Source organism: Oncorhynchus clarkii, chromosome 1 (genome assembly GCF_045791955.1).
Source record: "Oncorhynchus clarkii lewisi isolate Uvic-CL-2024 chromosome 1, UVic_Ocla_1.0, whole genome shotgun sequence".
NCBI lineage: Eukaryota > Metazoa > Chordata > Actinopteri > Salmoniformes > Salmonidae > Oncorhynchus > Oncorhynchus clarkii.
Genome location: NC_092147.1, coordinates 27,709,667 through 27,995,963, shown reverse-complemented (window position 1 = coordinate 27,995,963; position 286,297 = coordinate 27,709,667). Strand labels below are relative to the sequence as shown.

General features: G+C 42.7%; 3 protein-coding genes across 3 annotated transcripts; 1 reads left to right on the top strand and 2 right to left on the bottom strand.

Annotated features, from left to right (window-relative positions):
• Positions 1-106,127: 106,127 nt before the first annotated feature.
• LOC139401408 (synemin-like) lies at positions 106,128-116,016 on the bottom strand. Its single transcript, XM_071145694.1, has 4 exons — positions 115,094-116,016; positions 112,790-112,914; positions 110,088-110,134; positions 106,128-108,952 (listed from the first exon to the last, which is right to left on the bottom strand). Exons 1-4 carry the CDS (start codon positions 115,883-115,885, stop codon positions 106,839-106,841), a joined length of 3,078 nt encoding a protein of 1,025 aa, XP_071001795.1. The 5' UTR covers positions 115,886-116,016; the 3' UTR covers positions 106,128-106,838.
• Positions 116,017-116,323: 307 nt separating this feature from the next.
• LOC139401131 (pyroglutamyl-peptidase I like) lies at positions 116,324-118,497 on the top strand. The gene is made up of 5 exons (XM_071145606.1): positions 116,324-116,398; positions 116,565-116,617; positions 116,719-116,833; positions 117,014-117,242; positions 117,321-118,497. Exons 1-5 carry the CDS (start codon positions 116,362-116,364, stop codon positions 117,574-117,576), a joined length of 690 nt encoding a protein of 229 aa, XP_071001707.1. The 5' UTR covers positions 116,324-116,361; the 3' UTR covers positions 117,577-118,497.
• A 6,294-nt stretch (positions 118,498-124,791) lies between these two features.
• On the bottom strand, positions 124,792-284,389 carry LOC139400755 (insulin-like growth factor 1 receptor). The gene is made up of 21 exons (XM_071145437.1): positions 284,098-284,389; positions 263,086-263,649; positions 166,385-166,691; positions 162,487-162,629; positions 161,866-162,010; positions 158,847-159,055; positions 155,047-155,173; positions 154,468-154,703; positions 152,640-152,807; positions 151,774-151,981; positions 146,530-146,801; positions 146,222-146,364; positions 145,943-146,108; positions 145,701-145,803; positions 145,405-145,475; positions 145,064-145,293; positions 144,283-144,387; positions 143,884-144,043; positions 143,503-143,632; positions 133,560-133,694; positions 124,792-125,881 (listed from the first exon to the last, which is right to left on the bottom strand). Exons 1-21 carry the CDS (start codon positions 284,189-284,191, stop codon positions 125,347-125,349), a joined length of 4,251 nt encoding a protein of 1,416 aa, XP_071001538.1. The 5' UTR covers positions 284,192-284,389; the 3' UTR covers positions 124,792-125,346.
• Positions 284,390-286,297: the final 1,908 nt, after the last annotated feature.

Below are 286,297 nucleotides of genomic sequence, written 5' to 3'. Positions count from 1 at the left end.
TTATGATTGTTGGCCCGTCACCTCACACCCCTTAGATACGATTGACGTCATATCTCTAAAAGACAACAGCAGCATAGGACCATTGATTTTGAAAGGACATGTTTCTGATCCAATAGAAATCCTCAGCGGCTGGTCAGAACCAATTACAGAAGGGAGGTGGGACCTGTATAACTCGCATGTGACAAAGTCACGTGTAAGTGCAGGATCTGAGGAAGAGGTGTGGTGCAGATCCTGATCTCAGATTGTTTTTACCGGGATTTAAAGGAACATGTGCATGTGAAAGAAAACGTAGGTCAATTCTAGTTTCAATGTAATTTTTTGCTAAAATAAGATTTTGAATCGGCACCTTACTGGAGTAGGTTTTGGAAGCAACAAGAAAACAAGTAAATTATCTGGCACCATATTTCCATCAATGTGCACAGTAAGCACAGGAAGGTTCATATAGTTGTGTTTTCATATTCATTTTTGTTTGAAATTCAGTTTAGTTTCAGTTAGTTTTCATACCTGATTTGTTTTTATTTATTTAGTTTTAGACCTAGTTGTATAAAAATATTTAGTTTCAGTTTTAGTGTTGCGTGGGAGGCTAGGAGCCATTTGTGTTGTATAGTTTTTAAAATTATAATACATAAGGTGATGGGTCAGGTCAAAGGTTAGATTTACATTATAATGTCAATCTCAATATGACTTGGATTTAAAGGGAATCATGCGAGACTGGTGCAAAAAAAATGTTTTAAAAGGAAACTCCCTCGCCAATGTTTACACCAATCAAATGCTTTTTTACTGTAGTGCATGTAAGAATTAAGTTAGATATTAGAGCTGGGAATTGCCAGGGACCTCACGATACGATATTATCACAATACTTAGGTCTCGAGGTGATATGTATTGCGATTTTCACAATTCTATATGTATTGCGATTTGATACTGCAATTTTATTCCAATTTGATGTTCCAGACATATTACTCACTATATATCTGCTGCAGAGACAAGAGAGAGCATGAGAACATTAGTTTTGATCAGTCATGGAAATATAAGTACTGAAAACATGTTGGCTCACTATTTAAAAAGAAGATGGAGAACAAGCTATAGAATAAAAAATTCCAGAGTTTTGGCGCAGGTACAGCCGACTAGCACTAGCTAATGCTATCTGCAAATCGATACTTGGGATTCAAAGTATCAATATAATATAGTCCAAAATAATCTTGCAATATTTAACTGTATACATTCCCCCCCCATCACTATTAGCTATAGCCACATTTTTCAAGCATGGGTAACTGTTAGCCAGACTAGATGCCAACCTTACAGTCATTTTTATATATTTTTAGTTTATTTAACCTTTATTTAACTAGGCAAGTAAGTTAAGAACAAATTCTTATTTACAATGATGGCCTAGGAACAGTGGGTTAACTGCCTTGTTCAGGGGCAGAACAATCTTTCGGTTACTGGCCCAAAGCTCTATCCACTAGGCTACCTGCCACCCCAATTGTTCTAAGTACACCTTACCCTATATGGTTGGACATGGCTTCTGTTTTGATTAGGACACAGCAGAGCCGGTGCCAGTCATAAAACGTACCTCAATCCAGGAATACTATAAATGTACCCATTATCCAAAAAACTACATTTTGGATTGTATGTTGCATTGAACAACAAAGAATAGTCAGCCAATCAGGCCCCTTGTTATTCACTGCAACATGCATTCCAAAATGGCTGCTGTGGCTGCTGCTACCTAGCATGAGGATGGCAAAGGCAGTTTAATTAAACAAAATAGCAGTATTTCAATCTCCTCAATGTAGTTTTTTTGGATTATGGGAAATTTTGAACTACAGTGCTATTCCTGTATTAAAGTATGTTTCTGAGCCATATCTCATGCTGGCTCTGTCTTGTCCTAATCAAAACATCATGTTTTTATTTTATTTTAGTTCATTTTGGAGTCAAAGGTAATAGTTCCAGAATAGTTTTAGTTTTTCAAAAGGGTTTGTTAATTATTGTATTTTAATTTACTAAATAGTTTTTTGATGATTAGTTTTCATTTTAGTTTCAGTTTTAGTTTACTATAATAACTTTGGTGCACTGTCTACACACTCTGTTATGACCTGGGTAACACTTTATCATAACTTTCATAAAGCGTTATCAAGGATGAAATGTTCATATATGTGTATAAATGCATTATTTGTTATACATGCTTACAAATAATGAAATACTTATTCATTAACAGTTTATACATAATTTATTAATGATTACTCAGGAAAGTTAAAGTTTTTCCCTAGGGGTATCACATTCTAGCTATTGTATAAGTTTATTCTATACCCCCATTAAAGATCAGGGAATAAGGTATACATTGACCTTTTCATACTAATGTACATGGCATTTGTGTCAGAGCTTGTGTATGTTAGAGTAGAAAGGACCAGCACCTGTGGATGGAAATAGGGTGTATACAGACACAGAGTTACATCCCAGATCTCCAAACCACATTAGGTGTCTGAATAATGAATTCCTCAAATGAAGCTCTCCACTGTTAAAATCCCTCATTAGATTGTTCCTACGGTTCGACTATCATTGATTTTAGTGGGTTTATTTATCCCTCTCGTAGCTAGACTTCAGTCCTAGCAAAACCTAGACCGTCTACAAAAATAGTCCTGCCAGGGTGAGGCAGATTCTGTAGACCCATTCCACAAACACTTGTAAGCTCTGGAACCCTGTAACCTCAGCCTAATATACCCCTGAAACCCTCTCTGTATACCCCTGAAAAACCTCATCATATACCACTGAAGACCTCAGCATATACCCAGTCACCTGTGATACGATTGGGAAACAGTTATATTCCTATACATCATCACCTTGATAATAATGCATAATACTTTGACATCTCAGTAGAATGAGCCGTTGCTCACCACATGAAAGCTCCTTGCCTGGGTAACACTCCTTCATATAAAACCCTCCTCTTCCATGTGTCAAGATGGAGACGCTACTCATGACACCCCCACACTTTGTGTAACACCAAGCCTATGTTGCTGTGTGTCTCACCTGTTTGAGTTTTTGCACAAAAACCTTAACAGAACCAAAAAGGGTCTTCAGGTTTTTTCCTGCAAGGATTCACTTTCTGTATCTCTTGTTTCCTCTCGTTATCTGACTCTCTCTCTTCTTTGTATCACGGCTTCTCTCTTGTTGTTCAAAGCCAGACCAGCTGGCTTTGGATGCTTTCCTTCTTGCCCCTGACAGGCCTGACTTCACACCCTCTGCCTCCTCTTGTCCCTTGGTCTTTCTGCCGGGAGGGAGTGGGGCGACAGCAGTTGGAAGGGTAGTACCCCAGATGGACGTAGACATGCTGGGCATGCGTTGTGTGACAGGGCTCTGGGGCTCTCTGGACGAGCCACAGCTGTCAGTCATGGGCACAGAAGGTATTAGGTTTTTTCTCCTTGTGTTATTGTGATTAATATAAATGTGAAGATGGAGTGCAAACATCATGACTTATCAAGTTAAAAATGACTTTCCAGATAAATTGTTGTAGTGTATTTATGAGCGTATGCTTAAACTGACCCATAAACCCGATTTACTTTTAATGTTAGGTTCAGAAAGTCAGATCCTTCATCTTTACAACATGGCATTAGAAGCATGGTGCAACGCCTTCCAAGTATGAAAAATGTCTGTAAACAAAGTTATATTTGTATTAAAAACGACATATGTATTTTTTATGTTTATTTTATTAGGGAGTCGTACTGACACCAATGTCTCTTTTACAGATGAATGACATAAATTACAGAAAATACACACTTCAAATATAAATACAAAATGCAAGAAGAAAGAAAAACAAAAACATTCTTCAATAATAAGGTCCTCAATCAGCTTTCTGAATTGCCCAAGAGGCACCAGAGTACAGATGTAAGAACATTTTGAAGATTGTTTCACAAAAAACTAAAAGCTGGTTTACATAACTCAATAGAGACCAAAGGAATTTCCAGAGTTAGCCATCCCTGAGACCAGTTGTGGTAACTCGTGTCTACATTTTTAGTAAAGATGTTAGGTACAGTGGGACTTTTTGTAAAAAGGATTTGTAAATGATAGCATAGCAATGCATCAAGCTACGTGACAGCAAAGAGGGCCAACCAACTTTCTGGTAGAGAATGCAGTGATGAGTACTTAAAATGTCACCCATAATAAAGAGCTGTGCGCTATGATAAACTGCATCTAGTGGCTTTAATGAAGTGGCAGCTGCGTTCATATAGGTGATGTTGCCGTAGTCTAGGAGCGATAGGAACGTCGGTCCTATCAATATGCTTTTTAAAAGACAGCTTTCCATCTATCCAGATGCCCAGATATTTGTAAACAGGGACACGATCGATTTGATCACAATCCAAAGTACAGTGCATTCGGAAGGTATTCAGACCCCCTGACTTTTCCAACATTTTGTTACGTTACAGCTTTATTCTAAAATGTATTAAATATATTTTTCCTCATTAATCTACACATAATACCCCATAATGACAAAGCAAAACTGTTTTTAGACATTTTTGCAAATGTATTTATTTTTAAATTCTGAAACATCACATTTACATAACTCCAAGCGGGCTGTTATGTGCCTTTTACTGAGGAGTGGCTTCTGTCTGGCCACTCTATTATAAAGGCCTGATTTTTTTAGGGCCCCTGAGTGGCGCAGGGGTCTAAGGCACTGCATCTCAATGCAAGAGGTGTCACTACAGTCCCTGGATCAAATTCAAGCTGCATCACATCTGGCTGTGATTGGGAGTCACATAGGGCGGTGCACAATTGGCCCAGTGTCATCTGGGTTTGACTGGGGCAGGCTGTCATTGTAAATAAGAATTTGTTCTTAACTGACTTGCCTAGTTAAATAAAGGTTAAATAAAACAAAACAAAATAAAAATTGTTGGAGTGCTGCAGAGATGGTTGTCCTTCTGGAAGGTTCTCCCATCTCCACAGAGGAACTCTGGAGCTCAGTCAGACTGACCATCAGGTTCTTGGTCACCTCCCTGACCAAGGCCCTTCTCTCCTGATTGTTCAGTTTGACTGGGCGGCCAGCTCATGGCCGTCAGTTTGACTGGGCGGCCAGAAACATCTCAAGAACGATCAATGGAAACAGGATGCACCTGAGCTCACTTTGGAGTCTCATAGCAAAAGGTCTGAATACTTTAGTAAATAAGGTTTTTCAGTTTTTTAATTGTTATAAATTAGTAAACTTTTTTTTTTTTAAACTGTTTTTGCTTTGTCATTATGGGGTATTGTGTGTACATTGATGAGAAAAAAATTATAATTTAATACATTTTAGAATAAGGCTGTAACTTAACAAATGTGGAAAAAGTCAAGGGGTATATTTTCCAAATGTCTTGATTTTAATTTTTCAACAAACTATTATATATATTTGAACATAAAGCAACTTTAAGAACTTGTATATACAGTAATGTCTGAATGTAACAATACACAAATATGTTTTATTAAAGCCTCTACAAAAGACAGTGAAATCATCACTAACACTATTACATATCTACAGCATGTTATTTGCCGCAAAAATATTATTCAACAAAACACAGGTAGCAAGTATTCAGGTGAAAGCACTGTTTATTTCTAATGGAATAAAGCAGTAAGTAAGTTGAATAAATATTTATTACGTTGTCTCTGTGCAGACTCCAGCTATGTGTTAGATAACTCTGTCAAAGATCTAAAAATACCCAATGTCTCAGCCTGGATCAGTTCTCTCATTACCAACTGTAATTAACACTAACCAAGCCCAGCCAACTCAGAGTAGTGTAGAGCAGCACACAACTGTTATGTGGAGGTATGACATGCGCATTGAGAATGACTGATTACAATATGTCATCTTAGTTCCCTGAGGGAGAGGAACGAGACGTAGCACATAGACAGGGGAATACAAAACCATGACTCACGAGTCAGGCTGATCAAGATCTATAATCATGTGGGTAGGCCAAGAGACATGTCACTCATGAATGCAAAAGTCCTGCCATCCAAATACCCAGTCCAAAATAAACTCCTATCCTCTGGTCAGTTGTACAACCGAATGCATTCAACTGAAATTTGTCTTCCGCATTTAACCCAACTCCTCTGAATCAGAGAGGTGCGGGGGTTGCCTTAAATCGACATCCATGTCTTTGGAGTCCAAGGAACATTGGGTTAACTGCCTTTCTCAGGGGCAGAACAACAGATTTTTACCTTGTTAGCTCAGGGATTTGATCCAGCAACCCGACCTAACGCTCTAACCACTAGGCTACCTTCCGGCCTAGACAGATTCCACCATGTTGCTTACACCCATCCAATCCTTTCAGATCCATGAAAACTGTTTAGGAGTGAGAGTTAGGGTCATGTACTATAGTTGAGGACTCATAAGCCCTCACTACCTCTGCACAATTGGTGAATATCCTCGGTGCAGGGGAGAACCAAAAGGGAGCACAATGCATTTGTACGATCCACCGTCGAAGACAAAGCACAGGTATTTGTGTGCCTCTGTTGATTTATGTACAGGAGTGTATCATGTATGTTTTTTCTAGTGAAATAACTTTAACAGCGTACATAAAGGTTATTGTAACTAGTACCTGCATCTGTGCTTATCTCAGGAGTGACTGAGGTGGCATGTAAAGCATGTTGTTTTAATGATTAGATGATCTCCCCTGGGGATTTCTAAACCCCTCGGGCTGTAGTTTTCGAGCCCATGCTGCTCTGTTCTTCACACTGCTCGATGTTTACGAGCTCCGAAGGGGTGAGGAGCCCGAAACAACTTATTGTCTGTTTGTTTTGGCCAGGCCCTTTCTCTGATAGAAGTAAATAGTTCCTGGCAACAATATAAGCTCCTTAATTATCTCAAATATTCAGACTTGTCTTCATTTACAAAATGTGCCAGCCGTAGTACTGAGCTCATTAAAAATTGAACAAGGTTAGAAATTAAACTCTTCTTCCCATTATTCATTTTGGCCTTAATTTCAAGTATAATTTCATTTATCACTTAAAATGACTACCAAATAATTCACTCTGACATTTTGTGGTCAGGTAACATTAGTAGTATCTATGCAATAAGCACAGATTGAAAAGTCTGAATAGTGTGATGTTGTACTCTGAGCAAACAAGAGGTACTACCCATTATTGGGATTTTTTATCATATCTTTCTGAAAATGATTCACTAATGGATTGTTGACTTTAATTTATGAATGACAATTGAAAGAAACCACCTGTAATCAATTGAAAAAATACTTAAGATCAGTCAAAATACATTGTTATGAGATGGTTTCCTGAGTACATTCATGGGGTTTTGACTGATATTTTGGTAGCAGTGCTATTATTCATGGCTATGGTACTGTACGCTAACATGGGATATTGACATTCACTAAGCATTATTATTTGCATTATTATTTAGTTTTGTTTATTTAGTTTGGTCCTTCAGCATTATTACAGGTTCTTAAAAACACGGAATTACTTTGCTGTTACAATAAAAAAACATAAATGTTGAATAAATACAACTAATTTAAAGTGCTAAAAATGTCTATGCTAAAATATAAAATCCTTTTTAATTTAGGAGCCTGCTCAGATAAGGTATTGGTGATCTCCTGTATCTCTCCGTTTGACAGTTTGGGATGACGAGTTTGTTTGAGTTTCTTGTATGTACCTGTGAGCTCCTCCCAGATGGTGGAGGGGGAGGGGGGGGGGGGGGGTAACCAGGCTCTGAAGTCGGTCTTCATCAGCTTTCTGGCAAAGTCAAGGCACAGTTTAGTGCATCTGTCAGATAGGGTGCACAAGTTGAGGGCACAGACTGCCTCTCGGTACCCTAAGTAGTACCCTAAGTACCTCTGACCAAGGATGTGTGTGTTCTAGCCTTTCAGCCTGGTCTGTCGTCAGCGCCAGACCGGGGCTGCGCATTCCAGTACAGGGCACACATAATCTGTGTAGATGGAAACCAGTTCTGGGTATAGGATGCCACATTTCTTCTGATTCCGCAGAGTAAATGGCTTCCTGTTGGCAGATATCAGCATGTGGTACGCTTGACTGTCCCATCGTAAGTTATTCTGGATGGTGTCACAGACTTCAAGGGTGTTCTGGTCAATGGAGAGAGTCGGCAGGCTGGGTGGATGCCTCATGTGGGTGACATGGAGAACTTTACATTTTCGTTGGGTTAGGTTCTGTGCTCCTCTACCCAGATGGTGAGACCATTCAGGGTCTGTTGGTACAGGGTAGTTGAGGTGTCCAAGTCTGAGCCAGATACATGTCATCCACGTATTTCCAGGGGTTTGTTGTGTCCCGAAGAGGGCACTGTCAATCAGGACTAGAAAGACTATAGGCCCAAGCATGGTCCCCTGTGCCACTCCACAAGTGGGGTATTCCCAGTCAGAGAAATGCCCCTTGTAGGGCACTTTCTGATGGTGGTCGGTCATTAAACTGCAGATCCATGGGATCAAGGCAGGTCTCACACCAAGATCAAGGAGGCACTGTACTACTGTTGTGTGGTCTACAACTCTACAACATTGAATGCCTTGTCACAATCAGTTGCAACTAGTGTGCACACTGAGCCAGGAAAATCAGACTGAACAGGCAATGTTCTGTGGAACGGTTCTGACGGCCATGGTTTGTCTGAAGGCTAGGTTTTCACAGTCTTCATAGGGAATTTTCTATCAATTTCAGGAAGGAGGGTGTTGCAGAAGGCGTCGGCTTTAGCATTAGAGTTGGTTGCTTCATTCACCCCCAGCCATGGATGTGGTTACTTGAGCTGACGGGAAGGAGGATCTCAGTCTTCAAGTATGTTTTCGTGTTGGTGACAATCATGTCAAGGCTGGTTTCAACTCTGGTGTTTTTCTGAACCACATGACAGTTTGTTGTCAAGGCAGATTTCATGCACACTGAGGCGGTTGAAGTCTCCAAGAATTGCAAGTCCGATGTCTGGGTACTTAGTACAGAGCAGGACAGATGAGGATATTAGATGTTCAATGAGTTCATCCTGATGTGGTGATTGTGGGGGTACACCACAATAGCAGATATATGCTGTAGGATTCCCAGGTGTCTCACTTTCACCCACAAGCATTCCAGATGGTCGGGAACACTAATGCAGGTTAAGGGGTATGATGGAACACTGTCACGCCCTGACCCTAGATTGCTTTGTATGTTTCTATTTTTTATTTGGTCAGGGTGTGATGTGGATGGGTATTCTATGTTGTATGTCTAGGTGTTGTGTTTCTATTTTTAGGCCTGGTATGGTTCCCAATCAGAGGCAGCTGGTTATCATTGTCTCTGATTGAGAACCATACTTAGGCAGCCTGTTTTCCCACTATGGGTGTGGGTAGTTGTTTTCTGTTGTGTGTCTGCACCAGCCAGAACTGTTTCGGTCGTTCTCTTTGTTATTTTTGTTATTTCTGTGTTTATTAAATAAATATGGACAATTACCACGATGCACCTTGGTCCAGTCCTTCCAACAGCCGTTACAGAACTACCGACCACAACCTCACCAAGCAGCGACCAAGCAGAGGGTTCTGGACTACTGGACATGGGAGAAGATTTTGGACGGTAGGGGACCCTGGGCACAGGCTGGGGAATATCACCGCCCCAGGAGCTGGAGGCAGCTAAAGCCGAGCGGTGGCGATATGAGGAGTTAGCACGGTAGCGCAACAGGGACGCGAGGCAGCCCCAAAAAATTATTGGGGGGGGGGACACGGGGGGACACACGGGGAGTGTGGCTAAGTCAGGTAGGAGACCTGAGCCAACTCCCCGTGCTTACCGTGGCGAGAGGTTGACCGGGCAGGCACTGTGTTATGCCATGAGGCGCACAGTGTCCCCAGTGCGCAGGCATAGCCCGGTGCGCTACATTTCAGCTCCTCGTATCGGCCGGGCTAGAGTGGGCATCGAGCCAGGAATAATGAAGCCGGCTCAGCGCATCTGGTCTCCAGTGCGTCTCCTCTGCCCGGGTTATATGGCACCAGCCCTATGCACGGTGTCCCCAGCGCGGTCTGTTCCAACCCGCCGCACTTTCCGGGCTATCCAGCCAGGACAGGTTGTGCAGGCTCGGTGCTCGTGACCTCCAGTGCACCTCCATGGTCTGGTCCATCCGGTGCCTCCTCCACGCACCAGGCCTCCTGTGGCAGCCCCACGCAGCAGGCTGTCTCTCCGTCTCCCTCCAGGTGCTCCCTCCTGTCCAGCGCTTCCGGAGTCTCGCTCCTGTCCAGCGCTTCCGGAGTCTCGCTCCTGTCCAGCGCTTCCGGAGTCTCGCTCCTGTCCAGCGCTTCGGAGTCTCGCTCCTGTCCAGCGCTTCCGGAGTCCCGCTCCTGTTCAGCGCTTCCAGAGCCGCCCGTCAGTCAGGAGCTGCCAGAGTCGCCCGTCACTCCGTGGCTGCCGGAGTCGCCCATCGAAGTCGTAGTTGTTTTTTGTTGTGTGTCTGTACCAGCCAGAACTGTTTCGGTCGTTCTCTTTGTTATTTTTGTGTTCATTAAATAAATATGGACACATACCATGCTGCACCTTGGTCCTCTCCTTCCAACAGCCGTTACAAACACAGTCTCTGATTGACAGTGCAACACCTCCACCACGGCAAGTGGTTCGCCATTTGGAAAAAAGGGTGTAGCCATCAGTGCCCAGTAACTCTTCAGGTATGTGGAGTGAAAACCAAGTCTCTGAGATTGCAGCAACATCTACGTGTTTTTTTTGTCACAATGGCTTGAAACTCATCAATCTTACTTACAAGAGATCTGGGGTTCGACATCGGGAAAGTTGATAACATAGCATGGTTGGATGGCCTGTTGTTCACGAGTTTGATTGTGATTTGTTATCAGACCTTCTAGATGAAGGTTGGGGTCTAATGAGGTCAAATCTTCTGCCAACGACAGTCCTATTCTTGCGCAAGATGTTCTTGCGCATCCCCTCTTTCTGATGAATTTCCATCAAAGCCATTGCACCCCATCTTTGCTTAGGATCTTTCTCAGCTAAGGAGTGGATATACGAGCAGATTGTTTGAAACTCTTGAGGAATTCCATAGAGTACTTGAGGACAGGAGCCATTTCTGAATCATACACCCAATCTATTCCCATAATGCATTTTAATTAAGAGAAGAGAAAGGCAGGATAGATGATTAAATAAAAAGTAACTTTATATTTAGTGTTAACTTATTAAAGATGTCGCTAGCTAGGTTTCCATCCAATTGGCGACAAATTTTAATGTGAATATTCTCAAATCTGCATAAATAAAAGATGCGCTTTTTCCCACCCAAAATGTTATTCCATTAAATTGACTGTTGCGAATAAAAGTCTGTGCGTGATGACATAGTGTACATAAAAATGACTTTTGTGGTTAAATTCCCATGTACCGAATTAAAAATAGAAGTTAAATGGGTTTCCATCGTATTTTCAACTCTACTGGTGGTTTTGTTACAAAACATGTGTTATATAGCAAATATGTCCGCTCTGGTATTGGCATGTACCCCAGCCAAGCATCAATAATCATGTGACCAGAATAAGACCCTCAATATTTATTGGAAAGGAGCATCAACCTTGTCACCTTCCACTTTCACCACCTTGTGAAGTTCATTATAATTTGTTTCATCTGCAGCCAAAAAACTGCATGCTTTACCAAGTTGTAGTGGGAGAACCAAACAACATGTCATCGTGTGACTCCAATATAGACATTTTAGTAATTTAGCAGACACCCTTATCCATAGTTAAGTGCCTTGCTCAAAGACACATCGATTTTTCACAGAGTCAGTGTCACACCCTGATCTGTTTCCTCTGTCTTGTGCTTGTCTCCACCCCCATCCAGGTGTCGCCCATTTTCCCCATTATCTGTTGCCAGTTTGCCTTGCCTCGTCAAGCCTACCAGCGTTTTTTCCCCTACTCCTGTTTCTCGTTAGTTCCTGTTTTCTAGTTCTCCAGGTTTTTGACCATTCTGCCTGCCCTGACCCTGGACCTGCCTGCTGTTCTGTACCTTACGACTATGCCCTGGATTACTGACCTCTGCTTGCCCTTGACCTGTCGCTTGCCTGCCCCTGTTTTGTAAATAAACTTTTGTTATTTCGAACTGTCTGCATCTGGTTCTTATCCTGAGATCTGATAGTCAGCTTGGGGATTCAAACCAGCAACCATGCAGTTACGGGCCCAACGCTCTAACCGCTAGGCTACCTGCCGATGGTTATTACAGAAATATTTCTTGCATAATTCATTTTACAGACACAAAAAGATCCCACCTTATATAAAGTATTTTGTTTTGTCAACATTTGAAAAGTTTACCGACAAATCGTGACATTTTTTATATCCAACATGTACTTTACGCACATAAAAAGTTTGGATGAAAATCTGGTTAGTGAAAGAGTGTTCATTTGCAGACTCACCTTCATATTGTTTACTAAATTTCACAGTCATTTCAAATACCAGGAATAAGTTGCGAGTTACATTTAATCAACGTTTTTTTTTAATTGCTTAAAGGAAGGAAAGGTGATGAAAGTTTAAGAGCTGAATTTTCTGCATGAATTTAGTCATTAATAATGAAAGTGTCATGACATGTTTGAGAGTGGGATGCATCTCAGTTTATATCATACCAGACAACATTTTTGACTCTTTGCATTGTGCTGACTGGGCCTAAAAAGCCCATTTGGAAGCAGTTGTTGCTTGTCATTTCCAGTGTCTCTGTGTCTGCCATTGCTTTAACGAATCAGCGGTTGCCATCACTTCACTTTCCCACCACCTTTAATGTAAGAACATGTTGACTAGAAGCAGGATCAATTGTCTGCCTAATAGAGACTTTTTTATTTTTTTTGTTCGTTTAAAGACCTCATCTTCTCCAGATGTTGGGGCTTCTAAAGCATATCCCTGTACTAATACTGCCATACTGACCAGGGAAATTCATCTGAGATACTACATAAAAGAGCTGATAGTATTGATTTGATAAAGAGTAAGTTTAACGTCTAAACTTATAATTATGCACATAGAAGATATCTGCTTAACAGAAAAACATCTACTTCATCTTATTTAATCTGCTGTGTTCATAAAATACAGGCATTGCTGTCTACCCATCTAATAGTGTTGCTTTTGTTGTGAGTCATTTAAAAAAATGATTCTGTTCCCATCCTTTCACATCTAACATCTAAGATCAATTTACACTTGAATTCCCTAACACAATCTGTTCACCTCCCACTGATTGGGTGGCACCCAGATTAAACAACCTGTTTCCTCACATATTTTAAGGGATAGATTAAGAATAGAAAATTGTCCACAAAAAATGTATTGTGATTGTAGGAAAATAACTGTAATATTCTAACAAATGCAGTACGTTACTTACTGCATTTCTATTTAATACATTGCATTTGTTCAATTTGAATAATGACTAGAATATCACATTGCCCTGTGTTCATAGTATACACTAGATCAGTGGTTCCCAAACTTTTTATAGTCCTGTACCCCTTCAAACATTCAACCAGCTGCGTACCTCTAGCACCAGGGTCAGCGCACTCTCAAATGTTGTTTTTTGCAATCATTGTAAGCCTGCCACACACACACTATACAATATATTTATTAAACATAAGAATGAGTGTGAGTTTTTGTCACAACCCGGCTCATGGGAAGTGACAAAGAGCTCTTATGGGACTAGGGCACAAATAATAATATAATAATAATCAATAATTTTGCTCTGTATTTAACCATCTTACATCTTACATACCTTATTTGTTCATTGAAAATTGTGAATAACTCACCACAGGTTAAGGAGAAGAGTGTGCTTGAAAGATGCACATAACTTGGGTTGTATTGGAAAGAGTCTTAGTCGTAGATCATTTTCTGCACACAGTCTGTGCCTGTATTTCGTTTTCATGCTAGTGAGGGCCGAAAATCCACTCTCACATAGGTACGTGGTTGCAAAGGGCATCAGTGTCTTAACAGCGTGATTTGCCAAGACAGGATACTCTGTGCGCAGCTCAATCCAGAAATCTAGCAGTGGCTTGTGATTAAATTCAATTTACACAGAACCTCTTGTTGCAATTTCGATGAGGCTGTCTTGTTCAGATATCAGTAAGTGGACTGGAGATGGGAAAGTACCTACGTAATTGCGCACCCAACTCACTCAGGTGCTTCACTATATCACATTTGACATTGTCTGTAAGCTTGAGTTCAATTACACACAAAAAAATCATATAATGATGGAAAGACCTGTGTGTTATCCTTGTTGATGCAGACAGAGAAGAGTTCCAACTTCTTAATCATAGCCTCAGCTTTGTCCCGCACATTGAATATAGATGTGGAGAGTCCCTGTAATCCTAGATTCAGATCATTCAGGCGAGAAAAATCATCACCCAGATAGGCCAGTCGTATGAGAAACTCATCATCATGCAAGTGGTCAAACAAGTGAAATTATGTTCAGTAAAGAAAACTTTAAGCTTGTGTTAATACTTTGCCCCTTGATAACCAGCGCACTATGGTTGCTGACCATATCATTGCATAGTGCAGAAAATACACGAGAGTTCAGGGGCCTTGCTTTAACAAAGTTAACCATTTTCACTGTAGTGTCCAAAATGTCTTTCAAGCTGTCAGGCATTCCCTTGGCAGCAAGAGCCTCTCGGTGGATGCTGCAGTGTACCCAAGTGGCGTCAGGAGCAACTGCTTTCACACATGTTACCACTTCGCTATTTCTCCCTGTCATGGCTTTGAGTACAGATGAGTACAGATACCAACACATCTTGACCACCAAAGTCCATTTGGTGTCACAAAGCTGTCCAGTACTTTAAAAATATCCTCTCCTGTTGTCCTGGTTTCCAGTGGTTTGTAGAAGAAGATGTCTTCCTTAATTGACCCCCCATAAACGTAATGGACATATACCAGGAGCTGTGCCAGGCCTGCCACATCTGTTGACTCATCCAGCTGTGACACATAGAATTCACTGGCTTGTATGCAAAGCAGTAATTTTTTCAAAACATCTCTTGCCATGTCACTGATGCTTCGTGAAACAGTGTTGTTTGATTTCTGGCTCTCACAGACCTGTAACTTCTTCTTTAAGAGGCTCCTCTGTCCACCACCTGTATTAATGGCACCTGTTTGAACTTGTTATCAGTATAAAAGACACCTGTCCACAACCTCAAACAGTCACACTCCAAACTCCATTATGGCCAAGAACAAAGAGCTGTCAAAGGACACCAGAAACAAAATTGTAGACCTGCACCAGGCTGGGAAGACTGCATCTGCAATAGGTAAGCAGCTTGGTTTGAAGAAATCAACTGTGGGAGCAATTATTTGGAAATGGAAGACATACAAGACCACTGATAATCTCCCTCGAAATGGGTCTCCACGCAAGATCTCACCCCGTGAGCAAAAATCCCAGAACCACACGGGGGGACCTAGTGAATGAACTGCAGAGAGCTGGGACCAAAGTAACAAAGCCTACCATCAGTAACACACTACGCCGCCAGGGACTCAAATCCTGCAGTGCCAGACGTGTCCCCCTGCTTAAGCCAGTACATGTCCAGGCCCGTCTGAAGTTTGCTAGAGAGCATTTGGATGATCCAGAAGAAGATTGGTAGAATGTCATATGGTCAGATGAAACCAAAATATAACTTTTTGGTAAAAACTCAACTCGTCGTGTTTGGAGGACAAAGAATGCTGAGTTGCATCCAAAGAACACCATACCTACTGTGAAGCATGGGGGTGGAAACATCATGCTTTGGGGCTGTTTTTCTGCAAAGGGACCAGGACAACTGATCCGTGTAAAGGAAAGAATGAATGGGGCCATGTATCGTGAGATTTTGAGTGAAAACCTCCTTCCATCAGCAAGGGCATTGAAGATGAAATGTGGCTGGGTCTTTCAGCATGACAATGATCTCAAACACACCGCCCGGGCAACGAAGGAGTGGCTTCGTAAGAAGCATTTCAAGGTCCTGGAGTGGCCTAGCCAGTCTCCAGATCTCAACCCAATAGAAAATCTTTGGAGGGAGTTGAAAGTCCGTGTGGCCCAGCAACAGCCCCAAAACATCACTGCTCTAGAGGAGATCTGCATGGAGGAATGGGCCAAAATACCAGCAACAGTGTGTGAAAACCTTGTGAAGACTTACAGAAAACGTTTGACCTCTGTCATTGCCAACAAAGGGTATATAACAAAGTATTGAGATAAACTTTTGTTATTGAGCAAATACTGATTTTCCACCATAATTTATTTTTGCAAATAAATTAATTAAAAATCCTACAATGTGATTTTCTGGATTTTTTTTTCTCATTTTGTCTGTCATAGTTGAAGTGTACCTATGATTACAGGCCTCTCTCATCTTTTTAAGTGGGAAACTTGCACAATTGGTGGCTGACTAAATACTTTTTTGCCCCACTGTAACACAATAGATCTGGTTTAGATAATACAATGAAAAAAAACTGACGTTTTTGTTATTATTATTATTTTTATTGTTGTATCATCATCTTTAAAATGAAGAAGATAAAACAAACATTCAGGTAGGATGATGGGGACAATATCAGTGAAAAACATAAGAGGGCAACAGTACTTGTGAAAAGTTTCAGAATGATAACTTCCAAAATGAGTGTGCTACATGACATTTATCATGAAGTGACCCAAGTGGCCAAATTGGTGAAGTTATACATTTTGAATGGAATAACTATATACAAAATACCAAAATGGTATTCTAACACCCCCCCCCCCCCCCCCCAAAAAAAAATGGAGAAAAAACATGAAGAAAAAAATACATACATTTACAAAATAACACTTTCAATATTTGGAAGACCCTTAGTCCTCTACACACAATATTATGCTGCTGCTGCCAGGTGCCATTGCACATCCATACCTGCAGAAATATATTTGTGCAGATGAACACCACTTGTGGCAGGAACTGGATGAACCAGCTTCAGTAGGGGATGTACACCTTGGCACTGGGGGCTCCCATTCGGAGTCAGTGTCACTGTGAAAGAAAATGTTCAGTTAGAATAGTTTCACATATGAGCCCTGTATCAACAGGTATAATAAACATATATACTGTATATAGAATACAGGGAACATAAGGTTGAATATATTATTATAGACCTGCTAGATCTACTGTCTCATTTATATTATGACATTTCAGCTAGATCTACTGTCTCTATTATATTATGACAGACCAGCTAGATCTACTGTCTTTATTATATTACAACAGACCAGCTGTATCTACTGTCTCCATTTCACTTTGGCCATTGTTGTGGGCCTGCCCTCCCCTCAACAGCCTCAAATTAGGCTATTTCATTTCACAAATAATATTTTATATTATTAATTTCAAACAACGGCATTAGCATGAGAAGAACTTACCAGTCCAAAACGATGTCCTCTCCGTTCAAAAAATATTCCTCCATTTGGGAATCGCTAAATGAATCGTCCTCGATCAATTTCTTCTAAAATTGTGTGTACATCTGTACATCTAGACTTAGATTTAGCTTTCCCTGACTTAGTCGCCATACTGATTGATATATAAACAGCTGAATATACGCTTTACCAAAACAACGCTGTGCACAACATACGTTGCTCCTTCCGGTATGAAACTTCATTTGTGAATGACCCTCTTTACGGAGGAGTTTACTACATGGGTTGGTCTTCCAACACATAAACATTACATATTGCCGTTTACCTCAGCTCATTGGCTATCTACCCAGCTAGATTTCAAGACAATCAGTGGTCATTGGGTTAAAATACAGTCAATCAACGAAACAGCGGGCAAATCATTGGTGCACAATGATGTCATTACTTGTTGTCTTCAAATCGGTTTCTTTCAGTCAATACGTCCCGCGAAATGACCCATCAGGTTTGGTTGTGTTACAAACAAACCAGTTGATTGCAATGAAACCAAACATGACTGGAAAAGTCACGTTCTGTGTGTGTATTTACCTCGAGTGTGTCGTCGAAAATGGAATGAGACGGAATTCACGACACAAGCGGTTCACAAAATGTTTCGTGTTAGGCTATAAAAATGGATTTTATCAAACAATAGACCGTTCATTGTGTAACAATGAGCATTGGGATTGCAAACAGAGGAAGATCGTCAAAGGTAAACTATTTATTTTATTGCAGTTTGTGATTTTGTTCCGCCTGTGCTGGTTGAAATAGTTGTTTTATATGGGGCTCTATCCTCAGATAATCACATTGTATTCTTTCGCAGTAAATCCTTTTTTAAATCTGACAACGCAGTTGGATTAGAATGATTCTAGGCTTTCGATACATGTGAGACACTTGTATTTTCATGAATGTTTAATATGACTATTTATGTAGCGATCACCGTATGTTGTCGAATTTCATCCCGCTACCGAGAGGTTAATGGTATCTGTTTCTTTTATACATGTCTTACTACTCGAAAGTTGTCTTAATTCTCGCTCAAAAAACTCCTGTGGCTTATTTTTCAAATTGGCATGTTTTGTTTCTAAATGTCTGCGCAAGATTTATGGTTTCATCGAGTTGTGAGATAATACTTTTGCACATATAACACACTGGCTGAGGAAAGGCACTACTCCCAATATACATGAACCCCAAATCAATGTAGTTCTCATCATATTTGTTCCTGTTCGGTAGTCCAATATCCCTGTCTGTTCGGTGCTTTCCCGGGTAAGGGGGCAGTAGGTCTTCGGCTGCATCAGATTCACAACTGTCAGTTTCCATGCAAGCTGGGCTAACAACAAATGTAGAATTCCTGATGCTAGCATTGGATGTGCTCGTGGAAGCAGAACAACTTGTATCGTCGACAGGCTCAGGTGTAGTACTGCTCGTAGTACCTAAAAGTTTTGAGAATGACACAAATATTAATTTCCACAAAGTTTGCTGCCTCAGTGTCTTTAGATATTTTTGTTAGATGTTACTATGGAATACTGAAGTATAATTACAAGTGTCAAAGGCTTTTATTGACAATTACATGAAGTTGTTGCAAAGAGTTAATATTTGCAGTATTGACCTGTCAAGATCTCTGAAATCTGCCCTTGCATGCTGTCAATTAACTTCAGGGCCACATTCTGACTGATGGCAACCTATTCTTGCATAATCAATGCTTGGAGTTTGTCAGAATTTGTGGGTTTTTGTTTGTCCACTCGCCTCTTGAGGATTGGCCACAAGTTATCAATGGGATTAAGGTCTGGGGAGTTTCCTGGCCATGGACTCAAAATATTGATGTTTTGTTCCCCGAGCCAATTACTTTTGCCTTACTTTTGCCTTATGGCAATGTGCTCCATCATGCTGGAAAAGGCATTGTTCGTCACCAAACTGTTCCTGGATGGTTGGGAGAAGTTGCTCTCAGAGGATGTGTTAGTACCATTCTTTATTCATGGCTGTGTTCTTAGGCACAATTGTGAGTGAGCCCACTCCCTTGGCTGAGAAGCAACCCCACACATGAATGTTCTCAGGATGCTTTATTGTTGGCATGACACAGGACTGATGTTAGCGCTCACCTTGTCTTCTCCGGACAATCTTTTTTCCGGATGCCCCAAACAATCGGAAAGGGGATTCATCAGAGAAAATGACTTTACCCCAGTCCTCAGCAGTCCAATCCCTGTACCTTTTGCGGAATATCAGTCTGTCCCTGATGTTTTTCCTGGAGATAAGTGGCTTCTTTGCTGCCCTTCTTGACACCAGGCCATCTTCCAGTCTGTTATTCGAACTCAATCAGAATGACAGAGTGATCTCCAGGCTTGTCCTCATCAACACTCACACCTGTGTTAAAACCTATTGTGACTAGGGGGCAGTATTTTCATGTTTGGAAAAATAACGTTCCCGTAGAAAACAAGATATTTTGTCAGAACAAGATGCTAGAATATGCATATAATTGACAGCTTAGGATAGAAAACACTCTAAAGTTTCCAAAACTGTAAAAATATTGTCTATGAGTATAACAGAACTGATGTTGCAGGCGAAAGCCTGAGAAAAATCCAATCAGGAAGGGACTCTTATTTAGAAAGCTTTTTTTATTGAGCAGTGAATGAGATATCAACCAGATTCCTTTTTATATGGCTTCCCTAATGTGTCTTTTTTTATTTTGAAAAATGAGCCTGAACGACAACATTGCATCAGTGGTCAGCTGTAGTCTCTCAGAGTGTTTGGACAAATGCGGCCATTGTTTCTCTCTATCCTACTAAGAAGCCACCAGTCCTGGTTGATATATTATCGAATAGATATTTGAAAAACACCTTGAGGATTGATTATAAACAATGTTTGCCATGTTTCTGCCGATATTATGGAGCTAATTTGGAATATTTTTCGGTGTTTTCGTGACTGCAATTTCCGTGCGATTTCTCAGCCAAACGTGAAGAACAAACGGAGCTATTTCGCCTACACAAATAATACTTTTAGAAAAAAGGAACATTGGCTATCTAACTGGGAGTCTCGTGAGTGAAAACATCCGACCTCATCAAAGGTAAATTATTTAATTTGATTGCTTTTCTGATTTCCGTGACCAAGTTACCGGCTGTTAGCTGGACAAAATGCTATGCTAGGCTATCGATAAACTTACACAAATGCTTGTCTAGCTTTGGCTGTAAAGCATATTTTGAAAATCTGAGATGACAGGGTGATTAACAAAAGGCTAAGCTGTGTCTCAATATATTTCACTTGTGATTTTCATGAATAGGAATATTGTCTAGGAATATTTATGTCCGTTGTGTTATGCTAATTAGTGTCAGTCGATGATTACGCTCCCTCATGCGGGATGGGGAGTTACTAGAGGTTTTAACAAGAGAATCACTGACATGATGTCAGCTGGTCCTTTTGTGGCTGAAATGCAGTGGAAATGTTATTTTGCGGATTCAGTTAATTTGCATGGCAAAGAGGGACTTTTGCAATTCATTTGATCATTCTTCATAACATTCTGGAGTATATGCAAATTGCCACCATACAAACTGAGGCAGCAGACTTTGAAAATTAATATTTGTGTCATTCTCAAAACTTTTGGCCACAACTTTAGAGCTAGTATGTGTCTCTATGGATGCAGGCCTTACTTTTTTTTACCATATATACATTTTCGAGGAAACGGAATGAGCAGCAGCTACATACAGACCGTTAGTGGAATTCCCGCGAGAGAGTAACGGTTAATGTGATTGGATGTTAATTATTTGACTAGGCTACATGTATTTGACATTATGTTGTTATTTCGCTGAACGCTAGATGGTATCGTTTTATTTTTGGCAGTGAAACGAGGCTACTCTGGCAAGAAAAAAAACTCACCCAAATGTATAGCCTTGTTGGAAAATATAAATGCACTGTTTGAAAGTAAATGTTAAAAAATACAAAATATATATGTTGTTATTATTTGGCGTACCCCCGATGGCATTGCGCGCACATACCACCGTTTGGAAATACCTGCGACTCTAAAGGTTGCCATAAAATTGAAGGTACACAATTTCAACAAAGTGTTATGACTCATAGCAAGCATAGACGATCCAACTCTTATCCATGAAAGATAATTTGGTATTCATGTCTTACAAATGCATGAGTAAAATCCTTAGCTAAATCTCCTTGGCAAGAGCAATCGAACAAATCGCAAGCACGTCCTCCGCCATAAAATGCCAGTGAAATGATCCAGCAATGCCAGGCTGTGTCTCTGGAATTCTACAGAAAAACACTGCCATCATATAAGCTTTCCTGTGTTTTGTTTCATGGTTTTTAGTTTTTCCCTTTATTTGACTATTTTCTCAAAGGTAAACAGGAGACAGACACAGGGGACTCATGCACTTTTCCTACAACAGGTAATGAATGTGCGTGTCAGGCCTGTGCATCACAGATTAAACATGCTTTGTTTAGGAATGATTTATAGCTTTGATGCCTGGGTGCACTTGGCTGTGAGGAGCTGAGGGTTTGATGGCGGTGAGGTTGGAGGGGGGTTAGAGGGGGGGGAGCCAGTGTCAGATTTGTCTTACAGGAAGACTGATCTGTACCTGCTCTGAGGATACCCACTACAACACACACCCCGGCCATTAATCACACGAAGCCTCAGAGTGCTGTGTGCTTTGTCTTCTCCTCCTCTCTTCGGTGCTGCATGCTGCCAGGAGACTGGGGTCTCACCAAGCCCTTCACAGCAGCTCCAGGGCATCAAAATACTTAGGCACAGAGGCCTCTGGGACTTACACAGTGCATAGTACTGTGCTCCCGGTGTAAAAGCAGGCAGATTTTAGGGGGCTGGGGTTTATTTAACCCAAAAAGGAGAGCCCCTAACTCTTTGTACCCCCTCTATTCCAGCTCTCAGGCCTTCTGTATAACTACGGCATGGAAATCTGCCAATGTTTGTCATGCTATGGAAAAAAGAATGAGAGCAAATTATCCCTGAGAAGTTACTCATCCGTAATTCAATCCAATCAATGCTGGACCTTATAACCATATTTTGTTTTAATGTCTGGTACAGAGGGGCTTCCTCACTGTTTTGCTGTGACAAAGCATGGAGTCTCTCTGCCTCATATCCATCCTCCTTCAGAAAATGTCTCCTAGATACACAAGATTAAGATAATTCACTATCCTTGCAAAGAAAGAGCTGAGTCAGCTGGATGCACAGCTACTGTAAAAGCGTCTCGAATTATAAACCAAATACGGTTGGCTGCCAATACTCTTTTAGAAATTTGCAGGCATTCTGGTCCCGGTATCCAGAACTGCCTTTACAGTGTTGTATCCTGGGAGAACTCACAGGGTTAAACTGCCCCCAGATCTCTTCAGTTTTATCTGTGGTGGGAAGGGTGTCCTTGAAGCTGACATTGTACATAAAGGAGGCAGCCAGTGTTTGACTTTGATAGGCTTAGGGTTGTTTTTACATGATAGGCAGCTCTGTTTAATAACCACTTCCCAGCCAAGTTCAGGGGACCATTGTAATCCAGATACCTGCAGTAGTGATAGGCATGCACTGCATTTGTGCAATCGGGTGACTCTTTTTCAAGTAGTGGCACTCAAGCAGTGTTTGTTTAAAAGCAAGTTGATATGTATATCAGATAAAATGTCCAGGCATGTTGAGTGGAGGTGGGCTGGTCATAGTTTACATAGCTATACAACTTGTTATAGCTTCCTCCCCACAATCTGAGATACACTATTCAAAAGTATGTGGACACCTCTTCAAATTAGTGGATTTTGATATTTCAGCCACACCCGTTGCTGACAGGTGTATAAAATCGAGCACACAGCCATGCAATCTCCATAGACAAACATTGGCAGTAGAATGGCCTTACTGAAGAGCTCAGTGACATTCAATGTGGCACCGTCATAGGATGCCACCTTTCCAACAAGTCAGTTTGTCAAATTTCTGCCCTGCTAGAGCTACTCCGGTCAACTTTAAGTGTTGTTATTGTGAAGTGGAAAGGTCTAGGAGCAACAGCGGCTAAGCCGCAAAGCAGTAGGCCACACAAGTTCACAGAACGTGAGTGCTGAGTGCTGAAGCATAAAACGCGTAAAAATCGTCTGCCCTCGGTTGCAACAATCACTACAAAGTTCCAAACAGCCTCTGGAAGCAACGTCAGCACAATAACTGTTCGTCGGGAGCTTCATGAAATGGGTTTCCATGGCCAAGCAGCCGCAAACAAGCCTAAGATCACCAGGTGCAATGACAAGCATCGGCTGGAGTGGTGGACAGCTTGCCGCCATTGGACTCTGGAGCAGTGGAAATGCTCTGGAGGGAGGAATCACGCTTCACCATCTGGCAGTCCGACAGACTAATCTTGGTGTGGCGGATGCCAGGAGAACGATACCTGCCCGAATGCATAGTACCAACTGTAAAGTTTGGTGGAGGAGGTATATTGATCTGGGGCTGTTTATCATGGTTCGGGCTAGGCCCCTTAGTTCCAGTGAATATGAAATATTAACGCTACAGCGTACAATGACATTCTAGACTATTCTGTGATTCCAACTTTGTGGCAACAGTTTGCGGAAGGCCCTTTCTTGTTTCAGCATGACAATACCCCCATGCACAAAGCGAGGTCCATACAGAAATGGTTTGTCGAGATCGGTGTGGAAGAACTTGACTGGCCTGCACAGAGCCCTGACCTCAACCCCATCAAACACCTTTGGGATGAATTGGAACGCCAACTGAGAGCCAGGCCTAATCTCCCAACATCAGTGCCCGACCTCACTAATGCTATTGTGGCTGAATGGAAGCAAGTCCCCGCAGCAATGTTCCAACATCTAGTGAAAAGCCTTCCCAGAAGAGTGGAGGCTGTTATAGCAGCAAAGGGTGGACTAACTCCATATTAATGCCCATGATTTTGGAATGCGATATTCGTTGAGCAGGTGTCCATATACTTTTGATCATGTAGTGTATATTTTGAGATTATAGTTATATGTAACAATATCATTAAATAGTTTTAAAGGGAAAGAATGGTAATAATACTGGCAAAAATTGATTGCGAGGGTTACCCAAGGACTAGATCTATTGTACCCAGGAGCCTTCGTTCATCACATCCTGATTGTCCAGTCAGGGTAAGGACATTCGGAATGGGCTATTGTTCCTGTTCCCAGCTCCAGAACAGTGACGGCAGACATAGACTTGAGGCAGCATGGAAAGGCTCCAAAAAAGGAGGACTGTGGAAAGCAGGATCGAGGAAGAAAGAAATGAGTGTGCAGGAAGGAAGGCTCAGACAATGACAGGAAGCTCATAGAGCTAGCAGGTAACAGATAGCCTAGATACTGTAATAGCATTAGCTTTAAATTCTATATGAAACAAATCTAGGCTTTCAGTGTGTATTCAGAATTCAGACATCAAGTTGAAATACTACTTGATCAGTCACCATAAAATTCCATGATATCGTCAACATTTTAATATCAAAATATGTTTTCTTGGCAAATATTTAGAATGTTATTTATCATGCACCATGAGTGTTTATTCACAGCTAATAAATAGTTCATCTTTGGATGTAATAGTAGTAGCTCAGGAAGAGGAATAACGATATTTCAAAATAGATCTTAAGCACAGAAAGACATGCTTTCAGTGTGTAGGGACAGATATGTTAAGTCTTTAATTTCATGCACTGTTTAACATTTACTTAATTCAGTCCAACATTGCGGTTTGTTTATCGAAACCTCCAGAGCAAACCATTTTAATGTGTGCCTAAGCAAATATTTGCAGCCCTATATAAAATGAAATAAAAAAAGGGTTATCAGGGAGGCCAAATGGGGTCGTGTGAGAAATAACAACGTTGTTAGACCCTGTGTTAACCCAAAGAGAGATGGGCCTATCACAGGAACAGCTCAAGTGTTAACCCAAAGAGAGATGTGCCGCTTCCATGCTCATAGATCACACTGTGCCTTCCTTATTAAGATCTTTAACAATGTCTGGATTTCACTAACACCCCCCCTTATTCACTGATAGGGTCTGCACTGCAGGCATGCAAGCAGTGTCCATTTTTACACTACTCTGCCTTAATTCCCACTAGTATCCCTAAACAGATTGGAAGAGTACATTTTATGTTATAGATTTTTATTGTATTTATTTATTTCACCTTTATTTAACCAGGTAGGCTAGTTGAGAACAAGTTCTCATTTACAACTGCGACCTGGCCAAGATAAAGCATAGCAGTGTGAACAGACAACAACACAGAGTTACACATGGAGTAAACAATTAACAAGTCAATAACACAGTAGAAAAAAAGGAAAAAAGAGTCTATATACATTGTGTGCAAAAGGAGCATGAGGAGGTAGGCGAATAATTAAAATTTTGCAGATTAACACTGGAGTGATAAATGATCAGATGGTCATGTGCAGGTAGAGATAGTGGTGTGCAAAAGAGCAGAAAAGTAAATAAATAAAAACAGTATGGGGATGAGGTAGGTAAATTGGGTGGGCTATTTACCGATGGATTATGTACAGCTGCAGCGATCGGTTAGCTGCTCAGATAGCAGATGTTTAAAGTTGGTGAGGGAGATAAAAGTCTCCAACTTCAGCGATTTTTGCAATTCGTTCCAGTCACAGGCAGTAGAGAACTGGAAGGAAAGGCGGCCAAATGAGGTGTTGGCTTTAGGGATGATCAGTGAGATACACCTGCTGGAGCGCGTGCTACGGGTGGGTGTTGCCATCGTGACGAGTGAACTGAGATAAGGCGGAGCTTTACCTAGCATGGACTTGTAGATGACTTGGAGCCAGTGGGTCTGGCGACGAATATGTAGCGAGGGCCAGCCGACTAGAGCATACAGGTCGCAGTGGTGGGTGGTATTAGGTGCTTTAGTAACACAACGGATGGCACTGTGATAAACTGCATCCAGTTTGCTGAGTAGAGTATTGGAAGCTATTTTGTAGATGACATCGCCGAAGTCGAGGATCAGTAGGATAGTCAGTTTTACTAGGGTAAGTTTGGCGGCGTGAGTGAAGGAGGCTTTGTTGCAGAATAGAAAGCCGACTCTAGATTTGATTTTAGATTGGAGATGTTTGATATGAGTCTGGAAGGAGAGTTTACAGTCTAGCCAGACACCTAGGTACTTATAGATCCAGGGTGGTGATGCTAGTCGGGCGTGCGGGTGCAGGCAGCGAATGGTTGAAAAGCATGCATTTGGTTTTACTAGCGTTTAAGAGCAGTTGGAGGCCACGGAAGGAGTGTTGTATGGCATTGAAGCTCGTTTGGAGGTTAGATATCACAGTGTCCAAGGAAGGGCCAGAAGGATATAGAATGGTGTCGTCTGCGTAGAGGTGGATCAGGGAATCGCCGGCAGCAAGAGAAACATCATTGATATATACAGAGAAAAGAGTCGGCCCAAGAATTGAACCCTGTGGCACCCCCATAGAGACTGCCAGAGGACCGGACAACATGCCCTCCGATTGACCCACTGAACTCTGTCTGCAAAGTAGTTGGTGAACCAGGCAAGGCAGTCATTAGAAAAACCGAGGCTACTGAGTCTGCCGATAAGAATATGGTGATTGACAGAGTCGAAAGCCTTGGCCAGGTCGATGAAGACGCCTTCACAGTACTGTCTTTTATCGATGGCGGTTATGATGGCTGAGGTGCACCCGTGACCGGCTCGGAAACCAGATTGCACAGCAGAGAAGGTACGGTGGGATTCGAGATGGTCAGTGATCTGTTTGTTGACTTGGCTTTCGAAGACCTTAGATAGCCAGGGCAGGATGGATATAGGTCTGTAACAGTTTGGGTCCAGGGTGTCTCCCCCTTTGAAGATGGGGATGACTGCGGCAGCTTTCCAATCCTTGGGGATCTCAGACGATATGAAAGAGAGGTTGAACAGGCTGGTAATAGGGGTTGCGACAATGGCGGCGGATAGTTTCAGAAATAGAGGGTCCAGATTGTCAAGCCCAGCTGATTTGTACGGGTCCAGGTTTTGCAGCTCTTTCAGAACATCTGCTATCTGGATTTGGGTAAAGGAGAAGCTGGGGAGGCTTGGGCGAGTAGCTGCGCGGGGGGGGCGGAGCTGTTGGCCGAGGTTTGAGAAGCCAGGAGGAAGACATGTTCAGCCGTTGAGAAATGCTTGTTGAAGTTTTCGATCATCATGGATTTATCGGTGGTGACCGTGTTACCTAGCCTCAGTTCAGTGGGCAGCTAGGAGGAGGTGCTCTTGTTCTCCATGGACTTTACAGTGTCCCAGAACTTTTTGGAGTTAGAGCTACAGGATGCAAATTTCTGCTTGAAAAAGCTGGCCTTTGCTTTCCTGACTGACTGCGTGTATTGGTTCCTGACTTCCCTGAACAGCTGCATATCGCGGGGACTATTCGATGCTATTGCAGTCCACCACAGGATGTTTTTGTGCTGGTCGAGGGCAGTCATGTCTGGAGTGAACCAAGGGCTATATCTGTTCTTAGTTCTGCATTTTTTGAACGGAGCATGCTTATCTAAGATGGTGAGGAAGTTACTTTTAAAGAATGACCAGGCATCCTCAACTGACGGGATGAGGTCAATATCCTTCCAGGATTCCCGAGCCAGGTCGATTAGAAAGGCCTGCTCGCAGAAGTGTTTTAGGGAGTGTTTGACAGTGATGAGGGGTGGTCGTTTGACTGCGAATACAGGCAATGAGGCAGTGATCGCTGAGATCCTGGTTGAAGACAGCGGAGGTGTATTTGGAGGGCCAGTTGGTCAGGATAATGTCTATGAGGGTGCCCTTGTTTACAGATTTAGGGTTGTAACTGGTGGGTTCCTTGATGATTTGTGTGAGATTGAGGGCATCTAGCTAGATTGTAGGACTGCCGGGGTGTTAAGCATATCCCAGTTTAGGTCACCTAACAGAACAAACTCTGAAGGTAGATGGGGGGCGATCAATTCATAAATGGTGTCTAGGGCACAGCTGGGAGCTGAGGGGGGTCGGTAGCAGGCGGCAACAGTGAGAGACTTATTTCTGGAGAGAGTCATTTTTAAAATTAGTAGTTCGAACTGTTTGGGTATGGACCTGGAAAGTATGACATTACTTTGCAGGCTATCTCTGCAGTAGACTGCAACTCCTCCCCCTTTGGCAGTTCTATCTTGACAGAAAATGTTATAGTTGGGTATGGAAAAAGGAAAAGGAAGGACTTACATTTAAGGGGAAGAATAGAGATGTCATGGTTCAGAGGTGTTCCAAACTGGTAACCCCCTCTCTCTGTGTGTTTGTCTGGCCCCATGTTTTCTATACGCTCTCCCTGAATCGGTCTAATTAGGACATAAGGATCAGACACATACTATAGGGGAGAAACACGATTGGTACATACCACTTCGAGAGAGCGAGAGAGAGACAGCAGGGCTGAGGTCTCTGCATCCTCAAACACAATAACCCTTAGCTTTAAGGACTGGCGTAGCACGCTCCCTGCAGCCCCTGCAAGGTGGGGGGGGGGGGTCCCCCCGGAGGTCATCCCCCCAAATACCATATGAACATATCATAAGACATTAAATAAAATTTTTAAATTGCAGGAGATTAGCTAAAAAAAATGCAAACATTTGCTCAGAGATTCTTGAAAGTCTGGAAAATCCTTGTCCGGATGGGAAACATTTGTTTAATAGTTTGGTTACATTATTTTAACTTAAAATATATATTAAGCGGATTTGTCTAAAATGAATCACGAATGAACAGGGTCAGCTATACCATAATGACCTCTTAATCATATCCTCATTACATGTAGTGCAACAAGACCACTCATGGTCTGTAAAGTTCTCTACTTTTGATATATTTAAACAATATTGGAATCACCATGGTCACAACGATAAACTGTCAACTCCACCTGCCTGATAGATTAAAATAGAATATGAATTTTGGATCAAATATGTTACATTTAATTAGGTTTTAAAGTCATAAAGCAACTGAGAAAAAAACTAAATTGCTACTGTGTATACCTTCTTGAATGAAAAATGCAATTATGTCAACTCTGTAAAACATGAACTCCGTCAGATTTTTTAAACGTCAACTCCATCAGAGTGCTGAAAGGTCTGATAGAATGGTTATATTTTTGAGAATTTTCTAATTAAGTATTTTCCATATTTGACCAAAATTTGTATTAAACTATTATTTTTAAAGGGAAAAATAGGTCTGTTTTGAGTATTTGTTGTCAACTCCATCAACAGGCAGTCAATATTCAGAAAAAATATTTGAATCACTGTTCTGCAACATATGCTTTAACAGTTGAATTATTTGCTGTTCTAGACATAAGGGATAATGTTTGCTTTATAAATGTAACGTTCGTCGTTAAGGGTAGACCAAGGCGCAGCGTGATTTCATACTTTATTTAAATGTGAACCAGCAAAAAAATAACAATAAACACAACGTACGAAAAGCTTTGTCGTGCAAAAATACATGCAACCAAACAAAGACCAGATCCCACAACTGAAGGTGGGAAAAAGGGCTGCCTAAGTATGATCCCCAATCAGAGACAACGATAGACAGCTGCCTCTGATTGGGAACCATACTAGGCCAACAAAGAAAAAGAAAACATAGATATACAAAAACTAGAGTACTCACCCTAGTCACACCCTGACCTAACCAAAATATAGAGAATGAACAGGGTCAGGGTCTCTAAGGTCAGGGCGTGACAATAAATGTCGTTTTTGTCTTCCAAATCTATAAAAATGTGCCTAAATGCTAACGAAATCAGCCCTGGAATATTTAATAGTGCTATAAAACCAAACAAAAGGAAGTTTTGGAGATTATTTAAATACATATTTAAATAATCTAATGTTAGAATTAAACAATCAAAGCTTTTCAACATTTGTTTGTTGGCTTAAAGGAATGTTATGCTTTGACGTGATAACATTTTACACCACAAAAGCATTTCTAGAAGATATTCATATTTGCTACAGATGCTTTTTAGAGTTCAGAGAGTGCAAACCAATAGACATCATTTTTTCTCCCTGAAACGTCAAATAGTCCTTAATGTAGTAGCACATGCAATCAATGACAAGCTCTATTTTGACCACCATTAAGGGAACAGAGAGGATATTTAATTCATTCTAATCACATGGCAGGGACTTTTCTACTGTGAATTATTAATCATTATTTCATAAAAACTATTTAGCAGTCAAAGATGAAATCAAATCTCATCAAATGTTATTTGTCACATACATGTGTTTAGCAGATGTTATTGCAGATCGAAATGCTTACAGATCAAGACTAAAATATTTAATTTGACGATTAGTGTTTGAACCACTGTCCCATAGATTAATTATCAATGCCTACAGACTAACCCATTGAAAATGGTTGCATTCTGTACATTTCCTGCAGTGATATATTTACTGGGTGTAGCCTAATGCCACTACTTCAATTATTAAAATAGAAGGCCCAGTTTTATGACATAATGCTGGGAATTCCCCACGATTTCCCATGCGCTTGACCGCCCACCTCCCATTGTTTGAGAGAGAAGGGGGTTTGAGGCCAGAGGAGCCAGCCCAGTGCCCCTGGCAGGCTGACGGATAGGCCTTCCATGCCCTCTGCTGCTCCGCCTTCACTGCGGACCCATTGTTCTGCCCGCTCAGGCAATGCTACAGGGAACACCTCACCATTGTGTCTGACAGATCTGCAACCTGATACCATGGCAGCAGGCGCCTGCATCCATCCCAGCTGACTAGTGATGCAGAATGTCTCTGCCTGCCTGCCAGCCAGCCAGCCAGCCAGCCAGCCAGCCAGCCAGCCAGCCAGCCAGCCATAGAGCAGAGGAGCCATGTGATTGAACAAGGGTGTATGTGCATCGGGTGGGGGTAGGGCTTGATATCAAGAATGCTAATATGGGAAGAGGGAAAGCGAAAGGGGATACCTGGTCAGTTGCAACTGAATGCATTCAACTGAAATGTGTCTTCCGCATTTAACCCAACCCCTCTGAATCGAGAGGTGTGGGGGTGTTAGATACAATGTATAGAAATACAATCTGATAGATGTGTATTTAATGTGCAATAAGCTGCTCACTATTTGCAGATATACACTCACTCATTACTGTATCAGCATACTTTAGGGGGGATGAATGTGTAGACAACCCACTATCACCAGGGGACCAGGGTCGTGTGGGTCCAACCCTGTAGTGCTCTGTGATAAGGTGCAAGTCTACACAAGCCCACTTGCCACATCTGGGAACACTGACACTGCCCTCTCTGTGACAACTGCTCTACCATGGGGAAAGGAATAGTTATCTTACCCTGACTATCCAAGAAGAGCAGTAGTAAGACAGCCTGTGTATAGTACATCAAAGCAAATCCCTAACTGAGGGTGGCTCCATGTGTGTTTCACATAGGAAGAGTCCTCTTTTTATCTAACACACAGATGATTAAAGAGTTCAACATGGCTAGGGGACTAATGACTCCATTGGGTTGGAGGGGAATTTAAGAGAGAGGACTCTATGAGTAGAGAGGGCCCCTGGAGAATACTAGCTGAAATAAGAATACACTTACACAAATGTGTACTAATCAAAAAGCCGCGCTCCTGGTTGTGCCAGCAGATGAGAGAGAGAGCGAGAGAGAGATGGGAGGCCTGATACTGATCATCTCAGGAGAAAACAGGGCAAAAACACAGGAGACAGGAGGAGTATCTCTATTATTATGTTTTAATAATATCAGCTTTCTAAATATAACAACTTTAGAATGTGATTTATATACTGTAGAATTTCTTGTAGTCATGGAGGCTGTGGTTACAGTTTGCGTTTCCTCTTCACACAGATAAATGGAGGGTGCACAGTCCCATGTGAGAGACAGGTGACAGAGTAACACATGGCTGTGGTGTCCCTTGCACAAAGTGCAGGGATTATTGTCAGTCACTGTAGGGGATGGGATTAATGACCACAACCCAGTGGTAAAGGGTAATCACAGTAGATTAAGAAGAAGAAATCCTCCAGGCAGAAGACGGTAATGGCATCTCTGTTGCCAGGTCTATAAGGACTAAATATTACCCATGAGAGGGGAGGACTGAGGCTTCCAGGTAATATTACCACAGTGATACATTGAGATGGTGGCATGAATAACAAATGATGTTCATTGAAACGGTTGTTTTCATATAGAATCTCTTAATATTATCTAATATATTTATATACTGTATAAAGTATTTATCTAATAAAAGTTGAATAGATATTTAGAGCTTTGCTGCCCCTTTTCTGGTAAGATGATAGTCAAGTGCAGCACAAATTTCAGGCTGAGGACTACATTGTGGGCTACACAAGAATACTTGTTTCAAAGAGATGTTTTCATTCCTGGTTACGCCATTGCATGCTATTGTAACTACAAATCCACTATAATGATTTTCTGCATGAGACCGAGAGTATGACAAGATAAACAATGGGGCAGATACTTGTTAGAATCAGCAGCATGATGTTCACCAGTTGGGATTAGGATGAGCAGCTCAGAACAAAGAAACGCTGAAAGTGATCACCATAAAGACGCATGATTAGCCTAGGTGGATAAGTCATTGTTCCTCTAATTCTGCCTCTGCTGCAGTCAGCAAAAACCTAAGCTGCACATTTCTAGCAACTTAGGCATTGATCCAAGTATTATAAATGTACCCAGGTAGCTGGGCTGCTATGTGGTGCAACCAAAGATGTTGTTCAAACCACACATTTTACTGGACCAAACACAAAATACACAGCACCACAGGGAGACTGGTAGATGGTGGGACTATCAGAAGAGACTGGTAGATGGTGGGACTATCAGAAGAGACTGGTAGATGGTGAGACTATGCAGAAGAGACTGGTAGATGGTGGGACTATCAGAAGAGACTGGTAGATGGTGGGACTATCAGAAGAGACTGGTAGATGGTGAGACTATGCAGAAGCACACTGAAGAAAATCAGAGATAACAGGGTCAATGGAAAATAAGTAATGGGAAAGGAAAGCGAGAAATAGAGGGTGAAACAGAAGAGGAGAGGATAGAGTGAAAGCCCCTCTCTGACTAGAGGGGCAGAAGGCATGCAGCGCTTGGCAGGAGTTGTGCTTCCAACAGCAGCTGCGGCCCCAGCTTTATATCTTAAGGTGGTGCCTATTCCACCCGCCATCCTATCTTCTGCTCTCACTCATGTTTTCAATCAGGGGGACCATAAATTATTGTCAGCATTAATCACAGTTGTCCACTGGGGCACCGCCGAGGGGTCCCAGCCTGTCCAGGTGCATCCATTCACACTTTCCTGGCACCACTGACAGGGGCAGTGGACCTGGCCAGGCCAGGCTTGTGGGCCAAGCCAACAGCTCCAACTTAGCTCCAAAGAGATGCTGCCTCTCCTCTCCCAGGACAGAGCTAAGGAAACTGATTGACCTATCTGCTCAGCATGGGATGACAAAACCAGAGCTTATTACATCAGCACTGGGAACGGGTCAACATCTGAAATATGTTGGACTGACTGAATTCCATGTTATTAAAGCTCCTTCCGCCCAAAAAGTGAATATGCTGTTTTGTTGAACTTGAGCCATAGTTGAGCCGCCCCTTGTTTCTAGGAAACCATACACAAAATGAATCATGTGACCAACTATGTAGGAAGCGGTCATCATTTCATGGAGTCTGTCAAAGAAGAAACTACATGAAAAACGTGGTAAGCAAGTTAGGTCCAAAAAACAGATTTTCACTAAGTCCAATTAATGTATTGTGCTTGTATCTAAACCCAAGTAGATCGTTTTGTACAACAGTTGGGGTCTCTATACGTTTCAATATGAGGTCATAAACCTAGGATGAAGGTGCATCCTTGTATCTGTGTGAGCTACTGTAATATAGTCAAAATGTTTGCCTTGGGGTAAGTTGAGTCAATGGCCATGGGGTAAGTTGAGTCAATGGCCATGGGGTAAGTTGAGTCAATGGCCATGGGGTAAGTTGAGCCAATGGCCATGGGGTAAGTTGAGCCAATTGCCTTGGGGTAAGTTGAGTCAATGGCCTTGGGGTAAGTTGAGTCAATGGCCTTGGGGTAAGTTGAGTTAATGGCCTTGGGGTAAGTTGAGTCAATGGCCATGGGGTAAGTTGAGTCAATGGCCATGGGGTAAGTTGAGCCAATGGCCATGGGGTAAGTTGAGTCAATGGCCATGGGGTAAGTTTTGTCAATGGCCACGGGGTAAGTTGAGCCAATGGCCATGGGGTAAGTTGCACCAATGGTCACCATATACCCAATACAAATTATGATTACATTCTGTCAGTTTTATCCATAGAATGCATAGTATTGTTGCAATGTGCCATGCATATGAACTCAATGTAGTGCATTTTTATTGTTACAGGGCAGATATCATCAAGCCCCATGTTTACAAAATTAAAGCAAGCAGGGGCCCAGCCCCCCTTGAGGTTTTTGAGAGAGCAGCCAATGAAGTGGGAGAAGGTGAGAAGTCCATTTGAGCAACAGCAAGGAATTAAAGAATTGACTGAATGATACTGAAGAGGTACATTGACAAAAATGAAAACGAAGATGTACCTGTTTGAAAGAGAGTCTGTGATAGAATATCAGAGGCATACAAGGTCTTATCTGAAGTCCTGGAGTATTCTGTATGTAGGCATACATTTAAGATACACAATATACCACACCCCCATTCCATGATTTGAACTTTGACCTACAGTACCAGCACCATCACCCACTTTCACAAGACACCATCACCTACTTACCCCAAGGTTGCTCAACTTACCCTGCCCCTCAGCTCAACATACCCCATAACCAGGGTATGGGGTAAGGTTGTTTCCACGTAATTTCAATAAAATGACATTGAACCAACGTGGAATTGAATTGGTCGGCAGGGTAGCCTAGTGGTTAGAGTGGTGGACTAGCAACCGGAAGGTTGCAAGTTCAAATCCCAGAGTTGACAAGGAACAAATCTGTTGTTCTGCCCCTGAACAGGCAGTTAACCCACTGTTCCTAGGCTGTCATTGAAAATAAGAATTTGTTCTTAACTGACTTGCCTAGTAAAATAAAAAAACATGAATTCTCACTATTTCTGGGGATACACAACATCCTGAAATATATGGACTAGATTAACAGCGCAGGAGGTGTGGCTGCCATTTTAAGGCTCCTAACCAACTCTGCTATTTTGTAAAAAAAATTGCGGTGTTTGTAATTTCCTTTTTTACTTATTTACTACATAATGTTGCTGCTACAGTCACTTATGACCGAGAAGAGCTTCTGGACATCAGAACAGCGATTACTCACCTCGAACTGGACAAAGATTTTTTCTTTAGTGAGTCCGACGTGAAGGATACTGTATACTGCTTTCTCGAGAACAAGCCCAAATTCCCGTCATTGGCGTGAAGAAAAGACGGAGAAAAAGGCGGCGGAGGTCGGGCTGCCTTCTGAGTATTCGTAGGCATGTGAGTAAACCTCCACTACCATCCGTTCTATTGACCAACATGCAATCATTGGAAAACAAAATGTATGATCTACGATTAAGATTATCCTACCAACGGGACATTAAAAACTGTAACATATTATGTTTCACTGAGGTGTGTCTGAACGACGACACGGATAATATAGAGCTGACTGGGTTTACTGTGCATCGGCAGGACAGAGAAGCTATGTCTAGTAAGACGAGAGGCGGGGGTGTGTGTCTATTGGTCAATAACAGCTGGTGCGCAATGTCTAATATTAAAGAAGTCTGGAGGTATTGCTCGCCTAAGGTAGAGTACCTCATGATGAGCTGTAGACCACACTATCTACCAATAGAGTTCTCATGTATATTATTCGTAGCCATCTATTTACCACCACAAACCGATGCTGGCACAAAGAATGCACTCAACGAGCTGTATAAGTCTATAAGCAAACAGGAAAATGCTCATCCAGAAGCGGCACTCCTAGTGGCCGGGGACTTTAATGCAGGCAAACTTCAATTTGTTTTACCTCATTTCTATGTGCAACCAGAGGGGGAAAAACTCTAGACAACCTTTACTCCACACACAGGGACACATACAAAGCTCTTCCCCGCCCTCCATTTGGCAAATCTGAACATAATTCTATCCTCCTGATTCCTGCTTACAAGCAAAAACTAAAGCAGGAAGTAACAGTGACTCGCTCAATACGGAAGTGGTCAGATGATGCGGATGCTCCGCTACATGACTGTTTTGCTAGCACAGACTGGAATATGTTCCAGGATTCATCCTATGGCATTGAGGAGTATACCACCTCAGTCACCGCTTTCATCAATAAATGCATCGATAACGTTGTCCCCACAGTGACTCTACGTACATATCCCAACCAAAAGCCATGGATTACAGGCAACATCCACATCGAGCTAAAGGCTAGAGCTGCTGCTTTCAAGGACCGGGACACTAATCTGGACGCTTATAATAAATCCCACTACACCCTTAGACGAATCATCAAACAGGCAAAGCATCAATAACATGAGCTGACCAGTGACGCGGGCCTACCAGACGAGATAAATGCCTTTTATGGGACTAAACACCTGCCTCTGCAACTGGATCCTGGACTTCCTGACGGGCCACCCCCAGGTGGTGAGGGTGGGTGGAGCTCCCCAGGGGTGCGTGCTCAGTCCCCTCCTGTACTCCCTGTTCACCCACGACTGCATGGCCAGGCATGACTCCAACACCATCATTAAGTTTGCAGATGACACAGCAGTGGTAGGCCTGATCACCGACAATGACGAGACAGCCTATAGGGAGGAAGTCAGACCTGGCCGGGTAGTGCCAGATAACAACCTATCCCTCAACATAACCAAGACCAAGGAGATTATTGTGGACTACATTAAAAGGAGGACCGAGCACACCCCCATTCTCATCGACGTGGCTGTAGTGGAGCAGGTTGAGAGCTTCAAGTTCTTTGGTGTCCACATCAATAACAAACTAGAATGGTCCAAACACACCAAGACAGTTGTGAAGAGGGCACGACAAAGCCTATTCCCCCTCAGGAATCAGAAAAGATTTGGCATGGGTCCTGAGATCCTCAAACGGTTCTACAGCTGCAACATCGCAAGCATCCTGCCCTGTTGCATCACTGCCTGTTACGGCAATTGCTCGGCCTCTGATCGCAAGGCACTACAGAGGGTAGTGCGTACAGCCCAGTACATCACTGGGGCTAAGCTGCCTGACATCCAGGACCTCTACACCAGGCGGTGTCAGAGGAAGGCCCTAAAAATTGTCAAAGACTCCATCCACCCCAGTCATAGACTGTTCTCTCTACTACCGCATGCCAAGCGGTACCGGAGTGCCACGTTTAGGACAAAAAGGCTTCTCGACAGTTTTTACCCCCAAGCCATAATACTCCTGAACAGGTAAATCAAATGGCTACCCTTACTATTTGCATTGTGTTCCCCCCCAACTCCTCTTTTTACGCTGCTGCTACTCTCTGTTTGTTATATATGCATAGTCATTTTAACTATAGATTCATGTACATACTACCTCAATTGGGCCGACCAACCAGTGCTCCCGAGCATTGGCTAACCGGGCTATCTGCATTGTGTCCAACCCACCACCCGCCAACCCCTCTTTATGCTACTGCTACTCTCTGTTCATCATATGTGCATAGTCACTTTAACCATATCTACATGTACATACTACCTCAATCAACCTGACTAACCGGTGTCTGTATGTAGCCTCGCTACTTTTATAGCCTCGCTACTGTATATAGCCTGTCTTTTTACTGTTGTTCTCTTTCTTTACCTACCTATTGTTCACCTAATAAAACATTTTGCACTATTGGTTAGAGCCTGTAAGTAAGCATTTCACTGTAAGGTGAAACCTGAGGTATTCAGCGCACGTGACAAATAAACTTTGATTTGATTTGCTCCCAAGCCATAAGACGGCTGAACAAATAATCAAATGGCCACCCGGACTATTTACATTGACTCCCCCATTTGTTTTTTCACTGCTGTTACGCAATGTTTATTATCTATGCATAGTCACCTTACCCATACCTACATGTACAAATTACCTCGACAAACCTGTACCCCTGCACATTGACTCGGTATCGGTACTCCCTGTATATAGCCTTGTTATTGTTACTTTTTGTTGTTGTTTTACTTTAATTTATTTAGTAACTCTTTCTTGAACAGCATTGTTGGTTAATGGCTTGTAAGTAAGAATTTCACGGTATCTTTGTTAGAAACACAACTATATTTCCCTTGACAGAGTGATGCTGAATGTAAAAAATGTCTCAACATACCCCACTCTCCCCTACGCATATGGGCCTCTTTGAGTGTCACATAACACCGAAAGAGAACTCCTTCCTGGAGTAATAAGGCAGACAGAGTGGTTTTTTCCCTTTCCTCTCTCCACAAAACTCATCTGGCTCCTTTGGCTGACTGCCCAGGTAATCGTAGCACGGACTGTATTTTTCACGACAGAGCTGTTATTTCACTGTGAAAACTCCTAGCATGGGGTGGCAACCCACCTCTGGCAAGACACTGCTGTCAGAGCAGATCATCGGAGAGCAGCCTTCCCTTTCAATTAGCCCTCATCTGTCTGAGAGGAGGGCCAGGAGCACCGGAGCACAGGCAGGCACCTAGCCCAGCCAAGGAACAGCAAGGAGAGCAGGTGGGAGGAGAGAGGAGGAGAGAGAGAAATAAGCCCCAAAACTCCAGATGGGGACTGAAATACCCTCCACTGCTGCGTGCTAAATCCCTCTGTACCAGAGAGGCCCTGCCGTCACAGTAAACACAGCCCAGCGCCATGGAAACTCAGCCATTTGGCCCTAAAACATGTGATGAGATATGGCACCAATGAGCCGTTTAATTCCCTGAATGACTGTATCTCCTCATGCGCTCCAAGTGACTGAGAGGGAGGACAGACCGAGACCATGAAGCAGGGCTGCAGTACTGTGAGGCGTTCCAATGAAAGCACCCATCTCACATGTTACCAATGGAGTGAGACAAGAAACCACAACATATATGGCACTAATCAGGGGACAAACGAGGGGGCTGTTCAGTAAGCTTGTAAAGGGATGTATACGGGGAAGGGGCTTCAGGGGGAACACACAAGGGACCAAGGATCTGGTCTAGAAAAATGGTTTTGACTGCTCCTATAGTCTTGCTTCGGTACTGCAGTTTAACTGATGCCCAGAAAGACAATTTCCATAGACTGCCACATAGAGAAGTCAGATTTGAACAATTATATTAAGACACTTCAGTCTTTAGTCTTTAATCTCCTTTGTTCACAAACCATCCATTGAATTGTTCAAATAATTGTCACTGAGGACAATTTTTTTTACATCACGAAGATATTAACATTTAATATTCATCCAGTCTGGCATGTTTTTGGATGACGTGATGACTCGCTGCTCGCGCTTCTCCTTGTGTGCACTGAGTGCTAGTGAGCATGTGTTGTTGGTCCTATCCATGAATCGGAGTATGCAAACGCAAATAGATTACCTTGAAAAGAACAGGTCGGACATCTCCAGCTCTTTATACCTTAGTGGGAACACAGGGAAAGGGATGGGAAGGGTGGCATTCATACAGCTATGCCTGTAGGTTATTTATTACAAATGCCACATCCAAGTGGGATTACCACTGTTGCACCCCAGCCATCTCTCTCTCTTTCTCTCTCATTCTCAGCGGCCTGAGAGCCTCAGAGCCTGAGGGGAAGGGTGGTAAACATGGGCAGCTGCACCAGGCACTGCTGGGGACCTTGAGCAGGGACATGGATAGGGGGAAGTTCAGCAACAATTTCCCACTGTATGTTTACATTGATGTTTATATTACATTGACATTCAATCACAGTACTCGAAGGAGAACAAAGAAATGTATTGCAGAATGAAAGACAAATGCTGCCCACATAGTTATCATCTTTCTCCTTGGAAATCATTTTCACAATATGCAAAGCCTCAAAAACCCAAGGCATGTCTAATTCACACACCTTGATGGTTAAAGCCACCTGCAGAGAGTTTGAGGCGAATGTCTGGCTGTGCCTCCACTGCTGTGGTTGTGGGGGAATGTGAGGAGAAAAGCCAAGCTTCCACACTTCTCCCAGACTGTTAAGAGAGCCTGGGGTTTACTTGGAAGCTCAGCGTAATTCAATGCAGAACACCTACAGTCCATTCTTCCTGCTCCATTCCAGACTGTGTTAGATCTCACTGTGGCCAAATTGGCGGACTAAACCCAGACTATATTAAAAATCACAGGGATGCTTTGGTATGCTGCTCCAATTAGTTTTCTAAGCAGGTTAGTTTTTCTCCAGCAGAAAGCAGAAGCAGAGATGTTTCAGTGTAGTGGGCTCTGTGTGGTTGGAACCTCTACAGAGGACCATTGTAACATCTCTCAAACCAGCAGGCTGGCACCTAGAGAACACATTTCATATGGAGCAATATTTGGTCCAGAACTCAGAGATTGGACTGAGGTTTTAAACGTTTGAGACATTATTCTGTTGATTTAAAAGTATTCTCTGTTCCATTAATTCTTGAAGCTTTTGCATTTAAAGGTAATATTCTATGCAGATATGTGGGCCACAGGCAAAGGGAGACAACTTGATCATATTTGGGGACAGGGAAACCAAAAGGGCAAAAGGCACAGAATAACCCGTTATTACAAGTCTGTCCTCCATTGGCTCAACTCCATTGTCCATTGCATCATTCCATTGTAGTTGTGGATCAGAGACATAGAGTCCCAGATCACATTCCAAGCATGCCCGACTCGGCCAAAATCCAACTAGTATCAGTGAGTCCATGTGCATCCTGTTGAATCCATATGTCACAGAGGACATCTCTCTTTACATTTTTCTCTTTGTTCCTCTGCCATTCACAAAACTGCCATAGAACATTCAAGTTAAATTGACAAAATGTTTAATCACTTGCATGATGATATGGTTACCCGTTCATTCCTGGACCTTAATGAAAGGACGTTGTATAATAAACCTTCATCGGTAGAATATATTATGTGAGATGTATTCATCTATGTATTTTCTTTTTTCCATATATGCTGTACAGATGCCTCATTTGGTCAGGTTATGGTTGTAAGTATCTTTAAATCTAGGAAATGTCCTGGCACCAAAATATCCTCACGTACCTTCAACAAACCTCATCACAGGCCCAACAATGTTGTTATTCACACAACTCATGTATTGCCATAGCTGTATACCTTAGGTCCCTCAGAGGTGGACTGATTGCTTTGCAATTTTTGAGAGAGGGAAGAAAAAAAGAAAATAAAGATAAGAAGAAACCAAGAAAGCAGGAGAATAGGACAGGGTATGACAGGACAGGATAGGACAGGGCAGGGCAGGATAGGATAGGGCAAGACAGGAGTGCACATTCTCTATCCCCACTAGAGCTGCTGTGTTGGATGGGATTTCGGGTCCCTTTGGTGAGCACTAGCTGTTGTCAGCGGAGACAAACTGCAGCTCATGGGAGTGCCCCAGATCTGACAAAACTCTCCCCATCCATCAGTCAAGTCATCTGACTCAGTGAAGGAGTCTGTGCCCTGCTGGAGGTCACCCTAACCAGGAGACACACAAGCTGTTCTCTCTCCTCCAGGTGTTCATTAATGCACTTGTCCTTGATGCCTCCCTCCATGATACACAACACAAAGACACAAATACAATACAGGTAGCTACATCCCATCCTGCACTGCTCTAATTACACAAAAGAGGATATGCATCATGCAAAACACTAAAAGACTTGTAAATGTCAAACACAGCATATCCATGACACAGGCAGACACAGTTTGTTGTTGTAGTGTTTGTTCAGGCGTCCCGTCCAGCTCAGGCACCGACATGGCTGTGTATAGCCGGGAGTGTGAATCCTATGCAGTTGTAAAGATGGAGCAGCCCTTTGAAGATGAGGACATTGGGGACAGCTGATGGGAACGCCAGGCAGCACTGGGCTAGAGAATGGAGAGCCGGATATTAATCAAAGCTCCTCCACTATTAGCATATGGTGCTCATTATCATATGGAACCAGTCCCCCATATGGCTCTCTGCCTGATATTCTACTCCTCATCCTGGTATCACTCTCCCCACTCAGGCAGGCCAGAGCAGAGAGTGGGACGACCCCAGTCCATCTCACTGTGCTACTCTACAAAGGTCTGCCTGAGTAACTACAGCACCGCAAAAGTTCCTGTTTCCATTAAGCTATTAAGCGACACAGTTAATTATCCAGGACCATGGAGGCAGGGGCTCTTTGCAGGCTGTGATGATGATATGCTTTGCCGGGCAGGGAATGGAGAGGGCCAGCCGGGGGAGCTGTGTTCAAGCCAGGCAATCTTTCAAAATAAAGGGGCAGGCAATTAGATGCAGCCGTGCGACCAGAGATGACTAGTGTTATTTAAGATACTGGGTCGATGCTCTAATGGGGGTATTTAGGGCTGTTATGATAAAGATGTCAGGCCGACCTCCCTGCTGCTGCTGCTCTTACATGTGTTACCTCTGTATGCAGGGTCATACAGTACAAATACTGTAAGTGCGATGCTTGCAAGTGATCCATGGCCATCCACGTATGGAGCTCTGATGAGTCTGTAATGTCTTGTTCAACATTTTGTTCAAAGACCTATTTCATAGACAAACAGGGAGGAGACTATTCAATGTGTTATTCTTTCAAAGGACACATCAGTCAATAATAGCAAGGCAGAATTATTTATCTTTACTTAATTGCTTGGAAAGTGTTTCATTTTGGTTGTGGTGAGTATGGGTATGATTGCTCAGGAATGGCCGACCTGGATTTGAGACTCTTTAAACAAGTGTGACAGGCCATTGCAGGATGGCAGACTGGAGAGAATTGTGTCCATTCAATGGAGAAAGAAAGTTAAAAAAATACTTGTAACCAGCTACAGTAGCTAGTGTAACGTCCAGTGGTCCTGCTTCTCCCAAACAGCTACCATGATTCATCACATCTGGCCTGGAGGAGGATTTACTGGTATTCTTTAATGGCTGAGGGAAGTTGTCCATCTGCGAACTAGCACAATCCCACAAAGGCTCTTTTCATGTGGCTACTGTCGAGAACACTGCTTGCGTCTGAATTGTTTCCATTCCCCACTTTGCCTCAGACTGCCCCACCCCCCCACTACTACCACCCTCAGATCAAAGCCCTAGTGTGGGGAAATGACCAGGAGCTACTGGTCCCCTCATACAAACGCTCCACTCGGCTCCTTTACATCATAATGTTAGCATATGCCATCCACATGGCTGGCATGGATCAAAACGCACACTGTAGTCGGCAGTTCGCACTGGCTATTGTTTGAAGCAGGTTCAAAGGAAGATAGTGTGGAGACAGAGTGCAATGTGGAAGCAACCCATTAATGTGTCTCCTCCTTTAAAAACGCTCTGTTATCTGCCAACAGTCCAGCCAACAACCTCCTCCCCTCTGAGAAAAATAAATAATATAAATGCGTTAGTATTTGGAAATTCTATATTTTCCTCTGTGCATTTCTGTGATTAATGTGTAATGTAAAAGAGGGTCACCTCCTTTGTGATAAATATCTCTATAGCCCTCCTGATAGAGGTTTGACAATAATTTTGGGATCAGCAAATCCCACTTAACTAAATGAAGAAAAGCCATGGCGATTCCAACAAGGAAGGAGTGTTTATGTGCTCGGCTGAGCCTGAACAGGCACACTGCAGCACACTCTGGAAAAAAGCCATACACTAATCAGGAGAGATTTGTGAGATCAGATCAAATTTGACTTGCCTAGTTAAATAAAGGTTACATTTTAAAAATTTTAAAAAATTGAGAGATCTGTGAGACCACTATAAAATCCCCAAACCATTACGACTTTCAGATTTTAATTTTTTACCATTGCAGAGTAAATACTTTTCCGGGACCTTTATGCATAATTATTTTACAGGAATAAAAGTAAAGGTGGGGGAGAACTTTCAAAAGGAAAAACCTTTTGATGTAAATGTACGGGGTCCTGGAATACATTTCAATACACTTTGTAATACTACACCCCCATAAAGCAGGTGGAAAACAATCCCAGGAGAGCATACAGCGGAGAGACAAGGAATAAAGACATACATACATAGTAAAGAAAGATATTTTTGTGTTTTCTGATCATGAACAGTCAGTAGTCTAAACTTTATGAAGTCAGATTCTCAACATGACCTGCAAGTGCATGCGAGTGGGTTAGTGTGTACCGATGAATGTGCATTTATCATATACTGAAATATCAGGTGCTCTGTATTTAAACAATAACGCAGAGCATATTGTATGAGAAGATCATTTTAGGTCAGAGCCCTTTGGCGTGACAGCCTGATCTCATAGACTGGAGGTAACATAGTAAATTTAAATCCGGGAAACTCGAATCCAATCCAATCAAATTGTATTAGTCACCTTAGGGTGAAATGCTTACTTACCAACAATGCAGTTAAAAAAATATGAATAAGAATGTAATAAAAGGAGCAAGTAATTAAAGAGCAGCAGTAAAACAACAATAGCGAGATTATATACAGCGGGGTACCGGTACAGAAACAATGTGCTGGGGCACTGGCCAGTCGAGGCAATCGAGGCAATATGTACATGCAGGCAGAGTTATTAAAGTTACTATGCATAGATAATAACAGAGAGTAGCAGCGGCGTAAAAGAGGGGGTGAGCAATGCAAATAGTCTGATTAGTTTGATTAGATGATCAGGAGTCCTATGGCTGTTCAGATGCCTCTTGGACCTAGACTTGATGCTCCGGTACTGCTTACCATGCGGTAGCAGAGAGAACAGAACTAGGGTGGATGGAGTTTTTCTTTTTCTTCTTTTTTTTTTACCCCTTTTTCTCCCCAATTTCGTGGTATCCAATTGTTGTAGTAGCTACTATCTTGTCTCATTGCTACAACTCCCGTACGGGCTCGGGAGAGACGAAGGCTAATGTCATGCGTCCTCCGATACACAACCCAACCAGCCATACTGCTTCTTAACACAGCGCGCATCCAACCCGGAAGCCAGCCGCACCAATGTGTCGGAGGCTACACCGTGCCCATGGCAACCTTGGCTAGCGCGCACTGCGCCTGGCCCGCCACAGGAGTTGCTGGTGCGCGATGAGACAAGGAGATCCCTACCGACCAATCCCTCCCTAACCCGGACGACGCTAGGCCAATTGTGCGTCGCCCCATGGAGCTCCCTGTCGCGGCCAGTTACGACAGAGCCTGGGCGCGAACCCAGGGACTCTGATGGCACAGCTGGCGCTGCAGTACAGCGCCCTTAACCACTGCGCCACCCGGGAGGCTGAATGGAGTTTTTGACCATTTTTAGGGCCATCCTCCGACACCGCCTGGCATAGTGGTCCTGGTTGGCAGGAAGCTTGGCCCCAGTGATGTACGGTGCAATACGCAATACCCTCTGTAGTGCCTTGCGGTTTGAGGCCGAGCAATTGCCATACCAGGCAGTGATGCAACCAGCTCTCGATGGTGCAGCTATAGAACCATTTGAGGATCTGTGGACCCATGCCAATTTTTTTCTGTCTCCTGAGGGCGAATAGGTTTTGTTGTTTCCTCTTCACGACTGTCTTGGTGTGCTTGGACCATGTTAGTTTGTTGGTGATGTGGACACCAAAGAACTTGAAGCTCTCAACCTGCTCCACTACAGCCCAGTCAATGAGAATCGGTGCGCGCTAAGTCCTCCTTTTCCTGTAGTCCACAATCATCTCCTTAGTCTTGATCACGTTGAGGGAGAGGTTGCTGTCCTAGCACCACACGGCCAGGTCTCTAACCTCCTCCCTATAGACTGTCTCATCATTGTCGGTGATCAGGCCTACCACTGTTGGGTCATCAGCAAACCTAATGAGGGTGTTGGAGTCGTGCCTGGCCGTGCAGTGAGTGAACAGGGAGTACAGGAGGGGACCGAGCACACACCCCTGAGGGGCCCCTGTGTTGAGGATCAGTGTGGCGGATGTGTTGCTACCTACCCTTACCACCTGGGGGCGGCCCGTCAGGAAGTCCAGGATCCAGTGCAGAGGGAAGTGTTTAGTCCCAGGGTCCTTAGCTTATTGATGAGCTTTGAGGGCACTATAGTGTTGAACGCTGAACTGTAGTCAATGAAAAGCATTCTCACATATTAGTATGCTAAGTGGTATGATATGTTACGTTTGGTATGGTTACATAAGACAGATGGTTACTTAAGGCAAAAACGAAGGTAGGGTGGTTGGTTGGGGTATAATACGAACGTCTAGCAACCCAAAGGCTGTGAGTTCAAATCTCATTATGGACAACTTTAGCATTTTAGCTTATTAGCAACTTTTCATTTGCTTACTACTTTTTAGCCAGCTAGCTAATGTTCGCCACCTAGTTAGAATTCGTAATATATCATACGTTTTGCTCATTCTTAAACTGTACGTTTTGAAAATTGGTAACATATCATGTGATTTTTTATTTGTAACGTATCATACGAATTGGGTGCTGGACAGCCACAAATTAAGTCACACCATACAAAACGTAACATATCATACTAAAGAGTATCTCGGATTTACGTACAGAATAATACAACATTCTCTGAGACCAGGTTGTGTGTGAGCCTGCATGTGACTCCCTGCATCATATTAACTAAGGAGTGGCAATGAAATGAAGAGTTTAACAAAGAAAATAAGGATCAAAGTAAGGAACGTGTCTGTCGGCCCTGCATTAAAGACCAAAATTGGTTAAAGAAAATTGTGATAAATAAAAAGGTAGACCAGTTTCCTTTAAGGACCCAAAAATTGACAGCTGTGGCATATAGATATCAAAATAGTTGGGAAGATTTTCGATATACCGATTCCATTGCACATGGTTTATGAACTGATACGCAAAATGACGCCGGATTCAAAACTTATCGTTTTTTTATTAAAATTATTATACAAAACTATTGCAATCAATAGAATGTTATATATATATATATATATATATATGGGGGATACAACCTTCCCAGCTTGCAGATTTTGCTGCGAAGAGACAGAGTCATGAGATAACTTATTTTGGTACTGTCCATATGTAGCTTGTTTTTGGTCACAGGTCCAGGAATGACTGAAGAATTGCAACATTTACCTGAAGCTAACTCTGAAGATAGCACTACTGGGTGATTTGAAAAGTCATAGTCAATTGATCAATAATATAATTGTCACACCCTGATCTGTTTCACTTGCCTTTGTTAGAAATAAGACAACCTATTATTATAATAGCTATATTGAACACTTGCATAGTTTAACTTTGACAGTAATGATACGTACATTAACGTTAACTCTAAAAGTGCTGCGTTGCACAATGGTGCAATACAAACTCATTCTGTGTATAGATTGGGAGTGTGTGAAAGATGGAGGTCCTGATCAAGCAATATCCTGAATGTGCTACAGTATATTAAATTCTGAATTCATCATTGTCAATTTTTATTGCAGCATGAGGTGAAACGGAGACGTAAACCTGAGGATACAAAGGAGAACAAACGACGGAAACAAACCTTCAAATACCATGTACAGCAAGCAGGCCAGAGATTGAATGTGTGCAAGGTTACTTTCATGTCTGTGTTCCAGCTAACCAACAGCCGTCTTCAGGCAAGTGAAAATATGAATTAATGTCTATATGAATATCAATTACAAACATATTGTATTCGCTGTACTAGTTTTTAATAACCTGCTAATTGAAATGTAATTGTTTTGGTCAGGTTATTCAGGAAAAGTTAGCTGAGGCAGGTGAGGTTGCAGGGTCTCCAGATCAGGCTACTGAGGCTAGGTCTCCTTTAGAAGATGGAAGAGGGAAGCATAGCAATAGGTAATGCACTATGGATTCCAGCCTGGATTATTTCACTATAGCAGTGCTCTAAACAATCTTCTAAACATTAACATAGAGTATCGAATGGATGAATAGCGAATTCTGAAACAAAAATATAAAAATGTTTATTACTTTTAAACAAAATGATGGTAACTAAGCTGTCCAACTACCACCTGAGCATTGAGAACTGAGTGCCGATTACCTTCCCCCTCCCACCGGACAGCACTGGCCTAATTCTCGCCGCCCTACAGGACCCCCGGCCACAAACGGCAATGGCGTGACCGGGATTTGTACCCCGGTTATAGCGACACAGTTGCACTCTAAGGCAGGTCCCTAGACCATTGAGAGAATACAAGTTTAACAACACCTTGTTGTCTCCTTACAGGCCACATCGGATACATGCTACAGTGAAAGAGGGCATCAAGGAGCACATTCTATCTTTCCCAAGAACCCAGAACCACTACTCACGGATGAAGGGGGATGTACACAGAGAATACCTCAGCCCTGATCTGAATTTGTTGCGAATGTACCGACTCTATTGTCTACACCCCCCTCCAGGTGTTGCCCATCTTCCCTATTATCCCCTGTGTATTTATACCTGTGTTCTCTGTTCGTCTGTTGCCAGTTCGTCTTGTTTGTCAAGTCAACCAGCGTTTTTGCCTCAGCTCCTGCTTTTCCCAGTCTCTCTTCTTTTCACCCTCCTGGTTTTGACCCTTACCTGTCCTGACTCTGAGCCCACCTGCCTGACATATCTGCCTGCCCCCGAGCCTGTCTGCCGACCTGTACCTTTGCCCCGACTCTGGATCATTGACCTCTGCCTACCCTGACCCTGAGCCTGACTGCCATCCGGTACCGTTGCCCCACCTCTGGTACACTGACCCCTGCCTGCCTTGACCTGTCCATTGCCTGCCCCTGTTGGATTATTAAACCATTGTTAATTCGACGTTGTCTGCATCTGGGTCTGATAATAATAAAACATTTAGCAAAAATGTTTCTTTAATTTACAATCTGTAGAAATGATAAGAATATAAAGATTCAGAACTTTCGTGAAGCCACAGCACAGTTGAAAAATATATGGCAAATAGAAATCCAATATAGATGGTGTTGAGAGACAGATGGGAGGGGTTGAATGGAGATGAAGGGTGGGGCTAATAACTCAAGGCTAACTCATGTAAAATGTACTGTGTCCGTAAAAAGTATATACTGTAGGTTCAAAAGTATTGTGAAACAGCAGATTTAAAAATATATGGCAAACTGGATGGACATCAGAAATTCAGTACCTGTCAAAAGTTTGGACACACCTACTCATTCAAGTGTTTTTCTTTATTTTTGCTATTCTCTACATTGTAGAATAATAGAGATGACATCAAAACAATGAAATAACATAGTGTAGTAACCAAAAAAGTGTTAAACAAATCAAAATATATTTAATATTTGAGATTCTTCAAAGAAGCCACACTTTGCCTTGATGACAGCTTTGCACAATCTTTGTATTCTATCCACCAGCTTCTTGAGGTAGTCACCTGGAATGCATTTCAATTAACAGGTGTGCCGTGTTAAAAGTTAATGCGTTTCAGCTAATCAGTTGTGTTGTGACAAGGTACAGTAGGAGCGGTAGAAGAAGAGAGCCTTATTTGGTAAAAGACCAAGTTCATATTTTGGCAAGAAAAGCTCAAATAAGCAAAGTGAAACGACAGTCCATCATTACTTTAAGACATGAAGGTCAGACAATTCTGAAAATTTCACGAACTTTGAAGTTTCTTCAAGTACAGTTGCAAAATCCATCAAGCATTATGATGAAACTGGCTCTCATGTGGACGGAAGACCCAGAGTTACCTACAGAGGAGTTCATTAGAGTTACCAGCCTCAGAAATTGCAGCTCAAATAAATGCTTCACAGAGTTCAATTAACAGACACATCTCAACAGGACTAAAGGACAGGACTAAAAACACGCGAAATATAACTGTTGTAAAATAGATTGTGTCCGTAAAATGTATATAGTATGTATAAACTGGACGTAGAAGCCTAAGTGTTGTTGTTCATTAGTTTACTCCAATTAGGGAAGGGGAAGTAGGGTTAGTGGAAAAAAAACAAAGGAAAAAATATTTGAAAAATATACATTTGAAAAAGATATGAATGTACTGTATGTATGTATATATATATATACAGTCGTGGCCAAAAGTTTTGAGAATGGCACAAATGTTAATTTCAACAAAGTTTGCTGCTTCAGTGTCTTTAGATATTTTTGTCAGATGTTACTATGGAATACTGAAGTATAATTACAAGCATTTTGTAAGTGTTAAAGGCTTTTATTGACAATTACATGAAGTTGATGCAAAGAGTCAATATTTGCAGTGTTGACCGGTCTTTTTCAAGACCTCTACAATCCGCCCTGGTATGCTGTCAATTAACTTCTGGGCCACATCTTGACTGATGGCAGCCCATTCTTGCATAATCAACACTTGGAGTTTGTCAGAATTTGTCGGTTTTTGTTTGTCCACCCACCTCTTGAGGATTGACCACAAGTTCTCAATGGGATTAAGGTCTGGGGAGTATCCTGGCCATGGACCCAAAATATCGATGTTTTGTTCCCTGAATCACTTAGTTATCCCTTTTTCCTAATGGCAAGGTGCTCCATCATGCTGGAAAAGGCATTGTTCGTCACCAAAATGTTCCTGGATGGTTGGGAGAAGATATTCTCGGAGGATGTGTTGGTACCATTCTTTATTCATGGCTGTGTTCTTAGGCAAAATTGTGAGTGAGCCCACTCCCTTGGCTGAGAAGCAACACCACACGTGAATGGTCTCAGGAGGTTTTACTGTTGGCATGACTTGTCTTCTCTGGACAAGCTTTTTTCCGGATGCCCCAAACAATCGGAAAGGGGATTCATCAGAGAAAATGACTTCTGACATGATATCAGTAGACATGACATGATTTGTGGCGGGGCTGAAATGTAGTGGAAATGTTTTTGGGGGATTCAGTTCATTTGCATGGCAAAGAGGGACTTTGCAATTAATTGCAATTCATCTGATCACTCTTCATAACATTCTGGAGTATATGCAAATTGCCATCATACAAACTGAGGCAGCAGACTTTAATATTTGTGTCATTCTCAAAACTTTGGCCACGACTGTATATACAGTTAAAGTCGGAAGTTTACATACACCTTAGCCAAATACATTTAAACTCAGTTTTTCACAATTCCTGACATTTAATTCTAATAAAAATTACCTGTCTTAGGTCAGTTAGGATCGCCACTTTATTTTAAGAATGTGAAATGTCAGAATGATAGTAGAGAGAATTATTTATTTCAGCTTTTATTGCTTTCATCACATTCCCAGTGGGTCAGAAGTTTACATAAACTCAATTAGTATTTGGTAGCACTGCTTTTAAATTGTTGGGTCAAACGTTTTGGGTAGCCTTCCACAAGCTTCCCACAATAAGTTGGGTGAATTTGGGCCATTCCTCCTGACAGAGCTGGTGTAACTGAGTCAGGTGTGTAGGCCTCCTTGCTCGCACACACTTTTTCAGTTCTGCCCACACATTTTCTACAGGGGTTAGGTCAGGGCTTTGTGATGGCTACTCCAATACCTTGACTTTGTTGTCATAAGCCATTTTTCCACAACTTTGAAAGTATGCTTGAGGTCAATGTCCATTTGGAAGACCCATTTGCGACCAAGATTTAACTTCCTGACTGATGTCTTGAGATGTTGCTTCAATATATCCACATAATTCCCCTTCTTCATGATGCCATCTATTTTGTGAAGTCCTCCTGCAGCAAAGCACCCCCACAACATGATGCTGCCACCCCCGTGCTTCATGGCTGAGATGGTGTTCTTTGGCTTGCAAGCCTCCCCCTTTTTCCTTCAAACATAACGATGGTCATTATGGCCAAACAGTTCTATTTTTGTTTCATCAGACCAGAGGACATTTCTCCAAAAAGTAAAATATTTTTCCCCATGTGCAGTTGGAGCAGTGGCTTCTTCCTTGCTGAGCGGCCTTTCAGATTATGTCGATACGACTCATTTTACTGTGTAGTTTTGTACCTGATTCCTCCAGCATCTTCACAAGGTCCTTTGCTGTTGTTCTGGGATTGATTCACACTTTTCGACACCAAAGTATGTTCATCTCTAGGAGATAGAACACGTCTCTTTCCTAAGCAGTATGACAGCTGCGTGGTCCCATCGTGTTTATACTTGCGTACTATTGTTTGTACAGACAAACATGGTACCTTCAGGCGTTTGGAAATTGCTCCCAAGGATGAACCAGACTTGTGGAGGTCTACAATTTTTTCTTCTGAGGTCTTGGCTGATTTCTTTTGATTTTCCCATGATGTCACGCAAAGAGGACCTGAGTTTGAAGGTAGGCCTTGAAATATATCCACAGGTACACCTCCCATCGACTCAAATTATGTCAATTAGCATATCAGAAGCTTTTAAAGCCATGACATCATTATCTGGAATTTTACAAGCTGTTTATAGGCACAGTCAACTTAGTGTATGTAAACTTCTGACCCACTGGAATTGTGATACAGTGAATTATAAGTGAAATAATCTGTCTGTAAACAATTGTTGGAAAAATTACTTATGTCATGTACAAAGTAGATGTCCTAACCGACTTGCCAAAACTATAGTTTGTTAACAAGAAATTTGTGTAGTGGTTGAAAAACAAGTTTTAATGACTCCAACCTAAGTGTATGTAAACTTCCGACTTCAACTGTTTATGTGTGTATTTATATGTATGTATATGTATGAACAGTATATTCATATCAATGTGTGTATATACCAAAAAAATATGGGGGATTGGAAATGACGCAGGCAATTACATTGATGGAAGCTACAATCTATCTGCAGTATTGAAGCTGATCTACCCCCTAAACAAGTTTTTGGGGAAAAAGAGAGAAATGAAGGATACCCATTTTAGGCCCCTGGACCTTTTAAACTATAAGTTAAAGGAGTGTTAAAATGGCAGTATTCAGATTATACCAAATTTGTCAAAATCCTAAAAATACCAATGTTAGGGGGATTACTCTCATCCCTTCCCTTTAGTCTGAATCTTCCTCTTTTGGGAAGGGGTGCTCGTTATCTTGCTGGCTGACTCATCAACTTCAGCACTCTGTCATTATCTTTCTCTCACTTTGGAAAAGTCTCTCACCGAAGCACTCCAGAAGAGAAGCATAGGCAAATGGGCTGGGGGCCCCTGTGAAACACTAACCAATCAGTCAACTGGGTTTGCCCTTCTGGAGTAACAAGCTAACATCACATCCAGTCATCAGTCATCTCTCCTGCCTCTGCTTGTCCTCTCGCCTGTTTTCACACCATTTCTCTCACTCCACATAGCTAACATGATGAGTTATTATGTTTTCCACCAACTTGATTCCCTTTGTTGTTTGCACTCACACTCCTTTCTCACTTTTCTGCCTGTGAGTTACGATCCCCTTCCTCGATTTTCCATCTCGATAGCTAGAGAATTAGCTACAAATTTCTGGCAAGGTGTCAGTCAGCAAACTTTGAAAACCTGGGGGAAAAAGGACTGGCTTTGGGAGTTTTGGTGGTAATTCTCCTTCAGTAGAACTCTGGCAATAATATTAATCTTGACATAAAAACCCATCTGTCCCATTAAAACACCTGAGGAGGAAGAGATGGGAGCTAGATGTAGAGTGCCTGTTCTGATTTTAACAGGGTCAGTGCGCTTAAAATCTTTACACCTTCTCTGTGGGTAGTCTGTAGATACTGTAGCCTAGCGGTTAAAGCATTTGGCCAGCAACTGAAAGGTTGGGAGAAAAAATGGTTGATGTGCCATTGAGCATTGAATTTAACTGTAATTGGTCCAGGATTGCTTTTAATAATGGCTGATCCTTGCTGTGACCCCACTCTCTGAGGAGGAGTTGGAATATGCAAAAAACATTTCCATTTCACGCGTGTAGAATACACACTTGTACATGGCAAATATAAGCACCCACCAAATTATTATACATTCATTCCTTTTCCCACTGTTAATCTCGTCAAAATGTGAGGCTGGCCAGTAGCCACTAATCAAGCACCTGTCTGTTCCTCTGCTCCTTCACTCACACACTATTAAAAACATCTTGTTGTTTTTCCGGTCAATTACTGGAAGCCAATTACCTGTAAGTTATTATTTTTTAAAGTACAGTATGTTACCGTAAATTGCAAAGAAACTTTGGCTTAACAGTACGTTGCTGGAAATTACCCCTTTGGGTCCCCAGGAATAGAATTAAGAAACACTGCCGTACAGTACAGGCTGCACAGACAGTAAGCCAGAAAACACAACAGACTTGAGCTAGAAACCTAGTGAGAAATACAAAACCACTTAGGTGAATATTCAGATGTGAGATGTCAAATCCCATTGTGCTCCAGCGTCCTATAATTGATATATGCATTCAGCACAGCAGGAGGTGAAAGGAGATCCCTCTCACCTCACAGATAGATTAGCCCTGTCCAATTGAACAATATTCTATATTAAACAGCATTTACGTAAATTGATCACCATTCTCAGCTGAATATGAAGATGAACACCTGTATAAATGATAAAACTTTCATCAAGAAAACATTGGAGTCAGGCCAATTGGGAGGTATAAATATTCCATGCTACTCACAAAGACAGCAACACCAGGATACCACAGAGTAAATAGGCATTTTAAGGTCATAGGTTTAGCTGGTGGTAACTTGTGGAATAGACACTGGCCGGAATGTGGTTTTAACCAATCAGCATTCAGGATTAGAACCACCCATTGTATATTTAAGCAAGGCATGAGGAGGTGTGGTACAGTGCTTGCAAAAGTATTCATCCCCCTTGCCATTTTTTTGTTGCATTACAACCTGTAATTTAAATAGATTTTTATTTGGATTTAATGTAATGAACATACACAAAATAGTCCAAATTGGTGAAGTTAAATAAAATAATTACTTGTTAAAATTTCATTTTTTTAAAATGGAAGGTGATGCGTATTCACCCCCTTTGCTATGAAGTCCCTAAATAAGATCTGGTGCAACCAAGTACCATTCAGAAGTCACATAATTAGTTTCTTTGGGGTAGGTGGGACCCTTTTCTATCCAATATCCTAGCTTCTGGGCCTGAGTAACAGGCTGTTTACTTTGGGCACCTCAGTCATCCAAACTTCCGAATACTGCCCCCTACCTCGAAGAGGTTAAATAACGTCCACCTGTGTGCAATCTAAGTGTCACATGATCCATCACATGATCTCAGTATACATACACACCTGTTCTGAAAGGTTCCAGAGTCTGCAACACCACTAAGCAAGGGGCACCACCAAGCAAGCGACACCATGAAGACCAAGGAGCTCTCCAAACAGGTCAGGGAAAAAGATGTGGAGAAGTACAGATCAGGGTTAAGTTATAAAAAAATATCTGAATCTTTGAACAAACCTGCCAAGAGAGGGCCGCCCACCAAAACTCACGGACCAGGCAAGGAGGGCATTAATCAGAGAGGCAACAAAGAGACCAAAGATAATCCTGAAGGAGCAGCAAAGCTCCACAGCAGAAATTGGATGGCTATACTCGGCCTTGTCTCAGGATGGTAAGTTGGTGGTTGAAGATATCCCTCTAGTGGTGCGGGGGCTGTGCTTTGGCAAAGTCGGTGGGGTTATATCCTTCCTGTTTGGCCCTGTCCGGGGGTATCATCGGATGGGACCACAGTGTCTCCTGACCCTCCTGTCTCAGCCTCCAGTATTTATGCTGAAGTAGTTTATGTGTCGGGGGGCTAGGGTCAGTTTGTTATATCTGGAGTACTTCTCCTGTCTTATCCGGTGTCCTGTGTGAATTTAAGTATGCTCTCTCTAATTCTCTCTTTCTCTCTTTCTTTCTCTCTCTCGGAGGACCTGAGCCCTAGGACCATGCCTCAGGACTACCTGGCATGATGACTCCTTGCTGTCCCCAGTCCACCTGGCCGTGCTGCTGCTCCAATTTCAACTGTTCTGCCTGCGGCTATGGAACCCTGACCTGTTCACCGGACGTGCTACCTGTCCCAGACCTGCTGTTTTCAACTCTCTAGAGACAGCAGGAGTGGTAGAGATACTCTCAATTATCGGCTATGGAAAGCCAACTGACATTTACTCCTGAGGTGCTGACTTGCTCCACCCTCGACAACTACTGTGATTATTATTATTTGACCATGCTGGTCATTTATGAACATTTGAACATCTTGACCATGTTCTGTTATAATCTCCACCCGGCACAGCCAGAAAAGGACTGGCCACCCCTCATAGCCTGGTTCCTCTCTAGGTTTCTTCCTAGGTTTTGGCCTTTCTAGGGAGATTTTCCTAGCCACCGTGCTTCTACACCTGCATTGCTTGCTGTTTGGTGTTTTAGGCTCGGTTTCTGTACAGCACTTTGAGATATCAGCTGATGTACGAAGTGCTATATAAATACATTTGATATGATTTGAAATTGGATTTGATTGGAGAATCTGTCCATTGGACCACTTTAAGACGTACACTCCACATAGCTGGGCTTTATGGAAGAGTGTCCAGAAAAAAAGCCATTGCTTAAAGAACAAAATTAACAAACACGTTTGGTGTTCGCCAAAAGGCATGTGGGAGACTCCGCAAACATATGGAAGATGGTACTCTGGTCAGATGAGACTAGAATTGAGCTTTTGGGCCATCAAGGAAAATGCTATGTTTGGCGTAAACCCAACACCTCTCATCACCCTGAGAACACCATCCCCACAGTGAAGCATGATGGTGGCAGCATCATGCTGTGGGGATGTTTTTCATCGGTAGGGATTGAGAAACTGGTCAGAATTGAAGGAATGATGGATGGCGCTAAATACAGGGAAATTCTTGAGGGAAGCCTGTTTCAGTCTTCCATAGATTTGAGACTGGGACGGAGGTTTACATTCCAGCCGGACAATGACCCTAAGCATACTGCTAAAGCAACACTTGAGTAGTATAAGGGAAACATTTAAATGTCTTGGAATGGCCTAGTCAAAGCATTTCAGAATAAGGCTGTAATGTAACAAAAGGTGGGAAAAGAGAAGGGGAACGCTTTGTGAATGTACATGTGACTAATAAAATAAAATGTGATATATATATAAATATTTACAGTACATTCACAAAGCGTTCCCCTTCTCTTTTCCCACCTTTTGTTACATTACAGCCTTATTCTGAAATGTATGAAATAAAATAAAAATCCTCATCAATGCACACACAATAACCCATAATGACAAAGCGAAAACAGGTTTTTAGAAATTTGTGCAAATGTAATGAAAATAAAAACTAAAATACCTTATTTACATACCCTTTGCTATGAGACTAGAAATTGAGCTCCAGTGCATCCTGTTTCCATGTTTTTAAACTGCACTGTCAGTTAGGGGCTCGTCAGTAAGCATTACAATGTAACGTATATCTACACCTGTTGTATTCGGCGACAGATCTGGGAAAGGTTACCAAAAAATTTCTGAAGCATTGAAGGTCCCCAAGAACACAGTGGCCTCCATCATTCTGAAAGGGAAGAAGTTTGGAACCACCAAGACTCTTCCTAGAGCTGGCCGCCCGGCCAAACTGAACAATCAGGGGAGAAGGGCCTTGGTGAGGGAGGCGACCAAGAACCTGATTGTCAGCCTGACAGAGCTCCAGAGTTCCTCTGTGGAGGTGGGAGAACCTTCAAGAAGGACAACCATCTCTGCAGGACTCCACCAATCAGGCCTTTATGGTAGAGTGGCCAGACAGAAGCCACTCCTCAGGCAAAGGCACATGTCAGCCCACTTGGAGTTTGCCAAAAGGCACCTAAAGGGCTCTCAGACCATGAGAAACAAGATTCTCTGGTCTGATGAAACCAAGATTGAACACTTTGGCCTTGAATGCCAAGCATCACATCTGGAGGAAACTTGGCACCATCCCTACGGTGAAGCATGGTGGTGGCAGCTGTGGGGTTGTTTTTTGACGGCAGGGACTGAGAGACTATTCAGAATCGGGGGAACGGCGCAAAGTAGAGAGAAAGCACCGTACCATATACAGTACAAGTCAAAAGTTTGGACACACCTACTCATCTCTTTCCAAGATGGCGTAGCAGTGCAGACGTGTTTGTCATTGTCCCGTGTAAATTTAGTATTTTTTTCATTTTTTTGTGTTTATATTTCAACTTCTTTTTTCATTTTAAAATTCAATATACCTTCCGGCAACTCGCCTCACCCAATGTGGTGCGGATCTGCTATTTTTTAGACCTTATAGCTAGAACCTCCATCAGAAACTAGCTATCAGATGCTAACCAGCTAATTAGCTAATAGCTATTTAGTCATTGTTAGCCACTTCTAGCGGCCTTTACCTCTAGCTCAGACACCAGCTGCTTTTATCCTGGATAATACCCGCCAGTTTGCACAGCGCGATATCAACCCTGAGCATATCGGAAGGCTTTTCTCCCCCATTACTCCAGATTACTCCATTACTGGACCATTAATCCAGATCATCACAGCTAGCTCGCTGCTACCAAGTGGCCCAGCCCTGAAGCTAGCCTTTGAGCCAGGCCCATCTTCCGGCCTGTTCAGTGGACCCTATGATCACTCAGCTACACAGCTGATGCCTCCTGGACAATTCACTAACACGACTAGAAGCCACTACATCGCCGGATTCCTGCCGTAAGCTCTGGACCTTTGCATGGGAACATCGCAACTAGCTAGCTGCAACCGAGTGGCTATAGTGGCTAACGCCCTTGTCCCGAAGCTAGCACCAGTTAGCCTCGAGTCAGGCGCATCTCCCGGCTAGCAAACAAAATTACTCCCGCTACAATACCTTTTTTGCCAACTGGCCTGGACCCTTTGTCGACACTGAGCCCCGCAGATCCATCACGTCTGGTCTGCCAATGTAATCCCGTCCAATGTGCCCTCAACTGGCCTTTGTCGGACTTCGGCTTCTGCTAGCCCCGGCCTGCTAACTTTATGAACCCTGTGTCTCCCGCTTGCTAGCGTAGTAAAGACTTCCCTGTTTCATCTATTGTTGTTCACTGGACCCTATGATCACCTGGCTACATAGCTGATGCCTGCTGGACTGGTCATTAATCACGCTACTCCATTTTGTTTATTTAGTTTATCGGCCCCAGCCTTCGAACTCAAGCTCTGTGTGTAGTTAACTGACACTCTCTGCCTATTCATCACCATTTTACCTGTTGTTGTTGTCTTAGCTGATTAGCTGTAGCCGTCTTACCCGTTGTTGTCTTAGCTAGCTTTCCGAATCAACACCTGTGATTGTTTTATGCCTCACTTTATGTCTCTCTCTAATGTCAATATGCCTTGTATACTGTTGATTATAGTAGTTATCATTGTTTTATTTTACTGTGGAGTCCCTAGTCCCACTCAACATGCTCAGATACCTCTTTTGTCCCACCTCCCACACATGAGGTGACCTCACCTAGCGTTAATAGTGCATCCAGAGATGCAACCTCTCTTATCGTCACTCAATGCCTAGGTTTACTCCATTGTACCCACACCCTACCATACCCCTGTCTGTACATTATGCCCGGAATCTATTCTACCACGCCCAGAAATCTGCTTCTTTTATTCTCTGTCCCCAACGCAACAACCAGTTTTGATAGCCTTTAGCCGTACCCTCATCTTACTCCTCTGTTCCTCGGGTGATGTAGAGATAACCCAGGCCCTGTGTGTTCCCAGGCACTCTCATTTGTTGACTTCTATAACTGTAAAAGCCTTGGTTTCATGCACGTTAACATCAGAAGCCTCCTCCCTAAGTTTGTTTTACTCACTGCTTTAGCACACTCCGCCAACCCTGATGTCCTTGCCAAGTCTGAATCCTGGCTTAGGAAGGCCACCAAAAATTCTGACATTTCCATCCCCAACTGCAACATTTTCCGTCAAGATAGAACTGCCAAAGGGGGAGGAGTTGCAATCTAATGCAGAGATAGCCTGCAAAGTTCTGTCATACTTTCCAGGTCTGTGCCCAAACAGTTCGAGCTTCTAATTTTAAAAATGAATCTGTCCAGAAACAAGTCTTTCACTGTTTCCGCCTGTTATAGACCCCCCTCAGCTCCCAGCTCTGCCCTGGACACCAAATGTGAATTGATTGCCCCCCATATATCTTCAGAGTTTGTTCTGTTAGGTGACCTAAACTGGGACATGCTTAACACCGTCCTACAATCTAAGCTAGATACCCTCAATCTGACACAAATCATCAAGGAACCCACCAGGCACAACCCTAAATCCGTAAACATGGGCAACCTCATAGATATTATCCTGACCAACTTGCCCTCCAAATATACCTCTGCTGTGTTCAATCAGGATCTCAGCGATCACTGCCTCATTGCCTGTATCCGTTATGGGTCCGTGGTCAAACGACCACCCCTCATCACTGTCAAACGCTCCCTTAAACACATCTGCAAGCAGGCCTTTCTAATCGACCTGGTCCGGGTATCCTCGAAGGATATTGACCTCATCCCGTCAGTAGAGGATGCCTGGTTTTCTATAAAAGTAATTTCCTCACCATCTTAAATAAGCATGCCCCTTTAAAAAAAATTTGAACTAAGAACAGATATAGCCCTTGGTTCACTTCAGACCTAACTGACCTCGACCAGCACAAAAACATCCTGTGGCGTATTGCACTAGCATCGAATAGTCCCCGCGATATGCAACTTTTCAGGAAAGTCAGGAACCAATACAAACAGTCAGATAGGAAAGCTAAGGCTAGCTTTTTCAAATAGAAATTTGCATCCTGTAGCTCTAACTCCAAAAAGTTCTGTGACACTTTAAAGTCCATGGAGAATAAGAGCACCTCATCCCTGCTGCCCATTGCATTGAGGCTAGGAAACAGTGTCCCCACCCATAAATCCACGATAATCGAGAATTTCAATAAGCATTTCACCAAGACTGGCCATGCTTTCCTCCTGGCTACCTCAACCCCGGCTAACAGCTCCGCACCCCCTGCAGCTACTTGCCCAAGCCTCCCCAGATTCTCCTTCACCCAAATCCAGATAGCGGATGTTCTGAAAGAGCTGCAAAACCCGTACAAATCAGCTTGGCTAGACAATCTGGACCCCCTCTTTCTAAAATGATTCGCAGCCATTGTTGCAAACCCTATAACTATTCTGTTCAACCTCTCTTTCGTATCGTCCGAGATTCCTAAAGATTGGAAAGCTGCCGCGGTCATCCCCCTTAACAAAGGGGGTGACACTCTAGACTGAAACTGTTACAGACCTATATCCATCCTGCCCTGCCTTTCTAAAGTCTTCGAAAGCCAAGTTAACAAACAGATCACAGACCATTTCGAATCCCACCGTACCTTCTCTGCTGTGCGATCCGGTTTCCGAGCTGGTCACGGGTGCATCTCAGCCACGCTCAAGGTACTAAACGATATCAAAACCGCCATCAAAAAAAGACAGTACTGTGCAGCCATCTTCATCGACCTGGCCAAGGCTTTCAACTCTGTCAATCACCGTATTCTTATCCGTAGACTCAACAGACTTGGATTCTCAAATGACTGCCTGGTTCACCAACTACTTCTCAGATAGAGTTTAGTGTGTCTTTGGACACTGTGTTAACAAACCTCCAGATGAGTTTCAATGCCATACCACACTCCTTCCGTGGACCCAAACTGCTCTTAAATGCAAGTAAAAGTAAATGCATGCTCTTCAACCAATCGCTGCCCGCACCCACCCGCCCGTCTAGCATCACTACTCTGGACGGTTCTAAATATGTGAACAACTACAAATACCTAGGTGTCTGGCTAGAATGTAAACTCTCCTTCCAGACTCATATTAAGCATCTCCAATCCAAAATTATATTTAGAATCGGCTTCCTATCAATTTATAAAAATTTTGACATGCGTTTTTCTGGATTTGTCTGTTGTTATTCTGTCTCTCACTGTTCAAATAAACCTACCATTAAAATTATAGACTGATAATTTCTTTGTCAGTGGGCAAACATACAAAATCAGCAGGGGATCAAATACTTTTTTCCCTCACTGTATATATGTATATACAGTGGCAAGAAAAGGTATGTGAACCCTTTGGAATTAACTGGATTTCTGCATAAATTCATCATAAAATTTGAGATGATCTTCATCTAAGTCACAACAATAGACAAACACAGTGTGCTTAAACTAATAACACAAGTTGTTGTATTCTTCATGTCTACATTGAATACATAATTTAAACATTCACAATGTAAGTTGGAAAAAGTATGTGAACCCCTAGGCTAATCACTTCTCCAAAAGCTAATTGGAGTCAGGAGTCAGCTAACTTGAAGTCCAATCAATGAGACGAGATTGGAGATGTTGGTTAGAGGTGACCTGCCCTATAAAAACACTCACAAAATTTAATTTGGCTATTTACAAGAAGCATTGCCTGATGTGAACCATGCCTCGAAAAAAAGAGTGACTCCCCATCCCGCATGAGGGAGCGTAATCATCGACTGACACTAATTAGCATAACGCAACGGACATAAATATTCCTAGAAAATATTCCTATTCATGAAAATCACAAGTGAAATATATTGAGACACAGCTTAGCCTTTTGTTAATCACCCTGTCATCTCAGATTTTCAAAATATGCTTTACAGCCAAAGCTAGACAAGCATTTGTGTAAGTTTATCGATAGCCATTTTGTCCAGCTAGCAGCAGGTAACTTGGTCATGGAAATCAGAAAAGCAATCAAATTAAATAATTTACCTTTGATGAGCTTTGGATGTTTTCACTCACGAGACTCCCAGTTAGATAGCAAATGTTCCTTTTTTACCAAAATATTATTTTTGTAGGCGAAATAGCTCCGTTTGTTCGGAAATTGCAGTCACGAAAACGGCGAAAAATATTCCAAATTAGCTCCATAATATCGACATAAACATGGCAAACGTTGTTTATAATCAATCCTCAAGGTGTTTTTCAAATATCTATTCGATAATATATCCATCGGGACAATTCATTTTTCAGTAGGACCGATTGGAGTAAAGGCTACCTCTTTATTTTACTCGAGAATCTCTCTGGGAGCATCAGGTGACCACTTGCGCAATGTAGCCGCCTACGTGTATTCTTCAACATAAATGCGTAAAATTACGTCACAATGCTGTAGACATCTTCGGGAATACGGAGAAAGAGTAATCTGGTTGATAGCCCATTCACTGCTCAATAGGGACGCATTGGAACGCAGCGCTTTCAAAACATGAGGCACTTCCGGATTGGATTTTTCTCAGGCTTTCGCCTGCAACATCAGTTCTGTTATACTCACATAAATATTTTTACAGTTTTGGAAACTTTAGAGTGTTTTCTATCCTAAGCTGTCAATTATATGCATATTCTAGCATCTTGTCCTGGCAAAATATCCTGTTTACTACGGGAACGTTTTTTTTCCAAAAATGAAAATACTGCCCCCTAGTCACAAAAGGTTAAGAATTGTTGACATACATAAAGCTGGAAAGGGTTGCAAAAGTATCTCTAAAAGCCTTGATGTTCATCAGTCCACGGTAAGACAAAATGTCTATAAATGGAGAACGTTCTGCACTGTTGCTACTGTCCCTAGGAGTGGCCGTCCTGCAAAGATGACTGCAAGAGCACAACGCTGAATGCTCAATGAGGTTAAGAAGAATCCTAGACTGTCAGCTAAAGACTTACAGAAATCTCTGGAACATGCTAACATCTTTGTTGACGAGTCTACGATACACTAAATAAGAATTGTGTTAATGGTAGGACACCACTGAAGAAGCCACTGCTGTTAAAAAAAACATTGATCCATGTCTGAAGTTCGCTAAAGCACACCTGGATGTTCCACAGCGCTACTGGCAAAATATTCTGTGGACAGATTAAAAGAAAGTTGAGTTGTTTGGAAGGAACACACAACACTATGTGTGGAGAAAAAGGGCACAGCACGACAACGTCAAAACCTCATCCCAACTGTAAAGTGTGGTGGAGGGAGCATCATGGTTTGGGCCTGCTTTGCTGCCTCAGGGCCTGGACAGCTTGCTATCATCAATGGAAAAATGAATTCCCCAAGTTTAGCCTTACATTCCCCTGCAAAATGTCTTTATCTGTCTGCCATATTAAGCTCAACCGAAGTTGGATGATGCAACAGGACAACGACCCAAAACAGAAGAAAATACGCCTTCTGGAGTGGCCCAGTCAAAAACCTGACGTCAACCTGATTGAGATGCTGTGGCATGACCTCGAGAGTGGTTCACACCAGACAATCAAGAATATTGCTGAACTGAAACAGTTTGTAAAGAGGAAGGGTCCAAAATTCCTCCTGACCGTTGTGCAGGTCTGATCCGCAACAACAGAAAACATTTGGTTATTGCTGCCAAAGAAGGGTCAACCAGTTATTAAATCTAAGGGTTCATATACTTTTTCCACCTGCACTGTTAATGTTCAATAAAGACATGAAAATGTGTAATTGTTTGTGTGTTATTAGTTTAAGTGGACTGTGTTTGTCTATTGTTACTTAGATGAAGCTCAGATCAAATGTCATGACCAATTTATCCAGGTAATTCCAAAGGGTTCACATACTTTTTCTTGCCACTGTGTCTCGAGATGATACAACGGTCTGTCAACGTGTCAATTAGCCTCTGTGATAGCTTCCATACAAATCAACACCTACATGGTTGTTGGCACTCAAACTTCTTCAGATTGTTTAGGGAAATGGAACAAAATGTTTCTAACTTTGTTATGTGGACTTGTATGACAGCACCTTGTCTTGAATTTCTCCGAACAACTAAAACCTTAACAGAAAACCATACCACAGAATGGAGCATCCCTCACTAGGGGCAAATATTATTTCCAGTATAGGAGACATGTCTCTTACAAGTGCTGATTAGGGCTTGTAACACACATGGCTTGGACAGCAGACTAACAAGGCCTGCTGTGTGAACATAAACTAGAGGACTGATGGATGGTCTGTGTGTCAGACTGTTGCTGTGTCATTCAGCTGAGGAGATTTCCCACTGTGTCCACACACATCCAGCTCTTCTCTCTTTCAGATCCCATCACACACTTCTCTCCATGGTCAAACCCAGACACACCACAGATGGTCAGACATATGCATAATGGAACATTGTGGCTCATAGATATTGATGCATGATACAATATTGACAGAATTCAGCTTACATTCATTCTGGTGCAGTTCAGGGGTTACATGTATGGTTCGTACAGTGGAAGTAAATGTAAAGTCGCCTTAAGACTCCCTGGAGACTGGCTGACTTCTGGCAGTCCCAAAGACAGCCAGTCTACCTTACATCCAGTCTACCACACAGCCCCCTCCCATCCACTACACTCCAGACATCCACTAATGTGCCACATGTCATTTGACGACGGGAGGGAAACAAAAGAGAATAAAGCAAACCGAACGAGCATCTTTCCAGGAAGGCCCTGAAGGGGTTCGGGTCCCTGAAAAACAAGGCTATTTTGAAGGTCGTTTAAAGAGCGTCAGCCTGTGCTGCTCAGTGTGGGGGCTGTGAGTGAGCGCAGGGGGAGAGGCTTGGGCCGCACGGCGCTGAGGCGGGCATTCAGGAGCTCTCCCCGGTGCTCTTCATCAATCTCTCCCATCCGCCGAGAGCCTCCTCTGACCCACATAGCAAGCAGCTGCAGGGGGGTGCCTTTACTCCATTATTGATACCACTGCGTTACACGATCACCACTTGCCTCAACCAACACAGCAGAGGAGTCACAAAGGTCAGAGGACCACTGGCAGACATTTAGTCTCTCACTGACATTCACAGAGGGTATTTTAGATGTGTATTTTATTTTATTCCTCTTGTATTACTATTTTTAAACTCGGCATTATTGGGAAAGGCTCATAAGCAAGTATTTAACGATAAAGTCTACACCAGTTGTATTCGGCGCATGTGAGAAATAACATTTGATTAGATTTAAGCAAAACGCCCTCTGAGATCACTTGTACTGTTTGTGGATTCAGTACACACCAGGTACAGATATGGTTCTGTTGAAAACTTCATGGTTGACATTTTTTACAAAAAAGGTTTTACTCAACTAATGATGGTGCAGATACATAGTTTAAGTAGTTAACACAAGGTCAAAACAACAGGAAATGTAAAAAATACAGTTGCTATTTGTGTCCAGTATATTCAACAAAGTGAACTGATTGTGTATTGATGTACAAGAATACTTGTGAGTACTCAAAAGAGCCTCTATCTCAGCACAGCGGAAAGTCTTATTTCCTTGGCAAAAATGCCTACAGCCATGCTTGTGAGAGATTGGAGGTCTATCATCTCAGATGTTGTTATATAAACTAAGTGAGGAGAAAAACCAAAAAAAAAACTGGGGGAAATTATACACATTTGGAAGAAAATAGTATTAGTTATCACCTGGATAACTCCTACCCATTTGGACAACTCTGGTTAAACAAACAGGTGAAATGTGGCCGCAATATGATGTTTTGACACTGGACCTCTCAGTTGCATTAGCATAATAAACCGTGAATTCCTGCTCCCCCAGTGAGCGAACAAGCATCTCTCACATTTTCCTGTGGTTAACACCAGGATGACAGAGGGCTGTGGTTGTAGCAGGGTGTTCCAGGGACACAGCGGGCTACTAGACCCCCTCTCTACCTGGAGCACTGACCTCTGCTAGACAGTTCAGGGGAGCCTCACAAAGCAGACACATTCCTGAGCACACTCCTGGAGCAGCATGCTGTGCGTTTACTAAATAGACTGTATCTGAGCAAAGTTAAGCCTGGGTACGCTACATAGCCATCGCTCGCTGACAAAACTCCCCAATACATGTATCTCCCTGTCACAACACTGCTAAAACTGCAATTACAAAATAATTTACAAACTGTCAGCAAACAAAACATGCATGGTTATTGGTTTACTGCACCATTGTCTAAACAAAGGCAGACAATATCACCTCCAAAGCTCTCTATAATCTTAGATTTTGACACTGAATAGGAGTGTGAGTGGAGGCTTTAGCTCTGAAACAATGGGATATTTGTTCTCGGCATACGCCTCAAATTTAGGCCAAGGTTTGAGAGGATAAACAGCAGTCTAAGCCATTCTAAGACTTGGCCATAGCATAGAACAATTAAAATGTTCCCAAATGCAGGCATGGAATGATGTTCTGCTGGATGGAAATACAGCTTATCTTATCATAACTGTATCATGCTATTGCTATGGACAGCCTCACTACGATTCAAAGCTAGGGACGCCTGACTTACGGGGTTGGCTTTGTTTCTTCTTCTTAACTGCTGCATTTCTTGCACAAACACTTTGATTAAAGTACTGGGACACATTACTCCCTCTGCACGTGAATAGTGGGCTTTATCTGAAGTGCAGCAGCTGTGAATACATTAGCATATGTTCTGTGAGTCAGAATAAGACACCTTTGTTAAAGTGTTAAACTACTTATGCAATTTTACAGCCAAGAATGTGCTCCATCTTTTTCCGAAAAAGTAGTTTCAGTTCATTATAAATAATCATAAGATGGAGATAAACTCGGAACAGAGCATTGTAAAAGCAATGAAATAGGACACAATATGAGAAAGTTGGAAATCTTTCCTTCTCTCTGGCAGACAGTACTATGTTGTTCCACTTGAACATTGTTTTACCTCAAGGTTAGGAAAACAGTTGGCTCCTTAGATGAGTTTTTTAAAATATTTTTTACCTTGCTTCAAAGCCTTGGCTATCCAAGCAAAATGACAGTACAGTATCATGTAACAATACAAACACATAGTCTAAGCACTCAACACAAATACAACTTTAAATAATATGTTAAATGATATGTTAAACTATCCCTTTACTTGGAACGGTGACTTCAATGTTTAACACAGTACTCCAAGTTCTGTATTCTATTCCAAAAGCACATCTAAAGTTTCATGATTGGAGAAACCTTAGAGAATGTGGGTTGAGCCTTGCAGGGGATAATATGAAGTGCTGAGGGGTGAATGTTTGTGGGTAAACTAACACAGGAAGCAGGGACATCTGTATGACTGAAAGTGAGGTGTTAGTTTGTGGCTCTGTCAAACAACCGTGACTTCCTTGTCAAACATGAGTATATGAGTCACTCTTATTGAAAATTATTAGACAAATTCCTAAAATATGTAAATTAGTGAAATTGTAAGATCTTACTGTCATGCTCCTTTCCATTCCTTATGTTTTTACTTACAAACATAAGGGTTATGTTCATGTAATGGGTTATGCTCATGCTTGCATCGTTTCAAAATTACAAATGAATTTACAAACTGCCGGGCACATGATGCCAGAATTGTGAAACAATTAAACAGAGAAATCTGAGGGTAAATCAAAAACAAATTACCCTCCTTGATGAGATGTGAACGGGTTCAAATCTGTAAATGGTGCATGGCAATTAGATTAATTAAAAAATAAAACTCTTAATGGCGTGTAAGGTCTTTTCATCTTTGAGTCAGACCAATAAAGAGAATGTTGTTGTGGAAGCTGTCTCCATTACGTAACTCACACTGCAAGTCTACAGGGATTTCTGTGTGCTGTTATGCACATACTGGGCACAGTGAGGTCATGTGGCTTGTCAGCTTGGTGTCTGTGTGGCAGAGAGCTCAGTGCACCACACCAGGTGGGGGGTGGCAAAGGGGCTGTTGAGAAGCAGAAAGAGTGGTTTGACAACATCACAAACACAGAGGTGCTGCCTTATACCTACAGTGCAGCCCAGGGGAAATCACCAGCAGTCCCTATTCACTTCTCTATTATCCACAAAGGTATAGCACAGGTTGGTTTAAGAGACTAATAATCTCTTATTGAGTCACTCATTGAGCTACGTTTCCAAGAACTGAATGCTACATGATGATCACACTGCCTTCAAATGCAACATTAGAAAAATAATGTGTGTCTGTGTGGTATTGCAACCTTTAATCACATGCTAGGAGTTTTCTGATTTAATTTGCAGCTGGGGGATGTGCAAGTCAACAAGGTTGCCATGAGCCCCTTGAACTGTGAACCGGAAGAGTAAGTGCTTGCAGGATATTGCAATGACAATGTCTAAAGGTGAGGATGAATTAATTACAATCAGAGAAAAACTATGGAACTTATATAACTTTTCATATAAGCCTAATGAACACATTAATATATAAAAAACCCTATTTTTTTCAATTTTCGCATAAAATTACATACCCAAATCTAACTGCCTGTAGCTCAGGCCCTGAAGCAAGGATATACATATTCTTGGTACCATTTGAAATTAAACAGTTTGACATTTGTGGAAATGTGAAAGGAATGTAGGAGAATATAACAGAATAGATCTGGTAAAAGATAATACAAAGAAAAAACAACTGTTCATCTTTGAAATGAAAGATGCAGAAAATGATGCAGAAAAATTGACCCATGCTTTTGTCACTTCTAAAATAGATTACTGCAATGCTCTACTTTCCGGCTACCCGGATAAAGCACTAAATAAACTTCAGTTAGTGCTAAACACAGCTGCTAGAATCCTGACTAGAACCAAAAAATTTGATCATATTACTCCAGTGCTAGCCTCCCTACACTGGCTTTCTGTTAAGGCAAGGACTGATTTCAAGGTTTTACTGCTAACCTACAAAGCATTACATGGGCTTGCTCCTACCTATCTTTCCGATTTGGTCCTGCCGTTACAGTCACAAGACTCAGGCCTCCTAATTGTCCCTCGAATTTCTATGGTCTGCCTGTCCATGTGAGAGACGCAGACTCGGTCTCAACCTTTAAGTCTTTATTGAATACTCATCTCTTCAGTAGTTCCTATGATTGAGTGTAGTCTGGCCCAGGAGTGTGAAGGTGAACGGAAAGGCACTGGAGCAACAAACCGCCCTTGCTGTCTCTGCCTGGCCAGTTCCCCTCTCTCCACTGGGATTCTCTGCCTCTAACCCTATTACAGGGGCTGAGTCATCGGCTTACTGGTGCTCTTCCATGCCGTCCCTAGGAGGGGTGCGTCACTTGAGTGGGTTGAGTCACTGACGTGGTCTTCCTGTCTGAGTTGACGCCCCCCTTGGGTTGTGCCGTGGCAGAGATCTTTGTGGGCTATACTCGGCCTTGTCTCAGGATGGTAAGTTGGTGTTTGAAGATATCCCTCTAGTGGTGTGGGGGCTGTGCTTTGGCAAAGTGGGTGGGGTTATATCCTGCCTGTTTGGCCCTGTCCGGGGGTATCATCGGATGGGGCCACAGTGTCTCCTGACCCCTGCTGTCTCAGCCTCCAGTATTTATGCTGCAGTAGTTTATGTGTCGGGTGGCTAGGGTCAGTCTGTTATATCTGGAATATATCTCCTGTCTTATCCGGTGTCCTGTGTGAATTGAAGTATGCTCTCTCTAATTCTCTCTTTCTTTCATTCTTTCTCTCTCTCGGAGGACCTGAACCCTAGGACATGCCTAGGACATGCCCATGCCTCAGGACTACCTGGCATGATGACTCCTTGCTGTCCCCAGTCCACCTGGCCGTGCTGCTGCTCCAGTTTCAACTGTACTGCCTGCGGCTATGGAACCCTGACCTGTTCACCGGACTTGCTACCTGTCTCAGACCAGCTGTTTTCAACTCTCTAGAGACAGCAGGAGCGGTAGAGATTCTCTCAATGATCGGCTGTGAAAAGCCAACTGACATTTACTCCTGAGGTGCTGACCTGTTGCACCCTCGACAACTACTGTGATTATTATTATTTGACCATGCTGGTCATTTATGAACATTTGAACATCTTGGCCATGTTCTGTTATAAGCTCCACCCGGCACAGGCAGAAGAGGACTGGCCACCTCTCATAGCCTGGTTCCTCTCTAGGTTTCTTCTAGGTTTTGGCCTTTCTAGGGAGTTTTTCCTAGCCACCATGCTTCTACAACTGCATTGCTTGCTGTTTGGGGTTTTTATTTTTTATTTTTTTTATTTCACCTTTATTTAACCAGGTAGGCTAGTTGAGAACAAGTTCTCATTTGCAACTGCGACCTGGCCAAGATAAGGCATAGCAGTGTGAACAGACAACACAGAGTTACACATGGAGTAAACAATTAACAAGTCAATAACACAGTAGAAAAAAGGGGAGTCTATATATACATTGTGTGCAAAAGGCATGAGAAGGTAGGCAAATAATTACAATTATGCAGATTAACACTGGAGTGATAAATGATCAGATGGTTATGTAAAGGTAGAGATATTGGTGTGCAAAAGAGCAGAAAAATAAATAAATAAAAACAGTATGGGGATGAGGTAGGTGAAAATGGGTGGGCTATTTACCAATAGACTATGTACAGCTGCAGCGATCGGTTAGCTGCTCAGATAGCAGATGTTTGAAGTTGGTGAGGGAGATAAAAGTCTCCAACTTCAGCGATTTTTGCAATTCGTTCCAATCACAGGCAGCAGAGAACTGGAACGAAAGGCGGCCAAATGAGGTGTTGGCTTTAGGGATGATCAGTGAGATACACCTGCTGGAGCGCGTGCTACGGATGGGTGTTGCCATCGTAACCAGTGAACTGAGATAAGGCGGAGCTTTACCTAGCATGGACTTGTAGATGAGCTGGAGCCAGTGGGTCTGGCGACGAATATGTAGCGAGGGCCAGCCGATTAGAGCATACAAGTCGCAGTGGTGGGTGGTATAAGGTGCTTTAGTGACAAAACGGATGGCACTGTGATAAACTGCATCCAGTTTGCTGAGTAGAGTGTTGGAAGCAATTTTGTAGATGACATCGCCGAAGTCGAGGATCGGTAGGATAGTCAGTTTTACTAGGGTAAGTTTGGCGGCGTGAGTGAAGGAGGCTTTGTTGCGGAATAGAAAGCCGACTCTTGATTTGATTTTCGATTGGAGATGTTTGATATGGGTCTGGAAGGAGAGTTTAGAGTCTAGCCAGACACCTAGGTACTTATAGATGTCCACATATTCAAGGTCGGAACCATCCAGGGTGGTGATGCTGGTCAGGCGTGCGGGTGCAGGCAGCGAACGGTTGAAAAGCATGCATTTGGTTTTACTAGCGTTTAAGAGCAGTTGGAGGCCACGGAAGGAGTGCTGTATGGCATTGAAGCTCGTTTGGAGGTTAGATAGCACAGTGTCCAAGGACGGGCCGGAAGTATATAGAATGGTGTCGTCTGCGTAGAGGTGGATCAGGGAATCGCCCGCAGCATGAGAAACATCATTGATATATACAGAGAAAAGAGTCGGCCCGAGAATTTAACCCTGTGGCACCCCCATAGAGACTGCCAGAGGACCGGACAGCATGCCCTCCGATTTGACACACTGAACTCTGTCTGCAAAGTAATTGGTGAACCAGGCAAGGCAGTCATCCGAAAAACCGAGGCTACTGAGTCTGCCAATAAGAATACGGTGATTGACAGAGTCGAAAGCCTTGGCAAGGTCTATGAAGACGGCTGCACAGTACTGTCTTTTATCGATGGCGGTTATGATATCGTTTAGTACCTTGAGCGTGGCTGAGGTACACCCGTGACCAGCTCGGAAACCAGATTGCACAGCGGAGAAGGTACGGTGGGATTCAAGATGGTCAGTGATCTGTTTGTTGACTTGGCTTTCGAAGACCTTAGATAGGCAGGGCAGGATGGATATTGGTCTGTAACAGTTTGGGTCCAGGGTGTCGCCCCCTTTGAAGAGGGGGATGACTGCGGCAGCTTTCCAATCCTTGGGGATCTCAGACGATATGAAAGAGAGGTTGAACAGGCTGGTAATAGGGGTTGCGACAATGGCGGCGGATAGTTTCAGGAATAGAGGGTCCAGATTGTCAAGCCCAGCTGATTTGTACGGGTCCAGGTTTTGCAGCTCTTTCAGAACATCTGCTATCTGGATTTGGGTAAAGGAGAACCTGGAGAGGCTTGGGCGAGTAGCTGCGGGGGGGGGGGGAGCTGTTGGACGAGGTTGGAGTAGCCAGGCGGAAGGCATGGCCAGCCGTTGAGAAATGCTTGTTGAAGTTTTCGATAATCATGGATTTATCGGTGGTGACCGTGTTACCTAGCCTCAGTGCAGTGGGCAGCTGGGAGGAGGTGCTCTTGTTCTCCATGGACTTCACAGTGTCCCAGAACTTTTTGGAGTTGGAGCTACAGGATGCAAACTTCTGCCTGAAGAAGTTGGCTTTAGCTTTCCTGACTGACTGTGTGTATTGGTTCCTGACTTCCCTGAACAGTTGCATATCGCGGGGACTGTTCGATGTTAGTGCAGTCCGCCACAGGATGTTTTTGTGCTGGTCGAGGGCAGTCAGGTCTGGAGTGAACCAGGGGCTATATCTGTTCTTAGTTCTGCATTTTTTGAACGGAGCATGCTTATCTAAAATGGTGAGGAAGTTACTTTTAAAGAAAGACCAGGCATCCTCAACTGACGGGATGAGGTCAATGTCCTTCCAGGATACCCGGGCCAGGTCGATTAGAAAGGCCTGCTCACAGAAGTGTTTTAGGGAGCGTTTGACAGTGATGAGGGGTGGTCGTTTGACTGCGGCTCCGTTTTAGGCTGGGTTTCTGTACAGCACTTTGAGATATCAGCTGTTGTAAGAAAGGCTATATAAAGACATTTGATTTTATTTGATTTGAAGAGAAAGGCCATAATGTATTATTCCAGCCCAGGTGCAATTTAGATTTAGGCCACTAGATGGCAGCAGTGTATGTGCAAAGTTTTAGACTGATAAAATGAACCATTGCATTTCTGTTCCAAATTTTGACTGCCCAAATGTGCCTAATCTGTTTATTAATAACGTTTCATGTTCAAAACTGTGCCTTCTCCTCAAACAATAGCGTGGCATTCTTTCACTGTAATAGCTACTGTAAATTAAACTTTCTGCCAACATCAGATATGTCTATGTCCTGGGAAATATTCTTGTTACGTACAACCTCATGCTAATCGCATTAGCCTACGTTTGCTCAACTGTCCCGCAGGGGACCCACCAATCCTGAAGAAGTTTTAAAATAATCAAACTGCAGTTCCCCTTTAGAATTCCCTATGATGCCCTGGAAAGACCCAGAGAGGCCAGAGACCACCCAGCATCTTCACACTAGACCTTGTTATGAATACAGCCTGGAGGCCAAACTCATTGTAGACTCACTGTAACATTGGCACTCACTGTGAAGCTACTAACGGTGGGATTTGAAGGTAAAGGGGGGAGCGAGAGATCTGGAATGGTGTTTGGCTCGGGGAAGAAATTCAGAGCACACATACAGATGTAGAAGTCTGTGTCGTGGCTTCACTCCTCCGTCACTGGGTTCTGCTTTGAAAACAACGCCCCTCTCTGTCTCTCTTTCTCTCTCTCGCTTCCCCTCTCTGTCTCCACTGGACACCAGCCTGACATACCAGACCTTGTTCGTTAGTGCTTATTTTGACCCGCCGTTGCTAAATTAGGAATCCAGAGAGAGCAAACGGAGGGTGTCTGCCAAGGCAGAAGAAAAAGGGTCTGCTCAGGCCTGGGTTTGCTGAGGGCCAGTGCCAGCCCTGCCAGGTTCATTAAGACTCACTTGGGTTTCAGAAATAGAAGGCCAACAGGGACCCAAGCCAAACAGGACCCAGGACACCCTGGCCAAATACTTACAGGATAAACAAACAAATAAACTGCTTTTCTTATGCACTGCCAGAGTCAATCGGCAGCAGCCACCCTAAGGAGCTGTAATAGTTATCTGCAAACAAGGTGAGCACTGCCGCAGGTTTAAACCTGGTGACAGCGCGCACACTGCCAACCTGATAGAGAATTCATTAAAATACAGACTCTCTCTAGAGACCAATTTCTTAAAGCAGCCACAGAAACACAACTTCTTGTTAGTTTGGCATGGTTTTAAGGCAGAAATGTTCAGATGGATATTTATGAAAGGAAATGTACATTTCCTCATCTCTCATGCAGTTGGCATTATGTCTGATCTGTAAGTATGGAATAGGACATGGATTTCTGTTTAGAAACATTTCGAAAACGCCACCCTGGAGATCAGTATGCTGAAGCAGAATGCCAACTGCAGGTTGACGTTTATTTTCATGAATCTTGCCCTGGAGGCTGAACTGAGATGTGCCAGCTGCAAAGTAATATTTGCTATATCATAAAAATGTGCGTTTTGGTCTTAATTTAAGGTTAGAGTTAGACATTAGGGTTAGCAGTGTAGTTACTGTTAGGGTAAAGGTTAGTGTTAGTTATAAAATCAGATTGTATGACTTTATGGCTGTGCCAGCTAGTGACCACTCTGCAGAACTGGATTTTATTTAACCTTTATTTAAGCAGGGAGTCATGCTGAGACCACAGTCTCTTCCTCAGATGAACCCTGCATGAACACATCAATAAACAGCAATTACACTATACATATACAGTGCCCTCAGAAAGTATTCACACCCCTTGACTTTTTCCACATTTTGCTGTGTTACAGCCTGCATTTAATATTCATTACATTTAGATGTTTTGTCACTGGCTTACACAATACACCATAATGTCAGTGGAATAATGTTTTTCAATATTTTTACACATTCATTAAAAATGAAAAAATGAATTGTCTTGAGTCAATAAGTATTCAACAAGTTTGCTATGGCAAGCCTAAACAAGTGCAGGAGTAAATATTTGCTTAACAAGTCACATAATAAGTTTCATTCACTCACTCTGTGTGTCATAATAGTGTTTAACATGATTGTTTAATGACTACCACATATCTGTACCCCACACATACAATTATTTGTAAGGTCCTTCAGTTGAGCAGGGATTTTCAAACACAGATTCAACCACAAAGACCATGGGTTTCCAATGCCTCACAAAGGGCACCTATTGGTAGATGGATAAAAAAAGCAGACATTGAATATCCCTTTGACCATGGTGAAGTTATTAATTACACTTTGGATGGTGTATCAACATACCCTGTCACTACAAAGATACAGGCGTCCTTCCTAACTCAGTTGCTGGAGAGGAAGGAAACAACTCAAGGATTTCACCATGAGGCCAATTGTGACTTCAAACAGTTAAAGAGTTGAATGGCAGTGATAGGAGAAATCTGAGGAATACTTAATACTGCAATAAGCAATTAACCTTATGTCCTGAATACCAAGTGTTATGTTTGAGGCAAATCCAATACAACACATTACTGAGTACCACTCTTCATATTTTAAAGCATAGTGATGGTTGCATCATGTTATGAGTATGCTTGTAAACATTAAGGACTGGGAACTTTTTCAAGATAAAATAAAAAATGGAATGGAGCTAAGCACAGACAAAATCCTAAAGGAAGCCTCATTTAGTCTGCTTTCCCCCAGATACTGGGAGATTAATTCACCTTTCAGCAGGACAATAACCTAAAACACAAGGCCAAATCTACACTGAAGTTGCTTACCAAGAAGACAGTTAATGTTCCTGAGTGGCTGAGTTACAGTTTTGACTTTAAATCTACTTGAAAATCTATGGCAAGACCTGAAAATGGCTGTCTAGCAATGATCAACATCCAATTTGACAGAGCTTGAAGAACTTTGAAAATAATAGAGACTAATAGAGACCCAGAAATACTTACAGCTGTAATCACTGCCAAAGGTGCTTCCACAAAGTATTGACTCAGGGGTGGGAACACTTTTGTAAATGAGATATTTCTGTATTTCATTTTCAATAAATTTGCTATAATTTCTAAAAGCATGTTTTCACTTTGTCATGGGATATTATGTGTCGATGGGTACATTTAAAAAATATTTAATCCATTTTGAATTCAGGCTGTAACACAGCAAAATATGGAATAAGTCAAGAGACCGCTGCTCCCGAAGGCACTGCATCTCTGTGCTAGAGGCATCACTACAAACCCTGGTTTGATTCCAGGCTGTATCACAACTGGCCAGGATTAGGAGTCCCATAGGGCGGTGCACAATTGGCCCAGCGTCGTCAGGGTTTGGCCAGGGTAGGCCGTCATTGTAAATAAGAATTTGTTCTTAACTGTTTTGCCTAGTTAAATAAAGGTTAAAAAACTTTTTTTTTTACAAAAATGAATACTTTCTGAAGGCGCTGTATATGCACATTAATTACACATACATGAAAGCAAACACAAAACACGAAAAGCAAAACACAATCATATGAAACAAACACATTCTTCAGACCCTCTAACATCTGCTTAAATTAGAGGCACCAACCTGCATAAACAGGGCGGTCTCAAGCCATTACCTGGCCTGTCTGACCTTCAGGACATCACGCTCAGACAGAACTTGATACAGTTTACATCCGAGGGGCTTGTCCAGTACAGACATTTAATGAACATCCATAGAAGTAAAATATTTTCTTCTTTAGTAACCTTTAATACGATTTTAATTATTGATAGAAATAGAGTTGACTTAGGTAAAGCAATGACTCAATCCCCAAGATAAAATAAACATTTCAATCCATAATCTATCAGTGTCTAAAGCCAGTAGGCTATATCCCTTCCAAATATTGCTGAATTATCACAACACACACCATATTCAAGGACGTCACAGTGAAAATGGAAGTTATGTCTGGTACTTTACTGACATCTATTGGATCATTAGAGAACTTATCCAGCTCTCCAATACAGTCTACGGTCCAGAAGCCCCTATCATCAGGGAAGGAATAATGATAGCATGTGTAGATTATTACAGGAATTTGATAACGAGGATGGTCAATGATTTAATCTGTCTTGATACAGTCAACTCAGAATAAATTCAACACCTTGAGACTGTTGTGACAGCATGGACTAAAACACGGACAGCAGGTAGAGTGTTGGGCTAGTAACTGAAAGGTCGCAAGTTTGAATCCCCTAAGCCAACAAGTTGAAAAACCTTTTGATGAGCACTTAACCCGAATTGCTCCAGAGTCGCCGTTGATAGTGGCAGGTTGTGACCTCATTCGCCGAGCCTGTCTCAGGGAAAGTGGGATATGCAAAAAAACACGTTTCCTATTAATACATGTGTAAAATAGGACAAATAAGCACCCACATTATTATTATAACACGTTATAAGAATGAAACTGTATACTGAAGCACCTATCTGAAGTGCCCTTATTATAAGTAACTTCTATTGCAAAGCTGGCAATCCAGTCTAGTAATGTTAAAGTTGCAATGTGTAAATTTTTGGGTGACCTGACCAAATTCATTGAGATATAGATCTGTCATTCTCATTGAAAGCAAGTCTAAGAAGTGGTAGATCTGTTCAATGTGCGCTATTTCTATGCTTCCCGTTTTTGTGTCTTTTAATTTTGGTTTTGTACACCAGCCTAAAACAGCTGAAAATAAAATATTTTTGGTTATCTAAAATATATTTCAAATCAGTTTAGATGGTACAATGATTCACTACACTTGTTTGTTTTGTCACACAAATTGAAATTAGGTGAACTATTATAATTTTTGTAAACAAGAAATGGAGGAGCGATTTATGCATAGTGCACCTTTAAAACTCTAATTAATATAGGCTTCCTGATATTGTGGCACTATTTTGTGTATTGTTCACTGCTTTAAAAGCAACCCTAATAAAAAAACATCTTAGTTTGAATTCAGTCAAGTTGCCTTTCTTTACATCATCAGACAGCAAAAGAAAAGGATTTGGCATAGCCCATGGAAAAATGTGCAAATACACAGACCCAAAGACACTGGGGAACGATAATGGATAGGGATTCCCCTAACCGGATTTCCACTTGGCTGGAGCAAGCTTTTATTAAATGTCTCAATTGGAAAATGATTACCCCGTCCCATGTGGAACCACAGCAAGGTGGTCTGCATATCCTTACACTCCGGGACAATTAACTATAAACCAATAAACCCACAAAGATCATTCACATTAGAAATTGATGGAGTAGTCAAAGGAGCAATTTCCTCCTTCCCTAGTGTCCTTCAAAGATCCTAACCGAAATAAAGAAATTTTATGAATCAAATAATAAGAAAGCATATTATTTATATGCCGCAACTATGACAGTATGCATACTGTAAAGTTGGTTATCAAAACAGAGGGAAGATAAAATGAGGAAACTAGAAAAGCTATATTTTTCATAGGGGATTTAACAATAAGCAGACATGTCCCATGGAGCCATTTGATACAACCCCACCGTTTTGTATCATGAGGCGAGGTCCTCAGAGCTAGCACCATAACACAGGTTCATTACATCAGGGAGTGGTGCATGGGAATGAAGCAACAACATGGCATGTAACAACGTATTTTTCTACTGAGTTACACAAACAATTATGTTTGTCTTCAGCTCCAGGCACTTCGTTTTTGTGTTGCGTACTTATGTTGGGTATAAATTAGGCTTAAGGGCTATGTTGCAGTAAGAGGGGTTTTGACAAACTGATAGCAAGTTTTGGATTGCTCTTAGTCTGGAAGCTCCCCCGCTTGGGAGCTTCTCCACCACGACAAGGTGGTCCACGGATAATATTTTTTTTAAGTTGATTTTTCAGTGAGTGGACTGTGCCTGGCTGCCTTAGATTCCCTGAAGATCAAAGGTTGGGTCTAACCCGTCATTGGCTAAGCAACTTTCATGTCTGTATTTTGGCAGATTTTTAGATTGACACTTAAAAGTCCTGAAACACCAGACCATTGGAGTCTTGCCAAAACCCAATATGTTGTGGTTGTTTGGAACACTGTATTTAAAACAATGAGGGACAGTCAATTGGCACACATTTTACAATCAGCACACGGTCCACATTTGGCTAATGGTTTATGGTCAAATAAGACCATAACTTTTTATATATTTCTGAAATGTAATACATGAAAAAGTCCTTTGAAGCAAGGATGTTTGGTACATATTTGAAATGTGTATGTATTGTTGAGAAATAATTAATACAATTTTGGCCTTACCCAGGATAATGTTTGATCCGTAAGTACTACAAAGCAAGAATTTGTGTAATATGAAGCTTTACTACATGCTCTGTAATAAAAAATAATAACGTTTGTTTGGTGTTTGTGGTTTAAACGGCTCAGAATTTGCTTTTGAACTTACAAAACGTATACTTTGACATAATCTATGTTGAGGCAGTGAAGGCCTACTGGTGAATACAATTAACGCACCCGGCACAACAACAAAAATGTGCCCCAGCACATAGCCTCCTTCATCCAATTACAGAACACAGCCAATCAGCGCGTTCCTAAATTCAGTCTGGAGTTTGCGGTGTGTGCCGTTTGTAAATTAGTGGTGGGAAGTTTAAAGTAATGGTGACTGCATAATTAGAGTGTGTCTGAAAGTGGTCGTTGTGAAACAAATGGGAGGACCAACACAAGAGGGTGTGTCAAAACCTAACAGTTAATTGGGCAGATTGGTTGCCACTCAATGCTGTTTTGTGTAGCTGCTTCCTGCTTACTTGTAGAGCTTAAGTGCTACGTAAGCTACACCCCAGTGGGCAGAGCTAGGCATGTTGGACTGGACATGTTTTCATCTGGAGAAAAGCCTCTCATCAATGGGTCCACTATGGTTCTGTGTAGCCTAGTTACGCTAATATATTTGAGACCAGTGTATTTCAGGCTGGTCTCATAGGCTAGATGTAACATAGGAAATGTAAATCTGGGACACTGAAATTAGCATGATATGTTACATTTAGTATGGTTACATAAGACAGAAGGTTACAAACCCAAAAGTTGCGTGTTCGAATCTCATCATGGAAAACGTTAGCATTTTAAGTAACTTTTCAACTACTTACAAATGTTTTGCTACTTTGCTACTACTTAGCATGTTAGCTAACCCTTCCCCTAACCTTAACCTTAACCCTTTTAGCCAACCCTTTAACCTAACTCCAAAGCTTAACCCTAACCTTAACCCTAAGCTCTAGCCTAGCTAAAGTTAGCCAGCTGGCTAAAATTTGTGTAGCCACAACAAATTTGAATTCGTAACATATCATATGTTTTGCAAATTCATAACATTACTGTACATTTAGCAAATTTGTAACATATCACACGAATTGTAATTTGTAGCATATCATGTGAAATGAATGATGGAAAACCACAAATTAATACAAACCATACAAAATGTAACATTTACTAAATGGAGTGTCTTGGCTTTACATACAAAATCATATGAAATGCTCTGAGACCAGGTTGCAACTGTCTTTGACTTAATAAGTAAAATATATTTGAGTAAGTAGTAAGTCCCAGATAGTTTGCACTAGAACATACCAGAGGGGGGCATCGTTTACTACCTAAATTATTGACATCATCAGGTTACCACCAGTGTTTGGAATACATTGAGTTTGTCGACAAAACAGAACATGGGATGCCTTTTCACACAGAGATTTATTTGTCAAAGGTTTGTGGTGGATCTGTGTAAACTATGATTATATCGGAGACAGGTTTATAGCAGTGAATGTCATCTATTATTATAGTATTTATAACTAGCAGCCAGGGAAACTAAATCACTTTGATAGAATATTCCTATTTTTATGCCTGACTGTGGCACTCTTTACCTGAATTGTTAGGATTTTCTTGTGATCACAAAAAAACAACTAATTTTGCTCAAATACTGATAGAATGAAATGGTGTTTTCTTTGAAAAGTTGAGCCTGGCTGAGAATAGAACATTCCGTTTTCTGCCTGAGTGTGACGCTGTTAACTGCAATTTCTAGATTATTTTGTGACCAAAACAAAACTACTTATTTTACTCAACTAGAGATTGAAATAAACGCAAACGCAGTGGCATATATTCATGGATGCCAAGGGAAGCCAGGCTTCCTCCAAAAATTGACCAAGAAAAAAAAATGTGTCTTTCATATGCGTTTCATAATTGTCTTTTCATTCAAGAGGCTGAATGTATCTCACCGGAGAAAGCATCCAAGCGATCGAAACAGCACCTCTCTGTCTCTTTATGTGTAGACAATCTATCTGATGTTGTCTGTTCAAAAAATAATATTATATTGTTGCATTGAATGCAAGGGAAGTCAGCAAGCATTTGGCCTCCCTTGATAATTTTTTAAATAAAATAATAACCAATCAACATTGAGCTAAACTGAGCGAGCTCAACTGTGAATGGTCGTGGCGCACCAAAAAAAAGTCTCAAGGAGAATTCAGTTTGGATTTGGCTTCAAACCAATCACATCACAACAAAAAACAAACGTCATTGACAAAAAAAACTTGAATTGTTGCATCTTGTTGTGTTGCTGTCCTCCAGTGGCTAGCTAGCTAGCAAAAACTGTCTCTTTCCTAAATTAGCCGTGGATGGAGATAGAGATTTGGACTTGTGGTTTTACTTAATTCTCTGTACTGGCCAATTAATATAATTGTTCCCCTGGCCTGTGAGGATGGAAGTTCAATATGTAGCTAGATGTAGTAGGCTAATGTCTACTAGCTGGCTCATCATTGCCCATGAAAGGAAATTAGGCTAGCGAGCAAACATTTTAGCCAGGAAAACAAAAGCTAAACGTGTGTACCATACTCTATGACAGTCATAGAGCATTTCGGCGATACGAAAGAGAGGAGGATGGCATTGGTGAGTCAAAATGTTTCTTCTACTTTCATGCACAAACACACACATATACACATAATTCAGTCCCATGGACAGCTACATCATATTTAGCTTATGTTGATTGGACTAAATTGTTTTTGAATATTTTATTTGTCACTGTATTGGACTAAGCATAGGTGATTTGATGATGTTGAAATGCTGAAGTTGAAATGGTACTGGAATAGCGGAGAAAGCTATTGTTTTCCTTGCGACTTGCAGTAACACTCCTTGGTTCTAAATCAACAATGTTTACCCTGGGTCCAGGAATGATGGTATTGATGTGAGCCATGAACAGCTTTTCAAAGTGTTTCATGTAAAGGTGCATGTAAGGTGCATGTAAACTTCTGACTTCATTATATTTATTGTATCTTTTTGTCATTTCGACAGGTTACCTTGGTGTTCTTGGGCACAGGGACTATCGTGGCCTGCTTGAAACACGTAGGTATTACAGACTGGGTCAGGGAGAGGTTGAAAATGTCAGTGAAGACACTTCCCAGCTGGTCAGCGCATGCTCTGAGTGTGTGGTCAGGTAATCCGTCTGGCCCTGCGGCCTTGTGCGTGTTAACCTGGTCTTACTACGGAGAGTGAAATCACACATTAGTCCGGAACAGCTGGTGCTCTCATGCATGGTTCAGTGTTGCTTGCCTCATTACTTTAAGACATGAAGATCAGTCAATACAGAAAAAGTCAAGAACTTTTAAAGATTCTTCAAGTGCTATCGCAAAAACCATCAAGCGCTATGTTGAAACTAGCTCTCATGAGGACTGCCACAGAAATGGAAGACCCAGAGTTACCTCTGCTGCAGAGGATAAGTTCATTAGAGTTAACAGCCTCAGAAATTGAGGCCCAAATGAATGCTTCACAGAGTTCAAGTAACAGACACATCTCATCATCAACTGTTCAGAGGAGACTGTATGAATCAGGCCTTCATGGTCAAATTGCTTAAAAAATCTTAAAAGAAACCATTACTAAAGGACACCAATAAGAAGAAAAGACTTGCTTGGGCCAAGAAACACGAGCAATGGACATTAGACTGGTGGAAATCTGTCCTTTGGTCTGATGAGTACAAATTTGTGATTTTTGGTTCTAACGGCTCTGTCTTTGTGAGACAAAAAGTACATGAAAGGATGATCTCTACATGTGTGGTTCCCACCGTCAAGCATGGAGGAGGAGATGTGATGGGGTGAGGGTGCTTTGCTGGTGACACTTTTGGTGATTTATTTAGAATTCAAGGCACACTTAACCAGCATGGCTACCTCAGCATTCTGCAGCGATACGCCATCCCATCTGGTTTGTGCTTCGTGGGACTATCATTTGTTTTTCAACAGGAAGATGACCAGAACAATGACCCAACACACCTCCAGGGTTTATTTTTTATACCGTTTGTTTCTCTGTATTCCAGCAATTCAAATAAAGATGATTGCACATTGGAAGTGTGACTTCTTTCCCCAATGTTTTCCTAAGGCTGAGGTATTTTGTCAGTCATTGGTTATTCCATACCAAGGCTGGATGGGGCAGCAACACACACAACTGCAATGCAACTAATGAATTTCATTGGTACATGACTGTTCAGTCTATTGAATATTCCATCAATGAAAATATGGATTTCTTGGCTGAATAAAGGTTTTACTAAACCTTCGACAATTGACACAAACCTACACAATAAAGGAAGTTTGTCAAATAAAGTCATTGACAGGAAAAGTACTTTACTACATAAATTATAGTTATAGCCTTTCCCCTTAATTTGCTTAACTGGGGGAATATTTTTTACAATAGGCAGGGTGGGGCTCAACAGACAGAATGCATCCCAAAGGGTACCCTATTCCTAGAACTTTTCCCTGTATAATGCACTACTTCGGAACAGAGCGCTATGAGCCCTGGTCAAAATTAGTGCAGGCCAATCAAGTTCTTTCACACCGATCTCGACAAACCATTTCTGTATGGACCTCGCTTTGTGCACGGAGGCATTGTTATGCTGAAGCAAGAAAGGGCCTTCCCAAAACTGTTGCCATAAAGTTGGAAGCACAAAAGCATCTAGAATGTCATTGTATGCTGTAGCATTAAGATTTTCCTTCACTGGAACTAACGGGCCTAGCCCGAACCATGAAAAACAGCCTTAGATCATTATTCTTCCTCCACCAAACTTTACAGTTGGCACTATGCATTCGGGCAGGTAGCGCTCTCCTGGCATTCGCCAAACACAGACTCATCTCTCCAGAGAAGGCATTTCCTCTGCTCTAGAGTCCAATGGACACAAGCTTTACACCACTACAGCCAACGCTTGGCAATGCACATGATGATCTTAGGCTTTTGTGCAGCTGCTTGGCCATGGAAACCCATTTCATGAAGCTCCCGACAAACAATTATTGTGCTGACGTTGCTTCCAGAGGGAGTTTGTGTCACGTTCTGACCATAGTTCTTTTGTGTTTTCCTTGTTTTAGTGTTGGTCAGGACGTGAGCTGGGTGGGCATTCTATGTTGTGTGTCTGGTTTGTCTATTTCTATGTTTGGCCTGATATGGTTCTCAATCAGAGGCAGTTGTTAGTCATTGTCTCTGATTGGGAACCATATTTAGGTAGCCTGTTTTGTGTTGGGTTTTGTGGGTGATTGTTTCTTGTCTTTGTGTCTATGCACCAGATAAGACTGTGTTCGGTTTTCACATTAATTGTTTTGTAGTTAGTTCATGTTATGTGTCTCTTATTAAAGAACATGAACTCTAACCACGCTGCATTTTGGTCCGCCTCTCCTTCCCAGGAAGAAAGCCGTTACAGAATCACCCACCACAACAGGACCAAGCGGCGTGGTGACAGGCAGCGGCAGCAGGAGCAGCGCAAGGAGGAATGGACATGGGATGATGTGTTGGATGGCAAGGGTTGCTACACTTGGGAGGAGATCCTGGCGGGAATGGATCGCCTCCCATGGGAACAGGTGGATGCAGCTAGCAGAGCAGAGGCAGCCGGAGAGAGGAGCCGGCGATACGAGGGAATACGGCTGGCAAGGAAGCCCGAGAGCCAGCCCCAAACATTTCTTGGGGGGAGGCACACATGAAGTGTGGCGAAGCCAGGTAGGAGACCTGCGCCAACTTCCTGTGCTTACCGGAGGGCGAGAGAGACCGGGCAGGCACCGTGCTATGCTGTGGAGCGCACAGTGTCCCCAGTGCGGGTGCATAGCCCGGTGCGATACATACCAGCGTCTCAGATCGGCCAGGCTAGAGTGGGCATCGAGCCAGGTGCCATGAAGCCGGTTCTACGCATCTGGTCTCCAGTGCGTCTCCTTGGGCCGGCGTACATGGCACCAGCCTTGCGCATGGTGTTCGCCTGCACAGCCCAGTGCAGGCTATTCCACCTCGCCGCACTGGCAGGGCGACCGGGAGCATTCAACCAGGTAAGGTTGAGCAGGCTCGGTGCTCAAGAGCTCCAGTGCGCCTGCACTGTCCGGTCTATCCAGTACCACCTCCACGCATCAGCCCTCCGGTGGCAGCTCCCCGCACTCGCACTGAGGTGTGTGTCCTCGGCCCAGTACCACCAGTGCCAGCACCACGCACCAGGTCTTCCAGAGCCGCCAGTCAGCCAGGATCTTCCAGAGCCGGCAGTCAGCCAGGATCTTCCAGAGCCGCCAGTCAGCCAGGATCTGCCTAGAGCCGCCAGTCAGCCAGGATCTGCCAGAGCCGCCAGTCAGCCAGGATCTGCCAGAGCCGCTATTCAGCCAGAAGCTGCCAGAGCCGTCAACCAGCCTGAGCTACCTCTCAGTCCTGAGCTACCTCTCAGTCCTGAGCTACCCCTCAGTCCTGAGCTACCCCTCAGTCCCGAGCTGCCCCTCAGTCCCGAGCTGCCCCTCAGTCCCGAGCTGCCCCTCAGTCCAGTGGGGTCCTTTGTTAGGGTTACTAGGCCAAGGTCGGCGGCGAGGGTCGCCACTCAAAGGACGCTAAGGAGGTGGACAAAGACTATGATGGAGTGGGTTTTCGAGCCATGAAGCCGGTTTTCACATTTATTGTTTTGTAGTTAGTTCATGTGATGTGTCTCTTATTAAAGAACATGAACTCTAACCACGCTGCGTTTTGGTCCGCCTCTCCTTCCCAGGAAGAAAGCCGTTACAGTTTGGAACTTGGTAGTGAGTGTTACAACCGAGGACAGATGATTTTTACACGCTATGCGCTTCAGCACTCCGGTGATCCCATTCAGTGAGCTTGTGTGGCTTACCACACTGCAGCTGAGCCATTGTTGCTCCTAGACGTTTCTACTTCACAATAGCAGCACTTACAGTTGACCGGGGCAGCTCTAGCAGGGCAGAAATTTGACGAACTGACTTGTTAGAAAGGTGGCATCCTGAAAGTCACTGAGCTCTTCAGTAAGGCCATTCTACTGCTAATGTTTGTCTATGGAGATTGCATTGCAGTGTGCTCGATTTTATACACCTGTCAACAAAGGATGTTGCTGAAATAGCCGAATCCACTCATTTGAAGGGTTGTCCACATACTTGTGTATGTATATAGTATATTTTACACCATTGTTAAATCCCTGGGATGAAAAAAAATGTGCTGGTGCTGTATATATTTCTTTTGGGACATAAAAGATTGTAAATCAGCTCCAAGTAATTTTAACTTAGGACATCTGTTACAAAGTATTCCCACACATAATAGAGATATACAGCTCATTCGGAAAGTATTCAGACCCCTTGACTTTTTCCACATTTTGTACGTTACATCCTTATTCTAAAATAGATTAAATAGTTATTTTTCCTCATCAATCTACACACAATATCCCATAATGACAAAGCAAAAACAGTTTTTTGGATGTAAGGACATTCAGAGACTTGTCCCAAAGCCACTCCTGCGTTGTCTTGGCTGTGTGCTTAGAGTCGTTGTCCTGTTGGAAGGTCTTTGCCTCAGTTTGAAGTCTTGAGCACTCTTTAGCAGGTTTTCACCAAGGATATCTCTGTACTTTGCTTCGTTCATCTTTCCCTTAATCCTGACTTGTCTCCCAGTCCCTGCCACTGAAAAACATCCCAATAGCATGACGCTGCCACCACCATGCTTCACCGTAGGGATGGTGCCAAGTTTCCTCCAGACGTGACGCTTGGCATTCAGACCAACAAGTTCAATCTTGGTTACATCATTCTCATGGTCTGAGAGTCCTTTAGGTGCCTTGTGGCAAACTCCCAGCACTCCACCTGATTTATTAGTAAAAATAAAGAAAAACCCTGGAAGGAGTGGGTGTGTCCAAAGTTTTGACTGGTACTGTATATATTTCTGATTGGTGGAGTCCTGCAGAGATGGTTGTCCTTCTGGAAGGTTCTCCCATCTCCACAGAGGAACTCTGGAGCTCTGTTGGCGTGACCATCAGGTTCTTGGTCACCTCCCTGACCAAGGCCCTTCTCCCCAGATTGTTTAGTTTGATCAGGCAGCCAGCTCTAGGAAGAGTCTAGGCGGTTCCAAACTTCTTTCATTTAAGAATGATGGAGGCCACTGGGTTCTAGGAGACCTTCAATGCTGCAGACATTTTTTTGTACCCTTCCCCATATCTGTGCCTCGACACAATCTTGTCTCGGAGCTCTATGGACAATTCCTTTGACCTCATGGTTTTTGCTCTGACAAGCACTGTCAACTGTGGGACCTTATATAGACAGATGTGTGCCTTTCTAAATCATGTCCAATCAATTGAATTTACCACAAGTGGACTCGTAGAAACATCTCAAGGATGATCAATGGAAACTGGATGCGCCTGAGGTAATTTTCGAGTCTCATAGCAAAGGGTCTGAATATTTATGTAAAATAGGTATTTCTGTTTTTTATTTTTAATACATTTGCAAAAAAAATTAAATTTGCTTTTTTTTTGTTGCCATTATCGGGTATTGTGTGTAGATTGATGAGGGGACAAAACATTTGATCAATTCCATAATAAGACTGTAGCGTAAAAAAATGAGGAAAAAGGGAAGCGGTCTGAATACTTTAAGAATGCACAAATGATGTGATCGTATGGAAACGTGAGCAAGGTTTGAAATGATTGTTTTAGATAAATATTTTATCGGTTTGGGCTTCTTGCGATCAATTGGCAGCCTACAAATGATTTGTAATTATGTTCCGGCCCACGACTGAATCTTGTTGATGATCCCTGAGATAAATTGTAATGTTTCAGTTAGCTCAGACAATATGGCATTTTCTGCTCTAGTTCAGGCCTGTAGTGTCATGGAAAGTCTTCACATTAGAAGTGAATTTAGTAACCTTAAAGTTGCAATTTTTTATGTCAACATCAAGCTTTCTCTCAGGCCTGTTGTCAAGTACAAAACTGGGGAGAGTGTGCGCAGCTGCAGGCCAGCTTTGGGTGGGGTTACTGCCCGTCCCACTCGTTCAGTGTCTGCTGGAGCAGTGGAGCAGGAGCATGGAGGACAACACATCCCGATACCCTGCATAAATGATTCATGATTCCCCTCAATGCTCTGGCTGTAAAAGCTAACCCTTGTGTACTGGGGACATTTTTTGCACAAAACTGCATTGATCAGGCGCTCCTAGAGGCTGGTGATTTTAATGCAGGAAAACTGAAATCTGTTTTACCTCATTTCTACCAGTACCTGTGCAACTAGAGGCAAAATAGCTAAAGATCACCTTAAATCCACACACATACTGTACAAAGCTTTCTTTCGCCCTACATTTCGCAAATCTGACCATAACTCTATCCTCCTGATTCCTGCTTACAAGCAAAAATTCAAAAAGGAGGTGGTCAGACGAAGCGGATGCGAAGCTACAGGACTGTTTCGCTAGAATATGTTTTTTTCCGATGGCATTGCGGAGTTTACCACATCAGTCACAAGTGCATCGACGTCGTCCCCACATTTACCTTACATACAGTGCCTTGCGAAAGTATTCGGCCCCCTTGAACTTTGCGACCTTTTGTCACATTTCAGGTTTCAAACATAAAGATATAAAACTGTATTTTTTTGTGAAGAATCAACAACAAGTGGGACACAATCATGAAGTGGAACGACATTTATTGGATATTTCAAACTTTTTTAACAAATCAAAAACTGAAAAATTGGGCGTGCAAAATTATTCAGCCCCTTTACTTTCAGTGCAGCAAACTCTCTCCAGAAGTTCAGTGAGGATCTCTGAATGATCCAATGTTGACCTAAATGACTAATGATGATAAATACAATCCACCTGTGTGTAATCAAGTCTCCGTATAAATGCACCTGCACTGTGATAGTCTCAGAGGTCCGTTAAAAGCGCAGAGAGCATCATGAAGAACAAGGAACACACCAGGCAGGTCCGAGATACTGTTGTGAAGAAGTTTAAAGCCGGATTTGGATACAAAAAGATTTCCCAAGCTTTAAACATCCCAAGGAGCACTGTGCAAGCGATAATATTGAAATGGAAGGAGTATCAGACCACTGCAAATCTACCAAGACCTGGCCGTCCCTCTAAACTTTCAGCTCATACAAGGAGAAGACTGATCAGAGATGCAGCCAAGAGGCCCATGATCACTCTGGATGAACTGCAGAGATCTACAGCTGAGGTGGGAGACTCTGTCCATAGGACAACAATCAGTCGTATATTGCACAAATCTGGCCTTTATGGAAGAGTGGCAAGAAGAAAGCCATTTCTTAAAGATATCCATAAAAAGTGTTGTTTAAAGTTTGCCACAAGCCACCTGGGAGACACACCAAACATGTGGAAGAAGGTGCTCTGGTCAGATGAAACCAAAATTGAACTTTTTGGCAACAATGCAAAACGTTATGTTTGGCGTAAAAGCAACACAGCTGAACACACCATCCCCACTGTCAAACATGGTGGTGGCAACATCATGGTTTGGGCCTGCTTTTCTTCAACAGGGACAGGGAAGATGGTTAAAATTGATGGGAAGATGGATGGAGCCAAATACAGGACCATTCTGGAAGAAAACCTGATGGAGTCTGCAAAAGAACTGAGACTGGGACGAAGATTTGTCTTCCAACAAGACAATGATCCAAAACATAAAGCAAAATCTACAATGGAATGGTTCAAAAATAAACATATCCAGGTGTTAGAATGGCCAAGTCAAAGTCCAGACCTGAATCCAATCGAGAATCTGTGGAAAGAACTGAAAACTGCTGTTCACAAATGCTCTCCATCCAACCTCACTGAGCTCGAGCTGTTTTGCAAGGAGGAATGGGAAAAATGTCAGTCTCTCGATGTGCAAAACTGATAGAGACATACCCCAAGCGAGTTACAGCTGTAATCGCAGCAAAAGGTGGCGCTACAAAGTATTAACTTAAGGGGGCTGAATAATTTTGCACGCCCAATTTTTCAGTTTTTGATTTGTTAAAAAAGTTTGAAATATCCAATAAATGTCGTTCCACTTCATGATTGTGTCCCACTTGTTGTTGATTCTTCACAAAAAAATACAGTTTTATATCTTTATGTTTGAAACCTGAAATGTGACAAAAGGTCGCAAAGTTCAAGGGGGCCGAATACTTTCGCAAGGCACTGTACATATCCCAACCAGAAGCCATCTATTACAGGCAACATCCACATTGAGCTAAGGGATAGAGCTGCCGCTTTCAAGGAGCGTGACGCTAACCCGGACACTTGTAAGAAATCCCACCCTCTGATGAACCATCAAATAGGGAAATCATCAATACAGGACTAAGATCAAATCCTACTACACCGGCTCTGACGCTCGTAAGATGTGGCACGGCTTGCAAACTGCCACGGATTACAAAGGGTGTGTACTCAGAGCATGCACTGACCAACTGACAAGTGCCTACAATAACATTTTCAATCTGTCCCTGACAGTCTGTAATACCTACATGTTTCAAGCAGACCACCATCATCCATGTGCCCAAGAATGCCAAGGTAACCTGACTAAATGACGAACACCCCATAGCACTCACATCTGTAGCCATGAAATGCATTGAAAGTCTGGTCATGGCTCACATCAACACCATCTCAGACACCCTGGACCCACTCCAATTCACATACCGCCACAACAGAGCCACAGATGATACAATCTCCATTGCACTCCACACTGCCCTCTCCCACCTGGACAAGAGGAACAGCTACATGAGAATGCTGTTCATTGACTATAGCTCAGCCCTTCAGGGGTGTGTGCTCCCCTCCTATACTCCCTGTACACCCACGACTGCACAACTCACAGTTTATAGGGAGGAGGTCAGAGACCGGCAGTGTGGTGGCAGAACAACACCTCTCCCTCAACGTCAGCAAGACAAAGAAGCTGACCGTGATCTACAGGAAATGGGTCTGAGCATGACCCCATTCACTTCGACAGGGCTCTAGTGGAGTAGCTTCAAGTTCCTCGGTGTCCACATCACTAAGGATCTATCATGGTCCAAACACACAAACACAGTCGTGAAGAGGGCACGACAACACCTCTTCCCCCACAGTTGGCTAAAAGATTTTGCATGGGCCCTCAGATCCTCAAAAAGTTATACAGCTGCAGAGCACTGCTTGGCATCCAACCGCAAGGCGCTACAGGCAACATTGTTTTAGCCACAAAATATTAATGCCTTCCCACCCTTCTACACTCAAGAAGATGTGTTGTTACAACCAGCATGGCATTGATAGGGTTTGGGAGCTCTCACAGGAGACATTGGCTCAGGGAAAGATAGAGGTTGAGGTTTGGATACCTTCAACACAAACACAACCACTACATGAACATCTGATGCCCCTGTCTGGGAGTTGCATTGGCTTCAGTGTTATGGATTTGTCCAAACATAATTTGTGTAATTAATGAATGCCTAACATTTTCTGTACAAGTCAATATTAATTACAAGACATGGCTGATGCAAATGTGGTACCAATATATAGAATTTAATATAATGATCATGGTAATTCTGAATATATACTCGGGTTGGAATAGTAGCATTAGTGTTTCAACTTGCAGGGAGGTAGAAAGTATTTGGGGGTGAGGTCATCCTTTTAAGGTTTTTATGACTGATAGTTTGTTTACGCGATTTGTGAAATTGGAAAAATGTGCAGACTCTCGCTGGTGTGTTAGCTTGCTAAATCTCTTTTGTTGGATGATGACTCTGAACTTGTCTGGCTTCTATAGCATCATAGCCAATAGGACTGTAGTGTTGTGACCAGTGTGAATGTACCCACAAAAGCCTTGAACAATGGAACAAGCTTTTACACCGTTTTGGGTCCAGGGGGAGATTTTCTATTTAACCCATTGAAGGTGGGAGTGTGATGAGCACAATATTAAATACTGATCATAGTCACAGTATTATAGAGTTTATTTTGCCACCTTGACATTGGACGTTCACAGTTGAGGCGGTGATTATGGTTCTCATCGCCCACTGACTGTTGCATTCCTATGGCTACATGTCATGTTTTGCTCTCATATCTAGTTGATGTAACAGTGAAAGAAAATGACAAAACGATTGTGTTATGTTCCAATGGGGCACCCTCAGCCTACCAAAGCTCCATAGTCTAACAGAGCAGGGTTTCTGTATTCATTTTCCTATATTTTCACCTGAATAGTTACTTTGCTGGCTTTGTGAACACTATAATTTTCCCTGTTTAAAGCACAAACCTTCATAGGACAACTTACGTCAGCATTGGTCTGGTAAACATTACTAAACAGAGGGCCGTGTGGACTGCTTGGCAGGTCATGGCAAAATCTCTAATTACATTACTCCGCTCTGTGGACAGTGAATTCGATTTCAGCTGCAGATGACATGCTGCCTCCTGCACCAGGAAGCCTGTGAGGATGTCATCGGCTGCTGGATGAGGGGATACAGTGGCATTGTCCACAGGTCTGTCTATGTGGGCAGGAAGGCATTACACTGGCCTGGGCAGTACACACACAAAGCTGCTCCTGTAGCCAACCATCCCAGCTGCCCTAAAAGGTTGTGCCGTTCCCTGGAATTTCTGAAGCACAGCAGATGGGTGGAAAAGTCCCACTCCCATGTAGGCCAGCTCCTATCAAGGCTGGTTTGAATAATCTGGCATCCATGGGAAAACTCAGAAAGAGATGGATTTAGCACTACCATCTACCACCATCTATTCTACTGCAGTAACTATACACACTGATGTTTGATTTGTCGTAATTTAAACCAGTATTTATGGGGTAAATAGACAATTACTGTCGACACCAATTCCCTGCTTTACTGTGCAATGTCCATGTAGAGGGATTGATTATAATGGGGAATTTTCCTGCTGCAGTGGCGGTACTGTAGCGTGGTATTGATACTGTATGTGTAAGATGCCTTCTGAGGAAGGCCACCTTCTGACAGTGGAGCTGAATTGAATTTAGACACCATTAGAGCTTCTGAATCCTGTGGGGGAGTTGAGGCCGTTAGCAGGCAAGATTGATGGAGTCAGACTATTGCCCTTGCTGATGATGATGCAAGTCTCCTCTCTGCTTCAGCAGAGATCCCCCACCTCACCGTAGTATTGTGAGGGAGGGTGTAAGACTGAAGGCCTATTGTACAGAGATTTAGAGCTGGTATTGTGTGTTGGTACTGAATGGCATAATATTAACCACCTGCTGCTGCTCATATCAACGACACGTACATATTCTTGTATTTTTAACAATATTTTAGAATAGGGGAATTTTGACCGTTATCTTGATGTTTTATTATATTTCTGTTCACATCCACACAGCCTCTATAAGGGACTGCCTCTGGAGTTTTTGCTGCTGCAGATGGATCACTGTGTTGCGACTACCAGGACTAACCTAATTTAGACATCCTGGTGTGGAGTTCTAGAGGAGTGTGGTTGTTCAGCAAGGTGCTGGAGTTATTTGGCAGTGTCAGTAAGTCTATTTATAATGTGGCTCTGAGTGCAACACACTCCTCAGTCTGCCCAGAGGAGAGACCAATAGAGACCTTCAACTAATGACAAAGTAAACAGTGCTTTGTATGCGAATTCCCTATTATAGTCTGCACTCACTGCATCAGACTTCAGAGGCACCAGTCCGCTAGACACAGCCAGGCCTAGCTCGACATTCCTCTTCAGGCTCCACGCTTGGCCCAGCATCAGGCAGTAGCTCCGACTAATACACTGGGCCAAGCTCTCAACACTGCAACAGGCCTACAGAAAGGGCCAGGCTGCTAATGTTCTGCTTTACTCTTTCTTAGTGTGAGAGGTGGGTGGGACTGCTGGAGGGTTAGGAGAGGTCAGGCCTGCTCTGTCTATAAGGACATGGCTGCTATAGCACAGACCCAAGGAAGGCTGGACAGAGCCACAGAGCACCTCCAAGGTAAGGGACATATGAAATCTGGACACAGGCTTAAGAGGGCACAAAACAGCAACACACACAACATTACTATATTAATATTGCACACATACTGACCATATTATCTTAAGATGAGCTTGGGGCTGTTTGAATACTTCTGAGACCTGTCACTTACTAATGTTCCCCTCAGTCCTTAGTGTGATCTGTCTTATTTCATGTGGGTGCTTCTGGTACAGGCTCATGACGTCTGCACTCCCTGTTCACCCACGACTGTGTGACCATGCACGACTCAAACACCATCATTAAGTTTGCAGATGATACAACAGCTGTAGGCCTGATCACTGACAACGATGAGACAGCCTATAGGGAGGTGAGAGACCTGCCTGTGTGGTGCCAGGTCAACAACCTCTCCCTCAATGTGAACCACACAAAAGTGTTGATTGTGGACTACAGGAAAAGGAGGGTCGAGCACAACCCCATTAACATTGACGGGGCTGTAGTGGAGCGGGTCGAGAGCTTCATGTTCCTTGGTGTCCACATCAACAACAAACTATCATGGCCCAAACACACCAAGACAGTCGTGAAGAGGGCACGACAACACCCATTCCCCCTCATTAGACAGAAAAGATGGGTCCTCAGATACTCAAAAAGTTCTACAGCTGCACCATTGAGAGTACTGGTTGCATCACTGCCTGATATGGCAACTGCTTGGCATCTGACCACAAGGCCCTACAGAGGGTAATGCGTATGGCCCAGTGCATCACTGGGGCCAAGCTTCCTGCCATCCAGGACCTCTATACCAGGCTGTCAGAGGAAGGCCCTAAAAATTGTCCAAGACTCCAGCCACCCTAGTCAATGACCATTCACTCCGCTACCGCAGGGCAAAGTTTAGGTCCAAAAAGGCTCCTTAACAGCTTCTACACCCAAGCCATAAGACTGCTAAACGCTTATTCAAATGCCTACCCCGACTATTTGCATTGACCCCCTTTTTTACACTGCTGCTACGGTTTGTCTATGCAGACACTTTACCCCTACCTCCATGAACTCAACAAAAAAATAAATGTCCTCTCACTGTCAACTTTTATTTTCAGCAAACTTAACATGTGTAAATATTTGTATGAACATAAGATTCAACAACTGAGACCTACACTGACAAGTTCCACAGACATGTGACTAACAGAAATGGAATAATGTGTCCCTGAACAAAAGGGGTGTCAAATCAAAAGTAACTGTCAGTATCTGGTGTGGCCACCAGCTGCATTAAGTACTGCAGTGCATCTCCACTTCATGGACTGCACCATATTTGCCAGTTCTTGCTGTGAGATGTTACCCCACTCTTCCACCAAGGCACCTGCAAGATCCTGGACATTTCTGGGGGGAATGGATCTAGCCCTCACCCTCCGATCCAACAGGTCTCAGACGTGCTGAATGGGATTGAGATCCGGGCTATTCGCTGGCCATGGCAGAACACTGACATTCCTGTCTTGCAGGATATCACGCACAGAACGAGCAGTATGGCTGGTGGCATTGTCATGCTGGAGGGTCAGGATGTCATGCTGGAGGGTCAGGGTCAGGATGAGCCTGCAGGAAGGGTACCATATGAGGGAGGAGAATGTCTTCCCTGAAACACACAGCGTTGAGATTGCCTGCAATGACAACAAGCTCAGTCTGATGATGCTGTGATACCGCCCCAGACCATGACGGACCCTCCACCTCCAAATCGATCCCGCTCCAGAGTACAGGCCTCGGTGTAACGCTCATTCCTTCGACAATAAACGCAAATCCGACCATCACCCCTGGTGAGACAAAACCGTGACTCGTCATTGAAGAGCACTTTTTGTCAGTCCTGTCTGGTCCAGCGACGGTGGGTTTGTGCCCATAAGCGATGTTGTTGCCGGTGATGTCTGGTGAGGACCTGCCTTACAACAGGCCTACAAGCCCTCAGTCCAGCCTCTCTCAGCCTTTTGCGGACAGGCTGAGTACTGATGGAGGGATTGTGCGTTCCTGTTGTAATTCAGACAGTTGTTGTTGCCATCCTGTACCTGTACCGCAGGTGTGATGTTCGGATGTACCGATCCTGTGCAGGTGTTGTTACACGTGGTCTGCCACTGTGAGGACGATCAGCAGTCCGTCCTGTCTCCCTGTAGCGCTGTCTTAGGCATCTCACAGTACGGACATTGCAATTTATTGCCCTGGCCACATCTGCAGTCCTCATGCCTCCTTGCAGCATGCCTAAGGCACGTTCACGCAGATGAGCAGAGACCCTGGGCATCTTTCTTTTGGTGTTTTTCCAGAGTCAGTAGAGTCAGTGTCCTAGGTTTTCATAACTCTGACCTTAATTGCCTGTAAGCTATTAGTGTCTTAACGACCGTTTCACAGGTGCATGTTCATTAATTGTTTATGGTTAATTGAACTAGCATGGGAAACAGTGTTTAAACTGTTTACAAGGAAGATCTGTGAAGTTATTGGATTTTTACAAATTATCTTTGAAAGACAGGGTCCTGAAAAAGGGGCATTTCTTTTTTTGCTGAGTTTATTACTTTGTCTATGCACATCAACTCGGTACCGGTACATTGCCTTATTGTGTTACTTTATTTATGCAAATATTTTCTCACTTGAAAAAACAAATGGCAGCCTCCCGAGTGGTGCAGTGGTCTAAGGCAGTGCTAGCTGTGCCACTAGCGATCCTGTTTCCAATCCAGTGGTCTAAGGCAGTGCTAGCTGTGCCACTAGCGATCCTGTTTCCAATCCAGTGGTCTAAGGCAGTGCTAGCTGTGCTACTAGAGATCCTGTTTCAAATCCAGTGGTCTAAGGCAGTGCTAGCTGTGCTACTAGAGATCCTGTTTCCAATCCAGTGGTCTAAGGCAGTGCTAGCTGTGCTACTAGAGATCCTGTTTCCAATCCAGTGGTCTAAGGCAGTGCTAGCTGTGCCACTAGCGATCCTGTTTCCAATCCAGTGGTCTAAGGCAGTGCTAGCTGTGCCACTAGCGATCCTGTTTCCAATCCAGTGGTCTAAGGCAGTGCTAGCTGTGCTACTAGAGATCCTGGTTCCAATCCAGGTTCCGGCCGCCACCAGGAGACCCATGGGGCAGCGCATAATTGGCCCAACTTCTCCCGGGTTAGGGGAGGGTTTGGCTGGCCGGGATGTCCTTGTCCCATTGTGTTCTAGCAACTTCTGTGGCGGGCAATGCACACTGACACGGTCGCCAGGTGTATGGTGTTTCCTCCGACACATGGGGTTAAGAGGGCATTGTGTCAAGAAGCAGTGCAGCTTGGCTGGGTCATGTTTCGGAGGACGCACGGCTCTCGACCTTCACCTCTCCCGAGTCTGTACTGGAGTTGCAGCAATGGGACAAGACTAACTACCAATTGGATACCATGAAATTGATGAGAAAAAGGGATTACAAAAAATGGAATATGCATTATTGGTTAAGGGCTTGTAGGTAAACAGTTCACAGTAAGGTCTACACTTGTTGTATTCAGCACATGTGACAAATAAAATTATTTGATTATTTGACAGTATATGAACAACCAGGAATTATCAGCTACAGAAATGTGCATGTAGTGGAGGGTTGGACAAACTACTTAACACAAGTGTATGCAGACAGAACCAACAAGCAAACAATACACACAGTATGTTGGTTATAGATCATAAGTGATTGTGATCCTCCATCTGTGAGTACATATTGAGCTCCCTGAGTCCACAGGATGCAGTCACGCAACATTCAGGATGACTACAGTCACTGACGCCTCCTCCTTACAGGGAAGCAAGAGGTCAGTCTCGCATTCACACACCCCAATAGACCCAACACCACTGGTCTAACCCCATTAACAGCATGTGTTACGTTCCCCAGCAAGAAAACCAAATAATCTTTCAAACAGAAGGGGAAACTAATAAAGTCAGCGACAATCAAAAACGAAACTGGTGGGGTTTTATGGGTTGTCCACTGAAAGTTGACTAGTAACAACAACTGGAACCTAAAAGACACCCACCATGAACACCCACTAAAGTTGTCCAAGAAGAGGCAAACAGAAAAAAACAAAAACAAACTTAAAGACAGAAAGGAAACCAAAAAGTTAAGGCAAAACAAAAACAGGGAAGATCAGATAAAGGATGGTTTCTCTAGACATCACAATCGGGCACACCAACTAAAGGTGTTAACCCTCCACATCTCTCAAGACAACTGAAGCACAGGGCCAGCCACTCTTAAATAGCACCTGGGCCAGCACAGGTGAAACAAATTCCCACTAACGAGATGGCAACCAGCACAGGTGTAACACATACTGACTAACGAGGTGACACCAATCGGCATGCCCTATGTGCTAACGAGCTATACATGCTAAAGTACAACCTCAAAACATAAATGGAAAAACCAAAACCTGTAACACATGTCTTCCAGGTGTTTACAGCATCACAGACTCTGTTCTGCCGCTCTGAGAAGTTTGAAGTTCTCAACTGGAATGTACTATGTTAGAGGTGTGTAGAGATCCAGAGGGAGTCACTGCCCCCTGAAGAGAGAGACTTTTTGTGACCTGAGTCCTAAGGTGGCTGACACCCTGCAGCTGATTGGAGGGGTGGGGATGACACAGGTTAACATTCACTTCTGTTGCCCAACACTGATTTAAGGTGGTTTGAGGATTTCTGGGCAATATTCTGTAAATTAGGTAGTAGGGCAGACACAGTTATATTTAATACTTTGCCATCAATTCTGTATTATTGTTCAGTTGGATAGACTATATTTTCAGCTTGGGAAAAATGTGTATGTTGTGTTTAAGTGGGGTTCTCTCTCACCCACGTATAGAATATTGACCTTTCTTATTGCCAAGCTATTTGAGAGGGCTCTGCTAAAGGCCAGGAGTCACAGGGAGCGGCACCCTAACATGAATACACCACTGAGAGTATGTTTATGAAGCTCACTTATTTATTTGCACACACACACACACACACACACACACATAGTCCCTGTATTTGTGAGAGCAACTATTTCCACCAAGGTCTCTAAGGCTCAGTGGAGAGTAACATGCGCTAATCCAGGCTCAGTCAGTCAATCTGGTGTAAAATGTCATACAGAATGACATTGTGCCGCTTTTTCTTTGGATACAGCCAGACAGAGAGATGGGCCTGGTGAGGGTGGATGGAGAGTAGAACCTTTCTGACTGCTGTCAATTAAAGGACCACTGACCTCAATTAGGATGGCAAGCCATTACGTCCTTCTAAGCCAAAAGTGACATTCCTAAATATGTCTCTGTATGTGGATGGAATGTGAGAAGTACTGTATATGATGACATTCACTCAGTTGGCAAACAAGTGACAAAAAGTTGTGTTACAAGTTCCTTGGCAACACCATTGTCATTATATTCCAATTATGTTTGATTTATAAAAGACACAGTTAATGCTTATAGCAAATACCCACCATGAATATTTATGTACAAAGTATGATGCACATACACATTGACACACTTTCTTCGTCCTGGCCTTGCGACCTCAGTCTCTCCGTCCTCAGAAAGACACTAAAATAGCTTAGTTCAGGGGGATTTCAGAGTACCAGTAAAAACATGCCTGTAAATGAAGGAGCCTCGTTGCTATGTTGCTTTGTTATTGTATCCAAGTGCGAAGGGGGTCCAAGTATCCCAGAGTGAATCAGAGCTCTCACACTCTGCTGCTCGTCGTCAGGACGGGACTTATAACCTTTCTGAAGTACCCCCTGACAGATAACGTGCAGCGATATCATGTTCTTCCTCCAGTAAATCATGACAACAGCTGCTCTATGGAGCCATGATGTTCAATTTAGGATTCTGGATGGGATCGAAGACGATTTGACAGAAGGGAAAATAAATAAAAGCTGGCAGTGAGAGTTGTTCTTATCCTAAACCTTTTCCTCTATAGGGGCTACCAAGGAAACCTGACTCCAACATGACATGTTGATGAAAGGGGAAAGCAATGGCTTACACACGCACTTGTAGTTTTCCTCCATCTTGTATTTCTTCCATTAAATAATGCAGCAGGGACAACGGATAAAAACATGAATCAAGGCCATCTGTAAAACTTTCCCTGAGTCCTTTACTCTGACTCTTCCATTGCTAGGTAGGAAACATTGAGCACTCACATTCCTTGCTTTCACAAAGTTCTGTTGACATCCTGTGATTTATCTTGATTGTGGAAACGTTGAATAATCTTTGTTGTTGCTTCCCGAGCAGTTGTCAGGGTTATTAAAGTTTGCTTCTAGAAATACCCTGCGACGAGCCGGTCTGTGCTGGTCAGTGTCTACTAACTGGGGTGAGTGAGACAGACTAGTGTTAACTGAACCCTGTTTACAGGAGTTATTTCTGGATGGGAAGAGCTCTCTACAGAACTGGACAGGAAGTGTTTTGTTACCCCTCAGCTGTCTGAGTGTAGCTCTAACTTTTCATATCGTTTGTTGAACTGTATTTTTTTTCCAGGGTACCCAATGTTGCTGGGAGACGGAGGGAAGGCAGCCTGAAAACAAGGCCTCCTATCTGTGCAGTAGTACCTTCCTATAGCAATGCAGGAGGAAACGCCAAAATGTCTGACTCCTAACATACCATCAGAGCTGAGCTGGGCTTGGGCCCACTAAGAAAATAGATACCCTCCGTTTGTAGCAAGTAGAAATTAGATACACTTGAAGTGGACCAAGAAGACCCCTGACAATCATCTCTGTTTTCATAGTCCATTTTCTGAGAAATTGGTGTCAGGCTGTTGTTAAGACCACGCAGACAGAACTCTTCAGAATGAAGTGGCAGAGGGATCTATTGCTCAGAGAAGAGCTGCAGCAGATCACCATCTGTCTCTTCCATTCCTCTCTGTGTATACAATGAAGAGATTCCATGTTATGTTTTCTGTAGCAATGTTGTTGATTTTGTCAAATAAATGACCCGAGGCTTATTAATAAAGACTCAAACTCAGTAAACACACTCAAGTAGTCATTTAATTGTTTTTGCAATATGAACTGGTATTTAAACAATGGTTGAAAATATTCTGACAATTCACCCATCTTCCATAAAAGAAGAACAATGTAGGCTAATTCATGAAGCACTTACTTTCATTAAATGAATTACACCAATCAGTCAAGAGAGTAGCACACCCCTTTTTAAACATAAAGAATGGAGGCATAAAAGGCTCTTGGGCACCGCAGTGTGTTTAAATCAAATCAAATTATATTGGTCACATGCACATAGTTAGCAGATGTAATTGCAAGTGTAACGAAATGCAACACAGCACATTGGCTAGTTTGGAGATTTAATTTAACCTACAATGTTTTGTATCAAAAAGATTGCCTTTTTGACAATGTTCTTAAGCCCAAAATTAACCTACAATATATGTGTATTGATCAAAAAGTGTTTATGTTATTTTCACACACTAAAGAGATTTTTAAGCACTGTGAAAGGCCACCTATTTCCTAATGTATCTGGGCACTTAAGTGCAAGTGCAACCAGGGGCGTCATGCACCCCAAAAATCTGAAAGGGCACAAAGTATGTGAGGATGGTTTTATTTTTTCAGCTTCATCAAGAGCCATAATCATTATTCTTAATTCTATGTAAAAAATTATAATAATAATTCAGCATATCTAAGCATATGCCTAGAGCTGTCTGTATCCTTCTGACTGATTCTTTTTTTAACCAAACTTAATATGCTTCTCTGAAAAAAATCTGGGTAAAAGCTTGAAAGGAATGTGAGTCTTATTCTGTACATTTAGTTATTGTTTGATTTTCTAAAGTCTACCAACCTTGCCAGCAGGCATGCCAGCTAAGATAGTTAGACAAGCTAGCTACTCTAACTTGATTGATAGCCTGAAATGTCTTCTTAGTAGCTAGTTAGGAGGTTGGAAACCTATCTGGGCTAGCTAAAGCTAAAGGGCTAGCTAGCTAAAGCCAACCTCCTAAACTTCCTGTGCCCCCTATGGGCATGATGCCTCTGAGTGCAACAAACTATTATCAGTTATAAATCTTTCAACTCCAAAGTGCTCTACTTTACCTAATTTGCATTTAGCTTAGTCCCAATAGCATTTGTAATGCAATGATATTGTAATTCCATGCTCTTTATAATCTGTTATAGCAAGACAGTGCCAAGGAAGCATAATGTGAATGACCTGTGTTCAGTGTTTCTGTACTGTTGCATAGAACTCTAAAGCACCTTATTGAGAAAAAAGAAAGGGGCTTGTGGGGTGAAGCCATATTGGGGGTATTTTTTATTTTGCACACGTAGTCACACACACAAACTCACACACACACACACACACATGCAAACTCACACATACAAACAGGCAGTGATACGAAGCTGGTACTCTGTTCCTAAAATAGCCAGAGTTGTGCACACACAAACATGCTGTCTAGACCGGAAACGCATGTGCGTCCATGTGTGCCATCGCACACATGTTGATTTTGTACATCCACATGAGACATGATCCAAGACACGCAGGATAAAATATAAAAACGAACTCTGAACCAAATATATTAATTTGGGGAAGGTTGAAAAAAAAACATTGACACTCATGGGCATTTAGCTAGCTAGCTTACTGTTGCTAGTCCTGGGATATAAACATTGGGTTGTTATTTCAACTGAAATGCACAAGGTTCTTATTTTCTGGACCTTTGTAGAATTTTGACCAATTTGAGTCACACAAAAGTGTGTGTTCTCTACTCCGACATTTAATCCACAGACAAAACAGGAAACCTAGTTAGTTTCTAGTAATCTCTCCTCCTTCAGTTGTAGTAGTAGTAGTAGTATTCTTCTTAATGCGTTTGAGCCAATCAGTTGTGTTGTGACAAGGTAGGGTGGTATACAGAAGATAGCCCCACTTGGTAAAATACCAAGTCCATATTATGTCAAGAACAGCTCAAATAAGCAAAGAGAAATGACAGTCCATCATTACTTTAAGACATGAAGGTCGGTCAATATGGAACATTTCAATAACTTTTTTAAGTTCTTTCAAGTGCAGTCGCAAAAACCATCAAGCGCTATGTTGAAACTGGCTCTCATGAGGACCACCACAAGAAAGGAAGACCCAGAGTTACCTCTGCTGCAGAGGATAAGTTCATTAGAGTTAACTGCACCTCAAATTGCAGGCCAAATAAATGCTTCAGAGAGTTCAAGTAACAGACTCATCTCAACATCAACTGTTCGGAGGAGACTGTGTGAATTAGGCCTTCGTGGTTGAATTGCTGCAAATAAACCACTACTAAAGGACACCAATAATAAGAAGACTTGCTTGGGCCAAGAAACACGAGCAATGGACATTATACCAGTGGAAATCTGTCCAAATTTGAGATAATTGGTTGCAAACGCCATGTTTTTGTGATACTCAGAGTATGTGAATGGATGATCTCCCCATGTGGGGTTCCCACCGTGAAGCATGGTGGAGGTGTGAGGATGCTTTGCTGGTGACACTGTCTATGATTTATTTCGAATTCAAGGCACAATGAACCAGCATGGCTACCACAGCATTCTGCAGTGAATCACCATCCCATCTGGCTTGCGCTTAGTGGGACTATTATTTATATGACAATGACCCAACACACCTCCAGTCTGTGTAAGGGCTATTTGACCAAGAAGGAGAATGATGGAGTGCTGCATCAGATGACCTGACCTCCACAATCACCTGACCTCAACCCAATTGAGATGGTTTGGGATGAGTTTTTCCTTCAAAGTGAAGGAAAAGAAGCCAACAAGTGCTCAGCATATGAGGGAACTCCTTCAAGACTGTTGGAAAAGCATTCCTCATGAAGCTGATTGAGAGAATGCCAAGAGTGTGCAAAGTTGTCATCAAAGCAAAGGGTGACTATTTGAAGAATCTCAAATATAAAATATTTGTATTTGTTTAACACTTTTTTGGTTACTACATGATTCCATGTGTTATTTCATAGTTTTCACATATTCACTATTATTCTACAATGTAGAAAAAAGTAATTTTTAAAATAAGGAAAAACCCTTGAATGAGTAGGTGTGTCCAAACCTTTGACTGGTACTGTATGAGTACATTTACTTTGCAACGCTCTCGAGCACACAACGCAAGCAGTGTGATCAGCATGTACAGTAAGGTCTAGATTCAGTCAGATCAAGCATTAACCGATAGCAGACACTCTCACAAAGAGGATGTTTTGGAGGTGTTGGAAGTGGTGTTGGAGGTGGTACTGCAATGGAGTGGTAAAATCAGTGAGCAGCTGCTCTTGCAATCATTGTCTCGAAGCCACACCCCCACTCGTGTTAAGAAGTTTAGAATGAGAAAGTGTAGGCTATATAGAAATAATTGGCAATGTCCGCTTTAGGTATAATGCCTGGAGCCATTTCTGGATTTGACAGCTCTAATGCAGTTCCACTTCTGACACTTTCAAAACAACCGCTATGTGGATGTCGGCTAAAGCGGATCTGATTGACTAGATCCCTGACTCACCTCTAAGCCAAGGTGAATCCTGACACTGGTCACCAACACAACATGGCTCAAGCCAAGGGAATTCATATGTACTGTGGTTTACTGAAATTACACTGAACAAAAATATAAATGCAACATGTAAAGTGTTTTATATTTTATGAGTTTAAACTAAAGCTCCCAGAAATGTTCCATACTCACAAAAAGCTTAGTCCCCTCAAATGTTGTGAACTAATTTGTTTACATCCCTGTTAGTGAGCATTTCTCCTTTGCCGAGACAATCCATCCACCTGACAGGTGTGGCATATCAAGAAGCTGATTAAACAGCATGATCATTATACAGGCTCGCCTTGTGCTGGGGACATTAAAAGGCCACTCTAAAATGTGCAGTTTGATCACACAATGCCACAAATGTCTCAAGTTTAGAGGAAGCTTGCAATTGGCATACTGACTGCAGGAATATCCACCAGAGCTGTTGCCAGAGAATTGAATGTTAATTTCTCTACAATAAGCTGCCTCCAACATTGTTTTAGAGAATTTGACAATACTTCAAACTGTCCTCACAACCGCAGACCACGCCTGCCCAGGACCTCCACATCCGGCTTCTTCACCTGTGGGATCGTCTGGAACCAGCCACTCGGACAGCTGATGAAACTGTGGGTTTGCAGAACTGAAGAATTTCTGCACAAACTATCAGAAATCATCTCAGGGAACCTCATCTGTGTGCTCGTCGTACTCAACAGGGTCTTGACTTGACTGCAGTTCGGCATTGTAACTGACTTCAGTGGGCTAATGCTCACCTTTGATAGTCACTGGCACACTGCAGAAGTGTGCTTATCATGGATGAATCCTAGTCTCAACTTTACCGCGCAGATGGCAGACAGAGTGTATGGCGTCGTGTGGGCGAGCGGTTTGCTGATATCCATGTTGTGAGGAGGGTTACGGTATGGGCAGATATAAGCTATGGACAATGAATACAATTGCATTTTATTGATGGTAATTTGAAAGCACAGATATACAGTGACGAGATCCTGAGGCCCATTGTCTTGCCATTCATCCGCCGCCATCACCTCAGCAGGTTTCAGCATGATAGTGCACGGCCCCGTGTCGCAAGGATCTGTACACAATTTCTGGAAGCAGAAAATGGTCCAGTTCTTCCATGGACTGCATACTCACCAGACATGTCACCCATTGAGCATGTTTGGGATGCTCCGGATTGACGCGTACGATAGCGTGTTCCAGTTCCCAACAATATCCAGCAACTTCGCACAGCCATTGGAGAGGAGTGGGACAACATTCAGAACATGTCGCACTGATTGAGACAAATGGTGGTCACACCAGATACTGACTGGTTTTCTGATCCACGCCCCTACCTTTTTTTAAGGGTATATGTGACCAACAGATGCATATCTGTATCCCCAGTCATGTGAAATCCATAGATTTATTTAAATTGACTGATTTCTTTATATGAACTGTAACTCAGTAAAATCTTTAATCTTTATCTTAGACATGAACCATATGCTTATCTCCAGCTTCTCTTTTTTTCTCTTCTTATCTCCAGCTTTTCATTTGACAAGACATGATACACATACTATTGTCCCCGATCATAAACACATTCAAATATAGCCATCATTAGCATTAACAAGCATTAACAATTAATAAGCATTAACAACCTTATTAACAACAGGAACTCCCTCAGTAACAAACCACTAGCTTTAAATGTGGTTAAAAATAACATGGCATTACAGGAAACAATAGGTATGTTTTTTTTCTAGATACATACTGTAAATGTTGAACATGTTTTAAGACTGCAACATTAACCATAACAATGGAGGATATATTAGCATTGTTCCATATTTGGTTATAGTATCTCAGGCAAAAAGACAGCCCTATTCTGTGGTACAGGTTAGTACAAAAATATAGCAGGAAATTAATATAACATATTCTTAAAAAGAAGCAGAGAGACATTTGAAAATGGGTAACAAATGCTATTAAAACCTTTTATATATATATATATATGCAGTAGCTATAATTTGTACTCTTATCACAATTGTAGGCATAGCAATTTATGAATCACATCGAATAACATCACCTTACAGTTCGTTACAACTGATTGACTGGTGTGTGACTTAACATGGGGAGTATTATAATAAAAATATCTCATTTGAATCAGAACTCATCTTCATTAGATTCAAGATAGACTGTGGCAACTCTTTTCTTATGAGTGACCTTCAGTGGGGGATCCTGTCCTTGGCCATTATTTACATCCATCTGGAATGGGAATGACTTCTCTGATGGCCCCAGCTTGATGTGCTTCTCGGTGACATCAGTTGAGGACTCGCCTCCCTGTCCCTCACTGCTAGTCACCCAGCACATCTCCTTTGTGTCCAGGGTGTATCCTCCCTCTGCTCCAAGGTTGGAGGAGCATAGAGCTGCCATGATCTGCTCCTCAGATACATCATCCCCCTGCTCCCCCAGCTGCCCAGAGTCCTCTAGAGTTGTTGAGCTCTTGAGCTCTGCCACAATAGTTGTGGTTCCGTTGTCAGAGGACTGGTGTACTTTTTTTATGTCCACAGATATGTTCTGAGGACTATCACTGCCGCGTCTTGTGAGGAGAGCCAACTCTTCTTTCAGGCTCCCTGACACTGTTCCTTGGAGCTGCTCTAGGGCTCCCCTCAGTTGCTCTTTGGGGTGTAAGGTTTCCTCTCTCAGGTATCCAAGCATTGACTCCTGCACTGTGGGGGAGACACGGATGGTCTCCTCTTCAATGATGCACTCTGAGTAACTATTTTGGGCCAAGGAGTGGTCATCTTTCATGTACTGGCTGTCCGATGCAGGTCTGTAACTATCGCTTTCCTCAACAAAAATTCTGTTCTTTGAGACTTCCCCCTCCTGGTAGTACCTTTCATCTGAAAAGTCGTCCACCATTCGTCCACCACTGGAGGGTCGTTCACCATGTCCATATGATGCCATACCACCACCCTCCTCAGGCTCTGACAGATTTCCATCAGGTGTGGAGACAAAATACTCTTGAGACTCTTGGTTGTGGCTGTAGTATGGAGATTCACTATCTCTGAAGTCTTCCTGGACCTTCACAGATCCACCATTACTGCCATAGTTTGCTGCTGTCATGGAGGTTTTCATTACTTCAGCACCACTCTCATGGTATATGGTGCCGTGAGGGTCATTCTCTAGTTCTTCAATCTGAAAGAACATTGAAGAGGGCTGGGAGAACTTGGGTGTGGACTTCTCCTCAAACTCGTACTCCTCGTCACTGTAACCCTCCACTGGTTCCTCGATGATCTCCACATTGACAGTCTTGTTTCCCATGTCCTCTCCTCCATGCAGCCCAAGGCTGAGCAGATTCTGAATCATGTTTCCTGTTGCAGTGCCCTTGATATCCTCCAGTGACACGTGTTTCACTTCCTTGCTGAGAAGTTCCTCCAGTGCAAAGTCCTCTGACATATCCAGCTCCTCCTGCACCTTGGACTCCAGGATAATCTGTGTCTTTGTTGACCCGTCCTCCTTCTCCGTTTTCTCCACATGGTAAGTGATCTTGGAGTCTGGAGATGAGCTGCAGACCTTTCGATCCAAACCAGCAGGTTTCATGACCTTCTCAATGAGTTCCTCCATAGACACAGAGTCTAGGACCATCTTATCACTTGTCGTGGTTGCTGTAATGCTGCCATCTTTGGCATGCATCTTGACATTCTGAAGACCAAATGCATCTCCTCTCACCTCTCTTTCAACTTGCCTCTCTGCTTTCTTTTTGCTGTCCTCTGTGTTTCTGCTAAGACTCATCATTGGTGGTGACACTATTCTTACTGATTTGGGGTCAGCAGTGGGTGAGGCAATGGGACTGGATGTGTTTGCTGTGCCTCGTGAATGGTCAAGAGAATCCTTAGCTGAGTGTTGTGACACCTCTTTGATTCTCACACTCCTCTCCTCCACAACTTTCTTCTGAGCATCTATATTTTTCCTGACCGTACTCTGGGCCACAGGTTTAACGGTAGTGGAGGAAGAGCTTGAGGATGCAGACTGGGATTTAGTGAATGAGACCATGTCCCTTCTGGTGGTAGGACTCTGATTCCTGTTGTAGCTGCTTCCTTTGACTGAGATAGGTATGACCCTGGAAGGACTGGTGCCACCATACTGAGATGGAACAGGTGATCTTCTCAAGCTTGAGGTTGGCTCCATGTATTTCACATCCAGATGTTTCCTTACATCCTGTCTGGATGTGAAAACTCTTGGTTTGTACTGTTGTGGAGGCATCATCTTAATATCTGAGGTGGAGAGTGAAGCACCAAATGAATGTTGTTATAAATTGGGAAATGTCTATCACTGAATATACACTGAGTGTATAAAACATTATGGGCACCTTCCTAATATTACGTTGCATCCCCCCTTTTGCCCTCAGAACTGCCTCAATTCATCAGGGCATTGACTCTACAAGGTGCCGAAAGTGTTCAACAGGGATGCTGGCCAATGTTGACACCAATGCTTTCCACAGTTGTGTCAAATTGACTGGATGTCCTTTGGGTGGTGGACCATTCTTGATACACACAGGAAAAACCTGTGAAAAGTGTGAAAACCCCAGCAGCGTTGCAGTTCTTGAAACAAACCGGTGCGCCTAGTTTCTACTATCATACCCCTTTCAAAGGCATTTAAATATTTGTCTTGCCCATTCACCCTCTGAATGGCACACATACACAATCCATATTTAAATTGCCTCAAGGCTTTGATATCTTTCTTTAACCTGTCTCCTCCCCTTTATCTACACTGATTGAAGTGGATTTAACAAGTGACATCAATAAGGAATCATAGCTTTCACCTGGATTCACCTGGTCAGTCTATGTCATGGAAAGAGAAGGTGTCCATAATGTTGTGTACACTCAGTGTATATACAGGTAACTGACAAAATCATGGAAATATGAGGAATACAAAGTAAATTGAAAGCAAATGCTTCCACACAGATGTGGTTCCTCAGTTAATTAAGCAATTAACATCCTATCATGCTTAGGGTCATGTTTAAAAACTGCAGGGCAGGCCATTATTTTGGCTACCATAGCTATGCCCCTATAGGATGGCAATTCCCCCCATCCACAGGGCACGAGTGGTCACTGAATGGTTTGATAAGCATGAAAACTATATAAACCATATGCCATCTCAGTCACCAGATATCAACCCAATTTAACACTGTTCTGGGTCGTGGTGGCCCAAAGTCCTATGTTGATGTTTGCTTTATTTTGGAAATTCCCTGTATATACAGTACGTTTTTAGAATTGAGTAAAACAAATAAATACTACCAAAAGGATGTAAGCAATAGAAAAAATGTCTAAAGTAAATTTACTCTCAAATGTATAGTAACACAAACGTCCCAGCTGAAAGTACGACTTATTTGAAAGTTATGTACAATACCTATGACTCTTCCTCTTGACTGCAGATGATCTCCTTCAATAAGCGCCCTATAGAGAAACAAAAACAAAATGGCATTAAAACCAAGGGTACATACATGGCATGAAAACCAAGGGTACATACATGGCATTGGAATGATTTGATTTGTATTCTTAGGGCAATATTGCTTCTTCAAAATTAAGCAATGGTTTGTTTTCACACAAATACAAATCACCTCACAGGAGGATGCTGATCTTTCTGCCCTGCCATCTCAAACCTCAAATAAAACACAGAGGTAGGCTACCAAACGATGAACACAACCCATGGATCTGGCCATATACAGAAAAGAGCAGAGGTCAACAACAACACTTTACCACAACAGACCAAAAGACATCTAACAACAAACATATTGTACCAGTAAAGTTGAACAGCTCACCTACCTCTGTAAAGTAATGGCTCCACAAAATAAGAGTTGGAAAACAAAAGCTATGAGACTTTGCTGAAGCTATAACCCCTGTGAAAGTCCCCGGTGTGTCTCCCGAAAGGCTGACCTAAAAATAACAGCTACAATGTGCTGCTGTCTGATCTCTACTATTCTAATGTGAACACAGGCACGCACACCTAGTTGACAGACCAGCTTTCCCGCTAACTCAAGGAAGACATAAAGAGCCTAGGGAGACAAGGGAATATTATGTAAATAATATCCTTTATATAGGCCACAGACCAGATGACACAAAGAGAGACCCCAGAAGAGACCAAAAAGAGACTAGTGTTTGTATTAGATTTCTGAATTAAGCAATAATATGTGAGAAGCCATGTGTTTTACCATGACATTTTTATCATGGCTGTGATGTGGTCATAGCAACGAGGCGAAGCATGGTAAGGACATGGATATCAGACATGGTAAAGGGCTAAGGCACTACATCTCAGTGCTTGAGATGTCACTACAGACACCCTGGTTCAATTCCAGGCTGTATCACATCTGGCCGTGATTGGGAGTCCCATAGGGAGGAGCACAATTGGCCCAGTGTAAATAAGAAGTTGCTCTTAACTGACTTAACTAGTTAAATAAAGGTTAAATTTAAAATAAATAAAATAAAGCAGGATAACAAGTGTGAAGCAAGTAAGTATTGACATGGCTATTTAATCTTAAATGCCATTGCTTGATATAACTATGTGCATGGATTGTACTAGTGTTGTGGGACTAAACTAGCCTCTTATGATAATATTGAAGTGTTCTTGAAGTGATCCAATGTGAATTGTAGTGACATGCTATTAGTCTGCCATTGCCATATCAGGGCTCAACAACACAAATCACTTTAATACTTTTTTTCTAACAGAGATATAAATAGCAAATATTTCCTGTTCACCTAAGACCAAACTGTTTAGGTCTTGGCTGTTTACAAATGAGCAAAATATCCCTACAGATATCACTGTCAAGAACGTCGTCAGGGAAATGACCGGACCAAGGTGCATCGTGGTGAAGGTACATTTCTTTTTATTTGAAAATGTCACCAACAAAAACAAGAAACAACAAAAACAAATATGAAGCTTACTAGGGCTATACAGGCCACTAACAAAGACAACTACCCACAACTAAGGTGGAAAAACAGGCTGCCTAAGTATGATTCCCAATCAGAGACAACGATAGACAGCTGTCCCTGATTGAGAACCATACCCTGCAAAAATATAGAAACAGAAAACATAGAAATAAAGAAACTAGTATGCCCACCCTAGCCTAACCAAAATAGAGAATAAAAGCCTCTATGGCCAGGGCGTGACAATCACACTGTGTCACGTTCGCTGGAATAATTATCGGACCAAGCTGCAGCGTGATCTGGGTTCCACATCTATATTTAGTGAAACACACAAAACAATAAAGAATAGCGAAATGTGACGACAATGACATACAACTACCCATAAACAATATCCCACAAAACACAGGTGGAAAAAGCTACCTAAATATGATCCCCAATTAGAGACAACCAGCTGCCTCTAATTGGGAATCATACAAATTCACCAACATAGAAAACAAAACTAGAACCCCACATAGAAATAATAAACTAGACTAACCCCCCAGTCACGCCCTGACCTACTCCACCATAGAAAATAAGGACTATCTATGGTCAGGACATGACACACTGTAGATACCATCAGGAGTTATTATTAGAGAAGGCTGTCTGGAGGAATGCTAAGTGCCCCTGCCAAATGGGAGGGCAGCAGAGCAGTTGCTTTGCAGCTACAGTGAAGGGTGAAATCACTATAAATACATTTCAAGTCCAACAACACTGCAGCATTGAAGGGTCAGTGTTGGGCCTAACACGACAGAATCAAATCAAATTTCTGGTTCGACAGGCAAAACCAATGTATACTATACTGTAAAGTCTGCTTTGTAATTCTATGGTACTTTTAAGCCGCAATAATAAACTGACTGTAATTACAAAAGCACTACACCACAATTCTCTCAGCATTTCCTCAGAATCAGCATTTTCAGCCACCTCCACCGATTTACTATGGTAAAAAGGAGCACTACACAAGCTCTAACCCATGAGGCAGAATAATGTAACATGACATTTTTAACTGTGCTTGGATCATGTGGGAAATAAGGTTGTCAGTACTATGTCTTGGTAATTACTGTTGGTTGCATAACAGCAATCTCTGCTAAAAATCTCTATAGTGGCCACTATAGAACTCAGAAAGGACTAGCAGTACAGAATAAGACCTACCTGTAGTAAGCCACCTCCATGCCCAGATCCATCTTGACCTGCAGTAGCTGCTGGTGGTCTCTGACCTTTTCTGCCATGGTGTTGGCCAACATTTCCCGCTCCCGCTCCAACTGATCAATAATCACCTGCAAAGAGACGATGGAATGTAATTGTGAGCATGTGCATTGTCTTCTATCCGGTCATACATTTTTCTCAAATACTGTTATGAGACTATAATTATAGGGTCGGTCAATATGGATTACATATGAATGTATTTATTACATTGCTCATTACATATTGCAATATCAGATGTAGGGAATTCAGATGAGAGGTGGTACCCTGAATACGAATATAAACCCATCTTTCAGGCCACAATTTACTGTCCAGATTTGACCCTCTAATGTATATGATCATTCATTGTACTACATGTCAGTTTCAATAAGGTATTTTGGTTCACCATCTAACCCTCTCGTTTCTCCCTCAGTAGGTAACAGATCCAATTGTATTGAGTGTGTACAGGTGAATGTGGCACTGCTGTTTGTGTTGTGCACCTGTTTTAAAGGCCCTTGAGACATCTTTCCTAGTCACCTCTCATTTAAAGGATAAGCAGGATGGACTGGCTGAATCATGGGTGATCCCTCAAACACATCAGACTAAACAGCTAGGTAAACAACTGTCCCTTTATGTCTAGTCTGATGTTTCACCTGCGGGCTCCCCAACTGGCAGCCCGCAGGTGAAATTTGTCCCGTGGTTTTATTTGGTTTTCTGAGCTAAAAATAATAATTTAAAAAAATGTTTGTTGTTGGAAATGAAAAAACACCAGGAAATCCGCTCCAAGTGATTTTAGTTTTGGAAATCTTTTCTCACGTATTTACATGCATAATAAAGAGACGTCATCTTATACAAATATAAGCAAGGTTTCAAATGATTATGTTTTAGTCAAATATTATATCTGTTTGGGCTTCTTGCGGTCAATTTGCAGTCTACAAATGATTGGTAATTATGTTCCGGCCCCCTGACCATCCACTCAAAAAGAAACGATCCCAGGCTGAATCTAGTTGATGATCCCTGACATATGCATCCCACTGAATGAGTGTCAGGTTCAATTTCAAACCCATTTCCAGGAATTTGAATATTATTTTGAACAATTAAACATCACTTAAGAGTTTATGACAACATTATGCATGATGTACCTTGAAATTATTTTGGAAATGTGCATGGGAGTAAAATGCTTGATCTGCTTGGTAGGGCTCCATCGTTAGTAGGAAACTGAGGATTAGTCTCTGTGACAGCTAATTGGTTTAAGTGGCTGGTACAGCTAACAGCCGTAATATGATTGACCATTCAATCCTTTTAGTCTGGCCTGAAACACTGAACTGGTGCAGAATGCATGTTTCTCTGTAGTTACGAGGGAAGTTATGGGCCTTCCACCACCCTGGGGTTGCCATTTTAATGGCACAGGCCTATAAATCAAAGCTGCAGAGATTATTTTCAGGATTTATTGGCTTCAAAACCATCGACCAAGTGTTGATATCATCTATAAGAGGCTGATACTAGTGGATGGATTGTAGGCAGTGGGTGTGATACAACCAAATGTCACTCCTCACTGTGGTCCCAACAGTCCTGTCAGGGAACAGGTGCTGGTTGATAGTTTATATGGAGTAGTTGTGCTCATTTAGAATTGCAAAGTAGTACAAGGCCCCTCCAAGTAGGAAAGCGATACTTCACAAAGGTGAGGCTCATGTATCAATTTCTCAGTTCCTGCAGTAACCTTTGCTCCCATTTTAATTCCTGTGGGCCATTGTGATTGAAGTACATGCACAAATATATGCACATTTTGTGTCGTTTAAACATTACTTTGAAGCATACTGTGAACATTATCATTGAAGAAATATCTTATCAATAAAGTCATATAGTGAAACTTCAGAGAAGTATAATTTATTATAAGGAGGTAAAGGATCCATCTCACTCATAATAATTATGCATCATAGTATAAAATATGATAATGAGAAATAACTGGAAAAAACGAACAAAAAAAACAATGTTTGAGATTGCAGCAATTGAATTTACTATGGAGTAACAATACAGCTCTTTCTCCTAAAATAGTGGGTGTGGCACCTAGAGGAGGAGGCAGTCATCGCTAATGGAAAGGCTGTGCGATCTGTGCGCAGCACCAATCATGTTGTAGAAATGCATGCATTACATAATCCATGAACAGAACCAAAAATAACACATTTCTGCATTGTTATGACTTTTGTATATATACTGTCAAAAGACAGACACTGAATGGTGTCTAAACATTGGATGCAAACCCCATTTGCTGACCTGATACTGGGTGATGTCCCCGTGGAAGTTATCCTGCATGTATATGAGCTGTTCCTCCAGGTGTATTTGAATCTGACCTTGCTTTTCAGCCTCTTTACGTAATTTGTCAAACTCTGAGGCATACTGCATCTTTTCCCTTTGGAGATCATCCAGCCTCGTCTGGTCCGCGTTGATCGATTCCTCCATATCTTCGACCTTCCTTCGATACACCTCTAAGGTGTCCGTCCATCCTTCGGACAGGCTGAGGGCATAATGTTGCATCTCTTCCATCGAGACGGCTGGAGGACCATGGTAGGTTTGGGTAACAATAGGTCGTGAATGCACCTGGCTCCGGAGCTTGGTCATTTCTTGTCTGTGTGCATCCTCAATGAATTTGTACTCGTTCTCAAGCTGGAACAGACATTCTTCAAGTTCCCCATTGGTCTGTTGAGCTTTATGAAGCTGCTTCTCGCAACCTTTTAGCTCTCCACCTATGTCTTTGCATACTACCTGCTCCTCACAACACATCAACTGTAACATCTGAAACTCTTGCCAAAGCTTCTCTCGTTCAGTCTCGGCTCGGGACTTTTCAAAAGATAGTTGCCCCACCATTCTCCTCAGGTCCCGCATTTCGGCCATACATTGGTTGTCCCATTCCACTGTCTTCTCTTGTCTTATCTTGTTTATTTCAGTTATGAGGATTGCGTTGTCATGCTTCAATTGCATTGTTCTTGACAGGTACTGGCCCAGTCTGTTGTTGAGCTCCTGTAATTGATGTTTTTCGGCTTCAACGCTTCTCCTGGATTGTAACATCTTGTCATTTACAAATGTTACTCCTTCGCTTCTTTATATTTCAGTACGGAGAAAATGTTATTCTGGTCTTATTTGCCAGTGCGTCTGGGAGCAGAGCTGTGATGCAACTCAGCATGAGGGCTTGACTTGTTAAGAGCAGAAGGTGGGCGGAGGCTTAATCAAGGCTTCCAGCGGCTCGTTATCTTGGCAGATGTTAGTGGGTTGAAATTCTTATTTGCTTTTCCTATGTTAGGCTATAGCTCTACCAAGTGGAGAGAAATTTACGATGCAACCGCACACCCGTTCCAACAGAGACAGTTGACTACACCCTACAAATAAAATAAAATCAAAATGTAACCATTTTTTGAAAACAAACTGTTCTTGATTACACTTCACAGATATAAATGTTATTCATTGGTAGGGATTCTAATTTCTGCGCGTACAGAATATGTCTGACTCATCTGCCTGCTTAAAATGGAGAGTATCAGTCGCGCGTAATGGACGCAGATGAAGTCTCCGTGGTATTATTAACTGGTCTGTGTTACTTTTAAAGTTTTATTTCGAAGTTATATTAGGCTGTTGTATGTTGTATTGACAGCTAAGCAAATGTAAGCTTCTGCTATGTAGGCTATTGCTTGGCTACTGGAATGGAAAGCGCTGGTGTTCCTCTTTGTACAGTTCTGTTTTTATTTTTGATCAGGGTTCGGACCTTTCAGAGAGTACTTGGTAAATCCTAGTTGGCAGGCAGCTCAGGTAATGTAACATGTTGGATATCTCAATTGAATGTGTACATTTCATTCAATACATTTAATTATTGTGCAAACTACATATACCATGTTGAGCATTTGCAATAGGGTTTGGAGAAGGTTGGACTGGGAGAGAACATTAATATCTACATTAAAGAGGTACCAGTGAGCTACATCAAATCACTGCAGGTGATAGTTGGCATGTGGGAAACTGTTAACCCAAAGATAAATATGCATACCATGATGGGAGGGGGGGTTGGGACAAGAGTGCAATCCCCTTCGAACAGTCAAATAACAAAAATATGTTTTGCTTCTTTACCTGTGTCTATACTGCTTTTCAGCCCCATTACTGTACAGTAATCACATGTAAAGGTTGACTTACTGACTTTTCTCTGTGATTCCCAGTTTGCCATACACCTTGGAATAGCCCCGGGCTCTAGAGGCATCTCTCTGGAGCAGACAGGCAAGAACCATGGTTACAGAGATAGAGATGTGTGTGCCTTTTGTCCTGTTAATCATTGCTGCATTGAGGGAGGATCAGATAGACTAGACTCAATCATAGACATGAGGTCCCTCTCCAAGGACCTCAAACAAATTGGTCTGGAGGTCATCTACTCAAGGGACGCAGGAAGGTAGAGTTCCATATATCCCAGACATACTGTACATCAATAGTAAAGACAATGATTTGTAAGGCATTCCCTCTTATCCAGGTACCTGTGTGATTTTGTGTATTACTGCTCTCTGCACCATGGCCATGGGAGGGCAGCCTTCATCCTTGTGCCAGCCTCAGGCAGCCTGGCCACTCCTGAAAGACTGGTACCACTGCTGCAGACTGTCATTCAGGCCATGCTCAACCAGCTGGAGCCCCTACAAACAGCCAAAGACCACATGACAACTGTCTCCAAGACTCCCGAAGACCCAACCATGGCTACCTCAGGCTTAGTGCACACAGGAGATGATCCATGACTGGTTAGATCATCCCACTCGTATTGTTACTATTCATACTGTAACAATGTGTTGTAAACAGTAAGTCATTCTGCTAAATATACAAGTATGGAATATAGTCAGGTATGTTGAGATGTGGATAATGTATAACTCATAAGCAATCAGTCACGACAGCAAGTCATCTTTCTCATTCACTTTTTTATTCAAATTTTAAGAAAAAAATACAAGAAATTCTCATAGATATACATTAAGAGAATGGCATGTCAAAAATACACCATCTCAACTATACGTGTGAAAAACCAGGAGGCCTCAGATACAGAACTTGCAAAAAGACAGTCTAGCCAAGCTGTTTAACCAAATCTATTTGCCAATCATTGAAATGACACAGAGATTCAGATTTGGTGAAAGTATAGGTAAATAAAAACGAAGTAAAATCTTCTCAGTAGATCAAGGCCCCTTTTTGAAGTTGTCGGAATGCAAAGCAGAACAACAGTGCCTGAAAAATTATACTGATAAACCTCAAGCTCATTATTGCGATTTGATTGCATGGATGCATCTTCTATAAACCTGAGGTTTGCATATAGGACATTCTGAAGAAAATACAAATACAATTATATTAATAATAATTGAAATGAAACCTTTTCAGTCAATCTTATCTCCATGTTTGCAAATTGGCAATGCAAAAAGAAACCATCTCTCTACTGTAAACAACTCTTCTTAAAACTCTAGTCATGCTATTTACTCTCTGCCATGACTACCCGTAATCTACTGAACATGTCTGTCCTATTTATGTCCATGTATCTACTTGAGTTGTGGTTATAATAGGTATGTAACCCTCTGGTAACTAAGGAACACAGCCAGCATTCCAAGAAAACAAATAATCACTTCGCAACAGGCCAACCCTTTAACCAATTTTGATAACTGAAAAAAAGAAGAAATAAATGTCACATATCTCTATCTTTCATCATTACAGACACCAACACTTGAAACACTACATCTAAATGTGAAACACTCCCATCCATTATACTGTACTCAACAACAGTAGCACAGGGCCCTTGTTAAAACGGTGATCTGAATTATTTCTTAAAAATCTGGTAGTATATATATATATATAGCCATTTGTTTCTGCCAATGTGCCATTCATCCAACCCCCCCCCCCCCCAACTTGGATTTACAGCCTAAAAAAAGTACTACTTCAGAATATTGAACACGTAAGCCTTCCAGGTTTTGTTGAGCTGTGAACCAAAAACCTTTCTCCATTTCGCTCCATAAATCAGAATCATGTTTATATGCCCTCAACTCCACTTGTCTTTTGCTCTACAAAATCAGAGCTTCACCTTTCTATGAACCTTAATGACAAAGACCTTTGATGAGAATTTGAGGTCTAAATCCAACCATGCCATCTCAACTACACTTCCATTGATATTGGCCCGGTCTTAGAGGATTTACACCCACAGATTGAGACACCCTTTTTGAAGCAGTGCCATTATCAGCAGCAGTAGAATAGAGAAAGCAGGGGGTGCAGTCTTAAGACTAATCACAATGAGGAGGATCATGAAGATTACAATGAAGGGACATTAACATCAACTACCTCAACCTCTGAGTCTATTCAGAGGTTAAGTCTATTCCAAGCCAATTGGAACTGTTTAAAAAATCTTAACAGGGGACAAAAAAAATACTACAATATTTGAATGTGGGAGCTTTGTAGGTGCTATTTAGAAAAGTTAGTCATTGGGAGCAGGTGGATAGGATGGAGAGATTAGATGATGAAGGGGTACAGAGGAACCAACAGTGTCCTGTCTGTCAGATGAATAAGGAGGTGGAGCAGCAGCAGACGGCTGTAGATGTTCTTTCTACAGTTGGTCTGCTTTGAGACATCCCTCCCAGGACAGAGTATGTGGTGTCTTAACCTGTGTTTGCCTTCATGTACCACAATTACTCCATATTGACCTAATATCTCTCGAACGCCAGTTATTTCCACACTCAACTGCTCCCAGCAACATAAGGGACAAAGCTTATTTTCATAGTTGTAGCCCTGACTTTGAGAACTTGTGGGGCTATTGAGTGTAGGAGTATGTGAGTATGGTTTATGTTGAGTAGGGTTTCACAGAAATAAGTGCCATCAGTTTTACTTTAGGGGAAATCAGTACTTTACATAGCATATTAGCAATGACCAGTTTTACAAGAAGAAATGTGTAAGCTGTAACCAGAAGCCAGTGTTGGCAAACATTCTACAGGAGTTGTTTCGATGTCAGTAGTGGTTTAGTTATCCAGAATTCAGGCTAAAGCCAAACATCCTCTGACCTACCTTGTTTTCCAATATACAGTACATTACAATAGCAAAGGATTTCTGTCTTGCAAAATGTCTTGAATGATTAAAGATGATAAATGCAATGTTTCCCATTTTTTGTTTAAAAAAAATTGCTTGACTCCAACATACTGATTTGTTTGAAATCTACCTAAATACATAGATACAATTGAAAATAAAGAAGTTATCGTTCAGCTTCACCCTTCTTGGCAGCTGTATGATCTGAGGATTTCTTGTTGTGAAATCCTTGTTTGCGGAGGAGGTGAGATGGGATTTCTGCAGGGTGTAGCTACATATGAGGACACCGAGGTCCAGACCTCAGTAATTATTTTTGAATTACTGTTGAGAGTTAGAATAATAGAATACATAAGGTGCAATTTTGAAACTTGGCTGTGCATCAGCAGTGTCTCTCTTGTGTATATGTCACTGACAGTCACTCAATCAGCCCATGTCAGAAAACATTGTAGATTGGTAAATTACTCTAGTTAGCTATCTAGACTTGTAGTAATCATGGCCAAATTACTGACCGGGAACGCAGGGCATGTGCCCAGGTGCCCAGACCTCCAAGGGGCCTCCTCCATTGATTTAGTTAGTTACTCTCACTCAGATATCATATTAACATGGCATAAGTCATGTGTAGAATTGCAGGAAATGAACTATAAAACTGCAACAACAAAAAAGTTCTGTTTAGCAAACGTATTTGTTCACCTTTTGTTAATAAAATACTTTTTCTGCTACACAACTCTGTACATTTTCATTTATAGTTTTTCATCTAATTGTATAACTAGTAGGCTATGTATTTGTAGAACAACTGAGGTGAATGAAGCTACAGCAACCAATATGACAATGGTTGTTTTTGCTGTTCTCCAAATAGCATTTGGCAGTTTTTAAATTGTACAGAAATGCAGTAAATGAGATTCTACTTTATTAAAATGTCTTGGCTACGGCCCTGCATGTCTGAGTTAGCTGTGTCCTTCTCTCTACCAATACATACTGTACTGTGACTTTATGTAGCCTACTATAAACACTTCCTATCACAATAGTAATTTGATGTTATTCTAAGTTAGCATTATTAGGTAACCAGGTTAGCATGTTAGCGCTCAAACCATGAGAGTCGGACTTAAGCCATTTCCTGAGAAATACAGGCCAGCCAATGTCTTTTATTAAATCAAACCTGTAACATAATCTGTACCACATACATTAAAAATCCTCATACTTTCTCATACTACCAACATACTTTATTTTCTATTTAAAATCTTTGGACCAGCAGAACGTTTTGTTGATACAGCAATCGTTAAGCATACGGGACTAAATAGAATTAGAACCACACGAGCTACATCCCATCTCCACTCCAACCTAGGTGTGTGTGTGGTGTGTATTGATAATGAGGTCTACCCGGATCCAGAGGACTGTGAGGTTACCTTATACGGACTAATGAGAAAAGGTGAGATGTACTTTTGTTTTCATACACATACATATACTTTAAAAGAGTGAGGTAGATATATACTTGAAGGGAAAAAAAGAAAAACATCCCCAGTCATGACACCAAAGAAAATACATATAAAAAAATCAAACTTTATACTGAATCATGGGGCCTTTATACAGTGATTTAAACTGATATCACAAAAGGAAAATTAAAAAATAAATAACAATCCTACAGAGAGAACCTTCAAAGAAGGAAAAAATAATCACCAAGCAACACTTTTTCAAAAGGAGAAGTGCTTCAAAAACATGTTTCATACCGACACCCCCACTAAGACCTATTCCATTCATGACATTGAAATGTGACCACTTCCCTGGACTTTAACCCATCCTTATTTGGTTTACAGATGCCATGTTTAAGGAGAATAACAACAGAAACTGTTTTCACTTTCCTCACAAGAAAATGAGTATGACAACAGAAATGAATCGAATGATAAAGGAGAATGAGCAGTAATGCTGCGTTTGAAATCTAAGACACAAAAAGAGAACCATGATTATGGATGAGTCTTCTTTGAGGGGATGGTGAGTGGTTGGGATCATTAAGGCAAACAAGACAACCCAATTAGCCCTATTAATTGAGAGGCAGGAAAATGGATGGGTTAAAACACCAGATGCAGTAGAAAAAAAGAAAATCCTGTGGAACTAATCCTGACTTCAAAAGGAGGCACTGGGGGAGGCAGGTATACTGTACATTTCAGTGTGGGGCTGGAGGGGAGGGGGCACTATTGGACTCGACAGAGAGGTGAAACAAGCAGAGGACAGTAATGAGAATGTATGGAGAAAGCAAAACCTTTACTTCGACCTGAGATTGAGTTGCACCTAGGGGGGGATAACTAGGCGCAGTGCTAGACAACTGGTACAAGAAGGGTGACAAAATGTACACGCTCACACATGGAGCTAAGGTGTCCATTCAAACTAATAATAATAATAACAATAATAATATAGAAATCTACAAAAAAAGAATGCAAAGGAAAACATGTTCATAAAAATGTTAAAGGCAATGGAGAATATGTGGTGATACAGACAACCTTCTGGGGTAAAGAAGAGAGAAAAGTCATTTTATATCTAAATGATCATTTTCTTTGCTTGGAGAAGTATGATGCATAAGAAATGGACTGTAGTGGAGATCATAAACTATTAAACCTGAAGGATTCCTTTTATATATATATATATATATATATATATATATATATATATATAGGATTCCTTTTATATATATATATATAGGATTCCTTGTATATATATATATATATATATATATAGGATTCCTTGTATATATATAGGATTCCTTGTATATATATATATATATATATATAAAACATCTAAAAAAGAAAAATAATAAAATAGCAGCTTCATTCTGTACAGGTGAACATCTGAACAGTACAAACGTTATAAAAGTGACAAACCATTGATGTGTGTGAAAATGATCCTAAGGTCTAACATACAACTGTAAGACCTTTATATAAATGTTTGAATTGTACAGAGAGACTAATGACAAGTCTAAAAAAGATCTGCTGCGTACAATGCCTTGCATGCTTTTAGCAGACGTATGTGTAAGGTGTAGTCCTGTTGAGTCCTTTAGTTCTCCTTGTATTAGAACTGATCCAATACCTTCCACTTCAGGTTTGTTTCTGTATGTGTTGCATTTTTGGCGCCAAGTCCTTTTCGCTCAATGTCTCTGTTGGTGATGTTGGTGTTTTCATCTCTCAGATGACACATACAATAGAAGAGGAATCCAATAAGGGCTCTGATGTAACTCGAAGGAAAAAAAATAAGCGAAAACAGGCAAATTCCTTTTACAATTTGATTGTAATTGTGAAGTAGAAAACAAAATAAACAGCAATTTGGGTTTTTTAGGTTGCTTGATTATGTTTCTCTTCATGTCAAATCAATAGGCAAATGAAGAGCAAGAAGGAGAAAACTACTAACTTTGATTTGACAAAAAATGTGTCCAATTCACAATTGCCCTCCCTCTATGATATCTACCCACTCCTGAAATCCTTCCAGGAATATTTACAGGAAAACCAATTATCCTAGTCCAGAACACATCAATGTCTGAAATGTGGGAGAAGTATACCGATGAAAATAGGTTTTTAAGAGGAGCTATATCATGCTGTTGAGAGAATCATGTGTTGGTATAGAAATACAGTGCATTTGGAATGTGTTCAGACCCCTTGTCTTTTTCCACATTTTGTTACGTTACAGCTTGATTCTAAAATGGATGAAAAAAAAATCCTCATCAATCTACACACAATACCCCATAATGACGAAGCAAAAACAGGTTTAGACATTTTAGCAAATCTATTAAAAATGAAAAAATGTAATGACATTTACATAAGTATTCAGATCCTTTACTCAGTACTTTGTTGAAGCAAATTTGGCAGCAATTACAGCCTCAATTCTTCTTGGGTATGATGCTAAAAGCTTGGCACAAATATATTTGAGGAGTTTCTCCCATTCTTCTCTGCAGATCCTCTCAAGCTCTGTCAGGTTGGATGGGGAGCGTCAATGCACAGGTATTTTCAGGTCTCTCCAGAGATGTTCGGTCGGGTTCAAGTCCGGGCTCTGGCTGGGCCACTCAAGGACATTCAGAGACTTGTTCCAAAGCCACTCCTGAGTTGTCTTGGCTGCGTGCTTAGACTTGTCCCGAGCAGGTTTTCATCAAGGATCTCTCTGTGCTTTGCTCCGTTCATCTTTGCCTTGACCCTGACTAGTCTCCCTGCTGCTGAAAAACATCCCAACAGCATGATGCTGCCATCACCATGCTTCACCGCAGGGATGGTACCAGGTTTCCTCCAGATGTGACCCTTGGCATTCAGGCCAAAGAGTTCAATCTTGGTTCATCAGACCACAGAATCTTGATTCTCATGGTTTGAGAGTCCTTTGTGTGCCTTTTGGCAAACTCCAGGCGAGCTGTCATGTGCCTTTTACTAAGGAGTGGCTTCCGTCTGGCCACTCAACCAAAAATGTCTGATGGAGTGCTGCAGAGATGGTTGTCTCCCATCTCCACAGAGGAACTTTGGAGCTCTGTCAGAGTGACCATCCGGTTCTTGGTCACCTCCTCCGATTGCTCAGTTTGGCCGGGCAGCCAGCTCTAGGAAGAGTCTTGGTGGTGCCAAACTTCTTCCATTTAAGAATGATGGAGGCCATTGTGTTCTTGGGGACCTTCAATGCGGCAGAATTTTTTTGGTACCCTTCCTCAGATCTGTGCCTCGACACAACCCTGTCCTGGAACTGTACGGACAATCTCAGGGCTTGGTGTTTGCTCTGACGTGCACTGTCAACTGTGGGACCTTATATAGACAGGTGTGTGCCTTTCCAAATCACGTTCAATCATCTGAATTTACCACTCGTGGACTCCAATCAAGTTGTAGAAACATCTCAAGGATGATCAATGGAAACAGTATGCATCTCATAACAAAGGGCAGGAATACTTGCTAAATCTATTTTTGCTTTGTCATTATAGGGTAAAAATATCCCTATATATTTTTTGGGAAAAAGTCAAGGGGTCTTAATACTTTCTGAAGGCAGTATAAACACACTCAGATATACACATTATTCTCTCAGAAATGATCTAAATGGGCTCGTCTGTTGGATTTTCTAGCAGATATGCTTCAAATTCTTTTTTAAAGTTATTGTCTCTCACTTACAATACCTGTCAGTCAGGGAATATTTGATGATGTCCTTCTTTAATGATGTTTTTAAAGTAACAAATACTAAACAAGAAGTAAACACTAGAGCTTCCCAGTGTTGTTCGTTCTGAGTCACCATACTCCAAACGCTTTAGCAGGTTTCTGTGCTGTTTCTCAGTCTTGGTATTCAATAATAAATCTTGATATTATTATTTAAAAATGAAAGACTCCTACTGCAGTAGAGTAGTATAATGTGTCAGTTATTCACTCATCCATCACCCCATTATAACTAAAACAGGGGAGAAGTTTATGTTACCCTGTGTGAGAAGAGGAGGAGTGGGGTGATCTGGCTGAGGGGGGAGGAGGGGATCAGCAGGCTGAAGACTGGGGCAGTGGCAGCGCCCGCTCATTCTTGCGCCCCCCGTTCATGTGAGCGTAGTTCTGTGTGTCCTCAAAGTTGGGCCGCAGCACCACCACTGGCCCGTTGGCCGATATCTGTCCTGAGTGCTTGTCCAAGGCCAGGCCTGGGGAGGCCGAGACAGAGGCAGCCGGGACTGAGGTGGAGGGAGAGCCAGGTCCCTTCAGGGTATTAGAAGGGCATTGCATTGGGGATAACTGCTGGGGAGGAGGGGGTGCTGAGCCCCCTGTGGCCCCCATGGGTCCCTGGGAGGGCAGAGGAACAGCAGTGGGGGGTCTGCTGGGTGCAGGGTCCAGTGGCACGTTCTCCATGTTCTCCACCTCCATGTCCAGCTCCTCAGTGTCCGGGGGCTTGTTCTCCTCGCTGAAGAAGAAGCTCATCTCACTGAACGGAGGCTCCAGCTCCTCCTTGAGGCTGTTGATGATCTCCAGGAAGGAAGGACGCATCTTGGGGTTGTACTGCCAGCACATCCGCATCAGCTCAAACCTAAGGGCACAAACACATTACCTAATTTATTATACATAATATGAAGGATTCAACTAAAATATGATCCAATAAATCTATCATTGCATCTTCTCACCATAAGGTGGCAGAGTGTACCAAGATAGAGCCAATGAAAATGTTTCTGATACTCACTGAAACAAACAACTTCCAGAGGTTTCTATACAAACAGCTACTGCCAACTATGCATAGAACGTCAGTAAGAATCTACCATCATATATCATACTACAGCATGTGTACAATTAGACAGCAAATCATACATGAGCATACTGTGCTAGGCTAGCGACAGAACACAGAAAACATCAAAACAACACCATGAAAAGAGAATCATTACAGTTTGGTGTGGTGCTCGACCACACACCACATATTACATTATACACAAACAAGCTAATAATACCTTCTACAGCCTACTGACATAAATCACTTAGTCATCTCCCTCTCTCCCAGCAGCCACCTCTCTATGTCCGATCCCACAACAGCCTGTACAGCTGGGTATCTCAGCCTCTCCGCACCAAAGCTTTCTGGGTAGTTCTCTCTGAAGAAGACACTTAACTTCAAACTAAGTTTCAGCCAGCAGGAGGGAGGGTTGGTCATGGCTTGTTCTTTAGCCTCTCAGTGAGTGAGTCTCTTAAAGTTGCCTTTCAGATGGCTAAACTAAACCCCGGCTGCAAGACCTCCCATGAAAATGGTCGTAATGCTTGGAGCTGGGCCCATGTACCAGAGTAACCTGTCTGCTTGACGTTGGCACGCTGAAAATTCTTCCTGGACAATCTGTCGCTGTGTATAACTTTCGGTCGTTTGTGAAATGAGAAAATACGCTACAATAAATCATGCCAGCACCCAGCTCCTCATCACACACAAACACATTTGACTTTTCACATCATTTCACTCACATCACGATATGTAAATGTTGCATCGTTCACAACATTATAAATACCAATGCAAGCCTCTACCAGAGTAGAGATCGAGAGAGCTACAAAAGAGAGCAACCTATGCTATGACAGACCATTAATAAACAGGAATCTGCAGCTGCAGGCCTGACCAGTAACATGTTCCACAATATCACCACTCAGAAAATCTGTTATTTTCATGCAGCTTTCTAACATTGGACCAAAGGTCTAGTCATATTTCACCATAGAACAGTATCTTAGATATTGCCATAATTCTATCTATACTGAACTAAAATATGAACCCAACATGCAACAATTTCAAAGATTATACTGAGTTACAGTTCATACATAAAAATCAGTCATTTAAAATAAATTCATTAGGTCCAAATCTATGTATTTCATATGACTGTGATTTCACATGTATTTCACATGACTGTGATTTCACATGTATTTCACATGTTGGTCAATTATACCTAAAAGAAAAGCTAGGAGCATGGATCAGAAAACCAGTCAGTATCTGGTGTGACCATCATTTGCCTCATGCAGTGTGATACATCTCCTTCGCATAAAGTTGATCAGCCTGTTGATCAGGCTGCCTGTAGAATGTTGTTCCAGTCCTTTTCAATGGCTGTGCGAAGTTGCTGGATATTGGCGGGAAGTGGAACATGCTGTCGTACACATTGATCCAGAGAATCCCAAACGATCTCAATGGGTAACATGTCTGGTGAATATACAGGCCATGGAAGAACTGGGACATTTTCAGGTTCCAGGATTTGTGTACAGATCCTTGCGACATGGGGCTGTGCATTATCATGCTGAAACATGAGGCAATGGCGGTGGATAAATTGCATTCAAATTGCCATAGATAAAATGTAATTGGGTTCGTTGTCCGTAGCTTATGTCTGCCCATACAATAACCCCACCGCCATCATGGGGCACTCTGTTCACAAAGTTGATATCAGCAAACCGCTCGCTAACACGACACCATACACGCTGTCTGCCATCTGCTTGGTAGAGTGGAAAGCGGTATTCATCCGTGAAGAGTACACTTCTCCAGCGTGCAGGTGGCCATCGAAGGTGAGCATTTGCCCACTGAAATCGGTTACGACATCGAACTGCAGTCAGGTCAAAACCCAGGTGAGGATGACAAGCACGCAGATGAGCTTCCCTGAGTAGGTTTCTGACGATTCTTTGGTTGTGCAAACCCACAATTTCATCAGCTCTCCAGGTGACTGGTCTAAGGTAAAGAAGCCAGATGTGGAGCTCCTGAGCTGGCATGGTTACACGTGGTCTGTGGTTGCAAAATTCTTTAAAAAGATGTTGGAGGCAGCTTATGGTAGAGAAATTTGCATTCAATTCTCTGGCAACAGCTCTGGTGGACATTCCTGCAGTCAGCATGCCAATTACATGCTCCCTCAAAACTTGAGACATCTTTGGCATTGTGTTGTATGACAAAACACATTTTAGAGTGGCCTTTAATTGTCCCCAGAACAAGGTGCACCTGTGTAATGATCATGTCTTTGAATCAGCTTCTTGATATGCCACACCTGTCAGGTGGAATAATTATCTTTGCTAAGGATAAACGATCACCAACATGGATTGTAAACAAATTAGTGCACAAAATTGGAGAGAAATAAGCTTTTTGTGTGTATGGAAACTTTTGGGGATCTTCGATTTCAGCTCATGAAACATGGGACCAACAGTTTTGTTCAGTATAGTATAGCATATGTGCATTTACATTTTCACTCATCCCCATAATAATTCTGATTTTACGCTGCTGTTACACGCTGTTTATTATCTATGCATAGTCACTTTACCCCTACCTACATGTACATATTACCTCAATTACCTCGACTAACCTGTAAAAAGCCTCGTTATTGTTATTTTATTGTTGCTCATTTATTTTATTAACTTTAGTTTATCTAGTAAATATCTTTCTTAACTCATCTTTCTTTTCCATTGTTGGTTAAGGGCTTGTAAGGAAACATTTCACAGTAAGTTATTTTTCATTTGACTGATTTGATACCCATACAGTTGAAGTCGGAAATTTACATACACCTTAGCCAAATACATTTAAACTCAGTTTTTCACAATTCCTGACATTTAATCCTAGTAAGAAATCCCTGTCTTAGGTCAGTTCAGATCCCTGTTTTATTTTAAGAATGTGAAATGTCAGAATAATAGTAGAGAGAATGATTTATTTCAGCTTTCATTTCTTTCATCACATTCCCAGTGGGTCAGAAGTTTACATACACTCAGTATTTGATAGAATTAACTTTAAATTGTTTAACTTGGGTGAAACGGTTTGGGTAGCCTTCCACAAGATTCCCACAATAAGTTGGGTGAATTTTGGCCCATTCCTCCTGACAGAGCTGGAGTAACTGAGTCAGGTTTGTAGGCCTCCTTGCTCGCACACGCTTTTTCAGTTCTGCCCACAAATTTTCTGTAGGATTGAGGTCAGGGCTTTGTGATGGCCACTCCAATACCTTGACTTTGTTGTGCTTAAGCCATTTTCCCACAACTTTGGACGTATGCTTGGGGTCATTGTCCATTTGGAAGACCAATTTGTGACCAAATTTGTGACCAAGCTTTAACTGATGTCTTGAGATGTTGCTTCATAGTATCCACAGAAGTTTCCTCCCTCATGACGCAATCTATTTTGTGAAGTGCACTAGTACCTCCTGCAGCAAAGCACCCCCACAAAATGATGCTGCCACCCCCGTGCTTCACGGTTGGGATGGTGTTCTTCGGCTTGCAAGCCTCCCCCTTTTTCCTCCAAACATAACAATGGTCATTATGGCCAAACAGTTCTATTTTTGTTTCATCAGACCAGAGTACATTTCTCCAAAAAGTACAATCTTTGTCCCCATGTGCAGTTGCAAACCGTAGTCTGGCTTTTATATGGCAGTTTTGGAGCAGTGGCTTCTTCCTTGCTGAGCGGCCTTTCAGGTTATATCGATATAGGACTCGTTTTACTGTGGATATAGATACTTTTTTTTACCTGTTTCCTCCAGCATCTTCACAAGGTCCTTTGCTGATGTTCTGGGATTGATTTGCACTTTTTGCACCAAAGTACATTCATCTCTAGGAGACAGAATGCGTCTCCTTCCTGAGCGGTATGACGGCTGCGTGGTCCCATGGTGTTTATACTTGCGTACTATTGTTTGTTCAGATGAACGTGGTACCTTCAGGCGTTTGGAAATTGCTTCCATGGATGAACCAGACTTGTGGAGGTCTACAATTTTTTTTTCTGAGTTTTTGGCTGACTTCTTTTGATTTTCCCATGATGTCAAGCAAAGGGGCTGTCACGCCCTGACCTTAGAGATCATTTTTATGTCTCTATTTTGGTTTGGTCAGGGCGTGAGTTGGAGTGGGCATTCTATGTTTTGTGTTTCTATGATTTTCTATTTCTATGTTTTGGCCGGGTATGGTTCTCAATCAGGGGCAGCTGTCTATAGTTGTCTCTGATTGACTCATACTTTAAAAATTATGTTATCGTTGTCTTCTTCTCTTCTCTCTCTCGTTGTCTTCTCTCTCAATCCCCCTCTTTCTTCAGCCTGACTACAGCATTGTTCTGCAGCCCTTGTTGGCTCCTGGCTCTGCAGGTCTCCGTACTGTAACTCTCCACTAATTCACTAGAGGAGAAGCTACCAGCAGCGGCAACCTTTCCAGTACAAACCCTCCCCCACCCCACACTCTCCCTCCCCTGCGTAACACAATTCACACACTATTGCAATCAGGACACCACTCTGAGGCTGCCATAGAAACCCAAGGTTTGTGTCTGCATAACACTAGCCCCTCTCTCCCCTCTCTGTAAGGTGAGGGAAAGAGGGAATGCCTTCGCATTGAGATGAGAGGCAGAGAGGAGAAATGCATGTGCACAGCAGAGCTGCCTGACAGCTAGGGAGGCTGTTCCATTCCACTTTTCCAGACAAGACCAAGACCAAGATCGACAGACAGACAGACAGACAGTCTCTCTCTAAGAACAGATATAGCCCATGGTTTACCCCAGACTTGACTTCCCTTGACCAGCACAAAAACATCCTGTGGCGTTCTGCATTAGCATTGAATAGCCCCCGCGTTATGCAACTTTTCAAACAGAAATTTGCATCCTGTAGCACTAATTCCAAAAACTTTTGGGACACTGTAAAGTCCATGGAGAATAAGAGCACCTCCCCCCAGTTGCCCACTGCACTGAGGATAGGAAACACTGTCACCACCGATAAATCTAAGATAATTGATCATTTCAATAAGCATTTTTCCATGGCTGGCCATGCTTTCCACCTGGCTACCCCTACCCCGCCCAACATCTCAGCACCCTCAGCAGCAACTATCCCAAGCCACCCCCCCCCCCCCCCACACACACCTCCTTCACCCAAATCCAGGCAGCCGATGTTCTGAAAGAGCTGCAACATCTGGATCCCTACAAATCAGCTGGGCTAGACAATCTGTACCCCCTCTTTCTAAAACTATCCACAGAAATTGTTGCAACCCCTATTACTAGCCTATTCAACCTCTCTTTCGTATCATCTGAGATCACAAAGATTGGCAAGCTGCCAAGGTCATCCCCACTCTAGACTCAAATTGTTATAGACCTATATCCATCCTGCCCTAAATTTCTAAAATCTTCGAAAGCCAAGATAACAAACAGATCACCGACTATTTCGAATCCCACCGTACGTTCTCCACTACGCAATCTGGTTTCCGAGCTGGTCATGGGTGCACCTCAGCCACACTTAAGTTCCTAAACGATATCATAACCGCCATCAATAAAAGACAGTACTGTGCAGCCGTCTTCATCGACCTGGCCAAGGCTTTCGACTCTGTCAATCACCGCATTCTTAATCGGCAGACTCAATAGCCTTGGCTTCTCAAATGACTGCCTCGCCTGGTTCACCAACTACTTCTCAGATAGAGTTCAGTGTGTCAAATCGGAGGGCCTGTTGTCCGGACCTCTGGCAGTCTCTATGGGGGTGCCACAGGGTTCAATTCTCGGGCTGACTCTTTTCTCTGTATATATCAATAATGTCGCTCTTGCTGCTGGTGATTCTCTGATTCACCTATACGCAGACGACACCATTCAGTATACATCTGGCCCTTCTTTGGACACGGTGCTAACAAACCTCCAAACGAGCTTCAATGCCATAGAACACTCCTACCGTGACCTCCAACTGCTTTTAAATGTTAGTAAAACTAAGTGCATACTCTTCAACCGATTGCTGTCTGCACCCTCCCGCCCGACGAGCATCACTACTCTAGACGGTTCTGACGTAGAATATGTGGACAACTACAAATACCTAGGTGTCTGGTTAGACTGTAAACTCTTCTTCCAGACTCACATTAAGTATCTCCAATCTAAAATTAAATCTAGAATCGGTTTCCTATTTCGCAACAAAGCCTCCTTCACTCATGCTGCCAAACATACCCTCGTAAAACTGACGATCCTACCGATCCTTTACAAAATAGCCTCTAACACTCCACTCAGCAAACTGGATGTAGTCTATCACAGTGCCATCCGTTTTGTCACCAAAGCCCCATATACTACCCACCATTGCGACCGATATATTCTTGTTGGCTGGCCCTCACTACATATTCGTCGCCAAACCCACTGGCTCCAGGTCATCTATAAGTCTTTGCTAGGTAAAGCCCCCCCTTATCTCAGCTCACTGGTCACCATAGCAACACCCACCCATAGCACGCGCTCCAGCAGGTATATTTCACTGGTCATCTCCAAAGCCAACCTTCCCTTTGGCCGCCTTTCCTTCCAGTTCTCTGCTGCCAATGACTGGAACAAATTGCATAAATCACTGAAGCTGGAGTCATATCTCCCTCTCTAACTTTAAGCATCAGCTGTCAGAGCAGCTTACTGATCACTGTACCTGTACACAGCCCATCTGTAAATAGCCCATCCAACTACCTCAGCCCTATATTGCTCTTTTGCCCCCCAGTATTTCTACTTGGACATCATCATCTGCACATCTAACACTCCAGTGTTAATGCTAAATTGTATTTACTTCACCACTATGGCCTATTTATTGCCTTACCTATCTACTCTTCTACATTTTCACACACTGTTTATACATTTTTCTATTGTGTTATTGACTGTACGTTTATTTATGTGTAACTCTGTGTTGTTGTTTTTGTCGCACTGCTTTGCTTTATCTTGGCCAGGTCGCCGTTGTTGATGAGAAAATGAGAACTTGTAAATGAGAACTTGTTCTCAACTGGCCTACCTGGTTAAATAAAGGTTCAATTGAATAAAGGTTCCCTTGCTAAATCTGCCAATATTTCCCTTGCGGCTACTATTTAGAGTTGAGGGGCCAAATGTGCATACTATATCATGAGAGCCATATGCCAGTGGGGAGCCAAGCGAAGGCCTGACTGGTGACATTTACATCACAGGTTAAATGGAGCACAGTGACATCATGGCCCACATGCTCAGCTGGTGTTATGGGAGCTCCCTCCTCAGCAGTAAGCCGAGGTCCATAGAAGGGATGCCACGGCCCGTGTGTGAAAAATGCCGCTCATTCCTGATTAGTGAGGGTTCTGTCATTTTTAAAATATTTTTCCCCCCCTTTATTTAACAATGACAGTGAGCTGGTACTAGAGGACAATATCTTCAGAAAATGCACCTAAGGAATAAGCCTAACAGTGGAACAGACAATAGGAAAAACACCACATATTGAAAGATGTGGCTAAGACTGTCATTGAGAAATTCTCCTGCGTCTGACTCAGTCCCAGAGTGACATTGAAAGAAAGAGCAGGGGACTCACAGCATGTCAGGACAGTTGTCAGGCTTGTCCAGGAGTCCTCCCTCCATGACGAAACGCAGCACCTGCTCGTTGGACATGCCCTGATACGGCTGCTCAGACAAGGTAGAAATCTCCCACAGCACCACCCCAAATGACCTGCAGGGGGAGACAGAGAGGAGACAGGTATATTATAAACAACACAAATTTAAAATGTCAAGTTTTATTAGTTGTATATATAGGATAGACATGGTATACATTGTCCAGTGAAATGCTTACTTGCAGGCTCTTTCTTGAAAATGCAACAACAATAACAAATAATACAAGATAAGAATACGAACATAAAGTAAATGGCTCAGTAGAATATATACATATTTGTAAAGTATAATACAGGAAAGCACTATTTATTGTCCAATATCTACCCGTTTTGGGGATGGGGGAGATTGGGGGGCAAGTGTTTAAATTGTGCAGTATTTAGCAATAATAATAATAGTCTGGTAGCAGCACGTGATGTGACGTGCGTGCGTACATGCATGTGTCTGTGTGGGAGTTTGCATGAGTGAGTGCATGTGAGCTAAGCTAAGGTGCGGAGAGTCAGTGCAGGTGGTCAGTCCAGTTCAAGTGTGGCTGGGGTGTGTGGGGTCCTTGATGATGCTGCTGGCCTTCCTCGGGCACAGCTTCAAGTAGATGTCCTGGACGGGTGGGAGCATGGTCCCGGTGATGTACTGGGCCATCTTCACCAGGGCCTTGCGGTCATAGACCGAGCAATTCCCATACCAGGCTGTGATGCAAAGGGTCAGGACGCTCTCGATTGTGCAGTGGTAGTATTTGGAGAGGACCAGGGCTAGTATGCTGAATTTCTTTAGCCGCCCTTAGGAAGTAGACACGCTGTTCTTATCTTAATTGTTTTATTTAAACTTTAGTTATCTGTTGCACCCTCTTGACAAGAATGGTGGTGTTGTTGGTCCATCTCAAGTCCTCGGTGATGTGGACGCCGAGGAACTTAAAACTGCTGACTCTCTCTACTGCAGTCCAATTGATGTGGATCATGGTATGTTCCCCCTGCTTCCTGAAGTCAACAATCAACATATTTTATTTAGCTGTTGTTGAGGTAGAAGTTGTTGTCCTGGCAGCAAAATGCCAGTTCACTTATCTCCTTCCTATAGGCGAACTCGTCATTGTGGGGTTATCAGGCCTACATCTCTGGTGTTACCAGTAAACTTGATGGAGTTGGAGTCGTGCAAAGCCATGCAGTTGTGGGTGAACAGGGAGTACAGCAGAGGGCTGAGGACACACCCCTGGGGGTCCCCTGTGTTACGAGTCAGTGTGGAGAAGGTGTTGTTTCCAATCCACATAGCCTGTGTAGACCACCGTCAGGAAGTCCGGGATCCAGTTGCAGACAGTGGTTTCCAGTCCCAGGGCTCTGAGCTTGGTGTCGACCTTGGAGGGAAGAATAGTGTTGAATGCTGAACTCTAGTCAATGAACAGCATTTTCACATACTGTAGGTGTTCCTCTTGTCCAGGCCTAGTGAAAAGCGATGGAAATGGCATCTTCCATCATCAGCAGCAGGACCATGCAGGGTAATACAGGCAAAACCATCCATACACAGGGCCCAGCAGGGCATGTAAATAACCTCTGGCAGCGCTTTACAAGGATGGTGCTGCATTGTGTAATGTTGAGTAGGACTGTTCTCTAACAGTGCGAAGCAGATTGTGCAAAGAACAGAAGAAACGTTTATTCATAAATTCATGCTACATATATTAATCAAATAAGGACAAATGTAAATGTTTGTGTAATTTTGCCTTATCCATATTTTATCCATACAATGAGCCTGTATACTACCTAGAGACCACTAAGGAACTGCAACAGAAAACAAAACTTAAATCTAAGCTTGACACAAAATAACTCATCATTACCAATGATTATTTGTTAGCTCTCTTAAGCCATATTTCCCCCACTGTTGTGGGATCTAAAGGCGGCTAAATGCTCCACTCTGTTGATCGACGTGCGTGCATGCACGTGGGTGGAGTCGTTTTTTGGGCAGCAGACTGTTTTCGTTGCGTTTCTCCCAGAGAGAAAGTCCACCTTGTGTAGTGTAAATCCACTAGGGGCTTGGGGAGCCAGAGAAGCTTACCAAGCAAGAGGGGCCGAGGAACTCTTTTTGACTAGCTAGCGATGACATTTGAACTTCCGGATCCGGTGTTATATGCCTGTTTACAAATGCTAGCTACATGTCAGGCTAGTCTGGTGTTCTATGCTTTATGACACAATTTTTTAGCCACAGAAGCAAACATGTCTCTTTGTAACGAGTGCACTGAGAGTCGGGAAGCAAGTACAGGGTGTGTGTTTTTAATAAATAAACACGAAACACAAACAACACACCGACATGAAACAGAGTCAATAACACCTGAGGAAAGAACCAAGTGACAGATGTAGGGAAGATAATCAAGGAGGTGATGGAGTCCAGGTGAGGGTCATGAGGCGCTGGTGCGCTTGACGATGGTGACAGGTGAGGCGGGAGAGGGAGTATACATGACACTTATTTAATTGAAATTGCTAGAGCTTGAACTGCTACTATTGCTAAGGAGGTGAAGAACACAAAGACTGAGAAAATGTGTCCACTGAACACTACAAGAGGGAACGATGGAGAATGCACGTCTCTTGTCCAACATTGACGAGGAAAGACATGTTCAATACATTCGGATGCCGGTTGACAGATTTTACGACTTGCTTCAGCGGCTTGCCCCTCACATCTCGCACGAAAGAACTCACAGCTTACCCGTAAGTGCTGCAGAAAGGCTGTCTGTGACCATTTGGTTTTTGCCGAGTGGCAGCACACAGCAAAGGGGACACCAGCTTCCTGGAGCCAAGAAACATGTCAGCAGAATGGCTATAGACATGTTCAACAACCTCAAGGAGTACTTCCTCACACCAGCAGGTCAAGTGTCTTTCCAAGATGCTGCTATTACACATGCTATTACACTACAGTAATTGTTGGTGTGGTTTGGAAAACATAAGCACACATACATTCTCTTCTTCTGGTTGATGACTGTTTGTTTCATGTTGTGAGCTACACAATTTGATTTTGCTGTTTGGATTTAGGAGTTTTCTTATTCACACTTTACAAATCACAATAAAGAGTACTATCACGTCGTCCTTGTTCTCGTTTTACCTAACCTTGTGTTATGTGAAGTGGCCTTTCAATGAGAACTTTCCTGCTATGGTAAATGGGTGAGAAAGGCCATCCAGCTGGAGATAAAAGGTCTAGGCCTTCCAGACATTAACCTCATCTACATAACACAAGTTTGTACATGGTCTTGTGTAGTGGCCTTTCAATGGAGACCTTCCTGCTTTGGTACATGGGTGTGTCCAAATGTGGACAACAAGGATAGACCCCCGCCCCCAAGACATTAACCTCATCTACATAGCTCATGTACAACGCAGTGCAAGTTTACTGAGTGAATGATTCAAAACTGTAATATTTTCTGCCACAAGTACAAATAACCAGACAAATACATTTGTAAGCCTTTTAGATATGCATTTACTATCACAAGAGGAAAATAGTGCAATGTAAAACAATGCAATATACAGGTGAAAAGTGTGATGAAAGGGGAAATAAAAGAAAAAAAAACAAAGTAAACACCTGTAACATGTGAATGAGGAAATACAGTGCAATCAGAACGTATTCAGACCCCTTCCTTATTCCTTACCCTTATTCTAAAATTGTTTACATTTCATTTTTTTCCTCATCAATCTACACACAATACCCCACAATGACAAAGCGAAAACAGGTTTTTAGACATTTTTGCAAATGTATTAAAAATAAAAACAGAAATACCTTATTTACATAAGTATTCAGAACCTATGCTATGAGACTTGAAATTGAGTTCAGGAACATCCTGTTTCCATTGATCATCCTTGAGATGTTTCTTTAACTTGATTGGTGTCCACCTGTGGTAAATTCAATTGATTGGAAATTATTTGGAAAGGCACACACCTGTCTATATAAGGTCCCACAGTTGACTGTGCATGTCAGAGCAAAAACCAAACGATGAGGTTGAAGGAATTGTCCGTAGAGTGCCGAGACAGGATTGTGTCGAGGCACAGATCTGGGGAAGAGTACAAAAACATTTCTGCAGCATTGAAGGTCCCGAAGAACACAGTTGGCTCCATCATTCTTAAATGGATGAAGTTTGGAACCACCAAGACTCTTCCTAGAGCTGGCCGTCACTCTGACAGAGCTCCAGAGTTCCTCTGTGGAGATGGGAGAACTTTCCAGAAGGACAATCATCTATGCAGCACTCCACCAATCAGGCCTTTATGGTGGAATGGCCAGACGGAAGCCACTCCTCAGTAAAAAGGCACATGACAGCTCACTTGGAGTTTACCATAAGGCACCTAAAGGGCTCTCAGACCATGAGAAACAAGATTCTCTGGTCTGATGAAACTAAGATCGAACTCTTTGAATGCCAAGCGTCACGTCTGGAGGAAACCTGGCACCATCCCTATGGTGAAGATATGCTGGTGGCAGCATCATGCTGTGGGCATGTTTTTCAGTGGCAGGGACTGGGAGACTAGTCAGGATCAAGGGAAATATGAACCGAGCAAAGTACAGAGAGATCCTTGATGAAAACCTGCTCCAGAGCGCTCAGGACCTTAGACTGGGGCGAAGGTTCACCTTCCAACAGGACAATGTAGGAGTGGCTTTGGAAACAAGTCTCTGAATGTCCTGTAGTGGCCCAGCCAGAGGTCAGACTTGAACCCGATCAAACATCTCTGGAGAGACCTGAAAATAGCTGTGCAGCGACGCTCCCCATCCAACCTGACAGAGCTTGAGAGGATCTGCAGAGAAGAATGGGAGAATCTCCCCAAATACATGTGTGCCAAGCTTGTAGCGTCATACGCAAGAAGAATCAAGGCTGTAATCACTTCTAAAGATGCTTAAACAAAGTACTGAGTAAAGGGTCTGAATACTTATGTAAATGTGATATCATTATTTTTAACAAATTTGCAAAAATGTATAAAAACCTGTTTTTGCTTTGTCATTATGAGGTATTGTGTGTAGATTGATGAGGGGGGGGGGGGGGGGATTAAAAGCAAAGGGGTCTGAACACTTCCGAAAGCACTGCAAGTAAAAGAAACATGCACCAAAAAAAATCTAGGAAATTACCCACGGCCTTAACGTATGAATAAGTTAAAAAAACACAACAACATATTTTTTGGGGTGAGACAAATGGGAGACTGATCAGCAGGAATAGACCATCCATGGTACCATGACGTTGTAGACGGCCTTTGCTGGACACCGCTGCTGTTTCTGTAACTCCTGCTGCTGTTTCTTTAAGTCATCTACCCGCTGCATAATGTCAGTGTCCAAAGGATCCTCAGTTGCCTTCCTCTTCCGGTCATTGGATCTGTGTCGGGGAGATGGGGTAGAGGTTGATGGAGGTACAGGGAAGAGAAAAGGGTGCGCCTGGACGGTGGGTTGGGTGTTGGTGAGAAGGCATGATGAACCACCTGTAGATCGGCCCTCAGGGCTCAGCTCCGTCTCTGGACTGTCCAAAACCCCACTCCCTCCAACACCAACAAGAAGATGGCGAATGTATTAGAATACAATGTAAGCAATCTTAAAACATCTCCATTGGCTCCTTTGAGTTAAAATGTTTACCCCAAATAACTGATTTCATCAACATCTCAATCTACTTAACACAACACACTGTCTGTTTTCTGATGTTTGAACTAGCCTGCTATTCATTATGATAACACAGGCACGGAATATTTCCCACTCACAATTTCTCACATCCAGAAAATAACTGATTTCACATGTTCTAACTATGTCTGCTAAACATAAGGTCACAAACACACACACTGACTATACAAAAGGACTCGGTTGCATGACGAGTACATACCGTTTCTGGCATATTTGTGTCTGTCTGACGATGTCTCCCGTGAACACGAAGCCAATCCAGTTGTCTGAAAATCGGTAGGGGACACACCAGAGGCAGCCCCACTCCTCGTCTCCTTCACCCTTTTCAGATTGTGAACATACCGGTCCCAAATCTTTCTCCATGAAAGAGTGCAAAACTCACCTCACACTTCCCCTCAGTCTTCTCAAGGAATAGTATGTCGGGTCTCAATTTCCAGGTAGGAAAAAACTGCGTTGAATGCTGGAGCGCATTACAAGAACCGCCCATTTTGTGATGAAAAACAACATTTCTCCATCGGCCCTGTTTGTGCATTATGTGTAGACAGCATCATCGTGACTTTGTCAGTCAGCTTGTTCTCAATAAATCAAAATCATTGTTAAGTGTTCCTGTATCAATATGGACTTTTAAAAACCCACACATAATTCCACCTATAGTAATTTGATGAACAGGACATTTATTTGAATCTAGGTTTCTCTGGAGGCGTAATAACAAGTTATCCTTACCACCAGAGGTTGGATGGGGACCTGTATCAGCGATTGTGACCAGACAGACAGATCATCTGCAGAGATATAGCTCCCCATGTACTAAGTTTGTACTTTTCTATATCACGTATCAAATGACTGCACAAAAGGAGAAGGACCTTCTTTTTGTGCATATAAAACTCATATAAATACTTGATAGAACTGCAATTACAGAACTCAGATAGACTTTTCTCTGTAGATTCAGAGTGTATTTGAATCCAGAATACTCTGGAGACATAATATTAAGTTCTACATATCATCAGAGGGTGAAGGGTGACCTGTATTAGTGATTTTGAGCAGATAAATATATCACCTGCGGAGATAGAGCACCTTATATACTCACCTATGGTTATTACTGTTTGTAATTAGGTATGACTGTGTACAGAATCAAAATGACCTTACATATATGCTTAGTTGCAGTCAAAACAACTCATATAAAGTCTGTCAGTGGTAGGAATACTTGATAGAACTAGAGTAAAGAAATCACCTACCCTCCGAATGTACACATAGTGCTGTATTGGTGTGTATTCTCCGAATAATAGTTATTCTCCAGGAAATGTTACATAAATAGCAGAAATCCTATAGTATATGTTAGATGTGCAACTTGTTATGGTACTTTGGTTGCTATAACATTTGGTTTAACGTGACATTGAGGATTTGGGCATGCTTTTTGAAGCATCCTGCCATAGGCCTTACCACGGCCTTACCACTCCCATTGTTTCACTAGCAGCGATGCAAATGCTATCTGTGAGGTAAATACAGTGCCTTGCGAAAGTATTCGGCCCCCTTGAACTTTGCGACCTTTTGCCACATTTCAGGCTTCAAACATAAAGATATAAAACTGTATTTTTTTGTGAAGAATCAACAACAAGTGGGACACAATCATGAAGTGGAACGACATTTATTGGATATTTAAAACCTTTTTAACAAATCAAAAACTGAAAAATTGGGCGTGCAAAATTATTCAGCCCCTTTACTTTCAGTGCAGCAAACTCTCTCCAGAAGTTCAGTGAGGATCTCTGAATGATCCAATGTTGACCTAAATGACTAATGATGATAAATACAATCCACCTGAGTGTAATCAAGTCTCCGTATAAATGCACCTGCACTGTGATAGTCTCAGAGGTCCGTTAAAAGCGCAGAGAGCATCATGAAGAATAAGGAACACACCAGGCAGGTCTGAGATACTGTTGTGAAGAAGTTTAAAGCCGGATTTGGATACAAAAAGATTTCCCAAGCTTTAAACATCCCAAGGAGCACTGTGCAAGCGATAATATTGAAATGGAAGGAGTATCAGACCACTGCAAATCTACCAAGACCTGGCCGTCCCTCTAAACTTTCAGCTCATACAAGGAGAAGACTGATCAGAGATGCAGCCAAGAGGCCCATGATCACTCTGGATGAACTGCAGAGATCTAAAGCTGAGGTGGGAGACTCTGTCCATAGGACAACAATCAGTCGTATATTGCACAAATCTGGCCTTTATGGAAGAGTGGCAAGAAGAAAGCCATTTCTTAAAGATATCCATAAAAAGTGTCGTTTAAAGTTTGCCACAAGCCACCTGGGAGACACACCAAACATGTGGAAGAAGGTGCTCTGGTCAGATGAAACCAAAATTGAACTTTTTGGCAACAATGCAAAACGTTATGTTTGGCGTAAAAGCAACACAGCTCATCACCCTGAACACACCATCCCCACTGTCAAACATGGTGGTGGCAGCATCATGGTTTGGGCCTGCTTTTCTTCAGCAGGGACAGGGAAGATGGTTAAAATTGATGGGAAGATGGATGGAGCCAAATACAGGACCATTCTGGAAGAAAACCTGATGGAGTCTGCAAAAGACCTGAGACTGGGACGGAGATTTGTCTTCCAACAAGACAATGATCCAAAACATAAAGCAAAATCTACAATGGAATGGTTCAAAAATAAACATATCCAGGTGTTAGAATGGCCAAGTCAAAGTCCAGACCTGAATCCAATCGAGAATCTGTGGAAAGAAATGAAAACTGCTGTTCACAAATGCTCTCCATCCAACCTCACTGAGCTCGAGCTGTTTTGCAAGGAGGAATGGGAAAAAATGTCAGTCTCTCGATGTGCAAAACTGATAGAGACATACCCCAAGCGACTTACAGCTGTAATCGCAGCAAAAGGTGGCGCTACAAAGTATTAACTTAAGGGGGCTGAATAATTTTGCACGCCCAATTTTTCAGTTTTTGATTTGTTAAAAAAGTTTGAAATATCCAATAAATGTCGTTCCACTTCATGATTGTGTCCCACTTGTTGTTGATTCTTCACAAAAAAATACAGTTTTATATCTTTATGTTTGAAGCCTGAAATGTGGCAAAAGGTCGCAAAGTTCAAGGGGGCCGAATACTTTCGCAAGGCACTGTAAATAATTAAAACTATGCCATATTTTTGTTCATTGTCTCTCATGATCAATGGATGAATCAAATTAAGAATACTTCAAATGTTGGTGTACCACCCCTTAAATGGGAGTCGATTTGACCAAATATGACAAAATTTGTATTTACTTCAAAATTCTAAGAACTAAATTATACTTCAACCAAATTATGGTAAATCAGCTTTTTAGTACAAATGTGGATTGTACTTCTAAAAAAAAGCTGCATATTATTTAAGGGAAAATATATATATTTTTGTTTTACAGAATATTCAAATTATTGCTAGAATAACAATCTGTTTTGACTATTTTGTTAAATTTCAGATACACATTATTTACATGACTAATAATGTTTTAATAAAAAATATGTTGATATTTTGCTATGATTGTTGCTTTTTCCAATAGTTTCTTCTTTGGGTCAAAATGACCCCAGTGAGTAATCCATGTATATAAAAGATGTTGGTAGTATGAGGGTTAAAAAAGCCTTTTATTACATTGACTTGTATCTAATTGGCTGAAACAGGAGTGTGTTGAAAGACACTTTTTTTTAGATAAACAAGAAAAGACACCTACTGGTAATTTCATAGGAGCCCAGAATAAGTTCCCACAATGCTTGTTTTCATCTGCGTGACTTCAAAGACAAAGATAGGGAATGGGACGTGGAGGTGAATTTCTGTTGGCACTCTAAACCATCATTTGAAAACATCTGGAGGAGTTTAAGTGTGCTTGTAGGGACAGACCCGTGGGACACTTTCGATTGGGAAACAAAAACTAAGGAGCTAGGAAACAGCTAGAGTTCTCTAAAGCAACCCATTCCAGAGAGAGAACTGGAAGGAGCTTTGATCTGCTGTTCTAAACTCACTATGTTCCTGAAAGCACAGAGGAACTGGACTAAACAGGAACTACTTTTCACTGCCAAAATGTACTGTACCTACTAACTATAATAGCATCCAGATGAATTCCTAACTTCCTTAGGACATGGACTGTGTGTGTGAAGTGATAGGCCTGTTTTCCCCACGCTAGTCCCGGAGAGAGCATGCAATATTCTAGCACACATACAGCTAGTGTACTGCGCAGGTCTGTGTATGCGCGTGTGTGTGAGTCAGAGGCGAGGAGCTCTTACCAGACATCAGAGTTTGTGGTGAACACTCCGTCTTTCAGCGACTCTGGGGACATCCAGCGGACTGGCAGAAGGCCCTTCCCTCCTTTCCGATAGTAATCCGTCTCGTAGATGTCTCGCGTCATGCCAAAGTCTGAGAAGAAGAGAAGAGAATTTTGAGTGGCCACTAAATATCCCACTAATGTGAGGGAGTGGATGCTCATGAGGCCTAATCCATTCCTCACCTCTCCTTCTCTTCTGTCCATTTACATCTGCAAGCTATTCCTCTCCCTCAAGCACTCAGTGATCTCAAAATACTTACTTTGGAGTACAGCAGAGCAGAGGGAGTTTAGCATTAAACAAACAGGGGGAAGTAGTAGTAATACTGTATTTTAAGGCACTCACCCCCAATCTTGACGGTGAAGTCCTCCGCCACCATGCAGTTCCTGGCAGCCAGGTCTCTGTGGACGAACTTGTTGGCGTTGAGGTATGCCATGCCGTCCGCAATCTCCCCTGCCATCTGGATCATCTTCTTCAGCGGGGGCAGAACCTGGCTGGATGTGTTCTGTGGCAAAGAGGCAAAGACGTGAGCACAAGCAGGCCATTCAGTCTATCCCTCCAACCTCCTTCTCCCTGCTGTCTGCAGCACTGAACCATGGCCAGGGCACACCACACAATGTGAGAGACCAACTGATGGAGGTGTGTGTGTGTGCCGTATTAATAGATGATTAATGCACTGACACACAGACTTGAGTTCTGTGAGAGACTATGTTATAAAGAGCAGGAGGGGTAATGTACACATACCTCTTTACGGAGCGAGCGCAGGTGACTCTTCAGGTCTCCACGGGTCATCAGCTCCATTATCACCAAGGTGGGCTGTCCCTGAGAGACCACGCCCAGCAGACGCACCTACACCAATCACAACACAACACCGAGAGGGTATCAGGGTAGATGAGCACAAACAACATTGGTGTAGTATTCCTTCTGAAACTTTTGGGAAAGAAACAGATATCTAAGTGCTAATATTCACTAAGTGACTGAAGTGATGTGGAATGTTCTTGCTTTTGAAACTACTCTGGCTCCTTTTAACTAAAACGACTGTGGAGCTTTGAGGAAAGCAGAAAAAAAACTCCTCCTTGCCTCTAAATTATTCAAATTGAGCTTAATAATTAAGTGTTCGGCTTTTAATCACCCAGACATGCTAAAAGGTTGTAACAGAGTTTTTCCAAGGGGGAAATCCTTAACATTTCCGTTTATCTGAATTAATGAGGATTCGGCTGTGATAGAGCACAAAGGTCTCGATCACACAGTTACAGCTGGCCTCAGGTTATACTGCAGCTCCCTGTGCCCTCCAGCTAATTATACTGCAGCTCCCTGTGCCCTGGGTAGTTTGCCCTGGCTTTGACCTCTGACCTCATCAGCCAGCCAGGTGTCTCCGACCCTATGCAGCGGTCTCTGCCTGGGGCCCTTTGTTTCTAACCTTGAAATTGTGAACCTTGTGAAATTGAAGCAATAATCTCATCACTCAAAGCTAGTGTTTCTGAGCCAATGTCCCTGATGTTAACTGGTGTTTTGTCTGTCTCACCACGTGGTGACAGTTGAACTCCTTCATGACGGAAGCCTCATTGAGGAACTCTATCCTCTCCCTCATGCTGGCTGACTCGTTGACCGTCTTGATGGCCACGCGCGTCTCTGGGTCGTCTTTAACCACGCCCTTAGCGAGGCCCTCGTACACCATGCCAAAGGAACCCTGGCCCAACTCCTTGTGCATGGTGATCTTTTCCCTGGCCACCTCCCACTCATCTGGAACATACACTGAACATAGGAGTAGAGGACAGTCAGAGACAGACACAAAACACCATCACCCGAGGAGAGTCTGATATTTTGCATTTATAATGACACTGTAGGTGTTCAGATGGTTCTTACTCTCAGCAGCACTGAAGTACTCAGGGTTGACAGAAGCATAGAGGACACCATTCCCCAGCCTGTCACTGTTCCTGTGGACACAAACACATCTGTGTGAGCCAGTGGAGGCAGCTTCGGCAACAGATAAATGGGATCGTTCATTCAGCAGAAAAGCTGACAATCTTATGAACTGCCTAAGGCAGGAAAATGATCACAATAGCACTATTATATTATTAAACTGATTAATATCGCACAAGTCAAACATTTTGTTACAGAGACACAGTTGTTTGTTATAGTGATCATTCAGCTCCTCTTACCTTTTTTTGTTGATAAAAAAGAGTGCAGTAATGAGGCTGGCGATAAGAATTATCACTATGATGGGGATGATGATGACCAGATAGAACGTGATGTCGTAGTCCCCTGCAACAAGATGATAACAGAACAACTATTCAAATCTGACCAATGAGAAAAGGAGGATTTAACAGAAATATAATTTCTGGGCATAAAAATCATCCATATAAAAGGCATTTTAATGAGGAAATGCACGTGTTCTCCATACGTGTGCGTGGGGTTACGTAAAAGGACACTGGCTCAGTCCAGGACCCGTTTCCTGCCAGGGAGGTGGCGCGCACGCGGGCAGAGTAGTTCCCAGAGCCTAGGTTGGTCAGACGAGCTCCTTTGTGCACTCTGTAGTGCTGGCGTGACACACACTCATGTTTCTCAGGCTGGAAAACACACACACACAGACAAAGTGTCAACCTGATGTCTGATGGCCACAGTGGGTTGAGGGGTTGAGGCACTGCAGAACTCCCAGGGGCCCTGGCCCATACAGACTCACCTCGGTGCCTTGGCGAAACTTAATCTCATACATTAGGATGAGACCGTTGGGGTTGACAGGCTCCGGCCACCTCAGCAGCACCGACCCCTCCACCTTCTCATCCCTCTCCTGATTCACCGTGCCTGGCATGTCATCCGCTTTGTCTGATGGGCAGAGACACAGACACTAAATATCAGATGGCTTCCTACACATAAGCCATTTCCAAAAAGGAACAATAACGCTATGCAGATGGCCATGGTCAAGGTGTTGTTGTTGAAGCATTTGTGTTTAGTGTTGTCTGTGTCTGTGTGTGTGTGTGACTGCCTCACCTGCAGGTTTGGTCCTGGAGAAGACGAAGGCTCCAGCGCTGCAGCGACGGACCTCCTGGTTACAGGCGTGGATGTCGATGCGGTAGACAGTGAAGGGCTGTAGGTTGGTGATCTCTATAAACTCTGTCTTGCTCCGGTCCTCCATGAAGGGGAACTCCCTCTCGGGGGATTCTCCGTCTGTCCCATTACCCTCCAGGCCTGTGGTGTTGCCACCCCGCGACAAGGTGCTGTTAGCCACCCCAAATAGATCCCTACGCCGCCGGTCTGGGGGCCTGAAGGACAAAGGGGGTTGCATAAAGAAATTCTAGAGAGAGAGACCCACTGACTCACTGTAGCAGAAAAGGCACATGTGTGGCAAAGGATAAGCGACAAAGGTTGAGGAGAAGGAGGAGTGAAGAAGATGTGTGGGCTTTCAGCTTCTCTGGAACGGAGCTGAGGCACAGTTAAAGAGGAGAGAGGGGAATATCAAGTCAGCCAGCCATACAGTAATATAGTGGTTCTCAACTGGTTTTGCCTCGGGATCCAAATTGAACGAGGTTGTCTCCGTCGCGACCTAATATTCATATTGCGAAATATAAAAATGGAAAACTATTTTTAATGCTATATTTTATAGTAAATGTAGTAATTATATGACAAGGGAACAACATTCCCACCTCTTTCATTGTCAATAATGAAATCATTCCCATGTTCTTGATGAAGAATGTCAATAAACAATAAGTTGGTTTGAGAGGACAAAATCAACCAAAATAGTGCTGCTAATAGCTCTATATTGAAAATTCTGTGATAGAATTTAAAAAATCTAAGATGAAATTCTAATTATTAAGTTCATTATCATTTCTACACACTTCTTGCTGTTTTTTATTTTTTAACTCTGCAACCCAAAACCTCCCGGGCGCAACCCACCAGTTGAGAATCGCTGCAGTAATATACTCTGGAACGCCATACTGTACATACAGTATACTGTAGCCTTCATACCGAGCCCACATGATGTCATTGACACTAGTCACACTGAGCAAAAGCATCCCCTTCAACCTCACTGGACAGGGTGGGGTCCTCTACAGGAATATAATATGGGAATAAGAAGTAGTAATAAGTACTATCAAGCAGTAAAATGACAATTTCCAGTGGGATACAACTTAACTGAGAGTAGAGTACATTATGTTGAAGTGGCCTGGTTGTATTTGTTGTTGCAGTGTGTCTGTCCAGCTGCAGTGGTCTGCTCCCTGTGGAGCAGTGTGGTGTGATGAGGTCAGAGAGGTGGGACAGAGGTGCAGAGAGAGCACACATCCACACACTGTCAGCACCCTGCCTGTCTACTCTGTTAGCCTACATGTCCTCATCCACAGGACAAATGTACTTTTCAAGGGAAAGTTATGGGAGAATAATGACCACCTGTTTGAAGCATAGAGAGGCGTTTTTTTGCATGATACTAAAATAAGGCAAATAAAGCAATAAACACGAAATCAAATGGTACATTCCGTCAAAAAGAGCAAACAAGAGAACCTGCAACAGGACTGCAGCCCTCTTTCATGGAGTGATGGAGATGGTTGTAAACACAATGATGAGGATGACGGTGTGAGCCACAGAAGCTGGAGAGCCGGCCGGCTGCAAGTGGATCCTGGCTGGAGCCACTGACAACATGCAGGCAGTGGTAGCAGTAGCAGATCACCAGACACTACTAGGTGGGGCCACTGGGACTCCACAACACACGGGGCGCTGTGCCGATACCGAGAGGAGCAGACCTTACCTAGAGTCACCTTTAGGAGACGTGTAACGACTGGCTCTCTCTGGGTCTCTGAAAGAATTCAACAGTCAGCCACAGGCGGCTGGTGGCACCTTAATTGGGGAGGACGAGCTCATAGTAATGGCTGAAACAGAATAAATGGAATGGTATCGAACTAATCAAACACATGATTCCCATGTGTTTGAAACCATTCCGAGATCTGTCCATTCCAGCCATTATTATGAGCTGTCCTCCCCTCAGCAGCCTCCTGTGCAGTCAGACCACAGTGCAGTCAACTGAGGTAAGGAAAATACAGGACTGTCTGACAGTGGTGGGATGTGCTGTGTATATGTTGGCTTAAACAACAATGAATCCAGAACATATTTAGATTCATAGGGTGTTTACAGTACACATGAACAAGACAAAGTAAATATGTAAAGAGTCTTTAAGGAGAGATAAATTCATTAGTGAATAAAAGTGACTTATGGATGAGTGTGTCTGAAAGGACTCCTGAGTATCTCTCTCTAACTCCACCTAACAGTACAGGCCAGCAGGGTTCACTCAGGAATACAAGAGAATGTGGTTTATGCTTTATTTTACATTCCAACATCTAGACCTTCAAAAATACTGTACAAAGCCAATGTTCTCTCAGAACTATTCCACAAAAGAAATGACTAATATGAGTGGGTGACAAAAGACCTTGAGACTGACCGGGCACCCACGGGAAAAAAGTATTTACGGTGAGTGGAAAAACACAAACAGGCACAGACAGGCACACAGATCTGTGGGAAGAAAACAGAAGCCATCGCACACCTCTGTCAACATTCCATCCTGAAAGTTTTAACTGCTCCAGCAAAGTCCACGGTGCACAGCACTCCAAAACGATCAGTTACGATTAACGATACACAACTGCACTGAGGACTGGCAGAGCTTTAATGAACATCTTGTATAAGAGACAAGTGCATGGAAGGGAGCACGAGACAGCCTGCCATTGAAGACTGGGTCGCCCCAAGATGAATGAGAGGGGTGATGGGTAGACGCCCCCTTGTGCCAATTTGCCCAGGAGAGGGGACAGATGGCTGGGTTGCCAGAGAGCTACAAGGCAGAGCAGAGCAGAGTAAAGCAGACCTGTCCTCAAATGAACTTTAGACAGAGGACTGATACTGAAGCGTGACCTTCTAACCAGGCGCTGCTGACTGCAGCTGGTGTACTCCCTCCCCAGCTCCCCTCCTAAAAAAATACCTCCCTCTTTCTCACCTTTACGCTGTACGAGGGATCCTAAGAGAGACATGACTGCACTCTCTGTCTGGAGCCAGAACAGCGTGATTTAGCGGTACTCTTTTACCACAGCAGCTGAATATAGCAGCCTCTCATGCCAGTGAAAAGAGAGGCCAGAGAAAGGACACTTTTTTCGACTTAATGATCATATACAATATGAAAGCACAGCTGTGATGGCGAGTGCTCTCTGAAGGACATACAGGGTGATAACCAGATGGTAAGGGCAGTGCCAACTGCCATCAAGAGGATAAACACAGGAACCTTCGCGGTACTTCTCAATGTCCTTCTGTGTGTCCTTGGACAAGGACATTGAGAAGTACATCATGAGTTAGGTGATGTCATGGTTGCAACAACCCAATCAGCTGATGTCCACTCAGTGAATCTGAAAGGTTGTCACCCATCCCTGTCCCCTGATTACTCTCGTCTACTTCTCCAGCCAGTCAGTCTGTCTTGCTGAATGGTGTTCACTGGTCTGGCCAGCTTTAAGGGGATCTTCCCTTTCTCTCCTCATTCATTTGAATTCCAGATGGCTTCTCTGTACATTTCCTGGCAGCAGGTCACTCCGAACCATGCCGCGGACAAAGAGAGCATGTGAGGGAAGGAGGGCGACAGAATGGAAAACATTTCCTCTCTCTCTGTTTCTGTTTCCCCCTCCCTTTCGCCTTCTCTGTTAACCCTGGACTTCTGAGAAAAACAATTGCACTCATTCAGAGGCACTTCCCTAGAGTGTTTTGTGATAATGCTGGCTCTGTTGTGGTGGAGTACCTGTGCATACACAAGCATAGTCCTTAGCGGCAGGCCAGAGACCTGGCACTCCTCGGTTTCCTAGACAACTATAACAAATCAACAAGAGAGTGAAAGAAAACAATTAGTAACAATACTGCCCTACCAAGCAAAAAGGCAGTAACTGCTCACTTGGACGAAAATTAGTTAGTCATTTGTGCTACATTAAATACATGCTTAATCATGTGGACAAGTATCCTGCCTCTATTGTGTTTTGGAGAAAATGGGGGTCATGTTAACAGTAACTGCACTCGGTTACTGTGAAACCAAGGTTAATAAAAGCCATTTTTCTCAGTTCCACAATATGAGCAGTTACTGCCTTTTTGCTTGGTAGGGCAGAATAGTGGTCTTGTTTTATTGTTTGTTTTAATACTGTGAAAGAGAGCATCACAGAGGCGAAGGAAAGGGCGTCATAACATTACATAAATGCATGAGCTCAGTCCAGCAGGTGATGAAGAGCATACTGTACTAAGCAGGCTGGCGTCAGGGCAAGATATAAACACTGGAATGTATCAAGCACCAGAGAAGTCTATGGAGGTTAACAAGTGCATTAGAATTTGTTTTCCATTCAATTTGTTTTGCGATGAAATGGTACTAATTCAGTGAATACTCAAACCTGTACCCTGAATACACTGAGTATACAAACGCAGTATCGCTCATGCACTCATTCACCTCACACACACAGACACACACAGGGCCTGATCTGCCATCTGGTATGGAGAAACAAGTGGCCTGAGTTTACCCTGAAAAATGATCAATTTCAAAACACAGTGAGTACATCTGTGTGTGTATGACATAGAGTGAATGTGTGTGTGGGAAGGGGTTGGAGTCTTTGAAACTGTAAAGCATCCGTAGCCATGAGAAGGTAAAATTATAACACAACACAGATGTCGTTCCCCATTCTGGCAAACAAAAGGCTAACGGGCTGAAAGGGTGCAGTCAGCCCAGCGAGCAGAGCGCAGCGCAGGCCCTTCAGACTCATTAATCAGATCCCTCTCCCTGGGTTTGTTTGTGCTGCCTAAATTACAGCCTGCTAGGCCTTAATATCCGCCACCGCCGTCGTCATGGCGATGGAAAAGCCACAAGTGCCGTAAGCAGGCATTGAATTCCTGCTCCCCATGTTTCTCACCGTCAGGCAGGGTCCTCTGACACAGCTACAGCCCAGCAGCCCTACACCCTCCCTCCAAACCCTCATGATGTTTAGATCCTGTCAGTCCCAGTCTCAGGGCTGGGTAATTACAGCACCACTGCCTCCTGATCCTGAATCTCTCTCTGGGCTATTAAAGCAAACAGGACCCAGACTGTGAGCTCAGCTCTTTGATAATAATCGACAAAGTCTCAGAGAAGGGTTTGGTCCAAAAGCTGTAATCAAATGGGGGAGGTTATAGCCAGCGCTTTACAACCACTCTGTTGAATGATCTCTCACCATAGAGAAAGACTACCTGCTGCCTGGCACCTACCTGGGGGTGAAGATGGAGTTGTGCAGGAAGTTCTCAAAGACTTTGCGGTAGGATGCGTCATCTATCTCTGCCTTCAGGTCCTCCTTGGTCTTGGGGCAGGGGCAGCAGGGGCCCTTGTCCCCCCCAGACAGGTCAGGCTTGGTGGGCTTGGTGTCATCCTCCATGTCTGCCAACCCCGTGGCTGAGATTCTAATGGGGATCTTCAGCTCTTTTGTTGAGAGTTGGAGGGGAACAGGACCCGTTAGCAAATGACAGCATTCACCAAAGAAAGCACAAATGAAAAGGGATTAGGTGGTGTTGTGAGGGAAATCTTATGTTTGTGTATCAAATCAATGCTACTTTTCTAATAACTAATTAGCTGGGTTAATGCAGGTAACTGACTGATCGTGTATGGAGGAATCCTCACTATCACTGATAAGCAACTTGGCAGTACACCCAGAATATTGCTATGAGAACAACCAAGGTATCTCAGTTTTAAGGTCTCAACTTGGAGATTGAAAGCCTTGTGAGGTATTGGTCAGTCACATGTGCGAGCCACCAGTAATGATGAATTAATAATGCTAAATCATGCATATATAACTTGTCTGTGTATAGCGGTATATAAGACAACTGCTGGGAATGATCCAGCGGAGTTTCTGATAGACCTGTACGTTGTGCAGAATTTGTTGTAAACCTCTCCAGCTTGCTGATAATAAAGAGTGATTCATTTAAGATTGACTTCAGGTGTCCCTGGTGTTGAATTTCCACCAGAGTATACAGAGCATTATAATACTAGAGGAGGAGAGATACCTACAGTTTGGACTCCATAATGCACAAAGATGAAAAGTAGACAAGGGAAGAGAAAGAGGAGGAGTTGGAATGCTGACCTTTGGAGCAGTAGTTGTGTTGGTACAGCTCCTTGTCTTCAGCTTGCTGCTGCCAGCGGATCAGGTAAAAAGTGAGATTGCCGTTAGGGTTGAGGGGAGGTGACCATTTCACCACCAGCTTGGAGGACGAGTTGGAATACGCCCGGGTATCCATTGGCATAGACGGCTCTGTGACAAAAACACACAAATGTTGAAATGCTGTGAGTGGTGTTTACTACACTGAACCAAAATATAAACACAACATGCAACAATTACAAAGATTTTACTGACTTACAGTTCGTATGAGGAAATCAGTCAATTGAGATGAAATCATTAGGCCCTAATCTATGGATTTCACACGACTGGGAATACAGATATGCATCTGTTGGTTACCTTAAAAAAAGGTATGGGTGTGGCTCAGAAAACCAGTCAGTATCTGGTGTGACCACCATTTGCATCATGCAGTTGATTGTGGCCTGTGGAATGTTGTCCCACTCCTCTTCAATGGCTGTGCGAAGTTGCTGGATATTGGCAGGAACTGGAACACGCTGTCGTACACGTCGATCCGGAGCATCCTAAACATGCTCAATGGGTGACATGTCTGGTGAGTATCAAGGCCATGGAAGATCTGGGAGATTTTCAGCTTGCGGAATGGGGCGTGTATTATCATGCTGAAACATAAGGTGATGGCGGCGGATGAATGGCAAGACAAGGCCTCAGGATCTGGTCACGGTATCTCTGTGCATTCAAATTGCCAACGATAAAATGCAATTGTGTTTGTTGTTCATTGCTTATACCTGCCAATACCATAACACAACTCCACCGCTACCATGGGGCACTCTGTTCACAACATTGAAATCAGCAAACCGCTCGCCCACACGACGCCATACACGCTGTCTGCCATCTGCCCAGTACAGTGTAAACAGGGATTCATTGGTGAAGAGCACACGTCTCCAGTGTGCCAGTGACTATCAAAGGTGAGAATTTGCCCACTGAAGTCAGTTACGACGCTGAACTGCATTCAAGTCAAGACCCTGGTGAGGACAATGAGCACGCAGAAGAGCTTCCCAGAGATGGTTTTTGACAGTTTGTGCAGAAATTCTTTGGTTGTGCAAACCCACCGTTTCATCAGCTGTCCGTGTGACTGGTCTCAGACGATCCCGCAGGTGAAGAAGCCAGATGTGGAGGTCCTGAGCTGGCGTGGTTACACGTGGTCTGTGGTTGTGAGGCCGGTTGAATGCACTGCCAAATTCTCAAAAACGACGTTGGAGGTGGCTTATGGTAGTGAAATGAACACTAAATTCATTGGCAACAGCTCTGATGGACATTCCTGCAGTCAGCATGCCAATTGCGTGCTCCTTCAAAACTTGCGACATCTGTGACATTGTGTTGTGTGACAAAACTGAACATTTTATAGTGTCCTTTTATTGTCCATAGCACAAGGTGCACCTGTGTAATTATCATGCTGTTTAATCAGCTTCTTGATATGCCACACCTGTCAGTTGGATGGATTATCTTGGCAAAGAAATGTTCACAAACAGGGATATAAACAAAATTGTGCACAACATTTGAAAGAAATAAGCTTTTCGTGCATATTATAGAATATTTCTGGGAGCTTTTATTTGACATGTTGTGTTTATATATATTTTTGTTCAGTGTATAAAGTTTTAAATGTATTGTTTTCATGAAGCTTAAAATAAGAGTGATACATTTCCTTATTGAAAGTTCTGATAAGAAGTGTTTCAGTTTATCTTGGGTGAAAACATGTTCATGGCTGAGGCGACCTGATGCTGTGTACAGTAGCTGTACTGTAGTCTGGTCTGTGTACAGCAGCTGTACAGTGTCTTACCTGAGGGGCTGGTGCGTATATAGACCACGTCACTCTTGGCTCCAGGGATGTGTTTGTCCTCCACCACCAGGGTGATGGCCTTGACAAAGATGGCGTACTGGGTCCAGGGCTTCAGTGGGGACAGCAGCACACCAGGGTCTATCTCTTTGTCTTGCGGTAGGTCCACGTCAACCATGTTCCAACTGTTGGAGCCACACCCATCCTGGCCATCAAACTCTGTGATGTTCTGGTGCGGTCTGGATTGCATGGTTAAGACACCTTATGTCAATTTAGTACAGCAACTCTGAATCCACAAACACAGCAGATAATGTCCTGTCTACAAGTATAAGTATTTGGGGCAGCAGGTAGCCTAGTGGTTAGCGCGTTGGGCCAGTAACCGAAAGGTTGCTAAATCGAATTCCCGAGCTGACAAGGTAAAAATCTGTTGTTCTGAACAAGGCAGTTAACCTACTGTTCCTAGGCCATCATTGTGAATAAGAATGTGTTCTTAACTGACTTGCCTAGTTAAATAAAAAACATAAAAAATAAAGGCTCTACGCAGTACAATAGGGAATGGTATATCTCCATGAGAATACTTACGCTTCCTTGTAGTAGACGATGAAGCTGATGAGGTCTCTGTAGTCTGGTGGTCGGTAGCGCTCCCAAGTCAGCTTGATCCGGTTACTCATCGTGCTGTTGGACTTGAACTTCAGGATATGACTCTCACCTACAAACACAAACCACACCTTAGATCAGTAGTTCCCAAACTGGTGTGTGGTAGTCCCCCCGACCCTGCCAAAAAGGAATTCTGTCTGGCTTTCAACTTACTCTTGAAAGATGTAGCTAATAGTAGAATGCGTAAGATGCTATTTCCCTCATTAAAATGCAAATCAATTTATAACATTTTTGACATGCGTTTTTCTAGATTTTTTTGTTGTTATTCTGTCTCTCACTGTTCAAATAAACCTACCATTAAAATTTTTGACTGATAATTTATTTGTCAGTGGGCAAACGTACAAAATCAGCAGGGGATCAAATACTTTTTTCCCTCACTGTATATATTTTGTAAATATACAGTACCAGTCATAAGTTTGGACACACCTACTCATTCAAGGTTTTTTCTTTACATCAAAACTATGAAATAACACATATGGAATCATGTAGTGACCAAAAAAAGTGTTAAACAAATCAAAATATATTTTATTTTTGAGATTCTTCAAAGCCACCCCTTGCCTTGATGGCAGCTTTGCACAATCTTGGCATTCTCTCAACCAGCTTCATGAGGTAGTCACCTGGAATGCATTTCAATTAACAGTTGTGCCTTGTTAAAAGTTAATTTGTGGAATTTCTTTCCTTAAAGCGTTTGAGCTAATCAGTTGTGTTGTGACAAGGTAGGGTGGGTACACAGAAGATAGCCATATCTGGTAAAAGACCAAGTCCATATTATGGCAAGAATAGCTCAAATAAGCAAAGCGAAACAACAGTCCAGCATTGCTTTAAGATATGAAGGTCAGTCAATACGGAAAATGTCAGTGCTGTCTCAAAAACCATCAAGCACTGTGATGAAACTGGCTCTCATGAGGACCGCCACAGGAATGGAAGACCCAGAGATTATTTCACTTATAATTCACTGTATCACAATTCCAGTGGGTCAGAAGTTTACATACACTAAGTTGACTGTGCCTTTAGATAGCTTGGAAAATTTCAGAAAATGATGTCATGGCTTTAGAAACTTCTGATAGGCTAATTGACATCATTTGAGTCAATTGGAGGTGTCCCTGTGGATGTATTTCAAGGCCTACCTTCAAACTCAGTGCCTTTTTGCTTAACATCATGGGAAAATAAAAATAAATCAGCTAAGAAATTATAGACCTCCACAAGTCTGGTTCATCCTTGGGAGCAATTTCCAAACGCCTGAAGATACCACGTTCATCTGTACAAACAATAGTACGCAAGTATAAACACCACGCAACTGTCATACCGCTCAGGAAGGAGACGCATTCTGTCTCCTAGAGATGAACGAACTTTGGTGCGAAAAGTGCAAATCAATCCCAGAACAGCAGCAAAATACCTTGTGAAGATGCGGGAGGAAACAGGTACAAAATGATCTATATCCACAGTAAAACAAGTCCTATATCGCTCAGCAAGGTAGAAGCCACTGCTCCAAAACTGCCATAAAAAAAACGGTTTGCAAATAAATTCATTAAAAATGTGATTTTCTGGATTTTTTTTTCTCATTTTGTCTGTCATAGTTGAAGTGTACCTATGATGAAAATTACAGGCCTCTCTCATCTTTTAAGTGGGAGAACTAGCACAATTGGTGGCTGACTAAATACTTTTTTGCCCCACTGTATGTATATATATATATATACAGTGCCTTGCGAAAGTATTCGGCCCCCTTGAACTTTGCGACCTTTTGCCACATTTCAGGCTTCAAACATAAAGATATAAAACTGTATTTTTTTGTGAAGAATCAACAACAAGTGGGACACAATCATGAAGTGGAACGACATTTATTGGATATTTCAAACTTTTTTAACAAATCAAAAACTGAAAAATTGGGCGTGCAAAATTATTCAGCCCCCTTAAGTTAATACTTTGTAGCGCCACCTTTTGCTGCGATTACAGCTGTAAGTCGCTTGGGGTATGTCTCTATCAGTTTTGCACATCGAGAGACTGACATTTTTTCCCATTCCTCCTTGCAAAACAGCTCGAGCTCAGTGAGGTTGGATGGAGAGCATTTGTGAACAGCAGTTTTCAGTTCTTTCCACAGATTCTCGATTGGATTCAGGTCTGGACTTTGACTTGGCCATTCTAACACCTGGATATGTTTATTTTTGAACCATTCCATTGTAGATTTTGCTTTATGTTTTGGATCATTGTCTTGTTGGAAGACAAATCTCCGTCCCAGTCTCAGGTCTTTTGCAGACTCCATCAGGTTTTCTTCCAGAATGGTCCTGTATTTGGCTCCATCCATCTTCCCATCAATTTTAACCATCTTCCCTGTCCCTGCTGAAGAAAAGCAGGCCCAAACCATGATGCTGCCACCACCATGTTTGACAGTGGGGATGGTGTGTTCAGCTGTGTTGCTTTTACGCCAAACATAACGTTTTGCATTGTTGCCAAAAAGTTCAATTTTGGTTTCATCTGACCAGAGCACCTTCTTCCACATGTTTGGTGTGTCTCCCAGGTGGCTTGTGGCAAACTTTAAACAACACTTTTTATGGATATCTTTAATAAGAAATGGCTTTCTTCTTGCCACTCTTCCATAAAGGCCAGATTTGTGCAATATACGACTGATTGTTGTCCTATGGACAGAGTCTCCCACCTCAGCTGTAGATCTCTGCAGTTCATCCAGAGTGATCATGGGCCTCTTGGCTGCATCTCTGATCAGTCCTCCTTGTATGAGCTGAAAGTTTAGAGGGACGGCCAGGTCTTGGTAGATTTGCAGTGGTCTGATACTCCTTCCATTTCAATATTATCGCTTGCACAGTGCTCCTTGGGATGTTTAAAGCTTGGGAAATATTTTTGTATCCAAATCCGGCTTTAAACTTCTTCACAACAGTATCTCGGACCTGCCTGGTGTGTTCCTTGTTCTTCATGATGCTCTCTGCGCTTTTAACGGACCTCTGAGACTATCACAGTGCAGGTGCATTTATACAGAGACTTGATTACACACAGGTGGATTGTATTTATCATCATTAGTCATTTAGGTCAACATTGGATCATTCAGAGATCCTCACTGAACTTCTGGAGAGAGTTTGCTGCACTGAAAGTAAAGGGGCTGAATAATTTTGCACGCCCAATTTTTCAGTTTTTGATTTGTTAAAAAAGTTTGAAATATCCAATAAATGTCGTTCCACTTCATGAGTGTGCCCCACTTGTTGTTGATTCTTCACAAAAAAATACAGTTTTATATCTTTATGTTTGAAGCCTGAAATGTGGCAAAAGGTCGCAAAGTTCAAGGGGGCCGAATACTTTCGCAAGGCACTGTATATATAAAATTGTCAGATTAATCAGTATCTGCTTTTTTTGGTCCTACAATAATCGGTATCGGCATTGAAAAATCATAATCAGTCGACCTCTAATACACACTATATATATTTTACAGACACAATCTATTTTACAATAGTTATATTTTGTTTGTTTCTAGTCCTGTCCTTCCTCTACCCTCAACCTCTCCCATCGGTTTCTGATGTCCATCCAACCTCTCCCATCGGTTTCTGATGTCCATCCAACCTCTCCCATCTATTTGCCATATATTTTTAATTGTGTTGTTTCACAAAAGTTCTGAACCCCTGTCTCATATAATCTTCTCACAACACATACAGAAAACTTAGTTGTGATAACAGTGTTGCATTAGATTAAGGCTTCTTATTAAATCACATAGGTGTACTCACAGCTTGCTCTGTCTCCATTGTTGCGGAAATCGCCCTCCTCAAACTTCTCAGTGATGTCAGTCTTCTCCCACATATTGTGGATCTCAGACATGCAGAGTTTGGGGTTGAAGCGGAAGGACAGCCTCCCAGCCCTGATGGTCAGGTTGTGTTGGGTCCAGTCCCACAGGTACTGCAGGCGCTGGTTGTCAATGGCAGAAAAAGCATACATCCTGAGGGGAGACAACAGACAGGTGTTAACTTACTATCACACCTCGCAGCTGTGCTGGCATAGATGGGACCAAACCACTTTTTAAATCAGTCAATTGATTTACTTTAAGCACACAATAGAGCACTGAGGATAAAGTCGTCAAAATGTTGTAGAGTGGTTGGCCTAGTTTTCCATCTGGTGGATATGTAAAGTGTTAAGAGGAGAAGACGTCAGAGCGGATTGTGTTTCAGTGTGCGTGGGTGTGTCTGTCTAACACTGAGCTGTGCACACAGAGAGGGCCAGAGATGAAACAGAGCGACTCAGAGCCTCTCAGCTACATGGAATACCTTGGGAACGAGCGGAATGCCAGCCCTTCTCTAGAGCATTCCTCGCACTGTAACTCTAGCCTGGGAGGGATGACAACAAGAGACCTGAGAGGCTTTCCCACGACCCTCCTGGTCATCTCCAGAAACACTCTCCCTATCTCTGACAGGGGATAGGACCCTGGTGATGTCATGCTACAGCCAGAATAGGCTGATATACCTGGGTTTCCATTCAGACAGAGCCCTCTGGGCACAAACTGGTTGAATCAGCGTTGTTTCGATGTAATTTGTCAGCGTATTGTGACGTGGAATCTACGTGGAAAATAATGCACATTTGATTTTTTTTTAAGTAATCAACTGCTGTGTTTACGGTGAAATTTAAACCACAGGATTATGCCATCATGGTAACCAAGTTTCAACATAGACGATGTCAGACCTTCATTGTTATATGCACTACAAATTAATAATTGATATGTTGGATTCACATCTCCATTTCAACCAAAAATATAAGTTAAAGAGTAAGACTAAATAAGATAACATGTTATTTAAAGTGCATTTGAAGTTTTATTTTCTTTTATTTAGTCCTATTGTTTAACTGAGAAGATATGAATCTAACATATCTATTACTAATTTATTGACAACTGGAATGGCTTTTTAATAACCAAATCTCTATTTTTGATGTAAATGGCATGTTATAGAAGGGTCCAGAGTCCAAACACTTGTTTTCCATCTTCTCCTTGTTTTCTGAGAAACTTACCCGAACCAGCGATTCACTTCCTCATCCTCGTTGTGCGTTGCTCTGAAAAAACATGAACAAATGCTCCAAAAAGACCCAAATACATCCTTTTAGAAACAGAAACGCTCTAAGTATAGTGATGCGGGACTTTAGATTAAATTGTGTCATTCCGAACTTTATCCTTAACGTTATATTACATTTTGTGCGACTCAAGCTGTTTCCCCTATCCAGCTGTTCCATTCTCTGTGTAGGCTGCTGCTAGAATGGACAGAGGTATCGCTCGAGTCGCAACAAAATGGAATATAAGTTGCGGATAAAGTTTGGAATGATGCAATTTCATGTCTACAACATTTAAAGACCTGCATCACTACTTTCTGTTTGTTCATGTTTTTCAGAGCCCTCGTACTGCACAATGAGGATGAGGAAGTGAATCACTGGTTGGGCTAAGTTTCTCAAAAACAAGTGAAATAGCGGGGGAAAAAATGTCTGGACCCTTCTATAACAAACCATTTACATACATTTTTTTATTCTAAATTTAAATTCTCCTTTAAAGCTAGACTAAATCAGTGGCACAGATGGAACTATCCAAGCAGAAGATAGATCTCCTTCTAATGTTGATATCTTATTGCATTGACAACTAAACCCAATTCAATATCACATTTGATATAGAATATATATATAGCCTATTAACTTGCCGAAAATTTAGCACATTATAGGTACGAGTCTCCACCAAAAATGACAGTTAAATAATAGGATTAAGCCAGTGGCTCAGCTGGAACTATCCAAGCAGCAGATATGCCTGTTTTAAACGTTGATATTTGGTTGTGTTGTCAATCAAATACAGTATTACTTTTGTAATACAGTAAATAGCCTAAAGTTAAGGCTATCTTAAAAACAAATGTAACATTCAACCTTAAAATGAGTAAAACATCAACGGCCACATTTTGAAGTTGCTGTAACTATACCTTTCTTATGTAATCATATAAAGTGACCACGTGCATGTTCAAGATAGCATGCACAATCGCTGTCATATTCTGCACAGAATCGTGAATAGCATTGATCACTTGCACCATATGCTTTTAATGTAACTTCAACTGTAACCCAGTTATTTGATTCTGCTATTAGATGAAGCACAGTGATATTCATCTGTTGTATAAATAAACAAAATATCTGACATTGTATTCCCATTGGAACTTTTCTGTGCTTTTAAATGGTTGGAAGCACAGTGATAGACATTTGGATGACAACTGAATCAAAACTCTGGCTTTGTTTTTTGATTGGAATGTGGTTGTGTTTTTAGAAGGTTGAAAGCACAGTGATAACACATTGGAACTTCAACAAACTTTTGGCTGCCTTTTTGAGTGAATATACTGTAGGTTGTAATCTCATTGATCAACGTCTCAACCAAATAATACCCAATTATCCACATTGAAATAACATGGTGTGCCCAGTGGGATAGTTCATCCACCTTTTCATTATATAACTTGGAGAGGTGCCTTGTTATGGTGGTTTTGTGTGAATTCCTTTGTACTGTAAATGTTATGGCTGGTAGCCTCTACTCATAAATAAATCATGAGTGAAGCATTCAAAACCTGCTGGGATACATTTGACATGAGATAGATTCCAAAAATCCATTTAAATCATCCATGTGTCAATTTTCCTGTTCAAAAATATGGCTGATATTGGAGTGACAACATCTTTCCTCTCTAGGCTGTGGTTCAAGGCTGACACGTCCCCAAACACATCTCAGACTCAGAGAGCAGCCTGCCGTACCCTTCCATGAGCTCCTCCCCGTTGATGTAGCGCAGGCTCTTGAGGAAGGAGAGCGATCCTAGTGTGTGGGAATGTCGGATCCTCACATAGCCTGTCACTGTCTGGATCAGCCCCATGAAGCTCTCCAGCTCTGAGGCAATGTTATCTGGGGAGAGGAGAGAGTCAGCAAACACTAGTCAGACACAACAGCCAGTGTGTAAGAACCACAGCTCTGAATACATCAAATCCCACAGGCAACTGTACTGCTATTCTGTATGACTATACTGTATGACTATACAATATGACTGACTATACTATATACTATACTGTATGACTATACTATATGACTATACTCAATGCTCTAGAGGAGAATAACCCTGGCTCCAGCAAATCCAGGGTTGTACAAAAGTTTTCATATCTAAAGATAAGCTGTAAGTCACTCTGTCAAGTTGAGCAAATAAATAGCATAATAGCATAATGTGATAATTGGTTTAGGGCACAGAGAAGGCAGCTGATGTAATGTTGACTCTGTGGCCCACACTAGCTCTCCCAGTGGCCCCGTGCTCTGTGTTCCCCTCCCAGTCTCTGGGGAGACAGACAGACTGAGTGGTCCTGGTTACTGGTACTGGTACTGGTACTCACTGCCACGGCGGATGTTGATTTGCAGGTTGCCTTTGATGACTGTGCAGCCCATTAGAGACTGAGCAGCATCCACTGAGTCGATGGTCTTGGAGTCGCAGATCTTATCACACAAGCCATCACAGGCACTGCAGAACATACTGTGACTGAGGGAGAGAAAGGAGGGGGAGAGAAGAGGGAAAACATTCAAGAAATGACCTTAACTAAATAAAACTTTAAAAAAAAAGACAATTTCCAAGAAACGTAATTAAGACGCCTCACCCCAACTCACCTTAAAAATCCCAAACTTCCAGAAGTAAAAATGAGTCTAATTTTAGCTTTCTAAAATACAAGGACACTTTCTTTGTGAACTATGTATTTTTTACGAGTCCTCATATGAACCCATGGTTTCATGAGAAAATGACTCACTAAACAGTCCTAAAGACAAAACAAGACTGATAAGATAAAAAATACAGCAAGTTGTCGTTTTTTGTCATGAATCTTGTTCTGTAGGCAGCTCTGCAGTGGTCATTAGCTGGCACAGCCACAATGTCATCAAATCTTATATAAACCTAACACTAACCTTAACCTATTTTAAACACACTGTTAACCCTAATGCCTAACCCTAACCTTAAATTAAGACCAAAAAAACACATTTTTGTTTTCATGGATTTTTACAATAGAGCCAATTATGATTTCGCTCAGTGCTACCTCCGGGTCAAGACTCATGACTAAGCCAGTGGCGGTCAAGAAATTTAGTCAGCTGGTGATTGTCAAGCAAATAACTGTTGGTCTCACTGTAATTGAAAGTGAATTAACATAAACATATTTAGCATCTCCTGGCTTCCACAAATTTTATTTTACCTTTATTTAACTAGGCAAGTCAGTTAAGAACAAATTCTTATTTTCAATGACGGTCTAGGAACAGTGGGTTAACTGCCTGTTCAGGGGAAGAACAACAGATTTGTACCTTGTCAGCTCGGGGGTTTGAACTTACTAGTCCAACTCTCTAAACACTAGGCTACCCTGCCGCCCCATATAGCCTACAAGCCACTGATATCAAATAACATATTTGTGCGCTCATGTGGCTATTCTGTGTTGAGCGGTTAACAAAGAAATAGGTACTCTTATATGCTTAATTTAGAGATATTAATGTAACTTTAGTTGTTCTACAAACGTTGGGCTGTATGTTTAGATTTTTGTAAGGCTGCATGATGAGATTCTAATGATGATTTGAAAAAAGTCGCTTGAAAGTCACGAGCTCTGCTTAGTTTTTGCGCAGGCTGTACACACTCCACTCTCATTCACAATTTGACAAGCACTTGATAATGCCTCGAATTTCACGGCGGTATCCCCTTTGTGGCCGTAATACACCCTAAAAAAATCTATGCCTTTTGAGGCCCGGAGTGCTGCGTAGCGCCCTTCTCCCTGAGTGCTGCGTAGTGCCCTTCTCCCTGAGTGCTGCGCAATCCAAAGCACCTCTCACTCACATGGCTCTCGTCACGTGATTGGTGCTTTCTCACAGGCTACAAGTGAAGACAGACACATCGGGGACAGAACTGCGCGCGTCCTTAACCAATTCCAAGGTGCATATTGAAGAACTGTCCACATTTATTTTTGTCAGCCAACAAGATGAGTAGGCCTAACGAACAGCAAAAGTACTAGCCTATGTCAATCCACTATCCCCCATAGTACAAAAGTCAACCTTTTTCATTCTGTGCAATAAATAAATATTCCAAACATAGTCTGGGACAGTTAATACATCCACTAGCATAATTAAAAAAAACTTTAAAAAAAAAATAATATGGCTGACAAAACAGAACAGAACGTTTAGCTTAAAATGTTGATAAACTACGAGGCTATTTCTTCACATTATAAGTGCAGCAATACGCACATGGCAGTAGGCCATAAGCGCAAATGTTCCATTAGTGCGAAAACACCATTATCAAAAGATACCGCAAATGCGATTATACATGTAATGCATTTATTATTAAGGTGCATTTTTATGGTGAAAATGATCTTCTCCAAACTTGAAACTCACGCACTGCTTATGTGTGCCAGTTAGGCTATAAACCCTTTGTAAAGCAGATTAAGGTGATTCATATGGGCTAGGCTACATGAGGTGTGCGACTATGATTCGAAAAAGTCGCAAAAAAAGGCAGTTTCTTATGCTGGGCATCATTCACAAGTGATAATATATAATTCACAAGTGATATGTTAATATTGTCACTCATCAGACTATTCGTGATTTAATCTTGTCTTTACATATACAAAATAATATATGTGTAAAATTTGTTTTGATTTAGAATGGACCATTATCATGCACCTGTATAAATGCACTTAAATAGCGAATTGAGGACGCTTTTCCTGTGGTTCATTTTCATGCCAGCCAGGTAGGCTATACTCCTGTTGTAAAGATAAAATGTGCTTAAAATTAGGAAAGTTGAGAAATAAATATAGTAGGCCTAGTCTATAGAAAGCTGATCGGATCCTCCTCTTTTTATTAGAAGCCATCACTCTGTTTTTTTTTTGGCACAATTGCATAGGGCTCTCATGAAGTGTTTGATTAGATTTTTGATCACCTTTGCATTGATGTCAGAGTGATTAGAGGGACAATAGAGTGCTGAGAACCAGGCAGTTAGCAAGTTTGGTAGGCTACTAATGACCATCAGCAGCATCAGAGCCTGGAGAAACGAATTACCGGGACTAAACAGTCACTTGGAAATTGACTACCTTCATGACTCGTGACCGCCGGTGTGGCGGTCACCGCAACAGCCCTACTCAATATGATGGAACCTGCAACAAAGACTCAACATGGAAAGTTTGGAGAATGAAAAATCTAAATACGGAAATAAGTTACCCTGAGACATTAACAAAGATATTCTCTTATTCAAACTTAATGATGTCAAACGGGGAAATGTCAAACAATGGAAATGTTCTGAGTTACAGCGCTGCTATGATAAATCCCTCCTGAACGCATTCAAGCAATGTTCAGAAAGTCCCTTCTGTATCTGATGTTTACATTTATGCTTGCTACAGTATGACTACACCCTACAGGCCCGGACCTAATTTACGGAAATTCCCCAATGGATTGGTCTTGTGTACTGAGTACTGAGGTGAGCATCTTCCTCTAAATCAGAATTACCTGGAAAGTCCACAGGCTTCAATCATTCATGACGGAACATTACATTCTGCCCGAAGCATGTTTAGCTCTGAAGCTTCTCCTTGGAGAGGTAGCCTAGCGGTTAGAGCAGGGGTGTCAAACTCATTCCACGGAGGGCCGAGTGTCTGCAGGTTTTTGTTTTTTCCTTTCAATTAAAACCTAGGCATTCAGGTGAGGGGAGTTCCTTACTAATTAGTGACCTTAATTCATCAATCAAGTACAAGGGTGGAGCCAAAACCTGGAGACCCTCGGCCCTCTGTGGAATGAGTTTGACACGTGGGTTAAAGCATTGGGCCAGTAACTGAAAGATTTCTGGTTTGAATACCCGAGCCAACAAGGTGAACAAATCTGACGATATTCCCTTCAGTAAGGCACTAAACCATAATTTGCTCCAGGGGCGCCATACTACTATGGCTGACCCTGTACAACAACACATTTCACTGCACCTATCTGGTGTATGTGACAATAAAACACATATTTTTGTTTTTAAGAATGTTATCACTTAAAGGACCAGGCGGAGGAGGTGTTGAGATAGAGGTGAATTATTCAGAAGACATCTGCATGCAGATTCGTAATGCAACAAAACACACACTGCCAGAAAGTCACCCCACAATCAATATGTCAGAGGACTGTTTACAGTAACAATGACTGGGGTGAAATCATGATACTACTCAATATAATACTGTAGACAACCCATAACCAGGACCATGCCTGATACTGGGGAGCCCTTGAGGTGAAGTGTGATCTCTACTGTCTTACTTATTGCTCTCATTGCGTGTGAAGCCTGATGGACACTCAGGCATGCACTCCCCTCCGTGGATGACAAAGTGAAAGTCACCGGCCAGGTGCACATGTTCACACAGGTCCATGGTAATGCAGCGCCAGCCCTCAAACTTGTAAGTGTCTGGGGGGCAGTCCTGCACGCAGCGGCCCTCGTGGTAGTAGTGCAGGCAGGCTGCGCAGGCCATGTCGTCGTCCGGCTCCGTACAGCTTCCCAGGCACTGGGCATGGCAACACTCACCACCGTCCGTACATGCCCGCCGCTCACACTTCTTCTCTGGGCACACTGGGCAAAACAGACAGAGAGAAACAGATTAGTGGGTCAGAGTAAACAGTCACCATATTACTGTAGGTCTGGATGACAGGGTCAGAGTAAACAGTCACCATATTACTGTAGGTCTGGATGACAGGGCCTGAGTAAACAGTCACCATATTACTGTAGGTCTGGATGACAGGGCCTGAGTAAACAGTCACCATATCACTCTAGGTCTGGATGACAGGGTCAGAGTAAACAGTCACCATATCACTCTAGGTCTGGATGACAGGATCAGAGTAAACAGTCACCATATCACTCTAGGTCTGGATGACAGGGTCAGAGTAAACAGTCACCATAGTACTGTAAGTCTGGATGACAGGGCCTGAGTAAACAGTCACCATATCACTCTAGGTCTGGATGACAGGGTCAGAGTAAACAGTCACCATATCACTCTAGGTCTGGATGACAGGATCAGAGTAAACAGTCACCATATCACTCTAGGTCTGGATGACAGGGTCAGAGTAAACAGTCACCATATCACTCTAGGTCTGGATGACAGGATCAGAGTAAACAGTCACCATATCACTCTAGGTCTGGATGACAGGGTCAGAGTAAACAGTCACCATAGTACTGTAAGTCTGGATGACAGGGCCTGAGTAAACAGTCACCATATCACTCTAGGTCTGGATGACAGGGTCAGAGTAAACAGTCACCATATCACTCTAGGTCTGGATGACAGGATCAGAGTAAACAGTCACCATATCACTCTAGGTCTGGATGACAGGATCAGAGTAAACAGTCACCATATCACTCTAGGTCTGGATGACAGGGTCTGAGAGGAAACACACTAATGGAGCTAACAGATAAAGCATTGATCACTCTAATTAGCTTATATACAGTGTCAAATTACAATAAATTCAAAGGTTTTTATACTGGAATACATGTATGAGCTTCTTTCCCTGGAGAGGATAAAGGGTTAAATGTGTTAACTATTATTAGACCTATATCAAGTTCTGAGGACAGGAGTGGGGATGGGTGGCATGATGAGACTCTGATTAAGCTGGGCGGTGTGTGTGTGTGTGTGTGTGTGTGTGTGTGTGTGTGTGTGCATGCCTAGCCTGTACTGTGCTCGTTGGAGGTCGAGGAGAGGCAGGCTTTAGGATTAGTGGGCTGTAAAATGGTAATCGCTGAGCAGAGCTGGGGAGCTGGAGAACGCTCTCAGAGAGGAAGTGGTGTGCCGTCAGGGCGTTGAATGTTTGCGCAGGGCCCCACTCTGCTCTATGCCAGCCTTGTTAGTAAACTGCAGAGCTGGCCCCACTACAGATAAATATTATTGCTGTTTGGGACTATTAAGGGAATTCTAGGGAGGGTGAAGAGAGAGGGGGAAAAGTAAAGCAGTTGTATCGCCAGTAGATGGATTGCCAATCAGACTGAGCTTCTCTGATACTACATCTACATGGCAGTTGGGGAGCAGACCTGGACCAGGTCCCACTGACAATAACCTGCCGATGGACAGTGCACCCATACCAGATTACAGTGCACCCCTTTATTCAAGTGTAGATTTTATTAAAGCAGCTACCACCCAAGACAAGAGCAAAAAACTGCAGCAAAGAAAACCCCTCAGCTGATAGATCACTTTCAGTCAATTGCTTGAGAAACAACATTTCATTGGTTTACCAATACTGTGCAAAAAAAATGGACAAAAATGATGTCACTTAAAGAAATCAGAACTCCTAGAGTAGCTTCTAAGACATATGAACTTCCTTCAAGACCGTGAGAAAATCAACAGTAAGACAATTATGTGGAGAACACTGGCATGTTTCAAATTAAGATTTTAGCTTCACGAATAACAATTGTCAGTGTTTACTGAGGATAGCAAAGGGACTAAACCACACAGAAATGTGGTATCAATAACACCAGCATTACCTCTGGTTGAGAAATGCACTGACTTTGGTTACAATGGTGGGAAAGACAGGCTTCAAACAGTTCATTTGGAGTTGCTGCCCTATGAACTCTATACATTTAATCTGCCTGTAATCAGCTCTGACCATCCGCCCAGGTATTAAGCCTATGCTGTTAGATGTTTAGACCTAAGTGCTATTAACCCATAGTTATTATGTGTATTATAATCCTTATGTATTATTTGGTGATGTTGTCCCTGGCAGGGGAAGAGGAGGTGAGGTGATTCTGTCTAGTGAGGAAACTCAGTAGTTATTTATAATGTATCAAGTGCCATCTAAGTTTGGACAGGAAAGGCAAAAATACTTTATCAGGGGCCCCAGGTATGCATGAGGGAAGGTGAGGCAGCATGTCCCCATGGTAACTGAATGACAGGAGCTCTAATCTGGAGGCCAAGGGAAGTCTACTACAGGCCTGGGTGTGGGCCCAAGTGAATGGATGTGGAGGAGCTCTTGGTGATCTAGTGCTTTTTTTTCCCCTGTCTGAAGAGGATCTAACTCCAAATGAGAATGCCACCGAGCGACACGATGACACTCCTGGTTCCTAGGCAACGGCCTCTTGGTGCCGAGCCCTGTAGGCTGGGGGGGGGCACAACCACACACACACGACACGTCTCCATCATTCTGTCTGTTCATTAGCCTCCGCACTAATAAGAAAATCCACCCATTGTGTGTTTATTGGGGTAATTAATCTGCATACTGACCTATAGAATGATTATTGTATTAGGTCAGAGGAGGCTGGTGGGAGGACCTATCGGAGGATGGGCTCATTCTAATGGCTGGAATGGAATAAATGGAATGGTATCAAACATATCAAAAACATTTAACTCCATTCCATGGATTCCATTCCAGCCATTACAACGAGCCCATCCTCCTATAGCTCCTCCCACCAGCCTCCTCCATATTAGGTGTATACTGGGTGTGGTGCAGAGAAAGAACTAGAAAATGAAAGAGAGAGAGAGTGTGTATAGTAGGAGTGTTTCTTCGATATATGTGTTTGCTTGTGTAAGATGTGTCTGGTGTCAGAAGATCAGCGGTGCTTTATGAACCAGGGGAGAGAGGGAGCGGGGCTGCTAAACTAATCTAAACATGAATATTTCATGCTGCTTTAGCAAACATCTGTGTAAGTGAAGAAGAATGTGACAATGCACTACAGCAATGTTGCAAAGCAAACACATCATACTCCCACAGTACCAACTAGCCTAGAGTGCTTCTCTTCTTCACAAGGGAGGAGACTCATCATTCCCACTCTTAACCATTTCTCAAATAGTTGAGATTCTTTCTCACATTTGGTCAAATCACAAGCTGAACATACAAGAGGTGAAATTAGTCATCAAACATTCCATTAGAGTTCTGTAACCAACAGAAAAATGCAAGGTTTTTTTTCAATATAAAAATAAAAATCAGCTATTTGGTCAAAAGAACACAGCATGATCCTTCTTAATTCTGCTGATATCTTTAGCCAAGGCTTGTGCTAATCACTCTATTTATTGCCATCCATTATTACTAATCCACTCATCACCTTTAACACACAGGATTGATTGAAAACATTTTCTAAACCATAACACAGGATTGGTGTGTTGGAATGAGTATGGGTGGTAAATGAGAACTGCAATTCCTTAAATAGCCATATGGCCCTTTTATGAGCTATATATAGATGGACAGTTCCTTGTTCCAATTCCAACTCTCTAACCAGGCTCTAGCTCAATGCTCCATAAATACCTAGCCATTCTGGACCTAGCCCATGAAGACAAAAGCATTAATTTAACTAGCCTATCCAATACCAACACATACTAGGCATTGATCTAGAAGTTGAATCCCATGATGGAGGTGAGCAGAGAGAGAGAAAAGCAGCAAGAGGGAGAAAAAAACTGGAAGCCATTCATTTTTTGGAATTCCACCAAAAGGGGGCAGCCCAGACAAGCTCAAAGGGGCCTCGTTAGGAGAGGTTCCGCATCATTTGAACAGATCCCTCAATGAAGAGAAATTCCAAACATGTATACCTTTCGCTGGTAAGAAGAAGGGGTAGCTGCTGCCTCACAATCCATATAAGTCAAGACAATTTCCCTGTGTGACCAAACAAAATGTGGTATCAAGAATACAATCCTATATTTATAAACGCTCCAAGTGCAGCCAGCCTATTTCCACGCTGCTCTGCTCTACACACAGCTATGCATGGCATCGTGGGTTTCCACTGCTTCAGAGGAAAGGGACCACCAGATTACCTAACAAGAAATGCACGACTGATCAGAGAGTATGTCTCATCAGTTTAGTTAGTTAGGCCCAATAGTCCTTATCAGGAAGTAATGGTCTATATTGCAAAGTATTGTATCTATAGGCAATTTATGTATATCAATGAATTGAGGATAAAATGTAAATAGATACAGTGTAAATAGTGCACTTACTGTTATCTTTAAATTAGTAACTCAAGAGTTGATTATGATACTGGAATAATCAATGCCAAACACTGGGCTCCGATAAGATTGTATGGCCCCATTAAGAAAGCTAAGATAGCGGTATGTTGTGGTTGTGCCCAGTCATGTGTGACTGTCAGTAGAGGAGAGAGGCTTCGTACAGCTGACAACACACTCCTGCTGCAGAGATCCAGAGGGTTGGGGAGTGGGTGTAGGGGTTATGTACCACACTCTCATTTCTGCACAATCTCTCCCTCCTAGAGAAAACTGACAGGTCAGACGCCATAGACACTGCAGCTGCCCAGCCTGCCCCTGCTGCAGGCAGCAAAATTACTGCAATGTAAGGAGCGGCACGGTCCATCTCCTCTGTAGTAAACAACACAATGAACACAGAGATAGCGACAGAGTCGGCTCCCCACAGAGACAATCACACATTCCTGTACCCTCAATAAACAGAGAATGAACGAAGAGCTACTGTCACAACAGTGCTGTAACAGACTGGAAAACCTACATGCTGTTTAAAAGCCCATTGACCCACTTGGATGTTTTTCCTGTGACATGTTGTTTGCCTGTGGTCTGAAGTCAGTGGAGTATACAAAGAATATCTATCAGTTTAGTAATCAACGAGTAGAATGTAAATCCCTTTGTCCTCTTCACCAACATACAATAACACACTTCAGGAGACAATGAAGAATTATAAAAGCTTGTTATGACGACTCAAATACTGTAGATCATAAATCCTGGATATATTGTAGTGGGCTATGGATGTAGAAGAAGAATTAGAATGCTTGTTTTGCTGCAGGAATGTGACTTCAGGGCCAAGATGCCGATAAGTGATCTGAGACAAACGGAGGTTTGCTGACACGCAGCATCTGCATCAGAGAGAGAGCGTCAGATCCCTGCATCGAGAGGACTCGCCTTGCTTGGCTGGTGGGGGACATGCGATGGGGAGCTGTTGTGAATCTGCGATCTTGGGTTTAGTAGCCTATGGGAACATCATGTGTGTCCCCCACACGCCAACGCCCCCTCCCCTCTCTCTCTTTCTCACCCTGTCTGTCTGTCTGTCACAATATGCTCTGCTCCGTTCTGATCTGAAAAGGAGAGGTTTCAATTGATGCCTGTTTTTCTCCCACATGACTCTTCGTTGATCGGGAGAACAACATTTCTCCGTTTGACATTTATAATCCTAATATTTTATCACAGAGTTTCAGTTTTTCTTAAAAGACTGATCCTTGCAGAGAGCATTATGCACCACAATCCTCCTCTGGGTTATTTGAATGCGTGGCATGTCGCTCTAGCCAAGGTGCTTGCGTCGGCTACTACAGTGTTTACATCTGGGGAGACTAGTGACGCATTTGCAGCCCACACGCAACGATGCTGCAGTGGAATAGTAGCCTATTCTATGTGCATACCTCTACTGCTGTATTTGCTATCTCACAAAGTCATAAGGTGAAGGTAAAATAATCGAACTGGATACAGATTCAAAGGAATGTAATTTAAAGCCATGAAGATGGCAAAATGTGAGGTGATCATATATCTTTTCAATTTTTATTTCAACTCATCTATGCTTTTCAAGGCCGATTTAGATTACCTCTAGAAACAGAAATAAAAAATATTTAAAAAATATATATATATATACTGCAGTAATAACAAAAATAACTGTTATTATTATTCACATTGGATTATTAGTATAAGTATTATTTAACACATTTTTCTAATCATAAATATACAATTTACCAGTGTCATGAATAGGATGTAGGACAGACTGTTTGGAAATAATTCATTATTAAAGGGGGAGGAGTTTGAGGGGTGTAACTGGGAGAGATTTCTTGTGGGCCAATAGCAGGCTTGCAGGGGCGGTTCTGGATGATTGACATGTTATTGAGTCTGGAGTAGAGATGGTAAACAAGTCCTCTCTGGTGAGGGGAGTGGGAGGGGGAGCTGTAACCATGGTGATTAAACATGCCCTTTTCAGCATGCAGTGTCTTTATTCCTTCAGGAAAAGCCTGAAAATATGTTGTTTGATACGATACAATACAATATTACTCTCCTAAACCCAATAGGCCAGTCCTCTTTGTTGTAGAGGATGTTATTTTGCTTTCGCTGGAACAAAACCAAGATCTTTGTATTTCATCTGACCTGGAAACAGACCTACATCTGTGGAAAATCAAATGTACCATATGTTTGATCAGATTGGTTATCTCCTTCCTTGCCCTATTAACATAGATTCATTAATGGTTCAAGTAATCTGCACAAGCATCCATTTATTGCATTTTTCAGCCTGCACACCAAGGCCATCTATGAAGGTTGAAAATAGTGAGCTCAATGCTGGCCCCAGCAGTCAGGTACGGTAGCCCCTCATTTTGTATACAGTCAAAGCTCTGCGTCTCAGATTACCAGCAGAGCCAAGAGCAGGAACAGCAGTCTGCATCTGACTGGCTGTGTAGCTCCCCCCGACCCCCAGCTCCCTGGCCTCCATCAGGCCACATCCTCATCCGGCAACCCGATTCTCCCCTGGAGCCCCCATCGGATCACTCTAGACACTTGTTTAAACCACATCAGCACAGAGAGCCAAGGAGAGGATGCTTCCTACACTAGCACAGCCGAAAGACAAACCGCACCACCAATCCAATACTACTGTTGCTGTTATATTATTTGATTTATTTCACCTTTATTTAACCTATTACAGCAAAGTGTTTTCAAGGACTATTTTAAATGGGACAATTTAATCAGATGTTTTGTACACTTAGAGACACAACATCCTCTGCACATTTATGGAGTTACTGTACGTGTTTTGCTTTAAACAGTATTTTTCATGTCAAACTCTGTACAATCTACAATCATTCCAGATCTATTTTTCTCGTGCAGACAGCTGCCGACTGGGAGACTAGGCTGGTAAGCCTGAAAAATGTATCTTCAGTGTTTTGCACAAATAGGTGTATGTGAACTCATTCCTCCCAACCCAGTGTGTTTGGGTCTCTTCCACTCCCATGCACACTAAAGACCAGCACTGTGTTTTTCACTGAGGTATGTGCTGGTCTGTGTGTTCAGGCATGCATGGCATTTCCCATCACCCGCGTTCAGTCACAACAACACACACCCTTCCTTCCACCCTCAGGCCTCAACCCACTGCAGCTGCTGTTGTTATTGATGTTGTTGTTGTGTTGTTCATATGTACTTACACATAAAAAAGTACTTAGTCAGCCACCAATTGTGCATGTTCTCCCACTTAAAAAGATGAGAGAGGCATGTAATTTTCATCATAGGTACACTTCAACTATGACAGACAAAATTAGAAAAAAAATCCAGAAATTCACATTGTACAGTATATACAGGGAGTCTTTCTTGTCATAATCGACAGATAGTGAAAAAAATCGAATATCTGACCAGGAACCTTTCTGGACCTTAAATGTGTTGTCTAATCATAGTGGTTGTGTGAGGTCGTGGGCTTCACAGATGAAACAGCCCAGTCTCCCAGCCCAGTCTCCCTGCCCAGTCTCCCTGCCCAGTCTCCCATCCCAGTCTCCCAGCCCAGTCTCCCTGCCCAGTCTCCCTGCCCAGTCTCCCAGCCCAGTCTCCCAGCCCAGTCTCTTATCCCAGTCTCCCAGCCCAGTCTCTTATCCCAGTCTCCCTGCCCAGTCTCCCAGCCCAGTCTCTCAGCCAGGTCTCTTTTCCCAGTCTCCCTGCCCAGTCTCCCAGCCCAGTCTCTTATCCCAGTCTCTTATCCCAGTCTCCCAGCCCAGTCTCCCTGCCCAGTCTCTTATCCCAGTCTCCCTGCCCAGTGTCCCAGCCCGGTCTCCCAGCCCAGTCTCTTATCCCAGTCTCCCTGCCCAGTCTCTTATCCCAGTCTCCCTGCCCAGTCTCCCAGCCCAGTCTCCCAGCCCAGTCTCCCTGCCCAGTCTCTTATCCCAGTCTCCCTGCCCAGTCTCCCTGACCAGTCTCCCTGACCAGTCTCCCTGCCCAGTCTCCCAGCCCAGTCTCTCAGCCAGGTCTCTTATCCCAGTCTCCCTTCCCAGTCTCCCAGCCCAGTCTCTTATTCCAGTCTCCCAGCCCAGTCTCTTATCCCAGTCGCCCTGCCCAGTCTCTTATCCCAGTCTCCCTGCCCAGTCTCCCAGCCCAGTCTCTTATCCCAGTCTCCCTGCCCAGTCTTCCAGCCCAGTCTCCCAGCCCAGTCTCCCAGTCCAGTCTCCCAGTCCAGTCTCTCAGCCCAGTCTCCCAGCCCAGTCTCTCAGCCCAGTCTCCCATCCCAGTCTCCCAGCCCAGTCTCTTATCCCAGTCTCCCTGCCCAGTCTCTTATCCCAGTCTCTTATCCCAGTCTCCCAGCCCAGTCTCTTATCCCAGTCTCTTATCCCAGTTTCCCTGCCCAGTCTCCCAGCCCAGTCTCCCATCCCAGTCTCCCAGCCCAGTCTCTCTGCCCAGTCTCCCTGCCCAGTCTCCCTGCCCAGTCTCTTATCCCAGTCTCCCAGCCCAGTCTCTTATCCCAGTCTCCCAGCCCAGTCTCTTATCCCAGTCTCCCAGCCCATCTCTCCCAGCCCAGTCTCCCTGCCCAGTCTCCCAGCTCATCCCCAGATACACACAGAGGACGCATCTGGATCTTATTTTTAGGCCAAACAGTGGCTTCAGCAGTCTCGTTTATTAATTCAGAAAACTCTCCAAGTTCATCTAAGGAGTCCTCACGGTGGTTCTGGCTGTCTTGAATTGGCGTGTTTGTGAAAAACTGTTTGTGTTCGCTGGCATGGAACACTCTCCTTTTGGTCTTGTTTTCTCATCTGTCACCTCCCAGTGTGACTAACATGGCCACTATGACATTGCTCAAATTCACAACAGTACAACATTTGATCTCCACTCTGCTCCACTGTAGACCACTTTTAAATCAAGGAGTTTTATTGAGATGCCTGTTTTGTGAACTTCCTTTCTAGACAGCCAGCAAAGTGTATCATGAAATAAACTATGGGGGAATATAGTGCATACTGCATTTCTGTGGTAAACCCATTCACAAAAGAATGTAAAGCCATGTTAAGACTGTCAACAAGAGCAAATCAAATTACTGTCCGTTTTTTTTTCTGGTCAGGCATGATGATGATGACATTATTGGTAGAACACAAACATGGGAAGCATTCCGGCACTCAAGGTTTTATCTGGCAGGGCCAAAGCAGCCATGCCTTCTCCATGGCTTAAACCCACATTAGTATGGGAAAAGGCAAACTCGGAGAGAAACCAGGCTTTTTTTTCACAGATTCAGAGGTGTTTCCTCTCACTGTAAGTGGCTTCTAAAAATACCTGCGTTCCCAGATCTGCTTCATTAAATGCACTGTGTTTCCTGGCAGCCCTGAGTTGGCTGACTGACTGGCTGGCTGGCTGGCTAGTTGGCTGGCTGGCTAGTTAGCTGGATGACTGGTTGGGGGTAGAACCACCAGCCACAGCCTCCCTCCAGATATGCCAGCAGTGAAGAGTCCAACCATCACACCTCTAAGCGCTACAGCCACACACTATGTACTTGTACTATTTCCCCATTTCCAAAAGAGAAGAAACAACTAAGCCCATGATTTCTGGCCACGAGTCTGCATGTTCACCTAAGACATGCCCCATACTTCTACTTGACACGTTCTATAGCATATCCCATATTTTATTCAGATGCATAAGACTCCCGTCACAACAATATCACTACACATGGCCTTTGTCCCCTACTACATTTTGACTGAAGGAGGGATGAGTGACGCACTTCAGTGTGGCTCTGCACCTCCCTATCCCCAGACTGCAGGAGTCAGAGACTAGGAGCATTATAGGGGGAACATTACATCACAACAAAAGCTAATACTAAAACAGGCCAACACCTTGGCTGCAAACCGGTCCTTTTTTCATTAACTGGATTATTACACTGCCTGTAAGTACGCTGTCTGCACGGAACAGAGACTGAGAGTCCACAAGCACAGAGCCAATCAGAGTCTCTGGATTGTGGTGGTTCTGATGCTGCCAAGCCCTATTTTTGTGGATAGCCATCTGCAGCTTTGCGGCAGGCTTCAGTACGATTGGCACACAGCACACACACTTCATCCTGGCACTAAGGCCTGCACACACTCTCTCTGCTGGCACAACATCTGGATTTAAAACGACACATCTGTATTTTACATTTACTTCAAGGAGGCCCTAATCCTGATTAAGCATACAAACATTTACCCTCATTTCAAAAGTGTATGAAGCTGTGTTCATATTAGGGCTCTCCCCGACTAAAAAAAATCTTGGTCCCTCTAGTCATTTTTGTCTTCATTTTTTCATCAAACAGTGCGCTTAAAGCATCAGACTAGCTCAGTGCATATACTGTAGTTGATTTGATTATAACACATAGGATGTGTTTATATATGGAAAAATAGACATTTAAATGTTTTATTTCAATCGATTAGTTGAAAGAATAGACAAGTCTTGGTCCCCAAAAAATGTAAACGTGTTTTTTTCCATGATTTGATTTGATTTGATTTGATTTTATATAGACATGTATTTTTAATCAAATCAACTACAGTATATGCACTGAGCTTCTGATGCTTTTAAGTGCACTGTTTGATGAAAAAAATTAAGAAACACAAATGACTAGAGGGAGTCTGACCGTAACTGATGTGATTGTGCTGGGCTCTCCTCCCTGCTGCAGTGATCACCACAGAAGATCAACAGTTTATCACGCTGTACGCGTTGTTGAAGCTGCAACGTAATTATAGCCATTTATTTTTTACCCCTTTTTTTCTCCCCAATTGGTAGTAGTTACTGTCTTGTCTCATCGCTGCAACTCCCATACGGACGTGGGAGAGGTCGAAGGTCGAGAGCCATGCGTCCTCCGAAACACAACCCAATCTAGCCGCACTGCTTCTTGACACAATGCACATCTAACCCAGAAGCCAGCCGCACCAATGTGTCGGACAAAACACCGTACACCTGGCGACCTGGTCAGCGTGCACCACAGGAGTCGCTAGTGCGCGATGAGACAAGGATATCCCTGCTGGCCAAACCCTCCCTAACCCGGACGACGCTGGGCCAATTGCGCGTTGCCCCATGGACCTCCCAGTCACGGCCGGCTGCGACAGAATCTCCGGTGGCACAGCTAGCACTGCGATGCAGTGCCTTAGACCACTGCGCCACCCGGGAGGCCGATGTTATAGCCATTTCTGACTGAAAAGTTCTGTTACCAAAATCCATAATTTGTTTAGGAAAAACATTCCTTATTCCCTCAACCCTTGCTCTCTTTATGTGTGACCAATAAGGCCTAACCTATAGCATATAATAATCACATCAATAAATAGGTTATAACAAACTCTGAACACAGCAACACATGGGACAGCAAAATGGATGTCGAAACGGAGGAATGTTTACTGGTTGCTTAGGAGGGAAAGGGGAAGTCAGATATGTGGGATACATTTGACTAGTTGTGGAAAATACTGGAGATCAAGAAAAATAGGATAAGGCGCAAGAGCTGCGTGCATATTTGTGCCAAACAGGTGCTGCTAGATTACAATATAATTTTTCAGACCGTTTGGAATAATGTAAACACTAAATAAATGATAAGCATACCAGAAAGTCTATTGTAACGTTTTTGTTTTTTTTGTAAAGCCTACATTATAGCAAAGACTAAAAACACAAAAAATGTAACAATTTATTTATTGTTTACGCAATTATTCAAGTTTCACTTTGTTATTTTATTTTAAAACTAAAATCCTTGATAGCATTTCAAATCATGAATGACTCGTATGCTGTGTGATGACTTAAACTAATTTAATGATTTATTTATACAGTAGCCTATATAAGTATTGAAATATAGGCCTAAGTAAGTTACGGTATTAAGACTAAACCGGATGCACTCTTTTTTCGACAATTTGGAACAGTTTGTGAATGTTGTGGTTGCATGAGGCTTGGTGCTCAAGGAATCAGTAAGATTTAAAAAAACACTCAAACAGGCAACAGAAGCAGGATCTGTCTTATTTCTGTAGATATACTGTATATGCATGATTTATAAAGCCAGGCACATTTAACAGTTAGGATATTGATTATAGACATAATTAAGTTGGGGTTTCCTCTTTCCTCACTTTTCTTAGACAATTAATGAAAAGGCTGTTTTGTCGTCTCCTAACTCAGCTGCTGCCTTCCCCGCATTTGCTGGTTAACTTTGCTATTATGCACATGGTCAAGGAAAAGACGCTAATTCAACAGTGCACTGATGTGTTTCAGAACCGTGGACAGCAACTGCTATCCGATGCGGGAGAAAGCGCATTTGTTATCAAATAATCACATTTTTACCTGAATTGTATATGGTTAAATTACTGTAATATAGCCATATACAATTTCAGTAGCACATGTCTTAGAGTGATGGACTGTGCCATCCCCACAGTCTCCACAATGGATCAGTCCACTCAGACAGGTGTGACTCAGACAGGTCTTGTACACCATGAAATGTCTTTTATTTTTTTTGCTACTGATGTGTTTCAGAACCGTGGACAGCAACTGCTATCCGATGCGGGAGAAAGCGCATTTGTTATCAAATAATCACATTTTTACCTGAATTGTATATGGTTAAATTACTGTACTCTGGGACATTTCTATATTTTCGTGATGCAAAAATGAATTGAAGTTATTTCAAATACGAGGCTGTTTCTCGGTCCGAGAACCTTCTAGAGCCACGTAACTCACCACGCACCATCTACGGGAGGTCTAGAACAGGTTTCTAAAGTTTCGGAACTCTAGGTCCGACGGTTCTTTTTTAGCTCCAACAAAGCTAACTATTGGAGCCAGTGTCTGTCTCTACGCACCCCAATACGTCCCTCCTTCCAAGTTGTGTTTTAGTGTGATTTTTTTTTCCTTTGAATTTTTTTGGGAAAAATGACTGATTTACAGTTCATGGGGGTTGCCTAATCACACATATGAAGTTTTGGAAAGATACAGGAAGTTATAAATCAACACATATCCTCATTGGGGTATGCTGTTACAGAATCCTGAGTTTTAAGTCCTTACGTTAAGAATTGACTGATCTACACAGGGTTGAATGCACTATGTCTATCAAACTGCATGCAGTGTATGGGTAAACACTTTTAGGGGCATTTTAACCACTTCCGGTTGGTCCAGGAAGCTTAGAATCAACACAGGTAGACCTCATAGTGGCCTGATGGACTGGTACCGAAGACAGGTTCATACGGCATTCATAACCCACATAGGCCTCAGGTTGAAATTAGGGGTGCAGGCAATGTATTCCTATGGGGAGAGATGACACTGTAATCTGTGAGATCAAAAAACACTGTTTTACTGTTAAGGGTTAATGCCACACGGTCAAGGTTAGGCTTGTTCAGATCGGGAGGACCTTAGGAACATTCATGTGGTGCAATTTTTCTTCTCACTCTAACGGTTCTCTCACTGTCACCCAAAAGCAAATGACATTGTGGTGCAGGCTTCATTTTGGGCCTACTATTCTAATGCTCGCTGCGCCTAGACCGAGCGAGCTACGGTCAAGCGGGATATCTCGCTGAACTCGGTACGGCCTAGGGATTATGGTAATGCCATTTCCTGCTCTCTGTGTCTTTAAGCACCGCACTTTATCACTCCATCCTTCCTGTGTGTGTGTGAGGGAGCTTTTCTTTGACATCTGTTGGGATTAATGACTGATTTACAGTTCAGAAGGGTTACCTAGTCACACATATGAAGTTTTGGAGAGATGTGACTTTTTTAACCCTTCGAAACAGAGAGTGTGACCCAATTAAAGGCACTTCCGGTTGGCACAGGAAGCTATAAGTAAACACATGTCTTGATTTACATAGCCACTTACAGAATCCCGAGTTTTAAGTCTTTACGTTAAGAATTGACTGATCTACACAGGGTTGAATGCACTATGTCTATCAAACTGCAGGCAGTGTATGGGTAAACACTTTTAGGGGCATTTTAACCACTTCCGGTTGCTCCAGGAAGCTTAGATTCGACACAGGTAGATCTCATAGTGGCCTGATGGACTGGTACCGAAGACAGGTTCATACGGCATTCATAACCCATATAGGCTTCAGGTTGAATTTTGTGGTGCAGGCTATGTATTCCTATGGGGAGAGATGTCACTGTAATCTGTGAGATCAAAAAACCCTGTTTTACTGTGAAGGGTTAATGCCACACGGTCAAGGTTAGGCTTGTTCAGATCGGGAGGACCTTAGGAACATTCATGTGGTGGAATTGTGCTTCTCACCCTAACGGTTCTCTCACTGCCACCCAAAATCAAATGACATTGTGGTGCAGGCTTCATTTTGGGCCTTCTTTTTTTCAAGTTTGCTGCACTCAGAACGAGCTACGGTCAAGCGGGGCGTCTCCTTGAACTCGGCACAGTCTGGAGACTATGGTGATGCCATTTTTTGTGTTGATTTCAGAATGCCATTTTGGTGATGGTCCCTCTCCGTTTAAACATATTGCAAATGTACAAAAGTCAACTAGCAAGTCAGTGTCCATCAGTCAATTAGATGTCATTATGACACCAAATGGATATCAATTGACACCAAACCCACTTTTTCCTACTCATTTAGTAGCCAACTATCACATATGTCAGAGCAGTCCCATAATTCACAGCGCCTTCGGTTTAAAACATAATAAAAAGGTAAAACACATAGTTACGTTCTAGCTGCGGGTCCAGTTCGGACATTATGTGAAGGCCTATGTGAGGCGACCCCGAATCCCGAGTTTCGGCTCGATAGGTCATTTGGTGTCCGAGAAAAACCCTAATTGGTGCTGAAAATCCACTTTTTTCCATGCCTTGCTACGGGGTCCTTGAACGAGCTATCGGACAGACACGTCGGAGTCCGTCTCTATGGGCCGAGCCGGTTTCAATGCACCTAGCCTTGCGTCTCTGAGACTTTTCTAAACGTCGTCATTTTTGTAATGGTCAAAATGAATTGAAGGTATTGCAAATGTACGAGGCTGTTTCTCGGTCCGAGAACCTTCTAGAACTAAAATGGGTCACTACTCAACTAAAGAAATCTCAGTCGACTAACAGCCTATCGACCAAACAATCGACCAGTCGACTAAAATGGGTCAGCTCTAGCTCATATTCACTCTGGGCTTCCTCATCTGGATAAAATGGGAGTGCTTTACCTAAACTGATAAGGTCATTAGTGAATTGCTAATCAGACAGCTGATGGATATAAAATCCTAAAATTGTGTGTACTTGTTTTCTTACTTCACCAGGACCCCGGTGTCCTAACAATTCATTTGAATGTCCTGTCAAGGTAGGAAAACCAAAACTTTTTTTTCATGTCGAAATTTGTTAAAATGCTATTTTTAGCTTAAGGGTTAGGTTTAGGGTTTGGGGGTTAAGGTTAGGGTTAGGGTTAGGTTAAAGGATATGTTTAGGAAAAATATCATTTTTAATGGTCAACATTTTTACTCCCCAAAAAGTACAGAAACGTCATGAAAATAAAGCTGTGTGTGTGTTATAACCCTGATGACAGTACTGTTGTCTTGAGCCACTCTTTAACAGAGGTTGTCAGGGGCGATATGTGTGACTGCACAGTCTAGGTTGCAGCCCCTCAGACTCTCTGCAGTTTCTTCTCTTTCCTCTCTCTCTCCCTCTTCTCTCCCTCCCACTTTCTATTTACTCCCTCTCTCTCGTACGAGCGTGGCCAGGCAGCTGGCACACCCAGACCAGCCTGTGGCGAGAGACATTTTGTTTTGCTGCCCATTTCACTGGCTTTCTTGGTTTCATTTTGTTATGGGGATGCCAGCATGCATCTGCCACCTCTCCGGCTGGCATTCCGATCTTCAAGAGAACGCTGGTGGCCACTTAAGATCTGACATCTGGCAGGGAGCCCTGTTTTCCCAGTGTCATTTCATGTTCATATTCTGTTTCTCAGGGACTTATATAGGGGAGGTGTGTGGCTGTTTTTCTTTTCATAAGGACAAGCCCAGGGTCAACAAGTGCAGTTGTGCCTGGTCTTGACATCTGTCCAGATCGGGCAGAAAGACTATTCCAGCAGTCTGCTCAACTTCACTGAGGACTTTGTTTGGGTTTTAAGCCTTAAGTGTAATGGCCTGCTAAGGTTCTACGCAGCCTGACTGTATCAATAGGTAGGACATGATAACATAGACCAAGTATCCAACACAAAGTACCATTAGCTTCATTTCACATGAAAGAGACTTTCACATCACAGGAATATCAAGGGTTCAATGCTTGTTTTGTTCATTTCATACCTGCCTATCTATATTAAAGCCCAGGGCTCCCTGGCCATTCATGGACACTTGAACAAACATACAGAGCAGAAAAAGGTCTTTAATACTCAATTATTGCCATGTTGACACACTGATAACATTATAGAGGTGTAATCATATTAGAAGATATACTCCTTTTGTATAGGTTACACAGGAAAGACTTAAGAGTATTATAGCCTCCCCTGTTTTCAATTTGATCATGTTGTATCAAAGGGGCACATCAGAATACAAACTGTACAGATGAGATATTAGCACTCTTCTTTATGCTCCTTTGTTAAAGAGGACAATAAAAACAGCCGGTATGGGTTACGGTGAGCATTAAAAGGCTTTGATTACACTAAGAAGCTATTACATTGCCGTAAACAATGAACTCATAATTGCTTGTCCTCATTAAGCATTGGGTAACAACAGAACCAAATAAGGCTCTACAGTTACACATATGCAGTAGAGTTTAAAAAATGTCACTGTTTACAGTCTCAGAACAAATTGGGGGTTACGTCACCTAAGTTTCTCTCCCAGACTGAGTAAACACAGTCGTAGCTTTGCAGTAGAGCTGAAGTTAATCTAAGGTATTATACCACACCTTTTGCCCTACTGGCTTCAGATATAAGGTTGAAGGAACAATATAAAGGGCTAAAAGTAAAAAGGGATGTGTGTAGCCTCTGCTCCTATCTAATTCATGGAGAGGGTTGCTGGGAAAAACCCAAGTCCTGTTGTTAGTCAGTAAGAGGGGCAAAATGTGAGGTCCCCTGGCTGGCACACGTAGTCTGACACAGGGATCACGGGACTGAGGATAAGGGCCAGGGCCAGAGAAAGCCTGGCCTAGTCAGCCCTCCAACAGTACAAGCAGGCAGCTGATGTGGATGGAGCAGGACAGCTGACAGCCCTTAAACAGTCTGCAGCCCACACTTCCTATTGGCTGTCAGTGACATCATCATTTTATTCCCCCTTTTCAGTCTCTCTCCCTCTCCCTCTCCCCCCCCCCAGCAGCTCATATGGCCACCCTAGTGCGAGAGGAGAAATAAGAACAAGGGAAAGAACAAGAGAGAAAAAGGAGAGACAAAGAGAAGTTGTAGGCACTGGTATGAGCATCAGAACTACAAAAGCCCATAATGTAGAAAGGCTTAACTAAACCGTTTTCTCTCTCCGTGCTTCCCCTTGTTTTGATACTGTGCCTCTTGGTGGAGCTGGCTGGTGGTTGAGCTGTGCGAGGCCAGCATTCGTGCGTTGGTGTTCCAAAGTGCACGCTCTGTGTGTGTGACACTCACAGGATGTGGCATGTGCGCAGGGCTGCAGAGCCCACCCCCAGTGATCGCCCTCTGCCACATCACACTCAGTTAACATTAATGTCCATAGTCAGTGTGGGCTCCCAAGAGTCAGTGTGTGGTCAGCTTGGACAGGGCAGGAGCGCGCGCGCGCACGCACACAATCACAGCGCTCCTCAATCTAACAACTGGCCAGTACTCCCCAGCTGAAAGTAGATGTGTTATGGTGTGTTAACTTGCTTCAACACCAGCTGAGTTTCACAAAAATATAGCTAACCCAAGAATGAGACAGAGAAAAAGAGACACAGAGATTGTGCGACATAACAGTGGGGTTTAGGTGTCTCTGAATCACAAGGATTGATCTCTGTACCAGACAGGTGTCTCTTGTCTGGCGGGGCAGGGAGGGAGAGACAGACAGAGATATGGAGGGATGGATAGGGGGAAGGGGAGGAGTGACTCAGCCAGTCTACTAGGCAGCTCTGCTCTGTTCTGTTCTGAGGCCTGGCCCAACAACCCACATCCCCCCGTGACAGATTAGCCCTTAGTCGGATTAAGGAGGAGTCAACTTTAGCTCCACGTAGGAGAGGTGAAATGTCGTCAGAGCACTGCAGGAGAAGTCAAAGGGGCTGCACTGCAGTGAGGAGTGCAGCACAGCGGGGGGCTCAGGGAGTAGGCCGCTGGGCCAGGGGCAGACGGCCAAAGTTCTGCTCCCACTCCACAGGCACACCACGGCACGACACAGGCAACAGTCAGTCAGTTAGTCAGTCAGTCCCTAACCTCTACTGAGCGAGGAGGAGGAGCAGGGGGCAAAAACAAGAGTCCGAGCCACAGGAAGTGCTTAGCCCCCACCACGTCAAACATTAGACTTCCAGAAATGATTGAAACTGAATACCCACGCTCTCTCCCCCAAACAAACAATGGAGCCATTGTGGAATGTTGTGGCACACTCACAGCCAGGGGAGACATAAAGACACAGTTTGAAAAAGGCTCTCCCCTCTCCCTCTCAGATGGGACATTGACGAGGCCAGGCAATGCCCCAGCCCACTCTGGGGCCCCTGCTCTGAAAAATATGCCCTTTGTCTTCTTGTCGCCAGAGACCTCACACAGCTCAACAGCCATGCATGCCCAGGTCCAGCAGCACTACCGCTGCCAGCCAGCGGGGGGCTGTGGGGTTGGACTACACCAGATTAGACTTGAGGAGAAAAACAAGCTGCTGCTGCCGCCACTTTGTACTGTTCTACGACAGGGGAATGAGAAGCAGAGTAATGTTACCCACATGATTACATGTGAACAACCGAAACAAAAACGTAGGAAGCAACTGTTTCCTAATCATGGGGATTATTACCAATACCAGACCCCTAGATCCAGCCCGCAATATTATAATAAAGATTCATGGTGTTTTTAGTTACAGCATATTTGTATATGGTCCCTAGAGTATTTAATCTTAATCTGTTGATGAAAATAAAACAAAATATTTGTTTTCCATACATGATCCCAAAGTGAAAAATGACTCCCAGGTTCTCCAGTCACACTCAAGGTCACAGTGAGTGACTACCAGCCAATCACGTTACACGATCAGACACAATAACAAACTAACAATTCCTCATTGAGTCAACTCAATGGGCTTGTCTGAGATGGAACAATTGTTGGCCACATCAGACTTCTTCTCATTCAAACAATACAGTCTATGGCTTACCTCATTCTGCCTGTGGGGCTTTCCCTAACACATTGCTAACTTCTATTTTCCCTTCAATCAAAAGGAGGATATTTTGTTCCACTCAAATGCCAGTGTGAACTTGAAAAAGGAGGCTCCTGCACCTGACCTGGCCTTTCAGCACAAGTCCCAAACCTAGCCTACCACAACCAAGTAACTAATACCCTTTACAGACAGATTTTACGGTATGTTGCCTGTTTTTTTAACCCAATTCATACAGTCCCATTTTTACCACATTCTTGCTGGGATAAGCCTTTTATATCTCCAGTGCACATGGCGGCAAGTTTAGGAGTATAAGTAGACGTGGGCCGATGTGGGTGGACTTCTATTTTAATAAATCCATTGAATATACACCATCACAGGCAGGTTCTAAGAAACATTATAAGACTAATAAAATGTATTTTGAAAGGAATAGAATGGCATATTTCGGGTTTAATGATCTGTGTAGCCTATAGGCTACATGGCTGTGGTATGCACAGGACATCAACAGTTATTTAGTTCATTAAACAGACAAGACACACTTAGGCTACCCTGATCACAGTCAACACACATATATTTAATAGTAGGGTAAGAATATAACACAAATATATAATAAAAAAATAAAAACGTTTTTAAATACCACACAACTTGCGCCACGGCAACGTTTAGAACCACTTAGAACCACTGTCATATAAAAAATATATATTTTGAAACAAGGCAAGACTATGCTGTTCTTTATCCATGTTTCATCTCTTTCCTACCCTCACTCCACTTTGTGACAGTTTCTTTATCATGATGCCCATAGAAAATAGGCCTAGTAGCAATTTATAATTTCAAAAGCATGTGAGTCTCGTATTCATATTTTACAACCTCCACAGGCTTTTGGAGTTTGAGTAAAATAATAGGCCTGCACTTGATTTAGGCTACATTATTGCATACTAAATGTTTCTGATCAGTGATAGATGAGCAAACGAATAGATGAGCGATACCACCTCCACTTATCTGCCCAACCAGAGAATTAACCAAATATACAGGCGGAGATTCAATTAAACAAAATCACATTGATTGGTGAAACAAAACCACAATAATTGATTAAGACAAGTCACAGGCTTTTTGTCAGGAGTAGGCCTAAGCTACTAAGTGACTGCGAGTGAAGAGCAACATAATCCACTTGTTAAGCTACATAATATGCTGGCAAAATGTTCTGATCCGGCCACCAGACACTCTGGGTTCGAGCCCAGGCTCTGTCGCAGCCGGCCACGACCGTGAGGCCCATGAGGCAGCACACAATTGGCCTAGCGTCATCCGGGTTAGGGAGGGATTGGCCAGCTGGGATGTCCTTGTCTCATCGTGCACTAGTGACTCCTGTGGCAGGCCAGGCGCAGTGCATGCTGACAAGGTCGCTAGGTGTACGGTGTTTCCTCTGACACATTGGTGCGGCTGGCTTCCAGGTTGGATGCGCGCTGTGTTAAGAAGCAGTGCGGCTTGGTTGGGTTGTGTTTTGGAGGACGCATGGCTCTCGACCTTCGCTTCTCCCGAGTCCGTGCGGGAGTTGTAGCAATGAGACAAGACAGTAACTACCAGTAATTGGATACCACCAAAAAGGGGGTACCATTTTTAAAAATGTAAATGTCCTGATCAGTGCTAATAAATAAGCCAACCAGACAAGAGGATTGTGAGCAGCACTCACCTCAATTTTTATTTCCACAGCCAAACCAATATCCAAAGGGAAAATCAATGAAAAGAAAAATCTGATATTAACTGATTTATCAAGGTGAGTCTCTACGCTTGTCTCAGAGCAGTGTGAAACGGTGTTGATATAGTTGACCACGCGGGCAGTCTATTGTTTCCAATGCATTATAACAATTGGATGACTTTGGGAGTTTCAGTAAGCAACAATTTGATGAATTCAATTGCATTAGCCTACTTGATTCCAATATTTTCGTCATTCGGTGATGTTTATTCCCACAGTTATTCTTTATGGATCCATCCAGTTGTGGTTAAGAAAACAGTGCATATGGTGGGCTATGAGAAGAGATTGTTAAAGTGACGTGGCTCGCAAAGTTTAGAACTGCCCGGAGGATAGTAGTAACGGGCGCTGCCTAGCAACCATCAAGAGCTTAAGAGTGTAGTGTGCAGTGCTTGACTTGGACAGGAGCTCAAGTTGATTCATCAAAAGTCGTTTTCTCTCGCTTGTCAGTTGAGACAGATTTTGTACCAAGTGATATTTCCCCAATGTGTTAAACATTGCCCTGGTTTTGGATTGCTGCTAGTCACATATTAGAAATATATGACTGTTTAACAATGGTATAACAGTGTAGAGACTGGGTGAGATGTCAAATCCCACCTGCTAGATAAATTAGTTAGGTCCTCTAACTAACATGTTTCCTTCTAACCTAACAGGCTGTGAGTGCTGGAAGGCTGAGCTGGGTTGCAGACAGGGAGCAGATAGCTGCCTGGCTCAGAGAGGAAGTGGGAGCACGCTGCTCAATCTATGATCCATCAATCACACAGAGAGAGAGGGAGAGAAGAGATGGAGAGAGAGAGGGAGCAAAAACAGGAAACTAGAGACCATATCCTTTAACTAGCACTCAAAAGAAACCCCTCAAAGAGCTGGCTAGGACTTCAGATTTTTCCGGTCAAATTTCCAAGCATTGGTTTCACTTGTGGTGATTTGATTAGAACCACTGGTGCTGTGACCCCTCAGAGAAGAGTTCCCTCTGTCCTGCAGCCTGATGTGGTACCTGCTTCTAGGCTATATCCAGCTACTGCCCAGCCCACCACTACACTGTACTGGGCTTCCAGACAAGTAGGGGTTTGCAGCACTTTGTTTTCAGGAAAGTATGGGTTTGGGGAAAGGTTGGGAAGGGGAGGGGTGGGATTGATTGTCTGTGTATTCTACAGTGTGGGAGAGAGAGGGGGAACAGGAACACAACCCAGCTGAAGGTTAGGTTAGCACCAGACAGCCTGCAGATCAAAAGGCACATTCCAACCTCCCTCTGTAGCTCCAGCCCTATTCTGCCTGCAGGAGGACATTCTTACTGACTACATGCAACACAAGGCACACCTGAAGCATTTTATTACCCACACGCCTACCTTCTCTGGAGGGAACTTAGACCAAATAAAACCTTACAACCTGTGAGCTCACACACCTCAGCAGTTGGTGTTTTGATTAATATGGCTTTAACTTTGAATGAGACAATCTCTAAAACAGTGTGCAGAGCATGGTAATGGCGCCAGGGTCTGTTGTTTGTCTCCATGGCCTCAGTGTAAGGTCAGGCTAAAGAGAGGAAGGACAGCCTCTGTTGAGTAAGTGCAGGTGGTGAGTAGAAAACAACACTGGGGACGTCCTACTCATGTCCTGGGCCGGCCGGCAACATGTCCTCCTATCTACTGTGCCACTCCGTGTCAGCTCTGATTACTGGCCATTACTGTCTAATGGCACCTGCACTGTCTTTGGGGGGGGATCACCACGACAACTCACAGGCCCTGGAAAAACACAACCTTGTTCACCTCTTGAGTTGCCAGCTTTCATGGAAAGCTTGCCAAGTCTCAGGTAAATCTAACTCTGCTGAGGCACTACAGTATATCCTCCAATTCATCCACAGTGTATCAAGCATTAGCCTACCCTTCCATGTTCACACTATGCCTTCTCATTTCTCAATGAGCTAGGTAGTTTCCTTTTTACGGGGTGTGATTTTACGTAAGGAAAAAACAAATGCCAAAATGTTCAGATGTACAAATATGTGTCAGGAGGGGACAGGCTGAATCAAAAAGACTCCCCCAGACGTCTCTTCACCTGAACAAAATGGCCTTCTGCCGTCATAAAAGCCCCTGTCTGCGTATTTAACAGCAGAACTGAGTTATCTGGAAATAAAAATAGGAAGTGGTGGTGGGGGGTGGTGAATGTTGACCCATTTCCCCTAAGAGGCTGCATGCCTCTCAGACTTCTCAGGACGGAGTGGTAGCCATGTCAGCATTGTTGGCGGTTTAAGGATGGATGCAAGTCAACTAGTAATGGGAGTATGGATCGATGGACCACATCAGAGGGAGCCAGGCTTCCCAAATATCAGACCAATAAAAATATATTAGTCTGTGTTTTCATAATTTTCCTTCAATTTGCTGAATCTCTCTCACTGGAAAAATTATCAGATCGAGGGGAACAGACCCATCTGTCTCAGTATGTATAGACCATGTATCTGATGCTGTCTGGACAGTGAAACAGTGCCCCTCTGTCTCAGTGTGTATAGACCATGTATCTGATGCTGTCTGGACAGTGAAACAGTGCCCATCTGTCTCAGTATGTATAGACCATGTATCTGATGCTGTCTGGACAGTGAAACAGCGCCCCCTCTGTCTCAGTATGTATAGACCATGTATCTGATGCTGTCTGGACAGTGAAACAGTGCCCCTCTGTCTCAGTATGTATAGACCATGTATCTGATGCTGTCTGGACAGTGAAACAGCGCCCCCTCTGTCTCAGTATGTATAGACCATGTATCTGATGCTGTCTGGACAGTGAAACAGTGCCCCTCTGTCTCAGTATGTATAGACCATGTATCTGATGCTGTCTGGACAGTGAAACAGCGCCCCCTCTGTCTCAGTATGTATAGACCATGTATCTGATGCTGTCTGGAACAAAATAGCATGACATGTTGCCGCTGTAGCATTTGATTGATTGATGCCATCAAGCATTTGGCCTCCCTTGATAAAAAAAGAGAATAATTAGCCAATCAGCATTGAGCTGAGCTCAACAGTGGGTTGCCCTGGCGAGCAAAACAATGCCCTGAGGGAGGCCAGTTTGGATTTGGCTTCACACCAATCAAATCACATCAAAAGCAAAACATCATTGTCAGAATGATCTGGTCTGCTTGTGTTTTTGTCCCGCTGTAGTTAGCTAGCTAAATCTGCCCTTTCCTAAGCCATGGATAGAGATGGGGATTTTGACTTTTTTATTTTTTATTCTCCGTACAGGCCAATGATTACAACGGAGATTCTAATCTAACCATACATTCATATATTGTGCCACTGGCCTGAGACGATTGAAGTTCAATATGTAGCCTAGATTATACACATGGGAAACTGTTGAGAGTGAAAAACACAGCAGTGTTGCAGTTCTTGACACACTCAAACCAGTGCACCTGGCACCTACTACCATACCCTGTTCAAAGGCACTTAAAACTTTTGTCTTGCCCATTCACCCTCTGAATGGCACAAATACACAGTCCATGTCTCAATTGCCTCAAGGCTTAAAAATCCTTCCTTAACCTGTCTCCTCCCCTTCATTTACACCAATTGAAGGGGATTTAACAGGATCATAACTTTCACCTGGATTCACCTGGTCAGTCTATGTCATGGATGTTTTGTACACTCAGTGAATATAGCTTAGTTGATTTAATGTTGTTGAAATGGTGATGGAATAGCGGAAACAGTGCTCCTGTTTTCTTTGTGCTGACTTGCGGTAATTTGCGGTAACTTGCGGTAACTCTCGGTGGATCTAAATCTGTGGTTGTTTTGTTGGAAATGTAACTGTAGGTCATGTAACTGTTTGTTACATGCTATATTTGCTTTGTGGACTTGAACGGACAGATGTTCCTCCCCGGTTTTGTGATGAAACAAACGTATGTGTAGTTGACTTTATTCTGCAGTAGCAGCTGTGACTGTTGTCTGTTTGTTGTCTCAGCCTTATTGTATATCACGCTGGTGTATGAATGAATGGGATATAGAGCAAACAATGCAATTATCACAACATAGGTTGTAATATGGCTTTTTACTGGCTTGGCTTCCTCAGTGGTTTTACCCACACACCTCTACTGGCCGTGGTGGGGGTGGTACACGTTTTACTGGCTTGGCTTCCTCAGTGGTTTTACCCACACACCTCTACTGGCCGTGGTGGGGGTGGTACACGTTTTACTGGCTTGGCTTCCTCAGTGGTTTTACCCACACACCTCTACTGGCCGTGGTGGGGGTGGTACATGTTTTACTGGCTTGGCTTCTTCAGTGGTTTTACCCACACACCTCTACTGGCCGTGGTGGGGGTGGTACACGTTTTACTGGCTTGGCTTCCTCAGTGGTTTTACCCACACACCTCTAGTGGCCGTGGTGGGGGTGGTACATGTTTTACTGGCTTGGCTTCCTCAGTGGTTTTACCCACACACCTCTACTGGCCGTGGTGGGGGTGGTACACGTTTTACTGGCTTGGCTTCCTCAGTGGTTTTACCCACACACCTCTACTGGCCGTGGTGGGTGTGGTACATGTTTTACTGGCTTGGCTTCTTCAGTGGTTTTACCCACACACCTCTACTGGCCGTGGTGGGGGTGGTACATGTTTTACTGGCTTCCTCAGTGGTTTTACCCACACACCTCTACTGGCCGTGGTGGGGGTGGTACATGTTTTACTGGCTTGGCTTCTTTAGTGGTTTTACCCACACACCTCTACTGGCCGTGGTGGGGGTGGTACATGTTCAGTGGTTTTACCCACACACCGCAAAATATAATTTTATTTAACTAGGCAAGTCAGTTTAGAACAAATTCTTATTTACAATGATGCCCTACTCCGGCCAAACCCGGGCGATGCTGGGCCAAATGTGTGATGCCCTACGGGACTCCCAATCTCAGCCGGATGTGATACAGCGTGGATTCGAACCAGGTACTTCAGTGACGCCGAGATGCAGTGCTATAGAGTGCTGCGCCACTCAGGACCCCCCATATCCTGCCTCCACAAAGGAGTACAGAGATTTCACCTCGCTGTGACGTTACACTGGCAATGTATAAGAAACATGTGACTAACAATGTTCCCTCAGATTGGGACAAAGAGAGCACTTCCAGTGTTCACAGTTTTCATTGTTCCTTCTATGCCTTCAGGAGACACTGATATTGATGTCATTCTACTGGGGAAACTGTTGAAAAGAAGCAGGCACCAATCAATTGTAATAATACATGCAGATTTTTACTCCACTTGTGGGTAAACTGAAGATACTGGAGATATATATGCAAAAAGATGAATTTATCTTCAGATGGTGATGTATGGGGGACATGATAGGAGAGAACGGGCTTTGAACAGGCTGAGCCCGACCGTCAACACCTCACACACAAACATGCACAAACAGATACATAAAACCATTCCTGCAAGTCATTGAGGTGTTCACAATGTGAATTAGAGAATGGAAAATGGAGAGCACTGGAGTGGGCCATTCTTCCTTCAACACCTCAGACGGAGGCAGCTCGGGGCGGAAGGGAAGCTCAGTCCAAACTAGGCTTTTTGTTACACTGCTCTGTGCCTCGGAAAAGGCAGGAACAAAACACAAACGCATAAAGCCTGCGGAGTAGAGAAGCAGAGTGTGTGGGCCGAGCCCAGACTCCTCCTCAGCCAGTGAATATACACAAACACACAGAACTTCCCCACTAGCGCCTCGCTGAGCCGCGTCAGGCACACCACCTGACCAACTCCACCTCCCCCTCTCTTTTCCTACCTCCTTCCCACCCTCATTCATAAAATGGCCGCTTCACAACTCCAGCGGCTGGCATGGGATGTATGGATGAAGGGTCATCAGCAGTGGCGGAACGGGAGGGAGGGAGGAAGTGGTGTTTGTATTTTTCTTCGCTCTGTATGTTTGATTCCACACATGCTTTTTTCATTACACACGATGTAAAGATTTCTCCCACCGGTAGTCTTCTCTATGCATATGCCAGTCCTAGCCCCCTTCCCTTCCCCACCAAAACAAACCTGATACCCCAACGGCCTGGGAGGGAAACTGAAGCTCTGTCTCCAGCAAGGAAAAAGTGGGCAGTAGAAGGGGTAAGAGCGGGGGTAGGAGTGGGAGCGGGTGGCTCCTCCTCAGAGGCCAGCGAGAGGGGGCAGGGACATTATCACGTTCCAGCTCAGGAACACAACATTCATGTGACTGTCATTTTACTACATCACACACTGAGCCCTGGGGCAAGGAAACATATAACCTACTGTTACTGTATGATGCTCTGCTGTTTCTCTCTACAGAAACAGTTTGTTTTTTACTTTTTATTTTATGAACAAACTCAATATACTTTAGAATGACTAAAACCAAATCAAACTACATTTATTCTGTTTCTTGATTCTATGGGAGGGCCGCACTGAAAATTCCCGTAAAAATTGATAGAGGACTATTTTCTGCACATTTTGACGGCAAGGAAATATAGCCAATTTTCAGTGCGGCCCTCCATACATCCTTGAAGACCGAACACCAGAGGCAACATTTGTTTGACACCCCTGATCTAGATCTAGTGAGAGATTGCATCTGAAAAGAGAAAACAGACAAGGCAAGGAGCACCAATGTCCTGTGTCCCTGAGCAGCTCATTCGCTACTGCAACACAGCCTTATAAATTGATCAATCAGAAGGAGAGGGAGTGGGACGGTACCAGGGTTGAGTTCCAGGGGAGATGACTGAGACAGCAGCACCAAAACAGTTCAGACAAAGCCACAGGGCGCAGGCAGACATCCTGCATCAGCCAGTGAGTGTATAGGCATGTGCGTGCGTGTGTATATGAGGTGAATGAGTGCATGAGCAGTACTGCGTCTCCTCCTCCTTTCCGCCACACTGCAGTGTCTTCTGCTGTAAGCAGATAAAATTAAAACTCGCTCAAGCAAGAGGCTTGGCTATTCCCCCTCCCTCACCACCACCCTCCACTCCCCTTCTCCTCCCTCCTGCTACTGCAGCCCCCTTGTCAGACAGTAGGGGGGGGGGGGGGGGGGGGCTCTATGGCAGGACAGGACACAACATGTGTGCCACACAAAGGGGTATGTGTTTACGGAACATAAGGGGACACACACAGAGTTAGTGACTGACAAGGGCCAGTCCTAAGATGCATGAGGACAAAAACAAACCCTGCTGCCACCTGCTGTCACCCCTCATATCATCACTACTCTCTAATGAGCCAATATGGATACCAACCCCTGTATGACCCATTACTTCATAATGGAATTGAGTCTCCTTTTGAACAGGATAATACACAGTTGAAGTCGGAATTATATATACACCTTAGCCAAATACATTTAAACTCTGTTTTTCACAATTCCTGACATTTAATCATAGTAAAAATTCCCTGTATTAGGTCAGTTAGGATCACCACTATTTTAAGTATGTGAAATGTATAATAATAATAATAATAATAGTAGAGAGAATTATTTATTTCAGCTTTTATTTCTTTCATCACATTCCCAGTAGGTCAGAAGTTTACATACACTCATTTAGTATTTGGTAGCAATGCCTTTATGTTGTTTAACTTGGGTCAAACATTTAGGGTAGCCTTCCACAAGATTCCCACAATAAATTGTGTGAATTTTGCCCCATTCCTCCTGACAGGGCTGGAGTAACTGAGTCAGGTTTGTAGGCCTCCTTGATCGCACACGCTTTTTCAGTTTTGCCCACAAATTTTCTATAGGATTGAGGTCTGGGCTTTGTGATGGCCACTCCAATACCTTGACTTTGTTGTCCTTAAGCCATTTTGCCATAACTTTGGATGTATGCTTGGGGTCATTGTCCATTTGGAAGACCCATTTGCGACCAAGATTTAACTTCCTGACTGACGTCTTGAGATGTTTCTTCAATACATCCACATAATTTCTTTATTACTGTGCGTTTGTTTATGTGTAACTCTGTGTTGTTTGATTTTGTGGCACAGTGTCACGCCCTGACCTTAGTTATCTATGTTTTCTTTATTATTTTGGTTAGGTCAGGGTGTGATGAGGGACGTATGCTTGTCTTGTCTAGGGTTTTTGTATATCTAGGGTTTTTTGTAAGTCTAGGTAATTGTATGTCTGCGGTGGCCTGAATTGGTTCCCAATCAGAGGCAGCTGTTTATCGTTGTCTCTGATTGGGGATCCTATTTAGGTTGCCATTGTCCCTTTTGGGTTTGTGGGTTCTTGTCTATGTGTAGTTGCCTGTCAGCATTCGTTTAACTAGTGTCACGGGTCGTTTTTTTTTTGGTTAGTTTGTTCAGTGTTCATTCGTATAATGAAAGAGAATGTACGCATACCACACTGCAACTTGATCTCCTCCTTATGACGACCGTGACACACAGCTTTGCTTTACCTTGGCCAGGTCGCAGTTGTAAATGAGAACTTGTTCTCAGCTGGCCTACCTGGTTAAATAAAGATGAAATAAAATAAGAAAACATGCCAAGCAGTCATTTGAAAGAGTAACAAAATTTCAGCGAGACAACCCAAAGGCAAAATCCATTAAAGCCAAGATAACGGAATTCATTGCCCTTAACAATCAATCGTTCTGTCGTGGGTGATGTTGGCTTTCGCCGACTGGTCGAGCACCGGTTAACAAGTGTGTTATTTTTCCAATGTTTCCCTCCTGGGTGTTACACAATAATAGAGTCACTGCTATTAGCTTCACGACATACATACTATGGAACACCGTTTGGGTCTTTGAGTGTCAAAAAAGATACAGTAGCATTGTAAACGCTGTACTAAAAAAAGTCTGCAAACAAGCAAACACCCCGGCCACGAACGACGTGTTAACAATACCGCATTAGTAATAAAGCATCATTTGTTCGACCACAACTTCTGGGGTAGCTAGCTTTAGCTTCATCCCTAGCTAGCATCAATACAACCAGCTTGAAAACAATGACTGCAGTCATTTTCCTTATTCTTAGCAATGATTTAGAAATTGTTATTAGTAAGTATTAGCTAGGTTGCCACTTCTTGTTCGCCTATTGAAATTGAACTTCGGTTCATGAAAATAAATCGCTAGCCAGCTACTTAACCCTGTTGCCCAAAGCTAACGTTATAAGTAGCCAGCTAGCTTCATCTGGCTAGTGAGGCTTGACCCGGGTTATGTGTTGTGAAGCTAGCCACAATAAGGATTAGGCACAATAATGCAATTTGAGGTTTGCCTTCAAAATAAAAGTATGTCATTGAAAGTGATGCAAATGAATACAAATAGCATAATCATGCTATACTTTTATTTTGAAGGCAAACCTGCATCAGATGACCTGACCGCCACAATTACCGATTACAACCCAATTGCGATGGTTTGGGATTAGTTGGACCACAGAATGAAGAAAAAGCAGCCAACAAGTGCTCAGCATATGTGGGAACTCCTTCAAGATTGTTGGAAAAGCATTCCAGGAGAAGCTGGTTGAGAGAATGCCAAGAGCATACAAAGCTGTCATCAAGGCAAAGGGTGGCTAATTTGAAGAATCTCAAACATAAAATATACAGGTATTTAGATTTTTTTAAACACTTTTTTGGTTACTACATGATCCATGTGTTATTTCATAGTTGTGATATCTTCACTATTACTCTACAATGTATAACATAGTACAAATAAATAAAAAACCCTTGAATGAGAAGGTGTGTCCAAACTTTTGACTGGTACTGTATGTAAATTAGATATTTCATTCTCAGTAAATTAGCAACATTTCTAAAAACATGTTTTCTCCTCATAATTATGGAGTATTGTGTTTAGATGGGTTTAGTATTGTTGGGCACTCTCGAGTGGCGCAGCGGTCTAAGGCACTGCATCTCAGTGCTAGAGGCGTCACTACAGATTCTGGTTTGATCCCGGGTTCTATCACCACCGACCGTGATCGTGAGACACATAGGGTGGCGCACAAATGGCGCTGCGTTGTCCGGGTTAGGGGAGGGTTTGGCTGGGGTAGGCCATCATTGTAAAATAAGAATTTGTTCTTAACTGACTTGCATAGTTAAATACATTTGAATTCACGCTGTAACACAACAAAATGTGGAATAAGTCAAGGGGTATGAATACTTTCTGAAGGCACTGTATGTACTGTACTGTGTTACACCGCACCGTACATCTTAAATAGCCAGTATTTTCAGTTGTTGAGTTATTGAGCTACAACCAGGATATTAAATTTCCCTTCCTCAACCCACTACCCACGCAGGATACCGGCAGCCCACCCACCCACCGCCTGCCTGCCTGTCTCTCAGCCCTGGCCCAGCTCCACTCAAACTTTCCACAGTTGGGCAAGGGCTCTGTGGCGGTCGGTGCGTTTAGCACGCAGCCTGCGTCAGCCACACCACAGCCTGGGGACCAGAGGCAACAGCCTGACTCCAGAGGGCAGGCTAAGGCATCAGCATGGCGACGTCACATATCTGAGGGGCCGACACGGGAGAAGGGCCGGTCTAACACACAGGCCCTGCTGCATAGTGTGGTTACTGCAGCCAGGCTATTTATATGTGTCTCTTCTTCAGAGAAGGAAGCTGGACCTATTGAATCCAGATGTGAGAGGACAGACAGAAGGCACAAGACAGAACCAGAGCTGGAGGAGACAGACTGGGCCAGAGTGGCAGCCTACGGTGTCTGAACAAGGAACACTCAGTCACAAAAAAACAGGTAGGAGATGATACTAAGTTAGAGAGAGACCAGAGGAGATCAATGTCACTCTCCCTCAACATGGGTTCACAAGGAGGAGAGAGTCGTAACATTCATATATGGGACAAGTACAGATGAACACACACTTAAGACAGGAAATATGAACATTCAAAGAGTTCACAGGCACATATATTCCTATAACGTTACAAATATGTAAAGACAAATAGAGACTGGACAGTACTGTGTGATGTGTAGGGCGGGACAGTGCACATACCAACATCCTAAACATACTTGTTCAAAACATCACCCATCAGTCACACACACACACATACACTACAGTTCAAAAGTTTGGGGTCACAAACATTTCCTTGTTTTGGAAAAAAAGCAACTTTTTCGTCCATTAAAACATCAAATTGATCAGAAATACAGTGTAGACAGTGTTAATGTTGTAAATGACTGTTGTAGCTGGAAACTGCTTATTTTTAATGGAATATCTACACAGGGGTAGAGAGGCCCATTATCAGCAACCAATGGCATGTTGTGTTAGCTAATCCAAGTTTATCATTTTAAAAGGCTAATTGATCATTAGAAAACCATTTTGCAATTTTGTTAGCACAGCTGAAAACTGTTGTCCTGATTAAAGAAGCAATAAAACTGGCCTTCTTTAGACTAGTTGAGTCTCTGGAGCATCAGCATTTGTGAGTTCAATTACAGGCTCAAAATGGCAAGAAACAAAGAAGTTTCTTCTTGCCGTGGTTATCTGTCCAGGACACGTTGTGCTGGCTCTGCGCTCCAGACCTCCAGTGATGATCCATAACCCGGAGCCTCCGGCGACGATCCACGGTCCGGTTCCTCCGGCGACGATCCATGGTCCGGAGTCCCCGGCGACGATCCACGGTCCGGTTCCTCCGGTGACGATCCACGGTCCGGAGTCTCTAGCGAGGATCCACAGTCCGGAGCTTCCGGCGATGATCCCCGCACCAGAGTCGCCACCTGAGCTGGCGGATTCGCAAGCGGAGCGGGGTCGACGTCCCGCACTGGAGCCGCCACCGAGGCTGGATGCCCACACGGACCCTCCCCTATAGAGTCAGATTTTGCGGCCAGAGTCCGCACCTTTGGGGGGGGGGGGGGTACTGTCATGCCCTGACCTTAGAGATCCTTTTCTCTATTTGGTTAGGTCAGGGTGTGACTAGGGTGGACATTCTAGTTTTTAGTTTCTAGGCAGAGGCAGCTGTCTATCGTTGTCTCTGATTGGGGATCATATTTAGGCATCCTTTTTCCACCTGTTGTGTGTGGGATCTTGTTTTTGTATTGTAGCCTTTTTGCACTACAAAGCTGCACGTTCGTTTTGTTACTCTTTATTGTTTTGTTGCTGGCACACATTAATAAAACTGGATGAACACCTTCCACGCTGCAACTTGGTCCAATTATTCGATCGTTACACTCCTTCAAGGAGTGAATGGCAGTCGATTGGGCGCTAGCTCAAAAACTTAACATTAGCACGAATTTCGTCAACAAGAAGTACAACATTACAAATCTTTTCCGATATGTGAGACAATTAACTTGCTATCTGTAGTATCGTATAGCTTAGGAATTGTGACATTCCCTACTTTCGAGGAAAATAGGCACGTTTTTCGACATATAAACTGACTTTGAGAAGGGATTGCGTGACAATTAACTTAGCAACCGTGTGACGCAGCATGACAACGTGAACACGATTATACGTGGGGGGCGTTATAAATTCCTTCATTCATTGGATTTCTAACTCCTTTATATAATATCTATGGCAACTGCACCATGCAATGCACCCTGGACTAAAGAGCTAGACAAATAGGAACTATTTAAATTACACATTTCTCTAGGTAGGAATATCGCAAAAAATATGACCAATGGCTTAATCGAGAGAAGACATCCTCCCGATTTATGAAATCGACCAGTATTGAAATCTGAAATGTATGATAGACGTTTTCGTGATCTAAAAGTAGTATTCCTATTAACTTCCAGTGTATTGAGAGAGACTTTATCACAGTGCTTACGTCATACCTGACGGGTTTCTGCCTACTTGAACGCCAATAACGCAGATACACATCAAAACATTAAATTACCCAGGGAATCGATAGAACATCACTCAAAATCAACATAACATTAAAAATGGGTAAACCTTTTTTAAATATTTCATTGGCCCTGGTCAAGCTGCATTGGAGATTTTAAGAAATAGTCAGGGTAAAGTGTGTGCTCATCTGAAGAGCTTAGCCCAGCGTAGTTCTCCCCGCCCCTGCAGGACCACAACATTTGAATGACAATGAGTACTTGTGAGACATGGCTAAATGTATTGTGACCCCTGATGATGAATTGCCAGTGGCCAACCTACCAATGACACATCATCAATCCCTGGGCACAGCTCGCAGGGGGTTGGAAGGGCCACATAGGCCAGGAGAGGGTCACACACACACACACACACACACACACACACACACACACACACACACACACACACGTGATGTCCAGTCAAGAGAGCGGTTTTCAGACTGTGGACAATGGAGAATCTGGTCAACCAGTAATCCAGTCACCTCTGGCTCTATAATCATAGTACAGTACTCCCATGCATTTTCAGATGTGGACAGAAAAACATTCAGTTTAAGTATACTCAGCTCAGTATTCTCAGAAATTACATACTGAACTTTTGATCCAGTGTTGCATCAGATTTGCACCAGCCTGCATTGTGAAAGCAGACACAAGCACGCACACACAAACTAGTGTGGTTGTGGTATCTCAGTCACTATGAGGTCTGAACAGGAGCCATTGTGGATTGAGATCCCAGCCACACTCTAGCCCACTCTCTCCTCTGATATATCCAGAGATGAACAACGACGTCAGCCCGGAAGCGGCCCGTGTGACGTCAACAGATGTGTGCTTTGACCAGGAGCCTGAAGGACTTGGTTTCAACGAGGGAAAAAACTGTCTGGATGTCATGTTGAAAATGTGGCCCACCATAAGAGAGAGTGAGATCAGCTTTGATTAGAGTAGCAAAATAAAGCAGCAGTATTTCAGTGCAAGCATAGAAACACTTGCGTCTAGTTGACCTGTGGGTGCTGACTTATATTTACAGAGAAGAGATAAGGATGGCAGAGTGTATAGTAATAAACACAACAAAAAAATAAACAGGGGGAGATATAATGTACATCAAAGTCAAGTCAAATTGGAAAAACAGGTCTCTACAAACGAAATCATGTAACTGACTTCTTTAAGTCAACATTCCAGCAACCATGTACTCCAGCTCTGTCCAGTGAGGGATAACAGAATGACAGGGTTAATATTGTATTACGTTAACTAATAAATTGCATCCTGTTGCCGCTCAACTGAGTTGTCTAGATATGACTGGATGAATGAAACAAAGGGGAGTAGCTCTGGGTTGCGAGAAGGGGGTTAGCGAAAGAGAGAAAAAAAACACATAAACATATACCTCTGAGTGCATTCCATCCCTCCCTCTGCAGACTCCCTGTGCCTCAGTCTGGGACTCCTCCCCTAGGGCCACCCGGCATGAGCAGGGTCTGACATTCCACAGGGATACTTGCAACACCACACAACAGCATACCCAGCTAACAATTCTAGGTAGAAGGAACGTTTTTGTAATGTTTCACGTAATGTTCCCCTAATGTTTGAGTGTCCAGTTTTCCGTTAGTTAGGGGAACATTCTATGTTAGCAAAAACTTTCTGAGAACCTTTTTTAGCATGTTTTGGCATTAGAGTCCCCTTAATGTGAAACAGAACATAGCCAGAACGTGGCTACCACCAGAACACGTTTCATGGGAACGTTGCAAGAACATTTATGTGTATCAGTCGTCAGGACGTTGCATGATGGAACCAAAGAAACGTTCTCTACCCAAAAATATTTTATTACACATCACGCTTTGTTACTGTTGCCGAGCCAATCAAGGCCCTGATTGGTGAACCACTGATCCATTTATAGCTCTTTGTCTGTTGGCAAGGTTAGAGATACTGAATCACTATGATCAATAAATGTTTTTCTTGAGTGTACTTTTAACAGAGCTGAGATTTACTTCAAAGAGCATTCACCCTATTGCTTACAGCCTTACACCTATTAAGTTGTTTCAAATCTATACAAGTGCCTATGGAGGAGGGGGTAGATTTTCTTCTGTACAGGACAGGGCCAAACTACTCTGGCCCTGGGCTCGAGACCTGCTGAGGGAATCACCCTACTCTAAAATTCTTACCAAAATATATGTTACTGACATTATTTGACCACAGTTACAACACACCTATCTGATTGAATTAAAATGTGTTTTTCATTAAAAGATGGGAATATGTAGGATTTCGAGACTTTGGGAATATACTTTTCTATCTGACATTTTGTTTTTTTTTTAAATAAAAATATACTGATACACGGAAATGTTCCTGCAAGGTTCCCATGAAACGTGTCTAGATCATTAATATCTTATGTTTTAAGAACATGGCAACCATTGTAAGTTCTAATTGACATTAAGGGAATGGTCTCTTGGAAACAGTCCTTGCACATCACAGGAACATTCCTATGAAAACATGAATGACCTAATGAGACTCATAAGGGAACGTTCTCTAAAGTTGTGGTAACATTTGTTGTTAGCTGGGCAGACACAATGGCAGGAATGGGGCAGTCCCAGCACAACCAATAACACTCAATCACAACAGGATGCATGGCCTCAATACAAAGACCTTCCCACAAACAATGCCATGTCATAATATATCTTTAAAAAAAGGGTTTTGAAGCCTTTCCCAAATGTTTTGATTTGTGATATCTATTATGTTCCTGTGCTGGTGAGCTGGTGAGGCTCCATATGGTCAAGGTTACAGACCTCCCCACCCATCATCCAGACTACGTTACCATCAAAACATGGGAGCAGCGTTTGAACTGAGCCTTGTGACCAATGGGGAGTGGAGGAGGCCTAATGGGTTTAAGTGAGTGTCCAGACTGCCCACTGCTCTCCTAAACCCTGTTTGACCAGCTGTCTGTTGTCTAAAGACGGCTAGAGAGCGCCTCACTCACGCACTGACTTAAGGGAGTGCTCTGAAAGGCTAAACACACTCCCGCGCAGCGGCCACTCCTCCCATTTACGCCACCAACCGTCAACCTCTCCTCCAACAGAACAAAAGGCAATATTGACTTCCTTCGTTATGGACTTTCAGGATCAGCCGCCATCTTTACCGCCCACAGCCTCCTGTAGAGGGTGGGTGGGTGGGTGTGTAGCTGACGGTGACTGATGTACAGATCGGACTGCAGCTACACACACGTCTGTCTCTCTCTCAGTGTATGACACAAACATGTACTTCGCAGCTCTGCAGTAGCCATGTCTTTAGTCTCCTGCTGTTCAAACGGTCATTTATGGCATTGCTATGGTGTAAGAGACATAATCCACCAGAGGAAAGTGAGTATGACAGAGCAGCCATTTCCCTCCACACCAGCTTATAACAGCTACAGAGCTACTGTGATCCAAACAATGTGGACGGGAGGAGGAAAACAACAACAGTGTGATGGAGCCTGTTTGTCAGCTGTGCAGTACAGTACAGTCGTGGCCAAAAGTTGAGAATGACACAAATATTAATTTTCAGTGTGCTGCCTCAGTTTGTATGATGGCAATTTGCATATACTCCAGAATGTTATGAAGAGTGATCAGATGAATTGCAATTAATTGCAAAGTCCCTATTTGTCATGCAAATGAACTGAATCCCCCCAAAACATTTCCAATGCATTTCAGCCCTGCCACAAAAGGACCAGCTGACATCATGTCAGTGATTCTCTCGTTAACATAGTTATGAGTGTTGATGAGGACAAGGCTGGAGATCACTCTGTCATGCTGATTGACTTCGAATAACAGACTGGAAGCTTCAAAAGGAGGGTGGTGCTTGGAATCATTGTTCTTCCTCTGTCAATCATGGTTACCTGCAAGGAGACACGTGCCGTCATCATTGTTTTGTACAAAAAGGGCTTCACAGGCAAGGATATTGCTGCCAGTAAGATTGCACCTAAATCAACCATCTATTGAATCATCAAGAACTTCAAGGAGAGCGGTTCAATTGTTGTGAAGAAGGCGTCAGGGCGCCCAAGAAAGTCCAGCAAGCGCCAGGACAGTCTCCTAAAGTTGATTCAGCTGCGGCTTCGGGGCACCACCAGTACAGAGCTTGCTCAGGAATGGCAGCAGGCAGGTGTGAGTGCATCTGCACGCACAGTGAGGCGAAGACTTTTGGAGGATGGCCTGGTGTCAAGAAGAGCAGCAAAGAAGCCACTTCTCTCCAGGAAAAACATCAAGAACAGACTGATATTCTGCAAAAGGTACAGGGATTGGACTGCTGAGGACTGGGGTAAAGTCATTTTCTCTGATGAATCCCCTTTCCGATTGGTTGGGGCATCCGGAAAAAAGCTTGTCCGGAGAAGACAAGGTGAGAGCTACCATCAGTCCTGTGTCATGCCAAAAGTAAAGCATCCCAAGACCATTCACGTGTGGGGTTGCTTCTCAGCCAAGGGAGTGGGCTCATTCACAATTTTGCCTAAGAACACAGCCACAAATAAAAAATGGTACCAACACATCCTCAGAGAAAAACTTCTCCCAACCATCCAGGAACATTGACTGCCACCCCAGTGGCAACACCATGCCATGGGGGTGGCAGCATCATGTTGTGGGGGTGTTTTGTTGTGGGAGGGACTGGTGCACTTCACAAAATAGATGGCATCATGAGGGTGGAAATTATGTGGATATATTGAAGCAACGTCTCAAGACATCAGTCTGGAAGTTAAAGCTTGGTCGCAATTGGGTGTTCCAAATAGACAATGACCCCAAGCATACTTCCAAAGTTGTGGCAAAATGGCTTAAGGACAACAAAGTCAAGGTATTGGAATGGCCGTCACAAAGCCCTGACCTCAATCCTATAGACAATTTGTGGGCAGAACGGAAAAAGCGTGTGCGATCAAGGAGACCTACAAACCTGACTCAGTTACTCCAGCTCTGTCAGGAGGAATGGGCCAAAATTCACCCAACTTATTGTGGGAAGCTTGTGGAAGGCTACCCGAAACGTTTGACCCAAGTTAAACAATTTAAAGGCAGTGCTACCAAATACTAATTGAGTGTATGTAAACTTCTGACCCACTGGGATGTGATGACTTCAACTGTATACAATGACTATGAGGTTAAAGTGCAGATTGTCAACTTTAACTTGAGGGTATTTACATATATATCAGGTGAATCTTCTAAAAATTACAGCACTTTTAGAACATCATCCCCCCATTTTAGGGGAACAAAAGTAGAGACAAATTCATTTATACAGTGCATTTGGAAAGTATTCAGACCCCTAGACTTTTTCCACAATTTGTTACATTATAGCCTTGTTCTAAAATGGATATACATTGGGGCAAAAAAGTATTTAGTCAGCCACCAATTGTGCAAGTTCTCCCACTTAAAAAGATGAGAGGCCTGTAATTTTCATCATATGTACACTTCAACTATGACAGACAAAATTAGAAAAAAATTCCAGAAAATCACATTGTAGGATTTTTAACTAGTTGGATATAGGGGGCGCTCTTTTCATTTTTGGATGAAAAACGTTCCCGTTTTAAACAATATATTTTGTCATGAAAAGATGCTTGACTATGCATATAATTGACAGCTTTGGAAAGAAAACACTCTGACGTTTCCAAAACTGCAAAGATATTGTCTGTGAGTGCCACAGAACTGATGTTACAGGCGAAACCCAGATAAAAATCCAATCAGGAAGTGCCGCATTTTTTGAAACCACCTCATGCCAATGACTCCTTATATGGCTGTGAAGGAGCTAAGAGTCAGCTTACGGTTTCCACGTTTTCCCCAAGGTGTCTACAGCATTGTGACGTCTTTTTAGGCATTTCCATTGGAGAATGGCTGTAAGAGACCATATAGGGTGAGTGGTCGCATGGTGTCTCCCGGAGAAAACCTTGCGTAAAATACTGAGGTAGCCATTTTTCCAATCATTTCTTATGAGAAACCAACTTCCCGCGACGGATATATTATCGAATACATATGTTAAAAACACCTTGAGGATGGATCCTAAACAACGTTTGCCGTGTTTCTGTCGATATTATGGAGCAAATTTTGAAAAAAGTTTGCCGTTTTAGTTGTAGCATTTTCCGGTCGATTTCTCAGCCAAGCATGATGAAGAAACGGGAGTTATTTCGCCTACAAAAATAATATTTTTGGAAAAAAGGAACATTTGCTATCTAACTGGGAGTCTCCTGAGTGAAAGCATCCGAAGTTCTTCAAAGGTAAATTATTTAATTTGGTTGCTTTTCTTATTTTTGTGAAAATGTTGCCTGCTGCCAGCAGAGCTAGCATAGCATTATGCCATGATAAACTTACACAAATCCTTGTCTAGCGTTGGCTGTAACGCATATTTTGAAAATCTGAGATGACAGTGTTGTTAACAAAAGGCTAAGCTTGTGTTTGAATATATTTATTTAATTTCATTTGCGATTTTCATGAATAGGAAAAGTTGCGTTATGGTAATGCGCTTATGGCTATGACTACGCTCCTGGATACGGGATTGCACGTCGCTAGAGGTTAATTAATTTATTTGCAAATGATGGTGGAAAATAAGTATTTGGTCAATAACAAAAGTTTATCTCAATACTTTGTTATATACCCTTTGTTGGCAATGACAGAGGTCAAACGTTTTCTGTAAGTCTTCACAAGGTTTTCACACACTGTTGCTGGTATTTTGGCCCATTCCTCCAAGCAGATCTCCTATAGAGCAGTGATGTTTTGGGGCTGTTGCTGGGCAACACAGACTTTCAACTCCCTCCAAAGATTTTCTATGGGGTTGAGATCTGGAGATTGGCTAGGCCACTCCAGGACCTTGAAATGCTTCTTACGAAGCCACTCCTTCGTTGCCCGGGCAGTGTGTTTGGGATCATTGTCATGCTGAAAGACCCAGCCACGTTTCATCTTCAATGCCCTTGCTGATGGGAGGAGGTTTTCACTCAAAATCTCACGATACATGGCCCCATTCATTCTTTCCTTTACACGGATCAGTCGTCATGGTCCCTTTGCAGAAAAACAGCCCCAAACCATGATGTTTCCACCCCCATGCTTCACAGTAGGTATGATGTTCTTTGGATGCAACTCAGCATTCTTTGTCCTCCAAACACGACGAGTTGAGTTTTTACCAAAAAGTTATATTTTGGTTTCATCTGACCATATGACATTCTCCCAATCTTCTTCTGGATCATCCAAATGCTCTCTAGCAAACTTCAGACGGGCCTGGACATGTACTGGCTTAAGCAGGGGGACACGTCTGGCACTGCAGGATTTGAGTCCCTGGTGGCGTAGTGTGTTACTGATGGTAGGCTTTGTTACTTTGGTCCCAGCTCTCTGCAGGTCATTCACTAGGTCCCCCCGTGTGGTTCTGGGATTTTTGCTCACCGTTCTTGTGATCATTTTGACCCCACAGGGTGAGATTTTGCCTTTCCAGATCATGTCCAATCAATTGAATTTACCACAGGTGGACTCCAATGAAGTTGTAGAAACATCTCAAGGATGATCAATGTAAACAGGATGCACCTGAGCTCAATTTCGAGTGTTTAGAAACACATTATGTTCTTATTCTTATTTACAATAAAAGTTAGTCCTAAATGACACAATATATTATTTACCATTAATTTCCGAATGCACGAGGGAGATTATCAGTGGTCTTCTATGTCTTCCATTTCCTAATAATTGCTCCCACAGTTGATTTCTTCAAACCACGCTGCTTACCTATTGCAGATTCAGTCCTCCCAGCCTGGTGCAGGTCTACAATTTTGTTTCTGGTGTCCTTTGACAGCTCTTTGGTCTTGGCCATAGTAGAGTTTGGAGTGTGACTGTTTGAGGTTGTGGACAGGTGTATTTTATACTGATAACAAGTTTAAGCAGGTGCCATTAATACAGGTAACGAGTGGAGGACAGAGGAGCCTCTTAAAGAAGAAGTTACAGGTCTGTGAGAGCCAGAAATCTTGCTTGTTTGTAGGTGACCAAATACTTATTTTCCACCATAATTTGCAAATAAATTCATTAAAATTCATGTGATTTTCTGGATTTTCTTTTCTCATTTTGTCTGTCATAGTTGAAGTGTACCTATGATGAAAATTACAGGCCTCTCTCATCTTTTTAAGTGGGAGAACTTGCACAATTGGTGGCTGACTAAATACCTTTTTGCCCCACTGTATATATTTTTTTATCAATCTACACACAATACCCCATAATGACAAGAGTCTTTGCTATGAGACTCAAAATTGAGCTCAGGTGCATCCTGTTTACATTGATCATCCTTGAGATGTTTCTACAACTTCATTGGAGTCCACCTGTGGTAAATTCAATTGATTGGACATGATCTGGGAAGGCACACACTTGTCTATATAAGGTCCCACAGTTGACAGTGCATGTCAGAGCAAAAACCAAGCTATGAGGTCAATGGAATCGTCTGTAGAGCTCTGAGAGGATTGTGCCCAGGCACAGATCTGGGGAAGGTTACCAAAACATTTCTGCAGCATGAAGGTCCCCAAGAACACAGTGGTCTCCTTCTTAAATGAAAGAAGTTTGGAACCACCAAGACTCTTCATTGAGCTGGCCACCAGGCCAAACTGAGCAATCGGGGGAGAAGGGTCTTTCTCAGGGAGGTGACCAAGAACCCAATGGTCACTGACAGAGCTCCAGAGTTTTCCTCTGTGGAGATGGGAGAACCTTCCAGAAGGACAAGCATCTCCGCAGCACTCCACTAATCAGGTCTTTATGGTAGCGTGGCAAGACAGAAGCCACTCCTCAGTAAAAGGCACATGACAGCCCACTTGGAGTTTGCCAAAAGGCACCTAAAGGACTCTCAGACCATGAGAAACAAGATTATCTGGTCTGATGAAACCAAGATTGAACACTTTGCCCTGAATGCCAAGTGTCATGTCTGCAGGAAACCTGGTACCATAAAGCACGGTGGTGGCAGCATCATGCTGTGGGGATGTTTTTCAGCGGCAGGGACTGGGAGACTAGTCAGGATCGAGGGAAAGATGAATGGAGCAAAGTACAAAGATCCTTGATGAAAACCTGGTCCAGAGCACTCAGGAACACAGACTGGGACGAAGGTTCACCTTCCAACAGGACAACGACCCTAAGCACACCGCCAAGACAATGCAGGAGTGGCTTCGGGGCAAGTCTCTGAATGTCCTTGAGTTGCCCAGCCAGAGCCTTGAACCCGATCTAACATCTCTGTAGAGACCTGAAAATAGCTGTGCAGCGATGCTCCCCATCCACCCTGACAGAGCTTTAGAGGATCTGCAGAAAAGCATGGGAGAAACACCCCAAATAAAGGTGTGCCAAGCTTGTAGCATCATGCCCAAGAAGACTCGAGGCTGTAATTGCTGCCAAAGGTGCTTCAACAAAGTACTGAGTCAAGAGTCTGAATACTTATGTTAATGTGATACTTAGGTTAGTTTTTTTTTTGCAAAAAAATCAAAAAAATCTATTTGGGGATATTATGTGTAGATTGACGAGGGGAAAACATTTTTTAAATCAATTTTAAAATAAGGCTGTAACATAACAAAATGTGGAAAAATTCAAGGGGCCTGAATACTTTCCGAATGCACTGTATGTGTATTAAGGTAGTAAAAAGTTAAGTATTTGGTCCCATATTCATAGCATGCAATGACTACATCAAGCTTGTGACTCCACAAATTCATTGGATGCATTTGTTGTTTGTTTTGGTTGTTTTCAGATTATTTTGTGCCCATTAGAAATTAATGGTAAATAATGTATTGTGTCATTTAGGACTAACTTTTATTGTAAATAAGAACAGAATATGTTTCTAAACACTTTTACATGAATGTGGATGCTACCATGATTACAAATAATCCTGCATTTTTTGGGAGGGTATGATATGTGCTTCTAACTTTCTCACTCATCATTATTCACAATTCATTCAGGATTATCTGTAATCATGGTACCATCCACATTAATGTTGTATGTAGTGATTGCGTGCTATAAATATGGGACCATATACTTAACTTTTTACTACTTTAATAGAATACTTTTTGGCAAAGAGGCCCTTTATCTATTTCCCCAAAGTCAGATTAACTCATGGATACCATTTTGTCTCTGCGTGCAGTTTGAAGGAAGTTGCTAACTTGCGCTAGCGTAATTGCTAACCAGCATTAGCTAAGTAATTGGAAGTCTACGGTATATGCTAGCATGCATATACCGTAGCATTGGTTCGTGACACTACCTCTAACTTCCTTCATACTGGACACAGAAACATAAAAATGTTATCCACAAGTTTATTTGAGTCTGGGGGAGTAGATGAAGGCCATCATTACCAAAATCCCGAAGTATCCCTTTAATACAAATATAAGTGAGTTTGTCTCAATACTTTTGGTCCCCTAAAATGGATGGACTATGTACAAGATGTTCTGTAATTTCTAAAGAATTCACCCGATATGGATTAAAAAATACCCTCAAATTAAAGCCAACAGTCTGCCCTTTAACGTCATTATATCATTTGAAATCCAAAGTGCTGGAGTACAGAGCCAAAACAACAACATAATGTGTCACTGTCACAATACTTCTGGAGCTCACTTTAACTGACAACATGTTCTTTTCCTCAGCCAACAAGATGAGTAACAAACAGCAAAATCACTAGCCTATGTCAATCTACTATCCCATAGCAGAAAAGTTTACCTATTCTATTGGTCAGCTTGTCGAGAAAGAAATAGCCTATTCCAAACAGACTCTGAGACAGTTGTGGGAAGCTAGATACCAAATTCCAAATCAAATCAAATGTTATTTGTCACATGCGCCAAATACAACAGTGAAATGCTTACTTACAAGCCTTTAACCAACAATGTAGTTTTAAGAAAAATAAGTGTTAAGTAAAAAATAGATAAGTAAAAAAAACACAAATAACAAATAATTAAAGAGCAGCAGTAAAATAACAATAGTGAGTCTATATACAGGGGGTACCGGTACAGAGTCAATGTGCGGGGGCAACGGTTAGTCGAGGTAATTGAGGTAATATATACATGTAGGTAGAGTTAAAGTGACTATGCATAGATAATAAACAGAGAGTATTAGCACCGTAAAAGAGAGGGGTGGGGGGGGGGGGCAATGCAAATAGTCTGGGTAGCCATTTGATTAGATGTTCAGGAGTCTTATGGCTTGTGGGTAGAACCTGTTTAGAAGCCTGTTGGACCTAGACTTGGCACTCCGGTACCGCTTGCCGTGCGGTAGGAGAGAGAACAGTCTGTGACTAGGGTGGCTGGAGTCTTTGACCATTTTTAGGGGCTTCCTCTGACACCTCGTGATGTACTGGGCCGTACGCACTACCCTCTGTAGTGTCGTGGGGTCGGAGGCCGAGCAGTTGCATACCAGGCAGTGATGCAATCAGTTAAGACGCTCTCGATGGTGCAGCTGTAGAACCATTTGAGGTTCTGAGGACCCATGCCAAATCTTTTCAGTCTACTGAGGGGAAATAGGCTTTGTCGTGCCCTCTTCAAAAAGGTCTTGGTGTGTTTGGACCATGATAGTTTGTTGGTTATGTGGACACCAAGGAACTTGAAGCTCTCAACCTGCTCATCTACAGCCCCGTCGATGAGAATGGCGGTGTGCTTGGTCTTCCTTTTCCTGTAGTCCACAATCATCTCCTTTATCTTGATCACGTTGAGGGAGAGGTTGTTGTCCTGGAACCACATGGCCAGGTCTTTGACCTCGTTCCTATAGGCTGCGGGAAAACACAGCTGTCAAACGCACACCGCACATGTGAGCGGTTTCATGTGACAGAGATGAAAATATCCGTTAGACATTTAGAAAGAGGGGAGATCTAATATGCAACAATTAGCATGGGTTGCCAATATGACTAGGATTGTGCCTTTGGCTACAGGACAATGAAAGAAAGTTGATATAAAATAATTGCCCCCACGGATATGGAGTGATTTTGGCTACTTTGAAGATTGTTTAGATATGCCTCATAATATGTAGTAAAACGTTCAGGTTTCAATCAATTAAGTATATTTTTTCAAAATGCATACTGCCTCCAGCTCATTGCAAAGTGGTTTGTGACGTGCTGATGAAGCCTGACTTCTGTGGTCTTTGCATTTGCTGTTTGAGATGCTGTTGCAGCAGATTTTCCACTCAAATGCTCTGTATCTGTATGCTGTACAAGTGTGATAAATAAGATACATAACGAATATACTGTACACACGCTCCAATTTCATTCCACTAAATATGCAAATTTGCCCATAGACTGATAAGCATGACCAGTCAAATGTATTTATATCAATTGCTATTTCCATCAATGAATAGGCTAAAAAGCATTATTTCGCAATGGGATTTTCTTCTTCTTCTCCCGGACAATTGGCCAGGGGCCAATTGTATTTATCGGCCTTTATAAAAATGTAGCGCCCAAAAGCTGGTTATTGCCGGCTAACGGAAACACTGGTGTGTGTGTGTGTGTGTGTGTGCGCGCGCACATTATTTCCAGGCATTACTCAAACCATTCAGTTACACCCAGTCCTGATGGGAAAAATTCCCTGTGCTCCCTCTGTCTTCTCCTCGAAATGCAACTCATAATAGAACATGTCAGGGTGGCACTTAACCCCACTTTGTAAGAGGGACACATGGCTCTCTCTCTCTATGCCTCATTCTCTGTCCCTCCTCAGCTCGATGCTGTTTCTGTAAGGTGTGTCCCTACATCCCTCCTCCTAGTCGCCTGACTCCTAGAGTTCTCAGATCGCTGCAGCCGTCAGGGAGGCCCAGAAGAGTGAGTGTTATGTTTACCAAGCTCACATAGGGGGCAGAGCAGAGAGCTTCCATCATACATACCCTAAACTGCCAGCCTGCCTGCCAGGCTACCTCCACAGGGCGCAGGTTAAGAAGTGGTTATGAGAGGAAATGAACTGGTAACCTGTCTGATTGGCTCGCTCTCTAGACAGCTGTCCAGCAGAGTTCCTCTGTCACAAGGCTCTAGGCTCTCTACCCATTCATCTACATATACAGGTATGTGTCACATACATATACAGGTATGTGATTAATAGCCATGAGAGAGCTGAGACTTGGGCTATTGTGGGAATACCTCCATGTTCTGTTGAAAAAAATCTCATTTTGGCACCTTTCTCCAGAGGGTACCTCTAATCCATTTAGTGAATTAAACAAGGGTAATGGTTCCAAGTCATCCATCCCACTTATCCTCCGATCACAAGCAGAACAGAAAAAAAAGGTACTGTAGACTCGTGAGAGACTTCAAAAAGGTTCCACCAGTCTAGGGTTGGCCGGTATCCAGATGTTCATACCATTCCTGTACCAAACCCGGGTATGCAGTATTACCGGCAGTGCACCCAAGGGAAGCTATTATAAAAAGTTTGCATTTATTTTTACACACAAAACAAATTTAACCAGCAAGGGCCTCGTTTATCAACCATGCATAACATTTCTCACAAAATTCTGCCGTATGTGAAGATTCTAGGATTTGCATGCGCAACATATTATTGGGATTTATCAAACTGTCGCACACAACAAACATCCACATGTTTTTATTGATAAATCTGCGCTTGTGAACGAGCGTACAACCCTGCCCTCCATTCACCTTTTATGAAAGGAAAAAGGTGCTCACTTGCTGTATGATGTGGAGATGTTGGAACTGGGCCATGACAGTTTCTAAAGCGCAATGGCAAATGTTATGACATTTCTGTAGAGGTGTGGGCAGAATGTTTTCATCTTTTGCAGTGACTTTTTAAATAGAAAATGCATGCCGCCTATAGCGAGTGCCAAAAATTGGCCACGCATTTTGCAAGACTGTCTATTGAACAATTCAAAAATAAATGTTGCATACAGCCCGCACTTACAAAAAAAAACTTTCAAGACAAATTGTTCAATATTTTGTTTATCAATACATTATTGTGATTACAATATCCTGCCTTGGTATAGGCTCTGAGATTAAATAGGATATTATGCTGCGCTCCCATCGCACAGCAATACTGTAGCCTACCCATACTGCCATAGGCTACCAGTCTATTTACTTTCAAGCATGTTTGGCATTTGAATGAGTGATGGATAAATGGTAGCGTAATATTTGTTGTGTAGCAGGAATAAACCAGTCATATCAAAAAAGGAGAGACATGCCCTGCAATATGCTTATAATTTAGACCTATATAATGAAAGGGAAAAAAATATTTTAGGACACATGCTGCTATGCAATCCTCTTACCAACAGCAAATGTATCTGTTTTATCATTATCATAATTCCTGTGCACAGCAAACACCTCCGTTTCCCAAAAAATAACAATATTTGCTTGCAATACAGTTGATCAACCACTAGAAGTTGTGCGTACGCATGATCTGAGATTTGCGTGGAGATACTCATACTTTCACGTCGAGTTCAAAATGGATAAATACCAACCCAAGGCAGGGTTTGGAGTGACGCGCCTTTGATAAATGACCCTAAAGGGATCTTGATCAAGGAGGGGATTGATTGTCTTGTAAACAAGAAGCTTGATCTTGCAATCTAGCCACTTAGCTAGCAAGTTGGCAAACCAAATGCATAACTGGAGCCCTGAGCTGAAGATAATTTATTTTTCTTAGATAGTTAACTTATAAGCAGTAGTATAGCACACACCCCCGCAACCGAGCTTTAGGGGGCACCCAACCCCCTCCCCCTAAATGTTTTTATAAATACCCTGGTATACGGTATACCGCCAAAGCTTACGACAGTCTAAACATTTGTCAATATTTTTGGAATTCAATTGCAACCTTTCCATGAGTGCATTCCAAGCCATTACTCAAAACCTCTGAAGAAACAGACACCACCTAGCAGCAGGGTTCGATAGATGGGACCAAGGGCTGTTGAGGAGGTGGATAAATCTATCTTTAACTTTATTTACAATAAAGGGTATAGAGATGGTCTTGTGAGATTGGGAACAGGTGCAATATGGCACTGAGCCAATGGGAGAGTGAGGAGTAGCAGGCCATGTAGCCAGCTCTTCTTTCTCCCGGGTTAGAACGACACACAGATGGTGGGCAGGCTATGAGTTACAGCACCAGCACACCAATGCTCCTCTAAACCAGATCAGCTTCCTTAAAACAGCATAAACTTGCCAACTCATGACACCACCTGCATGACAGCCTAGCATAGCCCTTAACTCTTCACCCTGATTCCCCATCACCTCCAATGCATTGAGAGAAACAATGGAAATCCCAAATACCATTCGGTATCCGCTTATCACGATTAACAGTTTTAAAAAACATAAGAAGGGCGGAATTTGCTATAAATACCTTGATTTTTGGGGTCTAAGAGGCTAAGTGCGGCATGATAGAGTAGCTGTGTTCTGACGCCCTGGTGTGAGCTGAATAGGGAGTGATGTTTTGGGAGGCTAATTTCCCATCATACATTCTTTACTTGAGCTGTGTTCCCATGACTGTTTAAACTAATCTAACGCACGTCATGCTATGGCATCGTCATGGTGACAGGACAGAACCAGAACTAGGCCCTCTGGTTCTTCAACAACACACTGCGAGCCAATTAGGAACTCCACATCCCCAATGCTCTCTTTTATTAGAGACTACAAAGAAAATTCCAGATGATACCCTCTCAGAACTCCACATTTTCCATTTGCACTCTCTGGACAAAATGACACAAGGAAAAACATTAAGTCATAGCTTAAATGTGCCGGCTTACATTGTTTAATTGTACTTATCCAGTGAAATGAGGGTAGGAAAGATGGGCAGAGGAGTGCCAGCTGTCTGTCTGGATTGAGGGTGGATTGAGGAACAGGGTCTTGGGAGGACAGAGGTTGTGTCCTTATTTTCCCTATGTAATTACATAAAGCGCCACACACACACACACAAACACACTGTGCCCTCTGTAACAATAGAAGAGTAACAACAACAGCAGCAGCCATGACGTGAGAGAGACAAAGTATCCTTTACGTAATCCTGTCCAGATCAAGGCTTTTTATCCTGGGTAAGCAGGCCAGCAGTGCCCACAGGGTGAGGAGAGGTCTCCCTGCTCTGCTCTGCAGCTGTTCTACTAAAGATGAGCAGACCAGGGGGAGCCGAGGGAAAAGAATGAGGAAGAGGGGGCGAGTAAATAAAGAATAAATAGGGCAGGTGAAGAGAGAGGCTATCAGTTTTTGGACCAGATGGAGCTGTCCCAGAGTTCATCAGACAAGTCATGAGAAAACAATAGACATTCCTGGAATCATTCTATCTGTGAGATAATTATTATTATTACATGTTTTACTTTTCTATTATTTCTCTATTTTCTTTCTCTCTGAATTGTTGGGAAGGGCCAGTAAATAAGAATTTTACTGTGAGTCTACACCTGTTGTTTACGAAGCATGTGACGAATAACATTGGATTTGAGTTGAAGCCAATGAAATGAGCGCCCACAGCAGTGGCCTACAAAAGCAATAACAGTGAGGAGCTAGCCGTCTCCTATTGTGCTGTTATGTAAGCTGTAACTAAGTCGTACCGTACGCTGCTTTGAAAGAATAACAAGAAACAAACTGCCATAAGCTAGACATGACATCACCTGGCGATGAATAACGACAAAGCCATGACAATCAAGTAGGGGCACTCTGAGAGCCTGGGTCAATACCAACCAACACCACATACCCATCCCAACTAAGAATCTGACTTTTGTTTGACTTTGGTTTGAAGTGCCTCATACCTCATCGCTTTGTCTCTCTCAGATCCAGGCACCATTGTCTGTCTCATCTCCTTATCTCTGGCCCAGACAGAAGAATTCCCAGAATGCAGCAGGAATGCCCACAATTTAGGCCATGCCTGGGTCAACTGACCCCTCAGGTGAGTCTCTCTGAGGAAGATCAAGGATCCTCCAACAGGAGATACCAGGTTAGAGAAGAATAACCCACCCAACCTCATATCCTATTCTCCATGCCAGTATTCTTTCCAAGAAACATATACTGTTGGGTTTCACAGTAACCTTTATGAGTGTCTGTTTGATCATGGTCAGTCACCAGAAATAGTGTCTATCATAAGTATTCTCCCCTGTTGGAATTATTTTTACAAAAGTGTTACAAAGTGGGATTAAAATCTATTTAATTGTCATTTTTTGTCAACAATCTAAAACACTCTTAAATCAAATTAAAGATTAGTGACGAATATAACCAAAATGTTTTTTTGTTTTTACCTTTATTTAACTAGGCAAGTCAGGCAAGTCAGAACAGTGGGTTAACTGCCTTGTTCAGGGGCAGAACGACATATTTTTACCTTGTCAGTTTAGGGATTCGATCTTGCAACCTTTCGGTTACAAGTCCAATGCTCTAACCAATGCCCCAATAAACCTTGTATTCACCCCCCTGGGTCAATACACGTTAGAAGCACCTTTACAACTGTGAGTCGTCTTGGGTAAGTCTCTAAGAGCTTTACAGACATGGATTGTGCAATATTTGCCCATTATTCTTTTAAAAATTATTCAAGCTCTGTCAAGGTGTTGGGAATCATGGCTAGAAAGCAATCTTTAAGTCTTGACATTGATTTTCAAGCCGATTTAAGTCAAAACTGTAACTTGGCAACTCCAGTGTAGATTTGGCCTGTGCTTAGCTCCTTCCCGTTTCTTTTTATCCAGAAAAACTCCCCAGTCTTTGCCTATGTCAAGCATAAGCATACCATGATGTACCCACCACCATGACTTGCCTCAGACAGAAGGCTTTGCATTTAGGCCCTAAGGTGTATTCCTTTGCTGTGTTTTTTCTTCTTCTCAGTACTACTTTAGTGCCTTGTTGCATACAGGATGCATGTCTTAGAATATTTTTTATTTGTATTCTTCTTTTCACTCTTTCATTCGGTCATTATTGTGGAATCACTACAATGTTGTTGATCCATCCTCAATTTTCACAGCCATTGAACGCTGTAGATGACAGAGCATTATTACCTAGAGTTTATACAAGGCATTGTGTACTTCCCTCCCAGAGGAAAAAATGCCAGAAGAGCCAGAGCAAAATGAAATCATGGAAGAGGCTTTTCTTTTCAATAACGTCTGTGAGCTCACTTGTTTATTCCTGGTTGAGACATTTGCTTCTATGGGTTTAACAGAGCGGCACACTCTCGAAAACTCAATTAACAGATTTATAGCCCTTCAGCCTCAAGTCACACATGGCCTGGGAGAGAGAGAGGACAACCGTGCTGCCCAGATGGACACGGACTAGCCTTGGATTATACAACAATAGGCTCATTTACGTCTTGGAACCAATTCAACAATGATAGCAGCAGTGAAATATTCAATATTCAGATTTAATAAAATGGCAATGGTGCTACTTTGCCAAATGTCAACCAACGTAACAACAAGACTACAAAATAATTACTTCTCCATTCCAATGTACATTTCAAGAAACCAATGTGAGGTCATCTTGGGCCTTTTTTCTGGGGCCTCCAATGGGAGAGCCAAGTGTCAAACTGCGTGGAGCAGAATAAGTCCAGAATAAGAGCATTCTCCCCGTGTTGACTCCAAACTAAACAAACAGCTCATTAATCCCCAGTTGTAAGAGGCCATTAGCACAGGGAGCTGCTTCATTTCTCTTGAGTAACATAGCCTAGCTTTAGCTTACAACACTCACAGTGTCTTGAGTCCTCAAGACTGAGGCCACACTTCAAATATGTTAGAGTTGATCAAAGAGGAGAGGACAGGAAGAAGGGAAGATTAGGCAGGGTAAACTAAAGGAGAGAAAGAAAGGCTCAAGCAGAGGGGATTGAAGTGACGATGTGTCTTCCCTCTGAGGGGGTAGGTAGTCCAGTCATCATGCCATCGCTCTTTTCTGCTGCTTATACCAGTGAGGTGACACCACCATTCTCAGGACTTTAATCCGAATGAGAATGCCTTTGCTCTCAAAGGATGCCCGCAGCCCAAGAGGGAGATGGATGCCAAGCAATTAAATGGAAACTCACTGGTTCAACAGTCACGGTCTGGAACCGTTTTAATAAGCTGGAAACTATTTCTAAAATGGTTGACGGTTCTGATGCCGACCCGAGACAAAGGGCTTCATTGTAAAGGCAGAGTGTGTATTTTTCTTCACGGATCAAGTTCACTGCCAAGAGGCTAGGAACAGGCGACAGACCCCAGAGCTGTCGTCTGTTGTTTTTTCATAACCCCTGCCCCCACCACCTAAAAGGAGACCGACAAGACCTCCTCCGTCAAGTGCTGCCAGAGAATACCACACTATAAGCATCCCTACCTTGGCCTATTGCCAATATTTTAATCAATCTATGATAACCCTAATCTTCCCCCAGTCAAAGGGGATGTAATTAGATGGGAAAGTTCAACTCAGTAAAACCACCAGATTCCTGTAATGGGTGTGTCCGTTTACACACAAAAAAATAACAAAGAGAGAAAATGTCAAAGACGGATGCACTTCTTCTCAGCACAATGCCCTCACTACAATTACAGATGGCAAACAGTGAGGAGACAGAGCTGCTCTCCTCTCCCACAGCATCTAGGCTAAGCCTCACAGCTATAATCAACAATGGGCTGAGGTACATCAGCAACGGTCATCAAGCAACGGTCATCAAGCAACGGTCATCAAGCAACGGTCATCAAAATAGTAAACGGTTAAACATTTGAATTTGAATACAAATTTGAAAAAATGGACAAAGATACTACAAACATTTAGAATAAAAAAAATGTATCAGATACTGACTGAATTATAGCACATAAAACATTGTACTGACACAGACGAATAACGGATGCAGTTCAGGCATTTTGGTGGGAATCCAGATGTTTCATTTATTATAAAATTTAAAAATGTTTCTTATATGCACTCAAATATAAAATGTCTTCGTATGTCAGGTATTTTTTGAATACTTTGGGATAAAATAAAGACAATTATATGTGCTTCATTTGCATATACACTGGGTGTATTTGCATACATGACTAAATTAATATAAAGGGGTGGAACAAAACTTGCTCTGTCTAGGACTAGGGTTAGGGCCAGGGCTAGGTATAGGGCTAGGGCCAGGGCTAGGTCTAGGGTTAGGGCCAGGGCTAGGTCTAGGGCTAGGGCCAGGTATAGGGCTGGGCCAGGTATAGGGCTAGGGCCAGGTCTAGGTCTAGGGCCAGGGCTAGGCCAACTTATGGCACCTGCACTGTCTAAACTGCCTCATTCATTATTAATTACTGTTGTTGCCACTTTCACTTTCATAATTCCACAAGTGTGTCAAGAGAAAGAAACCCACGCAATTTAAAACCAAACACTTCGCTCTTGATTATACCTACCGATACATACTTTAAATTGTTTGCGAGATAAGACATAATATCCCTTTATTCAGAGTGTTCCTTTTCGGAACATGCTTAATTTCAGCATATCTAAATTGTAAACATTTCAACTGTATTAAATCATAACTTTTTTCAGTTGCACAAAAAGAACAACAACCACCAAAATAAAGCTATCTTTCTTCTCTTTTTTGTGAAGTTGGTATAGAGACGGTGTGTTAAATCTGACGAAGTGTTAGTGTTTTTATAGATGCAACAGAAAGCCATTAGCTATTTTTCCATTACGCCTAACAAACTTGTCCAGTGATTTTTTTTGTCAACATTTAAAACGTTTGCAAAGAAAATAGATGTGTCAGTTACCTGCTACAGTGCATTTCCATTGAACTGTCATGGGATTAAAACACCTGGACATAATGACATCACACCCCAAAAAATGTATCAATTGGTGACAGCCTGTATGCCCTTCCACCTTCTGTGTCACGCCCTGATCTGTTTCACCTGTCTTTGTGATTGTCTCCACCCACCTCCAGGTGTCACCCATTTTCCCCATTACTCCCAGGATATTTATTAATGTGTTTTCTATCTGTTGCCAGTTCGTCTTGTCAAGTCAACCAGCGTGTTTTTCCGTGCGCCTGCTTTTTACTTGTCTCTGTTTTTCTAGACCTCCTGGTTTTGACCTTTTGCCTGCCCTGACTGAGCCCAATTGCCTGTCCATTCAGCCTGCCCTGACCTTGAGTCTGCCTCCCTGTACCGTTTGGAAGTCTGACCTGGTTAATGAACTTTTGCCTGTCCTCAACCTACCCCTTGTTGTTTAATAAATATCAGAGACTCAAACCATCTGCCTCCTGTGTCTGCATCTGGGTCTCGCTCTCTGTCATTATAATCTGTTTCATTTCTCAGATAGCTCGCAAAATCCACCATGGATAGAATGCAAGAATTGACTAATATTTGCCATATTCTAAAAATTCTCATGTACCAACAACGTATAACCACAGTCCGTGCCATGGGGAAACTTGCACTCCTGTAGATCTGAAATTCGTGAAAGTCAGGACAATTCTTGTCCTGCAGAAACATTATTTTAGAGTTGAAAATAGATTTAGAAGCAATAGGCATTTAGAATTGCATGTGGAGTGGAGCTTTATAATTAGGCCTCTATGATGGTATCACGTGCACCACATACCTTCAAAATTATTCTGCTGTCTTAATTTATTCGAAAAACACTTTCCATAATTTGCTGCAATAAAGAAAGTTTGAGAAAATAAATCCAACCCTGTTGAACAGATATTTAAGATAATCTTTAGAACATTTTTTCCTTTAGCTGCCATTTCCATTACACATGTCGCAATTGTTGAATAAACCTGGGTCAATGGAAACCTGCCTAATGTATTCAATTGAGCCCATTTCAGCCATTACTGGAGTGTGTTTGACAGGTCATTACAAATGTTTCCACAGTCGTTGTTGGTACATGAGAATTTTTAGAATATGGCAAATATTAGTCAATTCTTGCATTAAAGGGAAAAAAACAAATGGCACAATCAAGAGTGGGAAAGAGTCACCAGACTAGAATGAAAGCAATCAATCCAGCAAGATTGAAGTGGCTGAAAAGGAAAGATCCTCAGGGGGGCGGGGCATGCGCGTTGCTAATTACATGTAAGCCTACTTTGAAAGAAAATGATTATATCAAACAGAAGTGTTTTGGGCCTTCTGATATTAAGTTCCATCTCCTGTGAGTTTCTCAGCAGCCTTAGTTGGTGATTAGTAAAGGCCCATATACAGTATCAACCCTGAGAACCAACACTGGGACCAGAGATCTTAGTGTTGTGTGTGACCCAGGCCAGAATTTCTGAGCCCAGTGGGGAGATAGAGACAGACTACTTTCTCCCACTCTCTGTCTCTCTCTCTACTTTCTCCCTCTTTCCCTTCCTCCCTCCGTCCAAAGTTTTGCCTGTCCATCCACCTCCCCAGTAGCAGAGCTCTCCGGCAGGACATGACCTGCCCAGCTCCCACTCACTCCATAAATCACAGGCCGCGTCTCCACTGTGCAGTTGAAAAAAAAGAGGCCGCAGCGCTGCCTTTCTGTGCTGTACTCCAAGAGGCAGCTTCCTTCCACTGCGCTGGCCTGTGAGGAGCCAAGATTTAAAACACATACTTTTGTGCAGCACTTTTCATCACCTGCAGGCACAAAGTGACGTACAGGGCACAGAGGTGTCTGTCTCCATGGCAGTGTGGGGAGTGCGTTCTCCGGAGCACGTACTTACACGCTAAGAAATAGCAAACGCCTTTGATATTTACATACACTTCAATGCAAAATCACAATGGGCTCGTGTGTTCTGCTGTGCAGCTTGAAGAGAAACAACCAAGAGGAGATCACTTAAAACACTTTTAATGTATCAAGCTTGGTAGAGGGAGGTTGTACTCCCCCATAGCCTAGGAGCAGTTCCCTCACACCGTATGGAGCATGACTCTTTACACTATTAATACAAATCTACACAAACAAAAGACCCTAATACAAATCTTAAAACTACCAAGCACTTAAGCGGAGAACATTAATAAAGAACAATTGCCTAGCTTGAAGTGAAACCAACTAGGAAAAACTGAATTCCAAGAGAGCTCAAAATCAAGTCTTACTGTAATCCTTGATTTAAGTGGCAAAGGAAGCACTGAGTGGAAAAAGGTCAAGAGTCAAAAGCATCCCTGGTGGTCTGGAATACTTACACAACTACACCAACACTTACTGCTTTCAGTTCATTCAAACATTGGCCGGTGTATCACTTCAAGAGCATTCCATGTCACTCCGATACCATAACCAGTAGGGCAAGGGAGTCTTTTTATTACCACGAGGCCTTCCTGAGGGATTACGGGCTAATATAATACACTGTTAAAGTAGAATAACTGAAAACATCATCATTGTGTAGTAAAACCATGATAAGTAATGCACCTAAGCTGAGATGTTTTGTGTTTGGAGGGTGTTTGAATGTAAACTCAATGGAAGTGCTATGATACACTGAATGGATTTCGAAACAGAATGGAAGTATTCTGAGCCACCCAAAGTGGTTCTTCATTCTGAATCATTGTGTTTTTAAGAGTGTTGTGAAAACACTTTTTGGTGTTTCAGTGCATGTAAAAGGTAGCACAAATGTTTTAGCAGACTGTCTCTCATATAAACATAACATAAATATTGATTGATTATAAATATTAATTGCATTTTCAGTCAATATTTGAATTAACATTTTAAAGAAGATACTGGGAAAGTAATACTTATCCTAGGGTAGACTTTGGCAATAGTTACAGGCTACAGTTGCCAGGCAACTTTGTGAGATTATAAATAATGTTATTTAGGGCTATGTAAGTTATAGCAGAGGTGACATGTATAAAGTAAGCCTTCATCACTGGTATGCATGTGAGAAGGTGGATGTGAACCCAGGTCTCTTGCTTGTCAAAACACTGAATTCGGGGGACCGCATGCCCCCAAGCCGAAACAGTTCAGTAGAGTTTGTGCATATATTCTGAGGACATTTTGTAACGTTTTTGTGAGTTTTTTTTAAGGGCATACAAAATTTTTTCTGGATGCAATCTGAAGTTCGAAGCTGAAGTCTACGGCTCTTCGCCGGTGAGTGGTCAACAGTAGGGATTATTCAATAAAGTCTTTATTGTCATTGAACAAGAGACGAGTCATTTTCATGCACATTTTTTCATTGAAAAATACTGCACCAAACATCTTAGTTAGATGTAAAACTGCGCAATTAAGATCTCCTCCACAAAAATGTCAAAATTAATGAAAAATGTATTGAGTTTTTTAGATTAATTCTAAGATTATTGCACTTTTTTCTAGTTTTAAGTCTTTTAAGGGAGTATGCAAGCACACTCGTTTGGTTCGCTTAGCCAACTTCAGCTAGCCACCAGGCGAATTGAAGCATTCTAGCGCCTTTAGTCCACTCAGCCAGTCTTCAGGAGTAAACTGTTGCGCTGAACAACCCTTGTTACACTGATCAAATAGGGCCTGATTCAGACTTGACATAAGTAGAACTGTGAACTGAAGAAAAATGGACTACAGTCATAATTAGTCCACGTTAAATCAAATTATCTCAAGTCTGAATAGGGCCTAGGGAGAATGTTTTTTTGCGTAAAATTCTACCTTAATTTTTTCATACCTTCATATCAGAAGACAAAATGTTTAATTTAAAGACAAAATGTGAACTTCAAACATGTGCTTTTGTACTGTTCAGAATTCCCCCAGTCTGAGGCATAGAGGTGGAGGGAGCACATTTGTGCCATTTAGCAAACTTTATGGTCAAGTATAAAAACAGGCAAGTTTGCGAGCAACTCCACTGTATTCAGGTTCTTCAGGAACTCAGACACCTGAGAGCACACCAAACGCTCAGATGAAACTCTCCAAAACAATCCAAGAAATGATGCGTCAATGAAAACTTGAGTACACAATGTTATTACGTTGAAGGAAACAGAAAAGGAATTCGCTCGATAAGAACATTTGTTTTGTGTAGCATTTCAGACATGTTGATTCATTGATCCGTTTTCTTGATGCTACATGTTGTTAATTGACATGTCATTTTTGCACCTTTCGTGCACTTTTTTATATGCAAATTAAGGCCTGCTTTTGAGTTAATACTACTGACTTGTTTGCCTACTAGTTTTAAGTTGTATCTACTGTTTGATGTATACACCACATGCTATATGCTACACTATATAGCCACTGCCATTTTAGCCTTCTCTAGTTTTGGCCTACCACACGCTGTTATTATTGCATCCCACTTTTGACATTCATATTGTTATCTTGTTGTAATATTTGCATAGCTTAATCAAGTATTAGCTTTTTGCATATTGCTATTGATATGTTTAATAATAATAATTCATATTAATATAGTATTTGACCTAATTATGTATTAATGTACTATCATTATTGCTTGTTATTATTTGCTATTTCTGTCTTCCTGCTGAAAAACATACATGTTACCCACCGGCTGGCAAATCCTACCAAAAGCCAATTAAGACCAGGATCAGACTACAGCCAACTGAACTGTCAACTGTCGATCATATCATCTAACTCAACTGTATTGTGATTCAATTCATCGGAACAATTTTTTTCTTTATCAAGGCATGTCAATAAAGAACAATTTCTTATTTACAATGACGGCCTACCAGGGAACAGTGGGTTAACTACCTTGTTCAGGAATTAGCATAATGGATGATCGGTCGATAACTCTTCAGCCCAGGGCTCAATGCTTTCTTTTACAGGTTTTGTATGAGTGCCACTTCTGACATTAGCGGTCATTGTCTATTTTTTCCATGAATGTGAAATATGCCACATTCTGATCTTGAAGGATATGATGAATACCTTGCAGATCTTTGAAATGCCTTTATCAATATAAAAATGTTTAAGACCTTTTAATGTTTTGTCATGTGATAATTTGTTACTAAAAGATAAAGCATTTAAAGCCCCATTGTGTCTTGAAAATTTAATTTTGTACTCATTAATTACTATCCTGGACAAACTTATTAATTTGTATTTTAACAACATTTTTGTGTGGGTCTTTTGAGCATAATACTGTCCATTTGACCTTTTAGAATTACTGAGGCGTTTATAAACACCATATAAGAGCAGGGAATATACTATAAGGGAGAGACTCCCATTTACAGTATTTGGAAACTCCAGAAGAGATCTAATGCTGCACTATATAGAACTCAAAACAACATAAGTGTGCACTACCTTTTCTGGGTTAGGGCTCCCAGTCTCTGGCAAGGTGTTGCACAACTTTTGATTATGGTTTGTTACAACACACCATGTCATGTTTCAGAAGACTTCAGGGTAAATGTTTAAGTACACCTTAAATCTGTCCCAATACCTTCACAACCATATGTTTTCAATACTCCAGCAAAATTAAGGTTGTCTCCTTTAAGGTGATGGCAGCTCAGTTTCAACTAGTTTTAGTGTTACAAAGCACTTCATTTTTAGTGTACCAATGGTAACACTGACTAACTCAGGGAGCGGGACAGAGTCCAGCATGTCTGACTATGTGCCAGTCATGCAAACATAGTGCCTCGCCATCTGACTCCTCCTGGCTGACTGAACCTTCTCCTTCTTACAGTAGCCCATCTGACATACTAGGAATCCAATATGGATGGTTCATGAAAAGTGTTAAACATTTATTCCGGGAGGGGGGACACACATAATGTCCTAGTGCAGTATGTATCTTTCCATCTTAGCTGTGCTCTCTGGAGTGTAGATGAACTCTCACACAAAGACACAGGCAGCCCAATTGTGATCTTTTGCCCAATTTTTGTCAAAAGAGCTGATATGATTGGTCATTACACCCATTAGTGGAAAAAAGATCAGAATTGGGCTGCCTGTGTAATCGCAGCCTCAGACACTCACACAAGCCACATGAGCAGATTATAGTGAGTTCAGGGTCAGTGCTAGAGCAGACACCCAGTGAGTGGGCTTGTGCGGCATACAGACACAGACGACCCTGAACATGGCCTTTTCTCTCTCAGACTGAAGTAGAGATGTCACAATCAACCCTGATCAATACAATAAGACTGTTAATTAAGTGATAATGCCCGAGAAGCCAGCGTTTAGAGGTTATATTAGCACGTGTGTTGTTAGGCCCGAGACAAAGTCGAGTAATTATTTACATATTCAAATAATGATTTACATATTTTCGTAAAAAAATTTATTTTGCTGAATTTATTCATACTATTTCATCCTTCCACAAGATATAGTCCGGACAAAAATCTATACTGGCTGGCAGATTATTCAGTTAACATTTTAATCTGTTATTGATTATGGTGATATTATTTATCAAAGTGCAGCTGCTACTACTCTTAAACCTTTGGATGCTATCTAACATAGTGTCCTTTATTTTGTTACTGGCAACAGTTTTGACACTCAGCGGTGTATCCTGTATCAAAAGGTTGGCTGCACTTTGCTAAAGACCCATAGATCTCTACGTTACTACCTTTTTGTTTACAAGCCCCTACTTCATAAACTTCCATCTTATCTAAATTTGCTGTTGAAGTATAGACACCTAAAGTTCCTAACCCGTTCACAGGGTTGGTTAACGCTTGAGGTCCCTAGGGTCTACACCGAGTTAGGTAAATCTGCTTTTAGTTTTAAAGCACCGAATTGCTGGAACAAAATGTAAAATACATTCCTGTCTGGGCAATTTAAAATATTGATTGGGGATTTGTGGATGAACGTAACTGTTTTTCTGGGTAATTTGTGGTGTTTTATTTGTGCTTACCATGACTTTATTTTTTTTAAATGTATGTGTGTGTATATATATTTGTTTTCTTTTTTTGTGTGTTTAATATGTATTTTATATTGTATGATACAGGGTGCATTTGGAAAAGAGACCTAGGTCTTAATATGTCTTCTCTGTCAAAATAAAGGTTCAATAAATACAATTATTGATTGAAATTAGCATTAGTATTTATCTATTATCCTGCTACTGGTCACAAGTACTCCTATTCAAATCAAATCAAATTTATTTATATAGCCCTTCGTACATCAGCTGATATCTCAAAGTGCTGTACAGAAACCCAGCCTAAAACCCCAAACAGCAAGCAATGCAGGTGTAGAAGCACGGTGGCTAGGAAAAACTCCCTAGAAAGGCCAAAACCTAGGAAGAAACCTAGAGAGGAACCAAGCTATGTGGGGTGGCCAGTCCTCTTCTGGCTGTGCCGGGTGGAGATTATAACAGAACATGGCCAAGATGTTCAAATGTTCATAAATGACCAGCATGGTCGAATAATAATAAGGCAGAACAGTTGAAACTGGAGCAGCAGCACAGCCAGGTGGACTGGGGACAGCAAGGAGTCATCATGTCAGGTAGTCCTAGGGCATGGTCCTACTACATGTATATATTACCATTAGTATATTACCATACGTATTTATATATTCCTGCTACCAGTCACTTTTAGTGTTTACATGTACAGTGCCTTCAGAATGTATTCATACCCCTTGACTTATTTCAAATGTTGTTGTGTTACAGCCTGAATTCAAAATGGATTAATGACACAGTAAAAACTTTTGACATTTTGGTACATTTTTGATAATGAAATATCTCATTTACATGCATATTCACACCTCTCAGTTAACACATTAGAATTACCTTTGGCAGCGATTACAACCATGAGTCATATTATTATTATTTTTTAAATTCTTTAAGTTCTGTCAAGTTGGTTGTTGATCATTGCTAGACAGCCATTTTCAAGTCTTGCCATAGATTTTCAAGCCGATTTAGGTAAAAACTGTAACTTGGCCACTCAGGAACATTCAACTTCGCCTTGGTAAGCAACTTCAGTGTATATTTGGAATTGTGTTTTAGGTTATTGACCAGCTTTAAGGTGAATTTGTCTCCCAGTGTCTGTTGGAAAGCACACAGAACCAGGTTTTTCTCTAGGATTTTGCTTGTGCTTAGCTCTATTCTTTTTATTTATTTTTATTTAAAAAACTCCCTAGTCCTTGCCCATGACAAGCATTCCCATAATATGATGCAGTCACCACCATGCTTGAAAATATGTATTTGTAGTCAGGACATAAAGTTGATTTGTTTGCCACATTGTTTGCAGTTTTAATTTAGTACCTTATTGCAAACAAAATGCATGTTTTGGGGAGAATTTTTTTTTTGTACAGGCTTACTTAGTTTCACTCTGTCATTTAAGTTAGTTCTATGGAGTAACAACAATGTTGTTGATCCATCCTCAGCGTTCTCCTATCACTTGTTAAGTACATTTTTACTCCTGAACTTATCTATACGTGCCAGAACAAAGGGGTTGAATACAAACTGACTCAAGACATTTCAGCTTAAAATATTCTACTAATTTCTAAGCAATTCTAAAAACATAAATCCACTTTGACATCATGGGACATTGTGTTTAGGCCAGTGACACACCACAAGTTAATCAATTTTAAATTCAGGCTGTGACACAACATTTGAAAAATGTCAAGGGGTGTGACTACTGAAGGCACTGTATTTCCTACTACTAGTCACTTGTTATGTATAAACCCACCACAACCACTCCAGTACCCCTGCACATTTATTTTGTTTACCTTAATTTAACTAGGCAAGTCAGTTAAGAACAAATTCTTATTTTCAATGATGGCCAAGGAACAGTGGGTTAACTGCCTTGTTCAGGAGCAGAATGACAGATTTTTACCTTGTCAGCTCAGGGATTCAATCTTTCAACCGACCAACGCTCTAAACACTAGGCCACCTGCCACCCCACTGAGGAACGTGCTGGCACTTACCTCTATATACTTGCATTCTTGTGTCTAACTCACATCGTAGTTCTTGTGTGGTTTATATTTATATTTTTGATTATACTAATAATATAGATACGATAATAAAATATTATTATTATTTTCAATGCATTGTTATGAAAGAGCTCTCAAGGTAAGATCTTCACTGTACTGTTTTACACCTGTTTTATCCTGTACACCACAGGAGGCTGCTGAGGGGAGGACGGCTCATAACAATGAACGGAATGGCATCAAACACCTGGAAACCATGTGTTTGATGTATTTGATACCATGCCAATTATCCCGCTCCAGTCATTACCACAAGCCTGTTCTCCATAATTAAGTTGCCACCAACCTCCTGTGCTGTGCAACTTTGTAAAACTTTAAAAACCTCTACATACTCCCCCTTTCAACCCGTATCACTGCTTGGGTTCAAGCCTGAACTATCCATGCTACTCTGTACTGCGTATAACCAACACAACTGGCTGAGGACAACATCAAAAACACACACAAAAAGCACTCCAGACTCTAACTAACCCCAATTCTTAGCTTCTCTGTTGGTTAGAGGAGGGGGAGGAGAGAGACGGAGTGAGATGCAGCAGACAATACATTAGCACCAATAGGGGCCTCAGTCCTCAGCCCTGGCTGGGAAACCTGTGAACTTTAGCACCGGCTGCACCTGCCGCTCTTCCACCCGGTCAGCAAGTGCTGTGCTGAGGAATCCTGTGGTATGGCACTAATGTCAGCACTGTCTTCCACGGCGACGGCAGAGTGGAGTGAATGTCAGGTAGCGAGACGTCCTCTCTCCTCTGTTCAGCCCCTAGCGAGGCTCCAGCCAGTCCGTTTGCCTGGCTGTAACGAGATCATGTTACATCAACATTCACTGTGCTGCACACTAGATAAAGCCAAGGACCACCAGGATCTACAGAACACATTGCTATACAAGGTCAGCAATAAAGATACAGTACCAGTCAAAAGTTTGGACACACCTACTCCTTTTCTTTATTTTTGACTATTTTCTACATTGTAGAATAATAGTGAAGACATCAAAAATACACATATGTAATCATGTAGTAACCAAAAAAAAAAAGTGTTCAACAAATCAAAATATGTTTTATATTTGAGATTCTTCAAAGTAGCCACCCTTTGCCTTTATGACAGCTTTAAACACTCTTGGCATTCTCTCATCCAGCTTCATGAAAAATGCATTTCAATTAACAGGTGTACCTTGTTAGAAGTTAATTTGTGGAATTTCTTTCCCTCATAATGCGTTTGAGCCAATCAGTTGTGTTGTGACAAGGTAGGGTGGTATACAGAAGATAGCCCCACTTGGTAAAAGACCAACTCCATATTATGACAAGAACAGCTCAAATAAGCAAAGAGAAACGACAGTCCATCATTACTTTAAGACATGAAGCTCTGTCAATGCAGAAAACTTTAAGAACTTTGAAAATGTCTTCAAGTCGCAAAAACCATCAAGCGCTATGATGAATTTTGCTCTCATGAGGACTGCCACAGGAATGGAAGACCCAGAGTTACCTCTGCTGCAGAGGATAAGTTCATTAGAGTTACCAGCCTCAGAAATTGCAGCCCAAATAAATGCTTCAGAGTTCAAGTAACAGACACATCTCAACAGCAACTGTTCACGGTTGAATTGCTGCAAAGAAACCACTACTAAAGGACACCAATAAGAAGAAGAGACATGCTTGGTTCAATAAACACGAGCGATGAACATTAGACTGGTGGAAATCTGTCCTCTGGTCTGATGAGTCCAAATTTGAGATTTTTGGTTCCAACCGCCGTGTCTTTGTGAGACACAGAGTAGGTGAACGGATGATCTTCGCATGTGTGTTTCCCACTGTGAAGAATGGAGGAGGAAGTGTGATGGTGTGGGGGTGCTTTGTTGGTGACACGGTCAGTGATTTATTTAGAATTCAAGGCACACTTAACCAGCATGGCTACCACAGCATTCTGCAGTGATACGCCATCCCATCTGGTTTGCGATTAGTCAGACTATCATTTGTTTTTCAACAGGACAATAACCCAACATACCTCCTGGCTGTTTAAGGTCTATTTGACCAAGAAGGAGAGTGATGGAGTGCAGCATCAGATAACCTGGCCTCCACAATCACCCGACCTCAACCCAGTTGGGGTGGTTCGGGATGAGTTGGACCGTAGAGTGAAGGAAAAGCAGCCAACAAGTGCTCAGCATATGTGGGAACTCCTTCAAGACAGTTGCAAAAGCATTCCAGGTGAAACTGGTTGAGAGAATGCCAAGCATGTGCAAAGCTGTCATCAAGGCAAAGAGAGGTTGGCTACTTTGAAGAATATAAAATATATATATTTTAAAAAACTTTTTTGGTTACTACATGATTCCATATGTGTTATTTCATAGTTTATGTCTTCACTATTTATTATACAATGTAGAAAATAGTAAAATAAAGAAAAATGAGTAGGTGTGTCCAAACCTTTGACTGGTACTGTACGTAATATAATCCTCCCACTGCCAGCCAATGAAACTCAATGTCCTCTCATATCAGTTTTATTTGATCAAGCATCTTGTCAGCCAGTGGTAATCAAACAAAGGAAAGCAGAGTTCTTGGACTGACAGACAGCCTGGTTTATGGTTTATTTCAGTTCCATCTATACTGCATGGTCTCGTTCTCTCACACAGCCCAGTGATATTCACAGTCCCTTTGGGACAGCCCACAGTTAAAAACATATTGGATTCCATTTTCTGCCCATGTATAAAACACAAAGCAGAGCAATGGAAGCAGAGTGAATGAATCCACAGTTAACGAGAACAGATGAAAACACATTGGAAAGGGGGGTCAACTAAGTGCTTAATCTAATAATCAACATCGACTACAATTGGCCATTTGTGTGGCACAATGCAGACCCTCTTCGGTGCTGGGGACACGATTCACCCTTAATGACTCTGATATAAACAAAATTAGCCAGTCTTTTGAAAAATTAGCAAATGAGAAAAATGGAGCGAAAGAGAGAAAATAACTCCACACGCATAAATATGACCTAGAGGAAACAGCATTCCATGGTGCGGATGAATGACTGTATGCAGAGTGAAAAACATCAGAGTAGCAATGCTGCAATCCCCTTGAACAAAAGCCACTTTGTGTTCCTGCATGCTACAGGCATGCTACACACACACACTTCCTATCACACCACGCCTCCAAACCCCAGCTAGCTGGAGGACACACATCTGGAGCTGGGCTTTGGGCTTTGACGTTTAAGGGCGTATTTGTCTAAACACATGCATCCAGTATGTAGGCCTAGAGTTATTCTCAGACAGCCACTCTCAAGCTGGTAACAGACGAAAGGTCTGTCAGCTCTCAACTGCACCAGGCCGGAGAGAACACAATGTGGTTCTGAACAAAATAATTGTGTAAAGCAACTAGTGATGCACCGATATGACATTTTTGGCCGATACCGATATGCAATATTTTCCTTGCCAAAAAAACCCCAATACCGATAACCGATATTTAACATTTTTGCAGGCTTTTAAGCATTCTAGTACAGTTACATAGTTAACACACACACGTGAACGCAGCGATCTATGGCACTGCATCTCAGTGCAAGAGGCGTAACAGTCCCTGGTTCACATCCAGGCTGTATCACATCCGGCTGTGATTGGGAGTCCCATAGGGCGGCGCACAATTGGCCCAGCGTCGTCCGGGCCGTCATTGTAAATAAGAATTTGTTCTTAACTGACTTGCCTAGTTAAACAAAGGTTACACACACACACACTCACCCAAAAGTTATTTTGTTGGCATTTACGTATGTTCCCATTACCAGTAAAACATAATCAAAACCTATTTCTTTCACTTAGATGCTGTGCTATTTCGTTGTTCATTTGTTCAGTCGTTTCATCCTCAACCAGGATTTCTACGGAATGCCGTTTGGGTCTTTGGTGTGTAAAAAAAAAAAACACTATTTGGCGTGTCAAATAAGCTTGTTGACCAATCAGGACCTGAATATGACTGCACATCACATAGTAATTTAACGCGTTCATAGATTTATGTAGTTATTACACATTGATTACACTATCACTGTCTCACGCACCTACAGTGCTGGTCATAAAAAAAGATAGCTAGCTGATGGATGTAAGCAATGTTCTTTCCCAAAAACACAGCAAAATGACATAATGTGTCAGTAGCTATAGTTAGCTAGTTAGCTAGCTAGGTGTCATCATCTAAAATAACCCTAATTTATAAGACAGTTATTATTTGATGAAGCTAGCTGGTTGATTATAACGTTAGCTTTGGGCAACAGGGTTAAGTAGGTGGCTAGCTATTTATTTTCATGAACTGAAGTTCAATAGGTGGCAACAAGTGGCAACATTGCTAATACTTACTCACAAGGATTCCTAAATCATTGCTAAGAATAATGAAAATGACTGCAGTTTCTACTGGTCTTTGTTTTCAGGCTGGTTGTATTGGTGCTAGCTAGGTACCAAGGTTAGCTAGCTACCCCAGAAGTTGCGGTCAAACAAATTATGCTTTATTACCAACGCGGTACTGTAAACACATCGTTCGTGTCCAGGGTTTTCTTGTTTGCAGACTTTTTTTGTGTAGCTTTGATTCTGCTACTGTATCTTTTTTGACATGCAAAGACCCATACGGTGTTCCATAGAATGCATGTCGTGAAGCTAATAGCAGTGACGCTATTATTGTGTAACTCCAGTAGGTGTCACACCCTGACCATAGTTTGCTTTGTATGTTTCTATGTTTTCTTTGGTCAGGGTGTGATCTGAGTGGGCATTCTATGTTGTGTGTCTAGTTTGTCTGTTTCTGTGTTTGGCCTGATATGGTTCTCAATCAGAGGCAGGTGTTAGTCATTGTCTCTGATTGGGAACTATATTTAGGTAGCCTGTTTGGTGTTGGGGTTTGTGGGTGATTGTCTCCTGTGTCAGTGTTTGTACCACATGGGACTGGTTTTGGGTTTTCACATTTATTGTTTTGTAGTTTGTTCATGTATAGTTTTTCTTATTAAAAACCATGAACTTCAACCACGCTGCGTATTGGTCCGCCTCTCCTTCGACACAAGAAAACCGTTACAGTAGGGCAACATCTGAAAAGTAGCCCACTTGGTAGTGTGTACCAGTGCTCGACCAGTCGGCGAAAGCCAACATCACCCACGACAGAGAACGATTGATTGTCAAGGGAGATTAATTCCATTATCTTGGCTTTAATGGATTTCGCCTTGAGTTGTATCACTGAAATGTTCTTTCAAATGACTGCTCGACTTGTTGACTGCTCGATCCACACAGCAGACATTGTGTGGGCTAGGTTAGAAATGCTGTGTTGCGGGCCTCCCGGATGGCGCAGTGGTCTAAGGCACCAGAGACTCTGGGTTCGAGCCCAGGCTCTGTCGCAGCCGGCCGCGACCGGGAGGTCCATGGTGCATGGTCGCTAGGTGTACGGTGTTTCCTCCGACACATTGGTGCGGCTGGCTTCCGGGTTGGATTCGCGCTGTGTTAAGAAGCAGTGCCGCTTGGTTGGGTTGTGTTTCAGGGAGGACGCATGGCTCTCGACCTTCGTCTCTCCTGAGCCCGTACGAAGTTGTTGCGATGATACAAGACAGTAACTACTAACAATTGGATACCACGAAATTGGGGAGAAAAACTATTTTACTTACCACGCTGCGTTTTGGTCCATGCCTTCCGACGAGAGACTTAACAGTTCTGGTACATGACGTAATGACGCCATGTACAATTTTGCGTGCAACACGCAGCGTGGTAAGTGTTCATGATTCTTTATTACTCAAAAACACTCAAACAAAATAGCAAAGTGAAAAAACGAAACAGTTCTGTCAGGTGCAGACACTAAACAGAAAATAACTACCCACAAAACACAGGTGGGAAAAAAGGCTGCCTAAGTATGATTCCCAATCAGAGACAACGTAAGACAGCTGCCCCTGATTGGGAACCACACTCGGCCAAAATAGAGAATAAAAGCATCTATGGCCAGGGCATAACACCTACGTTATATAGGTTTGCACAGTAGCTTTGACATCGGTTTTTAACATCGGCGTTAAACTAGATTCCGATGTTCCGATGATTCCGATGTTAAACCAGATTCCGATGTTCACCGATATACTGTGCATCCCTAAAGCAACCTTATGTAACATATCTTTTCATAATTGTTTTTAAATTCTTCAGAAACATCTTAACTACCCTCAGTGCCAGTATCAACAGCAGATACAGTACATGGACAGATAGAGCAGTAGTTTGGTTGGGTAGACAGACAGACAGAGCAGTTACATAACTGTAACAGCTAAAACCACCAGCCTGAGATTCCAGGGGCTTTCCTCAACCGGAGCATCAGTATTATTACCACATGTGGATGGAGGGAAAAACTAAACAAAACAGCAAGATAAACCATATATCACCTAGTGAAGAGGGTGGAATGTAAAAACAAGCCTTTTAACACGTTAGTACATGCCTGGCCAAGAAACAGAGCTAACTGCAGTACATGAGAAAAACTCCTGACTGGAGAGATGGGAGATGGGACCACACAGCAGAGGAGATATGATGCCATGTAACGTGACGGAAAAGACCATTCTAACTCATGTATCCACAATAATTCATGTTTGTGCAGTCAATGTTACAATTATATCCAAAGGACCCAGGCAAGTATAACAAAAACCCTCCAAAAACATTGTTTAGCAACAAGAGGCAGCCTTGTGTAAATGAGTGTAAGTAATGTGGCCTAATAAAACATGAATGAGAATCAGAGGTGTTTACATGAACGCTGTGGGCTAGTGCTGTCATGTTTATCAGAAGACCAGAGAGAGGTGGACCCTAAAACACACTCAAGTGCAAACAAGCCTGGCTCGGCTGGTCATGTCTCAGTAATTGATGCACTAATGGGAGGGATAGGGGGGTTGAGGATGGTTGGGGAGAGAGTAACGGAGGCTGGGACTTCAAAGGCCTGTTGGACACTTATCAACAAACGTGCTCTCCTCAGACACAAGAGGACGGGCAGATGAAAGGAAGACTAATGCACCTTCGCTCCCACAGCGCCACTCTACTATGCTCTTTCAGCACTGGGCCTGGGGATGGGAGCCAGATAACGACATGAAATAGGGAAACAGGCCAGACAGTGTGGGGGGTTCGGTAGGACATCCGAACAGATACCCAATAGACAACTCCATCTTGGAATGGTAGAGAGGAACAGTGTCCATCTTCATGATGTCACTTACAAATAGGCTGTTTTCCAACTATTTACCAGTAGTGATACCAGGGGTGTCCTTCGGATACTTTGTGGAAATATGGAAAACGTAACAGGAAAAAGAGAGACTATCCCCTGGTGTCACCTTATATTAACCCTTACCCCCTCTTTAACCCTAAACTACAGCCTTAAAATGACAATAAGGAACACTAAATTAGTGTATAGCCGGCTGGATGAATGAGGATAGTGAGGTTCCCTAAGTGACGTGGCCTCTCCCTCGCCTCCTAACAGGCTGAGATAGAGCTGCTGTTGTTGCTGCTCCAGAGATGGTCTATATTTAACTGACACAGTAACGGCCCACCGGCCGTTCTTCCGTCTGCTGATGAAACTGGAGTGCAGCTGTGCTGAACCTCCTCAGCCCCCCGACCTTACTACAGTAATGCAGCAAGGGGTGAGGATGGGGGTGAGAACGGGGGTGAGGATATGGCACATAAATACACCCCAGACATAAACATATATCAAATAACATAACATCCTCCAAAAATGAAGAGCACTTACACCTCCAACAAGATCAGCCTGAAATTATATTGAAACAAACTGCAGCACTGTCTAACTCCTCTTTAAGGAGTCAGCATGCTTCAGTTCGGCTGGCAGCTACCCAAAGTTGGCTTGGCAAACCGAACAAGTGTGCTTGCATGCTCCGTTAAAAGACCTTCGCATGAAAAATGAGAAGAGAAATGGCAATACTACTGTTTGTCCATTTTGAGATGCTGTAGTCTGTATACCCTTACTCAAAATAATCAGAATTAATCTAAGATAGCAACAAAAAAAAAGATTTATTGAGTTAAGGAGATCTTAGTCACAAAAGTTTGGTGCATTATTTCTCAATGAAAAAAATGTACATGAAAACGAGTCGTCTCTCGTTGAATGAGAACAGACTTGTACTGACGAATCCCTACTGTTGACCAATCACCCACGAAGGAGCGTAGACTTCAGCTACTGACTTCGGCTTGCCTCAAGAAAAAAATGTTGTGTGCCCAAAGACACCTACAGAGTTCTCTGAACAGGAGCAACTCAGAGCATTGAAGATCACATATTTCATCCTTGGCCACCCTGGTGCTAGCAAAGCGCCAGCTGGTTATAGGCCTGTTGGTCTGTCGGAGTAGCCCTGTGGGGCGTCTGGCCAAGAGGCAGTGGGCCTGCCAGGACCAGGAGAGACAGACAGGCCAAGACTGAGGGCCAGCAGCAGAAGACCACAGGAGCCACAGACACCTGAGCATATTACCCAGGGTGCTAACAACTGCTCAGGGATTAGAATCAAACAGACCAGGGGACAGAGGAAAAGGAAGCACTCTCCTTCTCCTCGCAGATGGTGTCAAGATCATCCTTCGAACACCAACAAATCGGAGACAGAGCACACATGAATTACAATGCTAAGATAGACAGAAGCTAGATTTGATTTGAAGCTAGAACCTAAAGGACTCTGGAGGCTAGCTACCTATAAATGTTGAGTGAGCCCTATCTATATCAACAAGGTATTCTGTTCTCTCTTCACATTGAAGAGAGTGAAGAGGCATTTCAATGAGCTGAGTAACTCCGTAAGATTTCCTTTGTAATTTTATGACACCGTTTCATCTCCTCAGTGTGTACAAGCTAGCATAAGAATAAACGTTGGTGCTGCTGTCACGTTGCAGCCTGTTGTCACACACACACACACACACACACACACACACACACACACACACACACACACACACACACACACACACACACACACTCCTTCATGTGGCTTTTCTTTAACTCTTAAGAAGTGACAGAGCAAGTTGTTATACTAACCTCTGTTATTTCAAAGAAGTTCCTTCCCACTTCATTCTGAAAGAGATAAGTCATAAAAGTACGTACATTTGTTCTATCGATGAAGACCAGCTACAGCAATTAAAAACTTTTTCAAACTTGATTTTACCTTTATTTAACTAGGCAAGTCAGTTAAAAACAAATTCTCATTTACAATGACGGCCTACTGTCATTGAAGCGCATTATTTAAATTTCCCCACACTCCTAAAGTGTCCGTTTACTGCTCCTTTACCAAATTGCTTCATGATATGAACTCATGATGGCATTGACCAGTGATTTCTGTTACCCTATCTTATCACACACCCAGCTGTAAAGAGTAACAAAAACCCTAGCTAAAATAATAAGCAAAATTAGAAAAGACATTAGAAAGGATAGAGAGCGATCAACATTGTTCTGGAACTGAGACATCATTGGGGTCTCATCCTTCGTCTACCTACCAGCTGATATCTCCTCACTACCCAAAGGGACTGGGTCAGGGCCCAGATCCATGTAGCTCCACTGGGCAACTCAGGATGGACCCACCTGCTTTTCAGTTATCACACGTTCCACATCCACACACTGTCCCTTCAGTGCGTCTGTCATAAGCGTCTGCCTTCACATTTATGCAATGTGAGGGGCCTCATACATGAACAGAAAAGACACACATTGTAACGATCTTCGTCTTCATCGGATGAGGAGTAGGAAGGATCGGACCAAAACGCAGCGTGGTAAGTGTCCATGATTATTTCTTATAACAGAACACGAAAATACCAAATAACAAAGTGAACGTAAGAAATGAAAATCGAAACAGTCCTGAAAGGTGAAAACACAAAACAGGAAACAACTACCCACAAACACCAGGTGGGAAAAGGCTACCTAAGTATGGTTCTCAATCAGAGACAACGATAGACAGCTGCCTCTGATTGGGAATCATACCAGGCCAAACACATAGAAAAGAAAACATAGAAAAACAACATAGAATGCCCACCCCAACTCACGCCCCGACCAAACCAAAATAGAGACATAAAAAAGGAACTAAGGTCAGGGCGTGACACACATAAACAAACACACACACCATAAAGGGAGCAGGGGAAGATGCCAGCAGTATCTGATCCTGTTGACCCTGAAACTAGCTATTCAACCATGGCAGAAAAATATTCCTTCTCTGCGGTATGTCAAATACAATGCCTTGCAAAAGTATTTCTACACATTTTATTGTGTTACAAAGTGGGACAAATGTATTTAATTGTCATTTTTTTCAACAATCTACACAAAATACTCTGTAATGGAATAGTGGAAGCATTCTATTGTTTTTTAGATGATTAGAAATGAAATAACAACAAATAGTTGTTGCGTAAGTATTCAGCTCCCTGAGTCAATACGTTAGAAACAACTTGGGCATTGATTACAGCTGTGAGTCGTCTTGGGTAAGTCTCTAAGAGCTTTGCACACCTGGATTGTGCAATATTTTCCCTTTATTATTTTTTAAATTCTTCAAACTCTGTCAAGATGTTGGGGATCATGGCTAGACAGCAATTTTCTAATCTTGCCAAAGATTTTCAAGCAAATTTAAGTGAAAACTGTAACTTGGCCACTCAGGAACATTCTATGTCTTTTTGATAAGAAACTCCTGTGTAGATTTGGCCTTGTGTTGTCGGTTATTGTCCTTCTGCAAGGTGAATTCCTCTCCCAATCTCTGGGGTAAAGCAGCCTGAAGCAGGTTTTCCTCTAGGATTTTGCCTGTGCATCCCATTTCTTTTTATCCTAAAAAACTCCCCAGTATATTTTCTGAAGCATACCCATACCAGGATGCAGTCACCAGCATGCTTGAAAATAAAGAGGCAGGTACTCAGTGATGTGTTGTGCTGGATTTGCAACCAAACATAAGGCCTTGCATTTAGGCCAAAAAGTGTATTTCTTTGCTGTGTTTTATGCAGTATTACTTTGGTGCCTTTTGCTTACAAGATGCAAGTTTTGTATTCCGTATATTTGTATTCTTCTTTTCACTGTCATTTAGGTCATTATTGTTGAGTCACTACAATATTGTTGATCCATCCTCAGTTTTCTACCATCGCAGACATTGAACTCTGTAGCTGTTTTAAATTCACAAATTTGCCTCATGGTAACATTACTGAGCAGTTTCATTTGTCTCCGACAGTTCAGTTCAGAATGACTTTTGTATCTTTGCTGTACCTGAGTTGTTTAATATATAATCCATAGCATAATAATTAAAGAGATGTTCAATGTTTGATTTGTTATTGTTACCCATCTACCAATCACTGCCCTTCTTTATGAGGCTTTCAAAAATCTTCCTGGTCTTAGTAGTTAAATCTGTGCTTAAAATTCAATACTTGACTGTAGGACCTTACAGATGAGGGACAGAGGAAGGGTTTGTCATTCAAAAATCATGTCAACTCCTATTATTTTACACAGAGTGAGTTCATGTAACTTATTATGTGATTTTGGTAAGCCAAACTTTACTCCTGAACCAATTTCGGCTTGCCTAAACAAAGGGGATGAATACTTATGCAACGACTATATTCCCCCCCCAAAAAAATATTCCACTTTGACATTACATAGTATTTTGTGTAGATTGTTCACCAAAAAATTACAATTAAAACAATTTTAATCCCACTTTGTAACACAAAATGTGAAGAAATCCAAGGGGTCTGAATACTTTTGCAAGGCACCAACATTGCACACACCCTCAATTCTGCGGGAGAGATTTGTCGGCATGAGATATTATTTTTCTAACTGTGGAATTAACTTGGGCTTTAAGAGTTTACTTGCGGGCATGACGCATTATCTCCCTGGCAATGCCAAGCCTCCCCAGCAGTGAGTAGTGGCCACAGCGGGCAGAGAGCTCAGGCAGGCAGTCCCAGCAGCGTGGAGAGGAACAGAGCAGGGTGGCATGGCACGGCTACTCCTTTCACCTCTGTATGGAGCAGCTAGCAAGTAGCAATGCTAACAGGCGGAGACGAGATAGGCCTCATCCTTCCTGCCATTACAATAGGATTGAGCGGAATCTACCACGGAGCGGAGGCCCCATGGCGCTGAGAGAGGAAGTTATAGTATTCACACAGATTTATGAATGAGTGTTGAGAGCGCCGGATGAGTCACAGCTGCCGCGCGGAGCGGCCAGAAGGCAGCAGGCAGCCCATCAGAACAGGCACTGAGTGGATCGCACACACTGTGTGTGTGTGTGTGTGTGTGTGTGTGTGTGTGTGTGTGTGTGTGTGTGTGTGTGTGTGTGTGTGTGTGTGTGTGTGTGTGTGTGTGTGTCCGGAGTGGCAGCATAAGCTACACTGTCCAGCTTTTTAATGTCTTTAGAAGGGCATTGAGGACAGTATTTTGATTTTGAAAAGTATTCACATTTTACAAATAAACAGCAGATAAACAAAACATTTAAAATGACAACTTGAAAGACATTACTGTCCAAAATGCTTTGTAGTAAACTTGTTGTTGACAGAACCATGGCAGGCGTGTAAGTGGTAGGGACTTACTAGTAGGGACTTCACGATTGTCCCAATAATTTGGTGCTGATGCAATATGTATTGCGATTCTCACCATTCTATATCTATTGCGATTCGATACTGTGCTTTTATCTGCGATCCAATGGTCCAAACAGTATGTCTGCTGCAGAGGGATGAGAGAGCCATGAGAAAACAAGTTTTGATCAGTCATGGAAATAAAAGTGCTGAAAAGAAATTGGCTCCCTATTTAAAAAGGAAATGAAGAACAATCTATGAAGGAAGAATACTGACGTTTTGGTGCAGGTACAGGTACAGCCAACTAGCGCAAACATAATATTGAGATATTGTCAAAACGATACAAGACATCATCAAAAACAATAACCCGATATGTTACTCTACTGATTTCTTCCCTCATCACTACAAACAGTGAATGCAGTGAAACAGTATATAATATGTTGTCTTTTTTAAATGCTTTTGGCGAGAACTAAAAACATACTAAACAGTGAGGGAAAATAATTCCTGTCCGACCAATCACACTCGCCACTCAACCTCTATGGCTAGCAAAAGTCTAAAGGAAAACTATAAAACCAATTGTGAAGAAAAACTATTTGTAACCAAATAGATTTTTCCCTTGCTTTCCGAGGTCTCAGGTTCTTGGGGCCGACTGAAGAGCGGCTCTCTAACAGCTAAACATATTAAGATCTCCTGCTCACATTTCTCAAGAATGACATTTATGAATGTGACCTAGATGAGAGAAAACGTGTCAGAGGCCAGAAGAGGGGCGAGGGGTGAGTGAGGGAAGAGCTGCATGGAATGTACTCACACACACACACACACACATACACACACACACACACACACACACACACACACACACACACACACACACACACACACACACACACACACACACACACACAGAGCCACTCTAGGGCAACAAAACTTTGTACTTGTGCCTGCACAAGTCCTAAACATTAATAAGCACTCTATAACATATTTGTGTTCATACAGACACAAGTTGTAGTGTCTCACTGTCGTCAAGTTGACGGTGTTGATTTTATTGTCTACAGGGGGCAGTAGTGAGGGGAGAGGAGAACCTTGGTCCACTGATAAAGCAGCTCTCTATGCTACCATATAACCCTATTTACAGCCTGTTGTCAGTTTGCTTGTCCCCGACCACTCTTTAAAAAGACAGTCTGAGAAAATAAATAGAGGGAGGGGCTTGTCTACCTTCTCTATGTATTTATTTTCAATGGCACCATGTAGTAGCAACAGGAATCAACCGTGCTCAGTCCTCTGGGAAAATAATAAAGACAAGGGCGTAGTGGCAGACACAGCAGTAGTAGACCCAGGGTTAACTGAACAGGAGGACTGTGTCTCACGTGTTGATTAATACCCCCCTTCTCACACCTATCGGGGATAGATTCCATATGGGGAACCTCTCCTGTAATGCTTTGTTGTACTGCTCTCAGATGAACTGGTGGGTAGGGCCTTGAGGCACAACACAAACATGGCGGTTAGGCTAGCTAGCTAATGTGTGTAGTGCAGACCCATGGCTTTTCCCTCTTTCACTGTCGTGACCCATTGAGAATGCTGCAGGGCTGAGGGCAGTGGAGAATAAGATGATGGATTTGATTATGCCGTCTTTACTGTGGGGGAGGAGGGAGTAGAGAGAGAGGGAGTGTTCACGGTGTGAGGTTGATCAACAGAGTGGCATGGCTCTGTCGTCACTGTGGCACACTGCCTGAGCAGAGCCAGGCAGGCCTGGCGCAGGGAGATGGATCCAGGCAGTGAGTCACCAGCAGCAATACCGTACCCCCAGGAAAGCACAGGCCTCTTGGAGGCCAGGGCAGGCGAGGCTGCTGAAACTGGAGCCCTTCCTGCTTTCTGTCCCTCACCACGGCCCTTTGATAAGCCTCAGAGAAGCCATTAAAAATTGAAAAGCCTTCCCTGCATGTCGAGGCAAAGGTCTGGGATTACGTTGGTTAAACAAAAACAAGACAACCGATCGCATAACACAGTCCACCTAACGCTGTGCACACACACAAACACATTCCCAGCGCCTGTCTCTGCCACCCCCATCATCATCCATACTTCCATTCAGTGATCTCTTGGTTTTTCACAAACATTCTTTATCCACCATACCACATGGCCTCTTTACATACAGGCTGTTCTGTGTGTTTCCCCTCTTTATCCTCTCAGAGCTGCAATGACTTACCCAGCAGGAATTCCTACCTTATATACTCACTTAAAGAGACAGTCACAAGCCCCTTTCCCAACTCCTGTCCAGTACACACTCTAGGTCTGCTGTAGAGGTAGGTTAAATGTATCAGATCCCACAAACTAAACATTTAATTTAAAATCCCTAACCACAATGACACCCACAGTCTGTCCTCTGTACCATAGGCCTAGTTCAGGTCAGAGCACACAGAGCAGTGATATCAAGTGTGTCTCTGGCATCCATGGAGTAAATAGATTAAGTCTCCCAGAGCAGGAGAGAGAGCAATGGTGCCAACTGCCAAGGCTCCTAATGATGTTCCTCTGGGTTCTGTAGGGGTTCAGGGCTGGGACATGCTGTGATCAGCCCTGTGTGACCAGTCACTCCCAGTGTTGGGGGTAACCTGTTACAAAAGTGACACGTAATGTAATCGGATGATTTTTTATGAGTAACTAGTAATTTATTGCGTTACTTTTGAAAACTGGGTAATATAATTATAGTTACTTTGTTAAGTAACACATGTGTTACTTTCAGAATAATATCTCTACCGGGTGCATGTTTCCAGGATCCAATCTCAACTTGCTTCCTCATTTAGTTCTCAAGCGAGAGGAGAAAGAGTGTTTGGAGAAATGTCATGACAGCTGCTGTCCATAAAAATGTATAGAGGGCGCACATCTGATCTTTGCCATTGATCACTTCTTTGATAGCAAAGCCCGCATAGAGGGCTTTCCCGTATAGTGGCAAGTATGCCATCTATACATCTTTATGGGTCCGTGTACGTGTGGTCTAACCAGAACTGGAGGCTCGAGAGAATGATTTTGAAATATACATATATATAACACATATGGAATCACGTAGTAACCAAAAAAGTGTTAAACAAATCAAAATATATGTTATATTTGAGATTCTTCAAAGTAGCCAACCTTTGCATTGATGACAGCTTTGCACACTCTTGGCATTCTCTCAACAGCTAAATGAGGTAGTCACCTGGAATGCCTTTCAATTAACAGGCGTGCTTTGTTAAAAGTTAATTTGTGGATGCGTTAATTTGTTACAAGTTAATTTGTTAATGCGTTTGAGCCAATCAGTTGTGTTGTGACAAGGTAGGGCGGGTATACAGAAGATACCCCTATTTGGTAAAAGACCAACTCCATATTATGGCAAGAACAGCTCAAATAAGCAAAGAGAAACGACAGTCCATCTTTACTTTAAGACACGAAGGTCAGTCAATCCGTTACATTTCAAGAACTTTTGAAGTTTCTTCAAGTGCGGTCGCAAAAACCATCAAGCGCTATGATGAGGACTGCCACAGGAAAAGAAGACCCAGAGTTACCTCTGCTGCAGAGGATAAGTTCATTAGAGTTACAAGCCTCAGATTGCAGCCCAAATAAATGCTTCACAGAGTTCAAGTAACAGACACATCTCAACATCAACTGTTCAGAGGAGACTGCTTAAATCAGGCCTCCATGGTCAAATTGCTACAAATAAACCACCACTAAAGGACACCAATAAGAAGAAGAGACTTGCTTGGGCCAAGAAACACTAGAAATGGACATTAGACTGATGGAAAACTATGCTTTTGTCTGATGAGTCTAAATTTGAGATTTTTGGTTCCAACCGCCGTGTCTTTGTGAGACGCAGAGTAGGTGAATGGATGATCTCCGCATGTGTGGTTCCCACCGTGAAGCATGGAGGAGGAGGTGTGATGGTGCTTTGTTGGTGACACTGTCTGTGATTTATTTAGAATTCAAGGCACACTTAACCAGCATGGCTACCACAGCATTCTGCAGTGATACGCCATCCCATCTGGTTTGCGCTTAGTCGGACTATCATTTGTTTTTCAACAGGACAATGACCCAAAACACACCTCCAGGCTGTGTAAGGGCTATTTGACCAAGAAGGAGAGTGATGGAGTGCTGCATCAGATGACCTGGCCTCCACAATCAGCCGACCTCAACCCAATTGAGATGGTTTGGGATGAGTTGAACTGCAGAGCAAAGGAAAAGCAGCCATCAAATACTCAGCATATGTGGGAACTCCTTCAAGACTGTTGGAAAAGCATTCCTCATGAAGCTGGTTGAGAGAATGCCAAGACTGTGCAAAGCTGTCATCAAGGCAAAGGGTGGCTACTTTGAAGAATCTAAAATATTATATATTTTGATTTTTTAACACTTTTTTGGTTAATACGTTTGACTGGTACAGTATGTCCAATTATGCAGCCCATATGATTGTGCAGCACTTCTTGACTAGCACAGGAAAGCAGCACCACAGATGGAAAGAGAAACTAGTTTTTATTTTACCTTTATTTAACTAGGCAAGTCAGTTAAGAACAAATTCTTATTTTCAATGACGGCCTGTTCAGGGGTAGAACGACAGATTTGTACCTTTGTCAGCTCGGGGGTTTGAACTTGCAAACTTCAGGTTACTAGTCCAACGCTCTAACCACTAGGCTACCCTGCCGTGATCAAACCTGAGTTAGTAAGTAGCCTATCGTTGATAGAGTGTGCGTGGCACAGAGGTTTGAGATTTATTTCATGAAAGTAATATAACGAGTAAGATAAGGCATTCCTTTCCATGCAAAGTGATTTTGTAAATTAACGCATTACTTTGGTTAAATGTGTAATATATACATTTTTCAACACTAATCACTAGGGGAGGCAGGTAGCGTGTTTGGTAGGAGCGTTGGGCGAATAACCGAAAGGTTTTTGGATCGAATCCCTGACCTGACAAGGTAAAAATATTTTGTTCTGCCCCTGAGCAAGGCAGCTAACCAACTGTTCCCCGGGTAAAAGGATGTTGATTAAAGCAACCCCCGCACCTCTCTGATTCAGAGATGCGGAAGACATTTCAGTTGAATGCATTCAGATGTACAATTGTCTAGGAATTTCCCTTTCCAACCTTGACCCTAACACTGACACAACACTAGTTGAGTTAATACCACAGTTACTCCAACCTTGACCCTAACACTGACACAACACTAGTTGAGTTAATACCACAGTTACTCCAACCTTGACCCTAACACTGACACAACACTAGTTGAGTTAATACCACAGTTACTCTTACAGACCCACCCTCATATCAACTCACACAAAGACCCTTTATTAACGCAAGTGCCAAAAAGTTGACACCGTTTTTATTTTACTACTATGTAGACTGAGGAAAACACAAAACCAGTCTTGCAAGGTGCTGACTAACGGCGCATAGTAAAAACGTGTAGACACACATGCAGGGATGATTTATCACAAATCACAAACCAGCTGCCTTGGACAGTTGACACATTTGGAGCAAAGTAAAAGATACAAACCAACAGGGTGTTTGTTATCAGGTGTTATATGAAAGTCAAGGGCCAGATGTAAGAAACCAGACACCAGAGTTTCATTGAAGCTGAGCATATTGTAAGTGAATATTCAAACATGTTCAAGGGAAAAGTTAGCTATGTGAGGTCAGATGAGGATGAGTGTCTGTTACTCTGTTAAGGAGTATTTATACCCTATGGAGACGGAAGTATGGGGGCGTAGCGCAGTGTTGCAATGTCATTTTTCGTCACAAAAGGGGTGGCTACTTGTAGTACGTGCAAACATTCTATGTACTCCTGTGTGCTATTACATTTGGAACGCACCGTATAATTGTTTGCGCAGCCGTGGAGGCAGTTGTTGTGTAGGCAATGACGCTGTATTTTACCACCAACTCGCTTGGTTCCTTAAGCTGATCTATATAGCCCATGCATCAAAGTAGCCTATTTTTTAATTGATAACCAAATATAATCTCCGTGACTGTTCAAACAATGAACCAAAAAACATTGTAGCCTCATTAGAATCCCCCCAAAAGGTATTTTGTGTAGAAATGTTTTGGTTTTGAAACTGTAAAATCAGCTGCCATTTGATTTTTTTCTCTGTGACCAGTCACTTCAACCTTGACCCTAACACTGACACAACAACACTAGTTGAGTTAATACCACAGTCACTCCAACCTTGACCCTAACACTGACACAACAACACTAGTTGAGTTAATACCACAGTCACTCCAACCTTGACCCTAACACTGACACAACAGCACTAGTTGAGTTAATACCACAGTCACTTCAACCTTGACCCTAACACTGACACAACAACACTAGTTGAGTTAATACCACAGTTACTCCAACCTTGACCCTAACACTGACACAACAACACTAGTTGAGTTAATACCACAGTCACTCCAACCTTGACCCTAACACTGACACAACAACACTAGTTGAGTTAATACCACAGTCACTCCAACCTTGACCCTAACACTGACACAACAACACTAGTTGAGTTAATACCACAGTCACTCCAACCTTGACCCTAACACTGACACAACAACACTAGTTGAGTTAATACCACAGTCACTCCAACCTTGACCCTAACACTGACACAACAACACTAGTTGAGTTAATACCACAGTCACTCCAACCTTGACCCTAACACTGACACAACAACACTAGTTGAGTTAATACCACAGTCACTCCAACCTTGACCCTAACACTGACACAACAACACTAGTTGAGTTAATACCACAGTCACTCCAACCTTGACCCTAACACTGACACAACAACACTAGTTGAGTTAATACCACAGTCACTCCAACCTTGACCCTAACACTGACACAACAACACTAGTTGAGTTAATACCACAGTCACTCCAACCTTGACCCTAACACTGACACAACAACACTAGTTGAGTTAATACCACAGTCACTCCAACCTTGACCCTAACACTGACACAACAACACTAGTTGAGTTAATACCACAGTCACTCCAACCTTGACCCTAACACTGACACAACAACACTAGTTGAGTTAATACCACAGTCACTCCAACCTTGACCCTAACACTGACACAACAACACTAGTTGAGTTAATACCACAGTCACTCCAACCTTGACCCTAACACTGACACAACAACACTAGTTGAGTTAATACCACAGTCACTCCAACCTTGACCCTAACACTGACACAACAACACTAGTTGAGTTAATACCACAGTCACTCCAACCTTGACCCTAACACTGACACAACAACACTAGTTGAGTTAATACCACAGTCACTCCAACCTTGACCCTAACACTGACACAACAACACTAGTTGAGTTAATACCACAGTCACTCCAACCTTGACCCTAACACTGACACAACAACACTTGTTGAGTTAATACCACAGTCACTCCAACCTTGACCCTAACACTGACATAACAACACTAGTTGAGTTAATACCACAGTCACTCCAACCTTGACCCTAACACTGACACAACAACACTAGTTGAGTTAATACCACAGTTACTCCAACCCTGACCCTAACACTGACACAACAACACTAGTTGAGTTAATACCACAGTCACTCCAACCTTGACCCTAACACTGACACAACAACACTAGTTGAGTTAATACCACAGTCACTCCAACCTTGACCCTAACACTGACACAACAACACTAGTTGAGTTAATACCACAGTCACTCCAACCTTGACCCTAACACTGACACAACAACACTAGTTGAGTTAATACCACAGTCACTCCAACCTTGACCCTAACACTGACACAACAACACTAGTTGAGTTAATACCACAGTCACTCCAACCTTGACCCTAACACTGACACAACAACACTAGTTGAGTTAATACCACAGTTACTCCAACCTTGACCCTAACACTGACACAACAACACTAGTTGAGTTAATACCACAGTCACTCCAACCTTGACCCTAACACTGACACAACAACACTAGTTGAGTTAATACCACAGTCACTCCAACCTTGACCCTAACACTGACACAACAACACTAGTTGAGTTAATACCACAGTTACTCCAACCTTGACCCTAACACTGACACAACAACACTAGTTGAGTTAATACCACAGTCACTCCAACCTTGACCCTAACACTGACACAACAACACTAGTTGAGTTAATACCACAGTCACTCCAACCTTGACCCTAACACTGACACAACAACACTAGTTGAGTTAATACCAGTTACTCCCTAAGACCCACCCTCATATCAACTCACACAAAGACCCTTTATCAACCTTCTCATCAAACGAGGAAAGGCAAGTGCCTAGTTTTACTACTACGTAGACTGAGGAAAACACACAACCAGTCTTGCAAGATGCAGACTAACGGGGCATAGTAGAAACATGTAGACACACAGATGATTTATGACAAATCACAAACCAGCTGCCTTGGACAGTTGACACATTTGGAAATAGTGAAAGATACAAACCAATAGGGTGTTATCAGGTTCTATAACCTGGGTAGTTTGAGCCCTGAATGCTGATTGGCTGACAGCCTTGGTATATGAGACCGTATACCACGGATATGAAAAAACATGTATTTTTACTGCTCTAATTACGTTGGTAACCAGTTTATAATAGCAACAAGGCACTTAGAGGGTTTGTGGTATATTGTCAATATACCACGGCTAAGGGCTGTGTCCAGGCACTCCGCGTTGCGTCGTGCTTATGAATAGTCCTTAGCCCATGGTATATTGGCCGTATACCACACCTCCACGGGCATTATTGCATAATAATATGTAAGTCTAGGGCAGTGTGGTTAAGAAACCAGACAACAGAGTTTCATTGGAGCTGAGCAATTTTTAAGTAATTATTCAAACACAAATATGTTAGATATGTCAGGTCAGAGCTGTGTGGTGTGACCTGCCCTTATAGAGCAACGCTGGTTGGGACTAGGGCTGTGGCGGTCACAAAATTTCATCCGCCGGTGATTGTCAAGCAACTGTCGGTCTCACGGTAATTGACAGTTAATTAACATAAACACATGTAGCATCTCCTGGCTTCCACTGATGCAGACCTTTGGAACATTTACATTTTTAAAATAATAATAATTCCATGTACACCTTCACCTTCACAATAAAACCATTATGTATTTTAGACAGGTCTAAAGAAGCATGATATGAAGAAAATGTAGTCTATTTCAGAAGAAAATAATAGCATACTCTGGAGTTAGTTCCTGATGTGGCTATGCTAAATGGCTGTGGGCTACACTAGTTAATTTAGCAGACAAGATTTTCTTAAAATTCTGTGGCATTATTTTATTTTATAGTATGAAGAATACAATATGTTTTGATTTTTAATACATTGTAAGGCTGCATGATGAGATTCTAATGATGATTTGAAAAAAGTAACTTGAAAGGTATGAGCTCTGTCATGTTTTTTGCAAAGGCTGTACACATCGAATTTCATGGCGGCATCCCCTCTGTGGCCGTAATGCACCCTAAAAAAAAATCCATGCCTTTTGCGGCCCGGAGTGCTGTGTTGTTCACTTCTCCCTGGGTGCTGCACAATCTGAAGCGCCTCTCACTCACATGGGTCTCCGTCACATGATCGGGTCTATCTCACAGGCTACAAGTGAAGACAGACACATCGGGGACGAAACTGTGCGCCTCCTTATCCAATTCCGAAGTGCATATTGAAGATATTGGAAGAACTGTCCACATTTATTTTTGTCAGCCAACAAGATAAGTAGGCCTAATGAACAGCAAAAGTGTCACGCCCTGACCATAGTTTACTTTGTATTTTCTATGTTTTGATTGGTCAGGGTGTGATCTGAGTGGGTATTCTATGTTTCATGTCTTGTTTGTCTATTTCTATGTTCAGCCTGATATGGTTCTCAGTCAGAGGCAGGTGTTCGTCATTGTCTCTGATTGGGAACCATATTTAGGTAGCCTGGGTTTCACTGTGTGTTGGTGGGTGATTGTTCCTGTCTATGTGTTTTTCACCAGATAGGCTGTTTAGGTTTTCGTTACGTTCTTCACGTTCTTTATTTTGTAGTGTTTGCATTGATTCGTGTTTTACGTTTGTTTAATAAACATGGATCGTAAACCACACGCTGCATTTTGGTCCGACTCTCCTTCACACCTAGAAAACCGTTACAGAATCACCCACCACAAAGGGACAGCAGCGTGTCAACAGGCAGGAGCAGCGCGAGGAGAAGCGCAATAAGGATTTCTGGACATGGGAGGAAATCCTCGACGGGAGAGGACCCTGGGCTAAACCAGGGGAGTGTAGCCGCACTAAGGTGCAGCGGGAGAAGAAACAACAGGAACAGCCCAAGGAGGAGTACAGTATGGAGTATACTACTTGGGAGGAGATCGACAGGTGGGCGGCCGACCCAGGGAGAGTGCCGGAGCCCGCCTGGGATTTGCTGGAGCAGTGCGAGGAAGGTTACCGTAGAATGGAGGCGGTGAAAGCAGAGAGGCGCTGGTATGAGAAGGCAGCACGGCGACGCGGATGGAAGCCTGAGAGGCAGCCCCAAAAATTTCTTGGGGGGGGGCTAACAGGGAGTATGGCTATGCCAGGTAGGAGACCTGAGCAGACTCCCTGTGCTTACCGGGGGGCTAGAGAGACCGGACAGGCACCGTGTTATGCAGTGGTGCGCACGGTGTCTCCAGTGCGGGTGCATAGCCCGGTGCGGTATATTCCAGCTCTGCGTGTCTGCCGGGCTAGATTGAGCGTCGAGCCTAATGCCATGAAGCCGGCTCTACGCAGCTGGTCCCCAGTGCGTCTCCTTGGGCCGGCTTACATGGCACCAGCCTTGCGCTCGGTGTCTCCGGTTCGCCTGCATAGTCCAGTGCAGGCTATTCCACCTCGCCGCACTGGCAGGGCGACCGTGAGCATTCAACCAGGTAAGGTTGGGCAGGCTCGGTGCTCAAGAGCTCCAGTGCGCCTGCACGGTCCGGTTTTTCCAGTACCACCTCCACACCCCAGCCCTCCGGTAGCAGCTCCCCGCACCAGGCTTCCTGTGCGTGTCCTCGGCCCAGTACCACCAGTGCCAGCACCACGCATCAGGCCTACAGTGCGCCTCGCCTGTCCAGCGCTGCCAGAGCCTCCCTCCTCTTCAGCGCTGTCGGAGTCTCCCGCCTGTTTAGCGCTGTCAGAGCTTTCCGCCTCTACAGCGCTGCCGGAGTCTCCCGCCTGTTCAGAACTGCCAGTTAGCATAGAGCTGCCAGTTAGCATAGAGCTGCCAGTTAGCTTAGAGCTGCCAGTTAGCAAGGAGCTGCCAGTCTGCAAGGAGCTGCCAGTCTGCAAGGAGCTGCCAGTCTGCATGGAGCTGCCAGTCTGCATAGAGCTGCCAGTCTGCATGGAGCTGCCAGTCTGCAAGGAGCCGCCAGAGCTGCCTGTCTGCAGGATGCCGCCAAAGCTGCCAGTCTGCAAGGAGCCGCCAGAGCTGCCAGTCTGCAAGGAGCCGCCAGAGCTGCCAGTTAGCATGGAGCAGCCAGGGCCGCCAGTCAGCATGGAGCAGCCAGGGCCGCCAGTCAGCATGGAGCAGCCAGGGCCGCCAGTCAGCATGGAGCAGCCAGGGCCGCCAGTCAGCATGGAGCAGCCAGTCAGCATGGAGCAGCCAGTCAGCATGGAGCAGCCAGAGCAGCCAGTCAGCATGGAGCAGCCAGAGCTGCCAGTCAGCATGGAGCAGCCAGTCAGCATGGAGCAGCCAGAGCTGCCAGTCAGCATGGAGCAGCCAGTCAGCATGGAGCAGCCAGAGCTACCAGTCATCATGGAGCAGCCAGTCAGCATGGAGCAGCCAGAGCTGCCAGTCGACCAGACTCTTCCAGATCTGCCAGTCGTCCAGACTCTTCCAGATCTGCCAGTCGTCCAGACTCTTCCAGATCTGCCAGTCGACCAGACTCTTCCAGATCTGCCAGTCGACCAGACTCTTCCAGATCTGCCAGTCGACCAGACTCTTCCAGATCTGCCAGTCGACCAGACTCTTCCAGATCTGCCAGTCGACCAGACTCTTCCAGATCTGCCAGTCGTCCAGACTCTTCCAGATCTGCCAGTCGTCCAGACTCTTCCAGATCTGCCAGTCGTCCAGACTCTTCCAGATCTGCCAGTCGACCAGACTCTTCCAGATCTGCCAGTCGACCAGACTCTTCCAGATCTGCCAGTCGACCAGACTCTTCCAGATCTGCCAGTCGACCAGACTCTTCCAGATCTGCCAGTCGACCAGACTCTTCCAGATCTGCCAGTCGACCAGACTCTTCCAGATCTGCCAGTCGTCCAGACTCTCTCAGATCCGCCAGTCGACCAGATTCTCCCAGATCCGCCAGTCGACCAGATTCTCCCAGATCCGCCAGTCGACCAGATTCTCCCAGATCCGCCAGTCGACCAGGATCTGCTGAAACCGCCAGCCAGCCAGGTTCTGGTAGTTTCTACTACCTGCCTGGGCTTCCTCTCAGTGCTGAGCTTCTTCTCAGTGCTGAGCTTCCTCTCAGTGCTGAGCTACCCATCTGTCCCGAGTTACCTCTGTCCCGAGCTGTCCCTCTGTCCCATGTTATCATTGTGGTGGGTAACCTATTTAGGGACGTTTAGGAGGGGGATTAAAACTGTCATGGAGTGGGGTCCACGTCCAGCGCCAGAGCCGCCACCGCGGACAGATGCCCACCCAGACCCTCCCCTATAGGTTCAGGTTTTGCGGCCGGAGTCCGCACCTTGGGGGGGGGGTACTGTCACGCCCTGACCATAGTTTACTTTGTATTTTCTATGTTTTGATTGGTCAGGGTGTGATCTGAGTGGGTATTCTATGTTTCATGTCTTGTTTGTCTATTTCTATGTTCAGCCTGATATGGTTCTCAGTCAGAGGCAGGTGTTCGTCATTGTCTCTGATTGGGAACCATATTTAGGTAGCCTGGGTTTCACTGTGTGTTGGTGGGTGATTGTTCCTGTCTATGTGTTTTTCACCAGATAGGCTGTTTAGGTTTTCGTTACGTTCTTCACGTTCTTTATTTTGTAGTGTTTGCATTGATTCGTGTTTTATGTTTGTTTAATAAACATGGATCGTAAACCACACGCTGCATTTTGGTCCGACTCTCCTTCACGCCTAGAAAACCGTTACAAAAAGCACTAGCCTATGTCAATCTACTATCCCCCATAGTACAAAAGTCAACCTATTTTATCCTGTGTGAGAAATAAATATCCCAAACATAGTCTGGGACAGTTGTGCGGTGCAATAAATCCAAAATGAATACAACCACTGGCATAAAAAAAACATGTTTTATTCAATGTGGCTGACGCAACAAATCAGAACGTTTAGCTTAAAATATTGATAACTATTTGGCTATTTCTTCACATTATAAGCACAGCAATCCGCACACGGCAGCAGGCTATACTGCCCTACCAAGCAAAAAGGCAGTAACTGCTCATATCATGGAACTGAGAAATATGGCTTTTATTAACCTTGGTTTCACAGTAACTTTATGCAGTTACTGCTAACATGACCCCAATTTGCTCCAAAATACTTGTACTAGGATACTTGTCCACATGATTAAGCATGTATTTAATGTAGCAGAAATGACATTAACTCATTTTTCGACCAAATGAGCAGTTACTGCCTTGTTGCTTGTTAGGGCAGTATAACAGCGAATGTACGATGAGTGAGAAAACACCATTATCAAAAGATACCGCAAATGTGATTACGCGTGTAATGCTTTTATTATAAAGGTGCATTTTTATGGTTAAATTATCTTCCTCAAACTTGAAACTCACGCACTGCTTATTTAGGCTCTACATCACTTGTAAAGCGGATTAACGTGGGACAATAGAGTGCTGAGTACCAGGCAAGTACCTTAGCACTTGCCTGGTACCTTAGCAAGTTTGGTAGGCTACTAACCATCAGCAGCATCAGAGTTTGGAGAAGCCTAATTACTGTGATTAAACGGTCATGTAGAATTTGACTGCCTTCATGACTCATGACCGCCGGTGTGGCGGTAATACGGTCACCGCAACAGCTCTAGTTGGGACAGCCTGCCTACCTGCCTGTATGCTGCCTGTCTCTCTCCCGTTGGCTGGCTTTGCTCCCTTCTCCTCTGGGCGAGGAAGACATGCTTGTCTGGAACAGAGCGACCTGAGGGGCCCATTTGAAGCAGGCCAGAGAGCACACTCAGTCACAAGACCCAAAAACACACACCGACAACACGCAGTGTCACAGGGCCATGGCCAGCCAAACCACTCAACTGCACTGTATGGTGGCTGGAGTGTGTAAACAGTCAAGAGATATCGCACAGTCAAAGTTGTTAACAGCCTCTGATAAGGCTGGCGGAAGAGAGAAGGGAAATTACTGGTAAAACTATTAAGAAGGCCAATAAAAGAAGACGTCTGGACCAAACCTGATGAAGGGAAGGAGGGAGGGAAGGAGGGAAAGGGGGAACATTGGAGGAGGAGGGCGCTGGGCTGTGTTATGCCTCCTCCGGGGTGTTAGTGAGAACCTGCCATTGTGCTTGTGCACTTGACATTTCTGTGACATTTTTCCCTCAACCCCCTCCTCATATAAGCCCTCCGTTAGCGCCTCGCCACACACCGCAGCCTGCTACTAAAGAGAACTCAGTAATCTCCACGGCCCGGCTCTGCCTTATCCCAGACAAAGAGCCAAATACCAGCCAGGTAACCCTATCCTATCCTACCCACGCCCAGCCATAGAGCCAGGAATTAACCTGTCATGTGTTGCTATTTTCATGCGCATCTCTGAGGCTATCTGTTCCTTTTAATCTAACATTATGAAGGTTGGTGTTGTTTAAATCTGTACACAGCGTGTATATACAAGCAGGCAAGGCAAGTATAGAGTAAAGGCCTGTTTGACCTGACAAACAATAGTGCTCCAAAAAACATCCGCCGGAGGCTAAACTAGTCCTACTAGCAAAAAGCATCTCCTAGTCACGTACTGTAATTAAAGAGAGGCATTCAGAGTAGAGGACTGGTCTGGATTGACTAGGAAACCACTGCACTGCATGCCCTTGAAGAAACATCTGTACTGGAGAAAAACAAGGCAATTATGCAGAGTGGAGTATCTACCCTTCAGTGAGGGCCAGAGAAAGTCTCATCTCTGCTAGACTCAGAGACTTGACCATTGTATGGGTGAGACTTGAGCCTACAAATCTAGCAGTACAACCACTAAACCACAATCACACACCCTCTAAATAAGCCATTCTATTGTGATATCACAACACAGTCTATCTCTGATAGCCTTTACCTTCAGAGTTGAGACCACAAAGCTCAGAGGATTTATCCTGCTTTAAGGTGGGAAAATGGATCTGTGAGAGCAAATAAAAAATGCCCTTTGTCTACTTTCTGTTACAAATCTTATGAAAAGCAAAGATGTTGGCCCCTAACATTGGTTCCAACCAACATCAAGTAAAGCACAAACAAATCTTTGTACATCAGGGATGTTCGTTCCGCATAGCCCACCGCGCAAAAACTGATTGCATCAACGTTGTTTCCATGTTATTTCAGCCAAAAATGAAATCTGATGATGCTGAATCAACATGTAAAGCTGATTGGATTTGCAAAAAGTAATCAACGTAAGGGAATTTAGTATTTTCTGTTGACATCTCCAGCAAACGTAAATCAAAGTTAGATGTTGAAATGATGTCTGTGCCCAGTGGATGGTCACTTAAGTACAGTTGAAGTGTGACGTTTACATACACCTTAGCCAAATACATTTAAACTCAGTTTTTCACAATTCCTGACATTTAATCCTAGTAAAAATTCCCTGTCTTAGGTCAGTTAGGATCACCACTTTATTTTATGAATGTGAAATGCCAGAATAATAGTAGAGTATGATTTATTTCAGCGTTTATTTCTTTCATCACATTCCCAGTGGGTCAGAAGTTTACATACACTCAATTAGTACTTGGTAACATTGCCTTTAAATTGTTGAACTTGGGCCAAATGTTTCGTGTAGCCTTCCACAAGCTTCCCACAATAAATTGGGTGAATTTTGGCCCATTCCTCCTGACAGAGCTGGTGGAACTCAGTCAGGTTTGTAGGCCTCCTTGCTAACACATGCTTTTTCAGTTCTGCCCACAAATTTCCTATGGGATTGAGGTCAGGGCTTTGTGATGGCCACTTCAATACCTTGACTTTGTTGTCCTTAATCCATTTTCCCACAACTTTGGAAGTATGCCTGGGGTCATTGTCCATTTAGAAGACCCATTTGCGACCAAGATTTAACTTCCTGACTGATGTCTTGAGATGTTTCTTCAATATATCCAGATAATTTTTCTTCCTCATTATGCCATCTGTTTTGTGAAGTGCACCAGTCCCTCCTGCAGCAAAGCACCCCCACAACATGATGCTGGCACGGTTGGGATGGTGTTCTTTGGCTTGCAGCCTCCTCCTTTTTCCTCCAAACATAACAATGGTCATTATGGCCAAACAGTTCTATTTTTGTTTCATCAGACCAGAGGATATTTCTCAAAAAAAGTATGATTTTTGTCCCCATGTGCAGTTGCAAACCATAGTCTGTCTTTTTTATGGCGGATTTGGAGCTGTGGCTTCTTTCTTGCTGAGCGGCCTTTCAGGTTATGTCGATATAGGACTTGTTTTTACTGTGGATATAGATACTTTTGTACCGGTTTCCTCCAGCATCTTCACAAGGTCCTTTGCTGTTGTTCTGTGATTGATTTGCACTTTTCACACCAAAGTACGTTCAACTCTAGGAGACAGAATGCGTCTCCTTCCTGAGCGGTATGACGGCTGCGTGGTCCCATGGTGTTTATACTTGCGCACAATTGTTTGTACAGATGAACGTGGTACCTTCAGGTGTTTGGAAATGAATCCCAAGGATGAACCAGACTTGTGGAGGTTACAATTTATTTCTGAGGTCTTGGCTGATTTCTTTTGATTTTGCCATGATATCAAGCAAAGAGGAACTGAGTTTGATCCACAGGTACACCTCCAATTGACTCAAATTGTGTTAATTAGCCTATCAGAAGCTTCTAAAGCCATGACATAATTTTCTGGAATTTTCCAAGCTGTTTAAAAGCACAGTCAACTTAGTGTATGTAAACTTCTGACCCACTGGAATTGTGATACAGTGAATTATAAGTGAAATAATCTGTCTGTAAACAATTGTTGGAAAAATGACTTGTGTCATGCACAAAGTAGATGTCCTAACCAACTTTCCAAAACTATAGTTTAACAAGAAATGTGTGGATTGGTTGAAAAACAAGTTTAAATGACTCCAACCTAAGTGTATGTAAACTTCCGACTTCAACTGTTTGTCCATCACGGCCAGTCACGACTGTCTATACTGTAACATACAGTTAGCTACACCAGAGGCCCAACAAATAACTTCAACATCCTGAATAATTTAATTCTGCATTCAAAGAACAATAATCACAACAATAAAGACAATTCCTTGTTTATAGAAACATAAATGGTCACTAAGGAAGTCGCTAGAGGTTGATTTCCTCTATTTGTTTTCTGGGTCTGAAGGGAAGGGGAGATGTTTAGAACTACCAGGTATCCATGGGAGTTGTAGACAGGTCTTCAAAAGGCCAGGGCTGAAGGGACATTTTCCCACCATTATTCCATGTTGATGAGTGGAAATGGGAGCAGACAGGCAGGCAGGAGGAGTAGCAGCATAGAAGCCCTGTTTTCCTCCCAACCTTTTGGGAGTCAAGGTCGACCTCATCTTCTTCACCTGGCAAATGTATCTGAACCCCTTTGATTTGGACCTGAGAGATTCTGCAGAAACTGTCCACACAGAGAGACACTCTAAACAGGCTTTGAACAGGCGCCGTCTCACTCAAGCTCTCTCTAATAGTCTAGACAAAACAAATAAATACGTTATGGTGGGAGTCTGTTTGGTCAATGCTGTCACCCTCTCACCCACACATCAACAACAACACCCACTATGCCTAAGAAAGACAACATAACAACTTTTTCCACTATGCCTTGACCTTAAAGATGGAATTGGCATTAGGGTAAACAGCACCACTGTTCGCCCAGTGTCTTTGTTATTGTTTTGTTGATGAAAAGAAAAAAGAGCAGCATTGCAGCGCATATTTTTCTGTCCTATCGTGTGTGCAATGATGACTGAGGGGGGGAAAAACTGTGTTTGTTGTTTGTAGAAACATCTTTCTTGTTGCAATATCCCAAACAGGCGTGTCAGTTTCACCAATTAAGGAGTCCAGTCCTAAATAAGTAAATTGTTAGCTGTTAAAGTCTTACAACCAGAAATTAATTATATTTATTTACTTAATTCAAATGTTATATCTGTGAGTAATAGACAGATATACATCTTAATAATATACAGTGCCTTGCGAAAGTATTCGGCCCCCTTGAACTTTGCGACCTTTTGCCACATTTCAGGCTTCAAACATAAAGATATAAAACTGTATTTTTTTGTGAAGAATCAACAACAAGTGGCACACAATCATGAAGTGGAACGACATTTATTGGATATTTCAAACTTTTTTAACAAATCAAAAACTGAAAAATTGGGCGTGCAAAATTATTCAGCCCCCTTAAGTTAATACTTTGTAGCGCCACCTTTTGCTGCGATTACAGCTGTAAGTCGCTTGGGGTATGCCTCTATCAGTTTTGCACATCGAGAGACTGACATTTTTTCCCATTCCTCCTTGCAAAACAGCTCGAGCTCAGTGAGGTTGGATGGAGAGCATTTGTGAACAGCAGTTTTCAGTTCTTTCCACAGATTCTCGATTGGATTCAGGTCTGGACTTTGACTTGGCCATTCTAACACCTGGATATGTTTATTTTTGAACCATTCCATTGTAGATTTTGCTTTATGTTTTGGATCATTGTCTTGTTGGAAGACAAATCTCCATCCCAGTCTCAGGTCTTTTGCAGACTCCATCAGGGTTTCTTCCAGAATGGTCCTGTATTTGGCTCCATCCATCTTCCCATCAATTTTAACCATCTTCCCTGTCCCTGCTGAAGAAAAGCAGGCCCAAACCATGATGCTGCCACCACCATGTTTGACAGTGGGTATGGTGTGTTCAGGGTGATGAGCTGTGTTGCTTTTACGCCAAACATAACGTTTTGCATTGTTGTCAAAAAGTTCAATTTTGGTTTCATCTGACCAGAGCACCTTCTTCCACATGTTTGGTGTGTCTCCCAGGTGGCTTGTGGCAAACTTTAAACGACACTTTTTATGGATATCTTTAAGAAATGGCTTTCTTCTTGCCACTCTTCCATAAAGGCCAGATTTGTGCAATATACGACTGATTGTTGTCCTATGGACAGAGTCTCCCACCTCAGCTGTAGATCTCTGCAGTTCATCCAGAGTGATCATGGGCCTCTTGGCTGCATCTCTGATCAGTCTTCTCCTTGTATGAGCTGAAAGTTTAGAGGGACGGCCAGGTCTTGGTAGATTTGCAGTGGTCTGATACTCCTTCCATTTCAATATTATCGCTTGCACAGTGCTCCTTGGGATGTTTAAAGCTTGGGAAATCTTTTTGTATCCAAATCCGGCTTTAAACTTCTTCACAACAGTATCTTGGACCTGCCTGGTGTGTTCCTTGTTCTTCATGATGCTCTCTGCGCTTTTAACGGACCTCTGAGACTATCACAGTGCAGGTGCATTTATACGGAGACTTGATTACACACAGGTGGATTGTATTTATCATCATTAGTCATTTAGATCAACATTGGATCATTCAGAGATCCTCACTGAACTTCTGGAGAGAGTTTGCTGCACTGAAAGTAAAGGGGCTGAATAATTTTGCACACCCAATTTTTCAGTTTTTGATTTGTTAAAAAAGTTTGAAATATCCAATAAATGTCGTTCCACTTCATGATTGTGTCCCACTTGTTGTTGATTCTTCACAAAAAAATACAGTTTTATATCTTTATGTTTGAAGCCTGAAATGTGGCAAAAGGCCGCAAAGTTCAAGGGGGCCGAATACTTTCGCAATGCACTGTAACTATGAAGAGGCTACCGGAAACGTATCCTTCATTTTTCATAGCCTTTAAATACTTGTGGTGTGTCATAACTTATTCATCACATCAGGTAAGATATAGTAAATATTGACCTGATATGGTCCAGACAGGAAGAGCAAAAGTAACCTCAACTCAACATGTATTTAATACCAAGAGCTGTATAATGCACCCATCCTTAGTTCTGTCAGCAAATAGGTTGATCTAAAGAAAAGGCGTCCATAATAAATAGAGAGGAAAGGTTTTTACTGGACAGGGGACAATCCTTCTCCCTGCTGAATATGAAGGGAAAACACTGCATAGATTCATGGGATTTGTTCACTGGGGAAGAAATGCACAATTTGAGAATGTTTGCGAGACTGGAACCCACCTACCGATGTCAGAGACCTATGCAAGACTTGCATCACAAGTGGGATAGACAAATATCCCAGGTAGTTGGGAAATAATCTACCTTTAAACCTTAAAATAATATTTACAAAAAATCTCATTTTCTGCAGGTGTAAACAAAGATCGTAAAAAAAATAGCTAGCAATATAAACAGGAGCTCTGTGAACAGGCTGTCCTCTGTGACCCTGACTGGATCTCTGCTGCCCACACTGTAAAGAGAAAAGCTCAGAGCTCCTTACCTTTCTGGCAGTGGTTGGATGTCCAGCAGCGAGAGTTAAAGTTGCCGTTAAAGCTGGTCTTGATGCACTGAGCGTTGTCCTCCGTGATGCCTGGACACACATCACCACACTCTTTGGATTGCTTGTTCCCCGCAATGAAGTTGTTAAACTCTGCGTCCATGATGAGAGACCAGTCCACAGAGTCCAGGTAGCAGAGCTCCGGGTTCTTCTCGATCCGGATGGCCCCTCGCGTGATGTTCCTCAGGTTGTACAGGCCGATGTCCTTCAGACTGGTCATCTCAAAGATAACCAGGGCATAGTTGTAGAAGAGGTTGCGTCCGTGAATGACGTTGAGGTTGGGGAAGAGCGTGCTGAGGCTGTCCAGGCCGGAGACCCGGAACAGGAGCAGGTAGTCGGTGATGACGGTCAGCTTGGGGAAGCTGAGGGAGCGGAAGAGCTCCTGGTTGAGGTTGTTGGTCTTGTCTCCGATGAGGAGTATCTGCAGGAAGCCCTCCACCACCGTGCAGTTCTCCAGACGCTTGAACTCACTGATGTCATTACGTATGTCAATACTTGGACCACAGACTGGACAGAGAAAGGGAAAGAAAAATCACACATGACATAATTATTACACATCTTAGTTTATCATTTTAAAACACAGTATTTGTTTTTCCTTTATTCAATGTACCTAAATAAAAATGTACCATTTAATTAGATTTTAGAATGTATTTATCAATTTGTCTGCATACCGATTCATTGTGTTAATCCGTTTACCATGTCTATCATGTAAATCCAATTTCAAGTATTTTCAGGTAGTGACCTGGCTTAAAGGTTCACTGTCAGCCAGTCCCAGACATACTGTAAGATGACAGCACCAAAATAACAAGCACAGCAGCCATTAATAGGATGTAATCTAATCTTCTTGAGATCATCTCTGAAAATATCTGGACTTGAAAGTGCTTAAAACAGGATGTCTTATGTTATGTTGTTCTCTTCATGTACAACAGTTTATTTTTGCTCTTGTTTTATGGACATAACTATTCATTTTACTGTGACAAAAGAGAGAGACAAACAGACAGGGTCATCTGAGGTGAGTGTGCTCTTCATTCTGAGCAGGCGTAGGAAGTTCTCTCTCAATGACAAGGGTCAATATTTTGAGATTCTATTGCTATATATTTTGGTAAGATCTGGGATCCCATCACGGGATAACCCGTGTTTAAAAAGATCCCATCCATCTTAGCTCAGCACACAGAAAGCAACACACGAAACCAAAGTCCCCGAAGTTGACTATCTCTCTCATACACACACACTCATACACACAGACACCTTCATCTATTATTCATTAATGACAATCATCTCTGCTTTTAATTGTGTCTGTCAATTACTCCAATTGGGAATGGATACAAGCATACATAATGGGATATCACCACTGAAAGACTGCTATGATAACAAACCAAATAAAACCCAGTCCCTGTTTATCTAAGTGTTTCATGGATAACACTAAATGTACTGTCAGAATGTAATCTAAACTATACGTCCCACATCTACCTGTATTGGCTGTTGCTTGGCCCCTGTCTCCCTATAAACCCAAGATAATCCTTTCACTGTAACACTTGGAGCAGGCCATCTCCTCTGGGTGTATTGATACGTACAGTATGTAATGATGTAATAATGATTTCTTCTAACAGTCCATTCACACCAGGGAAGCAGAGCTACATTGAAGCCATGACATACCATGGAATGTGCTATGATTCTCAGGACTGTAGTACAAAGGCAAAACAAAACAAGCAGTATTAACATATGCCCTTTCACAGTAGGAGGGAGACCTGCTACACTCATTACCAACTCCCTTTTCAAGGCAGGTATTGGTCAAGGCAGGTATTGGTCAAGGCAGTAATGTGTGATATAAACATTTTAAACACTACAAAAAAAACATAGAAAACCCGACAGATCTACAAGAGGTTTGAAATGCTACTTGGAAGGTGAAGTAATCAGTAGGAGAAATGTCTTGACATATGAGCTCCTTTGGCTAAACCTGTAATGTTCTTACAGAGGCTTAGGACACCCTCTCAATGAGTGTCAGCGTCACAGGGCCTGTGCAGTGACAAATAGTCCTGCTTTAAACCGCCCGGCCCTGATCCATGTCAACACACCATTTAATTGACGCTATGTTTTCTGCTCATTTCCACAAAGTTGAACAATAAGCTAAACTGTATCTAACCTCACATTAATGACCATAACAAAAGCTTCCCAGTTTAATCATGTTGATCTACTGCTACTTAGATTTGAATTTTATTGAAATTGAATGGAAGCCAAAAGATGCCATCTCTACTTTCATATGAATGACATCCATAGAACACATACTGCACCACAGGCCAAACATTTACTCTCAAATTATTTCTAGCAGTAGTCTAGCCTAAAAGAGATCCAACTTCAGTAATGACAAAATATCCTGCTTGAAGTTCCTTTTTCAATCTATCCTGCCAAAAATAGTGAGCACATTGTTTATCAGGATGAATGGACTTTATTTTCTCCTGTCAGTGTGGTAGACTTTTTTCAAATTTAGAACGGAAATGATTACTCCCGTTGAAAATAGTATTTGCTTTCTCCTATCGACACTAAAGCTCTGGTGATCCACTTCTGAGCCACCAAGCTGCGTGTCCTCTTTGTTTCATTGAGAATTTCCCTGCTCCTCGACCAGCCAGAGAGAGGGGAGGAGGGGTGGAGCAACTCAAACACAAAGACTAATTTGTTTGTTAAGTAAAGAGAAACTCTTGGCCTCACTTCCTGTTGGAGGCATTAATAGAATCAGAGGGAGTCTGGTGGGGAAGAGACAGGAGCAGGGGCAGTGGTGGATATTGTGGCAACGGAGGAGATAGGGTTTCTGCCAGGCAAGACTATCTGAGGCCTTGCTCTTGATGTAAAACCCGTTGGCGATAAAAGGAGAAGGTGAATTCAATTATTTTGGAACGCTATTGTGGCAATTACATCTGCATTGCTTGCTCTTTGGGGTATTAGGCTCAGTTTCTGTATAAGCACTTTGTGAAAACCGCTGATGTAAAAACGGCTTTATAAATACATTGGATTGATTGACAAAAGACCACACTAGCAGAATGTCTAATAGTACTAGTAAACCTGTGACAATCCTCCACTTGAACATGTCGCGACATCTCTGTTCTCAAACCAACATAACACCACATCCTCTTCTCCCACATAATGCCAACAAATGGGGAAAGAGAGAGCAGGAGAAAGAGACTCCTACTCCCTCCTTTCTCACACACTTGTTATAGTCATTAACTGTGTTAAGCACCAGGAATTCCAATCATTTCCTTGGAAAAGGCTTGAGTAGATCTGCTTCAAAGGTAAGCCATCGGGGATCTGTGCATCCTGCTAAGTCTGATCCATATGTTGTGATGGGCTATCACTTAATAAGCAATAAAGGTGAATTAAGGTGCATTACACTGGCATCCCTTTTGATTGTATTTTAAATCTAAAACAATCTTCATATTTGTCCAAATTCATTTGAACAGAGAGTATGGGGGAAATTAATAAAATGCCAATCATGACAGGAGTCATTTCCTATTGTTGTGTAACAGCTGTCTCTGGCCACTGTCCTCACAGTGGGATAAGCACACATAGAATAAAGTGCTTCTTCCTGTCCCTTTGCACTGTTCATACTGCTGAGTAAACACACGTATCTCCAGCGTGTAATGGAATCCAGCGGCTCATGGTTATGATTGATAACCTTGCCCTGACCTTACATAGGAATGTCTTCCACACACAGTCATACACACACAAACAAACACACACACAGGTGACCCTGTGAAAGAGTGAAATCAAGACATGGCCATTGCGCAGCATATTGCTATCCTCAAACAAAGTAAAAATCCAAGTGTAGTAAACCACTTGACTATCACAATATATCAGCCGCAATCTTTTAACAGATAAAAAAATGCACATTCTGTGTTAACTGAACTTTCACGGTTAAGCTGCGTCTCATAACAGGAGAGGAAGTCAGTACCAACTCAAGATCAGTATCTGTTAATCAGAGGTGACTGAAACCATTTAAAAGACCGTTATGAGACCATTCTCAGAATGGGATTAATTGTATATTTTCCTGCTGTAAACTCCAGAAAAGTTGTTAAGAGGAGGAAGTATTTTCTCGGCTCTGAAATGTAATGTGATGGGAAAAAAACACTGGGGCTGGATCTTGTTGAATTTACTCACCCACAAGTTTCTGTCCATCAGAACACATTATGCTATCCTGTACACTTTTCAGTTCTAGTCTATTTTTTACACAGTTTGTTTTTCTCAGATATGCAGACTAGAGGTAGACCGATTAATTGGAATGGCCGATTAATTAGGGCCGATTTCAAGTTTTCATAACAATCGGTAATCAGCATTTTTGGACACCGATTATGGCCGATTACATTGCACTCCACGTGGAGACTGCGTGGCAGGCTGACTACCTGTTATGTGAGTGCAGCAAGGAGCCAAGATAAGTTGCTAGCTAGCATTAAACTTATCTTGTAAAAAACAATCAATCTTAACATAATCACTAGTTAACTACACATGGTTGATGATATTACTAGTTTATCTAGCTTGTCCTTGTTGCATATAATCGATGCAGTGCCTGTTAATTTATCATCGAATCACAGCCTACTTCGCCAAACGTGATGATTTAACAAGCTCATTCGCGAAAAAAGCACTGTCGTTGCACCAATGTGTACCTAACCATAAACATCAATGCCTTTATTAAAATCAATACACAAGTATATATTTTTAACCCTGCGTATTTAGTTAATATTGCCTGCTACCATGAATTTATTTTAACTCTTGCATTCTGTGCAAGCAGAGTCAGGGTATATGCAGCAGTTTGGGCTGCCTGGCTCGTTGCGAACTGAGTGAAGACCATTTCTTCCTAACAAAGACCGTAATTAATTTGCCAGAATTGTACATAATTATAACATAACACCTTCCTGCATTTGCCAGCAGCTCTTCGCTGTGCTTCAAGCATTGAGCTGTTTATGACTTCATGCCTATCAACTCCCGAGATTAGGCTGGCAATACTATAGTGCCTATAAGAACATCTAATAGTCAAAGGTATATGAAATACAAATGGTATAGAGATAAATATTCCTATAATTCCTATAATGATTACAACCTAAAACTTCTTACCTGGGAATGAAGACTCGTGTTAAAAGGAACCACCTGCTTTCATACGTTCTCATGTTCTGAGCAAGGAACTTCAAAGTTAGCTTTTTTACATGGCAAATATTGCACTTTTACTTTCTTCTCCAACACTTTGTTTTTACATTATTTAAGCCAAATTGAACATGTTTCATTATTTATTTGAGACCAAATAGATTTTATTGATGTATTATATTAAATTAAAATAAAAGTGTTCATTCAGAATTATTGTAATTGTCATTATTACAAATATATATATAAAAATCGTCCGATTAATCGGTATCGGCTTTTTTTGGTCCTCCAATAATCAGAATCGGTATCGGCGTTGAAAAATCATAATCGGTCGACCTCTAATGCAGACAAATGTGAGAGCCTGATGAGCAGTTGCAAATGCAGTGGACCAGGTCACCTCCATCCCTCCAAGTTTAATGTAAGATGGCAGCGCTGAGGAGGGCACGAGTCTTGCCGGTTCCTGCTCAACCTTGGTTTGTTTTTTTATACTGTGCTCAGATGTTTATTCTATTCTGAGCCATGTACTTTATGGTCGTATTCTTATATTTTCTTATTTCTTATTGCTGTTGCATTGCCGAGAAGGAACCTGCAAGTAAGGATTTAATTAGACGGTGTATACCAGGTGTATCCTGTACATACGACTAATAAAACTTGAAACTTGTCCCTCACACCTGACACCTCAACTTGACTTAATCCCTCACATGCTGGAAGTCATCTGACCAGTGGTCTGGTGGGCCACTTCCCCTGCATGGTCCTCACTTCAAAAGCACAGGTTCAGATATCAGACCCAGACTAGTAACACAACACTGTCACCCCCTTACACACACTCCAAACCCTTACCTCGGCCCGACTGCAGCATGGCAGAGAAGGGGTAAACACACACATACCTGTCGTCTTTTAAATATAGTTTATAGTCACGTTTAATGGGTTTGCACAATCAGGTCACATTCCAATACCACTTAAGTTTAGCAGTTGAGCTATTGAGGCTGAAACATTACCTCCCCAGCCATTTGAAACGACATCCACAGTATGTTGCAGCTTATTTATATGGTTTGTCCATATCAAGTGTTACAAATCAAAGAGCTGCACATTACCAAAGAGAGGATGTTCCCCCAGAACAATCATAAAAATTATGAAAGTCACTGTTTCAATATGGATCTGGCCACAGTCTCTTGATCTGCAGCCTGTCACTGTGCAATCTATTAGAAGAGATAACATTTGCAATCATACTGCAAATTGTACAATACTCCATGGGCTATTAAACCCGTGGCCCACAGTACATGATCATGTATGCGTCTGGCCAGAGATTGCATATGAGCAAATACTCTTGACAGCCCACTTTAAATAAGTGTTTAATTAAGCATTGTAAACCTCAGCTGGCGGCCTGGAGAGGCCGTAGGAGAGGATTTGACTGCACTCTCATAAACTAGCACAGTGACACACTTTCCCATCCCTGCCTGCACAGTCCCTGTCAGGCTGCCTGCCATGCTGTGTGGACTGCAGTGAGAGAGCAGAGCTGAGCACAAGGCACACACACACAGGCATGCAAACTGCGCTGACTCCCTCGCTGGGGGTGAGGCACGATATGCCGGCATTATTGCCCCCTTAGCGGAACCAGGGCTGAGGGATGGGCAGAGGCACAGTGGGAAAGACTGAGCACTTCCAGTCACGAGATAGAGTGGGAGTCTTATAGGAATGTGCATCTCTCCTTTCATGAATGATTTGATACACATCTAGATACATGGGCTCTGATACGATACAGGAACAATACGTTTTAGTCTGAAACGATTCAGTGTACGATTCGGTTTGATTAGGAGAACGAATTGATGCGATTCGGTTCAATTCGATGCACACAATTTTTTTGAATGAACACATTACTTTCCATTTTAAATTAATATCTGCTGATGATGGAAGCTCAGGACTTGGGCCTCTCTGAGCTGGATCGTTCTGAGATTACTTTTCTAAGCTGTGTGTGTGTGTGTGTGTGTGTGTGTGTGTGTGTGTGTGTGTGTGTGTGTGTGTGTGTGTGTGTGTGTGTGTGTGTGTGTGTGTCAATGTCAATGGTGTGTGTAGGCACCTGAGCTGAGCCATAGGTCAGACTGAGCATCTACCACCCCACTATAAGATACCACCCAACTTTCATCTGAAATCATCTTCACACAATGATTAACTTTCATTCATTTTTCTAGATAGTACTATGTTAACATTTACAATTACACCGAACCCAAACCGGCCGCACGCGTGCGCCATCTTGCGCAAATTGGTTTTGTCCCCCCACATCGAACTTGATCATGACACGCAGGTCATGTATATAATCAATTATATTAATTTGGGGACAGGTCGAAAAGCATTAAATATTTATGGAAATGTAGCTAACTAACTTGTCCTATTTAGCTAGCTTGCTGTTGATAGCTAATTTGTCCTAGGATATAAACCGTGAGTTGTTATTTTATCTGAAATGCACAAGGTCCTCTACTCTGACAATTAATCCACAAATAAAAGGGTAAACCAAATATTTTCTAGTCATCTCTCCTCCTTCCAGGCTTTTTCTTCTTTGGACTTATATGGCGATTGGCATCTAACTTTCATAGTTACCATGACTACCGACCGAACTCAGTTCATCTTTCAATCACCCACGGGGGAATAACCAATGAGGAGATGGCACGTGGGTATCTGCTTCTATAAACCAATGAGGAGATGGAAGAGGCAGGACTTGCATCGCGTTCAGCTTCACAAATAGAACTTACTTCTATTTTAGCGCTTGGCAAATCAGACGCTCATTGGCGTGCACGAGCAGTGTGGGTGCAAAAATTGAATAACATGAACGTTTAAATGTATTTTGCAACGCAAGTGGTGCGGTCAGCATGTTAGAAATTAGTAGGACAGGACTATCGCGTGTGGTTTATATTGTTTTTGGAGGAGGGGATTTATTCATCCTAAAAATAAATATCAGGTAACTTACTGCATTTCAACACATTTTAGCATGGTGCAGAGACAAAAATTGCTGTTTTATAACACAATTCTATACATTTTGGGCTCCAGAGTGGAGCATCGGTCTAAGGCACTGCATCTCAGTGCTAGAGGCGTCACTATAGACTCTGGTTTGATTCCAGGCTGGAATCGAACCAGGCTTTATCACAACCGGCCGTGATTGGGAGTCCCATAGGACAGCGCACAAATTCTTATTTACAATGATGGCCTACCCCAGCCAAACCCTAACCCAGATGACGCTGGGCCAATTGTGCACTGCCTTATGGGGCATAGTGAAGACATCAAAACCATGAAATAACACATATGTAATCATGTAATGACCAAAAAAGTGTTAAACAATTAAAACATATTTTATATTTGAGATTCTTCAAAGTAGAGAATGTCAAGCGTGTGCAAAGCTGTCATCATGGCAAAGGGTGGCTACTTGAAGAATCTACAATATAAAATATATTTTGATTTGTTTAACACTTTTTTGGTTAATACATGATTCCTTATGTGTTATTTCATAGTTTTGATTTATCCACTGTTATTCTACAATGTAGAAAATAGTAAAAATAAAGAAAAACCCTTGAATGAGTAGGTGGATCCAAACTTTTGACTGGTAGCGTACATTAAATTACTCTTGAACGTTGTAATAGTAGAACGCACAAGGTGACATTTTTAAATTGAGTAGTACATCATCAGTATTCCTCTTGTCATGTCAGTCATTGTATACCGCAGAGAGCTATTTATAACTAGTCAGAAATGTCCAGATCAACTAGCTCATGTCAGCTAACATTTTTTAGCTAGGCTTTTTAGCCCGTAGATTTTGTAGTAATGTTCGAGTTACTAAAATATCACATGAATCCACATTTAACATGGCAAAATACATTTTTTTAAAACCTGCAACATTTTCTATGTACCCCATGACATCATGTGCATAATTGCAGGAAATAAGCATTAAACCTGCAACATTTTCTTTCCGCCAACAAAAAGTGAACAATTTATGTCATGAACAGTGCTTGCGCCCATATGGCACGAGCTCGCGCAGCGGGGGCGTGGGATGTTCCCCAATGCTGGAAGGGGGGTGTGAGTGAAAACTTTGCAACCCCTGGGCTACTGAACTGAAGGAGAGGACGCATCAATTCAGTCACAAAATTGATTTATTTTTGGAATAAAACAATAGAAGTAAAAAACATTAATAAACCGGTGATTCGTAACGTTTGATTCGGTTTTCTTTCCGATGCATGCTTATTTTGGATCAGTTTGGGGTCCCGCAAACCGAATGCATTTGCATCTTAAACATTTGAACCGGGGATCGATGTGTATTGGTTAATCATTACATCCCTAGAGTCTTACTGTCTCACCCATGAGACAGAGAGAGGATGCATTCATGTCTGAGTCACTAGCCCAAGCCCTAGTCACAAGGACCACTGCATCACAGTCCTCTGTACCACTCAGCCAAAGGTAGAGAGGGAGCGTGGATGTCAAGTGCAGAGGAACATCTAACCCCCATTCTGTGTAACCTTGGTGACAGCTAATGCCATTCTGCTTTCCAGGAGGAATGGGTCCTGTCGTAACTATGCAATAGAAATGCCAGTGTGTCTGTGTTAAACAAGAGCCAGCAGTCACAGGACATGAACAAACAGTGGAAGCTGAGTCTAACAATACGCACACACAGTGAGATCTGTCTTCATTCAAGGCCATCCAGTTGAGGATAGCGTCATTACTCTAAATTGTGATTTTAGCCCTGAATCCCACACTTCACTTAAACCTTTACTTGAGCTGCAGCAAAGAAGCAGCTGAGTAAAATGATGAGTCATGCTAGCCAAAAGGAGTACCTCAAATAGTGTGTGTGTCAGAGTGTGGCTGGGACTCGATAGGAGCATCTGTCTGCTGCCAGGCCAGGCTGTCCAGAGACCGCCCGTGTGAACAGCAAAGACCAATAAAACAGTTCACAAACTCTCTACTCTTTCAATCAACAAAACCATGTCTGTTTCCCTAGTGGGAGTATTTTTGCACATTCTATTTTCAAACACCAACTTTCTCCTCTCTCTAACTCTCTCTCACACCTTTTCTCCCTCTCTCTCTCGCTCTCTCTCTCTCGCTCCCTCCCTCTCAATGTATCATTGAGCCTTGTTTGCTGTATACTTGGAAGCAATGGCATGGAAAGTTTACTGTGGTGAGAGTTAAAAGCGAACTTAATTACATTTTATTAGCGTGGACAGATTATTAAAATGCATAGGGTAGAAAGTATACAAGACTTGATGGAGCGTGGCCATTAATTTGCTATGCCCGGAATAATTGTATATTCTATGCATAAAATATAGCCCTTGATTAAATTTTGCAGATTTTTTAAACCCTTTGGGAAATGGGCAATATCATAGCAAAATACATGTATATTCTGTACCCTGTATTAGAGGTCGACCGATTAATCGGAATGGCCGATTAATTAGGGCCGATTTCAAGTTTTCATAACAATCGGAAATCTGTATTTTTGGGCGCCGATTTGGCAATATATATATATTTTTTTATACCTTTATTTAACTAGGCAAGTCAGTTAAGAACACATTCTTATTTTCAATGACGGCCTAGGAACGGTGGGTTAACTGCCTCGTTCAGGGGCAGAACGACAGATTTTCACCTTGTCACTTTTACTTTCCAATACTTTGTTTTTGCATTATTTAAACCAAATTGAACATGTTTCATTATTTACTTGAGGCTAAATTGATTTTATTGATGTATTATATGAAGTTAAAATAAGTGTTCATTCAGTATTGTTGTAATTGTCATTATTACAAATAAATAAATAAAATATTGGCCGATTAATCGGTATTGGCTTTTTTGGTCCTCCAATAATCGGTATCGGCATTGAAAAATCATAATCAGTCGACCTCTACCCTGTATATTGTAAAAACAGATTGGCCGGCATCAACAATAATTTAGGGTAAAAAAAAACTTTACCATGAAATGAAAGTGACCAAGGTTTGTTGCTCTAAGTGAAATGGTAAACACGGACTTGTTTACCATTATCTTGGCTGTATTGGTCTGACACCTGAAAGTTCTGAACTTGTCTCCAGTCCTCCTACACATGATGGTGAGCTATATGTTGAGAAACCCCACCCATGGCTTGAGGGACTGAAGTCCAATGGAATCCCAAAGTTCAAGAGTAAAAAAATGTCATGCCCTTACAGAGGCGGTGGGACTCTGCCGTGCTCAGCAGGATGCTGAGAAATGCCCCACTCTGTGATTCACAGTGGCGAGGACACTGGCCTGACCACACTGGACAATAGCTCTCAATTGTTTGTTGTTTGAGTCCTCCTTGATCTTCGTCACCGAGCTCGTGGAAAGGAGCTCGCGCTCTCCGTCGTCTCCCTCTCCGCATCACTACCATCTTCCTCTGCTCGGGTGCTGAGCCCATGCAGCTGGGAGGTTCCACATCTCGACTAAGGAGAGGGAACGGAGAATCACCAACCGCCTCTGTCCTTTGCGGTTCCGCTGGTCATTTTGTCACTTCATGTCCAGTAAAAGGCCAGAGCTCGTCAGTAAGCGGAGGGCTACTGGTGAGCGCTACTACTCACCTGCACTACCTTGTCGGTCCATCTACGCTGGACCGGTTCGTCAGCTTCCTGCAGTGCCTTATTAAAGGAGCCCACGGCCTTGTTCGCCCTGGATGGTAGTCCTCTCCCCAGGATTCAGCGTGAGACGCTACCTTTAACCCTCACTGTTTCTGGTAATCATAGTGAAACCATTTCTTTTTTAATTTTTCGTTCACCTTTTACACCTGTTGTTTTGGGCCATCCCTGGCTAGTTTGTCATAATCCTTCCATTAATTGGTCTAGTAATTCTATCCTCTCCTGGAACGTCTCTTGTCATGTGAAATGTTTAATGTCTGCTATCCCTCCTGTTTCCTCTGTCTCTTCTTCACAGGAGGAGCCTGGTGATTTGACCGCACGGTGTTCAGTCGGTCCAGGGCCACCTCTCTTCCTCCACACCGGTCGTATGATTGTAGTATTGATCTCCTTCCGGGAACCACCCCCCCCCGGGGTAGACTATACTCTCTGTCGGCTCCCGAACGTAAGGCTCTCGAAGATTATTTGTCTGTAGCTCTTGACGCCGGTACCATAGTCCCCTCCTCCTCTCCCGCCGGAGCGGGGTTTTTTTTTGTCAAGAAGAAGGACGGGTCTGCGCCCCTGCATAGATTATCGAGGGCTGAATGACATAACAGTGAAGAATCGTTATCCGCTTCCTCTTATGTCTTCAGCCTTCGAGATCCTTAAGTTGGACCTTCGTAACGCTTACCATCTCGTGCGCATCAGGGAGGGGGACGAGTGGAAGACGGCGTTTAACACTCCGTTAGGGCACTTTGAATACCGGGTTCTTCCTTTCGGCCTCGCTAACGCTCCAGCTGTCTTTCAGGCATTAGTCAATGATGTCCTGACATGCTGAACATCTTTGCTTTCGTTTACCTTGACGATATCCTGATTTTTTCACCGTCACTCCAGATTCATGTTCAGCACGTTCGACGTGTCCTCCAGCGCCTTTTAGAGAATTGTCTTTTTGTGAAGGCTGAGAAGTGCACTTTTCATGCCTCCTCCGTCACATTTCTCGGTTCTGTTATTTCCGCTGAAGGCATTAAGATGGATCCCGCTAAGGTCCAAGCTGTCATTGATTGGCCCGTCCCTAAGTCACGCGTCGAGCTGCAGCGCTTTCTCGGCTTCGCGAACTTCTATCGTCGTTTCATCCGTAATTTCGGTCAGGTGGCAGCTCCTCTCACAGCCCTTACTTCTGTCAAGACGTGCTTTAAGTGGTCCGTTTCCGCCCAGGGAGCTTTTGATCTCCTCAAGAATCGTTTTACATCCGCTCCTATCCTTGTTACACCTGACGTCTCTAGACAGTTCGTTGTCGAGGTTGACGCGTCAGAGGTGGGCGTGGGAGCCATCCTTTCTCAGCGCTCCCTCTCTGACGACAAGGTCCACCCATGCGCGTATTTTTCTCATCGCCTGTCGCCGTCGGAACGTAACTATGATGTGGGTAACCGCGAACTGCTCGCCATCCGGTTAGCCCTAGGCGAATGGCGACAGTGGTTGGAGGGGGCGACCGTTCCTTTTGTCGTTTGGACTGACCATAGGAACCTTGAGTACATCCGTTCTGCCAAACGACTTAATGCGCGTCAGGCGCGTTGGGCGCTGTTTTTCGCTCGTTTCGAGTTCTAGGAACCTTCTTTTCGTTCCCGTTCCTACTCGTCTGGCCGTTCTTCAGTGGGCTCACTCTGCCAAGTTAGCCGGCCACCCTGGCGTTCGGGGTATTGCTTCCATTCGCCAGCGTTTTTGGTGGCCCACCCGGGAGCATGACACGCGTCGTTTCGTGGCTGCTTGTTCGGTCTGCGCGCAGACTAAGTCCGGTAACTCTCCTCCTGCCGGCCGTCTCAGGCCGCTTCCTATTCCCTCTCGACCGTGGTCTCACATCGCCTTAGATTTTGTCACCGGACTGCCTTCGTCAGCGGGGAAGACTGTTATTCTTACGGTTGTCGATAGGTTCTCTAAGGCGGCTCATTTCATTCCCCTTGCTAAGCTTCCTTCTGCTAAAGAGACGGCACAAATCATCATCGAGAATGTTTTCAGAATTCATGGCCTTCCGTCAGACGTCGTTTCGGACAGAGGTCCGCAATTCACGTCTCAATTTTGGAGGGAGTTTTGCCGTTTGATTGGGGCTTCCGTCAGTCTCTCTTCCGGCTTTCACCCCCAGTCTAACGGTCAAGCAGAACGGGCCAATCAGACTATTGGTCGCATCTTACGCAGTCTTTCTTTTCGTAACCCTGCGTCTTGGTCAGAACAGCTCCCCTGGGCAGAATACGCCCACAACTCGCTTCCTTCGTCTGCGACCGGGCTATCTCCTTTTCAGAGTAGCCTCGGGTACCAGCCTCCGCTGTTCTCATCTCAGTTCGCCGAGTCCAGCGTCCCCTCCGCTCAGGCTTTTGTCCAACGTTGCGAGCGCACCTGGAAGAGGGTCAGGTCTGCACTTTGCCGTTATAGGACGCAGACTGTGAGGGCTGCTAATAAGCGTAGAACTAAGAGTCCTAGATATTGTCGCGGTCAGAGAGTTTGGCTCTCCACTCAGAACCTTCCCCTTAAGACGGCTTCTCGCAAGTTGACCCCGCGGTTCATTGGTCCGTTCCGTATTTCTCGGGTCATTAATCCTGTCGCAGTTCGACTTCTTCTTCCGCGATACCTTCGTCGCGTCCACCCGGTCTTCCATGTCTCCTGCATCAAGCCCGTCCTTCGCGCCCCCGCTCGTCTTCCCCCCCCCCCCCCCCCCCCCCCATCCTTGTCGAGGGCGCACCCATCTACAGGGTCCGTAGAATTTTGGACATGCGTCCTCGGGGCCGTGGTCACCAGTACCTCGTAGATTGGGAGGGGTACGGTCCTGAGGAGAGGAGTTGGGTTCCCTCTCGGGACGTGCTGGACCGTGCGCTGATCGAGGATTTCCTCCGTTGCCGCCAGGTTTCCTCCTCGAGTGCGCCAGGAGGCGCTCGGTGAGTGGGGGGGTACTGTCATGTACTGTCATGTTGTGTCTTGTCTCTGTCCTTTCCCTTCACCCTGTCTCCCTCTGCTGGTCGTTGTTAGGTTACCTTTTCTCCCCCGCTTTCCCCCAGCTGTTCCTTGTCTCCTCTGACTACCCATTCACCCCGTTTCCCACCTGTTCCCTTTTTCCCTCTGATTAGGTCCCTATATCTCTCTCTGTTTCTGTTCCTGTCCTTGTCGGATTCTTGTTTGTTGTGTTTCATGCCTGAGCCAGACTATCGTCATGTTTGCTGTAACCTTGTCCTGTCCTGTCGGAATCTGCCGGTCTATCTGAGCCTACCTATGTTTGGTTATTAAAGAAGCTCTGTTTAAGTTAGTTCGCTTTTGGGTCCTCATTCACTCACCATAACACCTCCTCCTTTTTTAATGCTAATTGAGGTTGTTCCGTTTCCTTTCCATGTCACAATCATCTGCAATATCCCACATCCCCTTCCTTTCCTCGTAGCACAAAACACAGCCGTTCTCATCAATTACATCCACAGGGCTACACACACTAGCTAGTAACTATACAAAATCAACCAGACATCACATAGATAAACAAGCACCCCTCCTAAAGAAGCCAACTGTCAGTTTAATTTCTGATAGATACCCATACTCACTTATAACGTAAATGCAACCACCAAAGTACTACAGATATAGGCCTCTATCAAAAATAAACAGCCGACAACCAATAAATAGCAACTAACAGACAGTAGCAATAAAGACTGTACTTACGTATAATCTGTGAGTTGTAATGTTATTGTTTAACTAATAAACAAATGGCACCCCCTTATTGAGCAATTCTGAACATTAGTTTCTGAAGGGCCTTAATGTATTGATTTTAGGGGTGTAACGGTTCACCAAACCCACAGTTCAGTAGGTATTGTGATTTTGGGGTCACAGTTCGGTTCTGGTACAGGGGGGAAATGAAATGCCAACAGTTACTGTAGTTTTACTTGTTTGTTTTTGTTGTTGATGGGTGGTCACTGTTAAGTAGCTCTCTGTAGACCTGAGGGTCCATCCATCTGTGGTATGCCCAACACAGGATGCATTGGCCAATTCATTGACAACTTCGGCTTTAACCTGCTTATATAGAGCAGGTACTACATGCTTGCTAAAATGGGTCCGAGAGGACAATGTTCGTAACGTGGCTCGAGCACTTTCACGAGGTGCTGAAACCCCTTATTCTTCTCAACCACCGAGAATGGGCGCATATCCACAGCTATAAACATACATAATTTCTTTGTCCCGGGTCAGAATCAGCTGCGAAGGGCTGCTTGAGTGCAGAGGGGAGACGTAGTTGTGTTGTTTTTTTGCGTTTCCATCTTGCTCCGCAGGTAGGAAAATTAGAGTGATGTCGGTGTAAATGCATCAACATGTTTGAGGTGTTGGCAGCTGTATAGGTTATTCACGTTGAGCAGTGGCGAAGTACTCTGTCCAACGCTATTAAATCTACTGGGAAGACAAAATGTTCCCAAACTGGAGATTTAAACAAAGATAGAGAATCCTCCTGGTTCATCGACCCCACCACTCACCATCGTACAGAACTAGTTCCCGGCTGAGGCTCACAAAAGGACAGTATGAAATGCACCAATTAAGATTTGAATTTTGATAACAACGTGCGCATAGGCTCTAGTTGTTTTAACGGAATAGCCTGAATTTTTGTCAGCTCAGATTTACTCAAGGAATACAACACAGCATAAGCATAGCCTATAGGCCTAGTGTTTTTAGTTTTTATCTGAACAAAAATATAAACACAACATGTAGTGTTGGTGCCATGTTTCATGAGCGGAAATAAAAGATCCCAGACATGGTGTGCACAAATTTGTTTTCATCCCTGTTGGTGAACCTTTCTCCTTTGCCAAGATAATCCATCCACCTAACAGGTGTGGCATATCAAGAAGCTGAATAAACAGCATGATCATTTCACAGGTGCACCTTGTGCTGGGACAATAAAAGGCCACTCTAAAATGTACAGTTTTGTCACACAACACAATACCACAGATGTCTCAAGTTTTGTGCAAGTGTGCAATTGGCATGCTTACTGTAGGAATGTCCACCAGAGCTGTTGCCAAATAATTTCATGTAAATTTCTCTATAATAAGCCCCCTCAGTGTCGTTTTAGAGAATTTGTCAGTACGTCCAACCGGCCTCACAACAGCAGACCACGTGTATAGTATTGTGTGGGCGAGCGGGTTGTTGATGTCAACATTGTGAACAGAGTGCCCCATGGTGGCGGTGAGATTATGGTATAGGCAGGCATAAGTTACAGAAAACGAACACAATTACATTTTATCAATGGCAATTTGAATGCACCAAAATACAGTGATGAGATCCGTAGGCCAATTGTCATGCTATTCATCCACCACCATCACCTCATATTTATGCATGATAATACACGGCCCCATGTCGCAAGGATCTGTACATAATTCATGGAAGCTGAAAATGTCTCAGTTCTTCCAAGGACTGCATACTCACCAGACATGTCACCCATTGAGAATGTTTGGGATGCTCTGGATTGACAGCATGTTCCAGTTTCCTTCCATAACCAGCCATTGAAGAGGAGTGCGACAACATTCTACCGGCCACAATCAACAGCCTAATCAACTCTATGTGAAAGAGATGTGTTGCGCTGCATGAGGCAAATGGTGGTCACACCAGATACTGACTGGTTTTCTGATCCACACCCCTACTTTTTTTTAAGGTATCTGTGACCAACAGATGCATATTTGTATTTCCAGTCATGTGAAATCTATAGATTAGGGACTAATTCATTTTTTTCAATTGACTGATTTCCTTATATGAACTGTAACTAAGTAAAATATTTGAAATTGTTGCATGTTGCGTTTATATTTTTGTTCAGTATATTTTTTATGCATTCATTCGGGTTCCCAGTGCGGACTGAACTGACTCCCCGTGTTCGGTACAAATATGTGTACTTTTACACCCCTAATCGATTTTGCAGGAGACATGATTCCGTCACTGTTGGGTCACTTTGCTCCACCACATGGTGTTTAGCCTTAGAGACTCCACTAAGTTGCTTAACAGCAGTCAAACTCAAACATGATCAAAGTGAGCTGTTACAGTAGCCTACATGTTATTAATGGTCACAAACTGGGCATATACTCAATTCAGAGGGGACACAGTCTTCAGAAATGCATTGAGCCTCATTAGACTTTTCCCATTCCGATAATACATGACTGGATTAAACATTTGTTATATTTTCTATTTAGTTAGACACCTCCACTTGTCTTTACTGGTGTAAACGAATGAGACAAGAAAATTGGATACTGCGCAAACCTTGCAAAGCTTGCTCCGAAACCTTATTACATTTGACCCTTTATTCACTCTCCAAAAACACCTGACCCTTCTTGAAGGCTGGCTGGAAACTGGGCTCCAAATGATGATGTCAGAAGCTATAGCAAAGCCCAGTTGTCTTCTCCACTAACTAATAAGCCATTGCCTTTTCATAGCCTTCTCAAAACATGATGAAGCACACTATTAACATAACTCAGCACAATTGGAAGATGCTATGACAGGTTGCAGGAACCAGGTGCCCAGGTTCCCTGAGCTGTTGAGGGTAACCACTAGAGCAAGCAATAGTTAATGGCTGGCAGGTAGCCTAGCGGTTAATAGTGTTGGGCCAGTAACCGAAAGGTTGCTGGTTTGAATCCACGAGCCGACTAGGTGAACAATCTGTCAATGTGCCCTTGCGCAAGGCACTTAACCCTAATTGCTCCTGTAAGTCGCTCTAGATACGAGTATCTGCTAAATGACTAAAATGTAAACTAATTGCAAGACAGATGAGGTACAGGAAATGTAAAGAATAACGCTGATCTGACAACAGCAACAGTCCTCAAAACATTGATATTTTTATGCTATGGAAAATAATCCACATCTTTACAAGCTGCTCAGTCCTTCAAAGTCATTGTGGTGCACTTGTGTGAACTATGTATAAATTCTTTAAAGAAAATTGTTGAGAACTGTCTATTTCCTTGACATAGAACATGCATGTGGATAAGACTGGAGGCATTGTCAATAGAAATAGGACTGAGTAGCAGCTCAATTGTACATTTAATTTAGCAGAGAAGGTCTGCATTTCATATGCATTCCACCACTTGTTTGCCTACTCATGGCATATAAACAATCATTTTGGATACTTGGGTATCCAATGACTTGTTTCCTTGTTTCTGAAAAGGCCTACCCCTTTTAAGAGGTTGCATACACTGCAAAAAAATATATATAGTAGTTTCAACTAAATATTATTAAGTAACTGGTTCCACAGCCTGTTTTAGTTTACTAAACTTTTCGGTCAAAGTGTTACCTGAACTTAACATTTTTAGGCTAAAACTTAGCACCAACTTGAGAAAACTTAGGCAAAAATTATGTGTTTGCTGAACTTGTCTCATATGTTCATTCAACTAGAAAAATATTTTTTGGGCATTTTCACACAAAGAAAGTCTGTGCAGTAACACACACACAGTGCTTTTGACATACAATATTTTCAACGTACATATTTGACACACATGATTACATTGTGCATGTTCATATTCAGTAATTATTATTCAACATGTTTGCGATTTGAACTCACTACCTTTTGGTTCACAGCATTCCGATCTTTCTTCTACACCACCATGTCTGTGTCAATTAGCAATTCATCTGACTATTCTCTCATCATTGATTTGATTGACTTATTTATGAAATGTGTTTTTTTTCCTGTATATTTGTCTAAGGTTGTTGGGGAATATTACTTTGTTTTAATGTTACTCTTTAATAATACTTTTACTTGAGTGTACTTTTAACAGAGCTGAGATTTACTTTGAAGTGCAAAGTATAGCAATACAGATGAAATCATTCATTGACAAAGAATTGATTTGATTTGATTTGAATTGGTGGCATAGCAGGAAGATCGGTGTGCCGTGAACCAAGGGATTATGAGCTAAAATCCCAGGTGAGGAGATGTTGAATAATAATTACTGTATACATGCACAATGTCATGATGTATGTCAAAGTGTGTCAAATATGTATGTTGAAAACATTGCATGCCAAAAGCACTGTGTGTGTGTAACCTGTTCCACAGCACTTTTTAGTGAAGATGCCCAAATAATAATTTCTAGTTGAGTAAGCATATGAGACAAGTTGAGCAAACACAAAACTTTAAATCGACAACATTTTCTCAAGTTGGAGCTAAATTTGGGCCAACAAAAAAATGTTACATTCAGGTAAGACTAATTCAAAAGTTGAGTAAACTAAAAAACAGCTGTGGAACCAGTTAGGGTTCTACACGGAACCAAAAGGGGTTATTCAAAGGGTTATTCTATTGGGTCAGCCAAAGAACCCTTTTTGGTTCTAGATAGCACTTTTTTCTTCTAAGACTGTACCTTTATTTGAAGGCACTGAAGTGGATAAAGAGACGCACTAGTCCATTGTATAGGCTATTGTAAACTGGAGAAAAACTAGGCTTATTTCATTTAACACAGTCCTCCAGGATGTGACATCAGGTCCTATATGCATTTTTTGTCGCTAAAATAAAAGGCCAAAAGCTAAGATAAACCAATAGGACAGTATTTACCTATACTTTGCGCGTGCATGTGCATACACATAATGACATTGGTGGACTCGGAAACCGCGCGCTACCACCACCGCTACGAATGCAAAATGGCCACATGGTCAAAGTAGTAGGCTAACCTTCATCCATGGATTCATCCTCGTTCGTTTGCGGGAAAGCATCATTATAAAGGCTCACATTTTTACAGGTGTAGGCCTAATTCATTGCTAAAATATATGAGCCTGTAAGATTGAATCAAAATCTAAAACATATAGGCTAATATGTTTGTGGGCTACTGTGGAAAAATCAACAATCTCAAAGCCTAATGTGATATATGTTTACATTATGCAATGTGACCATATTTTCAGCTATTTCCATAGCTAAATCAAGCTAGATACGGCATTATGTTTTTACATCATCAATTTGCTTTTGCTATTCAGCCTACTCCCAAATTAATTCATCTCTGAATTGACGTGAGCCTGGCGATGAAGCCTACAATAACATGTAGCCTAGCATGTAGGCCTATGTATCTCTTTACAGTCATGTGGACCAAAACAAGATACTAGTACTGTAGTCAGACCAACAATACAGCTGTAACTAAATAATAATCACATAAAATAGCTACAATGTTAAACCATTGGCGGCAAAACATTGTTGCATTGTAACGGCTCGCATGAATGAGGATAAACCCGAAGAAACCTGACAAGGTATACCGTACTATTTTGAGTAGGACATCACAATGGCACTTACTTTCTCCATTTGCCGTCCATAGGTAGATAGTGGAGACAGATAGCGTCAGACCCCAAAACAAGGTCAAAGTATTCCTCTCTGTCCCAGATCTCATTCCTGATCAATTAATTATTCACCTCTCTAAAAAGCAAATAACTTAAATCCAAAATAGTGGAAAAGGGAGATGATGCCACCGAGTTCACAAAAAGTAAAAAAAAAAAAAAAAAAAACGTGGTCCAGCAAATAGGCTACACTGTTTGACAGGTAGATACAAATTCGTGTTCAGAGTATAGCCTACAATTTTTCCAAGTTTTGTGTTTTGGTGGAATTATATATAGCCTAGGCCTATATATTTAAAAATATATATATATATAAGATTAAATAAATTAAAACAATTCGTTATTCTTGCCAACGACACAATGATTTAAGGATTGCTGGCAAGACATTTGTGCCACTGATTTCACTCGACAGATGATGGTAATCCGCATCCTCAGTCTCCATTTCTTGAAACCCCAGTAATTGTGCGCAGGAGTTTTTATGACTCGCAATCGAACAACGTTCACTTGTAGTAGACCAAAGGGAATTCCAATCTTATATCATTCATTTCCGTCTGAGTGATGAGAATTAGAAGGAGAATCTACGGCCAGTTCCACAGGGTGGTGGCTGAGATGGGAAATGAATGAGAACGTAACTCCGTTCAATGAGCCTTTCCAACAGGGCGCAATCCAAAATATCCTCCACAACAGAAATTGTTTCACCAATCTCACCCCCCTTTTCTCCCGCCCCCTGCACTGTCTGTTTTCGCCGTTAACGCAGTCAATCGTCTCCTTTGCGGCTGAAAAAAATACCTATGCCACGCAACAGTAGACTATCAAGTTTAAGAGCTTCGGTTGGGGTGTAGTATGGTATACTTGCACCAAACTCAAGCCTCCGTTATGTCCTGTGAGCCATTTATGGGTGATGATGTGTATTTTTTTGTTTTCCCGTATAGCTCCAGTAAGCAGCAATCCTATCACTTGCCCTCGTTGTCGGTCTTCAGTCCGTAGAATCACTGCTGTAAACAAGAGTAAGCTCCGCTCACACAGAAACACATAGCACTAAGCATACGGCAAGTCACGGAGAAAAGCTGGAATGGAGCAAGCAGCCAATGACATGGATAACCAATGTTAAGGTCATTTTAAATGTAATTTAGGCTATTAAAAAAGATGCATCCCTCCAAAACAAGTGTAACAAAAGGTTATAAATCGTTTGTAAACGGTTAATTATAGCTCCCGTTGTATAGGCTACATTTGTAAATCTGTAATAAACATTTGTGAGATTGTTATTTCTGAATTTGCCAAATTGTGTGTTGATATATGACCAGGCTACTGTTATTCATTATTAGGCTACTTTTATTATTGCCCGTGCAGTCATGGGCAAGCACCATAACAAACACACAGTTTCAACCAATGTGTTATAACTGTGTATTAAATTTACATTTATAATATCTTAACTAGTAATTAAGAGTTTATAATCTACATACAGCTAAACCCTTTATAACCGTTAAATCACGTAGCCAATGGTGTTGCCTTAAATTAAGCTATTTGCTTTGATTGGTGGTCATTAGGTTATAACGTTCCATATTCGTCTATAGGGTAATAAAAGCAAAGTAAATATACATTATTCTGCCTACAGGCTATATCTACTTTCCATATATTATATTGTGTAGTAGCCTAATAAGTGCGATATATGGAAGAAGAGCTCATTTACTTGTTATTCCCTGGGAGTAGTGAATTATATAACAGTTGCCTAAACGTTATTTGAAATGTAAAAACACTTTAGAATCCAGCTCCCTCTGAATTCAAAATAGGTAGCCTAAATCCTATGTCCGGGATAAACATTTAGCAAGCAAATAATTACAATCACAGTAGGCTACAACATTTTATTATTGGATGCATTGTGTTTACAATGCAAAACAATTTGTTATATTAGATTATTGGTAGGCCTATAAATTTACACCGAACATATAAATAGCCTAGCCTATGCTAGTCTATTTTCCGCAGTGCCCGTTTGATTCTTTCGGGATATGTTGGTTGTACATGGATGGAAATGTAGGTTTATATAGCCTACCTTTATGTTTGGAATTAAATGTATATGATTATTGATTCTAATCTTATAATAGACTGCCGTATGTGTTGTATAGCCTATATTGACCATGTTCAAATAGATAATCTTACCCAGT

Coding starts and splice junctions, on each gene's coding strand:
- LOC139401408 (XM_071145694.1), bottom strand. CDS start 115,885: ATGTTACAATCCAGGAGAAGCGTTGAAGCCGAAAAACATCAATTACAG. Junction 112,915..115,093: donor GGGACATCACCCAGTATCAG/GTCAGCAAATGG, acceptor GTCTCTTTGCAG/GTGATTATTGATCAGTTGGA. Junction 110,135..112,789: donor ATGGAGGTGGCTTACTACAG/GTAGGTCTTATT, acceptor GTTTCTCTATAG/GGCGCTTATTGAAGGAGATC.
- LOC139401131 (XM_071145606.1), top strand. CDS start 116,362: ATGGACGCAGATGAAGTCTCCGTGGTATTATTAACTG. Junction 116,399..116,564: donor CTCCGTGGTATTATTAACTG/GTCTGTGTTACT, acceptor ATTTTTGATCAG/GGTTCGGACCTTTCAGAGAG. Junction 116,618..116,718: donor CTAGTTGGCAGGCAGCTCAG/GTAATGTAACAT, acceptor CATTTGCAATAG/GGTTTGGAGAAGGTTGGACT.
- LOC139400755 (XM_071145437.1), bottom strand. CDS start 284,191: ATGAGATCTGGGACAGAGAGGAATACTTTGACCTTGTTTTGGGGTCTG. Junction 263,650..284,097: donor ATGGACGGCAAATGGAGAAA/GTAAGTGCCATT, acceptor TTCTCTGTCCAG/TCTGTGGTCCAAGTATTGAC. Junction 133,695..143,502: donor ACCACAAACTCTGATGTCTG/GTAAGAGCTCCT, acceptor CTCCCCCTGCAG/GTCATTTGGGGTGGTGCTGT.